Below are 202,944 nucleotides of genomic sequence, written 5' to 3'. Positions count from 1 at the left end.
CTGCTTCAAACATAATGGAGAAAATATTTGCAAGGAAGTTTCATGCAATGATTAAACTGCATTCCAAATATAATTTTCCTCTTGTGCCAGAGGAGATTAATTCACATGGACTCAAAAGAGCCTTGGGGACAGGTTTTTGGAAAACCAGACCCCGGCATTCCGGATGCTAAAATGCTGTTAGTAATACTAAGAGTGCTTAGGTCTCCTGTCTCCTCAGCCCTCTGGAAAGAGCTCCAGGGTTATTCGAGTTGGGATCAAATAATGGGGGGGTCATTATGATAAAAAGTGGGTGACACACCCCCATTCCTCACCTAGAGCACTTTCTTAGCCTTCCCGTACACCTTCAGTAAAAAGCTCCCTTCAACTTAGATTTCAATGTGAAGATTTTGGTTCCACCTTGACTGAATACTGGAATAGTTTTTATTGCAGACTGGGAGTTGACAGTTTACCTTCACAGTAAGAATATGTATGGGTTCCTTAAAAACATGCAGTAAAGCTAGGCAGCATGGCTCATGCCTGTAATCCCAGGGCTTTGAGAGGCCAAGGTGGGCGGATCACTTGAGGTCAGGAGCTTGAGACCAGCATGGCCAACATGGTGAAACCTGGTTTCTACTAAAAATAAAAAAATTAGCCGGGCGCTGTGGCTCACGCCTGAAATCCCAGCACTTTGGGAGGCCGAGGCGGGTGGATCACCTGAGGTCAGGAGTTCGAGACCAGCGTGGCCGATATGGTGAAACCCCGTCTCTAATAAAAATACAAAAATTAGCCGGGCGTGGTGGCGCGCGCCTATAATCCCAGCTACTTGGGGGGCTGAGGCAGAAGAATCGCTTGAACCCTGGAGACGGAGGTTGCAGTGAGCTTAGATCGCGCCACTGCACTTCAGCCTGGCGACAGAGCGAGACTTCATCTCAAAAAAAAAAAAAATTAGCTTGCCACGGTGGCGGGTGCCAGTAACCCCAGCTACTCAGGGGGCTGAGGCAGGAGAATCACTTGAACCTGGGAGGCAGAGGTTGCAGTGAGCTGAGATGGCAGCATTGCACTCCAGTCTGGGCGACAGAGCAAGACTCCGTCTCAAAAAAAAAAAAAAAGCAACATGGAGTAGCATGAAAAACACAAAAATGCCTTTGGGATTCAGCATAATCTTCAGGCTATAAAAGCAACAGCAATGATGATGGGGGCTTTTTTCACCACAGAGCCTGGGATGCCTTTGAGAAAACCGACCAATTTGAAAACGTGATAAAGATAACATCTCTCAGTAAGTTGTTATTTCTTCCTCTTTATTATTTGGGTCAAATAATTTTGGCATTTCATTTCAATTCCTTTCACTTTGTGAAGAAAAACAGTCATTCCAAGAAACCAATTCTAAGTCATTCCATTCTAACCGATATATTCTTTTCATATCATGAATTCTCTTGTCAAATGTTGTGTTTCCTAAAGGAATGAAGTAATTTTATTTGCTATTGAGGTTATGGTCAAATACTTCCAAGTGATATGTTTCTTCCTCAAAATATGCATTGTTTAATCTACCTGATTGTAACACTTAAAATATCATGCATCAGTCAGCATCCCATCTAAAATAAGATTTGCTATTTTATTGTTAAAAGTGATCTTATCAATATCTCTCCAGGAATCACGCATGCTATTAACAACAGACAGCAAACATGAATTGATTTTTTTTTTTTTTTTTTTTTTTTGAGACGGAGTTTCACTCTTGTTGCTCAGGCTGGAGTGCAATGGTGCCATCTTAGCTCACCGCAACCTCCACCTCTTGGGTTCAAGCGATTCTCCTGCCTCAGCCTCCTGAGTAGCTGGGATTACAGGCACGCGACACCACACCCGACTAATTTTGTATTTTTAGTAAAGATGGGGTTTCTCCATGTTGGTCAGGCTGGTCTCAAACTCCCGACCCCAGGTGATCCACCTGCCTTGGCCTCCCAGAGTGCTGGGATTACAAGCGTGAGCCACCGCGCCTAGCCAAATTGATTTTTATAATTAGAATTTTATGAGGCTTATGTTTCAGATTAGGAAAGAGATGTGGTCAATTAAAGATTTCATTCCATTTTTATTGCAAACGAGGATGAAAAAGGAACAACTATTTCCACTGGATTCTACTTGAAGGAATTCAAAGTTCACTACTGGCCGTTTCACATTTGGCAAAGGTGTGAGGTGTTTCCGCAGAGGTGCTGACCTCCTCGAACTGCAAAGGCCTAGCTGTCTGAGTGAGCAGTGCTGGCCTGGGGCAGAGTGATGATGGTCTGTCCACTTGTCTGTGAAGTCTCAGGGCTGGGATTCTGTCAGAAACTCATGCTGAAAACTACTTTTCCTCATCAGATTCGAAGTTGAGAAGATGTGTCATCCAATATAAATGATGAGTAAGGCCACTCCCAGCTGTGACAGTGCGCACTCTAATAGTGTGAGCCAGCTCCCAGAGCCATGGGGCTCTTCTTGACATTTCCTTCCATCAAGAACTCCGCACATAGGCCGGGCGCGGTGGCTCAAGCCTGTAATCCCAGCACTTTGGGAGGCCGAGATGGGCGGATCACGAGGTCAGGAGATCGAGACCATCCTGGCGAACACAGTGAAACTCGCCTCTACTAAGAAATACAAAAAAATAGCCGGGCGAGATGGCGGCTTCGTAGTCCCAGCTACCGGGAGGCTGGAGCCGGAGAATGGCGTGAAACCCGAGGCGAGCTGCAGTGAGCTGATCTGCCACTGCACTCCAGCCTGGGCTACAGAAAGTGCCAGACTGGCCTCAAAAAAAAGAACTCCGCACACATGTATTTGCCACGTGGTGTTCTTCACACATGTTCTTCACCTGCCACAATCTTCCATACAGCCTGTAACTCTTTGTTGTTATTGTTTTTCGGGTTAGTTTTATTTTTTAATCAAGCATGATTATTGTTTTTGTTTTTGAGACAGGGTTTCACTCTGTTGCCCAGGCTGCAGTGAAGTGGCATGATCTTGGCTCCCAAGGAACAGGTGATCCTCCTGCTGCAGCCTCCTAAGTGCTGGGATTATAGGTATGCACCACCACACCCAGCTAATTTTGTATTTTTGGTAAAGACGGGGTTTCACCATGTTGACCAGGCTAGTCTTGAACTCCTGACCTCAAATGATCCACCCACCTTGGCCTCCCAAAGTGCTGGGATTACAGGTATGAGCCACCACGCTGGCCTTTTTGGTTTTTTTTAGACAGGGTCTCATTCTCATCACTCAGGCTGGAGTGTGGTGATGTGACCACGGCTCACTGCAGCCCCGACTGCCTGGAATCAGGTGATCCTCCCATCTCAGCCTTCCAAGTAGCTGGGACTAAAGGCATGTGCCACCATGCCCAGCTCATTTTTGTATTTTTTGTAGAGACACGGTTTCACCATGTTGGCCAAGCTGATCTCGAACTTCTGGGCTCAAGCGACCTTAGCCTCCCAAAGTACTGGGATTACAGGCATGAACCACTGTGCCAGGCTTGTATGTAACTTCATTTTTGGCAGGTACCTTCATCTTACCAGGCCCTAATTTCCTCCTCTGCAAATGAGAGAAATGATGTATAACTTGTTAAAAGCTCTTCTTCCATCCCTGTTATATTGAAAACATTCAGAGAAAGAGAATGTTAAAAATCAATGCTTCCAAAGAAACTCCAACCTTTTCTTCATTGAGGGCAAAGGTATGCCTGGCAATCATTTATTGTTTGCCTCAGGATTTTGTGAACTTTCTTTAAACATACACCTACCATATGATCCAGCCATTCTCCTCCTATTTACTCAAGAAAAATAAAAATACACATCCACACGAAGATTTGCACATGAATCTTTATTCGTAATAGGCCTTGGAAACAACCCAAATGCCCTCCAAGGGGTAAACGGATAAATAAAACATAGTACATCCATACAATGGGGTACTATTTAGCAATGAAAAGAAACACATGTTGGTACAAGCAACATGAATAGATCTCATTATGCTGAGTGGAAGAAGCCAGACACAAAAGGACATACTGTTTGATTCTATTTATGTAAAATTCTAAAGACTCAAACTGATCTATGTAGTGACAAAAAGCAGGTTGGTGGTTGCCTGTAGGAGGGGATAGAAGACAGGACTGCAGAAAAGCACAGGAATCTTTTGGTGGCAATGGCAGTGTTGTAATCTTGGTGGCAATGGTAGTTTCATGGTGTATACAATGGTCCAGACTCATCCAGTTGTGTACTTTAAGTCAATACAACTTGTATGTAACTTATGTCTCAATAAAGTTACTAGGGGGATCTTTTTTGTAAGCTGCTGACTGTTGAATCTGGGGCTAGGAGAAAGGTGTCATGGGCAGCTGAGAAGTTGTGTGGAACCACATCATCCAAAAAGCATTGATGAACCCCCGCTTGATGAGTCAGTGGTTTTTGTTGTTGTTGTTGTTGTTGTTGTTTTGTTTTGTTTTGTTTGAGACGGAGTCTCGCTCTGTCCCCCAGGCTGGAGTGCAGTGGCATGATCTGGGCCCACTGCAAGCTCTGCCTCGCGGGTTCAGGCCATTCTCCTGCCTCGGCCTCCTGAGTAGCTGGGACTATAGGAGCCCGCCACCAAGCCCGGCTAATTTTTTTTTTTTTTTTTTTTGTATTTTTAGTAGAGATGGGGTTTCACCGTGTTAGCCAGGATGGTCGCGATCTCCTGACCTTGTGATCCGCCCACCTTGGCCTCCCACAGTGCTGGAATTACAGGCGTGAGCCACCGCGCCTGGCCCGAGCCAGTGTTTAAGAGTGATGTGAAACATTGTGGAAAGCCCTTTGGTTTCTGGGAAGCCTATGTGGATTTGTAGGAAAGGAGTTTATCTTATGATTTGGGGTAAAGCCCCTGAGCAAAGAACTAGCTGGGGACTGAACAGGGTCTTGGGCTTGTGGAGCCCTTCTCTTTCTCCAGTCCCCTGTGCAGCCCTGAGTGCCAGCTGCCGGCGGCAGGCAGCCTCTGGGTTTAGCATGTCAGGCCCCTAGAGACCTATTTCTTCCTGCACCCTGCCCTGCAGTGGTGTGACTTCCGAGGGGTAGATTCTATTCTACTTCTTCAACGTCATATTCAGAAACTAGAAGGCTGGAGAGCATGTTCTTGTTTTATTGCCCATTGGAGTAACCTAGTTCAGTCGGAGTGGCTCAAAGAATCATAGGTTGTGGTTTTTGGAAGAAAACTCAGGGTCTACTATGCGACCTCCTCACATCCTGAAGGGGGAAACTGAGGCCCCGAGAAGTGAAGTGACTGGCCTCAGCTCACACAGGACGAAAAGCCCTCCAGGAGTTGTCCCTTCACCATGCTCTCTCCACGACAGGCTGAAAAAGTGCAATTCAAAATCTTTCACTGTCTAAGCCCAGATCCTAAGCTGCATAGCTTGCTGCATTTGTGTAAAACAGAAGCTGGAAAATGGCAGGCTTCTAGCTGAGAGAAAGACACCAAAGTCTCAGATGTGCTGCGAGGACGCGTGAGGGTCAAGCTTAGCATGTGAGTGAATGAGAGGCATTTATGATTATTGCGGAACTTGGCAGCAATTATAAAAGCCTGCTCCACAGTGGAAGTGACCATGTTAAATTTCCATTCTTATTTGCATTTGCAAAAATAGAATAAAATTATTTCTTGGGTGGAAACATTTTCTGTGACTGAGCAGTGCTTCTAACTCATTGCTGCTCCTTTTACTTTTCATAGATTTTTTTTTTCTCATGATGGCTGTTGAAATAGGAGATACTTTATACAGAGAGAACATTCATCACAGCACATTCTGGATCGACACTGAATCAGATTCTTCCAGCGCCAGGGAGTAACCTAGGCCTTTCTGGAAACTGCACTAACACTCAGTCCAACAAGGCTTGAATTTTCAAAGTGCAGTTTAGCAGGCTGAGGTCTTAGTGGTGTTCCTAACCCTCTCCACTCACCTGGCTCTATAATACCTGGGCAGGAGTGCTGAGTTCCCAGGGCAGAGACACTCCCCTGGCAGGTCACGATGTTCTCTCCCGGTGAAAGCCACACAGTGAGCCGGTGCTGGTCCAGGGGAGGCAGAAATGACAGTTGTGTAAGTGAGCAGTGGGCTCCGCCCTGGGGTTGACCTACTGTGCTGGTAACATGTTTTGCTCTTCACACAGATTTCCCGGAAATCAGTTGCAGAGTTTGGCAGAAGACTTCAGGTTGTAAGAGAGTCAACCCCCACACAAAAGCGGCACCAGCCTTTCCTAATCCTCTGAGGGGACTCCTAGGTTCCTGAGGGACAGCACTTCTGCAGGTGCTGCAGGGCTGAGGCCACAGCCTCTTCCCAGTGGATCCCTCTTTGCTTTCTGTGCCACATTGTCCTCTCCTGGTGGCCCTGCCATGTTGTGGCTGCAGCAGATACCTCTTGCGTTTCAGCCATGGGGAGTGCCTTGCATGGTTCTCACACAGGTGTCCAGCATTTCCCACCTTACTCAGCATGGTGAGGGCAGAGGCCTGGCCTTTGCAGCTTGTCTCTATCACCTAGCATTGTAGATGCATGTACCCTGCCATATTGTGGGGGCTGAATGAATCCTGTTGAATGATTAAATTACTTGTTGAGCAAATGGATAATAAAATTACTGATCTGGCTGGGTGCGGTGGCTCACGCCTGTAATCCCAGCACTTTGGGAGGCCAAGGCAGGCAGATCACGAGGTCAGGAGTTCGAGACCAGCCTGTCCTATATGGTGAAACCCCGTCTTTACTAAAAATACAAAAATTAGCCAGGAGTGGTGGCATATGCGCCTGTAATCCCAGCTACTCAGGAGGCTGAGGCAGGAGAATTACTTGACCCCAGGAGGCTGAGGTTGCAATGAGGTGAGATTGCATCACTGCACTCCAACCTGGGCAACAGAGCAAGACTCTTATCTCAAAAAATAAAATAAATAAAAATAAAATTGCTGACCTTGAATGTGAACTATTCAGGACACTGCACTAGTGATGCAAGAAACTACTGAATATACAGTGGGAAAAGAACTGAAACTTTTTCTAGAACAGTGACCAGAATAGATCTATGGTTATTTTCATATGTACTGTGTAATTATGGAGAACTGAGGCAGATACTTGGGGGAAAAAAAGTCATATCCTTCCTCATCTCTTATAATCCCTTGAATTTAAATCTTCCCCATCGTTGAGGTCAAAGGTGTTTAGGCACCAGAATTCCTGAATTCGAAATTTTCTTTTCCATTTTCTTTTTATTCTTTCTTCTTTTAGAGACAGGGTCCTGCTTGGTCACCAAGGCAGGAGTGCAGTGGCATGATCATAGTTCACTGTAGCCTAGAATTCCTGGGTTCAAGTGATCCTCCCATCTCAGCCTCCTGAGTAGCTGGGATGATGGGTGCATACCATCTTTTGCGGAGGCGGGGCCTTGCTATGTTGCCCTGGCTGGTCTCCAACTCTTGGCCTCAAACGATCCTCCTGCATTGGCCTCCGATAATGCTGAGATTACAGGCATGGGCCACCACTCCAGCCCTCCATTTTCTTTATTATAAATGTGAGACAGGCATGGTGGCTCACCCCTATAATTCCAGCACTTTGGGAGATGGAGATGGGCAGATCCCTTGAGGTCAGGAGTTTGAGACCAGCCTAGCCCAGCATGGCAAAACCTTGCCTCCACTAAAAAATACACAAATTAAGCTGGGCACAGCGGCTCATGCCTGTAATCCCAGCAGTTTGGGAGGCTGAGGTGGGTGGATCACCTGAGGTCAGGAGTTCCAGACCAACCTGGCCGATATGGTGAAACCCTATCTCTACTAAAAATACAAAAATTAGCTGGACTCGGTGGCACATGCCTGTAATCCCAGCTACTCGGGAGGCTGAGGCAGAAGAATCACTTGAACCAGGGAGGCAGAGGTTGCAGTTAGCTGAGATCACACCATTGCACTCCAGCCTGGATGACAAGAGTGAAATTCCATCGAAAAAAATATATACAAAATACAAAAATTAGCCAGGTGTGGTGGCATGCACCTGTAATCCCAGCTACTTGGAAGGCTGAGGCACAAGAATCGCTTGAACCTGGGAGGTGGAGGTTGCAGTGAGCTGAGATCGCAGCACTGCACTCCAGCCTGGGAGACAGTGAGACTCTGTCTCAAAACAAACAAACAAACATATATATACACACATATATATAAATATATACACACACATATATATATATGGTCTTTACCTCAGAAACAGGAATACAATTGCTATTTCAAGCTACTTTTACTATTTATTTTTTAAATCATCATAGAAGCATGTCCTAATGACTCTTACCTTTAAAAAAAAAACCCTCCTCGAGATCAGGCAGCAATATTTGCTGTTCTGCAATATTTGCTGTTCTGCAGCCTCCGCTGGTGATACCCAAGCAAACAGGGTCTGGAGTGGACCTCCAGCAAACTCCAACAGGCCTGCAGCCGAGGGAACTGACTCTTAGAAGGAAAACTAACAAACAGAAAGGAATAGCATCAACATCAACTAAAAGGACATCCACACCAAAACCCCATCTGTAGGTCACCCGCATCAAAGACCAAAGGTAGATAAAACCCCAAAGATGGGGAGAAACTGAGCAAAAAAGCTGAAAGTTCTAAAAACCAGAGCGCCTCTTCTCCTCCAAAGGATTGCAGCTCCTTGCCAGCAACCAAACAAAGCTAGATGGAGAATGACTTCGACGAGTTGACAGAAGTAGGCTTCAGAAGGTCGGTAATAACAAACTTCTCCAAGCTAAAGGAGGATGTTCGAACCCATCGCAAGGAAGCTAAAAACCTTGAAAAGAGATGAGATGAATGGCTAACTAGAATAAATAGTGTAGAGACAACCTTAAATGACCTGTTGGAGCTGAAAACCATGGCACAAGAACTGCGTGACACATGCACAAGCTACAATAGCCGATTCAATCAAGTGGAAGAAAGGGTATCCGTGATTGAAGATCAAATTAATGAAATAAAGCAAGAGGAGAAGTTTAGAGAAAAAAGAGTAAAAAGAAACGAACAAAGCCTCCAAAAAATATGGGACTATGTGAAAAGACCAAATCTATGTCTGATTGGTGTACTTGAAAGTGACAGGGAGAATGGAACCAAGTTGTAAAACACTCTTCAGGATATTATCCAGGAGAACTTCCCCAACCTAACAAGGCAGGCCAACATTCAAATTCAGGAAATACAGAGAACACCACAAAGACACTCCTCGAGAAGAGCAACCCCAAGACACATAATTGTCAGATTCACCAAGGTTGAAATGAAGGAAAAAATGTGAAGGGCAGCCAGAGAGAAAGGTCAAGTTACCCACAAAGGAAAGCCCATCAGACTAACAGCGAATCTCTCAGCAGAAACTCTACAAGCCAGAAGAGAGTGGGGGCCAATATTCAACCTTCTTTTTTTTTTATATGCCAGCAGTACATATTTATTATTATTCATGAATGGTGAAAAGACTTACAAGGCCCATTATTATGAGTATAACCACACATACGAGATATCACTTAGCGGCGACATGGGATGAAAAGGACAGTTATATATTTATATTTAAAAAATACACATTTGCATTCAATGTTTACCTAGGAAAAAAATACACGTACACACGCTCTTTCAAGTGCTCCCCATAAACTGCTATAAAAGCAGGAAGCATCAAGCCGTAGAAGTTCCAATATACATAACATGTTGAAATATCTTAAGCATAAAAACTGTACATAACTTGCAAAAATAAAGTTCCTTTCTTCAAACATTTTGATCAGAGCTCAAGCAAAGCAAATAATGAACACCAATGATTTCTATACCATTTCACACAACTTAAAATAATGAACATGAAAAGGTCAACAGCTTCAAAAATCCTGAAAATATGGAGGTTATGAGAATGAACAATGCATTTCATCTGAAAAGTCTACAGCAGATCTGCTTCATCCTGGCTTTCAAATATTTAAGGATCTAATTTACTATACTCAAATTCCAAGTTTAGCCAGGACAAACAAAATGATAAAAAGAAAAATTACTGCAAACAGGGCAACATTGCCCTTTAGTTTCTTTAGACAATTTCACTAGTGCAAGAGCATCATTTACCTGAAAGATCCTAAGAGTCACAATTAAAGTACTCATACAAAACTATTTCCTTTGTTCTTTAAAAAAGTGCCACATGCTATACTTTTCATTAAAAAAAAAAAAAAAAAAAAACTGAACACAAACTAATGAAAGACCATTTGTCTCCATCTCTTGTCAATGAGGAAAGGCCAAAGTGATTCTTTAATTGCAATTCGAAGTGGTATTCGTTGGCCAGTGCCCAAGGTCTCCAATTTGGAGCAGTCAAGCTGAGCATTTCTTGGACGCTGTGCTCCTAGGACAGGGCTGTGAGTAATAGGTCTTAAGTGACTGCTGGGGAGGTTGAAGGCATCTGCAATTGCACACGCCATTTCATACTTAGTCGTCTGTTCATTGCCAGACCAGTGAAAGGTTCCCTTAATTGATGGATGCAGCATTCTCTTCTCTGCTAGCTGCCGGCACACAGTGGCCACCTCTTTGACATGTGTGAGGAACCTCTGCTGCTGGTGATCCATGTTTGCTGACTTGTTGCTGAACTGCACTTTATCAAACATAACAGTCACAGCACATTCTTCGAGCTTTTCAACTTCCCCATACAGAATAGGAATCCTCAAAACAGCAGCTCCTAAAGTGTTCTCCAGGACAGCCTTTTCTCCATCTAATTTTGTTTTGCCATACAAATTTAGGGGAGCTGGTATGTCTTCCTCTCTGTAAGGTAGATTTTTTCCATCAAATACATAATCTGAGCTAATGTAGATGAGAAATGCCCCAACAGCAGCTGCTTCCTTTGCTAAATTCCCAGAAGCATCCACATTAAGTTGAGAGGCAGCATCTGGCTGATTTTCTACAACATCTGGTCTTCTCTCTGCTGCACAATGCACTATAACATGGGGCTGAAAATCATGAATGATGTGATGAACTGCATTAGAATCCACAGATTAACCTGGTCAAATTTTGGTCTTGCTCTTCTAAAACCACAGCCAACAGCATGCCAATTATTCTGCTGAAATTCTTTGTGTACAGCTCTGCCAAGAAGCCCAGTGGCACCAGTAACCAGAACCCTCCTATTAGGGATGTTAACTTCCTCCTCCACCAGCCGGCAGCTCCTGGGAACAAAGTGTATAGAGAGCTCTTTCTCCCACCCCACCATGCCCGCTGTCTTCACGCCACAGCCTCACCGGCCACCACCTCCTCCAACCCAGGATTGACGTGGGCCTCCTCAACATTCTTAAAGGAAAGAATTTTCAACCCAGAATTTCATATCCAGCCAAACTAAGCTTCATAAGTGAAGGAGAAATAAAATCCTTTACAGACAAGGAAATGTTGAGAGATTTTGTCACCACCAGGCCTGCCTTTCAAGAGCTCTTGAAGGAAGCACTAAACCTGGGAAGGAACAACCAGTACCAGCCACTGCAAAAACATGCCAAATTGTAAAGACCATTGATTCTAGGAAGAAACTGCATCAACTAATGAGCAAAATGACCAGCTAACATCATAATGACAGGATCAAATTCACACATAATAATATTAACCTTAAATGTAAATGGGCTAAATGCATCAAGTAAAAGCCACAGACTGGCAAGTTGGATAAAGAGTCAAGACCCATCAGTGTGCTGTATTCAGGAGACCCATCTCATATGCAGATACATACAGGCTCAAAATAAAGGGATGGAGGAAGATCTACCAAGCAAATGGAAAACAAAAAAAAGCAGGGGTTGCAATCCTAGTCTCTGATAAAACAGACTTTAAACCAACAAAAATCAGAAGAGACAAAGAAGGCCATTACTTAATGGTAAAGGGATCAATTCAACAAGAAGAGCTAACTATCCTAAGTATATGTACACCCAATATAGGAGCACCCAGATTCATAAGGCAAGTCCTTAGAGACCTACAAAGAGACTTAGACTCCCACACAATAATAATGGGAGACTTTAACACTCCACTGTCAAAATTAGATAATGAGACAGAAGGTTAACAAGGATATCCAGGACTTGAACTCAGCTCTGCACCAAGCACACCTAATAGGCATCTATTAGAAACTCTCCACCCCAAATCAACAGAATATACATTATTCTGAGCACCACATCACACTTATTCCAAAATTGACCACACAGTTCGAAGTAAAGCACTCCTCAGCAAATGTAAAAGACCAGAAATCAGAACAAACTGCCTCTCAGACCACAGTGCAATCAAATTAGAACTCAGGATTAAGAAACTCACTCAAAACCACACAACTACATGGAAATCGTACAGCCTGCTCCTGAATGACTCCTGGATAAATAATGAAATGAAGGCAGAAATAAAGATGTTCTTTGAAACCAATGAGAACAAAGACACAATGTACCAGAATCTCTGGTACACATTTAAAGCAGTATGTAGCGGGAAATATATAGCACTAAATGCCCACAAGAGGAAGCAGGAAAGATCCAAAATCGACACCCTAACATCACAATTAAAAGAACAGGAGAAGCAAGAGCAAACAAATTCAAAAGCTAGCAGAAGGCAAGAAATAACTAAGATCAGAGGAGAACTGAAGGAGATAGAGACACAAAAAACCCTTGAAAAAATCAATGAATCCAGGAGCTGGTTTTTTGAAAAGATCAACAAAATTGATAGACCACTAGCAAGATTAATAAAGAAGAAAAGAGAGAAGAATGAACTAGATGCAATAAAAACTGATCAAAAGGATATCACCACCGATCCCACAGAAATACAAACTACCATCAGAGAATACCATAAACACCTCTACACAAATAAACTAGAAAATCTAGAAGAAATAGATAAATTCCTGGACACGTACACCCTTGCAAGACTAAGCCACAAAGAAGTTGAACCTCTGAATACACCAATAACAGGCTCTGAAATTGAGGCAATAATTAATAGCCTAGCAACCAAAAAAAGTCCAGGACCAGATGGATTCACAGCCAAATTCTACCAGAGGTACAAAGAGGAGCTGGTACTATTCCTTCTGAAACTATTCCAATCCATAGGAAAAGAGGGACTCCTCCCTGCCTCATTTTATGAGGCCAGCATCATCCGGATATCAAAGTCTGGCAGAGACAAAAAAAAGAGAATTTTAGACCAATATCCCTGATGAACATCGATGCAAAAATCCTCAATAAAATACTGGGCAACTGAATCCAGCATCACATCAAAAAGCTTATCCACCACAATCAAGTCAACTTCCTCCCTGGGATGCAAGTCTGGTTCAATATATGCAAATCAATAAACGTAATCCATCACATTAACAGAACCAACGAAAAAACATATGATTATCTCAACAGATGCAGAAAAGACCTTCAATAAAATTCAACATCCCTTCATGCTAAAAACTCAATAAACTAGGTATTGATGGAATGCATCTCAAAATAATAACTATTTATGACAAACCCACAGCCAATTTCATACTGAATGGGCAAAAACTGGAAGCATTCCCTTTGAAAGCTGGCACAAGACAGGGATGCCCTCTCTCACCACTCCTATTCAACAAAGTGTTGGAAGTTCTGGCCAGGACAATCAGGCAAGAGAAGGAAATAAAGGGTATTCAGGAAAAGGGGAAGTCAAATTGTCCCTGTTTTGCAGATGACATGACTGTATATTTAGAAAACCCCATCGTCTCAGCCCCAAATTTCCTTAAGCTGATAAGCAACTTCAGCAAAGTCTCAGGATACAAAATCAATGTGCAAAAATCACAAGCATTCCTGTATACCAGTAACAGACAGAGAGCCAAATCATGAGTGAACTTCCATTCACAACTGCTACAAAGAGAATAAAATACCTAGGAATCCAACTTACAAGGGATGTGAAGGACCTCTTCAAGGAGAACTACAAACCACTGCTCAACAAAATAAAAGAGGACACAAACAAATGAAAGAACATTCCATGCTCATGGATAGGAAGAATCAATATCGTGAAAATGGCCATACTGCCCAAGGTAGTTTATAGATTCAGTGCCATCCCCATCAAGCTACCAATGACTTTCTTCACAGAATTGGAAAAAACTTCTTCAAAGTTCATATGGAACCAAAAAAGAGCCCTCATTGCCAAGACAATCGTAAGCCAAAAGAGCAAAGCTGGAGACATCACGCTACCCGACTTCAAACTATACTACAAGGCTACAGTAACCAAAACAGCATGGTACTGGTACCAAACAGATATATAGACCAATGGAGCAGAACAGAGGCCTCAGAAATAACACCACACATCTACAACCATCTGATCTTTGAAAAACCTGACAGAAAGAAGAAATGGGGAAAGGATTCCCTATTTCATAAATGGTGCTGAGAAAACTGGCTAGGCATATGTGGAAAGCTGAAACTGGATCCTTTCCTTACACTTTATACAAAATTTAATTCAAGATAGATTAAATACTTAAATGTTAGACCTAAAACCATAAAAACTCTAGAAGAAAACACAGGCAATACCATTCAGGACATAGGCATGGGCAAGGACTTCATGACTGAAACACCAAAAGCAATGGCAACAAAAGCCGAAATAGACAAATGGGATCTAATTAAACCAAAGAGTTTCTGCACAGAAAAAAAAAAAAAACTACCATCAGAGTGAACAGGCAATCTACAGAATGGGAGAAAATTTTTGCAGTCTACCCATCTGACAAAGGGCTAATATCCAGAATCTACAAAGAACTTAAACAAATTTACAAGAAAAAATCAACCCCATCAAAAAGTGGGCAAAGGATATGAACAGACACTTCTCAAAAGAAGACATTTATGCAGCCAACAAACGCATTAAAAAATACTCATCATCACTAGTCATCAGAGAAATGCAAATCAAAAGCACAGTGAGATACCATCTCACACCAGTTAGAATGGCGATCATTAAAAAGTCAGGAAACAACAGATGCTGGAGAGGATGTGGAGAAATAGGAATGCTTTCACACTGTTGGTGGGAGTGTAAATTAGTTCAACCATTGTGGAAGACAGTGTGGCAATTCCTCAAGGATCTAGAACTAGAAATACCATTTGACCCAGCCATCCTGTTACTGGGTATATACCCGAAGGATTATAAATCATGCTACTATAAAGACACATGCACATATGTTTATTGTGTCACTATTTACAATATCAAAAACTTGGAACTAACCCAAATGTCCGTCAATGATAGACTGGATTAAGAAAATGTGATACATATACACCATGGAATAGTATGCAGCCATAAAAAAGGATGAGTTCATGTCCTTTGCAGGGACACGGATGAAACTGGAAACTATCATTCTGAGCAAACTATCACAAGGACAGAAAACCAAACACCACATGTTCTCACTCATAGGTGGGAATTGAACAATGAGAACACTTGGACACAGCGCGGGGAACATCACACACAGGGGCCTGTCATGGGTTGGGGGCAGGGGGAGGGATAGCATTAGGAGAAATACCTAATGTAAATGATGAATTAATGGGTGCAGCAAACCAACATGGCACATGTATACATACGTAACAAACCTGCATGTTGTGTACATGTACCCTAGAACTTAAAGTATAATAAAAAAAGAAAAAGAAAAAAATCCTCCTCGAATCACTTGAACCCGGGAGGCAGAGGATGCGGTGAGCCAAGATTACACCATTGAGCTCCAGCCTGGGCAACAAGAGCAAAACTCCGTCTCAAGAATTAAAAAAAAAAAAAAAAAAAAAATCCTATGGCCAGGTGCAGTGACTCACAGCTGTAATCCCAGCACTTTGGGAGGCAGAGGCAGGTGGATCATGAGGTCAGGAGATTGAGACCATCCTGGCTAACACAGTGAAACTCCATCTCTACTAAAAATACAAAAAATTAGCTGGGCGTGGTGGTGGGCACCTGTAGTCCCAGCTACTCGGGAGGCTGAGGCAGGAGAATGGTGTGAACCCGGGCGGACCTTGCAGTGAGCCAAGATCGCACCACTGTACTCCAGCCTGGGCGACAGAGCAAGACTCCATAAAAAAAAAAATCCTTCTCGTAGCTGTCAGTTGATTTTCTTTCTCACTGTATAACTTGTGTGTGCTCACACATTGTCTCTGCTTCCTTTCCATTCGCTCACCAGACTTCCCCCCTGGATTCAGCCCCACTACTCTGCCAAAATTGCTCTCACCAAGTTACCCAGTGACCTCCAAGTTGCCCACTCCAGGAGCACTCCTGAGTCCTCGTCTTCCTGGAATGCTCCTCATGACCATCAGGGAATCTTCTGCTGCCTGTGAAAGGAAGCCCAACTCCAACTGCTGCAAGCAGAACTGTGAGTTTCTCAAATCATTTCTTTAATAATTTTCTCCCCTCTATTTTCCTCTCCCTGGGGCAGTAATCGGATGTGGGTTTGGGAACTCATCCTCTGGTGGTCTTTTCTATTGTTCAGTTCTTTGGTTGCTTATTCCGCTTTAGGAGTTTCTTGCTCTACTTTTAAACTTTGTGTTGAATTTGTAATTTTAGCTCTCATAGTTTTAGTTTCTAAGTGTGGTTCCTTGTTCTCAGAATATTCCTTTTTATTGCAACACATTCTTGTTTCATAGATACAGTATCTCACCTTATTTTTTTCTGATTAAAAAGTAATTTTAATTAAACTTTTTTTTTCCTAGTTTCTGAATGTCTTTGTTTTCTCAGAATTGCTTTCTTCAGTCTGTTTGTGTCCATGGTATGGACACTTTCTGAAAATGCTGCTGTGACTCTAAGTGGTCTGCGTCTGTTCTACAGTGAGATACTGGAGCTCTGGGGTGAGGACACTGGCTGACTGGTGGCTTTGGGGATTAACATCTTCAGGGAGATTGGGTGGGATGCCAGCTGTGTCATATGGCAAACCTTCCCCTCACCCCCAACACAAACAACATACGGAGGTCTCTTCTGGGGCCATTTCGTTTTTCCAGGGAGGGGCTTCCAGACCCACTGGGTGGTGTGTGCTTGGCTGACTGCCCTCCGAGAACCAGGCAGGAGAAGGCAGCCAGGAGTCTCACGGCTCTGGCAGCCGACTTTATTAATAACGGAGTCCTCCAGTGTTCCGTGTTACTTTCGACCTCCTCTTGTTCCTGCTGATTGAGTCCAGATCTTCTCTGGCTCATTTGGTCCAGAAAATGAACTCTAGTATCTTGCAGTGGGAAGGGAGGGCATGGAAGAGGGGAAGGGGCTAACTGCTCTTGCTTCAAACTTTCCACCAGTCCCTTTTTTCAACTTTTTCCTTCGACCCCACCTTCCAAAGAACACAGTGCCTCTGAGTGCTGGGCTGCAGGGCTGCACTGCAGACCCTCAGGTCAGCCGCCTCCAGTCGGCTCAGTCATTTCCCCTTCGTGCATCTTTCAAGCATTTGTTGGCATTTCTCATCCGTCACTTTCTCGCCTTTGTTCTTTGTCTCTCTGCTGCCATGTTAGGGCCTTAGGAGAATCAAGAAAATCATGTTTCAATTCACTGTATTTAACTCCGAGTTCTTTTGTGTTCATTATATTTTTAGAATAGTTTGATTCCTTTTTTTTTTTTTTTTTTTTTTTTTAATAGAGATAGGGTCTCGCCATGTTGCCCAGGCTAGTCTCGAACTCCTGGACTCAGGTGATCTACCTCGGCCTCTGGAAGTGCTGGGATCACAGGTGAGAACCATTGGTGATTGTTTAGGATCCAGTTCCACAGAAAGTCAGTCAGAAAATAGAAATTCCACATTCTTCAATTGCACCCAGTTCTACAAAGAGCAGACATGAAGGTAGGGATATTTCTCTGTTTTTATTGTTGACTTAAAGTGCTCCCTATTGAATAACATTCATTTTGTGACATGTGAATGAAGCAATTCCCATTTCTCTGATATAAGGACATGTAGATGATTACTGATGCTTTTTCAGATCTGTCCAGGAGCCTCTATTTTAGCCTCAGAGGTTTTTGCTTCTAAATTACTCAGATCTTTGTAGTCCTTTGTGAATAATTTTGGCATCACATCTTCAGGAGAACAATAATAGCCGACACTTATATAATGTGCCAGGCACTCTTCTATGCACTTTAAATATACTCACTTAACCCTTACAGCAACCATGAGGCAGATCTCATTACTGCCTTCAATTTACAGATGAATGAGAAGCAGAGAAGTGACTTGCCCAGCCTCACACAGCTAGTAGGCAGCACCAGAACCCTTGCTCTTAACCACTGTGCTATTTTGAAGCAGCTTTTTTCAAATTAACTTTAAAAAATGCACACCCACTTCTTAAAGGAGAACATTTAAAATGTTAATACCTAGAGCAGGAGAGTTTACAAAACACACACACACACAAAGCCAATTAAAGGAAGCAGAGAACTGTGTAACCCGGAAGTCTGAGAGGAGTTGGCTTTTCCATTGGAGCACTAAATTTAGCTCGTAATTCTTGCCAGCTAATAAAAAAAAAAGTGAAGCATGTTAGATTATATGGTTCTCATTGTTTTGTAGAGTAAGAACACTAATTATTTTGTGGAGAAAAAACTTTTTGGCAACTGAATTCTAGAAGTAATTTCTAGAATTTTAATAAAAAGCCCGGTGTTAGAGGTTTTAAAAAACTTTTTATATTGTGAAATGTCATACTTTAGAAAAATGTGTAAACATCAATGTACAGGTTACTGGATTATTGTAAATTAAACCTTACAACCGGCCAGGCGCAGTGGTTCACGCCTGTAATCCTAGCTCTTTGGAGACCGAGGTGGGTGGATCATGAGGTCAGGTGTTCGAGACCAGCCTGGCCAACATAGAGAAACCCCGACTCTACTAAAAATACAAAAAATTAGCTGGGCATGGTGGCAGGTGCCTGTAATCCCAGCTACTTGGGAGGCTGAAGCAGGAGAACTGCTTGAACCCGGGAGGTGGAGGTTGCGGTGAGCCAAGATCACGCCACCGCACTCCAGCCCGGGCGACAGTGCGAGACTCCGTCTCAAAACAAAACAAAACAAAACACCTCACCACCACCCTGGCCCAGACGTAGAAACGTGACAGCCCCACAGCAGTCCTTGGTGCGTCTCAGTCATAAAGCTCTCCTCTCCTGCAAAGATGACCACTATTCTGATTTCTTTATGGTCATCACCCCCTTGCTTTTCTTTATAGTTTTATTGCCTGAATAATACCCCTAAAACACTACAGTTTAGTTTTGCCTATTTTGAAACTTTAGATGACTAGAATCATATTTTATATATTCTCTTCAGCTCCTTTTGCTCAACTTTTTATCAGTGAGATTCATCCAAATTGTTGCATGTAGCTGTATTCGTCTTGCTCTATCTTACTCCATTGCATAACTAGATTACATTTTAGGAATATACCACAATTTGCCCATTCACCTGTTGATGGACATTTGGGTTATTTTCAGGTGTTGGCTATTAAGAATCATGCTGTTATAAACATTCTTGCCTATGTCTCCCAGTTCAGATATCCACGTATTTCAGCTGCATAAGGATGTGTTGGGCCACAGAGTGAGCATATATTGAACTTTTGTAGGTAATGCCTACCAGCTTTCCAAATAGTTGTTCCACTGTACATGACCATCAGTAGTATATGAACATTGTTTTCCAAATACTTGCCCATACTAAAAATTGTCAATTTTAAAAATTTTAACCAGTCTTAGGGTTAAATTTGGTTTTATTTTTTGTTACTTTTTTGTATGTACATTTGGCCATTTGTATTTCTTCTTTTATGAATTGCCTACTCAAGTCTCATGCCCGTGTTTCCACTGCATTGTCTGTCTTCTTTCCATTGATTTGTTAACTTTTCAAAACAATGATACTAATATATAGAAATTCAGTTCATATATAGATGTGTATATATATTTTATTTATTTATTTATTTATTGACACAGAGTCTTGCTCTGTTGCCCAGGCTTAAGAGCAGTGGCATGATCTCAGCTCACTGCAACCTCCACCTCCTGGGTTCAAGCAGCTCTCCTGCCTCAGCCTCCCAAGTAGCTGGGATTACAGTCAACTGCCACCACACCTGGCTAATTTTTGGATTTTTAGTAGAGACAGGGTTTCACCATTTTGTCCAGGCTGGTCTCAAACTCTTGATCTCAAGTGATCTGTCCGCCTTGACCTTCCAAAGTGCTGGGATTACAGGTGTGAGCCACTGTGCCCAGCCTCAGTTGATATTTACTTTTATTACAGTTAAAAATAAAAAATAATTTTGTTAAGCAACCTTACTAAACCTCTTAGTCCTAGTAATTTATCTATTGATGCTCTTGGATTTTCTACATACGTAACCATTATATGTGCCCCCAAAATGTCCATTTCTCTGTCTTTCCCTCCAATTCTTATGCCTTTTATATATTTCTTGCCTAACTGCAATGTTAGTACCTCTAATACAATGGTGAAACAAAATAGTGAGAGGGTACCCTTTGCTGCAATCTCAGAGGAGGCTATACTACCTGGTAGTGCATGAGCCCTCTTCATTTGCCACAAAAGAAGAGAAAGATTGGTGCAATCATGGACTTTCCTATTTCAGACTGAAAGTGATGCACATTATCTGCTTTTTCATCTCACTGGGTAGAATTAGTTACAAGTCTCTTCTATCAGCAACGGTGCTAGCAGATGTAGGGGGCAGTTGATGGGATATCTGGTGAGCAGGCTCTGCCACACAAGGGGCCGACATAGAGGATAACGGGGGATATACTTGAGGAAGAGCAGGAAGTCCTCTGTGAGGAGCTGGTATCTCAGAGGAAGGCTCAATGATGATGCATTAGCTTCCAGGGCTGCTGTAACACAGGGCACAGACTGGCTGGCTAACCAACAGGCATCCCTGTCTCACTGTTCTGGAAGTCAGAAGTCCAAAATCAAGTTGTCAGCAGGATTGGTTCCTTCCAAGGGCTGTGAGGGAGGGATCTGTTCCAGGCTTCTCTCCTTGGCTTATGGATCACTTCTTCTTGTGTCTCTTCCTTCTTCTATAAATGTCTGTGTCCAAATTTCCATTTTCATAAAGACATCAGTCATATTAGATTAGCGTCTACCCTGATGACCTCACTTTAACTTGACTCTCTCTGTAAAGACTCTGTGTCTCCAAATAAGGACATGTTCTGAGGTACTAGGGGTTAGAACTTGAACATATGAATTTTGGGAGACACCAAGTTGGCCATACTTACAAAAGGGAAGGAGGTGAACAATTCTAGGGAGAGGGCAGAGTTTGCACACAGGTCTTAAGGTGAGAAAGAGATTACACATGTGACCGGAGCCCAGTAAGCAGTGGGGTGGACAGCAGGGGCCAAATCACATCTCCTTGTAGTTTATGGGAAGGAAACTTATGACTTTATTCTAACTGCAGTGGAAACTGGAGAGCTTATGCAGGGGAGAGACATGATCTCACCATGTTGTGGGTGTAGAATGAGTTGCAGGCAGACAAGAGTAGCAGTGGGAAGACAGGGTAGGAAGCCAGTGAAGCGTCTAGTGGATAGATGAAGTAGGCTGGGACCCAAGGGTGGCAGGGGACAGAGAAAGAAGTGAGTGTGTGCCAGGTGTATATTAGAGTTAGGTATGACAGGACTTGGAGAACTGGATGGGGGCTGGGAAGTGAGGGTGAGAAAGGTATCAAGGATAACTTCTAAATTCTGAATGGCAGAACTGGAGGAATTGTGAAAGATGGGGAGAAGTGGGAAAATTTGGGTTCGGGTTTTGGTGGTGATAGGGTGATAGGGTCAAGGAAACTGTTTTGGGCATGTTATATTTCAGATATGTGTGAGACTTCCAAAGAAAGAGGTCACTAGGCAGCTGAACACATATGGACCTGCGTAGGTACAGTGAACTGAGAAGAGGCGAGGACATGGAGTCATTATGAGAGAGATGGTATCTGGAACCATGGGAAAGAGTAACTAGGCAAGGAGGGAAGGGTTATGAAAGAAGCCTAGAAATACTTAGATATTTTTTGTTTCAACCATCCATAAAAGCCAAATCATCACGCTTCTATGTAACAGAGTGAAAGCATGACTGGGGTTGAGATAATGCTGAAGTACTGCGTTCTGATAAGTCAACTTGATGCAATGACAGAAGTTAGACAATGGTAGGCAAAGTTGGAATTGGCATTAGAAAACCTTTCAGCAAATGTTGGGCCACAATAAATGTTTGGTTGCATTTTTTGACAGTTGTTGGAAGTTCCAGAGTTAATCCTGTGTTTCAAAAAGTGTGGGACTGACCCGTGAGCTTGTTGCACAGGTAAGGCATCCTGTTTCTGAAAAGAGGTGAGTCACAAAGTGGCCTGTAGGGAAGACCGAATAATTCCTCTAAAAGGATATTTGAGCCACCAGAATAACTTGAATACCTACTCAAATAAGATCCTAGAAGTTAGGGTCTTTAAGCATGAAAAAGATCATTTTGGTCTAAAACATGGAATGTTGTTGCTACCTGGACTACTTCATCTCAGAGAATCATTGTATGGCATCTGTATAATGTAATTTTGAATACATATATAGATAATGTCACATGTCCTAGGCATATCACAAAATAATATGCCTAGGATGGCTAGATTATAAGTTCCCCTCCCTCCCCTTACTCCTCTCCCATGACTTCAGAGGTGATCTACTTAACGGCATTTATTCATCTGGCTTAAATATATGCTTACACACTGTACAATATCTGCAAAACAGTTCACAGTAGGGTTTCTTATTTTTTATTTTTTTTATTTTTTGAGATGGAGTCTCGCTTAGTTGCCCAGGCTGGAGTGCAGTGGTGTGATCTTGGCTCACTGCAACTTCCGCCTCCCGGGTTCAAGCGATTCTCCAGCCTCAGCCTCCTGAGTAGCTGGGATTACAGGCACACCACCACACCCAGCTAATTCTTACATTTTTTAATAGAGACAGGGTTTCGCCATGTTGGCCAGGCTGGTCTCGAACTCCTGACCTCAGGTGATTGGCTCGCCTCAGCCTCCCAGAGTGCTGGGATTACAGGTGTAAGCCACTGCACCTGGCCTATAAAAAGTTTTAAGAATAACCATATGATTAATTCCTGCTATACTTTCCTTCCATTGAAAAACGTTTACAAACAATATAAGGTTTCTTGTGGAGTTTTCCAATCTCTCGCCAGTCTTATTACACAAAACATCTGTTGATGCACTTGGGGATGAATAACCTTTCAGTTGTTCTTGGTATTAAACAGTTCTTTCTGACAGAAGCTGGCCAGTATGTGTAATTGCTTAAGGCTTTTCCTTAAAACCATATTTTCCTCATAAACTTGCAATGACTTGGTAAATGCATTATTTCCCATTTCAATATAAAGGGCTTCAGATCACCAGAGGAATATGGCAAGACATTTACTGAGGATGGAAAGAGATCAAACTGGCTGCGGTCACTGGAATGTTCTAGCTCTAGAAGCATGTAAATAGAAATTCCTAAGACTAAGGGAAAATTTCAGATACTACAGTCTTCAGAGGTATCACTGGAAGTGAGACAAATAACTGCTGAGGCATTGATGGGGATATATCCCTTCCCTTCCGTTCCCTTCTCTTCTCCCTTCCCTTCTCCCTCCCCTCCTTTCCCCTCCCCTCCATCCCTCCCCACCCCTGCCCTTTTCTTTTCTTCTTTTTTTGAGATAGAGTCTTGCTCTGTCGCCCAGGCTGGAGTACAGTGGTGCAATCTTGGCTCACTGCAACCTCCACCTCCCAGGTCCCAGCAATTCTCCTGCCTCAGCCTCCCAAATAACTGGGATTACAGGCGTGTGCCACCACACCTGGCTAATTTTTGTATTGTTGGTAGAGATGGGGTTTCACCATGTTGGCCGGGCTGGTCTCAAAACTCCTGACCTCGTGATCTGCCCGCCTTGACCTCCCAAAGTGCTGGGATTACAGGCGTGAGCCACACCTGGCTGGGATATATGTTTCTGACTCTCCCTGCAGAAATTACGTTGTGGGGACAGGATCTCAAATCTGGATGGGGGCCAATGGTTGAGCCCAAAACACTTCTAGTTGCCTCTGAAAAGATTTGGACTTAATTGCCTTTTTTCTGTGACTGAATTTAAATTTTACTTGAAGTCACATCTTGATGCCTTTTATCCTTTTGTTCTCTCCTTCCTTAACATTTTTGGTGACTTCTTCGGCCCCCGCATTTGTGGACCGGAGAACATCACCCGAGAGCGCCGGCGCGACTTCCCTGGCCCCCCACACCTGAGGACCAGAGAACTTTGCCCCAGAGTGTGTGCATATTTGCAATAAAAGACTGCCACTTTCTTATGTACTTTGGCCTCATGTTTAATTACTTAGCTCTCCTAAATTAAGTTACATTAAATTAAATTAAATTAAAACAGTTGGTGCTGAAACCCGACCCAGGAGGAGACCCTTCCTCAACATTCCCTAGGGGTCTAACGAACCTCCTCCGCAGCGAACCGGCTCCCAACCCAACCAGCCACGAACACCGAACAAGTGTTCCAGCCTCCCACTGGTGCCGCTCTGAGAATTTCTTCTTCGGTGAGTACTCCCCTTTGTTAACCATCTCCGTCCGTTTCCGTGTCCTTGGCCTGGAGTCGTACGTACGCCCAAGGACGTAGCCACCCTGTGGCGCAGTGAGGTCTTCAACCCAGAGACGTCCGTCTTGAAGTTCCTCAATTCTCCGTTAGTGGCTCCAGGAGCCCCCGGTCTCTAGCAGCGGCAAAGGACGCTTTGCCACTGCGTGAGGTCGGTTTCCATTTCTGGTGGTTAAACAATGGGAACCTCACAATCGAAACCTCTCCACTGTGGCATGGCCGCAGTATAAATTAGACAACCAATCTCAATGGCCACCAGACGGCACACTTGACTATAACATTCTATTAGATCTCTCTAATTTCTGCCAGAGGCTCGGAAAGTGGTCAGAAATGATCTATGTCCAAGGCTTTTAGGACTTGCGCTCTCGCCCAGACCTGTGCGCCCAGTGTTGAATGGCCCAGGTCTTGTTAGCCTAAACCCCTAAACCCGGCCCTTGGCCCCCACCTCAGCAACTGAGAAGGACTCCACCTCCATTTCAGATGGGGCCGACGGCAGGCGACCTCCCTCCCAACTTTCCAACCCCCCTCCCTATGGACTTCCTACCGCCCCTCCTGACACTCCTCCCTCAGCCATTCCTCTTACCTCTCCCATTTCTGCCCACACTCGCTCCAAGACCGCGGTAGCGGCCCCCATTAGTCAGCCCTCTACCAGTCAGCCTGCCCCAACCCCCTCTACCAGTCAGCCTGTCTTAACCTACCCTACTGGTCAGTCTGTTCCAACCTCCCCTGCTAGTTTGTTGCCCCCTCCCCCATCCCGAGAAGTTGCTGGAGCCAAAGGCGTGGTTAGAGTCCACGTCCCCTTTTCCTTGGCTGACCTTTCCAAAATTGAAGAACGACTTGGCGACTTCTCAGCCAACCCCACCTAATATTCCAAAGAGTTTCGATACCTAGGCCAGAGCATATAACCTTACCTGGCATGACTTACATGTCATTCTTACTTCCACTCTTAACCCAGAGGAAAGAGAGTGCATTCTCGCAGCCGCCAGGCAACATGCAGATCAATGGCATTTAACTGACGCCACTGTCCCGTTAGGAGAGATGGCTGTCCCGTCCATAGAACCAGATTGGGACTACCAACCACAGCAGCCTGGCCGCCATAGGAGAGACATTGTGGTTCAATGTCTCTTGGCCGGTATGCAGGCAGCCTCTAACAAAGTGGTCAATTTTGATAAACTAAAGGAAATCATCCAGCACCCGGATGAGAACCCGGCTTCCTTCCTAAATCGCCTCACAGAGGCACTAGCCCAATTTACTTGGCTAGACTCCACCTCCCCAGCCGGAGCAGCTGTCCTAGCCTCCTATTTTATCTCCCAGTCAGCCTCAGATATTCCAAAAAAGCAAAAAAAAAGGTTGAAGATGGGCCTCAGACTCCCATACAGGAAAATTGGCCTTCAAAGTTTTTAACTCCAGAGAAGAAGCAGCTGAGGCTGCAGAGCTAGACAAGGAGAAAAGAAGGGCTGTGCTTCAAGCGCAAGCTCTAGTGGCTGCCCTCCAACCAGCGTTGCCCACTCTGCCGGCAGGGAAGACACAGGGCAAGTCTCTCAAGGGCGCTTGCTTCAAATGCGGAGACCCAGGACACTAGGCAAACCAGTGTCCCCAGGCCAAGCCGGCCACTCTGTCTCGTCCATGCTTTAAGTGTGGCACAACTGGGCATTGGGAAAAAAGGTGTCCAAATCCTCGCCTGCCTACCACGCCATGCCCAACCTGCCAACAGGAAGGACACTGGAAGTCTGATTGCCCCGCCAGCAGGGCAGGCATTGCGCCTCAATGTGGTGCCTCTCCTCAAAGGCCGGAAGGCTCCTTCCAGCTCCTACACCTGGACGACGACTGACGGTGCCCACATTCGGAGACCCCTGTCACTCTCGCTGAGCCTAGGGTAACTCTACAGGTAGCAGGTAAGCCAATTTCTTTTCTCGTCAATACGGAGGCTACCTATTCTGTTTTACAATTATATTCTGTTTCGCCAACCTATGGAGGTCCTAGCCAGCCATCCACTATTTCAGTAGTTGGGGTAGACGGTAAACCATCTAACCCTCGCCAGACCCCAATGCTAAGTTACTGCCTGGACTATGCCTGCTTTGCCCACTCTTTCCTCATCATGCCCTCTTGCCCCACCCCCCTCTTGGGATGAGACATCTTAACCTAACTCAAAACATCTATTCCCCTTCCCTTTCTCCAGGTGGCCAGGTTCTACTCAAGGATCAACACCCTCCTCAAATTTTCCCGCTTCCTCACCATTCTTCATCTTAACTGACTTTTCCCTCATAAACCCCATAGACACCCTCCTTCCCGACCCATCCCCCAACCAGTAGGTTTCCCAACTTTTTACTCTCATAGAAGACCTAGCTTGGCAGGGTGCCCTTTGTGATTTCGGCAATGTTGAACTTACCCTCTACACCTTTGTCATCATTATTATGGTTCACTCTAATTCCCCTAGTTACTCCTACTAATCCTAACTTTGTATGGAGATTCTAAACCTGGTCTACAGGCAACCAGATACACTCAGTCATGCAGGGCACTGCAGATTGTCCCCCCCCCGCCACCCAGGGTTGTCACTCTGCCCTCTCCCTAAATAAAATGTGGACTCATTAGGCCAGGATGAAGGACAGATACAGGGAAGGAGAGGCTGTAACCAGAAGGCAGTAGAAAGCCCAGACCTCCCCAAGGGCCTCTGCGGCACTCAGTCCCTGTTGAGTCAAAGAGATAGGGAGAGAGCCAGGAGAGTAGAGGGAGTTGGTGAGGGGAGCAGCCTTGATGAGCAGAGACGGGGAGAGACAGAGATGAAGAGAGACAGAGGTGGAGAGAGACAAAGACAGAGATGGGGAAAGACAGAGATGGAGAGAGACAGAGAGAGAGAGAGACAGGTGGAGAGAGACAGAGATGGGGAGACAGATGAAGAGAGACAGAGTGAGACAGAGATGGAGAGAGACAGAGAGAGAGAGAGAGACAGGTGGAGAGAGACAGAGATGGGGAGACAGATGAAGAAGAGATGGAGAGAGACAGAGAGAGAGAGAGACAGGTGGAGAGAGACAGAGATGGGGAGACAGATGAAGAGAGACAGAGTGAGACAGAGATGGAGAGAGACAGAAATGGAGAGAGACGGATGAGGAGAGACAGAGATGAAGAGAGACAGAGAGAGATAGATGAAGAGATAGAGATGAACAGAGACAGAGATGAAGAGAGACAGAGTGAAACAGAGATTCCTTTTTGCTACTCTATGCCAAACTCTTCATGGTGTAATTGCACATAAGCTCCCAGCAGGACCCAGACAGCCCCTGTTGGAGGCTACTTTTGGTGTAATCAAACTCTATCTAAAACTCTTAACCATACCTCCATCACCCAGTCCCTTTGCGTTCTGGTATCTTTAGTGCCTAGCTTAACCCTATATAGCGAAGGAGAATCGTCTGAACTAGCTTCCCAGCTCAGCTCCAGCAATAACATCCAAAAGCGGGCTGTTTTTCTTCCCTTAATTATCGGGGTTTCCCTAGCTTCAACAATTTAATGCCCCCCTTAACCCCCGGACCACCGGTATGGCTACTGCCTGTAGTACAGCAGATGCTTCCATTCCTAATTCCCATACTAATCCTCTGCCTTATGTTATGTCTTGCTCCCATTCTAATAAAATTTCTCCGAGCCAAGGTTCAAGAGATCACCTGAGTCACCTTCAACCAAATGCTCCTGCATCCCTACACCCAACTGCCAACCTCAGACCCTAACTACGCCCCTTAACAGCAGGAAGCAGCCAGACAGACCACGGCGCCCTAAATTCTTATAATCAATAAGAGGTTGGACTGTTTGGGTGAAGGAGAAAGGACAAGATGGAGGAAGGTGAACAAGAAGGCATAATCCATGTTGCTTCCGGGTTCTTCCTCACCAACTTTCCCGCGCGCGGGAAGATGCAGATCAACCGAGCATGCGCCAGGTGATGTCAATCCGAAGAGATCGAAACTTACCCGGCCACGCCTACAGAGACGCCCCTATCACGCCCTTATCCCGCCCACTGCCCTCCCCCTTCCAGTACCAATGATTAAAGGTCCGCTGCCAGCAGGAGCCGGTGTGACTTCTTCGGCCCCGCATTTGTGGACAGGAGAACATCACCCCAGAGCGCCGGCGCGACTTCCCTGGCCCCCCACACCTGAGGACCAGAGAACTTTGCCCGAGAGTGTGTGCATATTTGCAATAAAAGACTGCCACTTTCTTATGTAAAAAAAAAAAAAAAAAAAAAAAATTTTATTGACCAAGAGTTTCTATAATCCATCTCAAAAAACTCAAGTCCGGTTTTAGCCTAGAATCAAGAGCTCTTCTCAAAACAATCTGAACTTGGAAAGCTGAGCACTAGTTGGACCTTACAGGTTAAGAGTGAAGTTGACAATGCCATGGGAAGTCATGGAGAGGCTTTGAGGCATAGCTCTCTGCTATTTCATAGTTGTCTCCTTGGACAATTTCATCACCAACTGCTTTTCTCCTCCTTCAAATGAGGATTAGTAATGTTTATAGAATTTTTGTGAAGATTAAACAAGATGCTGTAATACTTCCTTTCCCATCTTAGCTCTTATTCTTATAATGTTCTGATTAAGAACACAGACAGGGAGGGTCAGACACACACTGCCCATGTGCTTTCCACATTAATACTCAATGGGTAGAAGTGAGACATTGTTGAGATAGGGAAGAGAGGCATTTCAGGCAGACATGTGCAGGTGGAAAGAATGGGATGAGCAAGTGAAATGCAGATACTGCGGGGAAAGGTTGGAAAGGAGACCAATGTATACCCACAAAAAGCCCTGTAGCATCGGCACATTTCTCTTAGCCAGTGTGGAGGCAGGAAGTCTAGGACGCTACTGGATGCAGGGCAAGGACTAGCCATGGAAGTAGTGACAGGGAAGAGCTTGAAATCAGAAAAGGTGCTCAGTGGGCTGAGTATATGGAATCATTCACAGCGATAGTCAATAGCAGATTGAGGTGGAAGGAAAAAGGTAAGAGGAAGATGTGGTTAGATGATAGATACATATGGCCAACATAGATGAATTAATGGGCCAGGTTAAGCAGTTGACGATTAGCCAAGTTCAGAGAATCATGACAGCACACAACTCGTGAGCAAAAGGATCTTGTGAATGGGCAAGTTTATTGGTAGAGATTTAAAAATGTTAACAGTGAAGAACAAAGTTCCTGGTGAGCAAGTGTTGAGGTCTCTGTGGAAGGGTAGTCTCTTATGTATCCATGTAGTAACTTGGCAGAGGGATAGAGGGCTATGAAATATGGTTAAACTTTGTTATCAATCCGTTTAACAGTGGGAATGTAATTGCACATTGGTATGTTTGGCACCAAAGGATTTTAAACATCTCCAAATAGCTTCCTGTGCCAAAGAATTCACAAGGTTTTTACCCAGCTTATAGAACTCAGCAAGCTCAGGATAATGGACAGAGTCACAAAGAACTAAGAAATTTCAGCGAGGCCTGTATTTCCAAAATAGGTTTTCACCTGTCTTAGTAAAGGTGAATAACCTGAGACATTTTGCAGAAAGTCCTTTCCTAAGCCAACTGTATCGTGGTTCCACAAAGATTATTCTGCAGTCCTGTACCTAAGTTTAATTCAAGAGGTAGATGTTATTCTATCAGTTTGGCTAAAGTTCCTCTATTGTGCCCATTCTTCAGGCCGTCTAGTCATCAGAAACCTCTTAATTTCAAATTTATATTTGTAGAGGGAATACACATCAGAAGGCCCTTCCTTGGAAGAAAGTTCTCATATCTTATTACCTAATCCAGGAGCTGCAAGAAAGTCTCAAAGCCCATCCTGTTAAACCCATCGTGTTTTTTCTTTTTTTGAGACAGAGTCTCGCTCTGCCACCCAGGCTGGAGTGCAGTGGCGCAATCTTGGCTCACTCCAACCTGACTCCAGGGCTCAAGTAATCCTCCCACCTCAGCCTCCTTGAATAGCTGGGACCACAGGCATGCACCACCAGGGCCTGGCTAATTTTTGTGTTATTAGTAGTGCTGGGGTTTCACCATGTTGGCCAGGCTGATCTCAAACTCTTGAGCTCAGGTGATCAGCCTGCCTCAGCTCCCGAAGTGTTGGGATTACAGGCATGAGCCATCATGCCTGGCCAACCCATCATTTTGTAAATGACTACATCCAGGCACATACCTTCTTGGTTCATGGTACAGGCTGTTCAAGGGGCTTAGCTAATGTCAAAACGAAACAAATTAGTCATGTAGGGACTAGACAGTCATGGTAATTTTTAAATTGGCAACAAAAGTTTCATTAACTAAGGGGAAAAAACTGGCTAGGACTGTCCAGGGTAGAGACGGGAACTGGAGCCCTTCCAGATTCCCTTCCTTTGGGAACTAAGTCCCTTAAAGCAGTGGCCCCCAACCTTTTTGGCACCAGGGACTGGTTTTGTGGAAGACAGTTTGTCAACAGGACAGGGCTGGGGTGGGGAGTGGTTTTGGGATGAAACTGTTCTACCTCAGATAATCAGGTGTTAGTCTCCTAAGGAGGACGCAACCTGGATGCCTCACGGGCACAGTTCACAACAGGGTTCATGCTCCTCTGAGATTCTAATGCCCCTACTGATGTGACGGGAGGTGGAGTTCAGGTGGTAATGCTCGCTAGCTGCTGCTCACCTCCTGCTGTGTGGCCCGGGTCCTAATAGGCCATGGACTGGTACAGGTACGCGGCCCAGGGATTGAGGACCCTGACTTAAATGACTTGAATGTGTGCTTCTTGTGTGTTATGGGGGGTGTATCAAGTCAACATCAGGTAAGGCTATCTGCTGGGCTCTAGTTAATCTACTTCCATGTTTCAGTGTAAAGCCTAATCCCTGCCTCTCCCCACCCCCATTTAAAAATTTTCCAATTTGGAAGTTAGCACTTCCAAACTTTGTGAATATTTACAAACAATGAGAAAGTTCATTAATAGCACAAAGAAGGTTGCCATCAAAATAACGTCATAACAAACAGCACTCAGGAAGCAGCAGAAATACAGGCATGGATAGTCTCTGGATCCTGTTCTCCATGTTATAACTTGTCATAACAGATATACAACTTGCTATGGTCCTTCTATTTCAAATGAAGTGAAAATATGTACCACTGAAATTTTAAACAAACAAAATCAGGTTTAATTCAAATAAATATCCTTTATTAAAGAAAAAGAGGAATATTGTTAAAAGCACCAAAACTGTAGGTTGTTACATTGCATGTACAAGAGAAAGGTGATTGCAATACTTGGTGTACAAGTACTTAACTCTGAAGTCATGAGTGTAAAAAACATGAAATACAAAGCAATACAATTACAATGCAGAAAAGTTGCGCTAAAGAGCAAAAGGCAATGGTCAAAACAATTACTGGAGATTTCATGGTATTGCTATAAATGCTTGGTTTTTTCCTTTGTACTTTTAATACTTTAGAATGTTAATTGAACATATTTAAGTATTGTAAATTTGCAAGAGTTGGCATTTACAATACACTGTGCACACTGTCCATTTAATGTAATGGTATTAAAGCCATCCTTACAAGCCAAGCACAATGTGCTAGTGTTTTGCTTCTACCTTTTATTATATTGCACAAAGCTAGTAAATGTTGAATCAGTTTTCCATTAAAATTTTCATTTACCCAGAACCGATAAAAATCATGGCAGTCTCCTTAGCCCTAATGGGCAATTAATTATTCATGCAAAATAATGTGCAGCCTTCCATTTTTCATTAACTACATAGTATGGTTTCATACTTGGAAAGACATACAATACAATGATAAATTCAATGAGACAATGGAGATTCTGTCAAAGCTAAAAAAGTCAGAAGTCATTGTATGGGTTGCATCATTTACCCCTCTTGGTTCACAAATGAAGGAAAAATGCCACCTAGTGATTATGCAGACTTCTTAAAACCAATATAATTGGGAAAAGCTGGAATAACTTGTTACACCCTTTGATAGCTACCCATAGAACATGCAAGTAAAAAAAAAATCCCCAAATTTCCCTTGTTAAAACTGAACTCTATAACCAACATCCATACCGTGTGTTTTCATCTAAACATCACTTTTCAAGGTCTTTCCTACCCACCAGCTCCCCCAAATTTAGCCACTCTTAGTGTACCTAATTAAAAACAACAAAAAACACTAGCAAAAAACAAAACTTTCCCTTAACCCGCAAAACAAATGACTGCTTTGAGATTCAGTGTGAAATAACATTCATCAATTATTTAACAAGTCAACCTCAGAGGTATTTTCTGTACATGCCCCTTACAGTGGCATAATGTCTCTGCAGAAGGGGAGAGACAGTATAAATTTGGAATTCAATCAATTAAATCCTACAATTGCCAAGTTGTACATTTACTGTGGGCAAAACATAGAAAACTTTACAATAAACACATCTTGAGAATAACCCAATGAGGAAACTTTTCATACATTCACACACACAAATGCACACACTCACCAAATCCAGACTCCCTCCCGCCTTTACAAACCCTTTGCTTACATAACACGGTTTAGGCAGCAATATAAACTCACTTTGTAGGAAAACTTTTAAATTACACTATATCGGATAAAAAATACCATTGCTTCATTTTACAAAGCAATTAAGCAGTGACCCTTCTTAATGTGCTTTAACTAAAGAGCACTTTGCAGCAAAGTTCAGAAATTACTGAATTGTTCAGTAGGACTAATAGATGCAACATGCTCTAACAGTAAGGTGCTTCCACTTTCTCACCCCTCTTCCATCTGAAATAAATCTTGCTGGTCACTCCTCTAAGCATAGCTCTTTTTCTATGCTAAACAGTAAGTGGGAAATAGAATCTGTTTAAAATGCACACTTAATTTTTTGTTATCATTTACATTTAGTGCAATAATTAGGTAAAACTTCAGGTTTCTGCTTTCATTATCAAATGGCTGCATTTTAACAATGTGTCTGCAATAGTTTTGAAATGTCTTATAGCTGCTCATTTTTTACAAGTAACCTGGTAAAGTGTATGAAATTTCAACTCCCTGATAGAGGCCTTAAGGACCCAATAAACTTTTTACACATTGGTATCTGATGTTAAGTTTGTAATACTTCAATAATAAAGCTGAAAAAAGAAAACCCAAAAAACCTTGTATTTAGTGAACAAAAAGCTTTGCCTAGGCTAAAAGCATTGACTTAAACTTATACAAACACACTCATGTGACTGTAACTTAAAAATGGTGTCTCAGGGAATGTGTAAAATTAAACTGTATTAATTGTATACTGATCACATCCCAAACAGAGAATGCTGCCCATTAGTTTTTCTTTCACTGATTTAAGAATTTTAATTCTTAGTGTCTACAATGGCCCAAGTATGCTTTGCAACTTGACACACATTCTGTGACAAAGTAGCCATGCCATGTGTTACCAAATATTACTACATAGTTCAACTTTGTAGAAACAATTGTTTTTCCTCATTACATAAAGTAAAAGTGCTGAAAATTATGTTCTGGTTTCGTGTTATGAGAAAAGCTCTATATTTCTATTCCCACTATTACAGCTGTGTCTAGGAGTCTCCTTTTAAAAAATGCATTACAGAAATATTTCAGTTCCACAATGAAGAATTAAGGAATGATTGTTTTTATGCTGCTCACAAACTCAATAAGCCTATACAATACAAGCAAAACCATTATTCATCTTTTAAAAGATCCTTTTTAGCCAGGCATTCCTCACACTGCTGTAATCTACACAAGGATTTGCAATCATTAAGAATACCTTTCCTACACATGCGACATTGGTTATAATTTTGGGTGCATTAGGAGCCATTTGAAATTGACAGTCAAGTGGGCAGTAACAATCTCAAAACATCCCAAACTCATTTACTTGTTTTCCCTATTTTAAATGCATTGCAGTTGAGACCAGATTGGCAAATTAACTTCTAAATTGATTCAGCATAAGCAAACAGCTGTTTGTGGATACAGAAATCATATATTAACAGAAATGTGTCAAATATTTTGAAGCACATAAAAAGTATGGACGAGTTTGGAATTGGAAATGTGAGCATCTAAAGTACCATCATAACTAAATATACACATACGTAGTATTAAGGCCGAAGATTCTCATTTTATTAGAGGCAAGGAAAAAGGGCATTTAACCAGGTTTACATAATTTTTGTTAGGTTCTGAAGCTACTTTAACAGGTGGGTTCCACTGGTAACGTCATCTTGATGGACAAGTAGACCCTAGTTATTTGAAATTTTATTATCATTTGTGAGTAACTCCAAAGGTTTCTGACCTACAATCATTTGAAATTGTGTAGAAGCAGGAATCTGCACCTTAAGGCAAGGAAACGGGTGTGTTGGAAAGTTATTTACAATAGAATGGGCATACCTGGCTGCCAACAATACTCTGCTTTAACCTCCTTCTCTTCCAAGTGTGAGGTGACTCTCATGGAGCACTGTAACAGGATGGGTTGAGAGAGTTGTAGATGTATCCATGAGGCTAAGTGGAGTTCTGTACACCCTCCACCCTCCAGTCTTTGCTAGAGACTTACTATTACAGCACACCCTGGAAGACAGACCACAGGACACATGTATAAATGAGCCTATTTTATAATAGAATCCCAAAACTAAAAGGGCAGCAAATTCCCTCTCAAGATATGAATGTTCCAAGGTTTTTGGTTAAATTAACACTACATGTGTATTTTTCTGAATTTGAATAAATGGAAAAAAGTAATGAACAAGCACCCAGAGAACTGGATATATGAAATGTTGACACATGGGTACGTAAAAATTGGATAGCATAAAATTGATACATGATTTTGTAAAGGTTTGCAAATTTGCTTTAACTTTTTCAAATATATTAATATAACCAATCACTCTTTGGGTTAAGAAATATGCTTTAATATTTTACCAAGGGCAAATAGGACACTATCACCACTCCCATGCTGTTGAAGTTTCCATATTACATCTGTATTTCTAATCTTTCCAGACAAGATGTGGGAATAGTGTGGGAACTAAAACCAATGTATTACGAAGATGCTGCAGAGAAGCTCCTAGTCTCATCAATAAATGTATTACTAACATTTAAACAAAAGATTTTGTCAGGCTGGGCACAGAGGCTCACGCCTGTAATCCTAGCACTTTAGGAGGCCGAGGCCGGCAGCTTGCTTGATTTCAGGAGTTCAAGACCAGCGTGGGCAACATGGCAAAACCCTCTCTCTACAAAAAATACAAAAATTAGCTGGGTCATGGTGGCATGTGCCTGTTTTGTTTTGAAATAATAAAAAAAATTTGTCTTACATAACCTGTTGCCAGAAAATTTTCTCCCTAATTATTTTCAAGAAAACACTTTAAAATAACAAAGGTGTGAGCATTTCTTTTTTCTCCAGGAATACCAATTCATATACAATCTGGGCTTTTGCTCCAGTACTGCTTTCTGGGTTTAGGCCAGAGAATTGTCTTAAAAGAAATAAAGTTCTTTTTGGTATTTTATTTCTTAACTCCCTCCACAGAAAGGCCAAGATCTGCTTATACACAATTGTATGTACAGGGTACTGCACACTGAGTCCAACGATCTACATGTATTCAAGCCCACGACAATCCTGCTGACACTCCGGAACATATCAATGTGTCCTTCAGGACTCCATCGCAGCCAAAATCAGCACCTAAAGCTGTGTATAAATGTAAAATTTTAGTGACAATAACAAAGGCATTCTCCCAAAATTCCATTCAGCGCATGTGAAGATGGTGAAATGCCAGCCATGGAGACTTGTCTGCTTGTCTACTTTCTATCTTTGTAGAGCACATGCTTTTCACTGTGCAGCATAAAAATAAAAACTTAAAATGGTGGTTTGTAAAAAGAGTTAAGATCTGTATCCCTATTACTGAACCTTGATTTTTGATTCTCAATAGGAAAGTCATGTCAGTCATAGCAATCAAGCAATAGTTCACACAAAATAAAAATAATTTGAAATATTATCAAAGTATTGCCTCGCATAAGCAAGGATGCACATAAAATTCAAACTATTATAAATTCAGAAATATGAAGAGTGATTTAAAAGCATGGAAACTTCAAAACCTTACAAAGTGTAAGACTCCTAAAAATATGCCATGTTAAATGTATCATGTTGTGAACATATTAATAGATGTATCTCCATGCAGCTTTTCAGATGTTGCTGAACATCTTTATGAAAAATCCTTTGGAAATGAGTAATGTGGATATTTCAGGTGTATTTCCATCTGATTTTAATTCCTGACTTACAGCTATCATGATCAACTTTTTCAGAGTGTCACAGTATTTAACATAAGCTGATATGGAAGAAGCTATTTTTTCAGATGACTTTTCAGTGCACCGAAAGATGGTTCTCAAAGCAGTCCCAATACAGCTCACGGTAGATCTCGGTCAACCCAGTGTTCTTCCAGCAAGCCCTAGCTTAACTGGCCATTACATGGATGTAAAATAGGTGGATGGAAGGAGAATGTGCTTAAAAAACAGAAATCTCCAGACGGCCTTTTCTTCATTGCAGTCAGGAACATTGCACATGTAAAATTCATGTTAACCATCATCTATTGGAATGACTGGAAAGTGATAACCTGCCAATTGTGCTTCCTTTCTTCACACCACTGAACCAATGCACTTTGGATCTAATGTTATCCAACTGAGGAACCAAGTGCTTAAACTGTTATTTTCCAAAAGAATCAGAACCAATCTTGAATGATATTTTTCTTCTGTTATGTCACCTGTTTACAAACAAAATAATACAGACCATTAAAAAAAGATGACCCTTTAAAGATACAGTGTATTTACGTTCCCTCAAAAAGTGTACAAAAGACATTTTTTACAAAAGGCCATGACTGTATTCTTAAAGCAGCAAAAATGAAAACAAAATAATCTAAATACAGATTTTGATCACGTTTAAAAGACTCTTAGATTTTCATTTTTATTCTTTTTACTCTAACACTGTATCAAAACCATATACTAAAAAGGTAAATTCAGTCTAAACTATTTGCCTCATAAACTGCTAGTAGAGTAAGAATAATTAAATGGTGTCTTCAAAATGCAGTAGAAACTGTTTTTGTTAGACTGACATTAGAGGACAGGATTAATACCAGTCTTTAAATGGATACTTCATCTGGGCATTTTATTGAAAAGTGTTGTGCTTAAGATCTATGGGGCTTACTCACAATACAGGAGCATTTATATAAAAGACATACTCATCAGATAAAAGCTGACAGGAACATGAATAAAGTACCAACTTAATACAGCTCTGCTTTTCTAATACTGTAGCTACATACGGCTAATGAGCACTTGATATGTGTCTAGTGTGACTGATTTAGTTTGATTTAAATCCAGTTTGATTTAAAAATCTAAAACAGTAAATACTATTTTTCCATTAAATACAATTTTACTGTTTTGGTAGGACATTTCTCGTTAAGAATCAAATACTTAGCATTCAAATTGAGATGTGCTACTAGTATATACAAAAAATACACTGTCCTAGGTTTTTAATGTTGATTGTGTGTTGAAGGATATTACTTTGGCTACATTGTGTCAAATAAAATATTACAAACATCAGTTTCACATGTTCCTTTTCATTTTTGATGTGACTAGTGGACATTTTAAAATTACATGTCTCGGCTGGGCGCGGTGGCTCAAGCCTGTAATCCCAGCACTTTGGGAAGCTGAGGAGGGTGGATCAGTTGAGGTCAGGAGTTCGAAACCAGTCTGGCCAACATGGTGAAACCTGTCTCTACTAAAACTTCAAAAAAATTAGCTGGGCATGGTGGTGCGCCTGTAATCCCAGCTTGAACCTGGGAGATGGAGATTGCAGTGAGCCGATATGGCGCCACTGCACTCCAACCTGGCTGACACAGTGAGACTCCATCTCGGAGAAAAAAAAAAGAAGACTCTCACAGGAAACAAACTAGAAGCTTATTTATTTATTGAGTCAGGTTTCCTCCTGCCTCATCCTCCCAAGTAGCTGGGACTACAGGTGTGAGCCACCATGCCCAGCTACTTTTTGTATTTTTGGTGGAGATGTGTTTTGTCATGTTGCCAGGCTAGTCTTGAACTCCTGGGCTCAAGTCATCCACCCAACCCCAGCCTCCCAAAGTGCTGCAGAATTACAGGCCTGCAACTTAAAAGTTCACACCCAGCCTGAAACTTATTTTAAATCTCTATGTAATTACACACATTTTAAGAAATTTCCTTGAACACGACTATGGCTATCTCTGGAAAGAGAAGAGTTTCAGAGGGGAATGAACAGGGCAAAACAAGGGACCTTCATCACCTAATTTATGAATATTCAAGAAATTACCTCTTAAAACAAAAGTATATAAGTACATTAATGACAAAATTACAATCAAGAAATCTGACCAGGCACAGAAGCCTGTTAATCCCAGCACTTAGGGAGGCAGAAGCAGGCAGATCACCTGAGATCAGGAGTTTGAGACCAGCCTGGCCAACATGGTGAAACCCCGTCTCTACAAAAATATAAAAATTATCTGGGAGTGGTAACACGCGCCTATAATCCCAGCTACTCAGGAGGCTGAGGCAGGAGAATTGCTTGAATCGTGAGGTGGAGATTGCAGTGAGTCGAGATCACACCATCGCACTCCAGCTTGGGCAACAAGAGTGAAATTCCATCTCGAAGAAAGAAAAAAAGAAAAAAAAAAAAAGAAATCTAACAAATTAATGGGAAATACAAATTGCGGTAAAGCCTTTTTAGCCATTTATAGATAAAAAGTTCACAGCCTTTCAGTCTCCACGATCACAAAGTAGTGATACGCAGCTACTTCATCACTGCCTAATCAGTTCATACTAGTCTATGGTTTGCTTCTGGGGAAGCACACATTTAGTAAAGGGTGACTTTGCAGATTTCCAAGCTCATATATTTTCCAAGTGTTTCACTGTTTCTCTCTCAACATTGTACCACATATTCCAGCCATCAACAGTCTCCCACATACCCGAAAAAAGTTTTAAGCAATTTTCAAAGTGGTATACACCATGCACCATGTTCTTAACATCTGATACTAAGGCTAAATTAGTAGCCAGAAGCTATGAGTAACATCCCAGTCACTTGAGTATACAAAATGCTGATGCAATGTCTAGGGTTAGGCAGGATATGGTGGGATGGGAGGAGACAGACAAGGATAGGCTGACTTGAGCAGCTGCTGGTGTGCTGTGAATGGGCCACTGTGGACCATCTGTAATGAAACAGCTAAACACACATGTATGTGAAGGTCCAGCTGTGGAATTAGTGCAAAGATGGCAGTTTTAGGCACAAGCTTAAGCAGCTTCCTGAGAAGCTACAGCAGAAGAACACAACACATGGTAGCAAGAACTGTAAAGTGGGAGACAACCTACAAATATCCACTATGGAAAAGATTCCCAGTTAGACACACCTGAGAGTCTAGACATTCACACACTGATGTGTGTGTGTGTGTGTGTGTCTGTCTGTCTGTCTATCCATCCATCCATCCATCCATCCATCCATCCATCCATCCATTCATAAAGCATAGTGGACATACGTACAAGCAAAAATAACTCGAAGTTACTTTGGGATTCAAAAACAGTAAGTCATACAAAGTGAGTGTTACATGTAACTATATACATAATAGGAAAAAAGGCAGGATAATGCTACTACTGAATGTTGGCTGAATCATGGTAAATGTAATATTACCCTTTTTAAGTGATTGATTGATGCAGATGCTGATGGGGAGGGGTACAGTGAAGAGGTACTAGAGGCATGAACCCAAACCCAAAGGAACAGGTGAAACTGCTTTCAGTAATATTTTACCTAATATAACTAATAGAATCTTTCAATATGTAATCAATTGTTTAAAAACTAACATACATTACATTTTTGTATTATGTCTTCAAAATCTAGATGTGTACTTGCATATACATTAGATCTACTCAGAATTCTTTTTTTTGAGGCCAGGCATGGTGGCTCACATCTGTAATCCCAACACTTTGGGAGGCTGAGGTGGGCAGATCATTTGAGGTCAGGAGTTTGAGACCAGCCTGGCTAAGATGGTGAAACCCTATCTCTACTAAAAATACAAAAAAAGAGCCCGGCGTCATGGCAGGCGCCTGTAATCCCAGCTGCTCGGGAGGCTGAGGCACAAGATTCACTTGAACCCAGGAGGCGGAGCTTGCAGTGAGCCGAGATTGTGTCACTGCACTCTAGCCTGGGTGAGAGAGTGAGACCCTGTCAAAAAAAGATTTTTTTTTCTTTGTTGTTCTACTCAGGATTCTTAAGGACAGAATGTTCATTTTTAATAAGTCCCCCAAGTTAATTCTTATGATCAAACATGTTTTAAGAATTATTATGCTAATTGGGGCAACCATAGGGAGACCCTGTCTCTACAAAAAAATAAAAAAATTAGCCCAGCACAGTGGCATGTGTCTGGAGTCCCAGCTACTTGGGATGCTGGAGCCCAGAAGGTTGAGGCTGCAGTGAGCCATGAACGTGCCACTGCACTCCAACCTGAGCAACAGAGAGAGACTGTGTCTCTAAAATAAAAAAAGAAATTCAACAAAAAGAATTCACAGGGCTAACACATAAATTAATTATTCCTTTACTTATTCCCTTCTAGGACTCAAGTCTTCCCACTTTGGTGAATGTTTGAAGCCCAGAGAAACATATTCCATCAAGAAAGAATAATACTTAATAGAACGTTTGTATACTCTATAAATTTTATACAAATTACAACATTTCAGTTACCATCGTTATAAATTCGATATACTATTTAATTTATACCATGTTATCTTTACTGATTCTGTATATTTGGTATAATCTGTGCCATATTACCCTATAATTAGCTTATTAAAATGTAGTAGACTATAGCTCTCTATTAGGAGAATGCTACATGTGTAACCAAAGAGAATCTTAAGAGGTACAGGAGTATTCATTAGCTATGTAGATAATTTTTATATAATGATACCTGCAAATTTATCTAGATAATACAGTAACTGTGACAGGTGTAAGTAGTTTTTTTAAGGGTTTAGAAAGTTAAATAATCAGACAATGCAACAATTTTTCCAGATTGATCTTAGAAAACTCCTTTGAGGTCAGCTAACATGACATCAAAATTGAGTATGGATAACAGTTTGTTACTGAAATACTTTGTCAGAAAAGCCTTTTCTTAAAAAAAAAAAAAAAAAAAAAGATTGACTTCTTTTTACAGACAGGTTATCGCTATATTGCCCAGGCTGGATTTGAATGCCTGGGCTCAAGAGATCCTCATGCCTCAACCTCTGAGTAAATGGGACTACAGAAGCGAACCATTGAACCTGGAAAGCCTGTTCTTTTTTTTTCCAGACTAGTCTCACTTCTGTTGCCCAGGGCAGTGGCATGATCTCAGCTCACTGCAACCAACCTCCACCTCCCGGGTTCAAGGGATTCTCTTGCCTCAGATTCCCAAGTAGCTGGGATTACAGATTCCTGACACCACACCTGGCTAATTTTTGTATTTTTAGTAGAGAAGAGGTTTCACCATGTTGGCCAGGCTAGTCTTGAACTCCTGACCTCAAGTGATCTGCCTGCTTTGGCCTCCCAAAGTGCTAGGATTATAGGCGTGAGCCATCGTGCCAGGCCCTTTTCTGGTTTTTTTTTTAGGGCAAGAATGAGACTGTCACTTTACTTGTAATTACAGCTGTATGGCAGAAATTTTTAATGAGGAGGACATTTTAAAAAATAGTATTTACATAGCAATAATCATAACATTTCTAGAAACTACAGAATTAAGTAAAACCTGAAGTTCACAAATTTGTGATCCATGCTAAAATTGGGCTATAAAACAAACGATATGCCTCAGGCTCAATAAAAAATACCCCAAACCTCATCATCCGATTTAAAACCTGTATTACTGAATGCTACTAAAGACAATAGGGTCATTTACTTGTTAGTTCTCCCAGTCTGTGCAAGGCAAAGCCTCCTCTTCGTCCTCTGACTCTGGGGATGCTTCTTTAATTCTTCTAAGAGCTTCATGGATGCTCCGTGTTAGAGGGTCTGTATCGGGTAGAAGTGTGAAGGATTCTCTCAAAACATCCTTCTGTACCTTCTTCAATTTTACCCCTTTCCTTATTTGTGCCAAGATATTATTACTATCATCTTCATCAGGAAAAGGAGGCAGAGTTCGCTGTTCAACCTTTTTCAGATGAAAACTACCACGCTTCAAGGAGGCTAGCACCTCATCCATTGGTGAGCTCACTTTGGAAAATGAAACAGAAGAGTATTACAGTTAGGATTGCACTTAATTAGAATGAAACTGTATAACCTCTACTATTTGCAACTGTGAAAGCACAGGATGCTGAAACACTATCTAAAAAAGGGATCGTGAAATGTGTGCAGAAGGTGACCAGAACACAAGGGATCCTAATTATCCTTCTTTTTAGAAAATCCCAAGACCCAATCCATGGTGGGTACTATTAGTATTCCTATCATTTCCTACATGAGAGAAGTGACCACACTGGGAACTGGGAGGTGGTCTTAGTAGTATTATGGGTGCGATTCCCAAAGGATTTCCATATTGCAGTTGCTCCACCCAAATTCAGAGTGATTGGGTTACATGTTTTACTTTTAAAACTTACATTTTTGTTCATTATGGAGACTGTGCTTTTTTCATTTAGTTGTTTTACATGTGAAATCCTACTCAGATTATATCAAGAAATGTTTTATAGAATGGTCCTTCAGATTAAAATGTAATAGACAAGTAATATGTAACATTTATATAATGTTCTCCCTGTGCAAAATGCAAATTCCTTAAAGGCAAAAGGCAAGGGTTATTCTCTGCTCTTTTTAGAAATAATTTTATTTGTGCTGGAATATCTCACAACAAAAAAAAAAAGAAGAAAAAAATAGTAACCTTATTGAGGTACATCTGTCACGTTGTAAGTTGAACAGATTACTCCCTATTCTTCTTTGCTTCTTTATACAAATACACACAAGTCCTCAACATATGTTACATGATCCTGCCAATGTCTTCCCTGTGGTGACAGTCCTGACCAGAGAGCTTACCCTTTCTGATGAGTAATTTTTAAAAAATCTCAGGTTTAAAATCAAATTTTTTTCCCCTAACACAAAAGGAGCCATCCATTATACATTACCAAACATGTATGTATCACTTTAGAAGATGTTTTTAAAACATGCCTAACAGCTCAAGAAGGCATACATTTCTGTGTACTTTATGCATTTGTAGATGTGAGTTACTAAGAATTGTCCTCTAGTGTGACTTTGAAAACCTGTTTACTATCAAATAATGTTAAAAAATAAAATGTTTTAAGTTTTGCAACGTCAAAAAATACATAGTTTTTTACTATGCCTGATGTCATACAACAGATGGACCATGAAAATATCTTGCCGTACCTCTCCTCCTCTGCAAACCTTCAGCAGTCTTTCTGAGCTTCTTCCGTGCACTGACCAGCTGGCTGCTGTCAAAGAGGTGTGCTGAAGGGGCACTGGCTGACTTTGGAATCCTCTTCTCATTCCCCTCCTTTCTAGGCAGATCTTTCTCCAGTGTCTCTGGGCTAGTGTCTTTAGCAACAGGCAGAGGTGGTGGTGGTGGGGGGGGGGGGGGGGAGGAGGTGGGGGAGGTGGTGGTGTTGGAGGAAGAGGGGGTGGGAGTGGATTTATGGTAACAGAACATGGTTCGAGGTTGTTATTCAAAAGTGGAAGAGATACAGGGGGAGGCAGTTCAGAGGTAACACCACTGAGAGGTAATGAAGTGGCTTCAAGTTGTGTTAATGAAGTATCTTCAAGTTGTACAAGGCTCTGGGGTTCTGTTGTCTGTGATGGCCCACGCCTGACTCTTCCTTCTCCCACCTCTTCAGTTTTCTCTTCTACCTGTAACACACTTGGTAGAGAGTCACACTGATCCTCTCGGAGAACAGGACTTGCTGCACCTTTTCTTCTTGCATGAGCTAGTCGTAATCTGGTTGATTTAAGTATGACTTGCCCAGGATATCTCTAAAATATCAGAAGTTATTGGAACTGGTTAAATGTTATTGAAACAATTTATGAGCACATGCCTATTTATCTTATCCTTCAAATAAAAGATGTTACGTGGCCAGGCATGGTGGCTCACGCCTGTAATCCCAGCACTTTGGGAGGCCAAGGCGGGTGGATCCGACCAGCCTGGCCAACATGGCGAAACCCTGTCTCTACTACAAATACAAAAATTAGCTGGGTGTGGTGGCAGGCACCTGTAGTCCCAGCTATTTGGGAGGCCGAGACAGGAGAATTCCTTGAACCTGGGAGGCGGAAGTTTCAGTGAGCTGAGATTGTGGCACTGCACTCCAGTCTGAGTGACAGAGCAAGATTCCATCTCAAAAACGTTATGTTGCCTTATTGGTTATTTCACTCTTAAAGTTATACAGAAAATCCGAAAGTACCTAATAACTTACAAAAAATTATGAATTTATTATTTGCCTATCAAATCCATGATTAATTCAAATATTCAAATTATCATGATTAAAAAAAGATTTTTAGTGAATAAAACTACTAAATGTATAAAACAAATAGCATGTAAAATGCAAAACATAAATTATGTCAAATGCATAAATGCTACTGGTATGCAAAAAGAAACTAGTTTCCTATGTTTTCAAATGCACACACATGAGAAAATTAAAATATTCTTTAACAGGTTACTTGGCATTTTTAAAAAGCTCCAACAACTATATATCCATTTTATGACAGAATGAAGAAGAGAGAATTACATTTTTTGAAGTACTTACTGGTAGAACTCTTATACATCTTTTACCATGGTAAAACCTTTTTTTTTTTTTTTTTTTTGAGACAGGGTCTCACTCTATTGCCCAGACTGGAGTGCAGTGGTGCGATCACAGCTCACTGCAGCCATGACCTCCCTGGCTCAGGTAATCCTACCACTTCAGCCACCCAAATGGCCAGAACCACAGGCATGTTCCACCATGCCAGGCTAATCTGTATAGAGACAGGGTTTCGCCATGTTGCCCAGGCTGGTCTTGAACTCCCCGGCTCAAGCAATCTACCTGCCTCAGCCTCCTAAAGTGCTGGGATTACAGGCGTGGGCCACATTTACTTAATAACAAGGCTTATCCCCTGCCTCACCTCCTTTTTTTTCACTGTAACACTTGTTCAAAAGCCTACTCCACTTATAAAGTGATCCTTCAGCATGCACAACTGAAGTAAGGCTCCAGAGTACTTTAAAAATGAGGCTTCAGCAGAGTTCTGAGGAGATGTGTGGATACTGTGGTATCAGTGTGCGGTCATGGGTTACCCTGGCAAGAGAACTGCTGAAGCATTTCTCAAATATGCTACTCCCCCCACCTCTAATTCTGCCAATGGCACAGGTTGATGTATGTGGAATAAATAACAAGTTGATGCTTGAGCTGGATAGTCAGTTGTGATTTAATTTTTTAAACACAAGAGGCATCTAGGTTTCCCAGAGGCCTTGATCATTCTTCTTATACTACTAAAGCTGTGGGTCAAAGATCACAAGAATACTAATTCGGAAAACCACCAGAGGAAATGGAGCCATGCCATCAAAACAACTTTAAAAAGGACTTCCATGGTTATAATAGTTTATAAATAAGGGAAAACCAAGTTTTTCCCCACAAAGAAATCCTACAGGTGTATATGTAGCTCTGTTTTAAAAACAATGAAAAACAATAAATGGACCATTACTTTTAATACCTGTTTAAATGTTCGAAGTCTATCCAGTGTTCTCTGTCTCTCTTGGCTAACCCAGGCACTTTTTCTTTCTTCTTCATCATGTAATTTTTCTCTCTTCTGGTAAAAAATTAATAATAATTCCATTACGCTGTGTCTCAATTTTTATCATTAATAGGAAAAAAGATGAGAAGTTATCCTAATATGGGCCCAAGGGGATGATTCATTGAACAAAATTTTTATAACATGAAACATGAAATATTTTTAATATACAATTTTAGTGTAAAATACTTCTAGCTACTATATTATGCTAACTTCAATGTAGATGACTTTAAAAATAAAATCAGCAACCGGCCAGACACAGTGGCTCACACCTATAATCATAGCACTTTGGGAGGCCAAGGCAGGTGGATCACCTCAGGTCAGGGGTTTGAGACCAGCCAGGTCAACATGGTAAAACCCCGTCTCTACCCAAAATACAAAAATTAGCTGGTCGTGGCAATGCATGCCTGTAATCCCAGCTACTTGGGAGGCTGAGGCAGGAGAATCGCTTGAACCTGGGAGGCGGAGGTTGCAGTTAGCTGAGATCATGCCACTGTACTCCAGCCTAGGCAACAGAGTGAGACTCCGTCTCAAAAAGACAAACAAATGAACAAAAGCAATCAAATCAACAACCCCTTGGTCAGTAATTTGGATAGTGTATATTATTCTAAACAATATAACCAGTAGTTAGAAAAATATACTTCAAGCATTATCCATGAATCATCTGGTTTACTATCACACCTTATTTCTGGCAGTTATCTAAACAAACTTAATCTTCCCAATAGAGTTGAATCATCTTAAAGGTATGTAATAAAATCTCATTTGGTAAAATTAATGTTAGTTAAATAAATGAAAAGGCTTTCTATATAGGTAAATGGGTTATTTTCTTGCTTTGTTTTAAAAAACGAGAGATACCTCCCAGAAGACCAGATCAGATAATTTCACATGGAAATTAACTACCCTCTCTTCCACTGTTCTGTCCTTTTCAAATCCAACTCCCCATTCTATTCTTCTATCATTCCTCTCCTCTTTTCCATCAGCTTTCCCTAAACAATAAAATTTCAAATGAGAATTACAGTTGCATTTGCATTGGATGACTGTATCATAAACTCCAAGAAGAAAGTATGAGTGAGGAGATAAGAGTGACAGGGAGACAAAAGGAAACTGGAAAATAAAGCCCAGTGTGGTGGCTCATGCCTGTAATCCCAGCACTTTGGGAGGCTGAGGCAGGAGGACTGCTTGAGGCCAGGAGTTGAAGACCAACCTGAGCAACAGAGTGAGACCCTATCTCTATCAAAAAAAAAAAAAAAAAGGTGGTAGGCTAATTATTCTGAATAAAATGCAATCTAGTAATATACTACTAATTTACACAAAAGGACACAAAGGTACACCACACATGAACACAATTCAAAGGGGGCTCTTAGAGCCTGAAATAAGTGAGCATGTGCCCAAAAAGAGGCATAAGCCTCCCTGTATGTTGCGCATGCTTATAGCTGAGACAAGCATATGCCACCATGCCCAGCTATTTCAAAAATTTTTTATAGAGATAGGGTCAGCCTGGTCTTGAACTCCTGGGTTCAAGCAATCCTCCTGCCTTGGCCTCCCAAAAGCTAGGATTACAGGCATGAGCCACCATGTATGTTTTCTTGAAATGAAAGCCTGGAGTTTTGAGTGTGCTTATAAAAAACAAGAGTTCATTCTTTAATGGGGAAAACAGAATTCTCTTACCCAATTTGTCTCTGGGCTAATAACAATTTAAAATAGTAGTATTAATAAGTAAATCCTCACATTTTATTTCAGAGACCTTACTATCAAATATTAAAATACACTTCCTTAGTCTTGCATATTTAATTCACAAGGATGTCCAGGGGAAACTGTTGCAATAATAAGGTTAACATCTAAGAATCTATATTTTAAACAATCCACCACGTAAGAGGTTCTGACACTGGTGGTTTAAAACTAGCATTGAAAAACAATGATCTATTTTGATCTAAGCTAACTTTCCTTGTGCTTTATCTGTATGTGTTAAAGATGACTAGTAATATTTAATGGATTCATTCTCTGACAGTTATATATTTCAACCAAGGTATTAAGCAAAATTCTAAGGCAGATGACATTTATCTTTGGGATTCCCTTGAGAATCAATTTCTTGGCCAGGTATGGTGGCTCACACCTGTAATCCCAGCACTTTGTGAGGGCAAGGTGGACAGATAACTCAAGGGCAGGAGTTTGAGACCAGCCTGGCTAATACGGTGAAACCCCGTCTACCAAAAATACAAAAATTAGCCAGATGTGGTGGCACGCGCCTGTAATCCCAGCTACACGGAAGGCTGAGGTGAGGCAGGAGAATGGCTCGAACCCGCGAGGCAGAGGTTGCAGTGAGCAGAGATGGAGCCACTGCACTTCAGCCTGGGCAGAGTGAGACTCCATCTCAAAAAAAATAAAATAAAATAAAAATTAAAAAAAAAAAAAAAAGGAAAAGAAAAATAATCGATTTACTAATTTTTACTCCTGTTGCCCCAAAATAATAGATCTGGGAAAAAGATCTGATACTCATTCATTCTAAAAAGTTAATTAGTTATTCCCCTCCACCAAAATCTTATGTTTTATAAAAAGAAACATATTGGAAGTGTGGAACCTTCATAACTAAACTGATAATGCAAGTACAAATGGTTATAGCAGGGAGCAACTTACTCACCTCAGTGTCATGCTGGTCCCCTGACTAATCTTACAAAGCAGTTTCTGACCCACAGAAATAGTAATGAAAAATAAAAGTACAATAATTAATTTGCTATTTCTAGATTCTAGGAGAAAGGTAATCTTACAGTTTATGGGTAGTTTGGCTAATTTTATGTGGCTAAAATGAAGAGTAAGGGGCAGCATTAGCTAAGAATGTGCCTTAAGCAGTAATGGAGACAAATTTAAGCCTTTTGGCCTTTAGTATGATGCTAAAGAAAGAAAATTTTAAAAATATCCAAATATAGTGATATGGTCATGTTGGCATTTCCGATGTTTAAGTACAAATCACTGGTGTTAAATAATTTAAGACACATCTGAAAAGATGACCATCAGGATAATATATTGTGTGGGATGAGGCGCAGCAATATGCGAGTAGGAGAAGGTTTCTAATGTAATTTTATATACAGTGAACTAATATTCTCAGCAAACTAGGAATAGAGGGAGAACTTCCTCTGCTTGATAAAGAGCATCCATCCCAAAACCTACAAGTAACATCACACTTACCGGTGAGAAACTACAGCTTTCTTGCTAAGATCAGGAACAAGACAAAGATATCTCCCTTACCACTCCTTTTCAACATTATACTGAAGTACTAGCTAATGCAATAAGACAGAGAAATAAAAGCTATACAGATTGGGAAGGAAGAAATAAAACTGTCTTTGCGGACAGATGTAGAAAATCTGAAAGAAAACTGACAAATCTGGATTATAAGAAAAAGCTTGATTAACAAAAGTCAATTGTTTTGTAATATACCAGCAATGAACAATTGGAATTTTCAATTAAAAACATGATACTATTTATATTACCACCTCCCCGACGAAGAAGAGGAAGAAAGACTTAGGTCTATCTTAGGTATAAATCTTACAAAAGGTGTACGAGATCTTTATGAGGAAAATTATAAAACTGATGAAAGAATCAAAGAATTAAATAGATGAAAAATATTGTTTGTTCGTGGATAGGAATATTCAATACTAAGATGTTAGGTATAGGAGAAGGAGGTAGAGGTTAAAATAAAAATAATAATTAAAAAGCAAAAAAACCAAAAGAGGAAAAGTATTTTAAAATGAAAAAAATGAAAAACATATTAGGTCATCCCTACTTGACTTATAAATTCAACACTGTCCCAATCAAAATCCCAGCTATTTTTTTTGTGGCTACTGACAAGCTGATCCTCAAGCTCATATGGAGAGGCAAAAGATCTAGATGAACGAAACAAAATAGGACACCCAAAAATAGACTGAAGAGACAGAATCATTTGATCTTTGATAAAGGAACAAAGACAATTCAATGGAAAAAGGATAGTCTTTTAAACAGATGGTGCTGGAACAACAGGAAGTCCACATGCCAAAAAAAAATCTAGACACAAACCTTATACCCTTCACAAAAATTACCTCAAAATGGATCACAGACTTAAATATAAAACACAAAACTATAAAACTTCTAGAAGATAACATAGGAGCAAATCTAGCTGATTTGGGGACTGGCAATAACTTTTTAGATGCAACACCGAAGGTATGAACCATGATAGAAAGTGCTGGTAAATTGGATTTTGTTAAAAGTAAAACACTTCTGTTCTGCAACAGACACTGTCGAAAGAATGAGAAAATAAGCCACAGATCATAAGAAAATATTTGCAAAACAAAGGGACACATCTGATAAAGGAGTATAAGCCAAAATAATGAAGAACTCCTAAAATTCAACAATAAGAAAATAAAAATCCAATTTAAAAAATGAGCAAAAAGGCTGGGCACGGTGGCTCATGCCTGTAATCCCAGCACTTCTGGAGGCCAAGGAGGGCAGATCACTTGAGGTCAGGAGTTCAAGACCAGCCTGGCCAACATGGTGAAACCCCGTCTCTACTAAAAACAAAAATTAGCTGGGCGTGGTGATGCACATCTGTAGTCCTAGCTACACAGGAGGCTGAGACAGGAGAATTGCTTGAACACGGGAGATGAAAGTTGCAGTAAGCCGAGATCGTGCCACTGCACTCCAGCCTCGGCAGCAGAATGAGACTCCAAAAAAAAAAAAGAGCAAAAGATCTGAACAGACACCTTACTAGAGATATATACAGGGGCAAGTAAGCATTTGAACAGATGCACTCTTTCTCTCTCTATATATGTATCTATATGTCTATATATCTGCATTAGAGATTTGCAAATTAAAACAACAGTAAAAGCCAAGCACAGCAGTCCATGCCAGTAGTCCCAGGAGGTTAAAGCAGGAGGACTGCTTGAGCCCAGGAGTTTGAGGCTAACCTGGGCAACCTATCAAGACTCCATCTGTTAAACACACACACACCCACACACACCAAAATATACCACTATACACCTGTCAGAATGGCTAAAATTCAAAAATGTGACAACAGTAAAATGCTAGAGAGGATGTGGAAAAACCTGAACTCTCATTCATTGCTGGTGGGAGTTCAAAATGGAACAGCCACTATGGATGACAGTTTTGCAGTTTCTCACAAAACTAAATACACTCTTACCATACTCTCCAGCATTCATGCTCCTTGTTATTTACCCAAATTGGCTGAAATTTACGTGCACAAAAAGTCCTCCATGGATGTTTATAGCAGCTTTATTAATTGCTGCCAAAGCTTAGAAGCAACCAAGATGTCCTTCAACAGGCTCAAGGATAAACAAAATGTGGGACATCCACACAGTGGAACATTATTTGGTGCTAAAATGATCTATCAAGCCATGACATGGAGCAACCTTAAATGCACATTACTACGTTAAAGAGGCCAACTGAATAGGTTACATGCTGTATCATTCCAACTATACATTGGTAAAGGTAAAATATGAAGACTATAAAAAGATCAGTGTTTGCCAGGGGCTTGGGGAGAGAGAGGGATGAGTAGTGGAACAAAGGGATTTTTGGAGCAGTGAAATTATTCCATACAATACTATAATAGCAGATCCATGTCACTATACATTGTCAAAACCAACAGAATACAGAACACCAAGAAAGAACCCTAATGTAAGTAACAGACTTTGGGGAATGGTGATGTCCAATGTTTCACTGATTTTAACAAATATGCCACTCTGGGGGATGTCGACAGTAGAAAGGCTATCAAGTGTGGAGACAGGAGTATATGAGATGCTACAGTAGGGGAGGCTACGTGTGTGGGTTGAGGGTACAGGAACTCTGTACTTTCCCATCAGTTTTGCCTAAAAACTTATCATTATATAAACTGAACTAATGTTAATGTCCAGTTATAAGCTTTTTATCATTCTCTACAGATTTTATCCACTCTAAAACATGTAAAAAACAAAAGTTTTGTTCAAAATCTTCGAGTCCAAACTTACTAGCTGTACTGTGTGATGGGTTCTATATTCATCTTCAATCCGAGTGCGCTGTTGGATTTTTTCATTGTGTTTTGCAATACATATTTCCTGTAAATACATAAAATATGTTTTAATACAAGTGAAACTTGAAAGACTCTGAACACCACACCAAGGTTAAGTTTTGATCTTAATATATACCACCTACAGAACAAAGTATCACACTGACCACCTCTTGTTTCTTATCTGGACTACTGAAGCTGTAAAAGCCAAGTAATCAGGATCTTACAAAAAGACTCCTCTATTAAACTGTTAACTTCTATAGACCACCTGGTTTCTCTTTTTTGAAGGAGAAGAGGTGGGGCAACGTGGACTGAAGGGGGTTGTCCCGAAAGGTCTTTTTTAGAAGATTCCACGTCTCATTATACTTTTTCTGAGAGACGGCGTCTCACTATGTTGCCCAGACTGGTCTTGAACTCTGAGCCTCAAGTAATCCCCCTTGCCTCAGCCTCCTGAATTACTGGGATTACAGGTATGAGTCATGGCACCTGGCTTCATTATGCTCTTTAAACATGTCTGGGCAAAAAAGAATAGGAAAGTATTTACTTATATAAAATATGTATTGTTAAGCTCTCTCTGACAAGTTAAAGACCATGAATTTTTTTGTCCAGACTGGCTTGAACAGTATGGGATCTGAATCTTTTGGTCACAGACATAAGAGCTGTAAGAGACTTGGAAGACTAGAAAGTCAAAGTTATCAAAATTATTTGGAAACTATTTTTAAAAAGCATATATTTTCCAATCACAATATAAAACAAGATTTTTATAATAACTATGAGATATGCACTACTTTATAAATTAATGCACTATATTCTGGCAACTTTTTACCAGCACCAAGCTAAATCTTCATTACCCTGTGTCCTTTCCTAAGTAAACGATTTGGAGAAGTTTTCCATATAAAAGGGTTAGTCTCCAACATTCCAAAGCTATACTAAAATGATCACTTTTTTTTTGTTTGTTTTTGAGATGGAGTCTCACTCTGTTGCCTAGGCTGGAGTGCAGTGGCATAATCTCTGGCTTACTGCAACCTCCGCCTCCCAGGTTCAAGAGATTCTCCCACTTCAGCCTCCCAAGTAGCTGGGACTACAGGCGCGTGCCATCATGCCTGGCTAATTTTTGTATTTTTAGTAGAGATGGGGTTTCACCATGTTGGCCAGGTGGTTCTTGAACTCCTGACCTCAAGTGATTCGCCCACCTTGCCCTCCCAAAGTGCTGGGATTACAGGCGTGAGCCACCATGCTCAGCCTAAAATGATCACTCTCTGAATCAGAGAAAGTCAAATAATAACCTTTGAAGTCAGTAAACTATTTTAAAGCAAAATGTCATTTTTTACATCATGTTCTTTACCCACTCTGGTTCATTCTGTTGCCTAGCAAGAATCCATCCAGCGCAATGGGGAAAACAAAGGGCGCATTAGATAGCATCATGACAAGGTGATACAGTAACTCAGGTCTCTGAGTGTCACGGACCTAGGACAGAATCCTACCCCTGCTCCATATTAGCTGCTTTTCCTTAGGTGATTTATGTCACTACTAGTAGCATTGGTCCCCTTGCTTATAAATGAGGATACAGGTTCACAATCCCTTATCTAGAACAGAGGTCAGACATGTTTTGAAATTCAAAGTTTTTTGATAATTTACAGAATGGTGGTAAGTTGTATATACCATATATATCCAAGATCTGAAACCATATCCCATAATAAGTAATAATAGTGAAATGAATTGTCAAAGTGAAAATAAGACAATAAATAACTTTATGATAGCACAGGTCTGGTTTTGCCACCAAGTGAAGTATGAAAATGATTCTAATTTTCTGAGCTCTCTAGATTTCATTTGACTACTGGGAGAATTAAAGAAGATAAAAAACAAAGAAAATCGTTATTTTTGTTACTCTTCTTGAAATGTTTAATCACAAAGCATTGACTTCACCAGCACAGCCGGAGACCACCTATCTCCACTCTTTCAAGGGGTGAGGCAGGACATGAACTGTGTATACAATCTTAGGATCTGAGTGCCAGAGAAACCAAGAAGCCAGTGCCCTTGGGCATGTCAATATGTAAACGAGGCAATATAGGATTATATTACATGGGGAGGCATTTGTTTTTCCTTGTATATTTGATCTTCTCAGTAGCTTTTCTTTTAGGACTTAGTGTTTCTCATTCCCTATCTTTTCACCACCCTTCCTTATTTCCCTCCTCCTTCCCTCTGCAGTTCTGCCACTGCAGTTGCTGGGCTTGGGGTACAAGCATACAAGTGTAAATGGAGAGATTCTCCAGTGCTGGGTTTTCCTACTTCAGATTTAGATTAACATAGAAATGAAGACTGAAGAATATTGATTAAATTGATATGAGCTAACACTTACCAACAAGGGAAGAGCTGGTATTAAGCTGGTATTAAGTTCAGCCTGAGGCTCTTAATGCTGCTAGAAGAGTACAACAGCTTTGTGGGACATGGCCACCAAGGTTGCTCCTCTTCACCCCTCACCTGTACAGTTTCCTTTGCTATTCCATCAGTCACTGCTCTAGACCTCTGCTGCACTCCCTTCTCAGACCACCGAGATCTACTTCTTGCCCCCAACTTTTCTCAAAACTCTCAACACAGGGCCCTAATAGTCTACCAATATTAGATGTCATGGAGTCATTTCTTTCTCCCTTTACCTTTCTGGAGCACCTGACCCTGCTGACCACCCTGTTGTGTGGAATCATCATCTTCACTTCTGTGACTTCAAGCTCTCCTGCTTCTTCCAACTGCGATTACTTTCTCTTTGATCCCTTTCTTCTGCACACACTCTCAAATGTTCCCCAGCGTTCTTTCCTTAGAGCCTTTCACCTCGCACTACATCATAGCAGCTCAGTCTTTCATAACCTGTGCCCTTTACAATGTTTTCTCACCCCTAGCCAAGAACGTTTTGCTTCCTGAATTACAAATATTAAATATAATGAAGGTTTTTCTTCCTCAAACTATGTATCTACCCTGCTCCACCACCTTCCCTTGCTCTTTCCTATCAGCCTCCCACCTCCACCCCATCATTCCTAAGAACATCCTTCTCAGGCTGGGCAGAGTGGCTCACACCTGCAATCCCAGCACTTTGGGAGGCTGAGGATTGCTTGAGCTCAGGAGTTTGAGACCAGCCTGGGCAACATAGTGAGCTCCTGACTCTATAAAAACGAAGTAAAATATTTTTAAAAATCACCTGCTCACTGTGTTCTTCTGAGACCATCTCATACACTCTTATAAGACCCAGGTGCCCAATTGTCTCAACTGTTTCACAGCCATCTCTACCTGGATGCCCAAGACCTCTTATATGCAAGTCTAAAACTCAGCTCATCACCTCCCACCCATATGTGCTCTTCCTCTGGGTTTTCCATCTTGGTTGGTGACACCACCATCTACCTCAATGTCCAATCCAGAAACCAGAGAGCTGATAGAGAATGGCTCTTCCTCCCTCCTTCACCACATCACTAAATCCTACTAACTTTTTCTGCAAAGTGTCAGATCTAGACAGTTCAAGATCTGTCCATCTCTTAGCCTGCACAGGTACTCACTTACTTCATAGTCTTAACCTCTCAACGTTATTGAGGTGGAGGATAATGACACCTTCCAATCAGAACCTTTCCATGTCTTCTCCCTCTAACCTATTTTTCATGCTGCCTTATCTTGCTAAAATGTGAATCTGTTCATATTACCCCTTTGCTTAACTTACACTACAGACAAAGCTCAGGCTTGTTAATGTGGTATGTAAAATTTCCTGTAACCTAGTCCCTGCCCTGCAGCATGTCTTACAATGTAGAATGCTCTGACAAACCATCCTGTTTTCCGCTTCAGTGTCTTTGCTAAGCACTATTCTGTCCTGCTTGTAATTACCCCAACACCATCAATCTGGCCAATTTTTATTCAGATGTTAAAAGCCAATACAAGTGTCATCTCTTCAGAGAAGCCTTTCCTCACTCCCTGCTCTTGCTCTGTTTTTGGCCAGCAGAACATTCATCTGTTCACCTGGTTTGCCTTCTCTGCAAGACTGGGAGGAGGAGGGACTATGCTATGCTCATCTTTGTATCCTAAGTCTAACAATGTGCCTAGCATACTGGTGAATTAAAATGAAATCAGACTTTCAGTTAAGTCTGAATTGCATAGCATTTTCAAAAACTTGCAGGTTTGCAAATTCCGAGTCTCAAAAGTACTGCATTATACACCTAAAAGTAATATATAAAATACTACTAATATTCCTAAAAAGTGTGCTCTTCTAAAATCTTATTTACTTTTCATTCTCCCCTAAAACTGTTCTACAAGACCTGCTGAAATCACTGCAATTTTTTTTTTTAGATGGAGTTTCACTCTTGTTGCCCAGGCTGGAGTGCAATGGTGCCATCTCAGCTCACTGCAACCTCCATCTCCTGGGTTCAAATGATTCTCCTGCCTCAGCCTCCCAAGTAGCTGGGATTATAGGCACATGCCACCATGCCTGGCTAATTTTTTGTATTTTTAGTAGAGATGGAGTTTCACCATGTTGGCTGGTCTCGTACTCCTGACCTCAGGAGATCCACCCGCCCCAGCCTCCCAAAGTGCTGAGATTACAGGCATGAGCCACCCCGCTCGGCCTGCAATGTTTACCTGGTTGGTGCAGACTGGAACATGAAATGAGGCACACAGCTAGGGCTGATACAGCAGTGGGTTTCAATTACCACCGTCACGGGGAAATTATGTGCAAAGGCACATAATTATGTGAAAGTCATGGCTCTGGATGGCAAGGTAACTGTTCTGTTGATGGACAATGTGATAGAAGGTCCTCGGTTCCTGACTTACTGTGGAGACATGCCTACCTGAGTTTCTTTAATGTGCAAGAGCTATCTATTTCAAAAAGCAAAGGTATCGATTTTCTGTGGAATAAGGAAGTGGTAGCCTTGGAATGCGGTGAAGAGCAGGAAGGTGGGTTCTCAGAGAACATGACATATTTTATAATACTTGAGCTTAAAGCAAATCATCAGTTTGGTCTAGGTTGGAGAGCTAGTTCCAGATTCCAACTCTGCACTTACAGTGACTAGAAACAGCTCCATGATAGTTAACATCTGAACTAGAGTGCAAAACATTTTTTAAGACACAGGAAGAATCACATTTACACAAAATGAGTTATTCCAAATATCAAGAATCAAACATTTTGAAATGTAGTCAAAGTTAAATAAAGAAATAACAATCTATAAAATTCCTTTAAGATGAAGGTCAGAATCACAGCTTGTAAAAAACATCGCTGGGCCTCCTTAAAAAAAAAGGGAGCCAGGAATCGCATTATTAGGGATCCTGTAGTCGTGCCCTTTAGCAGAGTCAGCGTTAGTGTTTCTTGAGGTAAAGAGAACACTATTGGCTGTTCCAATGTGTTTAAGAGGGCAATTCTCAGAGCACTATAAACGCATTGAGCACTGATAAGAGATTGCACTTAGTTTTAAAACATATGCAAGTTTTAAGGACAAAACAGATGAGAATAGTAGATATGGATAAAAGAATAAGTAATGAACAAAAGCAGTATTTAAATACCTTTTTATTTCTGAGGTAGGATTTCTTGGCGGAAACCCGTCCACGTCTTGCTTCCAGCTGGCGTGCTTTCTGCTGAAGTTTCTGCAGCTCTTCCCTCTGTAAGTATGCAGATGCTGCCATCTCTTCCTTCTCCAGCATGGCCTCCATGCTTTCGTAAGTATCATAGTACACCACTTCATCTCTTTTTTCTGTTATAGAACAGCAAAAAAGAGTAGCGGTAAAGAATATGGGCTAGGGTTTGGACAGAACAGGGTTCTAATCTCATTACTGGCTCTGTAACCTCAGGCAAAGCCATTACCTCTTAAGCTTCTTTGTAAATGGTGATTATTTAATATACCTCATAGAGTGAATGTATGCAAAGTGTTCAGCAGTATCTGGTAAACAGTAAGTGCTCAATAAATGCTTGAAATCACCCCTCCAACACTATCCCTATAGAAAACAATGTTTTAAATGTCTTAACAGAAGAAACATACCTGGTGTACATATGTATTTTCTCACATATTCAATCTTTTGTGAACTTATGTGGTTAAATGCACACCATACCTGATATAAGTCTTTTGATGCTTTCTAGTTGCGCTGTCAATAGTAACTCTTCACACTTCAAGATTTCAAACTGTACTTCATACAACTGAAGTTGCAGGTCATAATAGTCAGCTTCTAACTGATCCAATCGGGCTATGGCTTCTGTACCACCCCGCAAACTCTGCATCTGCATTGAAAATACAAATTAAAATATTTCTAGCTGGTGGGGACAAGAAAAAAAAAATCAAGTTAGTATTAAAAATTAATACTAATCAGATAGCATAAACCTACTAAGTAACTGCTCTCAGAAAGAAACCTGTAGGCATGGAATCTAGACTTTAAAATATATATATATAAAAAAAACATTAATAATCAAGTCATTATATGGCAGAAGTAGGCAAATACGGTAAAAATAAGGTTTTAATATTTATGTTATACTTATGGATATTTACGGTGATAATACATGTATCATCTGGATATAAATGCTTTCCCTCTCAAAAGTGGATGCTAAGTTATGTAGTTGCTCTTTTCATAGAGACATATGAAAATGATGGGGCCATTCTCAGATATTTACAAGAATGGTAAAAGCTGGTTAATGCCACATTCCTGGGGTTTTGCTTTGCTCCATGGTCACAGACTGGCTGGGTTCTGGGATCTGTTGACTGTAGAGTGAGGTGAGAATATGTGAGTGGAACAGCAGAAGACAATTGCTTTAGACAGAAATCCTTGCAATCCGTAAGGTATCACTTTAGGTAAATGTAATCAACATCTTAAGCTGAACTTAAAGTGAGATCCAGAAATTTCTGGGCATGGCTCATAAAGTGGTGGATGGTCTTCTGTGAGGTTTGCTTAGTTGGTCAGTTCTTGGTCCTGGAGTGGGAAAATTTTTGCCAGGAATCTGAATGAAACCACCAAGGGGAAAGTGTACTTTAGGTAACAGGTTCCTAACCCTACTATTTCTATGGCTTTCTATTTGGCTCTATGGAGAAAGGCAGATAAAAGAAGCCAAAGGAATGGCTTTTCAGGAGTCAGTGAGATGTGAAGGACAAGCCTAGTTCTCTAGAGACAGTAAGCATTCTCCCAAGAACATAGCACCACTGCTTTGGTAGTTTAAAGGTTCATGCTTAGAAGCTCCAGGAAAGCCCCGACATGGGCATCAGTGTGCCCTCAGAGCCAACGGAGCAACGGTGAGGAGCCCTGGATTCAAGTGGTTTCCCAAGGAGTGACCTTCAAAGGAGGAGACAGGAGGAACAAAAGGGAAAATTATTAAGATTATTGTTTACGAGCTCATGTGAGACATCACTGGGGTCCCAGAATACCAAAGAAATACTTGACTGACTGTCAGGGACAACCCACAGGGAAAAAGACAGTGAATTCTTGTTTTCCTAAATGATCCCTTTTGTCTGGTGAGGTTGGTAAAATCTGTCAGCATATAAAAAGAATATGTTTTAAAGAAAATTCCAGCTTTTGCTTTACAGTCTAGGTATCTACACAGTCTTACCCAATAACTAGAATATTTTTTTCTTAAAATATAATTTCAAATCCCTTTCACAAGAATTTTGAACTGAAAAGCAATGGTTAGGCTCCAGTCTAAATGTGCAGTGGTAAAAATTTAAAAATAACCAGGTGAATTAAATACAGTGGTACTTTGTTTTATGAATATTTTATAAACGGATACTTAATAGATTATCTAAGTGTAAGACTGTGAGTGATCCTGCTGCGTTACGGAGTATTTTATGGGTGACAATGAATACAACACCACCAAAGTGGGTTTAATTATAGCGGCTAGGGAGGGGAATGTGAACAATATGAACTGTTGTTTTCGTCCTAAGTCATAAAATAACCAAGGAATAGTGTCTGCCCTGAGACTCGTGGACTCGCCACTTTAGATGATAAACATCCCTTTTCATACTCTGTTGGGGCTCTTGCCCAGTTCTGGAAACACAGCTGTAGGATATACATTGTTCCAATATCTGCGCCCACACTCTCTATTACCACAGCATACAAACAGGTAAGATATCTAATGTTAGAAGGTTTTATTCTCAAGTGGGGAATCGTTAGGTTAAAACCTTAGTGTAAACCAGTCTAAAAACCTTAATCTAAGATTACTTTCCAGTGATACTGTTCAGATCCCGGCTGTTAGTTCATTTTCATTACTCTGATTTTACCCAACTAAGTGACCATTTTCTGCTACGTTCATAATGCTCTGCTAAGTTCTTCCCCTAGCACTCTGTAAATTTCTCTCTCCTGTCCAATCTCCTCGCTAAGGAAAAAGGCTGAAAGTCCCCCAGTGACATGCTTTTACACTATCAGCTGTGTCAACCACAAAGAGAACAGTACTTTGACTGCAGCCCAGGGCCAGGGTACTTTAAAAGCACTTGAGAAGCACAATGCTACCAGGACACACTCAATATCAAAAATCAAACTGAGAAAGGAAGTGGGTATTCTCTTACAAGAAGTGACCTCACCCTCAATTTTTTGGTTCAGTGAGTTCTTTCTAGACCAAGAGTCCAGAGGTGGATTTGCCAAGGGCTGTGGTCTGAAGACAATCAAAACCTCATCAGAGGCAGACAAGCAGTGAAGGAGTCTGTTAAATCCCAACCTCTGAAAGGACAAACAATAGGTCAGTGGTGGCCTTTGGGAAAAGCTAAAGGGTTGTAGAACCAGAACATACAGGGCTTTTATGAGATCAGCAAAGGAGAAACGGATGCTATGACTCAGAGCAATCTGTGAGGGCAAAATAATACTCTGAGGTCTATGTAATCTTCAACGTGGAAGCAAAATCCTTAGTATAAGAAATGAAGAGGTATGGAATAGGCGCCCTGCTCCAAATTTCCTGTTTTAACATCTGAAATTTCCAGACTGAGTTTTCCTGTCCTCAGCTGACAGCCAAAGAACTAAGGGAAACAGAAACCAGAGTGAAAAGAGAACTAATTCCAGACAATGGAGCAGTGCAGGGAAGGTGGGTGCCACAATGCGGTGTCTTTTTTATACCCGAGAGCAGTGCTTCCCTGGTCAAGAAGAAAGAAGCCCTGAAAGTAGTTTAAACATTCAAAGGAAAAACTGGCTACCTTAAAGTAGCTCAACTTTTACTCTCCTAAACATACTTCAAGTATCAGGATATCAGTACCCCAAACCAAATTGTAACCTCCCAATGTGATCCAGGTAATGACTAGCAAAGTTTGGGCTAGACTCAATTCTCCTGATTCCTACAAGAGTGCTCTTTCCACTAGAAAAAATTAGGGATTATCAGCCAAAAAACAAGGAAAAATATCAAAGTGTTATTGTTATTGTTTTACAGTAAATCTAGTAAGGGGATGAAGTACCAATTCATGTCCATACATCCAGGTAAGTACAACATACCCTGCTGACTCCACAATCATTCTCACCATGTGTAATAATGATAAAGTAGTTTTCATGTATACCTATTTTGACTGGTGGCACTTTTTGCAAACTATGCAAATGAATTATGCCCTTGTTCTGCCTTTCACCCTACTGTGCTAGAAAGTTCCAAAGACATTTGAAGACTATTTAAAAAGCTACCTGTGGACTGAATCATTCATTCAAAAAATACTAAGCATCCACCACTGTTTGAGTTACAGAAAATATGCAGTCAAGAAATGAAATGAGGGTTTGAAAATAAGTCACAGCTGGGCATAGTGGCATGTGCCTGTAATCCTAGTGACTTAGGAGGCTGAGACAGTAGGGGCTCTGAGCCCCAAGAGTTTGAGCTTGCGGTGAGCTATGATCGTGCCACTGCACTCCAGCTTCGGTGACAGGGCAAGGCTATATGTTTTTTTCAAAGGGTCATAAGATCCTTGGACAGCATAAGGGGAATGACATTAAGGGCAAGTTTTCAATTAAAACTAGCCCTATTATATAGAAAGAATGAACATAAGAATTAGTAACAGACAAGCCCAAGTATAAATACAGGTTTCACCAGTAACAACTGCACAAATAAGGGTAACACAAGTTGACAGAATTATTTGAATTCCACATGTCAGAAATCCTGGAAAACTGAAAATTCCCATAATTTAATGCCAAACCAAATCTCACAATCCATTTGTGGAAAAACATGATCTGAATTTTTCATAAACTATTTTTAATCCTTATTCCATTTAATGTGACCATGTGTTTCATTAGTGGATTAATAACACTTGTCTGAAGTTATATGCTCTACCTTACCTTTCTAAAATCTAAAAAAAACCCCTAGGATTCTGAAATATATCTGTCTTCAGGGAATTCAGATAATGGTTTTGGGCTTACAGCATAAAAGGTTATGTTTGAGAATTTAACAAGATAATATACATAAAGCACTAAGGACAGGGACTAAAACATTTTAAACTTTTCTCTAACTGCTGCCAAAACAGAATTTATATGGTGAAAACAGAATTTAATATAAACTAAGGCCTTTACAGTGGAATCTACCTTTTGTATTTAGACTCTTTGAAATATATAGTGTGCACCTATGGAATAATCTACTTATTGACAAAATGAAAACTAAAAACCAATCTCCTTGCCTAGACAAAGATCTCAAAAACCCTACCTCAGCTCAGATTCATGCTGTGTCTACCACATCACAGCTTCCTACTATTGGAACTTTCTGGCAAGGCCCATACAAAATGCCACATCACCTAGTGAACTGCATGCTTTGTGAACCCTGAAATGTTGGTTGAGACAAGTAAACATCTTAAGCATGGAAATTATGTATCTTTTTCTTCTCTGTATTACTGAACCCTGAAATGTTGGTTGAGGCAAGTAAACATCTTAAGCATGGAAATTATGTATCTTTTTCTTCTCTGTATTCCCTTCTGTGATACTGGCACAAAACATAACATAGAATTAAAGTAATAATCACTAATATTTATCCAGGTCTTACTCTATGTCAAGTGCTACAGCAAATGCTTTATATGCATTAACTCATGAAATCATAACACCCCTAGAAGGTATATAATATTCCACATTTCATAGGTTAAGGAACTCACTGAAGCTTTCATAAGGAGTTAAGTTTGCAGAACCCAGATCTACAGAGGTGCTCTGTTCAGTAAGGTAGCCACAAGCCACGTGTGGTTAAATTTAATTTAAAATGCTGTTCCTCTGTTGCATAAGCCTCATTAGCCACATATTGCTGAAAACTACCCTACTGGAGAGAGTAAACATAGAACATTTCCACGATTACAGGGCGTTCTGTTCTGTTGGACAGTACTGTCCAAATCCTAAGCTCAAATCCACCATGGTATATAATCAATGCTCAATAAATACTGGATGAATTAAAACTGAAAGAGGGGAATATAACCTTAATTAATCATAATTTAGCTATATGCTTGTAGGAGAAAGACAAAAATAAGTAGCTAATCTTTAAGACTATTATGTATTCAGCTCAATATTCTAGCAGATCATGTATGTTCACAGAAATTATCAAGGAGTTATAAATAGATAAGGAATTGTTAAAATCCTCTGCCAGGGAAAGAAAGCACACTGATATATATATATATATATACACACATATATATATATATATAAATGACCTTGTCTCTACAAAAAATAAGTAAACAAAAATTTGCAAGGTGTGGGGGGGTGCATGCCTGCTACTTGGGAGCCTGAGGTAGGAGGACTGCTTGAGCCCCAAGAGATCAGGGCTGCAGTGAGTTGTGATCGCACTCCAGTCTCGGTGACAGAACAAGACACTGTTTCAACAACAACAACAACAACAAAGATGAAGATAAAGGTGGTACTCTTTTTCAAGCAAAAAGAGGGACTTAAGTTTAAAAGTTCTAGAATTTAAGACAACTCCAGAGAGCTAGTAACATGAGAGGAACAAGCTAATTAGAAAAGGATATTACAGTAGAAATGCCTCAGGGGAACATGAGATGGGGATGAAATCCATGCACAGAGATTCTGAATATAAAGTGTGAACAATTTCCCGGATAAGCCAAGTTCCAATTTTACCTTCAAATAGCCAGCAAATAAAAATAAGGGGAAAATGAAATAATGATAAAAATCCATCAACAAAAAGATTTCTAGATCGCAGGTATGACACCTTATAGGTTACTTCATATACTATTTTTTAAACATGTATATATGAGCATAAGCACTTCAAAAATGTAAATGAGAACCATCTTGCTGTACAACCTAAGCCAAAAAAAAAATACATATTTTACATAAAGCTGTATTCTTATAACTAAAGCAGAGATGATGATTTGTTTTTCTCTAGAGACTAAAATGTGCTACTTTAATAAATATGTACTCAGTGTTTTCAAGCCAATAGGGACAACCCGCAAAGTAAGTATGAATATTTATACCCAAGTCAATAGTAAAAAAGGATAGACAACGACTGTAGGGGGTAGACAGGAGGTGGGAGATCAGGGAGACCGGTGTGTTCCAGTAGGAATAAAATGGGAAGTTCCAAAATGTAATGGTATGAAAGCATTATATAATAAATTCTAACAAAATGCCACTGCCTTAGAAATTTTACTAAATTTCTCTGGTCAGTGAAACTTTCTTAATAATTGCTGGAAAGCTTTATGTTTTTACAGTACAAAAAACTTTACAGAAACTAAGAAATTCTAATGCTGGCCCCTCTGATCAACAGTGCAGTGCTGCCAACCATCACACTGGGATGCTGTGAAATATGATATGTCTAACTCTTCTAATGACAACTTAAGTCACAGGACCTATTCTAAGTGTTTTCATCTCATGGAGATGGCATAAAATTACTGCCTATGGAATAAAAAAAAAAAAGTCTTGTACAAAGATTAAAATGACAAATTGTAACTTTTTCTGATTTTATTTTTCTGATGATTTTTGTTACCTCTTCCTTTAGTGCATGTTTCCGCTGTTCCAAGCATATCTCTTTAGCTCTCATCATCTGCAAAGTTTCCTTAGAAACTGCATACTGGAGTTTTTCCATCCGTTCAGCAGCCGCTGCCCATGATGCTTTACCAAATTTCTTCTGATCAGCTCGCATTCGATCGTACACAGCTATTAATATTTTTTAAAAGAGAAATTAAGACAAATAACGACTTCATACTGAAGCATTTGAAAAAGATTTCACTGACCAAAGAAAAACAAATCCTGCTGTCATGATAAACTGCTTATAACTTTTTTTTTTCTTTATTGAGATGTAGTCTCACTCTTTTGCCCAGGTTGGAGTGCAGTGGCGTGATCTCGGCTCACTGAAATCTCTGCCTCCTGGGTTCAAGCAATTCTCTGTCTCAGCCTCCCAAGTAGCTGGGATTATAGGCATCCACCACCATGCCCGGCTAATTTTTGCATTTTTAGTAGAGATGGAGTTTCACCATCTTGGCCAGGCTGGTCTTGAACTCTTGGATTACAGGCATGAGCCACTGTGCCCAGCCAACATTTCTAAAATATAATTTGAAAGTATCTTAGATTCTAATGTCTTCAATTTGTCCTCAGAAATAACGTTCTGCAGTTAAAACCCTTGTAAAATTAGCTTTCAGAAACTTTAAAAATACTCTCACATTTCCAGTGTTATTAACTTTCAAAGTTTCGAGGAAAACATTAATTCTGTGAGGTTTTATGCTTTTTTCCTCAGTATCTTAGTAGAAACATAATCATTTACTATTCATATTTAAATGATATATATTTAAATATATATACCTATGAAAAGACTGATAAGACGTGCCTTAATTTGCTAATAGTGGTTTTCTGTAACTGCTGGGATTATGAGTGATCTTTACATACTTTCCTTTTTTTTTTTTTTTTTCTTTAGACGGAGTTTCACTCTTGTTTGCCCAGGCTGGAGTGCAATGGCACAATCACGGTTCACCACAACCTCTGCCTCAAGCGATTCTCCTGCCTCAGCCTCCCTAGTAGCTGGGATTATACGCATGTGCCAACACGCCCTGCCAATTTTGTATTTTTAGTAGAGATGGGGTTTCTCCATGTTGGTCAGGCTGGTCTCGAACTCCCAACCTCAGGTGATCCGCCTGCCTCCACCTCCCAAAGTGCTGGGATTACAAGCATGAGCCACCGCGCCTGGCTACATACTTTTCTATGTAATTTTTCTGAACATAAAATACTTAACCACTCATTTTCAAAAATACCTGAAGGATAAATTTACTGAGAAACCTACCTTTTTGAGCTTTAGCTGTTATTTCAAAATACTTGACAGTAAGATCTTGAATAGACAGTACAGCCATGTGAGCTTTCCGCTGCCAGTCAGCATCTTCTTTTTGTAGACTCTCAATTCTTCGAGGTCCCAGATAATCGTTCTCCATGGAAATCTTCAGAGAGAAAAATAAAAAATTAAGAAGTTCGCGTCTTCTACTCATTCCTCAAACATTTAAAGTTTATATACCACAAAGAATACATGTTCTTCCCTGCTCCAGAGGAGAAGCTGTTAGTTTACAAAACAAGTGAATTAACAATAATACTGAAGATATTTGACACAGAAACTATTCCCCATTCTGCCCTTTCTTCCATCCCCCTCTCACTCCACACATAGGCAAAGGATATATACCAATATGTTAAGACTGATTGTTTTTAGGTGTCTCGATGAGGAATTTATTTCCTCCTCTATGATAAACTATCTTTTTTGGTTAAGACTTATTTATGCCCCCCCAAAATTATTTAAATTGTTTATTTCCTTAACAGCCACTATATAAAACAATTGAAAACACTGACAATATAAAAACCAGCCTATATGCATACTGAAAAGGCTTTAGATAACAATAACAGAGGAAGGCCAGGCACGATGCCTCAGATAGCCGAAAATCAAAGGATAGACAGGAATGAACCGGGTGAATGCTAAAACAAAATTTAAAGAAGTGATAATATTAAAAGTATATTTCAAAACACTTCATATGTATGTGTTAACATGGAAGAAAGGTACAATCAAGAACTGCAATGGATCACTTATACATACAATCTTGCTTTACCACATATAGAGAAATGGCTATCAGCAAGTTATATATGAAGCTAATGACAACTTTATTAGGATTAAAAAAAAAAAAAAAAACAGGCAAATTGTTAATCCACCCATGACACACTTAAAAAAAACACTGACCAAGTATCCTTAAGTCACAAAAAAGCTAGTAATGAATTTTGAAGGTAGAAATAATACAACCCATATTCTCCCTGTTTTTTGTTTGTTTTTTTTTTGAGACAGAGTCTCGCTTTGTTGTCCAGGTTGGAGTACAGCAGTGCTATCTTGGCTTGCTGCAACCTCCGCTTCCCAGGTTCAAGTGATTCTCCTGCCTCAGCTTCCTGAGTAGCTGGGATTACAGGTGCCCACCACCACACTCAGCTAATTTTTGTATTTTTAGTATAGACTGGGTTTTGTCATGTTGGCCAGGCTGGTCTCGAACTCCTGACCTCAAATGATCTGCCCACTACAGCCTCCCAAAGTGCTGGAATTACAGGCGTGAGCCACCACACCCGGCCTACAACCCATAGTCTCTAAACAATGCTGTGAAAGGAAAATAAAATCTCAGGACCCCAAACTCACTATATCAAAGGGCAAGATAAGCTTGCGAGCCGAGACATGCAAAAACTGCTTTCCTTTTGCTCCCAGACAGACAGGGAGGATTGCTTGCAACCAGGAATTGGAGACTAGCATGGGTACTGTAGCAAGACCACATCTCAACTAAAATTAAAAATTAAAAAAAAAAAAAAAAAAAAGAATTAGAATATGAAAAAAAGTCATGAGTGAGCATGCCTAAGACATCAAGGGGAGCATCAGGTGTAGATCTGGGTGCAAAGTCTTGGCAGACGTTTTAAAGGGAATAATGAGTAATATCTGGGAATAAGGAGAATTTTATATTAACAGAATTTTAGCTAGATGGTAAGTGTGTCTCTGGGTAAAACACCTTTGAGAAAAACAAATGGTACTGTGGGGAAAGAATATCAGTTGTGTAGATGAGGACAAACTTCGGTGAGGTTCATTAATTGCAGATGGCTTTGAAGAAGGGGTGGCATTTTGACAGGCACATAAGGAGAGAAAAACCACTGAAACAGCGTGCTAGAGGCGAGGAGCAATCTGAGCAAAAGCCTAAAAATTTTTGTGCCTGCTAAGGGATGGAAAGCAGTCCAGCCTGCTTGCTTTCAGGAGAGAAAAATGAAAGTAATGAGAGATACTAGGAAAGTAGGTTGTTATCATATGAGGTTGTCTTAAAAGACATTTAAAATGTCAGGCTAAGGATTGTGTATTTAATTTGACAGGAAACCACTGTGGGATTCTACCCACTAAGTGACATATTGAGACTTCATCTTAGATTTAAGGATTCTAGTGGAGTTGTTTGCTATAACAAAATCAGCATGTGTGCTTTCTTTTATTGCAATTACCTCTGAATTTAAAACATACAGGTTTAAAAGCATAGAATTAGGATTTACAAGTATGGGATAGAAATTTAATAATGCTACAAGTCAAAACTTAAATCCCTTACTCAGGATATTATAATAGAAGTTCTTTTCAACGACATGATTACACTTTATTTAACAATACAAATGGAAATTAGAGAAGTTATACCTTCTTTGAAAAGTCTAAATCCTTTGACAATTATGTGAAGATAACATAGTTTGCCACCTTAATATATTCAAATATACAGAATGTGAAATACTCGAATGCCCAGTATGCTTTTCTTTTAAGCTGCTGTTTAACTGACTTTAAGTTTTTCTTGTCTTTAGAGATGGGGGTCTATGTTGCCCCGGCTGGAGTGCAGGGGCTAGTCACAGGCACAATCATTAGCGCACTGCAGCCTCAAACTCTCAGCCTCAAGTGTCCTCCTGCCTCAGTCTCCCAGCAAGCTGAGAGTACAAGTGCACACCACCATACCCAGCCTTTAATTGACTTTTAAAACTCAGCAGCTATAACATCTGTCCAAAGGTTAAAGATCTGTAATTAGTCGATTGTACCTAAAACCTTAAGCTAGTTCTCCCTAACTTTGAAAGTCTGAAGATGTGTGTATATTCCTGTCTATTCATCTCCAAGTTCATCCTGTCTTGTGATGCTAGGTTTGAGAGTGCAAATCACATTTAGCCTTTGCCAACAGGAGAGTATGGAAGAGGGAGGAGATATGCTTCTATCTGCATCCCTTGACTTCAACAGGTTGCTGTTCCTGTCAGCATCACCCCAGCCTCAGCAGTTCCTTTCTGAAGCAATAACAGAATCTAATTTGCAGTTTTTTCAACCCTAGGCTCATAGTACAACCCCAAGACAAACCAACCCCTCAGTACTGAATCGTCTGAGAACTAGGTCTCTCCATTGAGCACCAGGCAAGCAATGCCCTATTTTTCAGGTCAGCTCCACGGGGTTCCTCCTCTATGCTTCAGTTTTAATAATTCCAACCCCTTCTCGTTGTTTCTCCAACCCAAGGAGTGGTAGCTGTTTTTACAGCTGCTTCCTCTGAGGTACCTTAGAGTTACTTTCTTGCCTTCTCAATTATCTGGTTAACAACTTTATACCTAGTTAGCAAATTCTTTATATTAGATTCTCTCTGTTGAAATAACTAGTTTTTCTGATTAGCTTTCAACAGACACAACTATGGAACAGAAATTTAATAGTATTCAGAATTCAAAAATCTTAATACAAAAATCATTCTTACTTGCATGGTTAAGTCCATGTACCATTTATCGATAGAGAAGAAAGAAAAAAAAGTGTAAAAACTTGCATTATGGCTTCTTTTTTTTTTTAGATGGAGTCTTGCTCTGTCACCCACGCTGGAGTACAGCGGCGCAATCTCGGCTCACTGCAACCTCCACATCCCGGTCTCAAGCAATTCTCCTGCCTCAGCTTCCCAAGTAGTTGGGATTACAGAAGCACACCACCACACCTGGCTAATTCATTATTTTTATTTTTAGTAGAGATGGGGTTTCACGATGTTGGCCAGACTGGTCTTGAAATCCTGACCTCAGGCCCACCTCGGCTTCCCAAAGTGCTGGGATTAGAGTCGTGAGCCACTGCGCCCAGCCTATTATGGCTTTTTAAAGAGGAAAAAAAATTTTCTTAAAAACCTGTGACAAGTTATTTGAAAGTGACTTGTACTTTGTTGTTGGATTAATGTCTTTACCTTTATGAGTACAGCTACAAATACAAAGAACATAAACATGCTTTCTATGCTTTTAAATGCTGTCTTTTAACTGACTTTTCATAGCTTTAATGTTGCAGCCAATTGGTAAGGCACTTGTTTAATAGTTTATTGTACCTAAGACATTAAACAAGGGTACTAAGTACTTTTCCTAACTGGGCAAATTTGAAGATGTGCAGCACTGGGTAGCTGGATCATGTGCTAAAAACAATGACACCTCTGTTTTCAATTTCAGTGCTAGAAAGAAAACAGTGCCTGTTTTTAACATGGAAAAAGAGCGTGTGTCAGCTAGGATAGTGAAACTAGTTTATAAATACAAATTTCCTGGCATGGAATTATTATGAAGCATAGCACTTGGATACTGGCTTTTATGTAAGAAACATAGTAGGGGGGAAATCCACCTTAGATTCTTTGGTAAAACAAATGCCAAGATGAATGTACCATCACAAAGATGAGGGGGAGAAAACTGAATATACTAATGTAACAGCATCCAAAACGCAAATTTTCCGGACCCTGGAGTTGCCTGAAGATAACTCTTGAATCATCTAACAACATGATTAGCTTAGTATCTATTCATGGGTTTTTATATTCAGAGCAAATATTAAGAGATTCTTATAGCCAAGACAAGTGTGAGAAACCATGCTTTAAAAAAAAAAAAATTAGAGAAATCGAAACTCAGTGAACTAAAGGAAAATATAGCTCAGGTGAGATATGAGTATCTTAATGTATAATGATGGCACTACCTAGTTCACAGTGTGCATGCAGTGGATGTATACAGTGGTAAAAACTGCACCCTGCACAATAAATAGCTCCTGACCAAGGGGGCAGAGTAGATACTGAAATGCAGCCCATGCTTTGCAGGCCATGTGCATTTCTACACTTGATGAAAAAGGGCTCTTTCCTAATTTGTCTGATGGGCGAGTGGCAGTGGGCGGGTGGGGGTGGGGGGAGGGAGGGGGTGCAGTTTTCTATTTCACAGAAAGGCACCTACAGACTTGCCCTGGGGGCTGGGATAAGAATGAAATGCACATTCAAGAATTTACTAGGAGACAATTGGCAAAATGAGGTGACTCACTACAAGAGAAAGAACTGCAAGTGCCTTCCAGTTTCTAGCTTATTTACTTTCAGGAAGTATTTAAAAATAAGTTGGACAATCTGAAGTGCTTATGGTTGATCAAGATGATGGGTACAGGCCAACTGGCTCTGACGCACTAAAGACACTGGATTTAAAAATCTAAAGGTTCATCTAGTTCAACTTTTTTACTTTCATTTGAAAGTAACTTGTACCTTGTTGTTGGATTAATATCTTTACCTTCACAATGTGTTTATAGCTACAAATACAAAGAACACAAACATGCTTTCTGTGCTTTTTAATGCTGTTTTTTAACTGACTTTTGAAGTTTCACAGATTTAATACTGCAGTCAACTGGTAAGACCCAGAAAAACACCCAGAAAAATTGTAACCTTCAGTTCAGTATGCTAAATCCCTAAGTTGTTTTAAGTCCTATTTTATTAGGCTAGTGGTTCTCAAACTTAAGAGTGTATCATAAACACCTGGAAAGCTTGTCAAAACAAAGACTGCTGAGGTCCATTCCTAGAGTTTCAGTAGAGAAGATCTGAGGTGAAGCCCAAGGATCTGTATTTCTAACAGGGTTCCAGGTTATACTGACACTGCTAGTCAGGGGATCACATTTTTGAGACCCAATATGGTAGACTTAGAATCTGTGAGCTCCCTAAAGGGGTGTCTATCTCAGAAAGACTTCCAGGCCTAAAATAATGCTGGGTAGGCAGGAGCTGCTTAATGCTTAACAGGTGAGATATTATGTTAATATCATAAATATTAAATGTAAAAACAAATATAAATACATTATACACTTGGGATGTCAAGTTCTCTTCCTTCCTATCATAGTTTAATACCTAGGTTAATGAAGCCATTGGAAATCAAGCTCTTCATAAAGAGAAAAGGTCAATTATTTGGTTAACAACTTTATACCTAGTTAACAAATTCTTTATATTAAATTCTCTCTGTTGACGGCTGGGTGCAGTGGCTCATACCTGTAATCCCAACACTTTGGGATGCAGAGGCGGGTGGATCACCTGAGGTCAGGAGTTCGAGACCAGCCTGACCAACATGGAGAAACCCACTCTCTACTAAAAAATACAAAATTAACCAGGCATAGGGCGCATGCCTGTAATCCCAGCAACTCCGGGAGGCTGAGGCAGGAGAATTGCTTGAACCCGGGAAGCAGAGGTTGCGGTGAGATCGCACCATTGCACTCCAGCCTGGGCAATAAGAGTGAAACTCCATCTCAAAATAATAATAGTCATTATTATGATTCTCTGTTGAAATAACCAGTTTGATATTTTGATTAGAACCCAACAGACACAACTGTCCATAGATATAACATTTCAACCATCTTTCCTCTTATCGCCTATAAATCCTTACACTAAAAGCTAACCAAACAATTCATACCCTGTGGGTAACAGCAGGTTTTGCTTCCAAACACGTGTGTTCGATCCCAACCATGCTACTTTCTGGCAACCATCAACGGTGCTGGATTGGTGTGAAGATTCAACTAAGTTAGTGCCAATACCACACTGCCTGGTTAAAACACAAGCACTAAGTATAAGCACTAAACCATTTCTCTTTGTACATCTCTTCATCAGGAATATTCTCCATTCCAATCTCTGACAGAGATTGTAACATACCCACTTCCTACTGAAAATTCTTGTTCATTCTTCAATAGTGAAGTGCTAGATAGTCCCTCTTCTTACATATCTTTAATCACCCCATTTTGTGTGCTTCTTATATAAGTGTGTACAGTCTTCATATTTAACTTTTTTTAAAAAAAACCACCTTTATTGAGATACAAGTTGCACACAAAAGGCAACATTTTGAGTATAAATTGTGACTGATTTTGACAAATTTATACATTCATTTTTCCCACTAAAATCTAGATTTAAAGAGTCACCCCAAAGAAGTCTGTGGTGCCTGCTCCTTGTTAATTTCCCCTAAACCACCCCAGGCAACAATTATTTAGCTTTCTCTCAGTACAGATCAAAATGATCATTTCTAGAATTTCTTATTTAATTTTTATTTTTTGAGACAGTGTCTCACTCTGTCTCCCAAGTTGGAGTGCATTGGCGTGATCTCGGCTCACTGCAAGCTCTGCCTCCCAGGTTCATGCCATTCTCCCGCTTCAGGCCCTGGGGTAGATGGGACTATAGGAGCCCGCCACCATGCCTGGCTAATTTTTTTGTAGTTTTAGTAGAGATGGGGTTTCACCGTGTTAGCCAGGATGGTCTCCATCTCCTGACCTCGTGCTAGGATTACAGGCGTGAGCCACCATGCGCGGCCTAGAATTTCAAATAAAGGTATCACAAAGTTTATGCTCTTTGTGTTACGCATCTTTTCCTCAGCATATTTTCTGTAAGCAATTTTACTATAGCTTAATTTATATACAACTAAGTGAATCCATTTGGAGTGGTCAACTCAATGAGTTTTGACAGCTGTATACACCTCTGAAACAACATTAATCAAATACTGACCATTTCCATCAACTCCAAAAGATTCTTCGTGCCCCTTCTAAGTCCATCCCCCTTTATACATAATATATTCTTTTGTATTTGGCTTCTTTGACTTAGCATGATTTTAAGATTTACCCATGCTGTGTCTATCAGTTCACTCCTTTGCATTGCTGAAAATTATTCTATTGTAGTCACGTGCTGCGTAATGATGTTTCAGTCAACAATGAAACACATATACAATGGGGGTTCGATAAAATTATATTGGAGCTGAAAAATCTGTTTGATTGGTCTAGTGACATCTCGATGATCCTGATCCTGGGTAGGCCCTAGGTTAATGTGTGATTGCGTTTCAGTTTTTAACAAAAAGGTTTTAAAGGTAAAAAAATAAAAATTATTTTCTTTTTTTTCTATTACTAATAGATCTTAGTAATACTTAAAACAATTACTTTGCTAAATCAATTATAATTGCTTTTTTTTTTTTAGCTCCTCCAGATCTAAAAAATCTGAGTAGATTTTTTTAACTTAAAAGTAACAAGTAACCAGTAATGCAGTTAAAAAAAAAAAAAAAACCTTTGGAATCAGAAATGCCTGATTTGAGTACTGTATCAGTTCTACCACTCACAAATTAGCTGTGAACAAGTACATAATTATCCCAATATTAGTTTTCTTATCCATGAAGTAGGAAAATACAAATAATAAGAGTACCCGACCCCTTTCCTCAGCTGTCGCGAAGGTGCTCGGTCCTTCCGAGTAAGCTAAGGCCGCACTGGAGTGAGGGCCTCACTTCATCCGGCGACTAGCACCGCGTCCGGCAGCGCCAGCTCCACACTTGCCTGCGCTATGGCCTCCGTCTCTGAGCTCGCCTGCATCTACTCGGCCCTCATTCTGCATGACGATGAGGTGACCGTCACGGAGGATAAGATCAATGCCCTCATTAAAGCAGCTGATGTGAATGTTGAACCTTTTTGGCCTGGCTTGTTTGCAAAGGCCCTGGCCAATGTCAACACTGGGAGCCTCATCTGCAGTGTCGGGGCTGGTGGACCTGCTCCAGCAGCTGGTGCTGCACCAGCAGGAGGTCCTGCCCCCTCCACTGCTGCTGCTCCAGCTGAGGAGAAGAAAGTGGAAGCAAAGAAAGAAGAATCCGAGGAGTCTGATGATGACATGGGCTTTGGTCTTTTTGACTAAATCTCTTTTATAACGTGTTCAATAAAAAGCTGAACTTTAAAAAAAAAAAAGAGTACCCAACTTGCAAGGTTGTGTGATAATTAAATTAGCGGATCTTTTTAAAAGCAATACAACACACTCATTCTAATGCAATGCATGAGCTGCTAACTAAATCTAGCTGTTGACTAACAAAAACTTAAATTTGCAATTCACAAGTAGGATCAAGAATAAAATAATAGTCATGATTGATGGGGCATTTTCTCAATGTCTCAGAAAAAGAAATGCAGTGAAATACCATTTTTACCATCAGAAAAGACACAAATTTTCAAAATATGTTTTCTGTTCCTCTTTACCTACACTCTACTTCCCAGGAAAAATGTAGCAGTTAAGTGATGCGAGTGGACAATACAGGCTGACAAGTAGGGTCAACCAATTTGCTAATATTAATACCCAATGCAAATCATGATATAATTATATAAAAGAATGTGTACAGGTTCTGAATAGTCAGTGCTGTGCTATAGAGATTATGTCTGTTAAACAATGCAGCAGTCTAAAGTAGGTGGGTGTCCATATCGTCCAGTTTATTCCTGGCCTTCTAGTCAACTTCTTAGCAGACAACCATCTATAATTCATTTAAAGAAACAGGAATTTCTAGGCTGGGCAGTAGCTCATGCCTATAATCCCAGCACTTCGGGCAGCCAAGGAGGGCAGACTGCTTGAGCTCAAGAGTTCGAGACCAGCCTGGGCAACAGAGGGAGACCTCCATCTCTGCAAAAACTACGACAAAAAACAGCTGGGCGTGATGGCATGCACCCATAGTCCCAGCTACTTGTGGGGCTGAGGTGGGAAGACTGCTTGAGCCCAGGATGTCGAGACTGCAGTGAGCTGACATCATGCCACTGTACTCCAGCCCGGGTGACAAAGACGCTGTCTCAAAAAAAAAAAAAAAAGAAAGAAACAGGAATTTCTGGTGTCTAAAAATTATTTGTTCCATGTTGCCGTTTTAACCCAAATGCCGAGTTTATGATAAAACTGACCAAAACAAACCACCCCCCCACCCCGCAAAAAGCTGACAGCACAGTATTTTTCAAAGGTACTGATAAAGGAGTATGTCTGAGTCGTGTGACTGTCCTACTCTCCACCCTGATACATTAGTAAAGAGAAAATAAGACACACAGACAACCTTATTTTCTCATACATTCTCAAATATACTCATCCCTGTCCCCATGCATAAGGTTCTCAAAGTAACTGCTAATTTTCTCAAATACTCAATCTTACATAATGATATTCCAATTTAACCTATTATGTAAAAAGACAATTTTAAAGTTCTAGTTCAGCCACATTTATATGTGAATTACACATAACATTTAAGGTCAGCTATAAAATCAAACCCTTAAATGCTTGCCTCAAAAAATGCTTTTTCACCCATGTTGTGGGGGAAAAAATTATTTTTATTTTTGAGACAGAGTCTTGCTCTGTCATCCAGGCTGGAGTGCAGTGGTGCAATCTCGGCTCCCTGCAACCTCCACTTCCCAGGTTAAAGTGATTCTCCTGCCTCAGCCTCCCAAGTAGCTGGGACTACAGGCATGCACTACCACACCCAAATAATTTTTGTATTTTTAGTACAGACGGGGTTTCACCATGTTGACTAGGCTGGTCTTGAACTCCTGACCTCAGGCGATCCGTCTGCCTCAGCCTCCCAAAGTGCTGGGATTATAGGCATGATCTGCACCCGCCGAAAAATTTTTTTGTAATATACTTCTTCACATACTACTAAAAAATATCATGTATTTAAAGTTCTGTCATTAAAAACTTAAAACTCTCCTAACAAGTTCTTCTAAAAGAAATGTTCCCAAAACTAGATGGGTGTGGTGGCTCACACGCCTGTAGTCCCAGAACTTTGGAAGACTGAGATGGGCAGATCGCTTGAGCCCAGGAGTTAGAGACCAGCCTGGGCAATATGGCGAGATCCCATTTCAAAAAAAAAAAATAAATGTTCCCAAAACTTTTTTTGTTCCCCCTTGGAGACAAGGTATTGCCCAATCATGGCTCACTGCAGCCTCCACCTCCTGGGTTCAAGCAATCTTCCGCCCACCTCAGCCTCCTGAGTAGCTGGGACTATAGGCATGCACCACCACATTCAGCTAGTTTGATTTTTTTTGTTTTGTTTTTTTTTTTTGTAGAGACGGGTTCTCCCTCTGTTGCCCAGGCTGGTCTCAAGCTCTGGAGCTCAAGTGATCCTCTTGCCCCAGCATCCCAAAATATTGAGACTATAGCTGTGAGGCACCACGCTCAGCCTGCCCAAAATTTCTGGTAATGAAGTCTAAGACTACACAGTCTCCAAAACATTAAAGAGGAGACATGACTAGAGAAGGAAGGAAAGTGCAGGAAAGGGAGAAAATAGGGATCCTCCCAAAGTATTTACAACTTTGTGCTAACTTGAACACATTACTTTCTGGGCTATCCTCAACCCTGGCTACTCAACAGAATTGCCTTTTGAGGTGCTTTAGAATGGATGCTCGGGCTACAACCCTAATCTACCAAACAAGAAACTTCACAGAAATAGGACCAGAGACCTTTTTTTTTTTTTTTTAAGTTCCTCTAGTGGATAACGCATGGCCTTTCAGGCTGAGAACTATGAAACAGGCAGGCTACTAGTTAGGATTAATAATTAAAAAAAAAAAATACCTTGATCTGCTGTCTTCGTAGCATGGCAAGTTCTCTCATGTCTCGGAATGGCTGTAGTAAATACTGATAGAGTTCAGTTGTAGCTTCTGCAAGGCTGCTGTAGGCTTCATCCTCCATCTGATACAAGTCCAGAAGCTCCACCATGCTCTCTGTATTCTTGTGCTTATCCAAGAGCTGTGGAACAAGACAGTTTCACAACAACTAAGAAAATCAATTCTAATAACCTATAAATACTTGCTCTGAATTCTCCCTATTATGTCAGGGCCTCGGAACCCTAAAACACAGAAGCAAGAGGGAACGAAAAGCACTGACTGCTTTTCATCACTATCTCCATACTTCAGGTGTCTCACTACTCAAGACCACTGCCTGAATATTTCTTTTGAGGCTCAAAGTATTGAGCTCAGTCTTAACTCTTCCATTTGTTTATTTTCCTTTTTTTGTTTTTTGAGACAGGATTTTACTCCTGTCAACCAGGCTGGAGTACAATGGTGCGATCTCAGCTCATTGCAACCTCCACCTCCTAGGCTCAAGTGATTCTCCTGCATTAGCCTCCCAAGTAACTGGGACTACAGGCGCACACCACCACACCTGGCTAGTTTTTGTATTTTTTTTTTTCTTTTGTAGAGCCTGGGCACCATGTTGCCCAGGCAGGTCTCAAACTCCTTGGCTCAAGAGATCCACCCGCCTCGGCCTCCCAAAGTGCTGGGATTAAAGGTGTGAGCCACTGTACCCAGCCCCAAAATGTTTCTACTGTCTAGTAGAATGAAAATCATCCAAATATGGAACATTTCCAATAAATTTCTTTAATTTCTACCTGTCACCTCCTTCAAAATCATGTCAGGCACTGGCCTAGGAGCTGGACATACAAAAACATGGTCCTGGTCCTCAGAGCTTATAGTGTAGTGAATAAACAGAAAATAATTTTTAAATAATTTAAATTTTATAAAAAATTATTATTTTCCCAATGGTTCTTTTAGAGACAAAGAATTCCAAACTGTGATAAACATTATTAAAACTATAAATAAAAGTTTTATAAAAGAATGAGGCCAGGTGCAGTGGCTCATGCCTGTAATCCCAACACTTTGGGAGGCCAAGGTAAGAGGATTGCTTGAGGCCAAGAGTTTGAGACAGGCCTGGGCAATGTAGTGAGACCTTGTATGTATGTATAATTGGCTGGGCATGGTGGCTCATGCCTGTAATCCCACGGCCAAGGAGGGTAGATCACAAGGTCAAGTAATCTAAATGATCCTGGCCAACGTGGTGAAAGCCCATCTCTACTAAAAATACAAAAACTAGCTGGGCATAGTGGCATGCGCCTGTAGTACCAGCTACTCGGGAGGCTGAGGCAGGAGAATCAATTGAGGTGGAGGTTGCAGTTAGCCAAGACTGCGCCACTGCACTCCAGCCTGGCAACAGAGCGAGACTCCATCTCAAAAAAAAAACAATAATTTAATCTTAGGCATGATTTCTTGGGAGAAAAAATGTAAAAATTAGCTCATAGTCCCAGCTATGGGAGGCTGAGGCATGAGAATTGAGCCCAGAAGGACAGATCTGCAGTGAGCCGTGACTGTGCCACAGAACTGCAGCCTAGGTGACAAAATGAGACCTTGTCTCAAAAAAAAAAAAGAAAAAACAAAACAAGCAGCAGCTAGGCACAGTGGCTCACGCCTGTACTCCCAGCACTTTGGGAGGCCGAGGCAGGCAGATCACTTGAGGTCAGGAGTTTGAGAGCAGCCTGGTCAACATGGTGAAACCCCATCTCTACTAAAATTACAAAAATCAGCTGGGCATGGTAGCACGCACCCATAATCCCAGCTCCTCGGGCGGCTGAGGCAGGAGAATCACTTGAACCGGTGAGGCGGAGGTTGCAGTGAGCCAAGATTGCGCCACTGCACTCCAGCCTGGGTGACAGAGTGAGACTCCATCTCAAAAGGCAAGTAAATAAATGAAAATAACAAATGAAAAGAACTAATACAGAAAGACATTAATTTACATATGCATACACGGACGCCATTTACCTGCTGGCAGTATCATCTCCCCAAAGGCACAAAATTCTTCTATTCCCTTTCATACCTATAGTTTGCACTACTATCTTTCTCCCCACTTATTTGCGTTTTAGCTTTGTATCAGTTCATACGTGTAACCACGCTGAAGAGACTTCAGACTCATTTCCTGTTCAGATTTTTGGCACAACATGTAGCAGCACTGTATCATTAACAATTATGATAAATCAGACAATCTATATTAAAGTGCTTTTATAACAAAAAAAAGTGTCAAACAAATATTAGCTATCATTCTGTTTTTTTAAGGCTGCTGTTAAAGCTAATATGGAGAATTTCGACTCCTCTAGTACTAGCTGAGCAGTTCTATCAGACCAACTTTTGCCACTGATAAAAATAACAAACTGTGGTGCAAAATATTACAAAACAACTGCCTGTAGGCACTACAGAGTGACCAAAACAGCTATAAAATGGAAGGGACAGCAACAATACCTTGGAAGCAGGGAGGGCTCTAGGTGGGTTTTTTTTGTTTGTTTGTTGTTTGTTTTTTTGAGATGGAATCTTGCTCTGTCACCCAGGCTGCAGTGCAGTGGCGTGATCTTGGCTCACTGCAAGCTCCGCCTCCCAGGTTCACGCCATTTTCCTGCCTCAGCCTCCCAAGTAGCTGGGACTACAGGCGCCTGCCACCATGCCTGGCTAATTTTTTGTATTTTTAGTAGAGACGGGGTTTCACCATGTTAACCAGGATGGTCTCGATCTCCTGACCTCGTGATCTGCCCGCCTCGGCCTCCCAAAGTGCTGGGATTACAGGCGTGAGCCACCGTGCCTGGCTTAGGTGGTGTTTTCATTCATGCCTTTCAGCCTGAGGGTGTGCCCCAGTAGATGCCAAAAGAAGGGGAAAGGTACAGCTAAAAACTCAGAAACCCACAATCTTGCTGGCTTGAAGAATCTGAGGACAGAGCTCAGGACAACCACAGCAGCTAGAAAGCCAGAGGACAATGCTGAAAGGGACACAGCCTAAGAAGAAGGAACTCCAAATTCATATATAAACTCTACTCAAATTTCTGGCTGATCACTGGAACTATACAACCACAGGACAGGTACTAAGCAATCTAGATAAAACAATAAATATTTCATCTGCTGCCTTCTGTAAAGGAGGTAGAGTTTGACATCTGAATCCAATCAACTTGACTGCTGAAAACAAGACTAAAAATCAACACTCTGAGGGAACATAACAGAATCCAGAGGCTCTACAATGTATCATTCACAATATCTATTATATAATCCAAGATTAACAGACCTACAAAGAAATAGGAAAACAAAACTCAGTCATCAAAAAGCAATCAATGGGGCAGGTGCGGTGGATCAAGCCTATAATCCCAGCACTTTGGGAGGCGAAGGAGGCAGATCACTTGAGGTCAGGAGTTCGAGACCAGCCTTGGCAACATGGTGAAACACCGTTTCTACTAAAAATACAAAAATTAGCCAGGTATGGCAGAGCATGCCTGTAGTCCCAGCTATTTGGGAGGCCGAGGCAGGAGGCAGAGGTTGCAATGAGCTGAGATTCAGATTGTGCACTACAGCCTGGGGTGACAGAGGAACTCTGTCTCAAAAAAAAAAAAAATTAAAAAACTTTTTTTAAAAAAAGCAATCAATGAAGACCAATCACAAGATGAAACAGATATGGATTTAACAGACAAATATTTCAAAGAAGATATTATAATGCTAACTGGACATAAAAGAAATACACTCATCAAGAATAAACAGGAAATCTCAAAAAACAGAAACTAATTCTAGAACAGAAAATTCACTATATGGGTAGAGAGTATGGTTGTAATTACAGTCAATGAACTTGAAGATAAATAAAGATAAATTATCCAATCTTATAGGAAAAAAAAGAAAGCCTCAGGGACTCATGAGACAATATTAAAAGGTCTTCTCCCACAACCTGAGATGAGGTCTCATTATATTGCCCAGGCTGGTCTCAAACTCTTGGATTCAAGCAATCCTAGTGCCTCAGGCTCCCAAAGTGTTAGGATTACAGGCGGAAGCCATTGTACCTGGCCAAAAGGTCTTAACATATATTGAATTGAAGTTCCAGAGAAGAGAAAATGACTCAGAACAAAATATTACAAGAAAAATCCCAAATTTGGTTAAAGAAGAATCTACATATGTATGAAGCTCTAATAGCCTCAAGGGGATAAATGCAGTTACCCACAAGTAGATTTACCATATTATAGTCAAACTACTAAAAATCAAAAATAAAAGAGAAATTCCTGAAAACAGCCAGAGAAAAATAACACAGGAGGAACAAGTACACCTGTGAATGCTGACTTCAAACTAGAAACAACAGAGAAGAGGAAAAAAACAAAACACGACAAAACATCTGTCAACTCAGAATTCCATTTCCAAGAAAATATCCTTCCTGAACAAAGAAAAAATAAACAGTTAAATTAAAAGAACTCATTAATAGCAGATGGACATCATAAGAAATGTTCTTTAAAATGTGTTCAGATTGAAGGAAAATGATACAGATTTTCATAAAGGTATAAAGATTACTGGAAAGATTACAGGTGTATCTGACTATAATAAATATGAAACCTACAGCATAAAGAACAGGGATAGAGATGAATCTATACAGACACATATGAGTTCTTAAGTATAAGATGGGCTGGGCGCAGTGGCTTGTGCCTGTAATCCCAGCACTTTGGTAAGCCAAGGCAGGTGGAGGTGGATCACTTGAGGTTGGGAGTTTGAGACCAGCCTGGCCAACATGGCAAAACCCTGTCTCTACTAGAAATACAAAAATTAGCCAAGTGTGGCGGCACGCGCCTGCAATCCCAGCTACTCGGGAAGCTGAGGCACAAGAATCACTTGAACTCAGGGAGTTTGAGGCTGTAGTGAGCTATGACTGAGTCACTGCACTCTAACCTGGGAGAAAGAACAAAGTCCTGTCTCTTAAAAAGAGATGGAGTGGTATAATATCAACTTCAAGTATGGTTTAATCTCTATGGCAACCACTAAAAGAATAATAATTTAAGAAGGTATGCTATAAGCCCCAATATGTTCAAGTTATTAAATTAACCCAAAAGAAATCAGGAAAGGAAGAGGAGAAAAAAGAAGTAAAAACCACAGGCTATTTTCATATACATACTTCTATGTCAAAAAAAAGGAAAGAAAAAATAAATAAATAAATAAAAGGACACCAAAACACAAGATATAAACAGAAAACAAATAGACCTAAATCCAACCTTGTCAAGAATTATATGAAATATAAATGGACTAAACTCTTTAATTTAAAGGTAGAGTTGTTGGAATGGATAAAAAAGGAAGCCACAATTATATGTTGCCTAGAAGAGATGAATATTGAAAACAAAGACACAAATAAGTTGAAAGCAAACAGTAAAGCAAAAGAAGGGTAGAGGGACTATATTAATATCAAAGAGTAGACCGTAAGATATAAAGTATTACTGGAGATAATGCAGAACTTTTTTGTTTTTCTTTTTTAAAACAGAGTCTCACTCTATGACTCAGGCTGGAGTGCACCGGTGTGATCTCAGTTCACTGTAACCTCCACCCCCCGGGTTCAAGCAATTCTCCTGCCTCAGCCTCCCAAGTAGCAGCGATTACAGGTGTAATCTCACCAAGTCTCACTAATTTTTTTGTATTTTAGTAGAGACAGGGTTTCACCATGTTGCCCCCAGGGTGGTCTTGGACTCCTGAGCTCAGACAATCCGCCTGCCTCGGCCTCCCAAAGCACTTAGGATTACAGGCGTGAGCCACTGTGCCCAGCCCAGAACATTTTATAAAGACGAAAGAGTCAACTCATTAGGAAGACACAACAATATGTGTACAACATACCTAACAGAACTTCAAAGTACATTAAGTTATAATGGAAAGAATTTTTAAAAAGAAGGAAGCAAGTTCACAGAGTTGGTGATTTTAACACTCCTCAGTCACAACATCCTCATTAGTATAATGGTGAGTAAAAGAAAATGAAACACAAATGTACAAAAAAATTCAGTAGAACAGGTAATCTAAACCGACCTATATCCACGCAAGTGATTGAATCAATAATTAATACCCTTCCAAAACAGAATGCATCAGGCTCAGATAGGTTCATAGGTAAATTCTACCAGATATTTAAGGAAGAAATTATGCCAGTTCTCTCAAATCTCTTCCAGAAAACAGAAGTAGACGGAATACTTCCTAACTCATTTTATGAGGCCAACTTTAGCCTAATAGCAAAAACAGACAAACATTACAAGAAAGAAAAAACTACAGGCTGAGCACGGTGGCTCGCACCTATAACCTCAGCACTTTGGAAAGCCTAGGTGGGAGAATCACTTGAACTCAGGAATTCAAGGCCAGCCTGAGCAACATAGCGAGACTCTCTTAAATAGCCAGGTGTGGTGGGAGACTTGCTTGACCCTGTGAAGTCAAGGCTGTAGTGAGTCCTGATCGTGCCACTGCCCTCCAGCCTAGGCAACAGAGCGAGGCCCTGTCTTAAAAAAACTACAGACTGACATCTCCCATTAGCACCGACACAAAAATCCTCCACAAAATATTTAGCAAGTCCAACAATATGTAAAAAGAATTATATACCACAACTGAATGTGATTTATTCCAAGTATACAAAAGGCTAGTTCAACATTCAATAATCAATTAATGTCATCTATTACAAAAACAGGCTAAACAAGAAAAATCACATGATCATATCAACAGATGCCCAAAATGCATTTCACAAAATCCAACACTCAATTCATAAAACTTTCAGCAAACTAGGAATGGAAAACCTCCTTTACCTTGATAAAAAACCTTGAGCTAACATGACACCTAATGGTAAGAAAGTATTTTTATATATGTATAAAATACATATGATATATATATTATATATAAAATACGATATATATATAAATATATATAATATATAAATACATATAAAATACATATTTTATATATAAATAAATATTTTTATAAATGTATTTATATAAATATATATATAAATTTATATATATTTAATGGTGTTCTCACTATGATGAGGCAAAAGGCAAGGATGTCCCCTTTACTACTCCTATTTAACATAGTACTGAAAGTCCTACCTAATACAATAACAAAAGAAAAGGAAATTCAAAATGTGTAGACTGGGAAGAAGGAAGTAAAACTGTCACTGCTTGCAGATGACATATTTGTCCATGTAGAAAATGAACTCGCATACACACACCCACTCACCCCTCCAGGCCAGGTGCAGTGGCTCATGTCTGGCAATCTCAGCACTCTGGGAGGCAGAGGCAGGAGAATCACTTCAGCCCAGTAGTTCAAGACCAACCTGGGCAACACAGTAGGACATCATGTGTACAAAAAAATTTTTTTTAATTAGCTGGACATGGTAGCACGTGCCTGCAGTCCTCATGGGAGCACATGCCTGCAGTCCTATCTACGGCAGAGGCTGAGGCAGGAATACTCGAACCTAGGAGTTCAAGGTTGCAGTGAGCTATGATTGGGCCACTGCACTCCAGCCTGGGTGACAGGGCAATACTCTGTCTCTTGAAAAATAAATAAATAAACAAAAAATAAAACACATTAATTAATTTCAAAAAAAATTCCAAATGTTATTGCTATTAGCACACCAAAAATTAGGTATAAATCTAACAATATATGTACAAGATCTATACCAAGAAAGTTATAAAACTCTGATGAAGTTAATCAATACACATACAAATATTCCATGTGTATGCATAGGAAGACTCGATACTGACAAGGTATTAGTTTTTCCTAACTTGATCTATAAATTCAATGCAATCCTAATCAAAATCTCTGCAAGTTATTTTGTGGGTATCAAAAAATAAATTCTAAAGTTATACAGAGGTGAAAAGACTCAGAATAGCTAACACAATATTGAAGAATGTTGAAGGTCTGACACTACTCAACCTCTTTTAGATACTATAAAGCTACAGTAGTCAAGACAGTAGGATATCTATGAAAGAACAGACAAGTAGACCAATGGAACAGAGTCCAAAAATAAATCCGCACAAATACAGTTAACTGATCTTTTGACAGAGAGCAAAGACAATTCAATAGAAGAGTCTTAAAAAATAATCTAGACACAGACCTTGCACTCTTCACAAAAATTAACTCAAAATTGATCAGGGAATTAAATGTGAAACTCAAAACTATAAAACTTCTAGAAGATAACATGGAAGAAGTTCCAGCGGTCTGACCTTGCCTTTGGCACTGACTTTAGATATGACACCAAAAACACAATCCATTAAAAAATTGGTAAGTGGGACTTCATTAAACTTCTGCTCTGCAAAAGACACTATTAAGAATGAAAAGACAGGCTAAAGGTGGAGAGAAAACATTTGCAAAAGACATATCTGATAAAAGACTGTTACCAAAAATATACAAAGAGCTCCTGAAGCTCAACAGTAAAAAAAACAGACCCAGTTTACAAATGGGAAAATATCTCATTGAAAATATACAGATGACAAATAAGCATATGAAAAGATGCTCAACATCATATAGCATTAGGGAATTATAAATTAAAATGAGATACCAATACATACCTATTAAAATAGTGAAAATCCAAAACCCCGACATCAGAAAATGCTAGAGAGGATGTGGAACAACCAGAACTCATTCACTGTTGATGGAAATGAAAAATTGTACAGCTACATTGGGAGACACTATAACAGTCTTATTTTTTATTTACTTTGATAAATGACTGAGACATAGACAGTCAGGATCTCACTCTGTTGCCCAGGCTGGAGTGCAGTGGCACATTCATAACTCCCTGCAGCCTGGAACTTCTGGCTCTAGTGATTTTCCCACCGTAGCCTCCTGAGGAGCTGAAACTACAGGTGTGTACCACCATACCCATTAATTTTTTAAAGTTTTTGTAGCGATGGGGTCTCACTACATGCCTCAGGCTCATCTTGAAGTCCTGGCTTCAATCAATCTTCCCACCTCAGTATCTCCCAAAGTGTTTGTATTACAGGCATGAGCCACTATGTACAGTCCACTCTTACAGTTTCTTAGAAAACTACACATACCTTACCACCTAATCCAGCAATCACAGATCATTAATATTTATCCAAATGAGTTGGAAATCGTTGTTTTTTTTTTTTTTTTTTTGAGACAAAGTCTAAATCTGTCGCCCAGGCTGGAGTGCAGTGGCCGGATCTCACCTCAATGCAAGCTCCGCCTCCCGGGTTCATGCCATTCTCCTGCCTCAGCCTCCCGAGTAGCTGGGACTACAGGCGCCTGCCACCTCGCCCGGCTAGTTTTCTTTTTTGTATTTTTTAGTAGAGACAGTGTTTCACCATGTTAGCCAGGATGGTCTCGATCTCCTGATCTCGTGATCCGCCCGTCTCGGCCTCCCAAAGTGCTGGGATGACAGGCTTGAGCCACCGCGCCCAGCCGGAAATCTTTATCCATACAAAAACCTGCACACTAAAGTTTATAGCAGCTTAAACTGCCAAAACATGAATGCAACCAAGATGTCTTTCAACAGGTAAACGGATAAGCAAATTGTAGTACATCCATACAATGAAACGTTCAGCAAGAAAAAGAAATGAGCCACGTGGGCACTGTGGCCCAGGCCTGTAATTCCAGCACTTTGCGAGGGCAAGGCATGAGGATTGCTTGACCCTGGGAGTTTGAGACCGGCCTAGGCAACACAAGGAGATCCCATCTCTATAAATATTATTTTTAAAAGGGAAAAGAAATGAACTATCAAGTCATAAAAAGATACGGAACACCTTATATGTATATTGCTAACTGAAGCAACTAATCTGAAAAGGCTATATATTATATGATTCCAACTACATAACATCCTGGAAATGCCAAACTACACAGAGTAAAAAAATCACTGGTTGCCAGAGGCTGAGGAGAGATGGAGCACTCCAATGAACAGATGGAGCACGCCAATGAACAGATGGGGATTTTCAGAGCAGTTAAACTATTTTGTATGATATTATAATGGTGCATACAGGACAGCAGGACATTATGCATTTGTCCAAACGCAGAAACTCTAGGGTTCTACATTTTATAAAAAAGGAAAACAAACGCAGAACTGTACAAAAAATTAATTTTAATATAAACTATGGATTATTCATATGTATTGATACTGGTTCATAAATTATAATAAATGTACCACACCAATGCAAAATGTTAATAATAAGGAAGACTGAGGGCAGGAGAGAGGGATTAAGTATGGAATCTCTGTACTATCTGCTCAATTTTTCTGTAAACGTAAAACTGATGTAAAAACTCAAGTCTATTAATTTTTAAAAACAGATAACACAAGCCTAAAGACATAATGTTATATTTCATAGTATGTGTTAAACTATTATAAAAGTAAAACAAAGAAATCATTCAAAATAAAGCCGTAATAACCAATTAACACTGATTTTCATACCTGCTGACACCTATTTTTTATAACCTGATCAAAGCTATGTCTGTCTTTCCACTTTGTTAGCAGGTGGTTTTTTGGTTGGTTCTATTATTTGTTTTTAATAGAGTCACATAGAGCAAAAAGAAGCAATTCAAACATCAGTCTGGGGTTTGGTGAAGAGAAGTTGATTAATGGATACAAAAATACAGTTAGAAGGAATATATTCTGGTATTCAACAGTATAGTAGGAAAAATTATAGTTAACAGTAATTTATTGTTTATTTCAAAACAGTTGGAAGCACTGTAACGTACCCAACACAAAAAGATGATAAATGGTTGAGGTGATGGATATCGCAATTACCCTGACTTGATCATTACACATTGTATATGAATATCAAAATATCACATTACCATCTAAATATGTACAACTACATCAATTAAGAATACAAAACGCCCCTGAACATTGGTCATTTAACAAGTATTAATACATGATTTACATACTTAGCTAGTCAAGAAAGAACTATATTTGTGGACTGCCCACTCTACGCCCAGCATTGATTTATCTGACAAAAACTTCTGTGATTCTACTACTAGGTAGACATTCTACCAGACACTAGGGACACAATGCAGCACACTCTAATAAGCAGTGAGCCCATCTACAGAGTGGGAAAATAAAATATTGCATGTGGTCAATCTGTCCTGTTTAGTCTACAGAGTTCAATTCATCTAACTAAATGACCATATCAAAGCAACGGTACCTTGCTACTCAAAGGATGGTCTGGGACCAGCAACACTGGTATCACCTAGGAACTTGTTACAAATGAAACCAGAACCTCACTTTTAGATCTACAGAATGGGAATCTGAATTGTAGTAAGACTGCCAAGTGGTAAGTGTACATATTAAACTTTGAGAAGCACTGCTATCATAAATATCTTAATATCCCCATATTAACCATCAGTTAGTGAGGCAAGTATCTCTGTGAAGTTACATAAATTATGTAGTCAATTTACTTATCTATAAAATTAAAACAGGTAACATTTTTCTTGAATCGAAAACAGCTTTTTGGCCAAGCACAGTGGCTCACGCCTGTAATCCCAGCACTTTCAGAGGCCGAGGCGGGAGGATCACAAGGTTAGGAGATCGAGACCATACTGGTTAACACGGTGAAACAAGTCTCTACTAAAAATACAAAAAATTAGCCGAGCGTGGTGGCAGGCGCCTGTAGTCCCAGCTGCTCGGGAGGCTGAGGCAGGAGAATGGTGTGAATCCGGGAGGTGGAGCTTGCAGTGAGCCAAGATTGCGCCACTCACTCCAGCCTGGGTGACAGTGACAGTGCAAGACTCTGTCTCAAAACAATAAATAAATAAAATAAAACAATTTTTCCACTCTTTCTCTCACTGCATTTACTGTCATTCTGTGTTACATCAATGACTACTATTTAAACTAAAATTGAGCCAAAACTCATTTCTTATGGTTCAGTTCCTCTACTGAAGCATTTTTAGTTACTCTAAGAAAAAACACTGTTATTACTGAATCACAGAATGATCTTCAGCATTAGAAGGCAGGCACAAAGTGACAAAATCAGCCTAGTCTTTCCTCCAGCACTGGCCAGGGTCTTATCTCCAGTGAATTGGTCATTCAACAAAGTTGGCCTTAATGCAATGGCCATTAAAATTATATTAACTCTTTTCATTCTGAAGAGATACTATTTGCTTTTAAAAATCATGATTTATGCCAGGTGCAGTGGCTCACACCTGTAATTCTAGCACTTTGGCAGGCTGAGGTGGGAGGATCACTTGAGCTCAGGAGTTCAAGACCAGCGTGGGCAATATAGTGAGACCTCATCTCTACAAAAAAAAAAAAAATTAAAAATTATGGCCAGGTGAAGTGGCTCACACCTGTAATCCCAGCACTCTGGGAGGCTGAGGCCAGCGGATTGGTTAAGCCCAGGAGTTCGAAACCAGCCTGGGTAACACAGCAAAACCCCGTCTCTACTAAAAATACAAAAAATTAGCCAGGCATGGTGGCACACGGCTGTAGTCCCAGCTACTCAGGAGGCTGAGGTGAAAGAACGATCTGAGCCCGGGAGGGCCAGGCTGCAGTGAGCCAAGATCATGTCACTGGACTCCACCCTGGGCAACCAGAGTGAGACCCTGTCTTTAAAAAAAAACAAAAAGGCCAGGCACGGTGGCTCACGCCTGTAATCCCAGCACTTCGGGAGGCTGAGGCAGGCAGATTACCTGAGGTTGGCAGATTACCTGAGGTCAGGAGTTTGAGACCAGCCTGGCCAACATGGTGAAACCCTGTCTTTACTAATTAGCCGGGTGTAGTGGCAGGCACCTGTAATCCCAACTACTCAGGAGGCTGAGGAAGAAGAACTGCTTGAACCCAGGAGGTGGAGGTTGCAGTGAGCTGAGATCGTACCACTGCACTCCAGCCTGGGCGACGAGAGTGAAACTGTTTAAAAAAAAAAAAAAAGACGCCCATGGTGGCACACACCGGGACGCCAAAGTAGGAGATTGAGGCTGCAGTAAGCCATGATTACACCGGTGTAATCCAGTCTAGGCAAAAAGACCTCATCTCTATAAAAAAAAATTTAGTGGTCACAGGCGGTGGTTCACACCTGTAATCTCAGCACTTTGGATCACCTTGGGGTCAGGAGTTCAAGACCAGCCTGGGAAACATGGTGAAACCCCGTCTCCACAAAAAATTGAAAAATCAGCCAGGCATAGTGGCGCACACCTGTTGACCCAGCTACTCAGGAAGTTGAGGCTGGAGGATCACTTGAGCCCAGGAGATGGAGGCTGCAGTGAGCTGAGATCACGCTACTGCATTCTAGTCTGGGTGACAGAGCACATCCTGCCTGAAAAGGAAAAAAAAAAAAAAAATCAAAAAACCTGTTTGTTACAAAGACCGTGCATATTCAAGGATACTTGGGTCTGAGTCTTCTCGACAGCTGTCCTTACTTTGGCCCAAGTAAACTCTTCAAATTATATTTTGTGCCTCAGCCTCTTCCTTTTAGGTCAACAAAGGCAATAATTCCCTCCTTCCAAGAATATGTACATACAAAGAAGCCCTTTATCTTATACTTCACTTGAAAACGAACACTTTCTTCAACATAATGGTTTTCTACCAGGTTTCAGGAATAGCAAAATTGTTAAAAGAATGAGGGGGAAAAATGGTGCCAACATCTTTCAATAGTAAAATCCCCCTGAGTCATTTACAAGTGATCAAATGCCACAATTCAACAGTAAGAGAACCCTCAAACACTAGGCTTCTTTGGGCTCTTCTTACAGGGTCAATAAAGTAAATGTAATACAAAGTTTAGATACTATTTTCTGCCAACACAAAAATCATTGTATGATTATTAATTAGTCACAATACCACTCTACACAAATATGTGCAATAACTGAGGACAGAAAATCAGTTATTCTATCCAAACATTAACATTTTTATCAATTATTTCCAACATGCTTTTTGTCCTCAGACAGAATAATACTTTACAAAGCTATTATGCCACAACTAAACTTAATACTCTTGCAGAGAAGCCCAGGGCATCTCACCTAACACTGCTAATTTATTAATCTGCCTTCTTTCCTATAAAGTTTCATGTCTTTCCAATACTAGATTACCTTAAAAACAATTATAATTTCAATTGGTCAATCTACTTTAATCTAAGTATTGGCAAATAATCTTAAAATACAGGGAATGCACTTTATAAGTTCATTTCAAAAGATGCAATTTACTAAGCATTAGACTTTAGTGTAAACCATTTTCTATAATTCATGATAAAAGAATTCAATAGGTGAAAAAATAATCACTAACCTGATATAATTAGAAAACTTCATTTTTGATTTTGCTAACTAAAAACTGACAAAGTCCAGGGAATAAATAAACTGAGCTATGGGCATTTGCAGGTTATAAACTGCAAAATGTGCAAGGTGCTATAAATAATGCATATAAAAGACTAAAAGGATTGTAAAGAAACTCGAATTATTTAGGATTAAGGATATTCGGGATGAAGAGGGAAGACCTTAATTTAAAATGCAGAAGATGCACCTAAAATGTGAAAGATGCAGGTTTGCTAAATTTGAGAAGATTCACTGAGAGCCACACTGAATAAGAATGCAGATGGAGAATACAACTGCAAAGGGTTTCCAAAGGGCTGAAGCTCAACCAACACTACATAAAAACGGCCACAGCAGGATTCAGCAGAAAGGAAGGACAAAGAGCAGGGGCCTGGAAAGTAAAGCTTTGATAATTTCTGCTTCAAAATCTGACGTATCTCTTGTACGATTTTAGAAAATGATTTTGCTCTATTGATTCATTTAAGAGACATGAAGCAGAGGTCGGGTGTGGTGGCTCATGCCTGTAATCCCAGCACTTTGGGAGGTAAAGGTGGGCAGATCACTTGAGGCCAGGAGTTCAAGAGCAGCTTGGCTAACATGGTGAAACCCTGTCTCTACTAAAAATACAAAAATTAGCCAGGCGTGGTAGTGCACACCTGTAATCCCAGCAGGTTTACTTGCCAAAGTTAAGGAAATGTGCCCGGAGGACAGGTCTACGCTTTTCTCTGAAGATAATTTTGAGAGCTCCAAATGTAAAGGGGAAAGGGCAGGTTACTGAGAAGTACACAATTTTCATGTAAGGGGGGTTAGGAAAAATAGTCATTCATGCCTTTGTCTGGCCCAGTCAATCTGCACTTTTTTTTACTTTTTAAGGGAACATTTTATTTATTTATTTTTTTAAGAGACAGCCTCTCACTTTGTCACCCATGCTGGAGTACAGTGGCTCCATCATGGCTCATTATAACCTCAATCTCCTGGGTTTAAGTGATCTTCCTGCCTCAGCCTCCTGAGTAGCTGGGACTACAGGCATGTGCCACCACACCTGGCTAATTTTTTGATTATTATTATTATTTTTTTTTTGTAGAGACGGCACTTTTACATAAGATAACACAGACGAAATGGGGCAGGAGAACAATCAGATATGAATTTGTGTCTGGTAGGCAGGGGGGTGACTGCACCTGTAAGGATATGCTATCAATTTACATTGCCATAGTGAAATTTTAGAAGAAAAACCTCAGGGTAAAGATCTTGGAGCTCACTATGAAATTTGCTTGTGGGCAAAATACGGGGACGCACGTAGCTTTTCATCTTGTAGCCATCTTATTTAGGAACCAAAAGGGACAGGTTTGTGTGACCCAGTTCCCAACTTAACTTTTCCCTTTGGCTTAATGAGTTTGGGGTCCCTAGATTTATTTTCCTGTCATAAAATCGCTAAGTAATATCTTCACCATTAATTATTAAAACATGCAAATAATTACTGTGAAAGGGAGTGACTTAGGATACTTGGATGGAGGGAGCCTACCCCAGCAATGATACTGCATCTGTGGCCCTGGGAACTGCCTTTAGGTCCATTTGGTCTGTTTCCCCTACTGACAAATAAGGACAAGTGCCATACATTTCCACATTTACACTGCCCATCTCCGTTCTTGCTTTGTAAAACTACTGAATCATTTTAAAATTATTCCTGCTAATTATTACTTGTTAATACTAAAATCTGAGAAAAAAATATGACTCAAGGGACATAAAATCAAAAAAGAAAAAAAATCTGGGGCCAGGTGTGGTCACTCATGCCTGTAATACCAGCATTTTGGGAGGCCAGTGTGGGTGGATCACTTGAGCTCAAGAGTTTGAGACCAGTCTGGGCAAAATGGCGAAACCCCGTCTCTACAAAAAACCCCACAAAAATCAGTTGGGTATGGTGGTTCATGTCCATAGTCCCAGTTACTCAGGAAGCTGAGGTGGGAGGATCGCTTGCTCCCAGGAGGTTGAGGCTGCAGTGAGGCAAGATCAAGCCACTCATGGCAGTGGCGGGCCATCTAGAGTGATTGCTGCCATCACATCAGCTGCAGTGGAGGCATGAGCGGTAGTGGCAAAAGCGGCTCTGGGAGCAGCAGTGGTGGCAGTGGGTTCCCTGTGCCCCATGTCCCAGGGGCACCCAACTGAGCCACCCCCACCCTCACAGGGCGAGGCAGGAACCACTCCCAGGCCCGGAGGCTCCGCCACAGCCACAGCCTTGCTCCCTGCCCCATTTTTTTTTTTTTTTTTTTTTTGAGACGGAGTCTTGCTCTGTCACCCAGGCTGGAGTGCAGTGGCGCAATCTCGGCTCACTGCAAGCTCCGCCTCCCGGGTTCACCCCATTCTCCCAGCTCAGCCTCCCGAGTAGCTGGGACTACAGGCGCCCGCCACCGCGCCCGGCTAATTTTTTTTTTGTATTTTTGGTAGAGACGGGGTTTCACCCTGGTCTCGATCTCCTGACCTTGTGATCCGCCCGCCTCGGCCTCCCAAAGTGCTGGGATTACAGGCGTGAGCCACCACACCCGGCCCTCTGCCCCATCTTAAGGGTCTGCAAGCACCTGGCTGAAGGGTACAGCTGGGACTTGTGAGGCCAACCCCAGGTGCGTCAGGTTCATTTGTGTGATGCTGGTCAGGGCCACCATGCCACCTGTACCTCACCCATTGTCCTGGGAGCCACTGCAATGGGGCCAGGCTGAGTTGCCTGCCAGCGGGGTAGCAGTAAAGTCAGGCACTGAGGGGCAGGCAGAGAGGCGCCCTGAGGCAGAGGTGGGCCCACGGTGTGCATATGCCATGCTCCATGGAGCCAGTGGGAGCCAGGGGTATGCAGGAGTCTCACCCTCCCAGGGCCTACAGCTGCTCAAGTTACAGCTGCAGATCCAGGCATCTCTGCACTCTTGGGGAACTGGGAAGGCCCCACCTTGCCCCTGCAGGCTCGGAGGTGTCTGCTCCCACTGCCTGGCCTCTCCTCACTGTCAGCGCCTGTTCCACTCACAGGGCAAAGTTGAGGCCAACCCCAGGTCTGTCACAACCCGGCTGGGTGTGCGCATGCTCGGGGCAGTGCTGCCACACCAGCCCCCTGCCACTTTGGCCTGCTTTGGACTTTGGGTGCCAATGAGCACAGAAGGGAGGCCAAGGGGGTGCTGGGGGCAGCTCAGCGCTGGCCCACAGACACTCCTTGGCACAAACAGCCTGGGCACCGTAAACGGCAGCAGGAGGCAGACAAGCTCCTAGGCAGGAGTGGGTGAGTCCTTGGTGAAGCACCACCTTCAAGTCGGGGAGGGCCTGAGGCCTGGGTGTCAGACTTCTGATTCTGCCAACTGGGGTGGGAACTTGTGGTGCCTTTTCCAGGCACCTGCCCATGTTTGCCCATGGACCATTCCACATGCACTTCCTCCCCTGAGGCCCGTAAGAGCCCCAGATTCAGCCAGATGATGGGAGACCAGTTGCAGAGAGGAGCTGCCCACCCCAGGTCTCCTCTCTGCTGAGGGCTGAAGAGATGACCAGACAACCAGCTGCAGAGATGAACTACTCTCTGCTGAGAGCTAGACACTCATCGGGATGACCTGCCTAGCAGAGAAAAGCTACCCTCCCTACTGAGAGCTAAAGAAATGATGGGACAACCAGCTGCAGAGATGAGCTACCCTCTTTGCTGAAAGCTGAACACTCATCGGGACACGCTGGCTACAGAGAGGAGCTGCCCACTACAGGTCTCCTCTGAGTTCTTCTATTGCTCAATAAAGCTCCTCTTTGTCTTGCTCACTCTCCACTTGTCTCTTATTTGCGTACTTCATTCTTACTGGATGCAGAACAAGAACTCAAGACCCAGTGAATGGCATGGCTAAAAGAGCTGTAACACAAACAGGGCTGAAACCCCTTGCCCACAATGTTACAGGCAACAAGAGAAGAGGATAGAAAAGCTGTGAGGATAGAAAAGCTGTGGCCCTTTAGGGACCCCAGACCTAGGAAATCCCCAAGCCAGAGCTGTGACACCCTTTTTAAGGCTCGGCAGTTCCTGGAGTCTCCAAGCTTCCAGGCACCACACTGCGTTCCCTGGTGTCAGCCGTGGAAGCTGCTTATTATATCCCTGGTTCAGTCGCAGCCTCACAGGAGCTGGTGCCAGTACTGGCACCTGGAGCTGCCCACCCCACCACAGTCAGAGTGCCTGGTTGTACGCAGCGGCCAGACCCCACATTCACTAACACACCCCTCACCGCTCCATGACTGGCTCTCCCTTGGCAAGTGTGGGACTCAGACTGGTAGCAGGAGCCGAGCACAGTCTGCCAGGCTGAGCGGGTAGAATGAGCCTAGCAGGCCAGAGCAAAACTCAGGCAAAGGCACCACTGGTCACAGAAGTCTCTGGCTGGTGAGGTGACACTCCAAGGATCCCATAACACCACTGTACTCCAGCCAGAGGGAGACCCTGTCTAAAAAAAAAAAACAAAAAAGCCCTAATATCTGAATTTAGAAAGTAATGCTCCAAACTGATATTTAAAATGATTTTCAGATTCTTTACTTTGTAGATAAGTAGTAAATTTGATTGACTGCATTCTACTCCTGGGAAAATACATACCTCTCATTAAAATGTACATACACACTCTGTACATACATGTTATATATAAAAACCAAACAAAAGGCAGGGCACAGCGGCTCATGCCTGTAATCCCAGCACTTTGGGAGGCTGAGGCGGGCGGATCACTTGAGCTTAGGAGTTCAAGACCAGCCTGGCCAATGTGGTAAAACCCTGTCTCTACTAAAAATACAAAATTAGCCAGTTGTTGGGGTGCATGCCTATAATCCCAGCTACTCAGACGGCTGAGGCAGGAGAATTGCTTGAACCCAGGAGGCGGAAATTGCAGTGAGTCGAGATTGCACCACTGCACTCCAGCCTGGGCAACAAAAGTGAGACTCCGTCTCAAAAAAAAAAAAAAGAAAGAAAATCTGTCTTCATCTCTTAGGGACTTACAATGCACTTTAAGGGGCACAAGTGGTCCATAAAGAGAAAAACCAGGGTGGCAGTTATGGATGATATCAGCTGCCAACATAAAGCCTCTTTGATTTCTGAATTCCTAACACAATTTCTGATTTTTCCTTGTTTCTTTGAGACAGGGTCACACTGCTGCCCACGCTACCATGCAGTGGTGCAATCATGGCCTACTACAGTCTCAGCTTTCTCAGCTTCAGGTGATCCTCCCACCCCAGCCTCACCACACCCGGAAAATTTTTGTAGTTTTTGTAGAGACAGGGTTTCACCATGTTCACCACGCTGCTCTCGAACTCTTAAGACTCAAGCAATCTGCTCACCTCAGCCTCCCAAAGTACCAGGATTACAGACATGAGCCACCATATCCAGCCACTGATTTCTTACAGTGGTCAGAAATGACTTTCTATAGGAGGGGGACCTGATCTGGCCCCACCTAGAAAGAAGTATGGAACTTAGCCAGGCATGGTAGCTCACACCTGTAATCATGGCTACTTGGGAGGCTGAGGTAGGAGAATTGCTTAAACCCGGGAGGTAAAGGTTGCAGTGAGCCGAGATCGCACCACTGCACTCCAGCCTGGGTGACAGAGTGAGTGAGACTCCATCTCAAATAATAATAATAATAATAATATAAATGTGGAACTTAAGACAACCAAAAAAAAAAAAAAAGGCACTGCAGTGGTGATGGTGTGTATAATGGAGCAAAAATATGACTGTGTACGGTGACTTCAGCAAATAATGGGATTTAAAAGGCTTGGCTATGGCTGGGCCTGGTGGCTCATGCCTGTAATCTCAGCTAGCTACTAGGGAGGCTGAGGTGGGAGAATGGCTTGAGCTCAAGAGTTTGAGACTACAGTGAACTATGATCGCAACCCTAGGTAATGGAGAACCTGTCAAGCAAGAAACAAATGAAAGGAAGGGTGGGGGAGGGAGGAAGGCAGGAAGGTCAGCACAATGGGAACAGGCACAGAAAGAAAGAAAACAGGACAGGTGCAGTGGCTCAGGCCTGTAATCCCAGCACTTTTGGAGGTCAAAAAGGAACAATCACTTGAGGCTGACAGTTCAAGATCAGCCTGGACAACATAGTTAGACCACATCCCTAAAAAAAATTTTTTAAGTTAGCTAAGGGGAATAGGACAGAGCAAGATGACGCGAATTACCTTTTACGAGACTCAGCACATTCTCATCTGTGGTAGCTATGGGGCGGGGCAAGACTACTTCTGCTTGATTCCTGGTACCAGGTTAGCTACCAGGTCAGTCACGGGGGGTGCATAGAACACCAAGAGGGCTCGTGGGGTCCCTGATTCCAGGACTTGACTCTTGGATGGCATTTCTGAACCTGCCCTGGGCTACAGGAGAAGCTACTGCCCTGAAGGGTGGTTGAAAGGCGAGTCCCAGGCCAGGCAACATTCACCACAAACAGACTTAAGAGCCCTTGGGCCCGAAGGGAACATCAGCAGCAGTCTGCCAGTACTCCCCCTGGGCTTGTTGCTCTGCAATTAGGTTCCTCTGCCATTGGGAAGGGGAGGGAAGAGTGGGAAGGACTCCACCTTGTGGTGTGAGTGCCAGCTCAGCTGCCATACAGCAGAACACCAGGTAGACGTCTAAGGTTTCTGATTCTAGTCCCTGGCTTCCAGAAAGGATCCACCAGGGACCTGGGGGAATTCATCCCTCTGAAGGGAAGGGCACAGGTCTGGCTGGCTGGCTTTGCCACTTGCTCACTGTAGAGCCCTAGGGCCTTGAATGAACATAGGCGGTAGCCAGGGAGTGGTTATAGCAGGCCATGGGTGAGACCCAGTGCTGTGCTGGCCTCAGGTCTGACTCAGCACAGTCCCAGTGGTGGTGGCCACAGGAGTGCTTATGTCCCTCCACCACCAGGTCTAGATGGCTCAGAACAGAGAGAGAGACTCTGTTGTTAAGGAGAAAGTAAGGGAAGAGAACAAGAGTCTTTGCCTGGTAATCCAGTGAATTCTTTCACATCTTGACCAAGATCATCAAGGTGGTACCTCTACGAGTCTGCAACAACCACAGCAATATTGAGCTTGGGGTGTTCCCTAAAACAGATACAGCCTACATCACAACACCCAAGTCCTTTTGAATATGTGGAAAGCCTTCCCCAGAAGGACGGGTACAAACAAGCCCAGACAGTGCAGACCACAGTAAATACCTAACTCTTCAGTGCTCAGACACAGATGAACATCTACAAGTACCAAGATGTTCTAGAAAAACATGACATCACTAAATAAACTATTAATAAATAAGCCACCAGGAACCAATCCTATAGAAACAGAGATATGTGGCCAGGTGCAGTGGCACACTCTTGTAATACCAGAACTTTGGGAGGCTGAGGGAGGCTGATCACCTGAGGTCAGGAGTTCCAGACCAGCCTGGCCAACATGGCAAAACCCGTCTCTACTAAAAATACAAAAATTAGCCAGGCGTTGTGGGGCGCGCCTGTAATCCCAGTTACTCAGGAGGCAGAGGCAGGAGAATCCCTTGAACCTAGGAGGTGAAAGTTGCAGTGAGCTGAGATGGCACCACTGCAAGACTGTCTCAAAAAAGAAAAGGAGAGCGAGAGATGTGACCTTTCAGACAAAGAATTCAAAGTAGCTTTTTGGGGGGGAAACTCAAAGAATTCCAAGATAACACAGAGGAGGAATTCAGATTTCTATCAGACAAACTTTTTAAAAGAGATTGAAATAAGAATCAAGCAGAAATTCTGGAGCTAAAAAACACAACTGGCATATTGAAGAATGCATCAGAGGCTTTTAATGGCAGAACTGATCAAGCAGAAGAAAGAAACAGTGAGCTTGAAGACAGGCTATTTGAAAATACAGTCAAGAGGAAAAAAAAAAGAGAAAACAATGAAGCATGCCTGCAGGATTTAGAAAATAGCCTCAAAAGGGCAAATCTAAGAGCCATTGGCCTTCATGAGGAGGCAGAGAGAGAGAGATGGGGTAGAAAGTTTATTCAAAGGGATAATAACAGAGAACTTCCCAAACCTAGAGAAAGATACCAATATCCAAGTAAAAGAAGGTTATTATAGAACACCAAGAAGACTTGACTAAAGACTACAAGGCATTTAATAAGCAAACTTCCAATAGTCAAAGATAAAGATCCTAAAAGAAGCGAGAGAAAAGAAACAAATAACATACAATGGGGCTCCAATACATCTGGAACCAGACTTTTCAGTAGAAGCCTTATAGGCCAGGAGACAGTGGCATGACACAAAGTGCTGAAAGAAAAATCTTTTACCCTAGAATACCAGCAAAAATATCCTTTCAAACTTGAAGGAGAAATAAAGACTTTCCCAGACAAAAGCTGAGGAATTTCATTAACACCAGACCTGCTCTACAAGAAATGCTAAAGGGAGTACTTCAATCAGAAAGAAAAGGACATTAATGAGCAATAAAAAAGTCATCTACCAGGCCGGGCACAATGGCTCACGCCGTAATCCCTTTGGGGATTACTTTGGGAGGTTGAAGTCGGTGGATCACGAGGTCAGGAGTTCTAGACAAGCCTTCCCAACATTGCGAAACCCTGTCTCAACTAAAAATACAAAAAAAAAAAAAAAATAGCTGGGTGTGGTGGTGGGCACCTGTAATCCCAGCTACTCAGGAAGCTGAGGCAGGAGAATCATCTGAACCCGGGAGGAGGAGGTTGCAGTGAGCCAAGATCAAGCCCCTACACTCCAGCCTGTGCGACAGAGCAAGACTCTGTCTAAAAAACAAAGTCACCTACCAGCACTTTGAGGGGACAGGACGGGTGGATCACTTGAGCCCAGTAGTTCAAGACCAGCCTGGGCAATTGGCAAAACCCCATCTCTACAAAAAAATAAAAATAAAGAGTGGTGGGACACGCTTGTGGTCCCAGCTACTAGGGAGGTTGAGATGGGGGGAATGCTTGAGCCTGCACTCCACTACATGCCACAGCACTCCAGCCTAGACAGAGAGAGACCCTGAATAAAAAATTAAAAAAAAAAAAATCATCTGAAGGTACAAAACTCACTGGTAATAGTAAGTAAACAGAAAAACAGATTATAACACTGTAACTGTGGTATGTAAGTTACTCTTATCTTAGAAAGATTAAATGATGAACCAGGCTGGGTGGTGGCTCATGCCTATAATCCCAGCACTCTGGGAGGCTGAGGTGCGCAGATCATGAGGTCAAGAGATCAAGACCATCCTGGCTAACACGGTGAAACCTCATCTCTACTAAAAACACAAAAAATTGGCCAGGCTTGGTGACGGGTGCCTGTGATCCCAGCTACTCAGGAGGCTGAGGCAGGAGAACTGCTTGACCCTAGGAGGTAGAGGTTGCAGTGCGCCACTGCACTCCAACCTGGGCGACAGAGCAAGATGCCATCTAAAAAAAAAAAAAAAGAAAGAAAGAAAGATTAAATAATGATGAACCAATCAAAAATAAGTGTTAGACAACTTACAATAAGATATATAGAAACAACAACAAAAGAAACAACAAAAAATTAAAAAGTGGGGAGACAAGATTAGAGTCTTTATTAGTTTTCTTTTTGCTTGTGAGCTTACGCAAACAGTGGTAAGTTGTTGTCAGCTTAAAATAATGGGTCCTGAGATAGTATTTGCAAGCTTCATGGTAACCTCAAACCAAAAAACATACTATCGATTCGCAAAAAGAAAAAAGTATCACCAAAGAAAATCACCTTCAATAAAAGACATGAAAAAAGAAGACAGAGAAGACCACAAAACAAACAGAAAACAACAAAATGGCAGAAATAAGGTACTTACCAATAACATTGACTGTAAATGGGCTAAACTCTCCAATTAACAGACACAGATGGACCGAATGGATTAAAAAACAAGACCTAATGATCTGTTACCTACAAGAAACACATTCACCTATAAAGACATACACAAAAAGATATTCCATGTTAATGGAAACAAAGCAGGAGTAGCTATACTTAGACAAAATAGATTTCAAGACAAAAACTAGAGACAAAGAAGGTCATTATATAATGATAAAGGGGTCAATTTAGCAAGAGGGTATAGCAATTTTAAATATATATGTACCCAACACTGGAGCACCCAGATATATAAAGCAAATATTAGAGCTAAAGAGACAGAGGCCCCAATACAATAATAGCTGGAGACTTCAACACCCCACTTTCAGCACGGGACAGATCTTCCAGACAGAAAATCAATAAGAAACACTGGACTTAATTGGCACCATAGGTCAAATGCACCTAACAAAAATTTACAGAACATTTCATCCAATGGCTACAGGATACATGTTCTTTGCCTCAGCATATGTATCACTCTCAAGGATAGGCCATGTTATGTCACAAAGCAAGCCTTAACACATAAAAAAACAAAAAACAAAAAAAACCCTGAATATCAAGCATTTTCTCTGACCAAAATGGGATACTCTAGAAATCACTGACAAGAGGAATTATGGAAACTATACAAATACATGGAAATTAAACAACATGCTCTCTAATGACCAGTGGGTCAATGAAGAAATTAAGACGGAAACTGAAAAATTTCTTAAAACAAATCATAATGGAAACACAACATACCAAAACCTATGGGATATAGCAAAAGCAGTACTAAGAGGGAAACTTATAGCTAAAAGTGCCTATATCAAAAAGAAGAAAAGGCTGGGCATGGCGGCTCATGCCTGTAATCTCAGCACTTTGGGAGGCTGAGGCAGGTGGATCATTTGAGGTCAGGAGTTTGAGACCACCCTGGCCAATATGGTGAAACCCCATCTCTACCAAAAATACAAAAAATCAGCTGGGTGTGGCGGCGTGTGCCTGTGATTCTAGGTACTAAGGAGGCTGAGGGAGGACAATCGCTTGAACCCAGGAGGTGGAGGCTGCAGTGAGCCAAGATTGTGCCACTGCACTCCAGCATCGGCAACAGAGTGAGACTCTGCCTCAAAAGAAAAAAAGAAGAAGAACTCCAAATAAACAACCTAATGATGCATCTTAAGGAACTGGAAGCCAGGCGTGGTGGCTTACGCCTGTAATCCCAGCACTTTGGGAGGCCAACGCTGGTGGATCACCTGAAGTTGGGAGTGCAAGACTTGCCTGACCAACATGGAGAAATCCTGTCCCTACTAAAAATACAAAATCAGCCAGGTGTGGGGGCGCATGCCTATAATCCCAGCTACTTGAGAGGCTGAGGTAGGAGAGTCCCTTGAACCCGGGAGGAGGAGGTTGAGGTGAGCCAAGATTGTGCCACTGCACTCCAGCCTAGGCAACAAGAGCGAAACTCTGTCTCAAAAAAAAAAAAAAAAAGGAACTAGAAAAGCAAGAGCAAACAAAACCCCAAATTCAAATTATTAGAAGAAAATATTAAAGATCAGAGCAAAAATAAATGAAAATAAAATGAAGAAAATAAAAAGATCAAGGAAACAAAATGTTGGTTTTTTGAAAAGTTAAAATTGATGAACCTTTAGCCAGACTAAAAATAGAGAATATCCAAATAAAATTAGAGATGAAAAAGGAGAGAATACAACTGATCCTGCAGAAATTCAAAGGATCATTAGTGGCTTATATGAGCAACTACATACCAATAAATTGGTCTAGAAGAAATGGACAAATTCCTACACACAACATACTACCTACCAAGATTGAACAATGAAGAAATCCAAATGTAAGCTCACCAATAACAAGTAATGAGATTGAAGCCGTAATAAAAAGCCTGCTAGTAAAGAAAAGCCCGGGTCCTGACGGCATTCACTGCTGAATTCCACCAAACATTTAAAGAAGAACAAACACCAATCCTACTCAAACTATTCTGAATAGAGGAGAAGGAATACTTCCAAATTTACTCTACAAAGTCAGTATTACACTGGTACCAAAATCAAAGACACATCAAGAAAGAAAGCTATAGGGCCAATATCTCTGATAAATATGGATGCAGGCTGGGCGCAACGGCTCACGCCTGTAATCCCAGCACTTTGGGAGGCCGAGGCGGGTGGATCACGAGGTCAGGAGATCAAGACCATCCTGGCTAATACGATGAAACCCCGTCTCTACTAAAAATACAAAAAAAATTAGCCGGGTGTGGTGGCGCGTGCCTGTAGTCCCAGCTACTCAGGAGGCTGAGGCAGGAGAATGGCATGAACCCGGGAGGCAGAGCTTGCAGTGAGCCGAGATTGCGCCACTGCACTCCAGCCTGGGCAGCAAAGCAAGACTCCGTCTCAAAAAAAAAAAAAAAAAAAAAAGGATGCAAAAATACTCAACAAAAAACTAGCAGGCGAAATTCAACAATACATTAAAGGTGGGGTGCAGTGGCTCACACCTGTAATACAATACTCTAGGAGGCCGAGGTGGGAGGACTTTGAGCTCAGGAGTTCAAAACCAACCCGGTCAACATAGTGAAACCTCATCTCTACTAAAAATAAAAAATTAGCTGAGTGTGGTGGTACATGCCTGTAATCCCAGCTGCTTGGGAGGGAAGGCAGAAGGACTGCTTGAGCCTAGGAGGTTGAGGTTGCAGTGAGCCAAGATCGTACCACCGCACTCCAGCCTGGGTGGCAGAGTGAGACTCTGTCTCAAAAAACAAAAAACAAAAAACAGGAGCCCAAACGACTCTTTAGGAAAAAAACTTAATAATTTGATTGAAAAATGGGCAAAGATTTGAATAAGTATTTCTCAAAAGACACACAAATGTCAAACAGTCATTTGAAAAGGTACTCAACATCATTAATCAGAGAAATGCAAGTCAAAAGTACAATGGGACATCATCTTACCCCCAATTAAAATGGCTTATATCCAGGCTGGGCGCAGTGGCTCAAGCCTGTAATTCTAGCACTTTGGGAGGCCGAGGTGGGTGGGTCACCCAAGATCAGGAGTTCAAGACCAGCCTGGCCAACATGGTGAAACTTCATCTCTACTAAAAATACAAAAATTAGCTGGGTGCAGTGGTACATGCCTGCAGTCCCAGCTACCCAGGAGGCTGAGGCACAAGAATCGCAACCCAGGAGGTGGATGGAGGTTGCAGAGAGCCAAGATTGCACCACTGCACTCCAGCCTGGGCAAGAGTGAGACTCTGTCTCAAAAAAATAAAAAAAAAAAAAAGACCGGCACTGTGGCTCACACCTGTATTCCCAGCATTTTGGGAGGCCAAGGCAGGTGGATCACCTGAGGTCGGGAGTTCAAGACCAGCCTGACCAACATGGAGAAACCCTGTCTCTACTAAAAACACAAAAAGTAGCTGGGCGAGGTGGCGCATGCCTGTAATCCCAGCTACTCGGGAGGCTGAGGCAGGAGAATCGCTTGAATCCAGGAGCCAGAGGTTACAGTGAGCTGAGATCTTGCCACTGCACTCCAGCTTGGGCAACAAGAGTGAAACTCTGTTTCAAAAAAATAAATAAATAAAAATAAAAATACAAAAATAAAAATCACAACAATTGAACTCACGGAAAGAGAGAGTAGAATGATGGTTACCAGAGTGTGGGAAGGGTAGGAAGGAAGTTGAGGGGAGGTAAGGGCGGTTAAGGGGTTAAAACAAAAATAGAATGAATGAGACCTAGTATTTGACAGCACAACAGGGTGACAACAGTCAATAATAATTTAATGGTGTAATTGGATTGTTGTAAAACAAAGGACAAATGCTTGAGGGGATGGATTCCCTATGTTTCATGATTTGATTACTATACATTACATGTCTGTATCAAAACATCTTATGTACTCCATAAATATACATACCTACTATGTCCCCCCCAAAATTAAGTTAAAAATCAGCTGGGCATGGTGGTACACGGCTGTAGTCCCAGTAACTCAGGAGGCTGAGATGGGAGGATCACTAGAGCCTAGGAGGTTGAGGTTGCAATGAGCCATAATTGTGCCACTGCACTCCAGCCTGGGTGATGGAGGGATATTCTGTCTCAAAGTATAATAAAATATATTTACAATAAAGAAATAACTATAAATATGCTCAGCTATCTTAAATCACATTCATTTTTCCTTCCTTTCCAACCAAACAGGAATGTGCATTTTCAAATAAACTGACTTTTCCAATCTTCCTCCTCACCCTCCACAGTCAAATAAATTGACTTGTTAAAAAAAAAAATCAGCATATAGAAATACCTACACACTCTTCTTAAGAAATACAAATCTGGATCCTTTGGAAATCACACTAATGAAATAAAAGTGAAGAATTATATATAGGCAGTTCTCAATTATGAAATATATTGTACCCTAAAGGCACATTTAACTTTATTTTTTCCCATAGACAATATTTTAAGTTATGGTTAGACTTTGCAAAGCTACCCCAAACCATGGTAAACATGTAAAAGTGCAATGAAAGATATTAAAATACAACATCTTGCTAGAGTAAGTATGAAACTACTAATCAGAAATGCCAATATTAAAAAAAAAAGTACGTATAATTGGAAATAATTAACAGTTGGGTAAAATTTGTAGTGAAGTGTAATGGGCTGTTAAAAGCACCTGGACAGCCCTTACTTCAAAGGCCAAAGAAAAAAAAAAAGAAAAAAAATTAAAAATTTAAAAATACCTAACACAAGATCTATATATTTATGTATTTATTTTTTTGAGATGGAGTCTTGCTGTCACCCAGGCTGGAGTGCAGTGGCACAATCTCGGCTCACTGAAAACTCCGCCTCCCAGGTTCATGCCATTCTCCCGCCTCAGCCTCCCAAGTAGCTGGGACTACAGGCGCCCGCCACCATGCCCAGCTAATTTTTTATATTTTTAGTAGAGACGGGGTTTCACAGCGTTAACCAGGATGGTCTCGATCTCCTGACCTCATGATCCGTCCACCTCAGCCTCCCAAAGTGCTGGGATTACAGGCGTGAGCCACCACGCCCAGCCAAGATGTATTTATTAAATAAACAATTGTTGAAGGAGATTTAAAGGTATTTTTAATGTTTCCAGAGGTTAATGCTTACCATTTCTTTAATGGTTATTTCAACTGGAATATTTGCAAATCAATTGTGGTCAGGGTTGTCTGGAACGCTTACAAACAAAGTGACGGGGAATACAGAAAAAAATGGGGAAGAGCTATCAATAAAACTGACAAGAAAAAATACTAGAATCACCGTTTTAACTGACTGTATCAAAAGGACCACCTGTCCTGTGATGTCAACGAAAATAATAATGTGTACACGAAGCAGCAACAAGGGACTTGGGAAAGCATGTACTAGGAATTCCTATGGAGGGTACAGGAGGTTGAAGATCAACTTGTCACATTTTTCTTGTTGTTCTGACGTTGTTTTGGCTTGGAAATATTTTACCTGTACAGCACCAGCTTCCATTACAAACATGGTTTTTAGTACAAACAAGTTTGGGTTTAGGAGAAACCCAGCATCAGTATGAGTTGCTTCAGGAAAAAGTAGATGAAAAAGTATCACAATAGCAGCTGACATTTATGACGGTTTCTATATCAGATACCATTCTAGGCACTTCACATATATTTTCGTTCTTCCTAACAATCTTATGATGTAGGTATATAGTTATTATGCCATTTTAGAGATGAGGAACCACAGGCAGAAAGCTCAGTTACTACCAAGAGTTAAGCTAGTGGAAAGTAGAAGTGAGGCACAATCATGGCTCACTGCAGCCTCCTGTCTAGGCCTCCCAAAGTGCTGGGATTACAGGCGTGAGATACTGTGCTGGGCCAACATACCTATTTTTAAATCCCTCTATGAGGCAGCAGTATTAATCTCTTTACAGATGAAGAAGCTAAGGCACTGCATCAGGTAACTTGCCCAAAATCACAGCTATTAACATGGAGAAGTCAGGTCTTAACCTCACTTGCATCCTACCTCTTACTGTCTATCTATGTGTCACCTGAGATAATGTACACAAAGATCTCCGTAAAGTGCTTGGCCCACAGTAAGCATTCAATAAAGGTTAACTAACTATTGCTGCTATTTAAAACTTCTTATATACATCCTTATACACACTCCAGTTATGGCCCTATAGGTGTGGATAGAAACTCATCTAGATAGGACGGCAAGGAGAAAGATAGGCTTAAAGAAATAATTTTAATAAGTAAGCATTCAGTTTGCAAGTATAAGTTTCAGTTATCAAAAAGTGATCGGAAAAGCAGTTTTAATACTAAAAACCACAGGGAGAAGTGAAAAAAGAACAGAAAATTTGAAGCATAGGTAATGAATGATGTAAGGATAAACACACACAAGAAGAAACACTATTGCCATATTCAAATGCCCTCTGTACTTCAAAGTGAATTTAGGCTTTCTCAAAGCCTAAAAACACAAGCAATATTAAAAGTGCTGTGATTTCAACAGTCATCTTACTGCAGGGAGATCTCAACCTGGATACAGGGTGGGCTCAGTGGCTCACACCTGTAATCCCAGAACTTTGGGAGGCCGAGGCAGGCAGATACCTGAGTTTAGGAGTTTGAGACGAGCCTGGTCAACATAGTGAAAACTCATCTCTACTAAAAATACAAAAATTAGGCCGGGCGCGGTGGCTCACACCTGTAATCTCAGCACTTTGGGAGGTCGAGGAGGGCAGATCACGAGGTCAGGAGATCAAGACCATCCTGGCTAACACGGTAAAATGCCGTCTCTACTAAAAATACAAAAAGTTAGCCAGGCGTGGTGGTGGGCGCCTATAGCCCCAGCAACTTGCAAGGCTGAGGCAGGAGAATCACATGAACCCGGGAGGTGGAGCTTGCAGCGAGCCAAGACTGCGCCATTGCACTCCAGTCTGGGCCACAGAGCGAGACTCTGTCTCAAAAAAAAAAAAAAAAAAAAAAAATTAGCTGGGTATGGTGGCAGACGCCTGTAATCCCAGCTACTCAGGAGACTGAGGTGGAAGAATCATTTGAACCTGGGAGGCAGAGGTTGCAGTGAGCCAAAATCACACCACTGCACTCCAGCCTGAGCGACAGAGCAGGGCCTCGTCTCAAAAAAATAAAAAAACCAAGTTTCTCAGGTCCCAACCCTTGCCACACTGTGCCTGTCAACTACTGTGGGTCCTTTAAAAAGAGGCTATCCTTACCTCACTTTACAAACAAAAAACTAAGGCCCAAAAAGGCCAGTTAACAGCCTAAGGTCAAGCAACTTGTATCACAATCAGGACAAAAATACAGATTTTTCCTGAGCCATATCCATTTAATTTTTTTTTCCATGAAGCACCTAAAGACAGTGTAGTGGGATGCTTCTGAAAAAGCACCCTGCCTCAACTAATTCCAAGCACCAGAATGACTTCGTGACCAATTTTATTTAAAATTTCTTCCCAAAGAAAGTGTTCATCACTACATTTTCCCAGTGCCTATATTACTATTTGTTGAGTAAACTAAGACCCTAGCCACTACCCTCAAATCTGAAAGTTACAAATAAAACCCCAAATTATTAAAGTAACTTCACATATTTATCCTTAAAAATTCTCCTCTGTGAAATGTCTAACCCATCAGCCCTATTTTTATTTCACAGCCCATTTTATAGAACCTTCGCTACAGTCTGAAAAAGAGTCTACTATATAGAATTGTAAGTATATTTAATTTAAAATTCAAGGACAATCCCCCGCATTTAGGAAAACAACTGAAAATTTTCCGGCCTTTTGCTGAATAAGTTCTTCTCTGCCCCTCTGCAGTTTAATAACTTAGATATGCTATGTTAAGGCTATTTGGTATTATCAAGTCCCCTACAAGAAGCCTGAAAAACCAAGTGAACTTCACTATCTCTACCAAAAACAAACAAACAAACAAACAAATAGTTACAAGAACTATTATTTAGCCTTCAGTGCCTATGTCTCTTACCCTTAGAACTTAATATTCTCCTACCAACAACTGAGTGAATCAGGCAGATTCAGAGGAAGCAGGTCCTGGCCTTTTAGAGAGTGAAAAGAGCCACAGGAAACTTCTCGTTACCAAAAAAAAAAAAAAAAAAAAGTAGGCGCAAATACATTTAACCATCAATGGAGCAACAGAGGGCTCATCTTGTGCTTTCAAGACCTACTGTCAAAAATATTTTACAGTTAATGAAAGGTCAAATAAAGCAGCAATGGAGAAGGTTAACAGATCGATTAAAATTACATGTGAGAATCTGCAAAGATAAGATGGCTAATTCAAATACAGCAGCTGCTATGTTTGATAAAACAATTTTCCCACCCATCTTCTCCCTTCTCTTCCCATCTCTCTCAGACACACATACACACTCTCTTATAATAACATTACTGAAGTGTTGTCTAAGTTAACCTCATTTTAGCAAGGAGGAAACATCCCCAGACTTCATGTCTATGAAATATCTGGGCCAGGCGTGGTGGCTCAGGCTTGTAATCCCAGCACCGTGGGAGGCCAAGGCAGGTGGATCACCTGAGGCCAGGAGTTCGAGACCAGCCTGGCCAACATGGTGGCCCATCTCTACTAAAAATATAAAAGTTAGCCAGGTGTGGTGGCACATGCCTGTAGTACCAGTTACTTGGGAGGCTGAGGCAGGAGAACCGCTGAAAGCCGGGCAGTGGAGGCTGCAGTGAGCCGAGATCATACCATTGCACTCCAGCCTGGGTAACAGAGCAAGACTGTCTCAAAAAAAAAAAAGAAAGAGAAAAAAGAAAGAAATATCTGGTGGACTGGGCATCTTGTGACGTTAACTGGCAAGCAGAGAAACCATCACACAAATTAATTACCAAGAAGGCTGACATCCTACTACCAGGCTCCATGTTTTTGTTTCATAGAAGCCCTAACCTAGGATATATTCATTTTTCTATACTTATATCTTTTTCAGTGATGCAAAAAACTGTCTAAAAGTACATTTGGGTACAGGATTGAAGAAAATGATTAGCATCAAAATATTGTAAATGCTTCCAACTTTCAAGTCTTTCATCAATGCTTTAAGAATCCCACAAATTCACTTAGTTTCATTATTAACTGTATTTTACAGTAAAAGAACAGTCTGCAATATTTTCATGGGAGTATAACATGGTTAGACAAGGCATCAAGCTACAATGTTGACATATCCTCTGTCCTAAAAGTCTACAGCTCCCATATGTCCTCAACATGTAATATCCTATTTTTCAATACTTCCAGTCAATGCAGTCAAGAACAGCTCTCTCCATTGCAATCATATTATATCCTTCCCTACAAACAGCAGCCTGCTCCCACCATTTATTTATATGTAATCATGGGCCATAGCTTGCTGGCCCAGGGAAAGACAGGTGGCGTCCCAAGACTCCTAAAGTACTGTCATTTCTCTAACGTATATAGTTGGGGTTTCAGCAGGGCTTGAGTTTTATAACTAATCTTAGGTTTTCAGGAAAATTACAAAAGTTATTTTCTAAGGACCCAAAGGTATCCTTGGGAGGACACCTGTTAAACAAAACCTCCTCCTAGAGCTCCTTGCCCCTTCAGTTAAATAACCTCAGAAGTCAGGAGCTGTTTTTCAGCTTAGCCATTAAGATATAAAAACAAAGCAAACAAAAAACCTGCACATGATTGGGCACTCTTCTCTAACATAAACCTATCCTTGCACCACCAGGCAACCCCTTTCTCTAAAACACAACATTCAGACTGCCCTACCTCATGCTTGTCATAATTAACTTGAAATGAGTTATCCTAATTCAAAAGTAATTATTGAGTGGTGGCATGCATGTGTAATCCCAGCTACTTGGGAGGCTGAAGCAAAAGAATTGCTTGAACTTGGGAGGCGGAGGTTGCAGTGAGCTGAGATTGTGCCATTGTACTCCAGCCTGGGCAACAGAGCGAGGCACTGTCTTTAAAAAAAAAAAAAATTATTGAACTGACGGCATTTTAAGATAATACCACTCCCCAATTCTCAAGAGTAGAGACTGACGTCCTTTCTCTTTAAGGAAGGAATACAGTCCTTTGGATCAAGAACCCCAACAGGTCATAGGCATGGCAGAAAAGGCACATATTTGGATTAAAACAAATCTAGGCTTTCATCGGAGGTTGGTTACTCAGCTTAGTTTAGCCTTGGTGAAGTCCACAGGATCTCTTTAAGTCTCAATTTTTGCTTCAGTAAAAAAGGTATAAAACACCCACTGATCTCAACAGATAGTGAAGAGAATGGAAGCAGATAGCTAATGTAAAGAGCCCAATACCTACACAGTGCCAATAAATATTAGTTACAATCCCCACAAAAAGGGCTGAATGGAAAACTGGGTAATCCTTGTTACATGAAAAAAGGGAAAATAACACTTCCTGGAAGCCTCTTTTGTAAGTGCCAGGCACTTTGTTAGGCCCTTTCTCATACTGTCTTACTCAAATCTTAAGACATCCTTTATTTCCCCCACTTTCCTTTTTAAAAGAGGTTAAATAACTAAGCAGGTCATCAGAAGTGGTGAGTCCTATTTTCAACCTAGGTCTTTCTGACTCCAAACACTCAATAGGCTATTTATTACGTGGCTTACACGGATAATTTTGAAAACACATGCTACTTCCAAACTGTGGTTTCAACTGAAGAGAAGTTAGAATTGAGCACATCCTTATAAACATAATAAATTCCAAAATGAACACTGATGATTAGATCTTAATCAACCCTACCGTCATAATTAAGGTTTACTATCTAAAGCACCACAGTTAATTATCTCGAGAATAGCTGTCCTTATACAGAAACCACTATTTATAAAATCCAGGTCAAACCTAAGCTGCGGTATGGACCACCAACGCACACACACTAATACAAACCTCAGCTCTGACCAACAACCAAGGCTACTGCTGAAAACTGTTCACAGAGGTCTTGGTGGCACCTGCATTCATTTAAGGACTGATTCAGTGCCTACTGTATAAATAGTGCTTCCAAGAGTAAACTCTTGTAAAAGTCCGAAGTCAAACACACCAGTAACAAATTTCACCTTTCATTTGCATTTAGCCCCTAAGTATACTGTACATTACAACATAAACATAACTTCTAAATGCAGTGTGAAACCAAAACATTCCTGTGACTGACATTATTGCCTTTCTCTCTAAAATGCACACATGCCCACACATATAAAACTGGGCCGGACACCCCATTAAAACCCATCCATAGCCCCTCTTACAGGGAATTCACCATTCCCAGGTAAAAACCTCTTATTGAGGAATTTATTTACGTTTTAAGAGATTTTCCTTTCAAGAACTATTGGGTACATTAAACAAAAATTTCTCCTTGTTTTGAAAACACTGTCCTTTGAGAAATTTACACTTATCAATTTATAAAAATCTTACTTCACATTAAAAGGACACATCTTCTAAGTCCTTTAAATTCTTGCAATAGTAAAAATAAATTAATTAATTATAAAAACTTCTCTAGTTTCCTTTATCCACTAATTAAGAGTGCTCACAAGATGTGTGGTCCTGAACTAGGGGTGGCAAAGAAGAGAGTTCCAAGGTATTGTCACAGCCAAGGACCTTGAAAAGTTTACAATCTAGTTGTACAGTGTGTTCTATTAAAAACAAACAAACAAACCTTTCAACAATTTACTAACCATTTTGAACAAAAACAGGTGGTTTTAAGTCGAAATCTTTAAATGGACAAGGAAAGGAATACTGTAGGAAAAAGACCAAAAAATAGATTCATAGAAATTAAAGAAGGAAAAGGACTAAGTATTCCAAGTGACCAAAGGACTAAGTATTCTAAGTAACATATCCTCAAGAATGTATTTGATTTATCAGATAAATCTAGCTTGAAAAGCTATAGCGAATTCCACAAACTAAGTCAACAGAATAAAACAAACATGACACAACTTCTATAAAAATGTTACCTTAAAAAATGTTACTGCAAACTCTTAAGAAAGCAGTTAAATTTAATTAGCTAAAAACAAATACATGGCTAGCATCCTACACACTTTCATTATCATGTCCATGGCAGACATCACCAACCAATCACACCACACTTCCCTCCCTTCCCCCGCAACATAATCTAAGAACACAATCTTCCAGTAGAAGTCAGGGTAGGCATTATTACCAAACCTATTTGTTGTCCTTGATAGCTATTTTTCAAATATTGAAGTTGCCGGGTACAGTGGTTCACGCCTGTAATCCTAGCACTTTGGGAGGCCGAGGCAGGCAAGATCACCTGAGGTCAGGAGTTCAAAACCAGCCTGGCCAACATTGGGAAATCCTGTCTCTACAAAAATACAAAAATTAGCCAGGCGTGGTGGCCGGCGCCTGTAATCACAGCTACTTGGGAGGCTGAGCAAGGAGAAATGCTTGAACACCAGAGGTGGACGTTGCAATGAGCTGAGATTACACCAGTACAGTCCAGCCTGGACAACAGTGTGAAACTGTTTCGAAAGGCAGTGGTGGAGAAAGGTTGGGCGCAGTGGCTCACACCTGTAATTCCAGCACTTTGGGAGGCCAAGGCAGGCGGATCACGGGGTCAGGAGTTCGAGACCAGCCTGGCCAACATGGTAAAAACCCGTCTCTACTAAAAATACAAAATTAGCCGGGCAAGGTGGCACGCGCCTATAATTCCAGCTACTCAGGAGGCTGAGGCAGGAGAATCAGTGGAACCTGGGAGGCAAAGGTTGCAGTGAGCCAAGATCACACCACTGCACTCCAGCCTGGGCGACAGAGCAAGATCCCGTCTCAGAAAAAAAAAAAAGTATAATTTTCTGTTAAAGAAAACAAATCATTATGGTCAAGAGAACCTTAATTAGGAACAGATTTTTTTTTTAATGTAATCCCCTTTTTAAAGAGTTCTAGAAAATTATATATTTTGAGAGCTTATTTTTGACCCATTTGAATTAAAAAACCGGAGACAGTCGCTTTTTCTTTTCTTTTTTTTTGAGACAGAGTCTCGCTCTGTTGCCCAGGCTCGAGTGCACTGGCAGGATCTCCTCTCACTGCAAGCTCCGCCTCCCGGTTCCCGCAATTCTCCTGCCTCAGCATCCCCAGTAGCTGGGACTACAGGCACCCGCCACCACACCGGCTAATTTTTTTTTTGTATTTTTAGTACAGACGGGATTTCACTGTGTTAGCCAGGATGGTCTCCATCTCCTGAACTCGTGATCTGCCTGCCTCCGCCTCCCAAAGTTCTAGGATTACAAGCGTGAGCCACCGCTTCCGGCCTGACAGTCGCTTTTTCTGAGTATCCAAAAAGTTAAAACCAGACAGGCCCACTCATTAAGGGATTTTTAAAGAATATATAGTTTAAAAAAATATCTGTAAATCTAATAAAAGAAAGAAGCACTAACTTGGTTCTTGCAGTTTAAGAGAAATACAGGTCAATATTAACCAAACACTTCTGAGAATATATGTGGTCACTTAAGATTTGTCACTTCCTTCAAAAGAATTTAAGGTAGAACAGACTCCCGAAGTGAGGTGATAAAAAAGGAAAATAAAAACAGATACCTAGAACTCTAGGATCATGTTATAGAGTAAACCAACAGGAAGGACTGAAAAACTGGATTCAGGAAGTTGTAAGAGAGTACTATTGTATAAGCGAGAAACAAACATTTCTTAAATACTCAAGTCTAATAAAGAAAAAGATCTCATATTCTACGAAAAAAACAGGACGCTCTAGCTCCCTAGTCTAACAGGGTTCAAGTATTATATATACATAGGCAGATAACAACACAATCTCAGGAATATAAACACCATAAAAAGGGGCATTTCAGGCCAGGCACAGTGGCTCACACCTGTAATCTCAGCACTTTGGGAGACCAAGGCAGGCGGATCACGAGCAGAAGATAAAGACCATTCTGGCCAAGATGGTGAAACCCCATCTCTACTGAAAAAAAAAGGAGCCGGGCTAACGTGTGGCGCGCACCTGTAGTCCCAGCTACTGAGGAGTCTGAGGCAGAAGAATCGCTGGAACCTGGGAGGCGGAGGCTGCAGTGAGCCGAGATCGTGCCACTGCACTCCAGCCTAGGAGACAGAGCGAAACAGTCTCCAAAAAAAAAAAAAAGGTGGGGGGTGGTGCATTTCTCCACCAATCTCAATTGCATTAATAGTAAAAACAGCAACTTGCTTTGAGAAACTACGTGTAGTACCCATTAGGGAAAACTAAGTATATTTTAAAAGACTTTTTTCAGTGAAGTTCCTCCAGCAGAAGCCAGTGAGCAGGCATGAATTACACATTTCTTACACATTCTAGAGCCCCATATGTATATCCATTCAGATCCTTTTTTCCATTATTTTTTGTTACTTTAAGGATTAGTTTGAAAAAGCTTTTGTACTTCTACAGTAAGTACAAAAATACAACGAACATTCCTGCCCAGAGCCTTTATTTCTCCCTAAAACAGGAGTGAAACCTGAGCCATCTGTAAAGATCTGAGGTAGTCCAAAAAAGAAGAAACAAAACAAAACACTTCTAAAAAATCTTTTAAAAATAAATTTGCATCCAATAGTCAGTAGGTGCTTTTTCACTTGGACAGGTCACCCGTTTAAAAATGAATTTAAAATTTGCGTCGGTTGCCACACTGCATAAAGAAGAATCAAAACAGAAGATCAACTTTGCTAGGTAAGACAAACTATTTTAAATAAAGGTGACACGGACAAAGAAGAGTTGATATCTGGGTAGTTATTGCTGGGAGAGCTTCAGGGGTAGAAAAATGCTCATGTAGCCTATGCTTACAGAACACTTTTCTGAGTGGCTTTAATTGCGCATTACCAGTACTGAGTAGTACACAGAGCGCATTTGATAAATAGGGAAGGAAATAAAGACTAAGGTCCTTCAGAGAGTCAATTAAGCAGCCACCCAGAGGGATGAAGGGGAAGGTAGATCAGGAACCCCTCTTGGTTTCCACTTGACCAGAAAAGCAACCGTCCTACCTGCGCACACCCGAGACCGAGGCTTCAGCCTTTGGTTTGGCCAGTAAACCAAAAGCGACCAGTAGAGCCCAGACTAGAGGCTCACTCAACTCACCTCCTGGATGCGCTTCCTGGCCCGCTGAAGCACTTCTTCGTAGCCCTTCTGCCGCAGTTCGCTGAGGCTTTCGTAATACTCCTCGGGATCGTCGGTCTCGGTGAAGAGCACCTGGGAGAGGATCTTCCAGCCGCAGGTGTCCAGGCCGTGGCCCAGGTAGACCTGGAGCTGGTAACACAGACTGTCGATTTCCTGCTCCGTCATCTCGGGGGCGCCCCCAAACAGCACAGTCCACATGCCCGAAGGTTCCTCCGGGAACACCGGCAGGCACGACTCCAACTGCGAGTTCACCGAGCACAGCTGCTGGTGCACGGCGCGCAGGTCCTGGAAAGAGAAGAGTCCGGCCCAGCTGCACTCTTCGGCCGGAGACTCCAGCTCGGCGGCTGGCAGCGGCTGCTCCGCGTCCGAGAGCGCCAGAGGCGCCTCGTCCTCCTTCACCATTTCCAGCACCTCGATCTCCTCGGAGACCGTCCCAGAGGCGCTCACTATACGTACAGAGGACACCGGGGCCTCTTTCGGCGCCGGTCTGGCTGCTGCAGTAGCAGCGGCCCCCGCCGCATCGTTGGCTTCAGATGCTCTCTGAACCGGGATGGGTTTGGCCCGCACTGGGCTCCTAAGACGACTCTCCGCCCCTTTGCTGCCAGGACTTCGCAGCCGCGGGTCCCCCAAAAGGCTGCCAGTGCTCCGAGGAGAACCGCCCTCCGCCCAGGCCGAGCTCCGCCGGGGCCCGGGGCTCCTAACCAGAGTTGCAGAGGCAGTGGCCTCGGGCCGGCCCCTGCCCGCCGGGCTGCCAGGCCCGCGGCTCCCGTCGGACGCAGCTCCGCCGGCCTCGGCGCCCCCTCGCGCCCCCGCCTGCTCCCGGGAGCCGCTCCTCTGCCTCTGGGCCGTCCGGTTGTGGCAGGTTATGGCAAACTTGCCCTCAATCTCGTTCCAGGCTACAATAAAGACGAATTTGTGCTTCTCACGCTCGTCGAACACATGGGGCCGCACAGCCACCCAGTCTGACTCGAGCGTCTCCTCCAGCGAGAACGACATGGTGGCTCCGACTTAACGCGGGGAAGGGCGGCCGGCCCGGCCCGCTCGAGGACTCCCCGCTGGCTGCGCCGCGCCCCCCGCTCACCCTCGCCGGGCGCCTTCAGCCATCTTAGTGCGCCGGCCGGCTCTCCTCGCTCGTTCGCCCGTCGCTCCGCGCCACGACCACCGAGCTCCTTTGTGGCGCGGCTCGCGGGAAGGACAATACGCGTCCCGGGAGCAGGTAGTTCACATGGTCACGTGCGGCCGGATCTGTTTACAAGCCCCGCGCTGCCGCAGCGTCTCGCGGCCGCCCGCCGCCCCCGGCGCGAGGCCGTGGAGCTGCGTCTGCGGCGCTCCGGGGGTGAGGCGCGGGTCCCGCGGGGTCAGGCCGGCGCTGTGTGCGCCCCGGTCGCTCGCCCAGGTCAAGTTCCCCGCCCCCGCTTCTGCTGCTGCCGCAGAAAGCCGGCAGCGGGTCAGACTGATGAACCCTTCTCCTAAACTCTGCGCCTCAGCATCGCCACAATGTTGCCATTCGACTGCTGACGTCGGCGGCTCCACGAGGGACGTAAACACGGGCACGTGCCGCACGCTGGTGACGCGGCGGCGGCGGCGCGCGCACCCCGCCAGTGCGCGCCGGCACCTCCCCTTGGCGTCCCCTGAGCCAGCCCGCGAGCGGCCGCGCTCCCGACTCTCCTTCCTTCCGCGCGGCCTCCTGTTCCCCCGGGCTGGAGCTCGCTGTCGGCGGGTTGCCGGCTCCGAGGGCGTTGAGAGTGGCAGGTGTGCCCTGCTGCATAAGTGGCTTCCGAACCCGGGAAAAGAGACTGAGGCGAAGGAACTGAGACGTTTCGCACTCCAGGTATTGAGCCCCTCGAATGTACGTTTGTCTCCATTCTCCCGGAGGAAGCCCGACGGGCAGTCGTTCCTGTGTTCAGAAGTAGCGTGTCGCCGCGGGGAACGGTGTGCTGAACTCTGTGGGGCTCGCCGCCAGCCTGTTAAGTTCTCCCGTAATGCCCTTGAGACCAAAACAAAAAAACAAAAAAAAATTCCAAAAGATTTTCTGGAAAGACAAAGTTTAAGATATGAAAGGAAGGTGTCTGAGGACAGCCCAGTAACAGTCCAAAACAAAATGAAAAATGAAAATGCCATGTCCTAAGAGCAAGAATGTTTACATTTCAGTTCATTGGTGTTTTATTGCTTCAGGTTTCATCATTATGTACTTTTCTGTGAACCTCGTTTTGAGGTCACTGGGCTTTAGCCCTTTTGAAGTTGTATTCAATTATGGGAGTTCCCAGAATGAATATACAAAAAAAGTCATATCAATCTCTGCTATTCTTACTAAACTATGATGAAACACATTCTTAAAATTAGTAGACTTTATAATCCAGGTTATATTATTGGCTTTCGTTTTACGATTAGTATACAAGTCACAGATATTGTGCACTGTAGTAAAGAACAACGGGAATTAGTTATTCTTTTACATTTATTCACATTTCTAAACACAAAACCGTTTGAATTAGTCTTGTATTGTTAGGTTCAGTAATAAACAGCTGTTTATTCAGATGACAGAACAGTACTGAACTAAGCTTCAAACTTAGCTCAGTATTATCTATCTTAAAACTCTAAGCTTCAACACTTGATTCAGTATTGTCCTGATATTTGAATAAACAACCCCCCAAAAAAATTTTTGAGACAGAGTCTCACTCTGTGGCTCAGGCTGGAGCATAGTGGCACGATGTCAGCTCACTGCACCTCCGCCTCCCAGATTCAACTGATTCTCCGGCCTCAGCCTCCCAAGTAGCTGGAATTACAGGCACACATCAGCAAGCCCGACTAATTTTTGTATTTTTATTAGAGATGGTGTTTCTTCATGTTGGCCAAGCTGGTCTCAAACTCCTGACCTCAGGTGATCCTCCTGCCTCGGCCTCCCAAATTGCTGGGATTACAGGCGTGAGCCACTGAGCCCGTTAGGTTTTTAACATTTTGTACAGTTTGTTATGTGAAACCACAGATTTTCAAAGTTTACAACTGTGAATTTGTGTCAAATCTCAAATGCAAGTCAGAGACACGTTTTGAAAGGCAAAAAGGAGAGAAAAGCCATTTCAAATCTGAATTAGGGGGCTGGGAATGGTGACTGACGTCTGTAATCCCAGCACTTTGGGAGGCTGAGGTGGGTGGATCACTTGAGGTCAGGAGTTCAAGACCAGCCTGCACAACATGGTGAAACCCCCAACTCTACTAAAAATACAAAAATTAGCTGGGTGTGGTGGCACACGCCTGTAATCCCAGCTACTTGGGAGGCTGAGGCAGGAGAATTGTTTGAACCCAGGAGGCAAAGGTTGCTGTGATCTGAGGTCATGCCCTGCACTCCAGCCTGGGCGACAGAGTGAGACTCCACCTCAAAAAAGAAAAGAGAAAAGAAAAAAGGTTTGAATTACCAGCTAAACAAACAGTAGCACATTATAGAAAACTTTCTCTTCTTTTTTGCTAAAAAGCAACCGCAAAAAGTTAGTTTTTCTGATAAAACATTACGGACACAAACCCTTTATGTATAATTGTGAATACAGAGAATGAATGTTAAAAGAATTTGTTTATAAGTTCTGTTCAGAGGATGAGAAAAAGAAATAAAAATTATAAAAAAAAATAGTCCGGGCGCGGTGGTTCACGCCTGTAATCCCAACACTTTGGGAGGCTGAGGTGGGCGGATCACAAGGTCAGAAGTTCGAGACAAGCCTGGCTAACATGGTGAAACCCCATCTCTACTAAACATACAAAGATTAGCTAGGCGTTATGGCAGGCACCTGTAATCCCAACTACTTGGGAGGCTGAGGCAGGAGGATCATTTGGACCCGGGAGGCAAAGGTTGCAGTAAGCTGATATCGTGCCGTTGCACTACAGTGCCTGGGCAACAAGAGCGAAACTCCGTCTGAAAAAAATTTATAATAATAATAATAATAATAATATGTTGGCTGGATGGCTGGACACAGTGACTCACGCCTGTAATCCAAATGCTTTCGGTGAATTGCTTGAGCCCAAGAGTTTAAGACCAGCCTGGGCAACATGGAGAGACACTGTCTCTACAAAAAAATAAAATAGGCCACGCACGGTGGCTCACGCCTGTAATCCCAGCACTTTGGGAGGCTGAGGCAGGCGAATCACCTGAGGTAGGGAGTTCAAGACCAGCCTGATCAACATGGAGAAACCCCGTCCCTACTAAAAGTACAGAATTAGCCAGGTGTGGTGGTCCATGCCTATAATCCCAGCTACTTGGGATACTGAGGCAGGAAAATCTCTTGAACCCAGGAGGCAGAGGTTGCGGTGAGCAGAGATTGCACAATTGCACTCCAGCTTGGGCGACAGAGCGAAACTGCGTCTCAAAAAAATAAAAATAAAAAATAAAATAAATAGCTGTCCATGGCGGTATGCACCTGTGGTCCCAGCTACTTGGGAGGCTGAGGTGGGAGAATTGCTTGAGCCCAGGAGCTCAAGGCTGCAGTGAGCCATGATTGCACTACTGCAGTCCAGCCTGGGCAACAGAGTGAGACTCTGTTTCAAAATAAATAAATAGGCCAGGCGCGGTGGCTCACGTCTGTAATCCCAGCACTTTGGGAGGCCGAGGTGGGTGGATAGCTAAAGGTCAGCCATTTGAGACCAGCCTGGCCAACATGGTGAAACCCCATCTCTGCTAAAAATACAAAAAATTAACCAGGCGTGGTGGCAGGCACAGGTAATCCCAGCTACTCGGGAGGCTGAGGCAGGAGAGAATCACTTGAACCCGGGAGTCAGTGGTGGCAGTGAACCGAGATTGCACCACTTCACTCTAGCCTGGGCGACAGAGCGAGACTTCATCTCAAAAATAAATATATAAATAAATGTAAATAAACAATGTTATAAGAAATATTTTATATACATGTATATTAAAATTATAATATTTTGTTAAGTGCTATTAAGAGTAAAACAACATGAAATTATATTTATTCATGGATATGAAATTTTATCTTATCAGAATAGTGCTACAGAAAATTGGTTCACGGTTACACGGGTGATAAGTATTTCCTCTCAATACACTGGCCACTGTGTTTTGTTGAATGAGATGTTTCAGTGTTTCTTGTTTGTGCTATCTTAGTAATTGTTATCCTAGAAATGAAAAGAAACAAACCAAAATTCCCATGATAGGTGACTATAGTACTCTACAATTCTTTATTTAGGTCTGTATCTGATTGCCAAGCAAGATCTCTCAGTGTGTAAGTTACTCCCTGGGAATAAGCAAAGCTACAGAAAAACCACACATACACCATACCAGCCTTCAAACGGCTTAAAACTATTTTCTGTTTAAAGTTTTTAGAACTATTGTGCATCGTTAGGTAATTCAGGAAACGCTTTAACTCTTTAGTACTTTTCATAAAAACTATAATAGTTTATTTACATAGTGATTTTCAAATTATATAGCATTTTCTTACCTCATAATAGCCATGAAATGTAACTATGAAAGGAATAAGCATCTTTAATTTATATAGAAGAAAACAGCAGTCCAGATTAGTTAGGTCACATATCCCAGGGTTGGGAGCAGGGAGCAACTTCAGTTCCATTTGCGAATCCACTGGTGTCTCAGTTAGATTCTCCCAGAAGCAGACACTGAGAAGTTAGAAATGCAAAAAATCTATGGGGTGCTGGGCGCGGTGGCTCATGCCTGCAATCCCAGCAGTTTGGGAGGCTAAGGTGGGCGGTCACATGAGATCAGGAGTTTGAGACCAGCCTGGCCAATATGGTGAAACCCTGTCTCTACTAAAAATACAAAAATTAACCAGGCATAGTGGTGCACACCCGTAATCCCAACTACTTGGGAGGCTGAGGCACAAGAATCGCTTGAACCCTGGAGGTGGAAGTTGCAGTGAGCCGAGATCGTGCCACTGCACTCCAGCCTGGGCATCAGAGCGAGACTCTGTCTCAAAAAGAAAAAAAAAAAAGTATGGAGGCGACACCTGTGAAAGAGAAGGGGCAGAGGCAGAATCGGGCAGACTAATCCAACAGGGATTAATTAAGTTCCTCATGGCTGGGCACAGTGGCTCATACCTGTAATCCCAGCACTTTGGGAGGCCAAGGCGAGTGGATCACCTGAGGTCAGGAGTTCGAGACCAGCCTGACCAACATGGATAAAACCCATCTCTACTAAAAATACAAATTTAGCCAGGCGTAATCCCAGCTACTTGAGAGGCTGAGGCAGGAGAATCACTTGAACCCAGGAGGAGGAGGTTGCAGTGAGCCAAGATCACACCATTGCACGCCAGCCTGGGCAATAAGAACAAAACTCTGTCTCAAAAAAAAAGAAGTTCCTCATTGGGTGGATATAGCCAGGCCTTGCTCAGTCATTGACTGGGGACCACCCTGAGAAAAGTACAGGATAAAAACCTGAAGCTGACGCTGAAGACACTAACAGGTGGGGACTGTCCACTTACCACACTCCTTGCAGCTCGGGGGTGGCTCCTTTCTAGAAGGGGGATCTAATTGACATGTCTCCACAACTGCCACAGTTTACCTTGTGTGCCACACGGATCCACTTCATAAAAACACGTGGGAAGCATCTCCTCTAGGTCTTTGGTAGGCCTCTCTTCCTGAGGGAAAACAAAAGAGGGAGGTTATCAGGGCAAACTACAGCCTCCATAGCCATAGTTGATCTCACAGCCACAACTGGTACTCTTTTTTCTCTTTTCTTGTTAATTTTTGTTTGTTTGTTTAAGACAGAATCTTGCTCTGTCACCCAGGCTGGAGTGCAGTGGTGCAATCTCGGCTTACTGCAGCATCTACCTCCTGGGCTCAAGCAATCCTCCCACCTCAACATCCTGAGTAGCCTGGGACCATGGGTATGCACCACAGTGCTCAACTGATTTTTTTTTTGTAGCGACGGCTGTCTCCTTATGTTGCCCAGGCTGGTTCCGAACCCCTGAGTTCAAGCCGTCCTCCTGCCTTGGCTTACCAAGGTGCTAGGGCATTTACAAGATACACAAGCAATAAGGGTACACCTAGCCCACCAATGGCCCTCGGAAACCAAAAGTGTTCTCCCCACTGGAGGCCACATACAAGATTCCATCTGTATCTTTTTCCTTCTAGTAAAATTCTCCTATAGTTAGGCTGGACTGTTTTTTGTTTGTTTGTTTATTTTTTGAGATGGAGTTCTGCTCTTGTTGCCCAGGCTGGAGCGCAATGGCACAATCTCGGCTCACTGCAACCTCCACCTCCCAGGTTCAAACGATTCTCCTGCCTCAGCCTCCCGAGTAGCTGGGATTACAGGCATGCGCCACCACGCCCAGCCAATTTTTTGTATTTTTAGTAGAGACTGGGTTTCTCCATATTGGTCAGGCTGATCTCGAACTCCCGACCTCAGGTGATCCGGCTGCCTCAGCCTCCCAAAGTGCTGGGATTACAGGCATGAGCCACCGTGTCCCACCAGGCTGGACTGTTTTATCCACAAACAGAAGATGCCTTTTCAGAAGGAAGATGGATCCTTTTCCTGATGATCCACATGAACTGAGCCACAGATGGAACTGAATGGCTGTCAGATGGAACCAAGTTCTTCTGTTTGTCAGTGTCAACACACTGAGAGCCTGAGACCTTTTTCTTCCACAATCACTGGAACCCGGTCAGGTTGTTTCACTCTGATCTTCAGGAACCGTATGCATCTGTTTTCTAGCAAGTGGTTCTTCCTGAACATCCACGTCAGGGTGGTGGCAGGGAGGGGACATAGCCGGCTCTGGAAACCACAGAGCTCAGCGCAACCACCATGACAACAATGGCAGTGGCAACAACACACAGGCCTGTTCTTTACTCTTAAGGGAACGTCCTGACCACAGGATGTGCAGAAACTTTACGGAGGTAGCAAGTAGCTAATTTTTTTTACGGTTTATCTCGCTCTAGAGTGCATGTGCCTTACCAGCATTTCCAGCATGTTAGTAGTCTCTTACTTACCCTGGCCTCATCAGCATGATGTCATCATTATAATGAATGAATCAACATGATATTCTGCAGTTTGTCCAGATGGTCCCAATGTCTTCAGGCTATATTATGACAGATGGTCAAAAGTTAACATGGCCCTGGAGCACATTGTTGCTGATCTTCTTTCCTAACTGATAGAAAAGAACACATTTGCCAAATCAGTGGTTGCATACTGTGTACCAGCAATTGTATTATCTGTTTTAGCAAAGATACCACATCTAGCCTAGCAGCTGTGATCAGGTCTATTTCTTGGTTGAACATTAGTCTCCAGGATCTGTCTGGTTTTTGCAAGGACCAGACCAGCAAATTAAACAGAGGTAGGACAGGGACCAGCATGCCTGCATCTTTAAGAGTGGCCCTAATTTCTGCCATCCCTCTCCAGGATTATACTGGTTTGGATTCACTATCTTGGTTGGAGGGAGGCAGTTTGGGAGGCTTCTACCAGAACTTCCCCACTGTAATAGCCCCCACCAACAGGTACAGCCTGTGGGTTACTCTGCCACAGTGTCAATCCCAATGAGATATTTGGGGACCAGGGAAATATTCACCAGGTGATTTCATAGACCACTGGACTCACTCTTGGGCCAGGGCTTCACTTACTGGCCCCTGTAGGCCCCCACTCTAACACAGCCCATGATGATGTTTCCAGTCATTGGGTATCTGTGTCAACTTGGACCCTGTCTCCAGAAGTCCTTGGAATGTTGGAGTAAATCTCTCACTCCAGTGAGCAGTCACTCACGTCTTCCACAGAAGAACTGGAGAAATCACTATGTATTGCAGGGTTCTTGGTACTGGGATCTGGCCATGTCTTAAAGCAATGGACACTAGATCTGAAAACTGATTTAGGTGCAGAAACTGAGCAAGAGAGATCCTTTTGGGTAACTGCCCTCAGCCTCCTGCTCATCTACTCTTGCTCTGGTTTTTTTTTTTTTGGAGATGGAGTCTCGCTCTGTCGCCCAGGCTGGAGTGTGGTGGCTGGATCTCAGCTCACTGCAAGCTCCGCCTCCCGGGTCTACGCCATTCTCCTGCCTCAGCCTCCCGAGTAGCTGGGACTACAGGCGCCCAGCTGTGACCCTCTGGATTTTGATGGTGAAATGGTAACACCTGGCCTCTATTGCAGGTCTTTTCATCGTCGTTGCTATTTGTGAGCCAAATTATATGACTGCTTCACTGACCATTAACCCTGGCCTGTGGAGGAGAGCCACACTGAACTCATCACCATGCTGGGGCCCCTCCCACCGTCACATTACTAGTGCTCTTGGTAAATATGTGTCCTTTGAGCTTTCCTGGAGAACATTACTCCTTATTTTGCCCTGTGTAATTTATCCATTCCAGCATTCCCACTTCCTGAGCCTTTTACTCCCTTTCTCTTCCCTATTCCATGGGAAGCATTTTAATAGTCTCTGTGAGGGCCATTGCTTTTTTCAGGCTTCTAGGAGTACCCTGGTAGCAAGTTTCATTATCCCCTGGATGCAGCCTCACTCCTTGCAGTTCGGTAGCAAATACTTTCTTGAAGGGGGATTTGAGCAGTTCATGTCCTGATCTGCTATGAGTATGCTTTTTGGTATTTTACATTATGTCAATTATGGTCAGTTATCCTTATTTTCAACTCCCGAGTGGCTAGAGAGGAAAAGGAAAGAAATGATTTGAGGAAAGTTGGGAAGCTCTGCACAGTGATGCCTGAGAGACCTGGCACCACTTTGGGAGACATGGTAGTTCACTCTGCACATGTTCTTCCTCAGCAAGGGGGGTTTTCCCAGAAGGGACACAAGAGGAAATCGTACTCAGTGGAGTAAATGGAAAGAGGAGGGAGTGTGTCTGCCTGACTCCTTCCTCTCTGCTTTCCTCAGAGTCAAGTTTTACCCCACAGGGAGTTCACACTTCCATGTTGCCTCATCCAGCCTTTCAGGAAGCCAGAGTCTGTGGTCCAGTGTGGCATTTCAGCCAACCTAGAAATGGAGGGTGACTTAGCACAGAGAGGTTCGACAAAGTGGGGCATGCAGGCCACTGACCTCTGCAAGGGCAGCAGTGCTGGGGTGCTCTGGAATACAGCCAGTGCCTTCGGAAAGTAGGGCAATTGAAGACAGTTGAGAAAGTGAACAAAGTTTACATCTAACAAATTTTAAAGTTTTATTATTTTTATTTTTGTATTCTTGGGTCTCACTATTTTGCCCAGGCTGGAGTGCAGCAGCTATTTGCAGGTTGGATCCCACTACTGATCAGCACTGGAGTTTTATTTTATTTAATTAACTTACTTATTTTGAGACAGAGTCTTGCTCTGTTGCTCAGGCTGGAGTGCAGTGGTACAGTCTCGGCTCACTGCAGTCACGCCCTCCCAGGCTCAATCGATTCTGCCACCTTAGCCTCTGGAGTAGCTGGGACTACCTGTAGGTGCGTGCCACCATACCCAGCTAATTTTTTATTTTTTGTAGATACGAGTTATCCTATGTTGCCCAGTCTGGTCTCCAACTCCTGGGCTCAAGCGATCCTCCCACCTCAGCCTCCCTAAGTACTGGGATTATTGGTGTGAGTCACTGTGCCCAGCCAACCTGGACTATTCTAAAGTTTAACAGTGCCTAAGAGCATTATGCTTAATTAAAGACTAGCTGGATGTGGCCGTTTACGCCTGTAATCCCAGCACTATGGGAGGCCGAGGTGGGCGGATCCCTTGAGTCCAGGAGTTCAAGTCCAACCTGGGCAGCACAAAGAAATCTCCATCTCTACCAAAAATACAAAAATTAGCCAGGCATTATGGTGTATACCTGTATTCCCAGCTGCTTGGGAGGATGAGGCAGGAGGATTGCTGGAGCCCGGGAGGTGAAGGTTGCAAAAAAATAATGACTTTCAGTGTTATAACAGATGCAACGCATGTTCACTGTAGACCAATTTAAAACTATAGATAAACCAAAGCAACAAACTTTTTCTTTTTCTTTTTTTCTTTTTTAAGAGACGGAGTCTTGCTCTGTCGCCCAGGCTGGAGTGCAGTGGTGCAATCACGGCTCGCTGCAACCTCTGCCTCCCAGGTTCTAGCAGTTCCTGCCTCAGCCTCCTGAGTAGCTGGGACTACAAGTGCACACTGCCGTGCCCGTCTAATTTTTTGTATTTTAGTAGAGATGGGGTTTCACTGTGTTACCCAGTCTGGTCTCAAATTCCTAAGCTCAGGCAGTCCACCCGCCTCACCTCCCAAAGCGCTAGGATTATAGGTGTGAGCCATGCACCTGGCCAAGAAACTTTAAATACTACCTAGAGACAACCACTTTTAAAACTTTAGTGTATGTCTTTTTATACCATTTTCTGGGCTTCTAGGCTCATTTGCAAAAATGAGATACCACTGTAAATCCTTAGTCTGTAAATTATCTTTTTCAGGAGTCTCTCTGAACCTACTCTTCTGGCTCAGGAAGCTGTCTTATAACATAAATAAGTAAATAAACTATTTTTTTACAATGGTTGTTGAAGATACTTACAAATATTCAGAGCTGGGCACAGTGGCTTATAGCTGTAATCCCAGCACTTCGGGAGGTCACGGTGGGAGGATTGCTTTCGCCCAGGAGTTTGAGACCAGCTTGGGGGGAACATAATGAGACCATCTCTAGAAAAAGAAAATTAAATTCACCTTTAGTATTATCTTATTAAAATTCCATTGGGCCAGGCTCACGCCTGTAATCCCAGCACTTTGGGAGGCTGAGGAGGGTGGGTCACGAAGTCAGGAGATCGAGACCATCCTGGCTAACATGGTGAAACCCCATTTCTACTAAAAAAATAAAAAAAATTAGCCGGGCATGGTGGCGGGCACCTGTAGTCCCAGTACTCGGGAGGCTGAGGTGGGAGAATGGCGTGAACTCAGGAGGCGGAGATTGCAGTGAGCCATGATTGCGCCACTGCACTCCAGCCTGGGTGACAGAGCGAGGCTCCTTCTTTTTTTTTTTTGAGACGGAGTCTCGCTCTGTCGCCCAGGCTGGAGTGCAGTGGCGGGATCTCGGCTCAGTGCAAGCTCTGCCTCCCGGGTTTATGCCATTCTCCTGCCTCAGCCTCCCGAGTAGCTGGGAGTACAGGCGCCCGCCACCTCCCCTGGCTAGTTTTTTGTATTTTTTTAGTAGAGACGGGGTTTCACCGCGTTAGCTAGGATGGTCTCGATCTCCTGACCTTGTGATCCGCCCGTCTCGGCCTCCCAAAGTGCTGGGATTACAGGCTTGAGCCACCGCCCCCGGCCTAGCTCCTTCTTAAAAAAAAAATAATAATAATAAAAATAAAATAAAATAAAATAAAATTCCATTGTATATTTACACAATAATTTACCTTATCAGTCCCTTCAGAAGCACATTTAAGTTGTTATCACTTACATCCTTGCAGCTAAATCTTTGAGCATATCCTAATATCTGCCTGTTTTTAATGACCTATCTAAGGAATCCTTTGAAATCTATACACTTAACCACTGTGTTAGCTAAGAGCCTCCAAAAAGGCTGGGTGTGGTGGCTCATACCTGTAATCCCAGCACTTTGGGAGTCCGAGGCGAGTGAATCACTTGAGGTCAGGAGTTCAAGACCAGTCGGGCCAACATGGTGAAACCATGTCTCTACAAAAAATACAAAAATTACTGGGCGTGGTGGCTCACTCCTGTAGTCCTGGCTACTCAGGAGGGTGAGGTGTAAGGATGGTTTAAGCCCAGGAAGTGGAGACTGCAATGAGCCAAGATTGTGCCACTGCACTACAACCTGGGCAACAAAGTCAGACCCTGTCTCAAAAAAAAAAAAAAAAAAAAATTGGCCAGGCGCGGTGGCTCACGCGTGTAATCCCAGCACTTTGGGAGGCCGAGGTGGGCAGATCACCTGAGGTCAGGAGTTTGAGACCAGCCTCAACATGGAGAAACCCAATCTCTACTAAAAATACAAAATTAGCCAGGCGTGGTGCTGCATGCCTGTAATTCCAGCTACTTGGGAGGCTGAGGCAGGAGAATTGCTTGAACCTGGGAGTCGGAGGTTGCGGTGAGCCAAGATTGTGCCATTGCACTCCAGCCTGGGCAACAAGAGTGAAACTCTATCTCAAAAAAAAAAAAAATCCTCCAAGAAGCAATTACAAAAATGGGATCAGATGTGCAAGAAATTTTGGGGGGAAATGCCTATGGAGGAAAATGAGAAGGAAGCTGGAGCAAGAACAGAGCAAGGATGATCCAGGTCAGACCCATATGAAGGAGAGGGAGAGGAAAGAAAATTTCAGTAAAAAGCATCTTAAGAGTAGAATCCGTCTAAGAAAGTTTTCACTAGGCCAATGGGGAATCCTCAAGGCAAAGTTACCTGACTTTTGAGTCTCACAGAAGCTGGCCTGCCTGTCTCCCTGCCACACTCAGTCATTGGCTGAGAGCAGCCTAGGGGAGTGTGGTGGATTCTGAATGCATCAGTCAGGGCCCTCAGTCTATCATGCTGGGAGATCTGAAAGGAACGTTCTCATGGCTGCCACAAACACCATCTGTGCTTTAAAAAGATTTGGTACTACTCATTCACTGATTCATGACACATTGAGAACACAAATATGAATAGGAATGTGGTGTTTACATTCTAGTAATTCACTTCAGTTTGAGTGGATTACCACAAATCATTTTTTTAGAAATAGACTTTCAGAATCTCCTAAGCAGATTTTTCAGAGTGTGGCTTTATTACATTGTTTGAAATAATTTTTCAAATTCTAAGCTAAATAATAGATGGAGTTTGAGTTCTTCCTCACTTTGTAGTACTCCTTTCTCTATTCATCTTACCTAATGTCAAAAATCTGAATATAACTTAATAAGGTTTGGAACTGAAAGCACCTTTGCAAAATTATGACAGTAAGAGGAATCTGACATAGTTGACTTCGTCTTGCTTCTGACCTCCAAGCTGTCCTTGGTCATTCTAGTGCATCGGCCAAGCTAACTTTGGGAGAAATTTGTAGTTTAACTTGAAAGCAAGGATGATAGTCTCTCCCTCCCTCCTTGCTCAGGGACTGACAACTGCCTTTGTAAGACTAATGAAAGGCCACAAGAATAGGATTGTGGGAGGGGTGTGAACTCTGATAAAATGTAGGTGTAGTTTCTATTAATTTCTTACTGCTCAGAATTCATGTAGCCAGAGGTCACATGATAGGTATAGTCTTTACAGTCTCTTACAGCTCAGGAGTCATGTGGTCAGAGGTCACAAGATTTGTGACTTCCCCAGTTGCTCCTGTAGATAACATCACTATTGTAATACCTAAGATGGGTTTTTTGAGAGATTTTTCAGACTCAGTCCTACCTGGCTGGGTGACTCAACTGGTTCTGTGGCCCCATCCAGAGGCGACTCAGCACAAGGACCATTTTTCAAACCCCTGGGATTTCCATCCCCAACCAATCAGCAGCACCGATTCCCTAGCCCTCTGTCACCAAATCGTCCATAAAAACTCTAACCTGCAAGCTCTTGGGGAGACTGATTTGAGTGATAACCCCAGTTCTCCCATGTGGTTAGTCTCATGTCAATTAAACTCTTGCTCTACTGCAGTGAATTCATTTTATCTGTGCGGTGGGCAAGAAGAACCTGTCTGGCAATTACAGAACCTAGAACAATAACTGCATTTCTAAAAAGTATTTTTGAGAAAAAGAATAATATACACATCCCCATATGCACATTTTGTCTTACTTTTAAATCATTATATCCCTTATATATATCATATTACAATATATTTATGGTACTTTTTATTTTTAAGATGGAGTCTCGCTCTGCTGCCCGGGCTGATGTGTGGTGGTGCGATCCCAGCTCACTGCAAGCTCTGCCTCCTGGGTTCAAATGGTTCTCCTGCCTCAGTTTCCCAAGTAGCTGGGATTACAGGTGCCCACCACCATGCCCAGCTAGTTTTTGTATTTTTAGTAGATACAGGGTTTCACCATGTTGGTCAGGCTGGTTTTGAACTCCTGACCTCAAGTAATCCGCCCGCCTCGCCCTCCGAAAGTGCTGGGATTACAGGCATGAGTCATGGCACCTGACCAATATATACATACATGGTTTTGAGTTAGAGTTTTATAGCTGCTTTAACAAATTACCACAAACTTAAAAACTTAAAACTCAAACTTTTTAAAGTTCAAGAGGTCAGAAGCCTGAAATGAGCCTTACTGGGCTAAAACCAAGGTGTCTGAAGGGCTGCATTCCTTCTGGAGGCTCTAGAGCAGAATCCATTTCCATGCTCTCTCTAGCTTTGAGATGCTCCCCACATTTCCAGGCTGTGGCCTCCTTCCTCCCTCCTTCAAGCCAGCAACAGTGGGTGAAGTTCTTTTCTCAGTACATCAGTCTTTCTCAGGGACAGATCCTACTTCTATTACCACATCTCTTTCTCTGACTCTTGACTTCTGCCTCCCTATTCCATTTTTAAGGACCCTGTGATTACATTAGTCCCACCTGGATAGTCCAGGATGCTCTGTTTTTGTTTGCCTTTATTTTTAATTTTTATTATTATTTTTAAACAGAGTCTCACTCCATCACCCAGGCTGGAATGCGACGGTGCAGTCTTGGCTCACTGCAACCTCTGCCTCCTAGGTTCAAGCGATTCTCCTGCCTCAGCCTCCTGAGAAGCTGGGATTACAGGCATGCACTACTACACCTGGATAATTTTTGTATTTTTAGTAGAGATGGGGTTTAGCCATGTTGGCCAGGTCTGTCTCAAACTCCTGACCTCAAGTGACCCACATAACAGCAGAGGTACTGCTCCTTGCAGAGAAGGGCTACCCCATAGGCAATGTGCCCAGAGTAGCCATGCATAATCTATTTTAAGGTCAGATGATTAGCAATCTGAATGCCATCTGTAACCTTCATTCTCCTTTCTCCCTTTGCTAATTAACTTACATATTCACAGGTATCAGCGATAAGCACATGTATAACTTGTGATGCGGGAGGTATCATTCTGCCCCCAGGTGTTACAACAAAAGCCTCTAATACAGTGTTGATTAGGAACACTTCTGGTTTTTATTAGTAATCTTCTGGACAGTCATGAAAATAATTCTACAAATTTATCATTCTTAAGGTACTTGTTATAGATAGCTTTTCGTAGCTATATGTTATTATATAAGTTTTCTACTTTTTTTTTTTTTTGTAGAGGCAGGTTTTCCCCATGTTGCCCAGGCTGGTGTGGAACTCTTGGCCTCAAGTGATCCACCCACCTCGGCCTCCCAAAGTGTGGGATTACAGGCATGAGCCACCACACCTGGCCAGAAAGTTTTCTTCTATCCTTTTTTTGTTGTTGAGACAGTGTCTCACTCTGTCTTCCAGGCTGGAGTGTAATGGCGCGAGCACAGCCCACTGAAGCCTCAACCTCCCGGGTCAATCAATCCTCCCACCTCAGCCTTCCTAGTAGCTAGGACTACAGGTGTGCACCACCATGCCTGGCTAATCTTTGTATTTTTTGTAGAGATGGGGTTTTGCCATAGGCCGTTTTCTTCTATTCTATGGTTCTCATACTACTACTTTGTAACAAGCCATTCTAAGATTTAAAGTGATGCAAAAACAATAATTTATTATTACCTCTCTTGTCTCTATAGGGCTTACTTGGTGGTTCTGGGCTTGCTTGGGTGGTTCTCACTTGGGGCTTGACCAGGCTGGATGTTCAATATGGCTTTTCCACTCACGTGTCTGGGGCTTACGTGCTCCTCCATATGGCCTCTCTCTCCCACAGAGTAGCTTGTAGCATATATTGAGATAATCATATTTTTCTTCATTAATCTGTTAATGTTGATAGAATTTAATGTGCAGGTTGTTTACTAGGGTGTGCCCTTTGTGGAAAACAATGGGAGGGAGCGGAGAGGGAAGATGAAGACATCATGCCGTGATGGGGACCCAATAGCCCTGACTCCATGGGGAGCTATGGAGCTAAGTTGCTCCTACAGTGGATCAGGTGTTTATGTGCATTCGCCCAGTCATGGGATGTGGGTTGTCCTTGGGAGGGTCAACCTTGGGTGAAACTGAAATGATTCTGTAAAGGGCCTGAAAGCTGAATGAATGTTGTACACTGACAGCACTCTCAGCAGTTGAGGCAACAAACCTTTCCTTGAAAGAGGATCTGGGCTGTGCCTCTCCGTGTCTGCCGTAAGGTTCATAATATTATTATTATTAAGTCAATAAATTTTTATTCAAGACATTTCATGTTGAGATTCCTTCCACTGTCCATCAAGTTCCCTTTAGTTGCTCTAAAGAGTTGGAGTCAAAAGTTATCTTCAATAGATTTATCTTCAAATTAACCCTTTTTAATAGAACTGATGCTTAATCCAGTTATCCTGTCAGCCCATAATTATTTTATTTTGGCTTCTTTCATCTCCTTTTAATATGGATATATTCACGAAGACTTCAAAATTCACCTATGGAAAAATCAATAATCTTTGGGATCTAATTTCTATAATCAATTTACTTTAGATTCATTTTTAGAGTAGGTGGATCTACCTGGTTCTCAATTTGATACCCTCTCTAAACATGAATGCGTTCAATCATACTCATTTCTAAGCTATCACACTCAAGAATAATAGTACAGATCTGTGGAATATGCCAGTATCTATAGTAAAAGATAAATTATTAGGTCTTTCATAATTTTAGCAACTGTCCTGTAGTTCCTTCCCGCAGATCTAACAAATAGTCCTGCGAGTAAAGCAAAACCACAGAGTTAGTCTATGAGGAGTTTCTAGCGACATGCAGCCCCAGGAAAAGCCCCACTGGAATAGACTTCGACCAATAGTAATATTATCTATGATAGTAAAAATCTGGAAACAACCTCAATCTCCATCATATAGTAATCTATAAATGTATGTAGGATAGTCCCTACAATAAAAAAATACAGAAATGAAAATGAATGAACTAATATGACATCTGTGAAAAACTAAATTTACCATCTTTCAACATGGGTAATTCTCAGAAACATGATGTTAAGTGACAAAAATAAAAAATAAAAAAACACAAACAGAAAAAAGCATGTAGGCCGGGCGTGGTGGCTCATGCCTGTAATCTCAACACTTTTGGGGGGCTGAGGAGGGAGGATCCCTTGAACTCAGGAGTTTGAGACAAGCCTAGGAAACACAGGGAGACCCCATCTCAAGAAAAAGAATAAGTATATATATTATTTCTATAAAATTTTAAAACATTTGAAGCATAACTATATATTGTTTATAGATCAAAAATATGTAGGAAAAGTATAAAAATATTCATAGAAATTTTAAACACTGAAACTGGGTGTAGTGGCTCAAACCTGTAATCCCAGCACTTTGGGAGGCAGAGGTGGGCAGATCATGAGGTCAGGAGTTTGAGACCAACCTGGCCAACATGGTGAAACCCCATCTCTACTAAAAATACAAAAAAATTAGCCAGGCTTGTTGGTGTGTGCCTGTAATCCCAGCTACTTGGGATGCTGAGGCAGGAGAATCATTTGAACCCGGGAGGTGAAGCTTGCAGTGAGCTGAGATCACGCCACTGTACTTCAACCTGGGCGCCCGCCTCAGCCTCCCAAAGTGCTGGGATTACAGGCCTGAGCCACCATCCCCGACCAAAAAGAAATTTTAAACACTGAATTCCTCATAGTGTCTACAAAGGAGGGGTGAGGACTAGGCTCAGGGTAAGGGATTCAGGAGGCTACAACTGTATCTGTATAAGTGTTGTTTCTTTAAAAACAAAATCTGTATTTGGGGAAAGAGAAAAAAAAAAATCTGAATTAATATGGCACTACATAGCACAATGATAATAGATAATGAAGTTGGGTGTTGAGTACTTCAGTATTCATTATAATAGTTTATTTATTGCATTTTAAAAGTACTCCATAATAAAATTAATAATTAAAAAACAGGCCGGAGTGGTGGCTCATGCCTGTAATCCCAGCACTTTGGTAGGCCGAGGAGGGCAGATCACCTGAGGTCAGGAGTTTGAGACCAGTCTAACCAATATGGCGAAACCCTGTCTCTGCTAAATAAATATTAGGCGTGTGTGGTGGCAGACGCCTGTAATCCCAGCTACTCGGGAGGCTGATGCAGGGAGAATTGCTTGAACCCAGGAGGAGGTGCTTGCAGTGAGCTAAGATCACGCCACTGTGCTCCAGCCAGGGTGACAGAGCAAGACTCCATCACAAAAAAACACACAAAAAACCAACCAACCAACCAAACAACAACAGCAAAAAAACAAGGCTGGGGTGTGGTGGGTCACACTCGTAATCCTAGCACTTTGGGAGTCCAAGGCGAGCAAATTGCTTGAGCCCAGGTGTTTGAGACTAGCCTGGGCAACATGACGAAACCCAGTCTCTATTAAAAAAAAAAAAACAAACCAAGAGGCCATTAAAACACGATTAATTACAACTACATTTGTTAACATGGACGTGGCCGGTCATGGTGGCTCATGCCTGTAATCCCAGCACTTTGGGAGGCCGAGGCAGGCAGATCACTGGAGGTCGGGAGTTCGAGACCAGCCTGACCAAAATGGAGAAACCCCTCTACTAAAAATACAAAATTAACCAGGTGTGGTGGTGCATGCCTGTAATCCCAGCTACTTGGGAGGCTGAGGCAGGAGAATCGCTTGAACTCGGGAGGCAGAAGTTGCGGTGAACTGAGATGGTACCATTGCACTCCAGCCTGAGCAACAAGAGTGAAACTCTGTCTCAAAACAAAAACCAAAACAAAACAAAAAAAAACACCTGGACGTATTTCAAAAGCAATGTTACATGAAAAAAAAAGTTGCAGTATGGTATATACATTATGATGCTATTTCTTTCAGTTTTAAAAATAAAATGATATTCGATATTGTTTATGGATCTATACTTATATGGAGACCTACGTGGTAAAAATATTTTTCTTTCTTTTTTTTATTTTTGGGACAGGTCCTCTGTCACCCAGGCTAGAGTGAGTGGACATGATCATAGCTCACTGCAGCCTCAACCACCTGGCCTCAAACAGTCCTCCCATCTCAGTCTCCTGGAGCAGTTGGGACTGCAGGCACACACCAGCATGCCTGGCTAATTTTTTTTTCTTTTCTTTTTCTTTTTCCTTTTTTTTTTTTTTGAGACGGTGTCTCACTCTGTCGTCCAGGCTGAGTGCAATGGCTCGATCTTGGCTCACTGCAACCTCTTCCTCCCAGGTTCAAGTGATTCTCCTGCCTCAGCCTCCCGAGTAGCTGAGACAACAGGTACCCACCACCATGCCTGACTAATTTGTGTATTTTTAGTAGAGATGGGGTTTCACCATGTTGGTCAGGTGCTATTTTTTTTTTTAATTTTTATTTTTATATAGACAGGGCTGTCATCATTTTGTCTAGGCTGATCTCACTCTTGGGCGCAAGGGATTCTTCAACGTTGGCCTCCCAAAGTATGAGCCACTGTGCCCAGCCCCCCCCCCTTTTTTTTTGTGATTGCAAAAGAGTTAAGGGTTGCATGAATAAACTTTCTTTCCGGCAAAAATATTTCCAAACTAAAGGGCATGATACACACCAAGATCCAAATCGTTTTTCCTCTGAGAAGCAAGGGAAACGAATAGGATTGAGGAGGGATGCGAAAGAGGGATTCCAAATATTTACATTAGTTAAATCTGGATATTAAGTATATGGGTGTTTATTATATTACCCTTTGTGCTTCTTGGTATGTTTGAGATTGTTCTTATTTTTAAATAAATTAACCCTTCCATTCTGCATGGTATTTCCCTTTGGTGGTAATGCGAGTAACCACATAAGTATATCTCGCCACTTGGTTGGCATAAAAAGGGAAGGCTGGGCACGGTGGATCACGCCTGTAATCCCAGCACTTTGGGAGGCTGAGGCAGGAGGATCTCGAGGTCAGGAGTTCAAGAGCAGCCTGACCAACATAGTGAAATCCCATCTCTACTAAAAATATAAAAATTAGCCAGGCATGGTGGTGCCCGCCTGTAATCCAGCTACTCAGGAGACTGAGGTAGGAACATCGCTTGAACCCGGGAGGCAGAGGTTGCAGTGCACTGAGATCGTGCCATTGCACTCCATCCTGGGTGACAGAGCGAGACTCCATCTCAAAAAAAAAAAAAAAAAAACACAAAAAAAGATGTCCTCTATCAGTCTGTCATTTCCTTTTGTTCTGGTATACCCATTGCTGCACACATTTTTTTCAATGACTGATTTGATATCATTAGTTAAAAACTATTCCCTGAATGCTTATGCTTCCACTTATTTCTGTGGGTATGAAACTGCATTACTGTCTTGGGAGAACAGTGGAGTATTCAGGCACAGGCAATTAAGAGAATAAGCTCGATAGTTGATTCCACTATACCCGGGCCCTAGATGTTCCCTACAAAGGCCGAGGTGATGACAAGGTTTAGCGCTGGAGTGCAGTGGTACAATCACAGCTCACTGCAGCCTTGACCTCCTGGGCCTAAGTGATCCTCTTTGGGCCTAGGCATGCGCTACCACGCCAGGCTAATTTTTTTTTTTTAAAAGACAGAGTCTCAAACTCCTGGGCTCAAGTGATCATCCTGCCTTGACCTCCCAAAGTGCTGGAGTTACAGGTGTGAGCCACCTCGCCTGGCCAGTATTCCATATGTTATTCTCTGATCTTTCTTAATTCACATATCTGTTTTGCATAGCTGCCATATGTATGTGAAGGGCCAATGGAAAACTTCCCCTTTGCTCTTGAAGATTTGCTGAAATCAGCTGACAATAGTCAGATTAATAGGATAAAAGACATACACAATTTTATTTTAATGTGCATAGCATGGAATTGCAGATTGAGTACCCACTAACCCAAACCCAAGTACAGAAGCTTACATACTCTTTTTCAAAAAACATTAGAATAGAGTCTCGCTGTGTTGCCCATGCTGGTCTCGAACTCCTGGGCTCAGGATGCTTCCTCCTGTTCCTCCCAGAGTGCTCGAATTACAGGTGTGCGCCACCAGGCAGGCCTACATACTCTTTTTCAAAAGGGAGAGGGGAGATAGGGAATGTAGACAATTCATTTGAGAGACAGAAAATGATTTTTTTTAATTATTTGTTGAGACACAGTCTTGCTGTATTGCCCAGGCTGGAGTGCAGTGGCACCATCTTGGCTCACTGCAACCTCTACCTCCCCAGTTCAAGCGATTCTCATGTCTCAGCCTCCCAAGTAGCTAGGATTATAGGCACATGCCATCACGCCTGGCTAATTTTTTTGTATTTTTAGTAGAGACAGGGTTTCGTCATGTTGGCCAGGCTGGTCTCAAACTCTTGACCTCAGGTGATCCGTCCACTTGGCCTCCCAAAGTGCTGGGATTATGGGCATGAACGACCGTGCCTGGCCATGCCACTGAGGGTTTTTTTCTATTTTAATTTAATTTAATTTTTTGTGATGGGTGTCTCACTATGTTGCCCAGGCTAGTCTCGAACTCCTGAGATCAAGCGATCCACCCACCTTGGCCTCCCAGTGTGCTGGGATTACAGACGTGAGCCACGGTGCCTGACCAAATGATTATTAGGGAGAATAAATACTCAGGAATTAACTTCTAATGATCCTGTTTGTGAAAATGTCCCTCCAGGTGTGGTTGAATTTCTGTGTTTTCTGAGATAGACAATGAGATTTCAGCAAGGGGAGGAAGGCAGTTGTGTTTTTTGTTTGTTTGTTTGTTTGTTTGTTTTGAGACAGAGTTTCACTCTTGTCGCCCAGACTGGAGTGCAGTGGTGCGATGGCTCAGTGCAACCTCCGCCTCCTGGGTTCAAGTGATTTTCCTGCCTCAGCCTCCTGAGTAGCTGGGATTACAGGCGCCCAGCATCACACCTGGCTAATTTACTTCTTTTTTTTTTTTTTGTATTTTTAGTAGAGATGGGGTTTCACCACGTTGGCCAGGCTGGTCTGGAACACCTGACCTCAGGTGATCCACCCACCTCGGCCTCCCAAAGTGATGGGATTACAGGTGTGAGCCACTGCACCCAGCCTTTTTTTAATTTTAATTTTAATTTTTTGAGATGGAGTCTCGCTCTGTCGCCCAGGCTGGAGTGCAGTGGCATGATCTCAGCTCACTGCAACCTCCGCCTCCTGGGTTCAAGTGATTCTCCTACCTCAGACTCCTGAGTAGCTGGGATTACAGGTGCATGCCATCACGCCCTGCTAATTTTTGTATTTTTAGTAGCGACAGGGTTTCAGCATGTTGGCCACGCTAGTCTCAAACTCGTGACCTCAAGTGATCCACCTGCCTTGGCTTCCCAAAGTGCTGGTATTACAGGTGTGCGCCACCACACCTGGCCCCCAATTGTGTTTCTTTTGGAAAGAAGCTCTCTTGATCAGATAGAGAAATTCCAGAGAGAGTCCCTCCCTGCACTTGGAGAGCAGGGGACAAGATAAGGTTTCAGGGACCTTGATTCTGAGGCAGCTTCTAAACCTTCTCAGCATGTCAAAGCACAGTCTTTAGGGTATCTCTTTCTGAGGATCACCACCTACGTAAGGATTTTGTTGTCTTTTTATTAAACTTCAGCTACCACTTTCATGGGTCCACCTAGTTCATGCACTAGTCAGTGTTTCATAGTTTTCTGTCTTGACAATATACCAGTTTGCTCAGCCTTACTTCTATTGTTGAACTTTTGAGATTTTTCCAATTTTCCAGTTTTATAAATAGCATTTCTATGACCATCTTTGTACACACTACTTCTTTTCTTTCTGGTCATTTCCTTGAGCTTAATCCTACAAGTGGAATTAGTGGGCTAAAGGGTATGAATAGTTTTAGGACTCTAAATCCATATTCCAATATTATATCAATTTACCTTTGACCTAATAATATTGAGTTTACTCATTGTCATATATTTCAAAAAAATGTAATAGACATACAATAGTTATTAAAAGTTTCTTAATTCAAAATTTTCCCAGGCTGGAGTGCAATGGCGCCATCTTGGCTCACTGCAACTTCCGCCTCCTGGGTTCAAGCAATTCTCCTTCCTCAGCCTCCCGAGTAGCTGGGACTATAGGTGTGTGCCACCACACTTGGCTAATTTTTGTATTTTTATTTTTATTTTTATTTTTATTTTTATTTATTTATTTATTTTTTTTTGAGACGGAGTCTGGCTCTGTCTCCCGGGCTGGAGTGCAGTGGCCGGATCTCGGCTCACTGCAAGCTCCGCCTCCCGGCTTTACGCCATTCTCCTGCCTCAGCCTCCTGAGTAGCTGGGACTACAGGCGCCCGCCACCTCGCCCGGCTAGTTTTTTTTTTGTATTTTTTTAGTAGAGACGGGGTTTCACCGTGTTAGCCAGGATGGTCTCGATCTTCTGACCTCGTCATCCGCCCGTCTCGGCCTCCCAAAGTGCTAGGATTACAGGCTTGAGCCACCGCGCCCGGCCAATTTTTGTATTTTTAGTAGAGTCAGGGTCTCACCATGTTGGCCAGGCTGGTCTCGAACTCCTGATCTCAGGTGATCTGCCTGCCTCGGCCTCCCAAAGTGCTGTGATTGCAGGCGTAAGCCACTGCACCCAGCCCTTTTTTTCTGATTATTGAAAATAATACTCATTGTGGAAAAAAAAAAGTAAGTGAAAGTGCCCCGGAAACCTCCACCCCGCCAAAAGGTGACATGTTGCCATTTGGCTTACAGTCTTTAACTTATTTCATATGCATGGGTAGTTTCATTCTTTTGTTGTCATTTTTGTTTTGTTTTTTTGAGACGGAGTCTGGCTCTGTCACCCAGGTTGGAGTACAGTAACGTAATCTTGGCTCACTGCAACCTCTGTTTCCCAGGTTCAAGCAATTCTCCTGCCTCAGCCTCCCCAGTAACTGGGATTACAGGTGCATGCCACCACGCCCAGCTGATTTTTTGTATTTTTAGTAGAGGTGGGGTTTCACTATGTTGGCCAGGCTGGTCTTCAACTCCTGACCTCAGGTGATCCACCTGCCTTGGCCTCCCAAAATGCTGGAATTAACAGGCATGAGCCACTGCACCCGGCCAGAATACTTTCATTCTTCAAACATTTGGAAGTTCTTTAGAAACCCACCCAATCGGCCGGGCGTGGTGGCTCACTCCTGTAATCCCAGCACTTTGGGAGGCCAATGTGCGTGGATCACTTGAGGTCAGGAGTTTGAGACCAGCCTGACCAACATGGTGAAACCCCGTCTCTGCTAAAAATGCAAAAATTAGCCAGCATCGTGGTGCACATCTGTAGTCCCAGCTACTCAGGAGGCTGAGGCAGGAGAATCACTGAAACCAGGAGGCAGAGGTTGCAATGAGTTGAGATCATGCCATTGCACTCCAACCTGGGCAACAGAGCGAGACTCTGTCACAAAAAAAAAAAAAAAAAAAAGAATGGGGCCCAGGAATCTACACTTTAAAGAGTGCTCTGAGTGATTCTAGTTGTAGGTAGGGTTGAAAAACCAGAAGTTATTCTAATTTCTAGAATGGCTGGTCTACACCTGCTTGTTTGTACTTTTTTACAAATCACTTTCTTCTTAATTCCCTACAAATTGGACTGTGATTCTTCCAATTTTTTTGAAACCCATAACTTCCCTTAGATCTGATTCAACAGTATTCAGTCCTAAGAGTGGGTGGTACATCTAGAAATTGGCCTTTCTGCCTCTGATGTACTTTTGGTGTTAATTTACAAGTTTCGTATTTGGTTATTTCAGAGTTTTATGTTTGCTAGTGTATGATTTTTCTTTTATTTATTTATTTTTTTGAGACAGAGTCTCACTCTGTCGCCCAGGCTGGAGTGCAGTGGCACCGTGTTGACTCACTGCAACCTCCGTCTCCTGAGCTCAAGCAATTCTCGCCTCAGCCTCCCAAGTAGCTGTGATTACAGGCACCCGCCACCATGCCTGGCTAATTTTTGTAGAGACAGGGTTTCACCGTGTTGGCCAGGCTGGTCTCGAATTCCTGACCTCAGATGATCTGCCCGCCTCAGCCTCCCAAAGTGCTTGGATTACAGGCGTGAGCCACCACGCCTAGCATCTTTTTTTTCTTCTTTTCTTTTCTTTTTTTGAGATGGAGTCTTGCTCTGTTACCCAAGCTGGAGTGCAGTGGCATAATCTCGGCTCACTGCAACCTCTGCCTCCCAAGTTCAAGTGATTCTTTTGCCTCAGCCTCCTGAGTAGCTGGGACTACAGGTGCACACCACCATGCCTGGCTAATTTTTGTATTTTTAGTAAGGACAGGGTTTCACTATGTCGGCCAGGCTGGTCTCGAACTCCTGACCTCGTGATCCACCCGCCTCAGCCTCCTATAGTGCTGGGATTACAGGCGTGAGCCAATGTGCCCAGCCTTTTTTTTTTTTTTAAACAGTGTCTTGTTCCGTCGCCCAGGCTGGAGGGCAGTGGTGCAAACTCTACTCACCGTGACCTCTGCCTCCCTAGCTTAAACCATCCTCCCACCTCAGCCTCCTAAGTAGCTAGGACTACAGGCGCATGCCACCATGCCCAGCTAATTTTTGTATTTTTAGTACAGACAAGGTCTTGCCACGTTGCCCAGGCTGGTCTCGAATTCCTGAGCTCAAGAGATCTGCCTGCCTCAGCCTCCAAAAGAGCTAGGATTACAGGTGTGAGCTACCACACCCAGCCTAGTGTATGATAATTATTTCTGTATTGCAAACCGCCCCCAAGATTTATCAGCTTAAAACAATAAAAACCACTTATTTGTTCTGATGCTGCCATTCAAGCAGGCCTGGGTGGGGCCTGCTAGTCCCTGCTCCATGTGATGTTGCCTGGACATGCTTTACTCACACGTCTGCTGCCTCACTTGCCTTCAGTGCTCTAACAGAGTAGTTGGACTGTTTTATACAGTGGCTCAAGGGCCCTTGAGATGGGGTAGAGATGGGGTTTCACTCTGTTGAGAGAAAAAGTGAAAGCCACCAGGTTTCTTAATACCCAGGCCTGCAATGGGAATGGTGCCATTTTTGTCACATTCTGTGGATGAGAGCAAGCTCCAGGCCAGCCCAGATTAAAAGAGAGAAGAAATAGATTCCGCTCTGGATAGAGAAGAACAGCATATATGAAGATGGATGGTAGGTTTCAAACAGGGAAAGTATACCAGCCACATGGAAGATAATATTTTGAATCCTGGATTGAATAAATAGATTAATGGATAAAATAGGACAAAAATATTTTAAAATATACAAATAGTCCTTAGACAAATACAGATTTAAATCTTTTATATAAGGGAATGTATTATTATTTATTTATTTATTTATTTATTTATTTATGTAATACACAGTCTTGCTCTGTTGCCCAGGTTAGCATGCACTGGCATGATCTTGGCTCACTGCAACCTCTGCCTCCCAGGCTCAAGTGATCCTCCTACCTCAGCATCTCCAGTAGCTGGGACCACAGGTGTGCGCTGCCACGCCTGGCTAATGTGTGTGTGTTTTAAAAAAATTTTTTGTACAGACAGGATTTCACCATGTTGCCCAGGCTGGACTTGAACTCCTGGGCTGAAGTGATCTGCCTTCCTCAACCTCCCAAAGTGCTGGGATTATAGGGGTAAGCCACTGCACCCCACGAAGGGAATGTATTTAATAATAGAGACTGTATTTCGTTTTGCACCAAAAGAGAGGCTGAGGGAAGTGATGGATATGTTACATCAAGACAGACTGTGTGAGGCCAGCCCAGATTGTGGAAGCTAGGGATACTTCAACTGGAACAGAAGGATGTATCCTTAGCAGGCCCCTAAGTGAGGTAGAACAGAGGTCAGGTCCAGTAAGGTCAGATCTGAGAGTGCAGAGCAGGGGCAGAAGTCATCAAGGACTGGATGTGCTGCAGGTCCAGATTGCAAGTCTTCATCAGTGAGGTCAGACCCTTGCACAAGAAACCTGGAACAACTGAAGGATAATGATCTGGGGGCCCAGGCCAACAGGAGACAAGCACTAAGCATGGAGATTGACCCTGGGCACACTGCCCTCTGAGCTCCTTCTCCACCCCTAGCCTGGGGCAGCACTGGCCTTAGATGGTGTAGGGCCTCAGTCCATAAAAGGAGACAGTGTGGCTGGAGTACAGGAATGAAGAGGCCAGAGGCAGACAGTTCCCGACAGGTTGGGCCCAATGAAAGCCATTATCTTCCCTTTGATCAATAACTCCAAAAACGATGCCACAGTATTTAGACCATGCATTTCAGGGTTTTATCATGCTGCTACAAAGGGCCTTTTGTACAGCTGCATAGTCTTTGTCTTACAAAGCCCCAAAATATAGGAAATATGCTGAGTTTTCCTAACTGCCTAATGAATAACCATTTGTAATCAACTGTCCATACTGAAAACCCTTAAAGGTATTATGGAACACATTTTATTTCCTGCCAAATGTAACAATTCCATTTTGGAACTGAATCTGGCCAAAAGTATAAAGTGAGAAGAGTTTCCTGTGGTGCTCTTGGCATATCCTTTCTTAACCCTTCTCTCTCTCTCATTTCAGAATCTCTATTTTTTTTGGTTTTGTTTTGTTTTTTCTTTTAGAGACTGGGTCTTGCTCTGTCGCCCAGGCTGCAGTGCAGTGCTTGATCACCACTTACTACTGCCTCGACTTCTGGGCTCAAGTGATCCTCCCATCTTAGTCACCTGAGTAACTGGGACTTCAGGTGCGTGCTGCCATGCCTGGCTAAATTTTTTTTATTTTTTTGTAAAGACAGGGTTTCACTATGTTGCCCAGGCTGGTCTCAAACTCCTGGGTTCAAGTGATCCTCCTGCCTCAGCCTCACAAAGTGCTGGGATTACAAACAAGAGTCACTGTGCCTGGACTCAGGATTTCTGTTTCCTTGCTGGTTCATCTGTTCTCTCTACCCTTTTTTCCAGAAGCAGCAGCTCTCGGTATATGCTGGTGATAATTGTTTTTGCCAGAATAGCTCAAAACATGATGCAGTAGCCAGACTACCAGATGGCCCCCTGTGATCCCCACTTCCTGATAGTCACAGCTTTGTCAAATTCCTTCCTACACTGTATGAGGGTTGATCTGTGTGACCAATAGAATATGGCAAAACTATGTCCCTTCCAAGGTTATTAAAGACTAGGGCTTCCTTCCAAGGTTATTAAAGACTGGGGTTCTATCTTGGGTCTCTTTCATTCTATTTTTTTTTTTTTTTTTTTTAAGAAATGGTGTCTTGCTATGTTACCCCGGCTGGATTTGAACTTCTAGGCTCAAGGGATCCTTCTTCCTCAGCCTCCTGAGTAGTTGGAACTATAGGCACAAGCCACTATGCCCAGGCTTGCAGTCTATATTCTTAAGATGCTTATGGGGCAATCGTTGCAAACTCTTAAATTTGAGATGTACTGTCGTCGTCGTCGTCTCCTTCTCCTCCTCCTTCTCTTCCCTCCTCCTCCTCCTCCTTCTCTTCTCCTTCCTCTCCTTCTTCTCCTCCTTCTCCTTCTTCCTCTTCTTTTTTTTTTGAGATGGAGTCTCACTCTGTCGCCCAGGCTGGAGTGCAGTGGCACAATCTCGGCTCACTGCAACCTTCGTCCCCCAGGGTTCGAGTGATTCTCCTGCCTCTGCCTCCCAAGTAGCTGGGACTACAGGCAGGTGCCACCACGCCCGGCTAATTTTTTGTATTTTTAGTAGAGATGGAATTTCACTGTGTTAACCAGGACGGTCTCAATCTCCTGACCTCGTGATGTGCCCACCTCAGCCTACCAAAGTGCTGGGATTACAGGTGTGAGTCACTGCGCCTGGCTTTTTTTTTTTTTTTTTGAGACAGAATCTTGCTCTGTTGCCCAGGCTGGAGTACAGTGGTGTGATCTCGGCTCACTGCAACCTCCGCCTCCTGGGCTCAAGTGATTCTCCTGCCTCAGCCTCCCAAGTATCTGGTATTATAGGCGGGCACCACCACACCTGGCTAAATAAATACAGGGTTTCACCATGTTGGCCAGGCTGATCTTGAACTCTTGACCTCAGGTGATCCACTTGTCTCAGCCTCCGAAAGTTCTGGGATTATGGGCCACTGCACTTGGCCCTACTGACTTATTTTAATTCATTAGTATTACTTCTTCCAAATGTGTTAGTATTTTAATTCTAATTTATAAGACGTAAAGCAGCAAGTATTATCCGGGGCTTAATCACTAAATCTAGAGATTCTTGATGCTTTTGAATTCTATACATTATTTATTTTCTTTTGAGACAAGGTCACACCCTATCGCCCAGGCTGGAGTGTGGAGTGCAGTGGCACAATCTCTGGTGTACTGCAAACGCAGCCTCCCGGGAGAATCAAGTGATTCTTGTGCTTCAGCCTCCAAAAGTAGCTGGGACTACAGTCATGCGCTACCACGCCCAGCTAATTTTTGTATTTTTAGTAGAGACAGGGTTTCACCGTGTTGGCCAGGCTGGTCTTGAACTCCTGACCTCAAGCAATCTACCCGCCTTGGCCTCCCAAAGTGCTGGGATTACAAAACATTATTTCTTTTTTTTTCCAAAACATTATTTCAAATACTGTTGGTGATATGCTTGAAGCAGTTAAAAACTAAATGAATACTAGGCAAGTCAGAAATGACTACGATTCAATTCAGTCACTCCTTTTTTTTTATTTTGAGACATACTCTTTCTCTGTCACCCAGGCTGGAGTGAAGTGGTGCAATCTTGGCTCATTGCAGCCTCTGCCTCCTGGGCTCAAGTGATCCTCTCGCCTCAGCCTCCCGAACAGCTGTGACTACAGGCACACATTACCACGCCCAGCTAATTACTGTATTTTTAGTAGAGACAGGGTTTTACCATGTTGCCCAGGCTGATCTCAAACTCTTAGACTCAAGCAATTCACCTGCATCTGCCTCTGAAAGTGCTGGGATTACAGATGTGAGCCACTGTGCTGGCCCCAGTCACTCATTTAGTGTAACCTTGTCCACAAAAGTGGATATCCACACAACACACTTCTCCCTTGGTTACACTTTAGCCTGGTGCTGCTGTTTGAACAGCACAATTTATTACTCTGTATGTGTTCACTCATAAACTAAAGGGGCCAAATTTATTCATACTTCAGCAAGATTATGCCAAGCTTCGTGCTGGACATGAGTTAGGTCTCACTGTTATGCATTCTGTTATATGCTCTGTCTTATGTCAGGCTCTATGCAATGTTCCACTGGTAAAAGATTCAAACTGTTTAGAACCATAGCCCAAGCTCAGCATTAGAGATGGTTGTTATATTAGAGTTCTGACACGAAAAAGACTTCACATTCAAACTGTGGTACTTTGGGAATAGTTTAATGAAAGGACTAGAAATAAAGGTATGAGATAAGTGTAGGGAAACTGCAAGGCATAGTGCAGCACCCAGAGGCTAGTAACTGCACAGCTCTGTTACCACCCCTCATGGCAAAGGAAAGGATCACTTCCTGGAACTGGAGACAGAGACAGGGGCTGTGTGTAGAGTCACCTTAAAGGAGCTGAGATCTTTGGTAGACAAAGGTATCCAGCATCCCAACCACACCCTCCCTTCCTCTCATCTCCTGCCACTGCTTTTCACTGGCCAAGCCCCAACAGGAAACCAGAGGGCAAGAGAGTCCCTTGAAGCACTTCATAGAGGTCAGCTTGCTGGAGAAGGGGGGAGAGTGGATCTAGGGGTGGGATGAAGGAAATAGAAGATAACTGGCACAGCCATCTAGCCGTCCATGCATAAAGTTACCAGCATTTTTTAGTTCCAAAATCAACGACCCGAACTCACTAAGATACAGCTTACTTCATAATGGAGAATTTGATGAATGCTTGTTTGCTTTTCCAAACCTCATGATCACAAATATTACAGATATATCATCTTTCAGGCTCTATATTTTTCAGCAGAGTGTTAATATTTTTATTCTGTTTTAATATGTGACTCTATCTCCTTATCTATTTTAATTAAAAATATTAGAGGAAATGGGCTATTAAAAGCTGTATCTATATAAGTAGAGGGCAAACTTACAGGAAGATGAAGGTGTCCTAGACATACGGTGTTGAAGAAGGTTTAGAAGTAGAAGTGGGATATCTGGAATAAATGGTCCTTGAGCACACAGGCCTAAGGTGAGTGGAAGGAAAGAATGAACCAAGAGACAAGGAGATGGTAAATAGCTCAAGGTACATTTCTAAATATTTTTGAACACAAGAAACAAATGGTTTTATTGACTTACCAAATCTTCATAGTCACTAAACATGGTTAGTAGATGTTTTTCTCTTTGCCAACTTTGGAGGTCGTCAGGGGCTTTATGAGTAAAATTTTAGTATCCAGTATTTCTTTACTTTTATGGACTTTAAACCTCTGAAATGTGGTATGGGTGGAGAGAAGGTACCTCTTTGAAATGAGAATAATAAAATCTGGGATTTTAAAGAGATCTTCCACTAGTGTAAGAATCTAATTTACAACATTCTTACTATATAACTTTCCAGTCATTTAAAGGAGGCCATTGCTAGGGAGCTCAGTGTTTCCTTAGGCATGGTTTCAACTTTGCCTGCTCGGTCGTTATAAAGCATTTTCTCCTAGAAGCAGAGATACATTTTTACAGCTTCTGCCTATGGGTTCTGGAGAAGAGAAAAAGTAGTATTTTCCCTCACCCATTGCCAGGTACATGGCTGAGGTACATATAACAAGAGACAAATTAACAATAGAGAAACACACTAATTTGTTTAATAAAAATTTTATGTGACGTGGGAGCCTTCAGAAATGACCCAAACAAAAGGAAAAATCCATATTTTTATACTTAGGTTTGATGAAGAGTAGACAGTCATGCAGAAATATAATTGGATAAGGAAAGTATGACCTAATATTAATAAACTAAGGGAAATTTAGCAAGAGCTGTTGGTTGAAATTCTTCTTGACATCTGTGAGTCTTCTAAAATAAGGATGTTTCTTTCCTCTGAGTGTAGGGAAGCTACCTTTGTAATGAATATTTTATGACCAGCTTCAGGCAGAGGAGAAGGACCATCAGAGACCTTCCTGCTTGTACTATTTTCTCAAATACCAAAGTGCCATATTTTGGGGTTAATGTTCTCCCCCATCAGCTCTCCTGCCATTTGGATGGGTTTATCATAGTCTGTTCCCTCTTCTATATGAAAAGCTCTCATGATACTCCTCTTCCTCTTTCTTCTAGCTTTCTTTTACCCTGGTGAAATAATTAACAATAATAAGAGAGATGCATAACGTTTTATTTGCACACGATGAACTAGACAATTGGCTAGATGTTTTATACATTCCATTGCCAATCTTTACAAAAACATTACAAGATTGGTATTTGTTTTTTCTTTTTTTTTTTTGAGATGGAGTCTTGCTCTGCCTCCTAGGCTGGAGTGCAGTGGCGTGATCTTGGCTCTCTGCAACCTCCTAGGCTGGAGTGCAGTGGTGTGATCTTGGCTCTCTGCAACCTCCACCTCCCACGTTCAAGCTATTCTCCTGTCTCAGCCTCCCAAGTAGCTGGGACTACAGGTGCCCACCACCACACCCAGCTAATTTTTGTATTTTTAGTAGAGACAGGGTTTCATCGTATTGGCCAGGCTGGTCTTGAACTCCTGACCTTGTCATTTGCCCACCTCCGCCTCCCAAAGTGCTGGGATTACAGGCGTGAGCCACCATGCCTGGCCAAGATCGGTATTTTCATACCCATTTTACAGGTGAGAAAGATCATGAAACTTTTAAATGGCTGAGCTGGGATTAGAAAACAGATCTGAGGCCCAGCACGGTGGCTCACGCCTGTAATCCCAGCACTTTGGGAGGCCGAGGTGGGCGGATCACCTAAGTCAGGAGTTCGAGACCACCCTGGTCAACATGGTGATACCCTGTCTCTACTAAAAATTGAAAAAAAAAAAAAATAGCCAGGGGTGGTGGCGCGCATCCGTAGTCCTGGCTACTCGGGAGGCTGAGGCAGGAGAATTGCTTGAATGATTCTCGGGAGGAAGAGGAGGTTGCTGTGAACCGAGATCGGAGGTTGCAGTGAGCTGAGGTTGCAGCCAGCTGAGATTGTGCCACTGCACTCCAGCATGGGTGACAAGAGTGGAAACTCTATCTCAAAAAAGAAAAAAAAAAAAGAAAGAAAAGAAAACAGATCTGAGTTCAAGTGCACATTCTTTTCCCCAATCTCAGTTCCTTCATTTCCCAGACATCCTCAGCATCCTGGTCACTCTCTGGGTTAGTGTTTCTCAAACTGATGATTTTAAAAATCTGAATGGGGTACAGTGGCTCACGCCTGTTATCCCAGCATTCTAGGGGACTGAGGCGAAAGGATCACTTGATCCCAGGAGTTTGAGACCAGGCTGGTAATATGGCCAAATCCTGTTTCTATGAAAAATACAAGAATTAGCTGAGTATGGTGATATGTGCCTGTGGTCCCAGCTACTTAGGAGGCTGATAGGGGAGAATGGCTGTCCCTGGGAGGTGGAGGCTTCAGTGAGCTGTGATTGCACCCCTGCACCCCCGCCTGGGTGACAGAGCAAGATCCTGTCTCAAAAACTAAAACAAAACAAAATTCTGGTTGAGTAGGATCATCATTATGTTATTACAGAACTAAAAGAAAAAAAGGTATTTGGAAAGTAGTGTGCTAAGCAAATTGAAAGAAGTTTCTATTTCTATTAGCACTTCCCAGAGCCTCAGATACGCTAAGCGCATTGTGAAGCTCTAGGAGGAATATAGAGGACTCAGTGTATTCTAATCCTATTTGACCCCAAGACTCTTTTTTTTTTTTTTTTTTTTTGGTAGAATTATGGTCACCACTATTCTTTTTGGTGAGCACTGCTCTGAATTTATTTTTCTTTATCAATATTGTTTTGAAAATGTGGGCTGGGCGCTGTGGCTCACACCTGTAATCCCAGCACTTTGGGAGGCCGAGGTGGGCGGATCACAAGGTCAGGAGATAGAGACCATCCTGACTAACACGGTGAAACCCCGTCTCTACTAAAAATACAAAAAATTAGCCAGGTGTGGTGGCGGGCGCCTGTAGTCCCAGCTACTCGGGAGGCTGAGGCAGGAGAATGGCATGAACCCGGGAGGCGGAGCTTGGAGTGAGCCGAGATGGCGCCACTGCACTCCAGCCTGGGCTACGGAACGAGACTCCGTCTCAAAAAAAAGAAAAGAAAAGAAAATGTGGTATCTGCTGGTCGTGGTGGCTCATGCCTATAATCCCAGCACTTTGGGAGGCCAAGGTGGGTGGATCACGAGGTCAGGAGTTCAAGACCAGCCTGGCCAAGATGGTGAAACCCTGTCTCTACAAAAATTACAAAAATTAGCCAGGCACAGTGGCGGGTGCCTGTAATCCCAGCTACTCAGGAGGGTGAGGCAGAGAATTGCTTGAACCCGGGAGGCGGAGACTGCAGTGAGCTGAGGGAGATTGCGCCACTGCACTCCAGCCTGGGTGACAGAGCTCAACTTTCTGAAGACTATAGCTGTTTTCTTACTTGTATTATTTTAAAATTTTAATCCTTGTTGTATGTTTAAATCTTCTTTTTTCAAAGATGGGGTCTTGCTATGTTGCCCAGGCTGATCTTGAATCCCTGGCTTCAAGTAATCCTCCCACCTTGGCCCCTCAATGTGCTGGAGTTACAGGTGTGTGCCACCATGTCTGGCCTGAATCTTCAAGGATTGAACAGAAAACTCTAGTCTGAGACATTTTAGAAATTAATAACCCAAAATTGAATCTTAGAAGATGGGAATTTTTTAGTATTACGCTGTTTTGAAGGAAGAACAATGGACTATGATTCAACAGATTTTACAGCAACACCACCAACAAGAGTCATCAGGAAACTATTTCTGAGACCCTGCTTCACTCAACCCAAGAGATTTATGATCCTGAGTTGTTCAGTGACAAAAAATACCATTTATCTTGAACAAAATGGGGCACTGACTGTTGAATTTGACCTGAGCCTTGTAATCCTGGAAAAAGGTTAAAGTTAATAAATTCCCCTACCTGGCTGGGCGGGGTGGCTCACACCTGTAATCCCAGCACTTTGGGAGGCCGAGGCTGGTGGATCACCTGATGTCAGGAGTTGGAGACCAGCCTGGCCAACATGGTGAAACCCTGCCTCTACTAAAAATACAAAAATTAGCCGGGTGTGGTGGCACATGCCTGTGGCCTCAGCTACCCAGGAGGCTGAAGCACGAGGATTGGTTGAACTGGGGAGGCGGAGATTGTAGTGAGCCAAGATCGTGCCACTGCATTCCAGCCTGGGCGACAGAGCGAGACTCTGTCTCAAAAAAAAAAAAAAAAAAAAGAAAAAAGGAAATTTCCCTACCCTTTGTGTTCTGGAAATGGGCTTATTGCAAAGAATCACCCTTCCCCCTAGGATTTAGATAAGATTCACAGACGCCTCTCTTGTTCACCCATGCCAAGGCCAGACCCTCCAGGTTCCCATTCTCTGCCTCATAAAGGCTAGTTGAACCGCTTATGTCCATGGAATCAAAACTGGAACAGAGTGCTAGTTAATCCAACTTTGGTTAAGTTTCTCCCCTTCCCCCAGGCTCCTAAATTTTGGCTGCCCCTCAGTCTAAAAGTCCTTCCCTAAAAGGCTCTCCCAAAAATAGGGTCACCTCAGGGTAAAACATTCTCTGATCTACTAACCAGTCATGCTACCTGCACCCTTTAATCCCACTTCTCCACGCCTGGTTCTTTCTAGCCTTGTTTACTCCTCTCTAAAAAAGAAAATCCCTTTTTGCCTAACCTTTCAGACGCTTGCAGATGTTATTGTCAGAGAGTTCTCCCAGTTACCATTATCTTTCTCATAGCCACCACTTGCATTAATCCTTTCGAATAAAGTGTCTCCTTGTCTTAATCGGATTTGTTTTCTAGTTGACTCAAACAACTGTTTTATTCCCTTGAAAGCAATGAGTTAGGTGGACACAGATAACGTTTTAATGGAAACTTTTGAGGATACAAGAAGAAATAGTTTCAAAGATTTGTTTATGGTGGTAACGTTAATACCACAAACAAAAATAAGTAGTATAATAAAAATTCATTATAATAGGAATTTTCTGACAGAGTTGGAACTTAAAAGACTAGTCATAGTATAAATTAAATACTGACATTTTCAATTCCAGGACTTAACTCTTAAAAAACTTATTCTGAAAATATTTTAATTAAAAAAAAATTGAGGTCTAAGCTATTTTGAACGATAGTAAATGATGAATACATGTCACTATACATTTTTCAAAACTCATAGAACATTCAACATCAAGAGTGAATCCCTAATGTAAACTATGGGCTTTGGTTGATAATGATGTGTTAGCGTTGGGCCACGGATTGTGACAAATGTACAGAATAGCAATGGTGGGGGAGGCTGTGGGTGTCCAGTAGAGGGTGCCTGTGGGAACTCTCTGTACTTTCCCCTTCATTTTGCTATAAACCTAAAGCTGGTCTGAAAAATAGTCTATTCGTTTAAAAAAAAAAACAAAAAAGTTACAAAACTAAAGCTAAGTAAAACAAAGTTCAATTGATTTTCAAATTAATAACAAGCTCAAGCTCATTTTATACTGCCATATCAAAAGGATATAATGAAATGGAGAACTTCTGAACTGAGTTTTAAATCATCGTTTCTTAGGTATATAGCGCGCTCTCTCTCTCTCTCTCTATATATATATATGTATATATATAAAAATATATAAAATATATATAAAGAAAATCTTGTTTAAAGTTTGAATCTGGAGACAACAACGCACTAGAAAAGTGGTTATACTATCAACCCAGGCCCTATTCAAGCTGGGAAAATTGCAGTGCAGCTGGATATGGTGGCTCATGCCTGTAATCCCAGCACTTTGGGAGGCTGAGGTGGGAGAATTGCTGGAGCCCACGAGGTGAAAACCAACCTGGGCAACACAGTGAGACCACATCTGTACAAAAAATAAAAAATTAGTTGGGTGTAGTGGCATCTGCCTGTGGTTCCAGCTGCTGGGAGGCTGAGGTAGGAGGACTGATTGAGCCCAAGTGGTTGAGGCTGCAGTGAGCCATGTTTCTACCACTGCACTCCAGCCTGGGTGACAGAATGAGACCTTGTCTCTCTCTCTTTTTTTTTTTTTGAGACAGTCTCACTCTGTCCCAGGCTGGAGTGCAGTAGCGCAATCTCTGTTCACTGCAACCTCCGCCTCCCAGGTTCAAGCGATTCTCCTGCCTCAGCCTTGGAAGTAGCTGGGATTACAGGCATGCACCACCACGCCCAGCTAATTTTTGTATTTTTAGTAGAGGCGTAATTTATATCATTTTAAAACAATCTATCAAAAACTATGGAAGACTGTATCTACATTAATAGGCAATTTCAGAAAATTGGAAAATGCAATTTTGTTTAAGAGTTCAAACTTCTCATCATTTATTTTTTTCTTTTTAAAAATAATGAGTTTACTTATTATCATTTAATTAATGTGTATATTTAGGCCAATATATATAAAAATTTAAAAATATATATATATTGTGGCTCACACCTGTAATCCCAGCACTTTGGGAGGCCGAGGCGGGCAGGTCACTTGAGGTCAGGAGTTCGAGACCAGCCTGGCCAACATAGAGAAACCCCGTTTCTACTAAAAATACAAAAATTAGCTGGGTATTGTGGCACATGCCTGTAGTCCCAGCTACTCGGGAGGCTGAGGCAGGAGAATCGCCTGAACCCAGGAGGCGGAGATTGCAGTGAGCCAATGTTGCACCACTGCACTCCAGCCTCAGTGACAGTGCGAGACTCTTTCTCACACACACAAAAAATAAATAACATAAAATAAATTAGCTGGGTGTGGGGGCGCACGCCTATAATCTCAGCTACTCCAGAGGCTGAAGCACGAGAATCTCTTGAACCCAGGAGGCGGAGGTTGCAGTGAGCTGAGATTGTGCTGTTGCACTCCAACCTGGGGGACAGAGTAAGACTCTGTCTCAACAAAACACAAAAATATACTTGTTGATTAGAAAATTGTTGGTCCAGGTGTGGTGGCTCATGCCTGTAATCCCAGCTATTGGGAGGCTGAGGCAGGCAGATCACTTGAGTCCAGGATTTTGAAACCAGCTTGGGCAACTAAAAATACAAAACAATTAGCCGGATATGGTGGTGCACACCTGTGGTCCCAGCTATTCCAGAGGCTGAGGTGGGGGGATCACTTGAGCCCGGGAGGCAGAGGTTGCAGTGAGCTGAAACCCATGCCACCACTCAGCACTCCAGCCTAGGTGACAGAGTGAGAACCTATCTCAAAAAAAAAAAAAAAAAAAAAGTGAAAAAAATTTACATTATGTATAACATAAAAGTATAAATACGTGTATGTACATACTTTTTTCTCATAAATTAGCCAAAGGGTAAAAATAGTACCTTTTACAATATTTTTCTGATAAACAATTTCAAAATAATTTAAAGAATGGTACAATGGTGATTATCTATATTCAGCAATCAATGTTTCCCCATATTTTCATTATCAGTCTCTATGTGCTTTGTGTGTGTCTTAGCCATTTGAAATTAAGTTGTAGACATTTTGAAACTTTGTCTTCAAATATTTCAGCATGTATCAACCAAGAATAAGGGGATTCATCTATTTAATCATGTGCCAGTGGAGAGGGAAGCAGTGGAAGTAGTCTGCTGTGGGTGCAGGGAATAATTGGATACATTGTCTATAAAGAATTAAACATATATATAATAAAAACCAACCATACACCAGCAATTCTCAAAATGTCAGTAATAAAATACTGCTTGCTAAGACTTTTTCTGGGGGAGGGTGTTTACGCCGTCAACAATTGTTGCATTCTGTTGAATAATATATAAACTTCAAGTGAGCCTTTTTTTTTTTTTTTTTGAGACGGAATCTCATTCTTTTACCCAAGCTGGAGTGCAGTGGTGCCACAGCTCACTGAAGCCTCCACCTCCCAGGCTCAAGCAATTCTCGTGCCTCAGCCTCCTGAGTAGCTGGGACTACAGGTGCACACCACCACACCCAGCTAGTTGTTATATTTTTTGGTAGAGACAGGGTTTCACCATGTTGGCCAGGCTGGTCTTGAAATCCTGACCTCAAGTGATCCACCCACCTGGGCCTCCCAAAGTGCTGGGATTATAGGTGTGAGCCACCGCTCCTGGCCAAGTGAGCACTTTTTATTTTAAAGTAAACGTTGTGTTCCAATGGCAACTAAATAGTTTTATTTTATTTTATTTATTTTTGAGATGGAGTCTCACTCTGTCGCCCAGGCTGGACTGCAGTGGCACCATCTTGGCTCAGTGCAACCTCCACCTCCTGGGTTCAAGAGATTCTCCTGCCTCAGCCTCCTGAGTAGCTAGGATTACAGGCGCATGCCACCATGCCTGGCTAATTTTGTATTTTTAGTAGAGACGGGGTTTCACCATGTTGGTCAGGCTGATCTGGAACTCCTGACCTCGTGATCCGCTCGCCTTGGCCTTCCAAAGTGCTGGGATTACTGGCATGAGCCACTGCACCCAGCCAACTAAAGAGTTTTAAATACACACTTGGCCCCTTAGTGTCCTGGAATTAAAATACAAGCATTAGACTGGGCGCCGTGGCTCAAGCCTGTAATCCCAGCACTTTGGGAGGCCAAGACGGGCGGATCACGAGGTCAGGAGATCGAGACCATCCTGGCTAACATGGTGAAACCCCGTCTCTACTAAAATATACAAAAAACCAGTCGGGTGAGGTGGCGGGCGCCTGTAGTCCCAGCTACTTGGGAGGCTGAGACAGGAGAATGGCGTAAACCAGGAGGCAGAGCTTGCAGTGAGCTGAGATGGGGCCACTGCACTCCAGCCTGGGCGACAGAGCGAGACTAGGTCTCAAAAAAAAAAAAAAAAAAAAAAAATACAAGCATTAGTTTTGAAAATAAATTCTAAATGGAAATGACTTGGAATTGTGGAATTAGAGTGAGTGGGTATGTGGAGAGGGAAACACAGTTTGTGTTTCTGACCTCTGTAGTACGAATATTCCTGCATCTAGATGGTAGATTTGAAAGGAACAACGATGGCATGGTCATTGTAACGATAAGAAAAGGAATGTGAATTACAGCAATTCTGTCATTCAGCATGACCACTTGGATTCTTTGAGTGTAAAATTAACTACAGTGAAACAGAGGTGCAGTATTTTTGTTTGGTAATTTTACAACATTTTCTAAAGTCTAAACATCTTTTTGTGGACAGAATTCAACCATGGTTCAGGCCTAGTTTCATAAAGGCTGGGTCTCATGAAGTTTTTGGGGACAAATACCAGAACACATGACTTTAGAGAGGCTGGAACTCCTGCACAGAAGGCTAACTAGTTTTAGTTGATAAATAAACTATCTTGGTTAACATAAATAGTATCTTTATGTTAGCTGGAATTCTTCTTATTTGATTGCAATGAAATCCTAACATCATTCATTACTGTAAACGACCAATATGTAGGTATAATTTCCCCCTTAATAATTAATGCAATTACAGTAAATAGTATTAAGTCTTTATTATATTGTGTATGTGTGTAGTTTTTTAAAAAGTTGTGTTTTTGTTTTTTTTTTTTTTTTGAGATGGAGTCTCACTCTGTTGCCCAGACTAGATCGCAGTGGTGCAATCTCGGCTCACCACAACCTCCGCCTCCTGGGTTCAAGCGATTCTCCTGCCTCGGCCTCCCGAGTAACTGGGACTACAGGCGTGTGCCACTATGCCCGGCTAATTTTTGTATTTTTAGTAGAGACGGGATTTCACTATGTTGACCACGCTGGTCTCAAACTCCTGACCTTGTGATCCCAAAGTGCTAGGATTACAGGTGTGAGCCACAGTGCCCAGCCTCACCATGGTTTTATTTTTTAATTTTTCATAGAGATGAGGTCTTACTGTGCTGCCCAGGCTGGTCTCAAGCTCCTGACCTCAAGCAGTCCTCCCTCCTTGGCCTCTCAAAGTGGGATTATAGGCATAAGCCACCACTGCTGGCCTACTGGCATGTTTTATACATATGAAATTTTATATATATATGAAGTTCAATAAAATAAAATTTCAGGCCTGGAGGCTGAGGCAGGGGGATCTCTTGAGCCTAGGAGTTCAAGGTTGCAGTGAACTATGATCTCACAATTGCATTCCAGCCTGGGTAACGGAGTGTGACCCTGTTTCTAGAAAATGTTTTTAAAGTAAAAAAGAAATTAAATTTTACTGTATTTTTCTGGTTATTATTATTAATTTGTTTTCGTGATTGTTACTGAAAGTAATTTTGTCCTATGAAAAAAGTAGGGATTTAAAAGTGATTAGTTCTAGATATCAGATAAACTAGATGTGCCATTGATCATGCCCTGAAGAATTAGCAATAATTCCCCATTGTCATTAACATTCACCCAACTGGTGCTTTTTAGACTTTAGATTTTGCAAAACTTGGTCAGATTGAGGAGGAAGGAAGAGAATATCAGATATTTCTAGTATCTTGCTTTTCCTAGAAAACAAAGTAGAGGCCGGGCATGGTGGCTTACACCTGTAATCCCAGCACTGTGAGAGGCCGAGGTGGGCAAATCACGAGGTCAGGAGTTCGAGACCAGCCTGGCCAATATGGTGAAACCCCGTCTATACTAAAAATACAAAAAGTAGCTGGGCATGGTGGCATGTGCCTGTAATCCCAGCTACTCAGGAGGCTGAGGCAGGAGAATCGCTTGAATCAGGGAGTCGGAGGTTGCTGTGAGCTGAGATCGTGCCACGTCTCAGAAAAAAGTAGAGCAAGAATGAAGAAACAGAATTGCTAAACATTAGTAATATGATAATGACAACAAAACCACCCACAGTAATAATGTATTTAGAGAACACTTGCTAACTGGTCTAGCAGAAAATGAATTACAACAGTTTTGCAGAATTTATAGCCTCTTCCACCTAGAAATAAAGAACCATATGTAACAGAATCGGGAGCCTCCGGAGGGCTGGATCCATTAGGATGGAAGTGGAGCCCCTTGGCTGCTGTCTGTGTGCCAGCACAGGTGACCACAAACTCTGCTGACAGCAAGACAATAATTTTAGGAGGTAAGAATGTTTTCCTTCTGCTATTGCATCAACCATCCCTAAGGTTTGAGAAAAATGAAAAAGCAATTCAGTTCCTTTTTTACCCCCCTTAAATTGTAGACAGTAACTCTGGAGAACCTATGACTAGTTTGTCGAATATTTCTTCCAGTTTATACTCCTCCCCACCTCCACTGGGAAGTATAGTAGTAGAGTGGACAAAAGCCTGCAATTTGGGTGGATTCTAGTTTTTATTTACTTGGGTAAATTATTTACCTTCCTAGTACCTCTGGGCCTTCATTTGAAAATTGAGGATAATAAAATTCCCTCCCTAGGACCATTTATTAAATACTTAGGACACCCAGAGCTGTTTGGGGCATTTCATGTGTATTAACTTGTTGAATCCTCACAACCGATCCTATGAGATCAGAACTATTAGTAATCTCCCTTTACCAAGGAAACTGAAGTTAAGTAATTTGTCCAGGTTTGTCTTATTAACACTTCCTTAATCACTCTACTTATTCAAGTAACCTTTGAAGCTTTGTCACAAAATCAGTGTTTCACAAATTTCTATAAAATCATGACATTGGAGAAGCACCTAATCCAGCGGTCCCCAGGCTTTTTGGCACCAGGGACTGGTTTCATGGAAGACAGTTTTTCCATGAACTGGGAGGGCAGTGGGCAGGGGTTGGTTTCAGGATGAAACTGTTCCACTTCAGATCATCAGGCATTAGATTCTCATAAGGAGTACGCAACCTAGATCCCTCACATGTGCAGTTTGCAATAGGGTTTATTCTCCTATGAGAATCTAACACTGCTGCTGTTCTGATAGGCGGCGGAGCTAGGGTAGTAATGCTCACTAGCCTTTGACTCACCTCCTCCTGTGCAGCCCGGTTCCTAACAGGCCATGGACCAGTACTGGTCCGCAGCCTGAGGGTTGGGACCCCTGACCTAATCCAGTGATTCTCAAACCTTAATGTACATGAGGATCACCTGCATGGCTTGTTAAAACTTAGGTTGCTGGTCCCCACCTTCAGAGTTTCTGTTGCCCTAAGTCTGGTGTGGGGTTCAATAATTGCATTACTAACACATTCCCAGGTGATGCTGACGCTGCTGGTCCACACTGTCTTTGAGAAAGCTACAGCTCTAAACCAACTTCGTCAACTGACCAGTCTGCTTGTTATGACCCTTTGGTCACGTCTGCTCTGAATGTTGTTGGCAAATGTGCAGAATGGCCTCAGGAGTGTGAGGCTGATTCATCTGGTTACTGTGACCTGTATTAGCTGCAGCTGGTGGCTGATTTCAAAATGGAGCAATTAAAGATTAAGACATCAAATTACAGGAAATTAAGATGAAGCACCACCAAGTATGAAACCCATAAAATTGCTAACATTACCCAGTTTTTCTCACACACGTGCATCCTGTTTTGCTCTGTTACTCTGACATAAGACCACACCCAGAACAAACAAAAGACTGTCTCTGCCATCAGGGACTGATAAGGCTCACAGGTGGGCAAGAGAGTGGATATATATTCAATGAAATACGATTCTGGTGCTGATAATTTTAATAATGACATTATAAAAATGACTTTATATTACCCCAATTTTATAAATATCCATACCTAACAGTGGCAGAGTATGAATCTGAATTTCTGTTGCCTCCAAAGAGTGGCTTCTTTATGCCAAAATAATTTCTCTGAGTGTTTTCTGAGTTAGAACTTCATGTAACAATTTCATATGGATTCATTATTGACTTACATGATATGGCTTCTTGGAATAAAAAACTGAAGCATGTTTTAAGACAAATATATGAATTTGAAGTATAGGCTGAGATGGAAACAAGATGAAATTTCATAATGTTAATTAATAATTCATTTATATGTACTTCATTTCTTAGAAGTATATCTTCTGGGCCAGGCACAGTGGTTTATGCCTGTAATCCCAGCACTTTGGGAAGCCAAGGCAGGAGGATCACCTCAGGTTGGGAGTTTGAGACCAGCCTGACCAATTTGGTTCAGAAACCCCGTCTCTACTAAAAATACAAAATTAGCTGGGCGTGGTGGTGCATGCCTGTAATCCCAGCTACCTGGGAGGTTGAAGCAGGAGAATCACTTGTACCCGGGAGGCAGAGGTTGCGATGAGCTAAAATTGTGCCGTTGCACTCCAACCTGGACCACAAGAGTGAAACTCCATCTCGGGGAAAAAAAAAAAAAAAGTAATTTGCATTTTTTCTTCTTTTTTCTTTTTCTTTTTTTTGGCAGATCACAGAACTTTATTAAGATGGAATCACAGCTGGAAGCAGTGGCTCACACCTGTAATCCTAGCACTTTGGGAGGTCAAGCAGGCAGATCACCTGAAGTCATGAGTTCAAGACCAGCCTGGCCAACTTGGTGAAACCCCGTCTCTACTAAAAATACAAACAAAAAATTAGCCGAGCGTGGTGGCGGGTGCCTGTAGTCCTAGCTACTCGGGAGTCTGAGGCAGGAGAATTGCTTGAACCCGGGAGGTGGAGGTTGCAGTGAGCCGAGATCACACTACTGCACTCCAGCCTGGGTGACACAGCTAGACTCTGTCTCAAAAAAAAAAAAAAAAAAAAAGATGGAATTACTTTTAATTACATAGAAGCTATTTGCCTAACTCAAAACCCATGAGGTTCACATAAACTCATAGTTACAAAACTAGAAACAAATGTCATATTCAGAACCATAAGGAAATATTAGTCTGCCCATTTATTTCGAGCTGTTATTATCACCTGTCTTATCTGCTGGTGCCCATTTATTTTAAGCTGCTATGGGCCATGCAGTAGTCGCTTGCATACAAGAAGTCTCATCACAGAGCTATAGCTGCTCTCAGGCCTTTGCTCTTTTCTCCACCTGCTGGCATTGCTCTCTCGCTGTTGTTAGGAGATTCACTCATTCCTCTCCCTTGTCCTCTCCTGGGGATCCCTAGGCCAAGTCAGCATCTTTTGCTTGTCCTCCACTCCCATGTCCGGCTAAAGTTCTCAATTCAACAGCACCTAATCTACTTCAGGATCAACAGGCTGCATTTCTTTTTCTTTTTTTTTTTTTTGAGTCTGAGTCTCGCTCTGTTGCTCTGTTGTCCAGGTTGGAGTGCAGTGGCGTGATCTCACTCACTGCAAGCTCTGCCTCCCGGGTTCACATGATTCTTCTGCCTCAGCCTCCCAAGTAGCTGGGACGACAGGCGCCCACCACCACGCCTGGCTAATTTTTTGTGTTTTTAGTAGAGATGGGGTTTCACCGTGTTAGCCAGGATGGTCTCAATCTCCTGACCTCATGATCTGCCTGCCTCGGCCTCCCAAAGTGCTGGGATTACAGGCGTGAGCCGCTGCGCCCGGCTGCATTTCTTCTTATATACACTTATTTAAAAAATTTAACTTGATTAGCACCAAGTAAAATGAATTCATATAAAGTTGATGAAACCTAGTTGGGTTGATTTGACAAAAATTAGTCTGAAGGCTTTCTTCATGTTATGTCCTTTCTGTGAGGTCACAGAGTTGAATTTCATATCACAGACTTCCCCAAATAGTTACTTCTTCCCTAATGTTTTTCCTAGAATTAGAACACGATGAGTTTTTATTTTTGTTTTTCTGGTTTTTTTTTTTAATGTGCTTTTTTTTAAAAAATCTTTTTTGAGACAGAGTCTCCCTCTGTTGCCCAGCCTGGAGTGCAGTGGTATGATCTTGGCTGGCTCACTGCAACCTCTGCCTCCTGGGTTCAAGCAATTCTCCTTCTTCAGCCTCCCAAGTAGCTGAGATTTACCACGCCCAGCTAATTATTTTTATTTCTTTCTTTTTTTTTTGAGAAGGAGCCATCACGCTCAGTCCCTAGATGAATTTTTAAATTTTTATTTTAGTTTTTAAAGAATTCCAAGGGGAATCAAGACAGTTTTATAAAAAATTCATTCTACTAATCTCTGAGTAGTACTTTTCTGAATCTGTTCAGTCTACTATTTCAAATGACTGCAGTGATGCACATAATTTAGGATGGAATTGATTTAAATAAGATTCATCTAAAATTCATCTACATTTAGATTTAGATTACTACCCAGGAAGGTGAAATGTAATGTTTGCAGCTTCCTATCTTGTATTTGATTTAACCATAATATGATTCTCAACTCATAAATGTAGCTTCATTTTTGGAAGGCCTGTACAATACATTTCAAGTGGTGATTAGTTTTGATAATTTCTCCAATAATTTTTCCTCTCTAATCAGGAAAATGAAGCATTTGAAACAAATAGTTGTGAATTCATTGAGAGGTTTCATCACATCTGAGTCAGTAGGCTTATCATGATTTTGTTTGGCATGTTTTACAATTACGTTAATATATCAACCAACACCTGAAAAACCATGTACATGTAAATGTTTTGTTTGATTATAGCAAAAAATGCCGAAATTTTTCTGAAGACACACAAAAATGTTGTCTTTCATACAACTTGGAGAACAAATCTTTTACCTCCACCCCCTGACTCCTTGGGCGTTGAGTGTAGCACGGGAAGTTAGTAAATCCTCATGTTTGCAATCATTCCTTTGCAGAAATTAACATAGGAGATGATGTTTTGCTGCTGAAACTAATGCTGCTTAAAGAAAAAAGACGGCAGTTTCAGCATTTTGGCTTGGTATGTATACAAGATAATAAGCTGTGTGAGTTTAGAAGCTTGGAACTAGTTCAACAAACAGATGCCAATATGGCTGAACAGTAACATGACGTGCCGTCTCCACTGTGATCTACATCTCTGTGCTGATCATCTTGTATTAAAAGGGCTATTTTTACTCTTGATATACCTTATTAGAAGTACACTACCTTTGGAAAGTATTGTTTATCCTTAGAAGAAGGTTTTGTGTGTGTGTGTGTGTATGTGTGTGTTTCATTTAATACACAGCACCAGGATGCTCTAGCGTGAGGGGACATATCTTCAGCTTACACTGACAGAAAGACTGCAGAGCCCTGGTTCCTGGAATACTGAAGCTCATGCTGGGCTGTCCTGGACTGTCTCAGACATTTAATTGCTACCCTGTGATTGGACTTGAGAGATTTTTCAAGTTTCCTCAGCAAAACATTTGTAAATCATCTCTCAGGGTGAGTTAATTTTGCAGAACTAATGCTACCTATAACAAAAGCTAACATTAAATGCTTAGTATGGGCCGAGAACAGCCAAGCACAGCAGCTAACACCTATAATCCCAGCACTTTGGGAGGCTGAGGTGGGAGGATTACTTGAGCCCAGAAATTTGAGACCAGTCCTGGCAACATATCGAGACCCTGTCTCTACAAGAACAACAACAAAAAAAGTATGGTTTTTGTTTGTTTGTTTGTTTTGAGTTTCACTGTGTCACCCAGGCTGGAGTACAGTGGTATCATCATAGCTCACTGCAGCCTCGAACCTTGCAGGCTCAAAAGATCCCTGACATTAGCCTCCTGAGTAGCTGGGGCTATAGGCATGTGCCACCATGCTGGGCCAATTTTGAATTTATTTTTTTAAGAGACAGGGTCTTGCTGTGTTGCCTAGGCTGGTCATGGACTCCTGGCCTCAAGCCACATCTCTACAAAAAATTTTAAAAATTAGCTGGGCATGGTGGTGCATGCCTGTAGTCCTAGCTACTAGAGAGGCCGAGGAGAAAGGATCACTTGAGCCAAAAAGTTTAAGGCTGCAGTGAGTCACGAGTGAGTCATTGCACTAGTAGGCTGCCCACTCCAGCCTGGGCAACAGAGTGAGACCCTGACTCTTAAAAAAAGAAAAAAAAGTTCCTATTGCACATGACTGTTGGGAAAACAAAATTAGTTAGCATATATAAGCTCTTTAAAACAGTGCGTAACACTTAGTAAGCACTCAGTAAATGTTAGCTTTTAATACTATGGGTATCTGTTGTAGTTTTGGGATCAAACTTTACATAACTGCGAATATTTAAAAATGTCAACACTTTGGATCCTTTTTCTTGGTCTTTCTTGGTTAGGAGCCTTAAGAAATCAAAATTCTCATTTCATTCTGTCTCCACTCCTGCCCAAGCAGGAACTCCCAACTTTAAGATATTGCGTAGGCAGGGATTCAAACAGGTAAAGGCAAGAGTTTGAGCAAGAAGAGGAGGAGGAAGGACAATAAGCTCAGAAGGGCTGAGTGCGTTAGTACAAGATGGGCATATCAAGGAACCAGTTACATACCAATATGTTTGAAGCTTGTTTCCTATACACAAAGTCAACGCTGATAATGAGCTTGGCCAGCTGGAGGTGTCACTCTGTCAGTGGGTCCCACCCATTCCTCTGCTACCACCTGTCTTACTCCTACCTCCTGTCATTCTGATACTCTCCATTTCCCCGAAACGCTGGCCGTTGCCACCACCTTCATGTTACGATGTCAGGGAGGTGTCCTGACGCCACTGCAGAAAGTACCTATCTCTGTTCAGCCTCAAGAGAGGAACTTCATAAATCCAAGACATCGCCGGAGCTAGGCTCATCCTCCTGAAAAGGGTGACTGAAATGAGATATATATATATATTTTAATAAGATAGGGGCTGGGCGCAGTGGCTCACTCCTGTAATCCCAGCACTTTGGGAGGCCAAGGTGGGCTGATCACTTGAGGTCAAGAGTTCAAGACCAGCCTGGCCAACATGGTGAAACCTTGCCTCTACTAAAAATACAAAAATTAGCCAGGTGTGGTGGCAGGCACTTGTAATCCCAGCTGCTTGGGAGGCTGAGGCAGGAGAATTGCTTCAACCCAGGAGGTGGAGGTTTCAGTGAGCCGAGATCGTGCCACTGCACTCCAGCCTGGGTGACAGAGCAATATTCAGTCTAAAAAAAATAAAAATTAAAATAAAGATGGAGTTTTGCTACATTGCCCCATGGTCTTGAACTCCTGGCCTCAAGCAATCCTTCTGCCTCAGCCTCCCAAAGTGTTGGGATTATTGACCTACCCCACCACACCCAGCCAGATAATTTTTTAAGTTGATTCATTTTATTAAAAGCCAATATTTAATTTATTTTTTGTTTATCTTTTAAAGCCAGTATTTTAAAGCCCTCTATCAAACAAAAACTGTTGGGGTTTTCCTTTAAGGTATCCTCATGTTCAAATACATCATTATAGACTAAGACATAATTTAAATTATGACATGTCCCATAATTTCAAATATATATTCCTTAATTTAGAATATATACTTTTTTTTTTTTTTTGAGATGAAGTCACGCTCTGTTGCCCAGGCTGGAGAGCAGTGGCACTATCTCAGTTCGCTGCAACTTCTGCCTCCTGGGTTCAAACCATTCTTGTGCCTCAGCCTCCTGAGTAGCTGGGATTACAGGCGCGTGCCACCACACCCGACTAATTTTTGTATTTTTAGTAGAGACGAGGTTTTACCGTGTTGGTCAGGCTGGTCTTGAACTCCTGAACTCAGGTGATCTGCCTGTCTCGGCCTCCCAAAGTGCTGGGATTACGGTCGTGAGCCGCAGCGCACCCAACGTAGAATATATACTTCTTACACCTTTGAATTTTAGGAATAAAAGGTACTTTTGAGAGCATTCCATTTCATGTTAGCATTTTTTAGATGAGGAAACTGAGAGGTGGTGAGGTAAAGACGTTTGTCCTTGTTCACAGGGCTAATTAGTAGAGCTGAGACAAGAACAGAATTATCAGTCAAGAGCAATTTTTATGACATCATAGAGGACCTGTCCTCCAAAGTAATTGCTTTCATTTCGAAGGGTACCAGAATGTGAGGATATGTGGAAAAGTAACATCAACAGCTCATGCAGAATGGGAGTTAGGGGTACTAGTGTGTGGTCTTGGGAAAGTTATTCCCACCTCTTTGCAAGTCACAGTTTACTTGATTGTAAATGTTTCAGTGTGTTTGTAGAGTGTCTGCTCTATATTAGGGACAGAATCAGTATTACATCCCTGTAAATAGAAAACCATGTATGTATTTTGGCACCCAATAATTGTTAACTGTCATTTCTGAAAGGCATGTTGTGGAAATCTAATAAAGTAACACCTCCAGCTTTGCAAAATTGAGAATACCTAGGAACATCTACATCCTGGATCCTTTTCTAGGTCTTTCCCAACTGTAAGAAGTAAGAATTCTCTTCCTAACTCCAGCCTGTCTCCACCTCAGCCCAAGCAGGCACCATCCAACCAGTGTTCAGCCCAGTGCCTAAAAAAGAAATGTTTGTAAAAAGGAAATGCAATGGTATCTCTGGAATGTTTTTTTCTTTTTCTTTCTTTCTCTCTTTTTTTTTTTTTTTTTTTTTGAGACAGAGTTTTGTTCTTGTTGCCCAGGCTGGAGTGCAATAGTGCAATCTTGGCTCACTGCAACCTCCATCTCCCAGGTTCATGTGATTTTCCTGCCTCAGCCTCCCGAGTAACTGGTGTTACAGGCACTCACCATCACGCCCAGCTAATTTTTTGTTATTTTTAGTAGAGACGGGGGTTTCACCATGTTGGCCAGGCTGTTCTCTAAATCCTGACCTCAGGTGATCCACTCACCTCGGCCTCCCAAAATGCTGGGATTACAAGCATGAGTCACTGTGCCCGACCTAGAATTTTTTTTCTTGGCTCACTGCCACTTTCGCCTCCTGGGTTCAAATGATTCTCCTGCCTCAGCCTCCTGAGTAGCTAGGATTACAGGTGTGTGCCACCACACCCAGCTAATTTTTGTATTTTTAGTAGAGACAGGATTTCACCATGTTGGCCAGGTTGGTCTTGAACTCCTGACTTCAGGTGATCTGCCCACCTCAGCGACATGAGCCACTGCGCTCTGCCTACAGTGTATATACTTTTTTCAAAAAATATTTTCTTTGAGACAGGGTCCCTGTCACCAGGCTGGAGTGCAACGGTATGATCTCGGCCATGAACACTGCAGCCTCCACCTCCAGGGTTCAAGTTATTCCCGTGCCTCAGCTTCCCAAATAGCTGGGATTACAGGTGTGCACCACCATGCCAGGCTAATTTTGTATTTTTAGTAGAGATGGGGTTTTGCTTTGTTGGCCAGGGTGGTCTCGAACTCCATACCTCAGGTGATCTTTTCACCGACTGTAATGCACCCAAATGGTGGCTCAACCTTAATCCAATGAGATGGTTAGGTTAGCAATTTTTGAACTGGTAGTGCTGGCTTTAAATTCTTGTTTTACTACCTGTTCTTCAAAGTGGTGTGAGATTAATGAGATAATTTCTCTGAAGCATTTTACATCTTGATGTGAAAGAAAATCGTATATATGAGCTATTATTGTTCTGTTTATAATCCAGAATGATTTGATGAGGTAGCATGTTTAGACACCTAAATGATAATGGAGAGTTTACATTGCTTTTAATTCATTTGATTGATTTGTTGAGTTTTTAATTTGAGTTTTTAATTTGTATTATTATTTATTATTTTTTAATTTTTTTAACCCAATGGTTCTTTCAGAGATATAATTTGAGTTTTTAATTGAACAGTGAGTTTTTAATTCACATGGAACCAAGAATTACTCATTTTCTCTTTATTGGCAAGCTCTATCTTATCCATTTAATGCTGATCTCTTTTTTGTTTTTTGGTGGTTTTTTTTGGATTTATTTTTATCTCTATCTGGAAACTTGTCTGACTGGTCTTTGCTTCTAAAGACATTAGGTTATTAAAAAGTCTCGGCGTTCCTTCCTTGATGACTGCCCAAATGACTAAGTTTGAGGCAAATTCTTTTTCTTTATTTTTTTTACTTTTTTAGTTCACTGCACAGATGTATGAGGCAAAGTCTTGTTACCTAACTTTGTCATATAATTCCAGAGAATCAACAGATATCGGTCATTAAAGTGGTTTTTTTTTTTCCTTTACAAAAGACCACCGTATTTATTAAAATTTATTAAATAGAATAAAGCAAGACTTTATTCTAGACTTTTTGTTTGTCTTCTTTGGTCTTCATGGTTAGACTTTCTTTAGAAGATTGAAAGCAATTCTTCCTCTGTTGCTGAGGCCTTTTCCATCTGGCAAATGCTGCCTTTTCAATGGAGCTGAAAAATGGCCTGATTTATTTTTGTTGTTTCTGAGTTTATTTATCAACGTAATTAATATTATCAAAACTGTTCTTGGAACACAGCTTAATCCCTCAGCTTTTGTTTCTGATGCTAGGATGATTAGCTCTGGAAGAAAAAATTGTACACCAGGCGTAATAGCAGCGGTAGCATTTCTTAACCTTCCTCCTTCTGCCCACGTTTGTTTACTCACACATCCGTCTGTAATGTCTCAGAATTAATCACTGTTCCTTTAGTCTGAAGATAATTGAGAGGCCTCTTTTCTGAGACTTTACAATTGAATCTCTTCTGATAAATGGACCATAGGAACCATTCACTGACACAAATTCCCTCTTCTGAGAAAAGGAAGTCACTTTTTTTGTTGTTTGTTTGTTTGTCTTTGAGACAGAGTTTCACTCTGTTGCGCCAAGCTGGAGTGCAATGACACAGTCTCAGTTCCTTGCAACCTCCAACTCCTGGGTTCAAGCAATTCTCCTGCCTCAGCCTCCTGAAGAGCTGGGACTACAGGCGTGTGCCACCACACCTGGCTAATTTTTGTATTTTTAGTAGAGACAGGGTTTCACCATGTTGGCCAGGCTGGTCTCAAACTCCTGACCTCAGGTAATCCATCCGCCCCAGCCTCCCAAAGTTCTGGGTTTACAGGCGTGAGCCACCGTTCCCGACCAGAAGTCACTGTTTTTTAACACAGCACTCCTTAGCCCCTTTCAGCCTGAATATTTTATTGCTATATCCCCATTTAAAAATGTTGGGTTATTTAATAAAAATCAATTTCAGCAATGCTGTTTTCATTCCATATGTCTTCCCTTCCTCTTTATTTTTTAGAGACAGGGTCTCACTGTGTTGCCCAGGCTGGGTTTGAACTCCTGAGCTCAAGGGACCCTTCTGAGTAGCTGGAATTACGGATGTGAGCCACTGTACCTGGCTGTCTTCCCTTTTCTTTTTAATTCCATGCTTAATCCTTTGTGACCCTAGCAAAATTATTTCCATAGTCCAACAGGCTGGGATTCTGGACTAACAGGACCTAAAGGGCCAAATGTCCTGTGTTAACTCGTAAGTTCCACTGATAAATTGTGCAGTAAACAGTGCAATAGTGAGTTACTGATTTTTCTGCCAAAAGGAGGCATTTCTTTTCTCTATAAGAGCACCTGATTTTGAGTTGTTAAGGAACCACAATTCAGTCCATAATGGCTATTCTCTTTGACTCTTTCCCAATTATTCCTGCATTTCCTTTAGTTCATTGTTCTTTTCTGCCACTAAAGTAACTTTTTCATCTCTGCCTAAGATCCTCTTTTTCATCCTCTCCACTTTGGTTTCTAAAGAAAACTTAGAAAAGGAAAGTGCAAAGATAGAAGTCCATGGTCAAGACGGTGAGAGAAAGAAACAGAGAGGAAAGAGAGGATGAGGAGGGCCGGTAGCTGGTGAGTGGGTGGAGTAGATTGTCATCAACACTTTGGGGCTCCTTCTTCCTCAGCTAGCTAATCTAAAGCCAGGATTTAGCCACTGCAACTCCCTAGGGCTTCTGCTCACAACTTCAAGACCATTTGCAAGGCAGCCTGCCTTAGAAGGCAATCAGTTGGTTATCTCCCTTGTTGGCCCACAGTGTGATTTTGCCACAGTACCCGCTGGCCTGGCATGATGGAAATCTGACAGGCCTGCCTCGTGGAGACCTAACAGATTAGCTTCTCTCTCTTCTTTCCTTTATTACAGTCAGAGAGAGGCCCAGAGGAGGAGGAAGCTGCAGGCATAAATGCCTCCCTCTACGAGGGAACACTTGTGAAATTCACCGTGCAGAGAAAACAATGCTGTGGGGGTGTCATTTTCAGTTGTGCTATTGCTGGCATGGCAATTTAAACAGTACTATTTCCCTGATCTGTTTGGGCTTGGTTTCCACTCTTGCATAATGTACATGCCAGGTTCTTTATACTGTGGATAGCAGAGTGCCCACAGATATCTGGGCTTGGAGAGCTGTAGGGTTCTCTAATTTTATGAGTCAAGCAGAGACTCCTATATATATATATACATATAAAAAAAATCTCATATTCTTATTTCTCAAACAATACATCAACATCAAAGGCCAGTTTTAATTGTTCTTACATATTTTATTGATTTATTTACATTTAGACTGGCTTATTTTCATCCATAATCTGTCAGCATATCAATAGTTGTTTCAGATATTTATTTTGATAATGCATTAGTTACATTTCTCTTGAATGACAAAAACAAAACATAGCATATGGTGCTATTTTAATCACAGTAATGGCTCAAAGATTCTAAATGGAAAAAAAAAAAAAAGGAAGCTCTTAACACAAGGAAACAGTGTGCTGTACTCTTGCTTATAGGAATTTATTGGAAAAAATGGAATCAGAGATATTTGCCCTTTTTATTAAAATCAGCTTAATAGTTCTTAGCACCACTTGCTACCACATTGTGTAATTAATCTTGGGGTACTAGATTTTCTCCAGATGTGTAGCTTTTTGTTTTCCTGGGGATTGTGACTTTTTTAAGTGCATTTTTTTTTTTAATTTAAGGTTTAGGGGTACATGTGCAGGTTTGTTATATAGGTAAACTTGTGTCACGAGGGTTTGTGGTACAGATTATTTCATCACCCAGGTATTAAACTTACTAATCAACAGTTATTTTTTCTGCCCCCCTCCTGGCTCCCACCCTCCACCCTCAAGGAAGCCTCAGTGTCTGTTGCTGACTTATTTTCATGATTTGTCATCATTTAGCTCCCACTTATAAATCAGAACATGTGGTAGTCGGTTTTCTTTTCTTTTTTTTTTTTTTTGAGACGGAGTCTCGCTAGGTCGCCCAGGCTGGAGTGCAGTGGCTCAGTCTCGGCTCACTGCAAGCTCCGCCTCCCAGGTTCACGCCATTCTCCTGGCCCAGCCTCCCGAGCAGCTGGGACTATAGATGCCCACCACCACGCCCAGCTAATTTATTTATTTATTTTTGAGACGGAGTCTCGCACTGTCTTCCAGGCTGGAGTGCAGTGGCGCAATCTCGGCTCACTGCAAGCTCCGCCTCCCAGGTTAACGTCATTCTTCTGCCTTAGCCTCCTGAGTAGCTGTGACTACAGGCGCCCGCCAACGCGCCCGGCAATTTTTTGTGTTTTTAGTAGAGACGGGGTTTCACCGTTTTAGCCAGGATGGTCTTGGTCTCCAGACCTCGTGATCTGCCCGCCTCGGCCTCCCAAAGTACTGGAATTACAGGTGTAATCCACCGCGCCCGGCCCCTTTTTTTTTTTTGAGACAGTTTCCCTCTTGTTGCCCAGGCCGGAGTGCAATGGCACAATCTCGGCTCACTGCAACCTCCGCCTCCCAGGTTCAAGCGATTCTCCTGCCTCAGCCTCCCGAGTAGCTGGGGTTACAGACTCCCACTAACATACCCAGCTAATTTTTTTTTTGGTATTTTTAGTTTTTAGTAGAGTCAGGGTTTCTCCAGGTTAACCAGGCTGGTCTCGAACTCCTGATCTCAGGTGTTCTGCCCCACTCGGCCTCCCAAAGGGCTGTGCTGGGATTACAGCTGTGAGCCACCATGCCCAGCCCTGGGTTCTTTTTACATCTTTATTTATTTATTTTTTTGAGACAGTGTCTCACTCTGTTGCCCAGACAGGAGTGCAGTGGTGTGATCACGGTTCATTGCAGTTTCAACCTCCTATTTTTTTAATATATATATAAAATACATGAATATAAATATATACATTATATATAAAATAATATATACATATATACAATGTACGTACATATATATAAAACTTGTCCAAGTGAGCCACTGCACCCAGCCTATATATATGTTTTTTATATATATATATATTTTATATCTATATATGTGTGTGTGTATATATATTTTTGAGATAGAGTCTCGCTCTGTCGCCCAGGCTGGAGTGCAGTGTCATGATCTTGGCTCACTGCAACCTCTGCCTACCAGGTTTCAAGCGATTCTCCTGCCTCAGCCTAAGTAGCTGGGATTACAGGTGCACGCCAACACACCCAGCTAATTTTTTTTGTATTTTTAGTAGAGATGAGGTTTCACCATGTTGGCCAGGCTGGTCTCAAACTTCTGACCTTGTGATCCACCCACCTCAGCCTCCCAAAGTGCTGGGATTACAGGCTTGAGCCACTGTGCCTGGCCTTATATATATATTTTTTTAATTTTAACTTTAATTTTATTATTATTGTTTTTTAGAGACAGTGTCTGACTCTGTTGCCCAGGCTGGAGTACAGTAGTGCCACCATAGGTCACTGCTGCCTCAAACTTTTGGGCTCAAGTGATCCTCCTGCCTTGTTCTCACAAGTATCTAGGACTACAGGTGTGGGGTACCACACTCAGCTTATTTTTGTGCTTTTTTTGGTAGAGATAGGGTCTCACTGTGCTGCCCAGGTCTTGAACTTCTGGCCTCAAGCAATCCTCCTGCCTTGGCCTTCCAAAATGCTGAGATTACATATGTGAGCCACCGTGCCTGGCCTTTTATTTAATATTATATCATGCATTTATTTCCATGATTTTATTGATTAACTATATAATTTCTTTTTATGTTTATTTATTATAATTTACCTAGCTATACCCCTAATATTTATCTCTAATATAATTTGGGGAAATGGAGCTGGTAATGCTATAAGAAAAATTTGGGGGTATGTAGCTTATTCATTTTGTTAAATTATTTCTGGAGGATAGCTTTTCATAAGAAAGATTATTGAATCTAAGACTTTGAGAGTGGGATGTGAAGGTGTGTGTGCCTGCAGTCCCAGTTACTTGGGTGACTGATGCAGGATGATTGCTTGAGCCCAGGAGCTCGAGGCTGTAGTATGCAATGATAGTGCCTGTGAATAGCTGTTGCACTCCAGTCAAGCCGAGGCAACACAGCAAGACTCAGTCTCAAAATAAAAATGCTTTGAAGTATTTTATGATTCTTGATATATTTTGTAATATTGTTTTCCAAACACACCTTTACCATCTCTGGATTAATGCTAGATTGTTTTGTTTCACGGGAGAACAAACACTGGAAAGAGTTCCTGGAATTGAACCTGTTTAAAAATAGACTAAAGCCAGGCCTGATTGCCTGCGCCTGTAATCTCAGCTACTGGGAGGCTTTGAAGCTGGAGGATCACTTGAGCTCAGGAGTTTAAGATGAGCCTGGGCAATATAGTGGGAGCCTGTCTGGAAAAAAAAAAAAAAAAAAGAGAGACTAATGTGCAAAGCTAAATAAAATAGCAAATGCACAATAAATAGCAAACACTTTGGGTAATAAAGTGGTTTCAGATGTGATCTAACAAGGATAATTGAAAATCCCATCCTCAAGTTGCCTAACCTTTTTACTAAACCTCAATCTCTTTATCTGTAAAATGGGAGTAATAATAGGCCAGGCATGGTGGCTCATGCCTGTAATCCCAGCACTTTGGGAGACCAAGGCAGGCGGATCACCTGAGGTCAGGAGTTCAAGACCAGCCTGGTCAACATGGTGAAATCCCATCTCCACTAAAAATACAAAAATTAGCCAGGCGTGGTGGCGCATGCCTGTAATCCCAGCTACCCTGGAGGCTGAGGCAGGAGAACCGCTTGAACTCTGGAAGCAGGGGTTGCAGTGAGCTGAGATCACGCCACTGCACTCCAGTCTAGGTGACAGAGCAAGCCTCCGTCTCAAATAATAATAATAACAATGAGTAACACAACAACATTTTTATAGTTTTTATCATATGCTAGGCACTGTTCTAAACACTTTACATACACTGGCATTTAATTTTCATAATCCTACTAGGTAGACATTATTACTATGTTTATCCCTATTTTATATTGTTGAGGAACTGAGGCATAGGGAGTTTAAATGACTTGTCCAATGATTACAGCTAATAAATGACAGAGTTGGAATTCTAACTCAGACAATCTGGCTCCAGAGTTTATGCTCATAATCGCTAAATAAATAAGATAGTTCGCATAAAAACACCTAGTCCAATTCCTAGCATATAGTAAGTATTCAATAAATGTTTGCTGTTATTATTATAATGTATTTTTTAAAAACCCAACTAAACTAGTAAAGGGAGTGGCAGAATTGATTCAAAAGCTCTGCAAAACAGAGTCAATGAGTGCAAGTTTCGGCAAAGTAAATTTTGGCTCAGTGGCTGTAGTTTTGCTCTGGGACGCTGGATATAAACAAGGAGAGACTGAATAACCACTTGTCAAGAATATTGTAGAATAAATTTCTTCATCAAGTGGGTAGCTGAACTGGATGACCTCTAAGGCACTTTCCAACTTTGTATAGAGTTCTATGATTCTAGGCCAGAATCTTTTCTTTTTCCATACAGTAAAGCTTCTTTTTTTTTTTTTTTTTTTTTTTTTTTTAACACAAGGTTTGGTTTACCAACTTTGTTGATGTTATTGCCATTTTAATTGTCTGAATCATTTGCCAAGGAGATTGTGACTTTGTAGCATGCGTAAGTCTTTGGCAGTCTCTCCTGTTGTAATATTTGATGTGTTACAACACCTGAACATTATAATGATAGGTGCTGGGGAAACTGACTTGTAAACATGTAAGTAACTATGCAGTGGTGGTCAGCCCTCCCAGGCAGGGATCTTCAGGATTACTGTCACTTGGCTAAATATCGTTTGGAGTCTGTCGTCTTTATCCAGATAACTTGTAGGCCCATGAAATAATCACAGGGGGCTTAAAATTGACATTAATAAATTATGAGATTATGATTGTGGATGAGAGTTCATGTCACATTTATAACAACATTGTTTGCAAGTGACTCAGGGAAGTTTCGGTGAGTTTCCTGCTGGGAAGGGGAATTGCTCCCTTGACGGAAGTAATAGTTTTGCTCAAGTCATGGGAAGCTCCACTTGATCCCATAATTTGTCTTCCCTTTGGATTTTAGTCTAGGTAATTATTTGTCTTTGCCATTACATCTTGAGCAGTCCTTCAGGATAATGTACAATTTTACCATCAACTTTACGTCATTTCTCCAAGAGGGGTGATTTAAAGGGCACAGCTAATTCTATTACAAAAATGTTGATGATGGAATCTAGATCAAATGTACCAGACTGACTCAGAGTTGGTGCTTAGAAAACAATTTCTTTTTGGCTATGTTTTTGTCTTTGGTCTAATGTTTTACAGTGTTCTTAATGTAACTAAACCAGTGTAACTAAACACTGGTTTTGTTACTATGGAGATGGATGAAAATAGACATGGAGCTTTAGGTATCAAACTGTCAATAAATTTACTATGTAAAAATAGAACGTAAAGTCAGAAGGAAGGCCAGACGAAGGTTTTCAAAACAATGTTAGGAGATTTAATCTATAATATAGTAGGAAATGAGAAGGCCAGGGAGCAGAGAGACCTTTAGACATTGGATCCTCAAAAATGTTAAGCAGTTTGAAATGATCATTTTTGAATCACTATCACTGAGACACATAATCCGCCTTATAAGGAAAATAATCTCTTTTTATTTGGTGAGATTTGATTATTTTCAACATTAGTAATAATTATCCTAAAACAATAGTTGTTACATGCTGACTTTCATTAATAATGGTACTTTTCAGTTTATGTATCCATGCATATACACTGTGGTTTGTTTTTGGTTGTATTTTTTTTTTTTGAGACAGAGTCTCGCTCTATCACCCAGGCTGGAGTGCATTGTTGTGATCTCGGTTCACTGCAACCTCCTGGTCTCCTGGGTTGAAGCGATTCACCTGCCTCAGCCTCCCGTGTAGCCGGGATTACAGGTGCCCACCACCACACCTGGCTAATTTTTGTGTTTTTAGTAGAGACGGTGTTTCGCCATGTTGGCCAAGCTGGTCTTGAATTCCTGACCTCGAGTGATCTGCCCACCTTGGCCTCCCAAAGTGCTAGGATTACAGGCATGAGCCACTGAGCCCAGCCTCCTGGGTTTAACTTAGAAACATTGTCACTCAAATTTTTAAAATGAACAAATGCCATTTAATTTTGAGGAAGCTAAAATTGGCTTTGTAAGCTGACCAACTAATAAACAATTGTGAGCATACATTTGGAGCATTTTGCTTTTGGGAACTTCAAAGAAGGTGGCAAATTGTCAGTAATTACAAGCATCATTATCCTTGTGTTATTCATAATGAATCAAATAGAATGAGGGCGGTGCCTCTAGTCACGCAGGAAACTTGAGCTGGAACCCTCAAGACGTGAATGACAACAGTAGGGTAATTAGAATCAAGGCTTTTTTAGAATGTAAGTAGCACTACTTACAGGAACATGTATTATTTACATACACAAAGTAAATATTGAAAGATTGGCTTAGGCTAAAAATACTCCAGGTGAGGTTGTAGGACTGGATACTGAAAGAATGAGCTCATATTGTGGGCTTTTTCTTTTTCTGAGACAGAGTCTCACACTGTCACCCAGGCTGGAGTGCAGTGGCGTGATCTCCACTCACTACAACCTCCGCCTCCTGGGTTCAAGCGATTCTCCTGCCTCAGCCTCCCAAGTAGCTGGGATTATAGGCACCCGCCACCATGCCTGACCAATTTTTTGTATTTTTAGTAGAGACGGGGTTTCACTATATTGGCTAGACTGGTCTTGAACTCCTGATCTCGTGATCCACCCCCCTCGGCCTCCTAAAGTGCTGGGATTACAGACATGAGCCACCGCGCCTGGCCTTGTGGGCTTTCAAAATAGAAAAATACTTTTTTCTCATGTTTATTTAAGATTAAAACCATTTTTTAATTCAAGGCACATAGGCAAATGTAATTTAGAAGAGAGTTGACAAAAAGTTTGTCCAAGAAATGACAAATGTAGATTATAGCCAAGTACATGTCTCAATTTATAACATTACAATCTTAGGCAAATTATACTTTGCTACATTTTAGACATCTTATAGATATTATATTATTTTGACATGCTCTGTTTTGTGTAACATTTTTTTAAAAAGTATCCTGGGCAAGGCAATTTATGTATCATCTATAAGAGAACGGTGAAGTAATTCAACAGAGTATTTTTCTGGTAGGTTAGTTGAACAGGTAAAACTTTCCTATAGATCGAGAAGTTGCCATTGGTCTTTCTGCCCATAGTAAAGCCTTGAAAAGGGACAAGGTGCTTCATTTGGAAAGGAAAGAAGGAAGTGTCTCTCCTCTCTGCCAGGGAAGGAAGCACACAGTGATTGAGGCAGCTTGAATCCATGCTTTCTATTTTAAAAAGTTCTTCCTGTATAGGCATTTCTCTTTGCCTTTGACACTTTCTGTTGTGGGATAATCCTGCCAGAGTGTTACTTGAAAGAAGATAGATAGATAGATAGATAGATAGATAGATAGATAGATAGATAGATAGATAATATAGATATATCTGTGGGTTTTTTGTTTTGTTTTTTATAAAAAGCCTCCAGTAGGCTGTATCTATATCTGTGTGTGTGTGTGTTTTAATGTAGGGAAAGCTGCTCTATAAACATGACAAACGTATGGCATCATTCATTCCATTAAAATAAAAAAGACAAGTGTGCTGTGGAAGTCTTGATATTCTTTGGTTGAGTCTTGAGGATTAAGGCTGAGGAAGGTGATACTGGTGAGCTCAGCAGCGTGCAGCAATAGTGAAATCTGGCCAGTGCCATCTGGGGGTAAAACTTCCCTATCAACCTCATGATGGGCTGACTCTGCAGACTCCTGTCTCCCAGCCCACCCCTCTAGTCAGCTCCCATTTCAGGGCTGCTTATGCACCTATGAGGAAATAACAGGTTTCCCCTCTGCTCATTTTATTAAGGTGGCATAAATTACTCCTATGAACAGACTCTTCCAAAGATTAGGGAAACTCTTCATTAAATGCTCATGCAACTTGACAAACTGTGTAGGTGACTTGATACTCTAATCCACTGGCTGGAATTCAGGCCTGAATCAAATGACTGGGAGCTGGAGGGAACTTTAAGGACTTAAAAAAATCCAATCTCAATTTATACATGAAGAACTGAGACCCTGTTACAGCCACAGAGTCAATTAGTGTCAGAGAAATGGGACAGGAATGGAGTGTCTTGACCAGGACTCTTGTAAATAAAAGAGCAACTGAGTGTCTCAGAAGAGCTGAGAGTGCTGCCTCCAGGCCTATGCACTTTCCTATGTGTAGTAACTAAGCAATCTTGGTAGGAAACATAATTTTAGATGGGTTGATTTCGGGATTCATATTTAAAGAAATGAATTATGAGCCTGTCGTATGCAAACAGTGCCAAACAATTCTCTTCTCACTGTTTTATAAAACAATCATACGCCCCACAGCTTTTCCTTATTGGGATGTGTCCTTAAGCGAACTCACGCAGATTAAACACTTCATCTTCTATCCCTTTGAGTGTCTCACTCACACATCGAGGAAGCTAAACTTGAAATCCTGAATTCTAGAAGATACTCTTTTTTTTTTTTTTTTTTTTTTTTTTTTTTTTTTTTTTTTTTTTTTTTTTTTTTTTTTTTTTTAAGAGACTGAGTCTCTCTATGTTGCCCAGGCTGGTCTCAAACTCCTGAGCTAAAGCGATCCTCCTGCCTTGGCCTCCCAAAGTCCTAGGATCACAAGTATGAGCCATCATGCCCAGCTCCTAGAAGATATTACTTATCTTTGCCTTAAGACTAGACAGCTGGTTATATATAGTGGGAAGCCCCACACTTTGTTTTCCAAGGCATCCTGCCCTGCTAACAAGTTGGAAATTCTTGCAACTCTGTCTTTCATTTTGTCTGATATGTTTTGTGTGGTCATGGTAAATTTACACAAAGCAAAGTATGTTCAGGAAGCAGAAACAGACAAAAAGAAACACTTTAGTACTGGCATCCTAGCAGCAAATTACATTGCTTTGGTCCTGCTCTCCATAAATACATAGAAAGGCAGGTTGCAGATATTGACTCTATGAAAATCATAAAGCAGATGAATTTTTACAAAATTGTGAACCTATTATGTGCCAGGCATTTTTCATATGTTCTTTCATTCTTGTTTTATTTTTCTACTGGTTGAGATCTGTCATAAAATCTTATTCTTGAAAAGGATTTTATGTTGGTTATTTATATTTTAACTTATGCATTTATTTACCCAGTAAATATTTCTTGACCACTTCTGTGTACCAGACACCATGCTAGGTGTTTGGATGTAGTGGGGAGAAAAAAAACTGGACATGATCCATGACTTTATGGCTTAGACTAGTGAGGGAGACAATATAATAACACACATACATATATATATGTGTGTCAGATTACAACTTGATGAGCACTCTGAAGGACTCTACAAAGTACTAGGAGATAGGAATTTGACCTGGTCATAAAAACCAATAAAAGCTTCTCTGGGAAACTGATGCTTGAGCAGAAAAGTGGAGGAGTTGGAGTTATTAAGAAGAGAAGAGTATTTTAAGTCAAGAAAACAATATATAGCAAAGTTTCTGTGATCGTGGAGGTCAAAGAGTATAATATGTATTAAAAATTTTGCAGGCCGGGCGCGGTGGCTCATGCCTGTAATCCCAGCACTCTGGGAGGCCAAGGCAGATGGATCACCTGAGGTCAGGAGTTTGAGACCAGCCTTGCCAACATGGTGAAACCCTGTCTCTACTAAAAATACAAAACTTAGCCAGGCGTGGTGGTGGGCGCTCACAGTCCCAGCTACTTGGGAGGCTGAGGCAGGAGGATTGCTTGAACCCAGGAAGTGGAAGTTGCAGTGAGCCAAGGCTGCGCCATTGCACTCCAGCGTGGGCAACAAGAGTGAAATTCTATCTCAAAACAGCAACAACAAAAAATTTTGCAGCTGGTCTGAGTGCAGTGGTGTTTACAACTAATTGATCACAACCAGTTACAGATTTCTTTGTTCCTTCTCCACTTCCACTGCTTCACTTGACCTTTTAAAAATATGTGCTTTTGCTGTAATATGGTATATAGGTTTGGCTGGGGTTAGAAGGGCTCTAGATAGACTGGTTAGGAGGTTATTAAATTAGACAAAGTTTGCCTGAATAATGTGGAGAAGATGGAGGACACTGGAGAGTTTTGACAGAATTGAGGGATGGTGTGGGCATGGAGGCGAGAGAGAGAGAGCTGTCATGGATGACTTCTGCCTTTCAGGCTTGTTCAACCAGTTGACTAGCTCAATGGGATAGGGGACCATAGAAACCAAGTTAGGAGTATCGGTGAGTGTGGGGAGTGGGGAAAGCATGAATTCATGTTAAGTTTGGATGCCTTTGAGAATCCCAGGAGGACAAGGCAAGTTGTCAGTTGTATAATCGAGTTTGAAACCTGAGGACACAGAGCCTTGCACTGGAGATATACATTTGTGAACCATCTCTGTATGGATGGTGATGAAGAAATTGAATAGAGAGAGCACCTGGGAAGATAATATTTTAGAATGAATTTAAATAAATATTTTTTCTTTCCTTTGGAGATGTGTCTTTTTAAGCTTTGTCTCCAAGTACAGCATATATCACTTTGATTCCTGATCAAGGTCTTTCAGGTTTTAGAGCAGGTGGATAGACTCATGAACCTGGGCAGAAATGTCCCAAAATTATGCCGCATAATTCAGTCCTGCTGGGCTTGTTTAAAAGTTAACTGAAAAGACATGGAAGTTTTTGGGGGGTGTGTGTGTGTGTGTGTGTGTGTGTTTGGCTGGTGGCGGGTGGTGCAGGGGAAACAGGGTTTCACTTTGTCACCCAGGCTGGAGTGCAGTGATGAGAACATGGCTCACTGCGACCTTGACCTCCTCGGCTCAAGAAATCCTCTGCCTCAGCCTCCTGTGTAGCTGGGACCACAGGTGCACATCACCACACCCAGCTAATTCTTTTTTTATTTTTTCGTAGAGACGGGGTCTTGCTGTGTTGCCTAGGCTGGTCTCGAACTCCTGGCCTCAAGCAATTCACTCACTCTGGCCTCCCAAAGTGCTGGGATTACAGGCATGAGCCACTCTGTCCAGCCTGAAAGATTTTTTTTTTGAATCTTTAGGAAAAATCAAATTTAGCTGTCTGCTTGGGAGGCATATAGTATGCATGGAGAGAAGGACAGGTAAAATGCAGAGGCCTATATAGAAAATTAAATCCTATGTTGGCAAACAAACTGGTTAAGATGATGGAAAATGTCCTTTCAATCTAAAGCAGTTTGAAGATGTTTCCTGCATGAAGACTGAATTAATCTGATTAAGCAATCTAATTAATCACCCCTGTTGTCTTTTAGTAAGTTAAAAGTATTCTACGTCTAGGTGTTCACATTCCTTTGAAATGTAATCTTTCAAATTTACTTCATTTTTTTTTTTTTTTTTTGATGGAGTTTTACTCTTGTTGCCCAGGCTGGAGTGCAATGGCACGATCACGGCTCACCGCAACCTCCGCCTCCCAGGTTCAAGCGATTCTCCTGCCTCAGCCTCCCTAGTAGCTGGGATTATAGGCATGTGCCACCACACCCGGCCAATTTTGTATTTTTAGTACAGACGGGGTTTCTCCATGTTGGTCAGGCTGGTCTCGAACTCCCGACCTCAGGTAATCCGCCCGCCGCGGCCTCCCAAAGTGCTGGGATTACGGGCATGAGCCACCGCACCCAGCCAAATTTACTTCATTTTTTATCTTATTTTATTTTTTGAGATGGAGTCTTGCTTGGTCATCCCGGCTGGAGTGCAGTGGTGCCGTGTTGGCTCACTGCAACCTCCACCTCCCAGGTTCAAGCTATTCTCCTGCCTCAGCCTCTTGAGTATGAGAGACTACAGGTGCATGCCACCATACCTCATTTTTATATTCTTAGTAGAGATGGGGTTTCACCATATTGGTCTGGCTGGTCTCAAACTCCTGACCTCAGGTGATCTGCCTGCCTTGGCCTCCCAAAGTGCTGTGATTACAGGCGTGAGCCACCACAGCCTGCCTCAAATTTACTTTAATTAATTAATTTTTTTGAGACAAGATCTCACTCTGTTGCCCAGGTTGGGGTGCAGTGGTGCAATCATAGCTCATTGCAGCCTCGAACTCCTAGGCTCAAGTGATCTTCCCATCTCAGTCTCCTGAGTAGCTGGAACTACAGGTTCACACCACCACATCTGGCTAATTTTAATGTTTTTTGTAGAGATGAGGGTCTCACTATGCTGGCCAGGCTGGTCTCAAACTCCAGAGCTCAAGCAGTCCTCCCACTTCAGCCTCCCAAAGTGCAGAAATTACAGACGTGAGCCACCACTTCTGCCTAGCCCAAAGTGTAATCTTTACCAGCCAGCACAGCTAGGAGAGGTGTGGCTTTTCCTTACTCCATATCTGGTTCCCAGTATCCTGGGGCTTTTGCTCTTACCTTCTCTGCCAGTGAGTGGTTATTTCTTTTATGATTTGTTAATTTTGAGTAGATAAATTATCCATTCAGGTACAATAAGCATGCATTGATTACCTACAATGTGGCAAACATTATTTTCACCTTTATTATCTCTTTTTTGTTTGTTTTTTAAATGCTCCTTGTGTTATACTCATTTATTAGCTCTTTTAAGAACAAACAAATATTTGTTAGGTGTCTGCTACATGTTCACTGCAGTACTAGGCATTGTGAAGAATATGAGTAAGTATAATCAAGAGTTTTACCCTCAGGATGCCTATGATCTGATTGGAATGAAGAGACAAGAAACCAGAAAACAATGAGGATACACCTAAGTGTAAGATAGGCTGGAATAATCCCAATAGGCTGCCTGGAGGAGATGGGAGTTGGGTTGGGCTTTGAAGGAAGGAGGGGGTTTGGAGGGGCAGAATGGGGGACATCCCAAGTGGACACATACTATGAGCAGAGGCCGGGCCTGGTTAAGCCTGGGAATGAGATGGGCTCAGCTGCCTGCTGAAGCTACCCCAGTAGAGCATCTTCCTTAATGATGTTGATGCTAAAGCTCATATTTAGTGCCTGGAACCCTTTTACTCAACTGAATGGATTTTTTAGTCTGTTCTTGCATTGCTATAAAGAAATAGCAGAGACTGGGTAATTTATTTATTTATTTTTTATTTTTTATTTTTTTGAGATGGAGTTTTGCTCTTGTTGCCCAGGCTGGAGTACAATGGCGCAATCTTGGCTCACCGCAACTTCCACCTCCCAGGTTCAAGCGATTCTCCTGCCTCAGCCTCCCGAGTAGCTGGGATTACAGGCATGCACCACCATGCCTGGCTAATTTTGTATTTTTAGTAGAGATGGGGTTTCTTCATGTTGGTCTTGAACTCCTGACCTAAGGTGATCCTCCTACCTCGACCTCCCAAAGTGCTGGGGTTACAGGCATGAGCCACCACGTCCGGCTAGACTGGTAATTTGTAGAGAAAAAAGGTTTAATTGGCTCACGGTTCTGCAAACTGCACAGGAAGCATAGTGGCATCTGTTTCTGGGGAGGCCTCAAGGAGATTTTACTCATGGTGGAAGGCGAATCAGGAGCAGGCACACCACATGGTGAAAACCAAGCAAGAGAGAGGGCAAGGTGCCATACTTATAAACAGCCAGATCGCCGCCAGAGAACTCATTCATTATTGAGAGGACAGCACCAAGAAATAGTGCAAAACCATTCATTAGAAATCCAACCCCACGAGCCAATCAACTCCCACCAGGCCCTACCTCCAACACTGAGGATTACATTTCAGCATGAGATTTGGCTGGGGACACAGATCCAAACTATATCAATGGAGAAACTTACTAATAATTTTCTTTAATGTAAAAGTAATATAGTAGTTTTACAGAATACTTGAATAAGTACAGCTGAGAATAGTGAAGAAAATCACCTATAATCCCACTACTTAGACATCATCACTATTACTATTTTGGTGTATATCCTTCTGAAAACTCTTGTATGCATCCAGATGGACAGACCGACACAAAAAATTAGTCAACAACCCACTGCAGATATTGTTTCCTCCCTTCCTCCCTTCCTCCCTTCCTCCCTTCCTCCCTTCCTCCCTTCCTTCCTTCCTTCCTTCCTTCTTTTCTTTCTTTTTTTGAGATGGAGTCTTGCTCTGCCACCAGGCTAGAGTGCAGTGGCACGATCTCGGCTCACTGCAACCTCCGCCTCCCGGGTTCAAGCGATCTTAGCTCACTGCAACCTCCACCTCCCAGGTTCAAGTGATTCTCCTGCCTCAGCCTCTGGAGTAGCTGGAACTACAGGCGCACGCCACCACACTCAACTAATTTTTGTATTTTTTAGTAGAGACAGGGTTTCACCATGTTGGCCAGGAGGGTCTCAATCTCTTGACCTCATGATCCGCCTGCCTCGGCTTCCCAAAGTGCTGGGATTATAGGCGTGAGCCACCCCGCCTGGCTGCAAATATTGTTTTCTAAGGTACTATATTGTTACATCATTCAATTAGAATTCTACAAATAATAAAATCATTTATTTATGAAGTCCAAAGTACTTCACATCATGAAATATCATGAAACTTTTTTTTTAAAGATGAAAGGCAGAGGTAGATTATTTGTATGTATACTTTCATGTAAGGATTCCATCATATATTAGGTAAAAAAAAAAAAAAAAAAAAGTCCGGGCAAGGTGGCTCACGCCTGTAATCCCAACACTTTGGGAGACTGAGGCGGGCGGATCGCTTGAGGTCAGGAGTTCAAGACCAGCCTGGCCAACATGGCGAACCCCCGTCTCTACTAAAATTGCAAAAATTAGCCAGGTGTGGTGGCACATGCCTGTAATCCCAGCTACTTAGGAGGCTGAGGCAGGAGAATCTCCTGAACCCGGGAGGCGGAGCTTGCAGTGAGCCGAGATCGCTCCACTGCACTCCATCCTGGGCGACAGAACGAGACTTTGTCTCAAAATTTAAATAAATAAATAAAAATAATGCCAACAAATGAATTATACCTCAATAGTGTTTGTAACTTTTTTTTTTTTTTTTTTTGAGATAGAGTCTCGCTCTGTCACCCAGACTGGAGTATAGTGGCACAATCTTGGCTTACTGCACTTTCTGCCTCTTGGGTTCAAGCGATTCTCCTGCCTAAGCCTCTGGAATAGCTGGGATTATAGGCGCCTCCCACCACGCCTGGCTAATTTTTGTAATTTTTAGTAGATACAGGGGTTTCCCCATGTTGGCCAGCCTGGTCTCTAACTCCTGATGTCAGGTGATCCACCTGCCTCAGCCTCCCAAGTAGGTGAGATTACAGGCGCCCGCCACCACGCCTGGCTAATTTTTTTTTTTTTTTTTTTTGAGACGGAATCTAGCTCTGTGGCCAGGCTGGAGTGCAGGGGCACAATCTCTACTCACTGCAACCTCCGCCTCCCAGGTTCAAGCGATTCTCCTGCCTCAGCCTCTGGAGTAGCTGGAACTGACAGGCAGGTGCCACCAAGCCCAGTTAATTTTTGTATTTTTAGTCGGTATGGGGTCACCTTGTTGGCCAGGATAGTCTCAATCTCTTGACTTCGTAAACCACCTGCCTCGGTCTCCCAAAGTTCTGGGATTACAGACGTGATCCACCGCGTCCAGCTACCTGGCTGATTTTTTGTGTTTTTAGTAGAGACGGGGTTTTGCCATGTTGGCCAGGCTGGTCTCGAACTCCTAACTTCAGGTGATCCGCCCGTCTTGGCCTCCCAAAGTGTTGGGATTACAGGCGTGAGCTACTCTGCCTGGCCATTATTTTAATTTTTAAGGAGCATATCAGGCTGGGCTCGGTGGCTTATGCCTGTAATTTTAGCACTTTGTGAGGCTGCCAGGCTGATCACCTGAGGTCAGGAGTTTGAGACCAGCCTGGCCAACATGGCAAAACCCCATCTCCACTAAAAATACAAAAATTAGCCAGGCCTGGTGGTACATGCCTGTAGTCCCAGCAACTCTGGAGGCTGAGGCACAAGAATCACTTAAACCTGGGAGAGGAGGTTGCAGTGAGCTGAGATGTTGCTACTGCACTCCAGCCTGGGGCAACAGAGCCAGACTCTTGTCTCAAAAAAAAGAAGAAAAAATTAGAAAAAATCAATAAGAATATTCACATTTAAAAATCGTGAGTTGGACACATTACTAAATATTCCTCAAATTTTTATTGTTACATAATATCATATGCAACAATTTAACCATTCATTTGTTGTTCTAATTTTTCATTATTTTTCATTACAATTACACACACACAAACTTTTAAAGTATAGATTCCTAGAATAGAACTATTGAATTAGGCAGGCACCGTGGTGCTTGCCTGTAATCCCAGCTACTCAGGAGGCTGTGACAGGAGGATCACTTGAGACCAGGAGTTTGAGACCAGCCTGAGCAACATAGTGAGACCGTGTCTCAAACAAACAAACAGATAAAAACTATTGGGGTCAAATGAAATAAACACGTTTGAGGTTCTTGCCAAATTGCTTGCCAGAAATGCTGTCATAATTTTTCATTTCCACTAACAGTGTATAATGGTATAGATCTCTTTGTATTTAAAATACTTTAAAATACCTTTTCAAAGTTAATGGAAGAAAAAGAACAACAACAACAAAAAATTGAAACACAAAAAAAGGGAAATAAATGTTAGTGGGCCAGGTGTGGTGGCCCATGCCTGTAATCCCAGCAGTTTGGGAGGCTGAGGCAAGCGGATCACTTGAAGTCAGGAGTTTGAGACTGGCTTGGCCAACATGGTGAAACCCCATCTCTACTAAAAATACAAAAAAGCTGGGCATCGTGGCACCTGCCTGTAGTCCCAGCTACTCTGGAGGCTGAGGTGGGAGAACTGCTTGAACCCGGGAGGCAGAGGTTGGAGTGAGCTGAGATTGCGCCATTCCACTCCAACCTGGGTGACAGATTGAGACTCTGTCTCAAAAAAAAAAAAAAAAATGGTGGAAGAAATAGCTGGGCACAGTGGCTTGAGCCTGTTATTCCAGCACTTTGAGAGGCTGAGATGGGAGGATCACTTGAGCCCAGGAGTTAGAGACCAGCCTGGACAACATAGTGAGACCCTGTCTCTAAAAAAAAAAAAAAAAAAAAATCCAGGTGTGGTGGTGCACCCCTGTAGTCTTAGCTAGCTGTGAGGCTGAGAAGGGAGGATTGCTTGAGGCCAGGAGTTTGAGACTGCAATGAGCTATGATCATGCCACTGCACTCCGGGCTGGGCCACAGCATGAGAACCGCTCCCCCTTCCAAAAGAATAGAAATCTTTTCTGAGCTGGGCCTGGTGACATGTGCCTGTTGTCCTAGGAGGTTGAGGCAGGAGGATCACTTGAACCCAGGAGTTTGAGTCCAGCCTTATTTTCTAAGTTTTAATAAATTTGCTGCACCTGACAACATAAAATAGAACACAATTCAGATTTTTCTGTGTTTGTTACGCAATAGTAAGATCTCTCACCAGTCAATTTTGCATGCAAGAATAATTCACTTGGGTGTGTAAAAAACTACAAAGACTTAGAGTGTGTTCTGCAGAGTTATTTTTAAGTTCATGCAAAATATTTTGTTAATGTAATTTTCAGATTACCTATCTAAACATTCAAAAGAGACAATGAGGCCTTTAACATTGTCAGTGCAGGGCTCACCTGTGCCGCCTTTGACCTAGGAGTTAGAGGGACTCTTTTTTTTTTTTCTTTTTTGAGATGGAGTTTCGCTCTTGTTGCCCAGGCTGGAGTGCAATGGCGCCATCTCGGCTCACTGCAGCCTCCACCTTCCGGGTTCAAGCAATTCTCCTGCCTTCGCCTCCTGAGTAGCTGGGATTACAGGTATGCACTACCACACCTAGCTAATTTTGTATTTTTAGTAGAGATGGAGTTTCACCATGCTGGTCAGGCTGGTCTCGAACTCCTGCCCTCAGGTGATCCACCTGCCTCGGCCTCCCAAAGTGCTGGGATAACAAACATGAGCCACCGCACCCAGCCATAGAGGGACTCTTCAGATGCTTTTTAGTTCAACCATCAGCTTGACCCAATTTAAGCCATGTCCAGCAGATACCTTCTAGAATTGCCCATACCTTCTAGAATTCCAGATATTCTAGGCTTACTGAAGCAGAAAAGTTCCCAATTTTTTCTTTTTGAATATATTCTTTTTTAGGTCAAAACAAACTTCTTTATGTGAGTTAGAAAATTACCTTTGTGTTCTGTTTTAAAAACACCCATGAGCATTTCTCTAAAAATAATTATTTACATTCATGAAAACAGGTTCCCCTTTTCCCCTCACTTTAAAAATATTTAAATTTTTATTGATACATAAGGTACATATTTTCAGGGTACATATGATAATTTAATACTTTCATGTAATTTGTAAAGATTGAATCAGTGTAATTGGGACATCTATCATCTAGAACATTCGTCTTTTCTTTAGGCTAGAAACAATACAATTAATCTCTTCTAAGCTATCTTGAAATATACAACAGAGGCTGGGAGCGGTGGCTCATGCCTGTAATCCTACCACTTTGGTAGGCCGAGGTGGGTGGCTCACCTGAGGTCAGGAGCCTGGCCAACATGGCCAAACCCCGTCACTACTAAAACCACAACAATTAGCCAGGTATGGTGGCAGGAGCCTATAATCCCAGCTACTCTGGAGGCTGAGGCAGGAGAATCACTTGAACCCAGGGGTGGAGGTTGCAGTGAGCTGAGATCGTGCCACTTTACTCCAGTCTGGGTGACAGAGTGAAACTCTGTCTCAAAAAAAAAAAGAAAAGAAATATACAATAGATAATTATAAACTGTAGCTATCCTACTGATCTATCAAGTGCTAGGTCTTATTTCTTCAATCAAACTGTTTATTTGTACCCATTAATCAACTTCTCTTCATCCCCTGCTTCCACCTACTCTTCTTAGCCTCTGGTAAGCATCAGTCTACTCTCCATCCTCATGAGATCCACCTTTTTTTTTTTTTTTTTTTTAAGCTCCTACATATAAGTAAGAACGTGTGATACATACCTTTCTACCTTTCTGCGCTTGGCATATTTCACTTAACATAATGACCTCCAGTTCTTTTGTGTGTGTGTTTTTGAGACAGGATCTCACTCTGTTGCCCAGGCTGGAATGCAATGGCTTGATCAAGGCTTCTAGGTTCAAGTGATCCTCCCACCTCAGCCTCCCAAGTAGCTGGGACTACAGTGGTAACCCACCACACCTGGCTAATTTTCGTTTTGTTTTTTTTTTTAGAAATGGGGTTTCACTATGTTGCCCAGGCTGGTCTTGAACTCCTGGGCTCAAGCCATCCACCAGCCTCTGCCTCCCAAAGTGCTGGGATTACAGGCATGAGCCACAGTACCCAGCCCTATTCTTTTTTATGGCAGAAAACTATTCCATTATGTATTTCTACCACATTTTCTTTATGCAATCATCATTGACGGGTACTTAGATTCATTTCATATTTTGGCTACTGTGAATAATGCTGCAATAAAATATGGGAGTGCAGATATCTCTTCAATATACATATATCCAGTAGTGGTATTGCTGGATCATACCATGGTTCTATTTTTGGTTTTTGAGGAACCTACATACAGTTTTCCATAATGGTTGTACTAATTTACATTCCCACCAACAGCATACAAGGGTTGCCTTTCTCCATATCCTTGCCAGCATTAATTATTTCCTGTCTTTTTGATAAAAGCCATTTTAACTGGGGTGAGATGATATCTTCTTGTGGTTTTGATTTGCATTTCTCTGATGCTTAGTGATGTTGAGCAGTTTTCCATATTCCTGTTGGCCATTTGTATGTCTTCTTATGAGAAATATCTATTCAGATCTTTTGTCCATTTTTAAAGTGAAATTTTTCTTTTTTTGCTATTGAGTTGTTTGAGTTTCTCATATATTCTAGTTGTTAATCCTTTGTTGGCCGGGCGCGGTGGCTCACGCCTGTAATCCCAGCACTTTGGGAGGCCGAGGCGGGCGGATCACAAGGTCAGGAGATCAAGACCACGGTGAAACCTCGTCTCTACTAAAAATACAAAAAATTAGCCGGGCGCGGTTGTGGGCGCCTGTAGTCCCAGCTACTCGGGAGGCTGAGGCAGGAGAATGGCGGGAACCCGGGAGGCGGAGCTTGCAGTGAGCTGAGATCCGGCCACTGCACTCCAGCCTGGGCGACAGAGCGAGACTCCCTCTCAAAAAAAAAAAAAAAAAATTAATCCTTTGTTGGATGGGTAGTTTGCAAATATTTTCTCTCATTCTGCAGAATGTCTCTTCACTTTGTTGATTGTTTCCATTTCTATGCAGACACTTTTTAGCTTGATGTAACCATTTGTCTATTTTTGCTTGGGTTGCCTGTGCTTTTGAAATCTTTTTTTTTTTTTTTTTTTTTTTAATTTGAGACGGAGTTTCGCTCTTGCCCAGGCTGAAGTGCAATGGCATGATCTCTGCTCACCGCAACCTCCGCCTCCTGGGTTCAAGCGATTTTCCTGCCTTAGCCTCGCCTCCTGAGTAACTGGGATTACAGGCATGCGTCACCATGCCTGGCTAATTTTGTATTTTTAGTAGAGATGGGGTTTCTCCATGTTGGGTCAGGCTGGTCTTGAACTCCCGACCTCAAGTGATTCACCTGCCTCGGCCTCCCAAAGTGCTGGGATTACAGGCATGAGCCACCGCGCCTGGACGCTTTTGAAATCTTACACAAAAAAGTCTTTGCCCAGACCAATGTCCTATTTTGCCTATGTCTTCTAGCAGTTTTATAGTTTGTTTCTTACATTTAAGTCTTTAATCCATTTTGAGTTGATTTTTGTATATGGTGAGAGATAGGGGTCCAAGTTTCATTCTTCTGCACATGGATATCCAATTTCCCCAGTATATTTATTTATTTTTGAAAAATCCATACAAACACTTATTCTGTTGCTGCCTGGGGGTCGGGAGACAAGGGGATACAGAGAACCTCCCAGAAGAGAATGAGCCTTTGGTGGAAAGACTTGTCCAGAGGCTGGTGGACCCAGTACCATTTATTGAAGAGGGTGTCTTTTCCCCAGTGTATATTCTTAGTGCCTTCGTTTGCTTGACTATAAATATGTGAATTTGTTTCTGGGTTCTCTATTTTATTCTATTGGTCTGTGTGTCTATTTTTATACAAATACCATGCTGTTTTGGTTAATATAGCCTTGTTGTATGTATACATATAACACATACATACATATATATGTATGTATGTTATATATATATATATATATATATATATAGAGAGAGAGAGAGAGAGAGAGAGAGAGGGTCTCACTCTGTTGCCCAGGCTGGAGTGCAGTGGCACAATCTCAGCTCACTGCAACCTCCACCTCCTGGGTTCAAGTGATTCTCGTGCCTCAGCCTCCTGAGTAGCTGGGATTACAGGTGTGCACCACCACCACACTGGGCTAATTTTGTATTTTTAGTAGAGCTGTCTTGCCATCTTGGCCAAGCTGGTCTTGAACTCCTGGGCTCAAGCAATCCTTCTGCCTTGGCCTCCCAAAGTGCTGGGATTATAGGCCTGAGCCACCATGTCCAGTCTATAGCCTTGTCATATATTTTGAAGTCAGGTGGTGTGATGCCTCCAGCTTTGTTCTTTTTACTCAGGATTGCTTCAGGGTGTTTGACGGTTTCATATTAATTTTAGGAATTTTTTTCTATTTCTTCGAATAATGTCATTGGTAGTTTGATAGGGATCGCATCGAATCTTTAAATTGCTTTGGGTACTATTACCATTTTAACAATGTTAATTTTTCCAGTCCATGAGAATGGAATACCCTTTCATTTGTGTGTGTGTTCCTTTCACTAGTTTTCCTTGTATAGATTTTTTTTTTTTTTTTTTTTTGAGATGGAGTCTCACTCTGTCACCCAGGTTGGAGTGCAGTGGCGCAATCTCGCCTCACTGCAACCTCCACCTCCCAGGTTCAGGCAGTTCTCCTGCCTCAGACTCCCAAGTAGCTGGGATTATAGGCATGCATCACTATGCCCGGCCCCTTGTATAGATCTTTCACTTCTTTGGTTAAAATGATTCCTAGGTATTTTATATTCTTTGTAGCTGTTGTAAATGGAATTGCTTTCTTGTTTTCTTTTCCACATTGTTTGCTGTCTGTGTTTACAATCAGTTGCTATTGACTTTTTGTATCCTGTAACCTTACTGAATTTGTTTATTAGTTCTAAAAGGCTTTTTTGGTGGAGTCTTTAGGCTTTTCTTTAAAAACATTTTTTTTTTTCATTTCCACTTCAGGAGGCTTTTCTAAGTGTGCGATCATGTTATTTGTGAACAAGTCTAATTTGTTTGTTTTTTTGTTTTGTTTTGTTTTTTTCAAAGACGGAATCTCCCTCTGTCGCCCAGGCTGGAGTGCAGTGGTGCAATCTCGGCTCACCACAACCTCCGCCTCCCGGGTTCATGCCATTCTCCTGCCTCAGTCTCCTGAGCAGCTGGGACCACAGGCATCCACCACTATGCCCGGTTAATTTTTTGTATTTTTAGTAGAGACGGGGTTTCACCATGTTAGCCAGGATGGTCTCGATCTCCTGACGTCGTGATCTGCCCGCCTCGGCCTCCCAAAGTGCTGGGATTACAGGCGTGAGCCACTGTGCACGGCCAACAAGTTTAATTTAACTTCTTGCTTTCTAATCTGGATGTCCTTTATTTTTTTCTCTGGACTAATTGCTCTGGCCTCCCCTTGCCAGTATCTTTAAATGTTCCTTTGTGTTTCTGGCCTTTTCTCTTATTCTTGAACGTATATGCTTGCATCTTTCTAGATAATTCAATCAACATTTACAAAACACCTATCTGCCAGATGTTGGGCTAAGATCTGGGAATCCCTTCAATGAACCATCAAAGAGAGGAGTTGGCAAACTTACTGAACCAAGTATTTTAAGCTTTGGGAGCTATGCCATTTCTGTCCCAACTATTCCACTCTGCTGTTGTCTGTGAAAGCAGCCATGGACAATATGAAAACAAATGGGTGTGGCTGTGTTCCAATAACATTTTATTAACAAAAGCAGGCCTTGGGTCCCTGAACAAACTAGAATGTAACATAAAGAGTGGTCTATGTGGGTGTGGTGGTGTATGCCTGGGGTCCCAGCTACTCAGGAGGCTGATGTGGGAGAAGCATCTGAGCTTAAGAAGTCAAGGCAGCACTGGAGCCGATCATGCCACTGCACTCCAGCCTGGGTGATAGAGCAAGACTCTGTCTCAAAACAAAAACAAAAACAAAAAAACGAAAAAAAGGAGTGCTCTGCACTAGCAGTACAGATGTGATGTGATAAGTAAACTATATTAGCCGTATGAATTACTTGCTATGAGTGAATGCTGCATAAGGAATAATTCATTTTGCCTGGGGGAGCTGAATCAATTTTCCTTTAGTAGGTAAGTTTTAGGATTTAAACAATTTCAGGAGGAGGAAATTTCAAAAAGAGAATTTCAAATCGTGTAATCAAAGGATGTGGGCATGAAATAACATGCCATGTTTGGGAAGTCTTGAGTTCTCCTTTTGTGGCTAAAACACAGCATGTTTATAGAAAGATTTTGGGGAAAGTGATGCTGGAGCCAGACTGCAAAAGGCCCAGAGGAACTGGATTTTGTAGAGATTGGGACATAGCTCTGTTTAAAAACTAATTCTGGAGGTCCACACTGCATGGAGGGCATTTTGGAGTGGGAGAGAGTAGAGATGGGGAAACAAGTTATAAATCTGTTTCCATTGTCTGTGTGAGAGAGGATAAGGGCTTGAATGGAGTTAGTAGCTGTGGGCTAGAGAAGAGACACAGTGGGAGGATGAATCGACAGGTTATAGTGACTGAATGATGGTTTCCAAAATTCTGAAAGGTCAACTGGCTGGCTAGCGTGCCAATTATTTAGCTCTCAGATTTGTTGCAGGCCCATTCCCTGCCCTTTCCCTGCTCTGCATCTTGGGGAGCAGAGCCTTGCAAACTATATTTCCTAGCTCACTTGTCAACTGGCTTCTGGTTGGGAACAGCCAAAAAGGAGGTAGAAAAAGGAGAAGCCAAGGTGTCTCTTCCTGTCTCCCTGCTCCAGTGTTATTACCAGCAGTTGGTTGAGTCTCCTTTGTATGTTTAGCTGCCGTTGTAGTCTGAAGTTCCAACTCCTTTGACTCAAGCAGTCTCACCACCTTGGCCTCCTAAAGTGCTGAGTTTACAGGCGTGAGCCACCACATCCAGCCTTTACTATCTTTTTTGATGGAAATCTTGCTGTAATTTCAGACATATTTTTAGTTAAAACACTTAAAAAGATCTTAGCTCTATTAAAGCAACTGTGAATATTTTTGCTAATGTACAGAGACAAGTTTTGAAAGAAACCTTAAAAGTAGGCCTTAAAAAAATTAAAAAGCATTAATCATCTGCTTCCCCCAACTCCCTGTCTTTTAAAAATTAGGTATTCTAAGAAAATGTATGTGTTTGGCACATTAGTTGCTCTTCTCTGTGCTCCCATATTTCTGTGTTCCTTCTTGTTCTTCCTCTTGTTTGTATGTATGTATGTATGTATGTATGTATGTATGTATGTATGTATTCATTTATTTTGAGATGGAGTCTTGCTCTGTCGCCCAGGCTGGAGTGCAGTGGCGTGATCTCGGCTCACTGCAGCCTCCATCTCCAGGGTTCAAGCGATTCTCCTGCCTCAGCCTCTGGGGATGCTGGGATTACAGGCCCCTGCCACCACACCCAGCTAATTTTTGTATTTTTAGTAGAGATGGGGTTTCACTATGTTGACCAGGCTGGTTTCGAACTCCTGACTGCAAGTGATTTGCCCGCCTCAGCCTCCCAAAGTGCTAGGATTACAGGCGTGAGCCACCACACCTGGCCCATCTTATTTTTTAAAAAATAGCGTATTGCATTTAATTGTACCTCCATCTCCTGCATTAGACGTGAGCTCCTCTGGGGCAGACTGGGTCTTAACTATCTGGATTTGTCAGTGCCTGTGACAGTGCCTAGTGCAGAGTTGTTTCTCAAAATTTGTTGAACGAATGAAATGTCATTTTCAGCTCCCAGCTGTTGCTTGGCTTTCAGCCTAATTATTTTTAATTCCTAACAAGCACTAATTCTTAATCAGATCAAATCTGCTCAGGCTCACTTTTACTAAAAGAAGTGCAAATTAAAACTCTACTGAGATACCAATTTTTTTAATCTGTCGCATCCTTGCTGGTGGTTATGTAAATTAATACCACTTCTAGGGAGGACATTTTCACAATATCTATCAGGTTTCCAAATGAGCATACTATTTGACCTAGCAATCCCATTTCCCGTAATTTGATAGATATTCTCCCACATGTGCCAACGATATGTGTAAGAACATTCACTATGGTATTTTTTGTAGTACCAAAAGCCTGGAAATGACCTAAAGTCTATTAAATACTAGTTAAATAAATAATAGTATTTCCATACAATAGACAATCTAGTCCAGAGGAAGAGGAACGAGGCAGATCTGTATGCACGGATGTGGGATGATTGCTAGAATATATTAAGTTAAAAAAACAAGATTCAAGATAGTGTATACAATATGCTGCCATGTATTATTACAAGATGAAAAGATAACATACTTGCATGTGTATACATAGCTATCTCTGAACAGATTTATAAAACCCTAGTGATATTAGCTGCCTCTGCAACTAGGCAGATAGGTAACAGGGAGCTATGGTTTTGGTCACTCACAAAACAAAAAGTCCTATTTGACCCACTTTTTAAACTATTTACCATTTTCCCATTGCTCTTAGGACGAAGTGCAAAATCCTTATGGTCTTGCAAGGTGCTTTGTGAGAGAACCCTTGCCTACCTTTGCTGCCTTATCTTCAGTCCCTCTCTCTTTTGCCTTAATCTTTTTTAGTTCCTCAAAGGCCATTCTTTTTCCCATCTCATGGCCTTTGCAGATGCTGTTCCTCTACCTGGAATTAGTGGTCCTTGAGACAGCAACTTTGAGGCCACTTCCTGAAAGTGACTTTTCCTAATTGCCCAGAGTAGGCTAGTTCCCTGATAGATGCTCCTAAGGTATCCCAAACTCCTTTTCCAGTAGCAAACACCACTGTTGCAGTCAATAAATTATTTGCTTGATGTCTGTTTCCCTAGCTAGGCTGCAAGCTGATATCTGTCTTGGTTGCCTGTGTGCCTGTACCTAGTGCAAAGCAGGCACTCAATAAACATTTGTGGGAGTGAGAGAGGAAGAGAAGAAAGGAAGGGTGGAAAGAATGATGGTGGAAGGAAGGAAGTAGGGAAGGTTTCTAGCTGGTAAGGGAGAAGGGAGGGAAGGAAATAACTACCAGGACCTTAGAGCCCATTGTACAGAGATAGCTCTGTGTGTGTTGTTCTTCATTAGTAATTAGTTTGTGGATTAGTGTTCTCAGATTTACTTGAAAATTACATTGTTGGCCAGGTGAGGTGGCTCATGCCTGCAATCTCAGCACTTTGGAAGGCAGAGGTGGGCAGATTGTTTAGAGTCCAGGAGCTTGAGACCAGCTTAGGCAACATGACAAAACTCTGTCTCTACTAGTAATACAAAAATTAGCTGAGCATGGTGGCATGCATCTGCGGTCCCAACTACTTGGGAGGCTGAAGTGGGAGAATTGCTTGAACCCAGGAAGATCAAGGCTGCAGTGAACTGTGATTGTGCCACTACACTCCAGTCTGGGTGACAGAATGAGACTCTGCCTCAAAAAAATGCAATTACTTTGTTAAGTCTGTAACCTTAGAATTTATACTTTACAGAAACTGAGTATTTTGGGCTTGTTGTTTAGTGAAAAAATTCGTTAAGCCCAATGAATTTTTGTTTTATTTTAGTTGAGAAATCATGTTATTCTATTTTTTTAAGCCACTGAGAGACAGTAACTTTTCACAAAGAAAACAATGATATTTATTTCTTAGGAGTGGGAAGATACACATGTATGTACCTGTTAGGACTTTGGGCTGTTTTTAATATTCTGCAATTTTTACATCAATGCTGCTATGTTTAAATATGAATCAGAAGGTCACAGGTTGTGTTTGATGTGAGATTCAAGCTTCTCGCCCAGTTCCAAGGCCCTGAGTGAGCTGGCTGCTGTCCCTCTCCACTCCAGCCATGTTGGCTTCTCCAGCCAGGGGCGACAGCTTCTTGTCCCTCCAGACCCTGTCCCTTGTTATCTCTTCCTGGAATGTTCTGTTCATTTGGGTCAGCAACTCAGGAAGGGCTTTCCAGATCCTTCCTTCTAAAGTAGCTCTACCCAGGGACCAGACAGGTTTTGTAGAAGCTGAAGCTTATATAAATTATGAATATAAAATTATGAATATATAATATGAATACAAATATAATTTGAATATACAATATGAATACAAAATTATGAATATAAAAATTTATACAAAAGTGAGCACTTATTTAAAATAATAAATCTCAACAAAGAACAAAATAAAAAAGCTGACAAATACCCCAAGTACCTGAAAGACTGTTAAAACAACATATATTTTTATTAATTAACTGCCTGACAGAATACTTTTTTACCTACAGTTTTGGCTTCATTCTCTTTGATTACCTCTTCATTTGAAAATGATTGTGTGATATTTTCTATACAGCAAGTAAAGAGATAATTCAGTCTTCAGCATATTATCATTGATTGGAAAGTGTTTGTTTTTGAGAGACAGAATTTCACTATGTCAACCAGGCTGGAGCACAGTGGCTATGCACAGGCACAGTCATAGCTCACTAAAGCCTTGAACTCCTGGGCTCAAGCAATCTTCCTGCCTTAGCCTCCCCAGTAGCTGGGACTACGGGCTGTGCTACTGTGTCTGGCTGAAGGGTGTGGTTTTTGTTTTTGTTTTGTTTTTTACGTTTTATTTTACTTTATTTTTTAGTGATGGGGTCTCATAGTTGCCCAGTCTGGTCTTGAACTCCTGGCTTCAAGCAATCCTCCTGTCTTGGCCTCCCAAAGTGTTGGTATTACAGGTGTGAGACACTGCACCTGGACTAAAAAGTGTTTTTGTGATTGATAGTTTAGAAAAGTTTCTTCGGTTTCATTACTCATTGTTGGTAATGTCATGTATATTTTTAGGATTGTTGTAAAAATCTGAGAGATCTATTATGCTTTTTTCATATATGAGCTGTAAGACTTTAGAGTGTTTCAAGTGTGTTGGCTTTGGTTGTGTGGTGTGTGTGGTGTGTGTAGGTGTGTCTCTATGGTGGGTGTGTCTGTGTGGTGTCTCTATGGTGGGTGTGTCTGTGTGGTGTGTGTGTGGCGTCTGTGGTGTGTGATTGGGTGTGTGTGTGTGTGTGTGCATGTGGTATGTGTGGAGGCATGTACACGTGTGCCTTCATCCTGGGGTGCAAATGTCCCTCCGGGGACTCAGAAGGGGCCTGTGCAGATGAAGAGCTCTGAAACTGCAACTTCATTAGCTTCACAGGAGATCCCACTCTGTCTGTACTCCACAATTACTTGTTAGCACTCTGCCTGGTTTTCATTTTCTTCCGCACTTAACATAATCTGACGTTGTTTTAGTGATGTGCTTGTCTGTTTACAGACTGCCTTCCCTGAACTGCTGGCAAGGAGCAAGGCCCTGGTCTCTGTGGTTCAGGCTGCATTCCTGGGGCCTCCCACTGTGCTCCGCCTAGGAGAGAGGCTCAAAAATTTATTGAGTGAGTGAGTGAATGAATTTTAGAGGGATTTAATGTCAAACTCTAGAATTTGTTCTTGAAATTTATGAATGTTGATTTTTTTGTAAGTGCCATTTTAATTAAACTTGATTGCATCTCAAGTGCTATGAGCATTAATTGGACTAATGGGGTAATTTTCTGAAACGGTAGTTTTTACCTGATACCACAGTGTGTTCATTTCTTTAACTAGAAGTCTTGAAATAGTAAAGTCACAGATTCTTTAAAGTTCGTATGAACCTCAGATCTTTGATAACAGCAACTTTTAACTGTTTTTGCTCCCTTTGTCCTCCACATAATTTTAAAACAAAACAAAAAAAAAACTGAAACCCTCACATATTTTCAAGTTACTCATTTTTTTAAAGTCATAAGTTTAAATATTTGCAAAGACAGAATTTTATTTATTTATTTATTTATTTATTTATTTATTTATTTTTGAGATGGAGTCTCACTCTGTCGCCAGGCTAGAGTGGAGTGGCGCGATCTCGGCTCACTGCAACCTCCGCCTCCAGGATTCAAGTGATTCTTCTGCCTCAGCCTCCCAAGTAGCTGGAACTACAGGCGCGTGCCACCATGCCCAGCTAATTTTTGTGTTTTTAGTAGAGATGGGGTTTCACCATGTTGGCCAGGATGGTCTCAAGCTCTTGACCTCATGATCTGCGTGCGTTGGCCTCCCAAAGTGCTGGGATTGCAGGCATGAGCCACCACACCCAACTGCAAAGACAGAATTTCTAACAGTATAAATAGATACCTAAAAAAATTGTATTAAATAGCAAATCAATTTGATTTCTGCTTCATTCCTTTAAAAAATATACGAATGAGCTTATCTTTAACAATGCAAAATATTATAGTGTCCATTTTTTCTGCCTTAATCATATTTTGTGTTGTTGTTGTGTTTTGAGATGGGGCCTCACTGTGTAACCCAGGCTGTGTGAGTAACTGGGACTACAGGCATGAGTAACCGCTTCTGGCTAAACCTGTGTTTTCATTCCACTTCTCCTCCCCCTCCCAATGTCATATATTTTTATGTCCAAGTGTTTTCTATGGGTAGACCTATCAAACTTTTCTACAACTAAAATATGTGTATACATTTAAATTTAAATGTTTGAAGTTTTTGATGCTGGGTGTGGTGGCTCACACCGGTAATCCCAGCACTTTGGGAGACTGAGGCAGGAGGATCACTTGAGGTCAGGAGTTTGAGACCAGCTTGGCCAACATGGTGAAACCCCATCTCTACTAAAAATACAAAAATTAGCCACAGTGATGGCAGGCACCTGTAGTCCCAGCTACTTGAGAGGCTGAGGCAAGAGAATCGTTTGAACCCAGCTGGCGGAGGTTGCAGTGAGCTGAGATCGTGCCACTGCACTCCAGCCTGGGCAACAGAGCAAGATGCCATCTTAAATAAATAAGTAAATGAAAATTTTTTGGTGATCGCAAGTCTCTAAGTGTTGAAAATTTCCTCTGGATTGAGTTATTATAATTATTAGTATATGGATGATCAAAAATACAAATACATGAAACATGTTTGTATGTAATTATAAAATGGACAGTAAAATTTTATTAGAAATACCTTTTTTTCTTGAGAGAGAGTTTCACTCTTGTTGCCAGGCTGGAGTGCAATGGCATGATCTTGGCTCACTGCAACTTCCGCCTCCCAGGTTCAAGTGATTCTGCTGCCCCAGCCTCTCGAGTAGCTGGGATTACAAGCATGCGCTACTACACCCTGCTAATTTTGTATTTTTAGTAGAGACCACACCCTGCTAATTTTGTATTTTTAGTAGAGATGGGATTTCTCCATGTTGGTCAGGGTGGTCTCGAACTCCCGACCTCAGGTAATTCGCCTGCCTCGGCCTCCCAAAGTGCTGGGCTTACAGGCATGAGCCACCATATCCGGTCAGAAATACATTTCTTAATTAGATGGGTGGAACTATTTTTTCAATTAACTTACGTATCCATGTTTGAATATTATTTGTTGTTAGAATGAAACAGTTTAGCATTGATTCTGTGCTTGCTTAGTATAGATGTAAGTTCTGAGAAACCTTGTTCACATAAATAAGCAGATGGGAAAAAAGTATTTTGTTATCATAACATCGCTCAATTCTCTGAACTGATGCCAAAGTTTACATCAGAAATAATTCAATGATATATCACCAAGAATTATAACTAATGCTCCATCAGCCAACATGTCCTGCTTCAATTATATTGAGAGCAAATAATTGGGAAAAACCTGACTTGCAAAAAAATTATTTAACCAGCCTGGGCATCCTAGTGAGATCCTGTCTCTACAAAGAAAATTTAAAAATTAGTGTGGCATGGTTATGCATACCTGTAGTCCTAGCAGCTGGGGAGCCTGGGTGAGAGGATCGCTTGAGCCCTAGAGTTCGAGGTTATAGTGAGCTATGATTGTGCCACTGCAACAGAACGAGACCACATCTAAAAAAAAAAAAAAGATGTCATCAATCCTTAAAGTCATTCACTTTCTCAGTATCAGTATTTAGGATTCTGCCCGTGTGTGTTACCTCAGGGTTTTTACCTCTCAAGGCAACCCCAGGTTTTACATTGAGGTGCCACAGAAAGATCTGGGGTGAGTGGAAGGTGTGTTATTTGTGTGTGTGTGTGTGTGTGTGTGTGTGTGTGTGTGTGTGTGTTTTAAGTGGTGGGCAGTGGTTCTCAAAGAAAAGGTGGGCGGGAGAACCCACACACCTGGACCGTAAGTGTGTTTTCAGGCAGATTAATTGTAGGAAACAGTCCTTCCAAATGGAAATAGATTCCCTTTCAGTAACCTCTGTCTGTGTACCCCAGAGGAGAGTCTTAGAGTCAGACAGGCAGCTGGAAGACTGTTCATTCTGAACCTATTTCAGAATCAGGTGCAGACAGGCACACACCACTAGCCCATCACAGACCTGGAAAGGGACGTAAGCGTCACTAGGCCACAAACCTTTCCTAGCCCTTCACTCTGATAGAAATTAGTGTTTTTCTTTAAAATATATAAATAAATGAAATGCTTAATTTCAATCAGCTTGTATAGCTCCAGTAACTTCAGCCAAACTAAAATATGAATAGTCTGTGAGGGAGAGGAGTGCTAAGCTCTGGAATCATACTACACACACTTCTAAATTCTGCAACTTACTCTTTAGAACTATTTAATCAGGAACTTCAGGCCTGGCTTCTGTAGCAAGACTTTTACATGTGACCAACACAATATTTGCAAGCAGTTGGCAAGATTATAATTATTTACAATCACATCCACC

The 202,944-nt window shown here is 42.0% G+C and overlaps 2 protein-coding genes, 1 long non-coding RNA gene, 1 other non-coding gene and 2 pseudogenes across 9 annotated transcripts; 2 read left to right on the top strand and 4 right to left on the bottom strand.

Annotated features, from left to right (window-relative positions):
• Positions 1–9,344: 9,344 nt before the first annotated feature.
• LOC103885206 lies at positions 9,345–11,158 on the bottom strand (annotated as a pseudogene). The gene has a single exon (XR_002522603.2). The product of XR_002522603.2 is annotated as a methionine adenosyltransferase 2 subunit beta pseudogene (transcript).
• Positions 11,159–31,298: 20,140 nt separating this feature from the next.
• JMY (junction mediating and regulatory protein, p53 cofactor) lies at positions 31,299–118,137 on the bottom strand. Its single transcript, XM_003899860.4, is given in 12 exon segments — positions 31,299–37,060; positions 42,227–42,537; positions 43,693–43,906; positions 43,909–44,292; positions 46,000–46,095; positions 52,068–52,154; positions 57,632–57,819; positions 58,175–58,340; positions 64,965–65,134; positions 66,252–66,402; positions 77,584–77,757; positions 116,605–118,137. Coding segments are annotated over 11 exon segments (2,973 nt in total). The 5' UTR covers positions 117,640–118,137; the 3' UTR covers positions 31,299–37,060; positions 42,227–42,229.
• Positions 74,445–74,966, top strand: LOC101023733 (annotated as a pseudogene). Its single transcript, XR_648137.2, has one exon. The product of XR_648137.2 is annotated as a 60S acidic ribosomal protein P1 pseudogene (transcript).
• LOC103885205 lies at positions 117,829–200,049 on the top strand. Of its 4 annotated transcripts, none has more exons than XR_004183751.1 (3): positions 117,829–118,474; positions 159,239–159,358; positions 161,595–161,721. XR_004183751.1 is itself a non-coding variant. In XM_031666270.1 (2 exons), the coding sequence occupies exons 1-2, from the start codon at positions 117,869–117,871 to the stop codon at positions 199,684–199,686; spliced, it is 729 nt and encodes a 242-aa protein (XP_031522130.1). In that variant the 5' UTR covers positions 117,829–117,868; the 3' UTR covers positions 199,687–200,049. The 4 variants fall into 4 exon arrangements, 2 of the variants coding, with proteins under 2 accessions (XP_031522130.1, XP_017815179.1); XR_004183750.1 differs by lacking the exon at positions 161,595–161,721 and adding an exon at positions 160,433–161,327; XM_031666270.1 differs by lacking the exons at positions 159,239–159,358; positions 161,595–161,721 and adding an exon at positions 199,564–200,049.
• LOC116275145 lies at positions 134,182–134,313 on the bottom strand. Its single transcript, XR_004184104.1, has one exon. It is a non-coding gene; the product is annotated as a small nucleolar RNA SNORA18 (small nucleolar RNA).
• On the bottom strand, positions 149,427–166,732 carry LOC116274921. The gene is made up of 3 exons (XR_004183752.1): positions 166,696–166,732; positions 165,634–165,819; positions 149,427–149,553 (listed from the first exon to the last, which is right to left on the bottom strand). It is a non-coding gene; the product is annotated as an uncharacterized LOC116274921 (long non-coding RNA).
• Positions 200,050–202,944: the final 2,895 nt, after the last annotated feature.

The sequence above is a fragment of the Papio anubis genome, chromosome 5 (genome assembly GCF_008728515.1).
Source record: "Papio anubis isolate 15944 chromosome 5, Panubis1.0, whole genome shotgun sequence".
NCBI classification, from domain to species: Eukaryota; Metazoa; Chordata; class Mammalia; order Primates; family Cercopithecidae; genus Papio; species Papio anubis.
This window is presented reverse-complemented; position numbering and strand designations above follow the sequence as displayed.

Bases quoted from the DNA above. Each gene is read 5' to 3' on its own strand.
- LOC103885205 (XM_031666270.1), top strand. From the start codon at position 117,869: ATGGTCACGTGCGGCCGGATCTGTTTACAAGCCCCGCGCTGCCGCAGC. The intron at 118,475-199,563 runs GTATTGAGCCCC...GTCTGTTTACAG, and splicing joins TGAGACGTTTCGCACTCCAG to ACTGCCTTCCCTGAACTGCT.